Raw genomic sequence first — 281,694 nt, 5'->3', positions numbered from 1 at the left:
CGGGACGAGTGGCAGATTGGCAGAGAGCCTTTATAATATGTATATTAAAAAAAATATATATATGTATATAATATACACAAGTGTACACAACCGCAAACCTGAAAATCCCTCTTGTGTGATCTTTATCCTGTTGGACTCTCTTCCTTTATTATATACAAAATTGTCCAGCGATAAATGAACTAGATATTATATATCAAAATTTCTCTTCAATATACCAAAACATTTGACTTTCAATACCTTGGACTTATACTTTTATTTTTTATATTTTATGATAAATACTTTGGACCTTCATACCACCCCGTGGTTTACAAGCTTTAAATTTTGCTTGTGTTTTCCCTGCTCGGGGTCATCTTTAATCATTGGTCCTTTTCGAAAACTTTTTTTTAGGAGGAATTTTTTACTTAAAAAATGCAAATGTGATACTTCCTCCTTGTTGATTTGGGATCCAGAGTCGACAGATCATCACGTTTCGTGTGCTGCTGTCTCAGGGACTCTCCAACTTTTTTTTCACATACTGTTACTTCAGAGATTCTCCGGACATTTTCAATCATTTCAAGAAGGGTCCATACGTCTCTTCTGCAATAAAGGTATTTTAGTCTCTTTTGAAATAGAAATATTTAAAGTAAATATATGCACATCATGGATAACATTATGACTCACCTGGCAGAACCACTTACCAGACATTGCCACCATTTTAACTTTCTTCATCGCTTAGGCACAGCCTGGTTGAAAATGAGTCTATTTGTGTTTAACTCGCGTACCTCACGTGGCTATTTACATGCTATGATTGACAGACAATCCTACATGTTATGATGTAAAGATCACATGAATTGAATCCATTCAATTTCCTTACTCAGGCCTTTTGGCAAAACTGATTGCAATTGAAAAATCCACCTCTGTTCTTGTTTGAGCAGTAATACATCCTCTGCAATCATCAATATTTTGGGGTGCATATTAACCCCGACCAAGGAAGAAGTATTGAATAAGGGACTAAATTATGACTCTACACAAAAACACAATCCATGGCCATTTAGCTGTGACTCTTTCAAATTCATAAGACAACTGCAATGAAAAGTTTATTTTTCACAATATCCACCAATTCTAACAACATCTCTTGTGCAGCTAAAATCAAAGTGGAGTCCACCACCTTCAGGTGATGCAGCGATCAATACTTTTCAAGAATTAGTACTACGGGACATACATAAAATTGAACAAACGAAGCATCATATGTTCTTTCACATGTCCCAATTAGCATACTGGGCTCTCAACAGCTTAAAGAGCAGGTAAGATATAGTCATCAAACCTGCCGATAAGGGAGGAGCAGTGGTGATCATGAGCAAATGACAGTATTTACAGGAAGCGCACTGCCAGCTATCTAACACTGTGTTTTATCAAGAACTCACTCGTGACCCCACACAGGACATCATGATTGAAGTGAAAGGATTAATAGAGCGGGTTTCTATATTGGGGTGAGAACCCTGTTATCTCACCAATGCGGAAAAGGATTTTTTTAATTAATAAAAATCCAAGAATACCTATTCTCTATTTAGTACCAAAAATTCACAAAACTCTGATCCGCCAGGCAGGCCAATAGTGTCCGCAAATGAGTCAGAACCTATTTCTATATTTTTGGACAAAATTCTGCAACCATTTGTACCACAGGCTCACTCGTGTGAAGGACAGTTCCAGCATGCTATCATTTTTGGCTACTGTGATGATAAATCCAGATTGTTTGCTGGTAACTATGGATATTGAATCCTTGTATACCGTGAACTCACAAGATCAGGCAGTATTTAAGGTATTAGAATACCATCTTCCGCCTCAGCGAATACCCACACAATTTGTTATTGAGATGCTAGAATTAGCTCTAAGTAAAAACCATTTCATGTTTGAAGAGAAATTTTTCCTTCAAATTTGGGGAACAGCCATGGGTGCAGCCATGGCACCAGATCTAGCAAACATATTTGTTACGGCATTTGAATCAACTTACATTTATGATTGTGCATGGAGTCAATATTTAATGTGTTGGAAAAGATACATTGATGATGTCTTTATAATCTGGAATGGTCCACAATCAGCATTGCTGGAATTCCATACTTGGTTGAATAAATGGGATACATGTCTCAGATTTACTATTAATTTTCCTCATCAGCATGCCTTGATGTATTAATTTTCAAACAAGATTTTTCTTTAAAAACCAGTATATACCGTAAAAAGAATGAACAGAATAACCTCCTACGATTTGACAGTTTTCATCCGGTCAATTTCAAGACCAATCTTTGCTTAGGTCAGTTTTTAAGACTACGGAGATTATGCATGGACCGAGCAGAATTTAAAACTCAAGCAAAAAACATGGCGGATAGAGTTTTGCAGAGAGGATATCCGGTATCTTGTGTGAAATCTGCTTATCATCGAGCTTTATACGCGAACTGAGACTATTTTTGTGAAAATTGTCAGAGGAAGATTTGAACCAGCAGACCTTTGTTTTGAGACATACATCATTGTCTGCTCCTGTCAGTAGAGCCATTCACAAACACTGGACTATCCTCCAAGAAATTCATCCTTTATTTAAAGATCCAATAAGAATTGTGTTCACTAGAGGTTCCAGTATCAAAGATCATGTAATCCATGCAAGTTGTCAAAACCCCCCCTAAGGTGAAAGAAACCATTAAACAATGTTCAAATTGTGCTGATTTAAGGGAACAGAAAACACAATCATCTGTTAGGATATTGTCTGCCCAAGAGGTTGTGTTACCTAGTGAGTTCAATTGCCAAACAAGCTTTGTACTATATCTATACAAGCCGTTAAGCCCGTAACAACGGGCTACATTAAAAATTTTTTTTGGTCCATTTCCTTTCCACTCCCTCCCCCCCACCTCTCTCTCTCTCTCTCACCTCCCCCCACACCTCCCTCCCTCTCTCTCTCCTCCCCACCTCACTCCCTCCCTCCCCACCTCACTCTCTCCCCCTCCCACCTCACTCTCTCCCACCTCCCCTCAGCTCACTCTCCTCCCAGCTCATCCACAACCGGCAGACTGGGGGTGTCCCTCCCGCGCGCGCGCCGCCCTTACTGCTCCTCCCTGCCTCTCTCTCTCGTACGCGCGCGTCGCCGCCACTATTGCTCCTCCCTGCCTCTCGCGCACGCGTCGCCGCCGCGGCTACTGCTCGTCATCGCCGCCACCGCCGCCGGTCCTGCTCCTAAGGAGCAGGCGCCATTTTTTTTCCTGACACGCTGCGCTCTGGCCGATGTGCGCGCATGTGCAGTAGAGCTGCTCTCTACTGCGCATTTGCGGCACGTCGGTCAAGCTTCGTTTATTAGTATAGATTCTGTCCGTGTAAATCTATGTTGGATGGACAAATTTGTGCTAGCTTAATTGAGCACATGTTGCGACCGGCTTCGCTCTGCCTACCTCTTACTACTTGCGGCTCCTCCTGCTCACCTCAGACTACTGCCTGCCACGGCATCTGTTTGCTGTCCTCTCCGGCGTCCCCAGACCGGCTTTGGTGCTGCCTCCCGCCATGCTCCTCCAAGGTACCTTAGGGTGCGCACGCTGCCCTCATCTTTATTTCCACGTTGGCGCGAACCTCAGGGGCATCCCCCTGATATGATGTCACGCTGCCCGGATATTTAAGCCTACAGTATTTGCTAGCTCATCAAGTTAGCAACAGAAACTCTACGGATGGGATTCACTCTCCATACCGAAGCTGCTCTGCCACTCCAGCACTATCTGGAACTCTTACATACTTCGGGGTTGCTAACAGGGTACCCGCTCATCAGGACCCTCTTCTGCTTCTTTCAGGTGCTATCAAGAAACCAGTACTCGCTTCGCGAGGGTCCATGTTCCCTGAGTCGCTGCCTGCATCTTCAAACCTTTCTACTTGGAAGACTTCACTAACAGTTTCCATCTGTGAGTACAACTACCATCTGTTCCACAGTACTGCTTCACTGGAACCAGGTACTTGCTCCTCTGTGCTGGTGCCAGACCTCTCATCTAGTGCAATATGTTACTGCTACATGAGTACAATACAACTGAGTCTCTGGTCTAAGGGATCAGGTACTTGCTCTTCGGGGGTCTGCTCTCCCTGTCTCGGAGCTTCTCCTAATTCTAGCTGGGACTCTGAATGCTTCTCATTTTGTACTCATAATTCTGTCTCTTTCCACTACAGCACAACCTAGCAGAGGATTCTGTGAGAGACCTTCCCATCCAGGCTCAACATCCACTACTCACTACTGCCACCTCTGGTGGTTTCCAAAACTGTTTAATAAAAGATTCAAATCTGGTTGTGGCTAGAGTCTAGCCTGACATTGTAGTCCCTCATGGGACTGTCCCCCGTGGGCGTGGTCAGCTTCCACAGTATCCAAGGATCCACCCAAACATCAATAACCATAACAGCACAGGAGTTGTTTAAAAACTGGGAAAATGGAGGCCCATTTCAAAGATTTTAATCACGCTTTTGAGGAAATACAGTGGACAGCTTTAGAAATTGTACTACTACATTGGAGAGGAGGAGACAGCATCAAGCGGCTCACACAATAAGAACAGAGGTGGATTTTTCAATTGCAATCAGTTTCGCCAAAAGGCCTGAATAAGGAAATTGAATGGATTCAATTCATGTGATCCTTGCGTCATAACATGTAGGATTGTCTGTCAATCATAGCATGTAAATAGCCATGTGAGGTACGTGATTTAAACACATAAATAGACTCATTTTCAGCCAGGCTGTGTCTAAGCGATGAAGAAGGTTAAAATGGTGGCAATATCTGGTAAGCAGTTCTGCCAAGTGACGCATAATGTTGGCCGTGATGTGCATATGTTTACTTGAAATATTTCTATTACAAAAGAGACTAAAATACCTTTATTGCAGAAGAGACGTATGGACCCTTCTTGAAATGATTGAAAATGTCTGGAGAATCTTTGAAGTAGCAGTATGTGAAAAAAGTTGGAGAATGCCTGAGGCAGCAGCACGCGATTGTGATATCATGTCGGACTCTGGGTCCCAAACCAATAAGGGGGAAGTGTCACATTTTGCATTTTTTAAGTAAAAAATTCTTCCTAAAAAGACTTATAAGCATAAAAAAGGTTTCTAAAAGGACCAATGATTAAAGGTGAGCCCGAGCGGTAAAATGTGCGGTGGTATGAAGGTCCAAAGTATTTATTATAAAATATAAAAAATAAAAGTAGAAGTACAAGGTATGAAAGTAAACTTTTTTTGGTATATTGAAGACACATAAAGTGCCACACCCCCACCAAGTTGATACTCCCTATCATTGTGATATAATTTGTACCCTGATATAGCACTGTCCTATTGGTTATCCTCCTTCCACCAAGTCTCTGTGATGCCAATTGTGTTAATCTCATCATTTGCTGCTATTCACTCTAACTCTCCCATCTTACTTCTTAGACTTCTGGCATTGACATACAGACATTTCAAAGTGTGCTTTTTGTTTGTATTAACAACCTGCTTTTCAGTTGTTAGGGATAATTTGGAAATCTTTAGCTCAGGTGATTTTTTTACATATAGGCACGTGGACTACATTTGCTTTTAATGGAACCTCTCTGTTGGGATGCCCTAACGCTCCTGTTTCATTAGTATCCTTCAAGAATATATTCCTCCAAACCATGCACTGCTGAGTGACTGTTGACTTTCCCCCTTGTTCTAATTTAAAAGTTGCTCTATCTCCTTTTTAAAAGTTAGTGCTAGCAGCTTGGTTTCACTCTAGTTAAGGTGGATCCCATCTGTTCAGAAAAGTCACTCCCTTCCCCAAAGGTTTCCCCTGTTCCTTACAAAACTGAATCCCTCTTCCCTGCACCATTGTCTCATCCATGCATTGAAACGCTGGGGACCTGCACATGGAACAGGAAGCATTTCAGAGAATGTCACCCTGGAGGTTCTGGATTTCAGCTTTCTATCTAAAATCCTCCTCCCCCTTACACTCCCTGCTCTCCTTACCATAATTTATCCTCATCAACAAGCCATTTATGTACATATGTTATATACTATAGTCTAATGTTCCTTGTACTCCTGTTAGTTCTGTTACAACTTGTTATATTTATTACCATGTTATAATGTAAAATACTCTTGTTATATTTATTACCATGTTATAATGTAAAATATTCTTATATCTATTTAATACCATGTTATAATGTAAAATAGGGCTGTTATCACCCTATTCCTTTAGTTATCTGGAAACCGATGTGATATCTCGATCGAATGTCGGTATATAAAACAAATAAATAAATAAATAAAATCCTAAATTTGGCTTCCAGAGCCTCTCTCCAACATTTTCCTATGTCGTTGGAGCCCACATGTACCATGACAGCCGGCCCCTCCCCAGCACTGACTATAATCCTGTCTAGGTGACGCGTGAGGTCTGCCACCTTTGCACCAGGCAGTCCTCACGTCCACCAGCTCCTCTGCTATCTGCATGTCTAAGAATTGAATCACCATTATGATGGCCATTCTAACCCTTCTCTTCTGGGTAGTAGCCCTGGGAGACTTGTCCTCAGTGCGAGAGTAGAATACATCACCTGGAGAGCAGGTCCTTGCTACAGGATCAGTTCCTACTAGGGGTGTGCAGTTGTTTGCAACGTATTGGTAATCCGCAACGTATAGGGACATATTCGTTGTATTCATGGGGAAGCGAAACGTATAGTGATTCCCCATGAATACAACAAATCTTCAGTGAATTATTCGGCCATCTAAAGGAGCAAAGTTAAACAAACTCCCCACCATCCTGACACCCCCCCCCCCTAAGACTTACCAAAACGCCCTGGTGGTGCAGTGGGGGGTCTGGGAGCCATCTACTGCACTCACGCCATCAGCTGCCAGTATTCAAAATGGCGCCATCTTGTGCACCGATAGCCGGCACCATCTTGTGCTCCTACCATGTGACAGGGGCTGACCAATGGCACCGGTAGCCCCTGTGACATAGTAAGGGCAAAGGCTATCGGCACCATTTTGACTACTGGCAGCTAACCGCCCGAGCACAGGAGATCGCTCCTGGACCCCCGCTGGATCACCAGGGACTTTTGACAAGTCTTGGGGGACTCTCTAGACCCTCACAAGACTTATCAAAAGTCCCTGGTGGTTCAGCGGGGGTCCGGGAGCAACCTCCTGCACTTGGGCCGTCGGGTGCCAGTATTCAAAATGACACCGATAGCCTTTGCCCTCACTATGTCACAGGGGCCGACCAATGGCACCGGTAGCCCCTGTGACATAGTAAGGTCAAAGGCTATCGATGCCGTTTTGAATAGCGGCAGCTGACTGTGTGAGTGCAGGAGATGGCTCCCGGACCCCCCGCTGGCCCACCACGGAGTTTTGGTAAGTCTTGGGGGGGGGGGGGGTTGTAGTTAACTCAATTTTAGCCTGGAAATGAATAAGAATGAAGGCATGAACATATTGGGGGGGGGGTCCCCCTTGCTGAATGCAATGTATCTGCCCCCTGACTAATACGAATACCAAATGCAACATCTGCCATCCCTCTGCACATCCCTACTTCCTACTACACCAGTGTGATGTTCTCCAACTGTGAAACCTTCCTGATCCCAGGCAGCACTGGGGCTGCCAGACTGGATTGGGATTTGGCTACTATGTCCTTGAAGGTCTCATCAATGTACCTCTCTGCCTCAGCTCCTCCAAGTCTGCCACTGTAGCCTCCAGAGCTCGGACTCGTTCCCTGAGAGCCAGGAGCTTCTTTGCACAGAGTGCATACATACAATCTCTCACCAGCAGGCAAAAAATCATACATGTGACACTCAATGCAAAAGACTGGAAAGCCCCCCTCTTGCTGCTGGACTGCTACCTTCATCTTAATTTTATTGAGTTCCTAATTAAGTTTAGGATATTAAGGGAGTTGGAATTAGAGTTTTTTACATTTACAGGTGAATTTACTAATTAATCAGCTAGTGTCCTACAAGGGGATAATTCAACTTCAATAAGGTCTAGTGCAATAATATGGTGTAGATAAGAGCCTAATTGATTTTTAATGAGAAAGTGTCTCCTGCCTAAAAATCAAGGGTTGAGTGGGTGGGAAAGACAGAAACTACCTCTAGCTTGCTTATTATCTCAGACACACACAAACTCTAAACTTTTTAAGTATAAAGATTTCCCAAAGCTATATTTACCAATCCTCTTTAACCACCATTACATTGATCTTCACACAAAGAATTGAAGGGTTTAAGATTCATGCGCCCTTGGGTGTGAGTTTCTGGTCCTCTTCTACTGCAAAGGGTGCAGTGCCTCTGGAAGCTGGATCGGTGGAGTTCAATCTCTGGATTGCTTACTGTGACCTCTGTCCTCTCCTGAGGGCTGCTGGGAGCAGTCTGCAGATGAGCCTTCTGGTCCTCTTCTACTGTCTCTCTTACATGAGTTGTGGACTTCCCTGACTGATGGTGACTTTCACCCCCTCCTTTGCTTGTTCCTGGCCCTCTTGTCCAGGAGGGTGTATCTACTCTTAGACCTCTACACCCTCGTTGGTATAAACCTGTTCCTATTTTTAAAGTGTTAATCCCCAGAACTGGTAGTAATTTTGGACAAGAAAGAACAGGAACGGATAATATCAATTGACAATTTGAAAATTACTCCATTTCAACAGCAGGGTGGTTCAGGATGTCAATGACAATCCGAGAGTGGATGTGGGGTGGCAGAACAGGCAGTAACATATGGAAATGGAGCAGATAGCTCCTGAAGCTTCATTGACAGAATGCAGTTCCGTATCTGTTGAGATTCCTGTGCCTCCAGAAAGCTCATTGCAAAACCAACTGTAATTCAAAGGGTAAAATATAATCTTCATGTCTTGTGTGCAGCATTCCCAAGAGTTACATTATTAATGCTGGCTTTAGGTTTAGCCCTAATTATGATCTTCAGCATAGCCCTAGGGATTATTTTTCATTTGTAGTGGAAAGCTGTGATTGGTCAGTTAATTGATTGGTCATTGAAAAATCAAACTGATTACATTAACACACACACACACAAAAAGAGAATTATATATGAATCAGATACCTGTAGATATTAAGATTTCACCTGTCTCAGAAGGACTGATCTTTCAGCCTTATCCATACCCCATGATGGTTAAAGAAAGGGTGATGAATCAACCAAAATATTTTTCCAGGTTTTGGAAGTTATGTCCTACATTTTGTGCCTAAAATTAAAATGCATGGGGTAATTTTCAAGAAGCCACTGAGCAGTTAAAATATCCAGCTATTTGTAGACAGCTTTAGAATTTTCTGAAAATTATCCTAAAAGAACCTATTTACTAAAGTACATTAATTTGTAAATATGTGCTAAATATCTGTATTGATTTGTTAGTGTCAAAGGTCTTCAGATGATATTGATATGCATACATTTCATTAAAACAAAAAAACAGTAATGCACAAAATATTTTGGTGAGCCACAGTGTATCCAAATGCATGAGAAGCAGCCCATTAAAATTAAAATAGGTTAACATTAAAATCAGTTTGTTTGATGACTTGATTATGCATTTCTTTTATTGTAAGTCTGCAAAAACTGGTTAAATAAAGAGTTATAAAAAAATATCAGTTTGATCGCATCAGTAATTAAACATGATGGACAGTGTCTTGGCTCTTACATACTCACGGGCCGATACAGTAAAGTCCGTGGGAGAGTGGGTGAACGCCTGCTCTCCCAGCGCGCGCACAGGCCACTCTGCTGTGCGCGTGATTCAGTATTCAAATTAGGGGCGGCGGTAAAATAGGTAAAAAGAGGCGCTAAGGTCACTAGTGCATCCCTAGTGCCTCTTTTTGGACAGGAGCGGCAGCTGTCAGCGGGTTTGACAACCGACGCTCAATTTTGCCGGCGTCAGTTCTCAAACCCGCTGACAGCCACGGGTTCAGAAAGCGGACGCCAGCAAAATGTGTGTCCGGTTTTCAAGCCGTGGGCAGACTTCAAATTTTTTTTTTTAACTTTTTGTAACTTTCGAGACCTCCGACTTAATATCGCCATGATATTAAGTCAGAGTGCATGATATTAAGTCGAAGGGTGCACAGAAAAGCAGTTTTTACTGCTTTTCTGTGCACTTTCCCGGCGCTGGCAGAAATTAACGCCTACCTTTGGGTAGGCACTAATTTCTGAAAGTAAAATGTGCGGCTTGGCTACACATTTTCCTTTCTGAATCACGCGGGAATACCTAATTGGGCCATCAACATGCATTTGCATGTTGCGGGCACTATTAGGTTTGGGGGTGGTTGGACGTGCGTTTTCAACCCCTTACTGAATAAGGGGTAACGCTAGCGAGTCAAAAACGCACGTCCAATCGCAGGTTAACAGTCCACTCGGCCGGTGCGCACTGTACTGTATCAGCCTGTCAGTGAGTAAAGGTCCTGCTGCAGCCCAAGGAATCTCCTTTCCTCCAAATCTCCAGTCCATTCTTCTCTCCTACCAAGGTCAGGCAAGGGATACAATGCCCTGACGTCTCCCACACCTTCTCTTATTTATCCTGTCTGATGGCACAAAAGGTTAGGGAACCAGAGAGATCACCACTCCCTCCTGGCCTGTTCACATCCATGAGGAAAATAGTGCCAGCTGATCCAGGACTCTTCTCTGCCCTGAATGGCTAGATCATTTTGATCAGGGGTGGCCAATTCTGGTCCTTGACAGCCACAAACAAGCCAGATTTTCAGGATATCCATAGTGAATATGCACAAGATAGATTTGCATACAATGACGGAAGAGCATTTTCTGCTCTAGAAAATTCACCTCCCCATTTACATTACGGTTACGGTTACATAACTTACACCGGACTGCACATCGTGACACAAACTTTGTTGGCATAGACAGAGATAGAGAAAAAGCAATAGCAAGGCAAGTTCAGTCAGGTTATTTGGACTCTCTGTTTGGAAGTAACACTCTCAACAAATAAGGCCTTATTCTTTTTTAAAATTTATGTTTGAAGGGAAGGATGAGAAGCTATATTCATCTAAAACCTGTGGTCCACCATTTTCGACAAGATAAAATGTGATGTGTTAAATCCTTAAAGTTTTAAATACAAGGAAAGTAACCAGAGGAACTAATACTTCATCTTTTCCAGCTTGTTTTTGTCAGGTGTCTTGAGAGAGATTGCTGAGTCTGTAAGAGAGAAAGAATCTTTATAATAGAGATGTGAATCGGAATTGGTTCGGATTCCGGTTCGGATTCACATGTGTTTTTTTTTATCGGGCCCGATCGCGGTTTTGTTTATCGGCTGCGCCCGAGCCGATAAACAAAAAAACCCACCCCGACCCTTTAAAACTAATCCCTTTACTTCCCCCACCCTCCTGACCCCCCCAAAACATTTTACAGGTACCTGGTGGTCCAGTGGGGGTCCCGGGAGCGATCTCCCACTCTCGGGCCGTCGGCTGTCACTAATAAAAACGGTGCCAATGGCCTTTGCCCTTACCATGTGACAGGGTATCCATGCCATTGGCCGGCCCCTGTCACATGGAGGGAGCACTGGATGGCCCGTGCCATCTTTAAAAATGCTCTCTCTCTCTCAAATCCTATTTCAGGCATATCGCACAGCTTAATGCCATGAAAAAATGTGTAGTTATTTCCGGCGTTATAGCGTATGTTAGGCTATCGCACTCAAAGATTAAACAACACCCCTCATTTTCCTAAACCCCATCCAAACTCCTCCCCTTTGACTAAATTTTCCAAATTTGCAAGTGCATGCGATAAATAATGTATTTTAAGGAATGAGCAGGTAGATTTGGCAGCTTTGGCACTCCCTCCTTTAATGAACTCTTGAAAAGGAGAAAAAGCTGGTGCATTTAGGACACCCGCATCCAGCTGGCCCGAATGAGGCAAACTGTTCCTCTTCGAAAACTGTAATTACCCCAGGTGTATCTGGCCTTTGACTTATTTTTTGCTTGAGATATTTTTTTTTTTTAGTATGGAGAACGTGAAATTTGACTTAAAACCTGGTATCTATTGCCTTCCAGCTGTGGGGCACATCAATTGTTTTCTGCAGCTCTGACAGTTCTCGACCTGCTTTAGCAGCGTGCCTGAAACACTCACAAACTTACTGGTCCCCAGCCTGCATCTTCTACATACTTTTTAAAAAATCTTTTAGCGAAGAGAGGAGACTCGGGTGGATAGCGTGTGCAGAACAGGGTATTGGCACAAAGGTTCCTATTCTCCACTGCTCCATTATCTATGGGATTTTTTCCAGATTGTTTCATTACACAATACCGCAATACAAATTAAAACCTTGAGTGCTATTGATAACAAAGATGGACTTTGTCCCACTAAGTATCAAGTTAAAACCCAGCATCACACACTCGTCTGTCAGTGACTTTACATTTCAGCCATGTTTTCCTTTCAGCCACACATTCACATTTTTGTTTTCCTTTTTACAGCCTACAACGTTCATGCCTTGGACACCTATATTGCAGCTGTATATGAACACGCTGTTATCCTGCCAGATGCCGCCACCGTCCCCGTTACTCCTGAAGAAGCTTTGATGCAGATGAACAGAAATATGGATATCTTGGAAAAAGCAGTCCTAGCAGCAGCAGAAGAGGTAAATGCTTGCTTGACAACAAAGTAGTTGGACAGAAGAGGATACTATTGTAAGGCTAATGGATGTTTATAAATGCAGACTTAATGAGATATGAAAACATTAGGGCAATTTTCAAGGGCAATGTACCCAGATAAATGCCTCTTCATCCAGGTAAATTGGCTGGCTGAAAATTACCTAGCCCTTATGCACTTTAAATTATAATATGCATGGGCAATCAACAACATGTAATTTTAGGCAGATAAGATATAGGTGTTTGCAGAGACAAATTTAGAGCATGGGAAGGGAAACATTTTCAAATCCATCTATGTTATTTCCAAGGGGAAAAAATACCTGCAGAAAAATGCTGATGCAAATATTTCTGTAGGTATTTTACCTGGGATAATTTTCAAAGGATAATTTTGCTAACCTTTTTTACATGGGTAAACAAGCTCTACAAAACCCATTCCCTCCCTTCTGTGCTGTAAAACTTTTAAATGTGGTGGAAAAGGGTTGGGGTTAGATAAGGGAAGGGAATGAGTTAATATAATATCTTTAAAAAAAACAAACAAAAAACTGTATGTGCAATATGGCATATACAGATTAATCATGGTAGGCTATCGGGTAAAAGTGCTATTTCACACTGAATATATGAGGTGAGATATTTCTACAGATCATAAGCATATGAATGATGCTTTCTTTAAGAAAGATGTTAACTTTACAGGGTTAGCTGTAAAATGAGTGCATGTGCACCCATACATGTGCATATCGGCACACGAGTGGAGATACGTTGTCATTTTAAATCGGCCACGCACCTCATGCATGTAAGTCTGCCTCCAATCTTAAAAGATTGCTCAAGAAAACACGCTTCTTTCCTAAGACTTTGTCAGTTTTCAAGCACATATGTGGGCGGAGTTTACAACATGCTCACTCGAGGGACGACGCAGTTTTTCCCACTTAGTCCACCAGTTTACCCACCTAATATTGAGGTCTTTAAAACCCGTCTGCATGCCACACAGTTAATCCAGACTGCTCACCCTGTCCTGTAAGCCCTAAAACCCGAGATCTACGGGACTTGCTTCTCATCTGGAGCAGCAGTACAGTTACGCGGATAACAAGCCAATGTGGAATTATGGGGCTGCCCTGGAACACCTATGCTCTGCCTATCTTCCAACCCTTTTCCAGCCTCTTATTTTTGACACGTGCATGGTTAAAATCTGCAAAGCATGCACTTATATAAAATCTACCTTGCTCGTGCACAGCCCGCATACTTGCCATGGGTATTTTTGTGCAAGCAATGCTTTTAAAATTGACCTTTTATTGTAATTGGTTAGTCCGTTTTTATTTAACTGAGACTGTCATAGTACCTGTGACCCTTGCTTGATTACTAAAGTGTACAAGATTTACTCAAGGGAAGTCTTGCCTAACAAATCTGCTTCATTTTTTTGAAGGGGCTAATAAACATGTGGTTAAAGGTGAATCGGTAGATGTAGTGTATTTGGATTTTCAGAAGGTGTTTGACAAAGTCCCTCATGAGAGGCTTCTGAGAAAAAACTAAAATGTCATGGGATAGGTGGTGATGTACTTCCGTGGATTTCAAACTGGTTAAAAGACAGGAAACAGAGTTGGATTAAATGGTCAATATTCTCAGTGGAAAAGGGTAAACAGTGGAGTGCCTCAGGGATCTGTACTTGGACCGGTACTTTTCAATATATATATAAATGATCTGGAAAGGAATATGACTAGTGAGGTTACCAAATTTGTGGATGATACAAAATTATTCAGAGTAGTTAAATCACAAACAGACTGTGATACATTACAGGTGGACCTTGCAAGACTTGAAGATTGGGCATCCAAATGGCAGATGAAATTTAATGTGGACAAGTGCAAGGTGTTGCATATAGGGAAAAATAACCATTGCTGTAGTTACACAATGTTAAGTTCCATATTAGGAGCTACCACCCAGGAAAAAGATCTAGGCATCATAGTGGATAATACTTTAAAATAGTCGGCTCAGTGTGCTGCAGCAGTCAAAAAAGCAAACAGAATATTAGGAATTATTAGGAAGGGAATGGTTAATAAAATGGAAAATGTCATAATGCCTCTATATCGCTTCATGGTGAGACTGCACCTGGAATACTGTGTACAATTCTGGTTGCCACATCTCAAAAAAGATATAGTTGCGATGGAGAAGGTACAGAGAAGGGCAACCAAAATGATAAAGGGGTGGAACAGCTCCTCTATGAGGAAAGGCTGAAGAGGTTAGGGCTGTTCAGCTTGGAGAAGAGACGGCTGAGGGGGGATATGATAGAGGTCTTTAAGATCATGAGAGGTCTTGAACGAGTAGATGTGAATCGGTTATTTACACTTTCGAATAATAGAAAGATTAGGGGGCATTCCATGAAGTTAGCAAGTAGCATTTAAGACTAATCGGAGAAAATTATTTTTCACTCAGTGCACAATAAAGCTCTGGAATTTGTTGCCAGAGGATGTGGTTACTGCAGTTAGTGTAGTTGGGTTCAAAAAAGATTTGGATAAGTTCTTGGATGATGTCCATTAACTGCTATTAATCAAGTTTACTTAGGGAATAGCCACTGCTATTAATTGCATCAGTAGCATGGGATCTTCTTAGTGTTTGGGTAATTGCCAGGTTCTTATGGCCTGGTTTGGCCACTGTTGGAAACAGGATGCTGGGCTTGATGGACCCTTGGTCTGACCCAGCAAGGCAATTTCTTATGTTCTTCTGTAAGTAAACCTTAGTTCAGAAGGAGTGCTGACAGTGGAACCTTCAGCTGCTGATGGTAAACTTAGACTTGCTGTAAAGAAGTGCTTTAATCTTGAAACAAAATATTTTCTTGGAGGGTTAAACTAGTACTGGCTGTTTTATATTGTTGGCTAGTTTTAAGGTTAATATTCACCAGAGTTAAAATCCTTTGGGTGGTGAGAAAATAGATTCTATGAGACAGTAAAAGATAGCATTCGTTTGCCGATGTTGGAATTGTTTGTGTGGTGTGGGAATATAGGCTTTTGATCTGCCTATTTATTAAAAGAGTTTTTGTTGGCAGGAAAAGAGGGTTTTAGGTTTAAGAACTGGAAAACATTTTGGGGAAGGTGAATTCTCTTCTGATGGGATGGCCTCCACCTTAACCAGAGTGGAACCAGGCTGCTGGAGCTAAGTTTTAAAAAGGAGACAGAGCAATTTTTAAGCTAGAACATGGGGGGAAGTCGATAGTCGCTCAGCAGCACATGGAACAGAGGAAGGTTAGAATGTCCTGATGGAAAGGTGGCTGTAAAGGCTGAAAAAAAAATCCCAGATATATTTAAATACAAATCATGCAGATAACACTGACTCCAAACTGCCCTTATCACTTAATAATAATGTGCCTCTGCATTGTTGGGTCAGTCCCCACCAGTGGGTTATGCACCTCTGCCAGCAGATGGAAACTGACATCACAGATAGATGCTTATATAGCATTGCTTGCCTCCTGAGGTGATGCCGTTCGATCCCTCCCTCAGTAGAGTGCCTTCAGTCCGGTAGCCTTGGGTGGCATGGACTTAAAGTTTAATTAGTGATTGCAGGCCAAGAGAGGCTCGGTGGTGAAGGCTTTCACCCTCACCACCCATAGCCGGATCCCATTCCTGCTCTCAGCTAGGGATGGCTGAGCTCAGGTAAAAATGTAACTTAAAAAACCAAAATAGCAGGAGAAGGAAGAGAGGAGTTTTCCTACTACTGGGTCTGTTTTTCCTCGGCGTTCAGCTTTCCCGCTCACGTCTCTGGGTTCTGTGAGGTGTGGAGGTAATTCAGGCAAAGTGGGTTGGGCAGCCCTTTGGCTAGGCCCCGCTCTCAGGCCCCGCAAGGTGGATTTTACACGTTTTTCTCTGGGTGCTGTTGGCGCGCGCCTGCTCCTTGGGCATACTTTGACGCACCTCCCATTTGGGCACGGGTGTGTGACTGGATGGCTCCTTGGACGCACACCCTGTACATCCAGATTGGGCATCCTTCCTCTGTACAAACCTTGTGCACCTAGATTGGGTATTTCTTGGGCGTGTGTGCGTGTACCTGGATGCCCGGTTTGGACGTCTTCTAAGCGCTTGTACCCGGATGCACATTTTTTTGTGCGCTCATTTTGGCTGCGGCTTTTATGCATGGGTACCTGGCCGCTCCTTATTGTGCATCTAGCTGGGCGCATGCCTGTTCCTGTCAGAGCGCAGTACAACCATGACACCACCAGCGAAGAAGCCTGTGTCAGTGCTGCATGTGGGGGATTTGCCTCTTTCTAATTTTGCCAATGATGGTCCATCTATTCAGTCTGAAGGGAGTTGGGACCGAGAGTGACACAACTCAAGTATCCCCTCCTTTGATTGATCCATGGACTGAATTGTCAAGAGAAACTCAAACTCAGGATGTCAGATTCGGGCCTGAGGTGCCTGGGATGGACCCGGCCTTTTTCTGGGAGGAATTCTTCCAGGGATTACAGACATTTCTACAGGGGCGGTCTTCTGAGTCAACATTGCCAACTAGTTTAGGTCCGTGCGCTCAGAGTTCTCCTGTGCCTGTCACCATTTTCAAGCGCTGACAGCGTGGCCTGACAAAGTTCGAAGATCAGGATGGCACCGATGGTGATGTTTGCACTGGTGAGGAAGAGGAGATTCCACATAGAACTCTTCTCTGTTTATTTCATAAAGATGAGTCGCCAAGCTTGATCTCTCAGACTTTGAAGACACCGGGAGAGCTGAGACTGATTCCTCAGGGGTGCAGAAAAAGGACCCCATGTTGGTCACCCAGTGCAAGTCCTCATGTCTCTTTCCCCTCCTGAATGCTATTCAAGCGTTGATTGATCTGGAATTGAGTGCACCAAAGTCATCCTTTGAAGGAGGGAGCACCTTTTGCAGGTTTATACCTCTTGGATCCGCAGGCCAGAGAGCAGTTTGCTGCCCTAAGGTGGATGCTTTGGTGTGTTCTGTCACAAAACAAACCACCATTCCGGGGGGTGTGTGCGTGTTGGGGGGGGACAGCTCTGAAGGATCCTCAGGATAGAAGAATTGAAGCTCAAGCCTTTGAGAGTGTGGCAATGAATTTACAAATTGCTTCTTGTGCCCTGGTAGCTCAGGCTACTTTGTGTCTTTCTCAAGATTCTGGCAGCGCAACTTCCAATTTGGTAGAGCCGGGGGCTGCCTTCTTAGCTGATGGGGACTGTGACCTGGTTCACGCAGCCACCAGAGAAGCTGCTTCTGTTATTATGGCCAGGTGACAGCTGTGGCTGCCCAACTGGTGAGCGGATACTATTTCACAGTCTAAACTTACCATGCTGCCCTTCAAGGTTTCACTTTTATTTGGCAGTGAATTGCTGAAAATGGCGAGTATATGGGGAGAAACCTAGGTCTCTCGTTTATCAGAGGACACAAAGCCAATTTCTCGGAATTTTGGGCAACTGGCCGCTCTCGAGACTACTGATGCTTTCAGCCTTTCAGGGGAGATTCTTCCCAGCGATCACGTCCCTATCGTAGATCTTATTCCCTTCACCCCCGAGGGTCTCAAAAGGATGCCTTTATAACATCTCTATGCATCTCCCCTCAGAAGAGGGTAGAAGTGGAAGCTACATAACAAAGACTAGAGATGTGAATCGTGTGCCCGATTGTCTTAACAATCGGGTTCGGCTAGAGGGGGGAAAAAATCTGATCGTGGGTGATGTGGGTGATGTGAATCGGAATTGGTTCCGATTCACATCGTTATTTTTTTTTTTAGTGAGGCCCGACCCTTTAAAATTAACCCTTTACCTTCCCCCACCCTCCCGAACCCCCCCAAAACATTTTACGATTACCTGGTGGTCCAGTGGGGGCGCAGGAACCGATCTCCCGCTCTCGGGCCATCGGCGCTATTTTGGCTGCCACTCAAAAATGGCGCCGATGGCCCGATAAAAAAAAAAACCCACCCGACCCTTTAAAAACGACCCCTTAGCTTCCCCTACCCTCCAGATCCCTCGAAAACATTTTAAATTTACCTGGTGCTCTAGTGGTGGTCCCAGGAGCGATCTCCCGTTCTCAGGCCATCGGCTGCCACTCATAAAGATGGCGCCGATGGCCCTTTGCCCTTACCATGTGACAGGGTATCCGTGCCATTGGCCGGCTCCTGTCACATGGTAGGAGCATTGGATGGCCGGCGCCATCTTTAAATACGGCGGCGGCCAGCCAGTGCTCCTACCATGTAAGGGATTTGTTTTAAAGGGTCGGGGTGGGTTTAGGGGTTTTTTTGGTGTGCCGGTTTTCCCCGCCTTCCCCCTCCCCCGATTTACGATTTTTCACGATAAATTGGGGGAATTTCTATTGTATCGCGACTCTTAACGATTTTTGACGATTTAAAATATATCTGACGATTGTTTTAAATCGTCAAAAAACGATTCACATCCCTAACAAAGACTTCTGGACCTGAAAGCTATGATTCCCGTTCCTGTTTCACAGCAAAATATGGGCTTCCATTCCATTTATTTTGTCATATCCAAGAAGGAAGGGTTCTTTTGACCCATACTAGATCTCAAGGACATCAATTGTCATTTGCAAGTCACACATTTCAGAAAGTAAATGGTGCAATTTTTCATAATGGCAGTTCAAGCAGGGGAGTTCCACATATTTCTGGATCTAACGGAGGCACATCTGCATGTCCCCCATTCGCCGGGAGCATCAATGATTCCTTCGGGTTTGCCATTCTGCATTGTCACTACCGGTTTCAGGCCTTGCCTTTCAGGCTGGCCATGGTGCCCGGGACCTTTTCCAAGGTGATGGTGACAGTAGCGGAAGCCCTGTGCAAAGATGGTGTTCTAATTCACCCCTATCTGCATGACTGGTTGATTTGAGCCAAGAGCATGGAAGAGTCTTTTCACTTCTCGGAAAGTGGTTTTGTTACTACAGGAATTAGGCTGGGTGGTGAATCAAGCCCAGCATCCTGTTTCCAACAGTGGACAATCCAGGCTACAAGTACCCGGCAAGTACCCAAAATCCTAAGTAGATCCCATGGTACTGATGCCAGAGCAGTTCTTAATGTTCTAATCATGAATACATTCACTAAATGAAATGATCCCTGGAAGTTTATTTTTCAAACCTTGGAGGTTTACTTGGCTGTTTCTCAAATAAAAAGTTTGGTATGATGAATATTGCTATTTTTAACTCTAGTTTGATTTTGCCTTTTTGTGAGATGTCTGTGTTTTTCTGAATTTTAAAAATAGTAACTTGTTTTGAGCACTGTATTGCTTGAAGCAATAATAAATAAAAATGACTCACATGAAAAATGTATAACAAAGTAAAAGTGTTGGAGAAAGATGCAAAAATATAGTAGTAGTAATGTCACAGAAATAGCAATTATGCATATGCAACACATCTCATTTAAATTTATTTTTATTATGGCAGTTATTTATGATTATTAGGGATATGCATTTATATGAAATAGACAATGGCAACAAAATTGACTCTCATCATGTTTCAGAACGCCAAGAAACAAAAGAATAGATGATGAAATTCCATAAAAATTAGTATTTTGTGTTACTGTGCACCAACGGGACAATGCGTGCTAACTAGATGTTGGCACACATGAACTGAAAATGTTACCAACAAGTTAAAAAGTGTCAATTGGGGGAGCAGTTTGTTTAGCTAGAGGTATGGTTCTGCATTCCTTTGGCTGTCTACTTAATTACTTGTTTGTGCTGCCAAGGTTGTAAGATGGTGTTTTGGGGGAATGGCCAGTGCCTGGTAAAACATAAGAAATTGCCATACTGGGTCAGACCAAGGGTCCATCAAACCCAGCATCCTGTTTCCAACAGTGGCCAATCCAGGCTACAAGTACCTGGCAAGGACCCAAACACTAAGTAGATCCCATGCTACTGATGCAATTAATAGCAGTGACTAAGTTGAATTGATAGCAGTTAATGGACTTCTCCAAGAACTTAACCAAAAACTAGCCAAACCTTTTTAAAATCCAGCTACACTAACTGCACTAGCCGTATCCTCTGGCAACAAATTCCAGAGCTTTACTGTGCGCTGAGTGAAAAAGAATTTTCTCCGATTAGTTTTAAATGTGCTACTTGATAAATTCACGGAGTGTCCCCTAGTCCTTCTATTACCAGAAAGATTAAATGCTGATTCTAGACCTCTTATGATTTTAAAGACCTAAGAACATAAGAACATAAGAAAATGCCATACTGGGTCAGACCAAGGGTCCATCAAGCCCAGCATCCTGTTTCCAACAGTGGCCAATCCAGGTCATAAGAACCTGGCAAATACCCAAAAACTAAGTCTATTCCATGTAACCATTGCTAATGGCAGTGGCTATTCTCTAAGTGAACTTAATAGCAGGTAATGGACTTCTCCTCCAAGAACTTATCCAATCCTTTTTTAAACACAGCTATACTAACTGCACTGACCACATCCCCTGGTAACAAATTCCAGAGTTTAATTGTGCGTTGAGTAAAAAAGAACTTTCTCCGATTAGTTTTAAATGTGCCCCATGCTAACTTCATGGAGTGCCCCCTAGTCTTTCTACTATCCGAAAGAGTAAATAACCGATTCACATCTACCCATTCTAGACCTCTCATGATTTTAAACACCTCTATCATATCCCCCCTCAGTCGTCTCTTCTCCAAGCTGAAAAGTCCTAACCTCTTTAGTCTTTCCTCGTAGGGAAGCTGTTCCATTCCCCTTATCATTTTGGTAGCCCTTCTCTGTACCTTCTCCATCGCAATTATATCTTTTTGAGATGCGGCGACCAGAACTGTACACAGTATTCAAGGTGCGGTCTCACCATGGAGCGATACAGAGGCATTATGACATTTTCCGTTTTATTCACCATTCCCTTTCTAATAATTCCCAACATTCTGTTTGCTTTTTTGACTGCCGCAGCACACTGAACCGACGATTTCAATGTGTTATCCACTATGACACCTAGATCTCTTTCTTGGGTTGTAGCATCTAATATGGAACCTAACGGAAAATGGGTTATTTTTCCCTATATGCATCACCTTGCACTTATCCACATTAAATTTCATCTGCCATTTGGATGCCCAATTTTCCAGTCTCACAAGGTCTTCCTGTAATTTATCACAATCTGCTTGTGATTTAACTACTCTGAACAATTTTGTGTCATCTGCAAATTTGATTATCTCACTCGTCGTATTTCTTTCCAGATCATTTATAAATATATTGAAAAGTAAGGGTCCCAATACAGATCCCTGAGGCACTCCACTGTACACTCCCTTCCACTGAGAAAATTGTCCATTCAATCCTACTCTCTGTTTCCTGTCCTTTAGCCAGTTTGCAATCCACGAAAGGACATCGCCACCTATCCCATGACTTTTTACTTTTCCTAGAAGCCTCTCATGATGAACTTTGTCAAACGCCTTCTGAAAATCCAAGTATGCTATATCTACCGGTTCACCTTTATCCCCCCCCCCCCCCCAGTCTTCTCTTCTACAAGCTGAACAGCCCTAACCTATTTAGCCTTTCCTCATAGAGGAGCTGTTCCTTCCCCTTTATCATTTTGGTCGCCCTTCTCTGTACCTTCTCCATCGCAACTATATCTTTTTTTGAGATATGGCGACCAGAATTGTACACAGTACTCAAGGTGCAGTCTTACCATGGAGTGATACAGAGGCATTATGACATTTTCTGTTTTATTAACTATTCCCTTCCTAATAATTCCTAACATTCTGTTTGCTTTTTTGACTGCTGCAGCACACTGAGCCGATGATTTCAATGTGTTATCCACTATGACGCCTAGATCTTTTTCCTAGGTGGTAGCTCCTAATATGGAACCTAATATCATATAACTACAGCATGGATTATTTTTCCCTATATGCATCACCTTGCACTTGTCCACATTAAATTTCATCTGTCATTTGGATGCCCAATCTTCCAGTCTCAGAAGGTCCTCCTGCAATTTATCACCCTCTGCTTGTGATTTAACTACTCTGAATAATTTTGTATCATCTGCAGATTTGATCTCATTCATCGTATTCCTTTCCAAATCATTTATAAACATATTGAAAAGCACATGTCCAAGTACAGATCCCTGAGGCACTCCACTGTTTGCCCTTTTCCACTAAGAAAATTGACCATTTAATCCTACTCTCTGTTTCCTGTCTTTTAACCAGTTTGTAATCCACAAAAGGAAACTACCTCCTATCTCATGACTTTTTAGTTTTTTTTTAAGACTCTCATGTGGGAATTTTATCAGATGCTTTCTGAAAATCCAAATACACTACATCTACTGGTTCACCTTTATCCACATGTTTATTAACCCCTTCAAAAAAATGAAGCAAATTTGTGAAACAAAATGTAAACAAGCAAGTGATATGATAATATCAAGTTCTAGGCAGCAAAAGCATGTAATGCAAATGCATATTTTGAATTTGCTAATCCCTTTGTATTTTAGGAAAGGGGCCCTGGCATTCTGGGGTATGCATACTTTTAATTCCCCTGGTGGGTATGGGAGTGACTGTATGGGATGACAGGTGCGAGAATGATTGGTTGGAGAACTGAGTCCCATTGACTTTGAACACCGTCAGGAAGGATGGAAGCATCTATCAATAAGCAATCAGCACAGGAATATTATACTGAAACTGTGTCGTGAATTTTCATTGCGCTTAATATATATGCACAATGACTTTATTGTTGTTGATGAGGTTTCAGGATTCTTTGCATTAACTTATAGGGGGCACATATCATCTTGACACCAGAGGATGGCATTTATGGCTGGCGTTTCACAAGAGAAACCATTTTTCCATACCTGGAAGATATCCCAGACCCAAACGTAAACTGGATTCCTTGCACTGATCCTCAAAGGTATGAACTATAAAAAAAAATGGTTATGATTCAGTTGCAAGTAACAAAATAGTAATGTAACATGGTAAGATAATAGATATGAACAGATGAGCATCATTTGGCCAACCCAGTCCGATTGCTTGCCCTTGCCTAGTGCTTGTGCTATGAGGCAGGGTCTTCACACAAGCAGAATCAGCCTGGAGAGACAAGAAAGTTAGATCCAGAAGGCAGAGGAAGTTCTAAGGGAAGGTCCAGGGGGAAACACTGCTTCAAGGTGAAAATAAAAATTAAGCAAGAGTTGGCTAGGGGGTTGTAAAGTCAGAAGGCACTTGAAAGCACAGGACTGCTGGGAAATGTAGTTTGGAGATCCTTGACAGAAAACTAATTTGGATAAAGGTAGCAGCCACAGAAAGGTGTGTTATTAATTAGGAGACCCAGCTCAAACTAATTAGGGACTGCAGGGAGTCAGCATATCTCTTAAACCAGGCAGAACACTTCCTTTTAGACAGAGGGTGAGAGCCAGGAGGAAGGAATCACCCAGATTCAGAGATGCCCACAGCCTGTGGTTAGGGATTTAATCTGTGAAAAAGTACAGTGGTGGAGTAGGTTGTAAATGGTCCTCGGAAGGGCAGCTGGCCCCCACGGCTACTCACCATTGTATCTTGCTGGGGTGATACTGTTGTGTCAGATAAGGAACTGAAAACTTTTAAGTGCGATGTGAATAAAGATGCTTTTTACTGTAAGTAGCTGGCACTGAGCAGTGTGTTCTGGAAGACTGTCAGCGGGTTATGCACGGCTCAGCGGTGACCTGTGACAGCTTCATCCCATTTAAAAGATTATGCCTTCTCTTTTTTTTTTTGCACTTAGTTGGGAAGTTGGCCACGTGTGCTTGCTGCCCATGCTAGAAAACTTGCCTTTTCCCTCCAATTATGTCTGAGAATGTCTTGGTAGAGGGCCACTTTTTTGTTCTTGTTCCTTTTTTGGCCATTTATGATTTCTGGTAGATGAGCATATATGGAACATTTCTATGCCTAGTCCAACAGATTTTTAATATTCCCTTTCACCTCATCCCTATTTTTTACCACTGATCTCGGTTTCTGTTCTAAGCAGAGCTAAATAATGTCACAGTTTGGTTACTACTAATCTGCTGGTAACATTGGAGGGGATAGATAGACAGTGTTGTCCATAGGAATGTTATTCCCATGGGAATCCCATGGGACACGTCCCATGGGATGGGATGGGATGGGACGGCACACATTTGTATTTCCCATGGTAGTCGATACTTGATATTGTAAAATAAATTTAGGCTGAAATTTGCAGTTGCGTAAGTGCAACAAAATAGAATTCATTCATCATCTATGTAACTGCATGGTGCTATGAGAAGGATTTCGAGTCTAAAGAATAATTCAGGTTTTCCTAGATTTTTTAAAGGCTCTGTCTAGGTTTTCTCAATTTAACGAGCGGTAACACTGCCAGACTGGCACATTGCGCATGCGCGCGGCTAGTCAGCCATTGTTGCTGTGTTGTTGATTGTCGTCTTTGGCGTTTTGTAAATACAAAGCTAGTTTTAATCTGGTGTAATCTGTTTCGTTGCTGAATTTCATTCTGAATTGCTAATTTCAAATAATTTGTGAAGGCAGGAAGGTAGTCATTTGAAGTCACGGTGTTACTGAGTACAGGCTGTGTAAGCCTAGCACCCCAAAATGGCCGACCAAAAATATGAGTTCCAGGATCTAACTAAAACTGTGGTTGCAAAGATGTTGAGTGATGGAGAATGCCACTTGATTGATGTTCCAAAAGAACATGTAAAGTCTTCAACAGCTGATGTTAAAGCAGTTAAAATATCTGAAGGTATTTTAGCACCATTTCTTTGCTGTGCAAAGTGCAAAACGCTGTACAGTTGGTATAAGTTGATTAATGGAAAATGGATTAATCAAAGTGGTTATGGAGTTGCAATACAGCATAGCATGAAATGTGGTTCTGGTAGTTCAAGTTCTACGAACATCAAAAGATTTTTTGAAGCCAAGCAGCCGGAAGTATCAAAACCACCACCAACATTGGCAAATGCATGGCAAACTAGTGACAAACTAGAAATTGATGGTGCTACATCTCATTTAATATTGCTGTTATATTTCGTCCTAGACTATCAGTTGTACAAAGTTATTGTTGATATTGACGAAGAAACTTCCAGCAGCATGGTGAAGAAATATTGTCAGAACTTTCGCAATATTATTGAAGAAAAACTTTGGCCATATTGCGGCAGTTCTCTGGCAGTTACTGCGGCATTCCTTACTGGAGTTGACATTACAGCCAAAATAGAAGACATGGTCAAGTCAGTTGTTGTTACTCAGAAGAAAAGGAATGTGGACACCAATAAATGGGCCAATGACTGGGTCGCTTTTTCTAAGTCTGTTGTTCCAACTGTTATTTCATTCAGCAAGGATTTAAATCTTTCTTCTGAATCATCTGTTGTGTGTGAAGTAGCAGGAATTGTAGAACAAAAGCCGAAAAGTGATTTTGACTTACTTTTTGATCCTCCGCCAAACAAAGCACTTAAGTTTGATGGCGCCAGGAGGAACAAATGCCTTGAGGATGAACTCATCATGTTTGAAAAATTACGGCAACCAACTTCACAACCATTAAATTATTGGAAAAATGAACATAGGTTTCCACTGCTAAAAGCAAGTGCGAAAATTGTTTTGGCCATACCAGTGTCATCGTCAGCAGTAGAGCGCTTATTTAGTGCGACTGGATTGTTGTTGAGTAAGATACGAAAACGGATGTCACCAGCTGTCGTTATAAACTCTGTGTATATCAGATTTGCATGTAAGATGAAAATTGTGGAAATGGTTCAGGGATTACCTGGATTAACTGAATTATTAGAAACGGTTGATGAGCAGGAAATTGATAGTGTGCTGAATGAGCAGAGTGACTCAGAAATAGAATGAGAGTGTCAGAATGATACTGAATTGTCATACTTAGATTATACTTTTGAGTGTTAAAGTTAATAAAGTTAATAAATTTTGTCGTTTTGCATGTCTCTTTGTACATGTAGTCCTATTTAGTAGACACTAAACGTAAACTTTCATAAATTTAATAATTTTATTTGAACTGTATTCCATATTAATATTGTAATGGGAATCCCATGGGATGGGATGGGACAGGCATAAATTGCCATGGGATGGGATGGGATGGGACAGAAAAATATGTCCCATGGACAAGCCTGTAGATAGACGAATGCAGAGAGAGAATCGAATGCCAACGGGCATTGATGACAGAGCGAGAACACGGACACTGCCCAATGTGCACAAGATACCTCTCGCTCGCAGATTCCTGGTGGCGGTGATGGCTCCTTCTCCCTGGAGATGAGAACCGGAGCGGACAATGAGACTATAAGAGTAGGGCGAGGGGAGAACTGGAAGGGCGAGTGAACACTGGAAGGGAAAACCAAATGCCAACGAGCATCGATGACAAAACAAGAATACGTACGGGAAGCCTTGCCAACCCTCTGAGCCGCCTCTCACCAAAATCCCAAATCCCTGCCCAACTCAATCCCCTCACTTTTTATTCTATTGTGGATAAAAGTATATGTATAGAGGTCCTATTCTTGTATTTTATCCGTGCGCAGAGGTCCTATCCACTTACTTTATCCATGCATAGAGGTCCTATTCACATTCTTTTATCCATGCATAGAAGTCCTATTTACGTTCTTTTATCTACATACTAGCCATTAGGCCCATTCAAACGGGTGAGATTCCATTGGTCAGGGAGTGGAGGAGGGCTGAGGGACAGGGAAGAGGTCATGGATGAGATGAAAGGGAAAGGACAGGGAAGATGAGAGGGGATGGAAGGAAAAGGGACGAGGATATGAGTGAGTAAGTGGAAAGGATAAGAAGTTGTGGAGAAGAGAGCGGCTCTGACCGACGTGCCAGTTTGACCGATGGAATCTCGCCCGTTTGAATGGGCCTAACGGCTAGTATATAGATAAAAGAACATAAATAGGACTTCTATGCATGGACAAAAGAATGTGAATAGGACCGCTATGGATGGATAACGTAAGTGAATAAGACCTCTGCGAGCGGATAAAATACAGGAATAGGACCTCTATACATATACTTTTATCCACAATAGAATAAAAAGTGAGGGGATTGGGTTGGGCAGGGGTTTGGGATTTTGCACATACTATTGAATTTTCAAAATAACATGTAGTGTTTTACCCTGAAATGTATCCGCCCAAATTAGTAGATGTATGTGTAAATTAACAAGTGCAACAGTGCACATAGTTTTGCAGTGAAAAATGTCCGGTGCAAATGCGAATACTTTTCCTGGGGTAATTTTGAAAGTGAAAGAATACTTATACTTTCACTCTGAAAATTAGTGTGAAGTTCAGTGGTAAAAACATACCCACAGATTTTCCATTTGTGCATTTTTAAAATTACCCCCTCTCTTGATCCCAATTGTAATTGTGATCCTTTTATTAAAATTAACCTTTTAAACACTGAATTCAGGTCTGAGTTACTTAACCTTATTATTATTATGTTTTAACCAAAACGATAAATTAGGTATGGCCGGGCACCAATCCAGGAAAGGCTCAGTTGTATGGCAAAGATCAACTCTCTATATGTAGTTGCAAACATGGGAGACAAAAAAGCATGCAACGCCAGTGACCCCAGGTGTCCCAGTGATCACTACTACCACTACAATACTGCTGTTGTATTTGATTCTAATGGAAAATTGATCGCACGTTACCACAAGGTAAGAGACAATGTTGTACAGTCAGTAATGTATGAAAGTAGGGCAACCGCTGTACCACTACAGTTATATCTATTTGGTGCCAATATTCAGCCAGGCAGAAAGTGGATAAATTAGCAGGATAAACCTATCTCTAGCTATGTTATACTAGAATAATCCGTGGTGCAGGCATGCCACGGAATATAGCTGGCAGTTAGATAAACCTATTGGCTTACTTTAGGATTGCTTTCAGGCAGTTCTAAAGTTTTCTGGCTAACTAACCCTCAGATTCATCATTCCACTATAAATAAAGCGGATTGATGAAAAGGGGCGAGGAGGGAGACATTGAGCAGGCGGCCTTCGTAGCGCTAATGGAAAAGGTGTAGTTATTTCCGGCGCTACTGTCAGCGATAATGTCTGAAACGTTATCGCCCGCAGTGCTACCGGCCCCCTCATTTTCCTAAACCTCCGCCCCAAATTCTCCCCTTTCCCTCATTTAAACTTCCTTTTCGCAATGTGATAATGGCCCATCGCAATTTGATGAATCTGTTAGCTGGATAACTTAACTCCACCCCCCAGAACATCCCCAAAATGCCTCCAGGTTATACTGCTAAGTTGTATTGACCAAATTACTTTGCAGATAACCTGGAAGCATTCAGCACATGGGGAATTTTAAACTTTAAAAAGTTGTTATTCAACGACAAGCCACTCACAACTTAAAAATGGGAATTACTTCTTTCTCTCTCTTAATTCAGGCTCAAGTGTATTTGAGCTCTCAAAGTATGCTTGAGCCTGAGTTGTTAGTTGTGTGCAAGATAAAAGTAATATCACAGTCTATACACATTTTTTGGACATTTGTGATATTTCTTAGACCGCAGATGATTGTAAAGTCCAGACGGCCCCAGTTTGAAAAATCTATGAGGTACATTGTCAGACTTGCTGTGAGTGGTTTGTCGTTGAATAACAACTATTTATGGTTTCCTTTTTTCATATTTGTATTGTAGAGTGGAAATCAAATTGGGCTCTTTTCTTTTGAATTTTAAACTTTTTGCCATTTCTCTAGACAAATATGCTGAATATCGACCTCCTTAACTACATCTATGACTAGATCTATCTTTGGGGCCTATATAGAAAAGAATGGTAAAAATGCACTTAAACCTGTGAGTTTTGGTGTCCTCCCATGAAAATGGAATTCCCTAAGGGGTGTTAAACCTTAAATGAAAGTTCATGGGAATAGTTGTTTCCTCATCTATTAATGTACAGAAGTTACCGAAGGTGGTAATGTCCATATGTTCCCATCTTTTCCCCTCGGATTCTTAAATGAGTAACAATCAATCCCACCACACTCAATATTTGCCACCACATTCCAAAATCTGATCCTCTTCCAGCTCCCCCTTCCATAGAGCTGTTCCAAAATAGAAAATGTATTAGTCTTTCCCCTCAGCTAAAACCCTGCCACATCCAATACCAAAATCCCCTCTTCCACTGGTTCCCTCTACTCTGTACCCCTGGACTTCCCCTTACACTTTACTGCAAGTCACCTGGTTGCTCCTAGATCCCCAGTTGCTCCTGCCCTGCTGGCACTGTGATTCTAAATAGTGCTGAGTGATCCAATGATCCCCTTTGGCCCTCATGTAGGTAAGGAGGGGAAGGGGGAAGTCCAGGACCAGAGTATCATGGAGGGAGAAAATGGGAGTGTTTTTTGGGTCTTGGTGACAAGAAGAGGTTTTAGCCAGAGGAGTGAGACTAACAAATTTCCTAATTTGAGAGGTTATCCAAAGGAAGTAGGAAGAACTGGAAGGAAATCAGGCTTGGGAGGGGGATTATGAGAGCTGCAGGAGGCTGAGTGTTGGGGGAGTTGTAATTTGAGGTTCCCTGGCCTTTTAAAGATCCCAGTGTGGCCTCAGAGAGAGCTGATGGCATGTTAGCCTGTCTTTGCTGTCAGGGAAGAGCTAACTGCAGCTGCATGTTCTACCTACAGAAGACAAACATCTAGAGGAAGTGGTGGATGCATACACCAAGAAAATTTCAATCAGAGGCCCAAGATGTAAGGCCTAAACACTGAAGAGTCCTTTCAAATAAGTAACCATTTCAAGAGAGGAATAGGTCTCCCGACATGGTCCGTGTTTCACACCAGCTGCATCGGGAGGATCAATGATAGAATAGTGAAATCCAGAGTTTGATCTGTCAGAATTGATTAGCCCCACATAGAGAGGAAACACATATGCAGAAAGAAAATGAAGGTGGAAACGGTTACCCACATGAACATTGACTAAGACTGGAAAAGTAGAATACACAGAACCGAGTAAAAAAAAAAAGGTCGATGTGGTAATGACGGAACAGGCTGAAGTCACACCGAGAAATGGCACATACCTTTCATTTACTGAAACCCCACCGAAAGCAAAGAATCTAAATTATGATGCAATACAGAGGACAAAGATAAAAGCAGCAACCACACAGTAGGAATTCAGCGATCTTTCTACCATCTCATGTAGCTAAGTACAACCCTGTCCCCTTATCCCTCTTTTCCCCCTTTGGAATAGTTTGATATTTATTATGCAGAGGGTAATAGTCCAAAGCAGTCCATCCGTATAACAGTCTTTTAGTCATGGGGGCTTGGATTATTGCTCACCCTCAATGTGGTTCCAAAAATGCAGGTAAATTTGCCCACATTGCTCACAGGGCATTTCTGGGGTGGGGAGAGGGTGAACTAAGCAACACAGCCTGCCGTTTTATATGTTCCAAACTCTGCATATTACCCCCAAAGAAAGCAAGTGCAAATCTTTGCAGTTAATTTTTCCACGGGCAGTAATCAAACCAAGACCTCCCACAAGGTTTTATTTTCATTATCGGTACAAACCAGGAGTAAAATGTGAATAGTTTGATTATTGCCCCCAGAGGGTTTAAATTAGTCTGCAATGCTAAAGAAGGCGTGGGGCCCTACAGCTTGTTGGTAGAGAGGAGGAGAGAAGAAGCAAATCTCTTATCTAAAGGCCTTGACGTTAGGCAGTAAGGATAAAGGGAATTGTGGAAAATGACAAAGGAATTTTGTTCTTTTTCCCCATTACATTTAAATTATGTAACCATTTCATAAATGATGTATAACATTAATGTAAGATGCATTTTTGTTGTTAGAGTTGATTTCCAAGTCTACTTAATATTCTTTACTTATCCCCTTTTATTTTCTTCTTCCTCCCATCATTGTTTCCTAGAGAGAGATGTGAGATTATTTTATTTATATTCCACTTTTCACACTTTATTCAGTGCTTCAAAGTGGTTTACATTCAGGTACTGTAGGTATTTCTCTATCCCCAGAGGGCTTACAATCTAAGTTTTGTACCTGAGGCAATGGAGGATAAAGTGACTTGTCCAAGATCACAAGGAGCGATAGCAGGACTCAAACCCTGGTCTCTTGGTTCATAGCCCCACTGCTCTAACCACTAGGCTACTCCTCCTCCAAATAGGAGGCTGTAGGGATTTAAATGAGGCTGTCTGTTGATTAAAGTGTAGACGAGCATATTTGGCTTCTTGCCTTTAGTTTTTACTGGCAGGATAAGAACATAAGAACATAAGAAATTGCCATGCTGGGTCAGAGCAAGGGTCCATCAAGCCCAGCATCCTGTTTCCAACAGAGGCCAAAACCAGGCCACAAGAACCTGGCAATTACCCAAACACTAAGAAGATCCCATGCTACTGATGCAATTAATAGCAGTGGCTATTCCCTACGTTAAATTGATTAATAGCCATTAATGGACTTCTCCTCCAAGAACTTATCCAAACCTTTTTTGAACCCAGCTACATTAACTGCACTAACCACATCCTCTGGCAACAAATTCCAGAGCTTTATTGTGCGTTGAGTGAAAAAGAATTTTCTCCAATTAGTCTTAAATGTGCTACTTGCTAACTTCATGGAATGCCCCCTAGTCCTTCTATTATTCGAAAGTGAAAATAACCGAGTCACATCAACTCGTTCAAGACCTCTTATGATCTTAAAGACCTCTATCATATCCCCCCCCCTTCAGCAGTCTCTTCTCCAAGCTGAACAGCCCTAACCTCTTCAGCCTTTCCTCATAAGGAAGCTGTTCCATCCCCTTTATCATTTTGGTTGCATCCCCTTTATCATTTTGGTGCAATTCTGCTCCATGTACTTCCTCTACCTTTTCCGACAATAATGAGATCAGGAGAGTGACTTTGCATAACCAAAAATTGATAAGGAGGCTTATGCACATTGCAGTGAGCTGATAATTTATTGCGCACTAGGGATGTATGTGGAAAATCCTTTTGGTTCAATTTGTTAATTTGCTTCATTTGTCCCCATGATTTCTTTCATTCATCCTATTGAGGGCTGCAAAATTGCCTAGCGAGTGCTACAGGTGACACAGTTTATGGAAAAATAGTAAACTGTAGGTCACAGCATAACAGGCAGTGCCTCCTTTTTCCAATCCAAGAATCTTTTAGGGGCCGATGCAATGCGCTCAGCCGAGCGCACTGTTTAACCCGCTGTCGGATGCGGGTTAAATAAGCGCTAATCCACCCCCTAATGCAATAGGGGGATTAGTTCCTATTTAACGTGCGTCGGACACGCAGTGAATGAGTTAGCGCTCATCACATGCAAATGCATGTGAATGAGGCTAGAACTCATTCACTCCAAATGCAAAAAGATAAATGTGCGTCTCAGATGCACATTTGTTGCTCAGATATTAACGCCTGCCTGGAGCAGGCGTTAATAGCTGAGCGCATTGAAAAGAAGTACAGAAAAGCAGAAAAAACAGCTTTTCTGTACTTCTTTTTTAAAGTAAAAAAATATAATAAGATAACTCGGCAGACCGCCGAGTTATGAAGATGGACGCTGGTAAACTCGGCGGCCATTTTCATTACTGGCAGACGGCCGGTTATGAAAACTGACGCCAGGTTTACCGGCGTCTGTCTTCATAACCGGCAGCCACGACTCCCTAATATAAATATTGCATGGAGCCCCCCTTGCGGGTACCATGCGTGCGTTAAGAAAGCGGGCACTGAAAAGTCACGTCCGCTTTCCGCGAAGAGTTTTGCATCGGCCCCATAGAGAGCCAAAGATTGAAGCCAGCTCAGATTGCTGTTTTATCCGGTCAGCACACCGCACGGTGGTGAGCGTGCAAAGAAACTGCCACTGCCGTTAACCTAAATCCCTCTATGCCTGCAGCACCCTAAATCAAACCGACCCTATGCAGAGCACAGAGATCTCTGACCATTCCTTTTGCTTGTTCAGTGGTGCGGAGCACAGCGTTGTACGATTCTGTATCACTGAGCACAACAGTCAGATGTTTTCCACATAGTAACAGTGTGTGGGAAGAGGAAACGGCAGAGCCCATCTCACATTTTAACTCCCCTTATCCTTTCTTCTTTCTTGGCGCTTTAAAAAAAAAAAAAAATTTCAGCTCTGAGAGCTTCAGAAGCGCACGCGCCCTCTGTCCTGCAGCACAGAAGTGACGTAAAATGGCGCCTAGAAAACTTTCAGCTTAAATTTGAAAAAAAAACCGAGGACGTCAGATGGCAGCTAGGATAGGCTTGTTAAAAAAAAACAAACCAAAAAACCTCTTGACCTTGATTGCTCCAGCTTCTTTGACTCTTCCCCACCCCAGCTCTTGTCAGTTGAGCTTCACTGAGACATCACTGGCTGCTGGCTTGCCTTGAGGGGAAAAAAAAAAAAAATCCCTGCAGTTTTGCTTGCCCCTTACACTTGAACGGGATCTAAAAACAAATGCAAACACACATTTTCATTATGTTTTGGGGCACAAGCCATTTTGTTTTTGTTTCCACAAACCAAACTGCATATGCCTCGTTTGGTTCAGGTTCCTTGTTTGTTTTAAAAAAATGCACATCCCTGTTTTCATTGCACTGAAAAGCAGAGGATCCATCTGGGCAAAAGTCCATCTACCTGAGATGTACAGAGGCTTTCAGCTGATGTTTTTAAATGTGGAACGTGATCACTTTTATTCACCGGAGTTGGAAATACCGTTTCCCTGGAACCCTTCCTAAAGACTTAAATGAGGATGAATCAGGCCCTTGAATTTTAGTTCTAGTTGTGAATTGATTCTCGGACACTTTTGAAAAGTCCTTGTATTAAACGTATGCAGGTTGATCAGTTTTCAAACAGACCCCTTTCTGTCCAAATATTCTAAACTATTAACTTTAAGTCAAAAGGTGAGGAAAATAAAACCATAAAACAAGATCTTACACACACATATATATAAATATATATATATATATATATATATATATATATATATATATATATATATATATATACAACAAACAAACCCAAACTTATCAAAATAATGCATAAATTAAAATGATGTTACTGAAATGAATCCATATATGACTGAATTGTTTGCAAATCGGATTGTTTCATTCTGGAATATTTCAATTACAATGCAAAGTTCCCTAACCGCCACCATCTTGGAACAAAATTAAGTGTAAATATTCAGGAAAGGAGCTGGCCAAGAGATTTGCATTAATTTGGTTTCTAAAGTGGCCGTAGCTGTTGGTGCACATGTGGTTGACAGTGAATAGCTTTTCAGTTCAATTCCGGGTGATGTCATTTTTCAGCACAACCTCTTTATGGGCGAAATCCAGTTTAACCAGCCCGTGGAACCGGAGCTCGTGACCTTTGACACCCCATTTGGGAGGTTTGGCATTTTCATCTGTTTCGACATCCTGTTCCACGATCCAGCTGTCGCCCTGGTGAGCCGGCTCAACGTGGACACTGTCCTCTTCCCAACGGCATGGATGAACGTTCTACCTCACCTGACGGCTATCGAATTCCACTCCGCATGGGCTATGGGAATGGGAGTCAATCTTCTGGCAGCCAACCTTCACAACACCAGCAAACATATGACAGGTAAATGCAATGCATATGCTACATATGTAATGGAAAACGCACCCCTGTGAAGAAAGGTCCCGGTACAGAGTAAGCCACATTAAAACGTTCATAACGTAAATTGTTACATAGAAACTGATGGAAAAGCAAAAGTGTGGTTCAAACAGCAGATGGATAGTGTGTTTTATTCTATTCATCTATTGCTGGACTGCCTACTCTAATCTCCCTCTAGGGAGTGCTTTCGTGCTGCTGCCAGTACTGACCTAGGCATGAGTGTTCCACACGAGGACAGTTTTCTTGATATCTTCAGCTCTTGGCATCATCCACTTTTATTTATTACTCACCTCAGATCTCTCAATCACTTGTACACTTGGTACATCACAGAGCCAAATTGCTAACCATGCTGAGGTCTTTGATAAACTGACACAACATATTTCACTGCAACTCCTCTAGGTGGGAGTATAACACCAGTTCAATGTTTTATTTTACTATTACAGAAGACACTAAAAGACTCTATACAGATGAATTGTGGCTTTAATTATGTTTCTTGTAGACTTTGTTTTTAAGTGACCTCATTTAAACTTGGCTATAATTGTACCATCTTTCCATGATAATTATCATATATGTAGCTTACAGTAGTAAGAAATAATGAATACAATTACACTTGTCATGTTAAGTATTTTGTTAAATTTATATTCACAGTCTGGTACATAGGCATCCTTGTTGTTTTGTAGGTGATATAATCATTGCTATATATTATGAGGTCCATATTCAGTCACTGTCCAGATAGCCAGATAAGTTTATCAGGCTATCTTTGCTAACTTTGGAGGTATATTCAATAGTGCAGCTGCACTATTGAATATAGCTGATTATCTTAACATTAGCTGGCTAACTTTAGGACCAGTGTTTGGCATGACCAGACCTAGCCAGCTAATTCAACCCCTTCCCATTTACACCTCTGGAACGTCCCTAATTTACAGGGTAATATTTCAAAATGCAATGGTCCATTATTACATGCATTAGGGCTTATTGTGTGTGATACCACCCTAACGTACATGATAACGACTACATCATGATGTTAAAATTAAAATGAGGGGAGGGGTTAGGGCAGGGATTTCAAAATTTTGGGCACGTAAACACTGTGGGCGATAATATGTTACACATTATCGCCAGCAGTAGTGCCAGAAATAACCTCACCTTTGGCAGGGGCACTATGGGGCGATAGTGTGAGTTGCAACCGCAATCACGGTGGGTGAAAACATACCGCTGTGATTTGGCCAGGTGCACACTATCGCCCTCCCCACCCCTTTTCTGGCCACGGCTCTTCGTTCCGAATCTGGCCCAAATCTGAGGCCTCGTCTAAGGCATAGGCCGAGGCACAAAGCAGAGGCTGCAGCCTAAGCCTGAGCGCAATGCCAGCAATTCTGCCTAGGCCCGAAGCTGAGGTCTAGCCTAGGGCATAGGCCAAGACCCAAATCAGGAGGCAGGTGCCGATGATGGGGCCTCAACCAAAATTCCTGAAAAACAAAATTACCTGATACCGACACTGGGGCCTCGGCCTATGCCAGGGCCCAGACCCAGGCCCGATGATGTGACCCGACCCAGAGTTCAGGGTCCGATGCCAGGGCCTTGGCCCGGATCCAAGGCAAATGCCACAACCCAACACGAGGGTCAGGTTCCGGACCCAGGCATTACACCAGGACCTCGACTTGGACCCAGTCCCAATGCTGTAACCTAATCTGAATCCAGGTCCCAATGTCTGGCCCTTGGCCCAGGCCCGATGCAGCAAACTGAATGGAGGCCAGGTCCCAACACCTGGGCCTCTGTTCAGGGTCAGACCCTGGCCTGGGAGCTCCTTTTCTTGAGTCCTCTTCTTTCTTCAGTGCTTGAAAACGAAATGGCGCCATCCACTGGAGTTGCACTGGAGTTACCAGTATGACCCCAGCAAAATGTGCCATTTGGCTTTTAAAACACTGAAGATAGAAGAAGAGCTCCTAAGCCTGGGCACCGAGGCCTGGGCCTGACTCTGGGCTGAGGCCCAGGCTTTGGGACCCAGCCTCCTGGCTAAGGCCCCAACATTGGGCCTGGGTCCAGGTCAAGGTCCAGGCTAAGGCCCCGATGTCGGGATCTGGCCTCTGAGTCAGGTTATGGTATTGGACTATGGTCCGGGTCAAGGACCTGGCAGTGTTAGGCTTTGGTTTGGGCGCCGGCTGAGGCCCCAGCATCGGGACCCAGCCTCTAGGTTGAATTGTGGCCTTGGGCCTGGGTCTAGGCGAGGTGCCAGCGTTGGGATTCAGTCTCCGAGTTGGGCCGTAATGTCAGGCCTGGGCCTGGTCTCTAACCTAGGCCAAGGCCCAGGCATCTCCGGGTTGGGTCGTGGCATCAGGCCTAGGGCCGTGCCACGGACCCTTCATTGGTCCCGAGTTTCTGGGCTGGGCCACAGTGTCAGGCCTGGGTCCGGGCTCTGGCCTACTCTGAGGCATCGGTCTTGAGTAGGCCCAGGCTGCGGCAACCTACCGTGGCCTCAGCTGATGGAAGTCCGAGGCTTTGGCCACTGGACTAGGTAAGCAGGTGCAGGGGGGGTTTCCTAGTCCCTGCATTTTTCCAGGAGGATGGGAGGGAGACCATGGTTTGGTTTTGGGGGGTTTTTTGTGCTCTTTTTTGGATTTTTTTTTTTGTTTGTTTGATTCTTTTTTTTTCACACAAATAAAACAAATCAATCAATCCATGAACTGATACTCGAGGGAAGAGATCCTCCCAAATAAAACAAAAATGAATTTTTCCCTCTGCACATGCCTATTTCATGAAACTCTCATTTATGATATCTAGAAAGTTTACCTCCCTGGTATGCACACACAATCATCATTGCCATAACTGAAATTTTCCATTTTGTATTGTTTTCCCCAAGTTTAGTGGCCTGGATAATCTTTGTCACCGTTTCCCAATCTGTTTTAATTAGAACAGAAGGACGAGGGTAGCACCTGGTCGATGGTTTTAGGTGGCTGTTTTCAATCACCTTTAGAGACTCTTTAAGATTGTTTTAGTGGTGATTTAACAGATGGCACCCGTGCATCAAAGGAAGGCCCAGATACTTCGGTTTGTAACCTGTTGTTCTACTGCATCCAGTACTCAAGAGGACCCGATTCATTAAGGGTTTTCTCTCATTCTTGGGTCAATTTTGAGTATCTTGTGCATTCATTTATAAACCAAATGATTTCTCAGAACAAAAAAAGTCTCTTTTTGGGGGTCGTACCAAGTGGAACAAACCGAAAATAGACTTACTCGAAAATATCAGAAAATGTTTGGATACTTTTGATTTGTTAACCCTCTCCATAAATAAATAAATAAATAAATAAATAAAAGAACTCCCTCTGTCTTTACCTCAGGTCCCAGGGCTGCTCCTTACCCCTGCCAGTAAACCAGAGGCTAACTGGTGGTCCTCCATGCCAATTAGATGGGCTTGTATCTACCTGGCCGGGCTAAGCCGAGCCCATCCAGGGCCTCCTCCGTCGTCTCTGACCCACCCAACCCCCACAAATAAACCAGGGCTGGGAAACCTCCCGACCCCCACTTTAACCCCTTCAGTGGGTGTCTTCAGCGAAAAGGGCAGGAGCAATCACATGTCACTCGGGCCCCTTAAAAATGAAACGGCTCCATTTAGAGCACATCAAGCTTTGGTGCTGGTCTCAGGGGCCAGTTGGTGCCATTTTTTTTTTTTAAGGGACATTGGTGGGGCAGAAGTGAGTGTGGCTAATTCTCGTCCCTTTCTTTGCTGAAGACCTCCCCCCCCCCCTTCCATGGAAAAGGTAATTGTGGTCTGGGAGAAGCCTCTGGCTTATTTGTGGGGATGGGGGGAGATCGGAGGGGCCTGGGGAAGGCCTAAGCTGCGCTTGGCTCAGTTCAGCCATTTGGGACCCATTCCCGGTTTATTGGCAATGGGGGAGTGAAGGGGGCCTGGAGAGTTCATGGCTAATGGATAGGGGAGAGTTCCCTGGGACCTAAGGCAGAGGAGAGGGGTGTGTGTGTGTGTGTGGGGGGGGGGGGGGGGGGGAGGGGAGGCAGGCTCCTATTTGCTGTATTTCTCAAAAATGTTTATTTTGGTTCAGCAAGTGAACCAAACGGAAATAAACATTAAACAAACTGAAAACCCAATCCTCACTGTCAACGTACGAACTGAAAATGCATGCACATCCCTAACGTAGCGGTACAAGGCCTGGGTAGTTGTCCTTTTTAAAACTATCTGCAAGGTTCATGAGTACAAGAGTAGATGCAGACCTTGCCACTGCAATACCTGCTTGTTAGCTCTGAGCCTGAAAATATATCGTTTGATTTAAAAATCAAATCCATGTAGCGTTCTCCCTCCCCCACAGCCAGCCATTGTCAATGTATGCCATTCAGTGGGGGACATGTTTTACCCTGGGGGATCCGGCCAGGTAATTCCACCTAGAGCCTTCTGAAGATTAATATTTTATGTCTATGAAAATAACGCTTAGTACATAAATTCCATTTTTAAGAATGCTAAATACTATAATTCAATTCTATTTGAATGATAAAAATACATAAAAAATAACACAACCTATCCCTGAGAGTATCATACTAGTACCCTTATGTGCACATTTTAACATTTGGTGCATGTTATGTAGTAGTGTTACATTGCTGAGTCCCCTAGTGCAGTGGTCCCCCAACCCTGTCCCGGGGGCCCACCAGCCAGTCGGGTTTTCAAGATATCCACAACGAATATGCACGAGAGAAAGTTTGCATGCACTGCCTCCATAACATGCAAACTTTCTCTCGTGCATATTCATTGTGGCTATCCTGAAAACCCGACTGGCTGGTGGGGTCCCCAGGACAGGGTTGGGGACCACTGCCCTAGTGCATGCATTTAGTGTTATCTATATATAGAAATTTGAAAAAATGTGTCGCACAACATAAGGATATAATCTGATTTCTTTTTCTACAAGCAAAGGAAAGCCTCCTGAACAAGCCAAGATATCAGGATGGCAAGATGTTTAACCGCTCTGTATTACCTTTGCAGGAAGTGGAATATATGCCCCGGATAAACCCGTAGACTATTATTACAGCATGGACACGGAAGATGGCCGGCTGCTGATCTCAGAACTGAGCTCTCGCCCCAGACTTTCTCCCTCAAACTCTGTTGTCAATTGGAAGTCATATGCCAGCAGCGCCAAAAGCTTTTCTCCAGATGTTGATGTTTTCAATGGCACCATTTTCTTTGATCTGTACACCTTCACTAGGCTTGTTGACGCGGAAGGAGATCTCACGGTTTGCCAGAAAGACTTGTGCTGTCATTTGAGTTACCGGATGGTGAAGAAGCGAGACGACGAAGCTTATGTACTGGGAGTTTTTAATGGGCTACATGTTGTTGAAGGAGAATATTATTTGCAGGTAATATTTTTATTTGTGCCTGGTAGATATTTACTGGAGACTTAAGAGTCTCTGTTAGCAATTCAGAGTAAATCAAACCCATTCTGATAGTCAATATTTAAGAGCATTTATAAACATTAGAGGTCAATTTTCAGGCTAAATTAACTGGGATATTCAGTGGTGTGGCTGTGCCACTGAATATATCTGGATAAGTTTAAAGTTGACTGATAAGATAACCAGCTAACTTTAGACTTATTCAATAACAGGACTAAGTTATCTGGATGTTTGAATTGACGAGAGGCAGGTGGCACCTTTCTCTGAACATTTTTCAATGCATAAATATCTTTTTTTTGAAATTTGGCGACCAGAACTGCACACAGTACTCCAGGTGCAGCCTCACCGTGGAATGATAAAAGCATTATGTCATTTTCTGTTTTATCCTTCATTCCTGTCCTATCACTCCTAACATTCTGTTTGCTTTTTTTGCCTGCTACCGCACACTGAGCCGAGGATTTCAAAGTATTTTCCTCCATGAAGCCCAGATCCTATTCCTGGGAGGTAAATCCTAATATGGAATCTAACATCATTCATCTACGTTGTGATTAATTTTTCTCCATGTGGGTCACTTTGAACTTGTTCACTTTAAATTTCATCTATCACTTGGATGCCCTGTCTTCCAGTCTTGCAAGGTTCCTCTGCAATTTTTCACAATCCGCTTTGTGATTTAATAACTCAGAATAATTTTGTGGTGTTTGCAAATTTGATCACCTCACTCATTGTTCCCCTTTCCAGATCATTTATAAATGTATTAAAAAGCACCAGTCCCTGAGGCCACCTCACTGTTTATCCTCTCCAATGAGAAAACTGACTATTCCTTCTCTGTTGCTGTTCCTATCTTTTAACCAGTTTGCAATCCACAATAAGATATTGCCTCCTATCCTGTGACTTTTTAATTTTCTCATGAGTTTCTTATGGGGCACTTTGACAAAAGCCTTCTGAAAATCCAAATACACTATATGCTCCAGCCCAACATTATCCACATGTTTATTAACCATTGGAAGAAAATGTAGCAGATTGGTGAGACAATTCAGTGGGGGACATTTTCACTAAATCCATGCTGGCTGTGGCCCATTAAGCCATGAATTTCTATATGCTCTGTGATTTTCTTCTTTAGAATAGTTTCCACAAATTATCCTGACACTGAAGTCTAATTCACCGGTCTATAGATCCCAGATCACTTCTAGAGCCCTTTTTAAAGATCAGGAATACATTGACCACACTCCAGTTTTTGGGCTCAATGAATAAGTTCCTGGAGGAGAAGTCCATAATCTGCTTTTAATCAATAGGGAATAGCCCTGCTTGTTGCCAGCATTAGTAGCATGGGATCTAATGTTTGGGTACTTGCCAGGTACTTGTGACTTAGATTGGCCACTGTTGGAAACAGGATACTGGGCTTGATGGACCCTTGGTCTGACCCAGTATAGCATAATTTATGTTCTTATAAATTACTAGTAAAAGATGTGCAATTTCATTTTTGTGTTCTTTCAAAGCTCTGGGGAATATACCATCTGGTTTGGGTTATTTGCTACTATTTAGTTTGTCAATCTGTCTGATTACATCTCCAGCTTCTCTGTGATTTCAGTTCTTCAGAATCATCACCACTGAATAAAGTTTTCGGCATAAGTAAACATTTGAAGCAAAGAACTTATTCAGTCTTTCTGCGATGGCCTTATCTTCCCTAAATGTCTCTTTAACTCTTCAGTCATCTTAATGGTCCAACTGACTTCCTCACAGACTTCCTGCTTCAGGTATACATATAAAAAAAATGTATTATGAGTTTTTGCCTCTATAGTCAGCTTTCAAATTCTCTTTTAGCCTGTCTTATCAATATTTTATATGTAACTTGCCAGTGCTTATGCTTTTTCCTATTTTTCAAATCATCCTAACCATGTCCCTTTTTTTTTTATCACGGGCGCTATTCATACGAAATTTATAGCAAAATGATAAATCTAGGCCTAAGCAATTACTTACCTTTCCTAACTTAAGGCACATACACAAAAAATTAATTTACCCCATAATTTCACCTCTTCCCAAACTTTTATTACCCAGCAAGCAGTACTTATTGATCCTCTTCAGCCATCAGCACATTCTTCTTCTCCTCTCAATACTCCCTCAAGATTCTTGTAAGGGTGGAGGAGTAGAGGGTTGGAGGGACCTTGGGAAGCCTAGCTCAGTTTGTCTCAATCTAGCCATCTAAGCCTCAGCCCCAGTTTAATTGCAGGGCCACATATTTTTTTTATGCCAGCAAATAGTGTGCACTAATTGCCAAAACAAAAAGCACTCCAAAATGTTGGGTTTTTCATAGGGCTGTGGTTTGGACTACTCATTTGTTTGAAATGAATGCACATCTCTAATACATACCCTAGAGGTGAAGAAAGAGAGGAGATTGACAGATATAGTCAAATACCTTAGAGTTATAAATAAACTTACGTCAATCTTTTTCAGTAGGAAGGAAGATCTAGGACAAGGAGCCATGATGAGGCTGGAGAGAGGTTGGTTCAGGAGTAACTTAGGGAATATTTAGTTATGCTAAATACCTGCTTGCCTGCCTGGAGGATTGACTACCTAGCTAGAAGTAGCTCTAAAATTGGCTGAGCGAGCTCTCAAGGCAATGCCTGTATGTGAATTCCTACACATGCTCAGTAGAGAAAAAGCTCTACCAATTAAAAGATAGTAGTCTGTTTTGGTGCCATCAGATGACATCACCCACATGTGTTGGCTAATTTATCCTGCTGTCTACAGCAAACGCAATTTACAGTAAGTAAACCTAATTTACCTATGAAAATTGGTCATCTAAAAATTGCTCTCTTTCACAGTGGCTGAAAATATATGTGATGTTGCACAATGTGCATACTTTTAACCACATTTAAGGGGCATGTTTAGATTGATGGAGGAAAATAATGTGTGTAGATTGCATTTTGAACTTTATGAGCAATATTTTCCATGGGGAAAAATTCCCGCATAAGAAAGAACTGCAAAGGTAAAATACCAATGGCGAGTTTTAAAGTAAAAGTATGTGCATAGTTTTTCTTTGAAACTTAGTGCAAAGTCCATGGGTAAAAAGCACCCACAGGCTTTGTCCCAATGTCGACAATTTGAAAATTGTCCCCTCAAAAATTTAAGAAAGCATAGAATAGACAAAGTAGAGGTTTAGTACTATGCAACTGAAGATAGAACTGGAAGACAAGTAGAGTCTGCTATATTATAATACGCAGGGAAAAAGGAACATAAGAACATGCCACACTAGGTGAGACCAAGGGTCCATCAAGCCCAGCATCCTGTTTCCAACAGTGGCCAATCCAGGCCATAAGAACCCGGCAAGTACCCAAAAACTAAGATTAGATGAGCTGTCTGGTCTCCTACCATAGTCTATACTGACAAGACAGTGGCTACTAGAACCAGAGGAATGCTAGAGTGAATAGGGACAGACATAACCAGGAGTGAAAGGAGAACTTATCTGGAGTCATAAGGGCTACTTTGAGCAATCTCCGACACACATTAATGGGCCTACATGCCAGTTGTCGAAGGGAAACTCCCTACAGTTTCTTTACGGAAATCTGCAGCAGTGGGTGCTAAGGGAATTTTTTTAACCTGCATCTTTTTCAGGTATAAAGTATATAGGTCAAACAATGTACAGGGACTTTAAAATGAATCCTTTGAAATATCTCAGCTATTTCATCCCAGGACATGACCCGGTTCATTCTCTTTTCCCCATGGGGAAAAGCATGTTTGCTGCAAAGGCATTCGTGCAATTTCCCTGCAGATGGATGAGGGTAATTTTCAAAGGAAGACTTTCCTTGAGTAAACACCCATTTACTTGTAAAACTTCCTTTGAAATTGCTCCCACTCTGTCCAATTCTGGAGGCTGTACCTCTGAAAGGATATAGATGTCCAGAAAAAGGCTACCAAAATGTTGATGGTCTGAACCAAAAGTGTTATGAGATGAGGCTTAAAGACAAAATATGAATGCTCTAAAGGAGAAGCGAGAGGGAGGGAGAGGGTATTAAATAGGAGATATCACAAAACTATAAATAATGTTGTCATATTACATGTTAGTACTACTCCTAACACCTGTTACGGGTTAACCCTATGGGCATTTGGAGGGTCTTGCCAAGGACTGCTCAGGTCCACCTGCACTTGCATATATTACCCTGTTCTGACAACTTCAAACCTCCCAAATGGGTTCCCACTTGTGTCTGGGTAGTACCCTGCCTGTATACTATCACCTGGTACACTGAGACACCCCCCCCCCCCCCCCCCAAGCCTAGGTGTTATACAGTTCCTAGAAATGTACTTACAGACTGAATCCAAAAAAATGCTGGGATCACCAATCAGTCACAGATACTAAGCTAATAAATAGTTTATTAAACAGAATAATAAATATTTAAAATATTGTACTACAGGATATTAAAATTGCACAAATCCCTGAAGAACATAAGAAATTGCCATGCTGGGTCAGAGCAAGGGTCCATCAAGCCCAGCATCCTGTTTCCAACAGAGGCCAAACCAGGCCACAAGAACCAGGCAATTACCCAAACACCAAGAAGATCCCATGCTACTGATGCAATTAATAGCAGTGGCTATTCCCTAAGGGGCGGATTTTCAGAGCCCTGCTCGCGTAAATCCGCCCAAAACCGGGCGGATTTACGCGAGCAGGGCCCTGCGCGCCGGGAAGCCTATTTTACATAGGCCTCCCGGCGCGCGCAGAGCCCCGGGACTCGCGTAAGTCCCGGGGTTCTCCGAGGGGGGCGTGTCGGGGGCGGGCCCGGTCGTCGCGGCGTTTCGGGGGTGTGTCGGCAGCGTTTTGGGGGCGGGTACGGGGGCGTGGCTACTGCCCGGGGCGGTCCGGGGGCGTGGCCGCGCCCTCCGTACCCGCCCCCAGGTCGCGGCCCGGCGCGCAGGAGGCCCGCTCACGCGCGGGGATTTACGCCTCCCTCTGGGAGGCGTAAATCCCCCGACAAAGGTAAGGGGGGGGTTTAGACAGGGCCGGGCGGGTGGGTTAGGTAGGGGAAGGGAGGGGAAGGTGAGTGGAGGGCAAAGGAAAGCTGCCAGACATTTTGGTTCAGTTAGTGTTTATTTCATCAATCCACAATAAAATCGGAGCGGCCTCGGAGGGAACGGGGGTAGGCTGCGCGGCTTGGCGCGCACCGGCTATACAAAATCCATAGCCTTGCGCGCGCCGATCCAGGTTTTTAGCAGATACGCACAGCTCCGCGCGTATCTACTAAAATCCAGCGTACTTTTGTTTGCGCCTGGAGCGCAAACAAAAGTAGGCTATTCGCGCGCCTTTTAAAATCCGCCCCTAAGTAAACTTGATTAACAGCAGTTAATGGACTTTTCCTCCAAGAACTTATCCAAACCTTTTTTGAACCCAGCTACACTAACTGCACTAATCACATCCTCTGGCAACAAATTCCAGAGTTTAATTGTGTGTTCAGTGAGAAAGAACTTTCTCCGATTAGACTTAAATGTGCTACTTGCTAACTTCATGGAATGCCCCCTAGTCCTTCTGTTATCCGAAAGTGTAAATAACTGATTCACTACTCGTTCAAGACCTCTCATGATATTAATGACCTGTATCATATCCTCCCTAAGCCTTCTCTTTTCCAAGCTGATCAGGCCTAGCCTCTTCAGCCTTTCCTCATAGGGGAACTGTTCCATCTCCTTTATCATTTTGGCTGCCCTTCTCTTTACCTTCTCCGTCACAACTATATATTTTTTGAGATGAGGCGACCATAATTGTACACAGTATTCAAGGTGCGGTCTCACCATGGAACGATACAGAGGCATTATGACATTTTCCGTTTTATTCACCATTCCCTTCCTAATAATTCCTAACATTCTGTTTGCTTTTATGACTGCTGCAGCACACTGAGCTGACGATTTTTAAGTATTATCCACTATGATGCCTAGATCTTTTTCCTGGATGGTAGTTCCTAATATGAAACCTAACATCGTGTAACTACAACAAGGGTTATTTTTCCCAATATGCAACACCTTGCACTTGTCCACATTAAATTTCATCTGCCATTTGGATGCTCAATCTTCCGGTCTTGCAAGGTTCTCCTATAATGTATCACAATCCGCTTGTGATTTAACTACTCTGAATAATTTTGTATCATACCGTCGCCCATATGACATAGTGAGGGCAAAGGTAGCGCCGGCGCCATTTTGAATATTGGCAATACGGCCCGCTTGCAGGAGGTCGCTTCCGGACCCCCGCTGGACTTTTGGCAAGTCTTGTGGGGGTCAGGAGGCCCCCCCAAGCTGGCCAAATGTCCCTGGGGGTCCAGCAGGGGTCCGGGAGCGATCTCCTGCATGCGTGACGTCGGGAGCCAGGAACCAAAATGGCGGCGGCGCTACCTTTGCCCTGTCACATGATAAGGGCAAAGGGCCACCGGCACCATTTCTCTTAATGCAGCCGTGGCCAGAGAGCGGGAGATCGCGCCGGGACCCCCCCACTGGACCCCAGGTAATTTAAAACATTTTGGGGGGGTTCGGGAGGGTGGGGGATTTGTTTTAAAGGGTCGGGGTGGGTTTTAGGGTTGTTTTGGTGTGCCGGTTTTCCCGCGCCCTATTTAACGATACAATACAAATGCCCCTGATGATAAATCGGGGGCATTTGTATTGTATCGTATACTCTAACGATTTTGGACGATTTTTAAATTATCTGACGATAATTTTAATCGTTCAAAAACGATTCACATCCCTAACCTTTATCCACATGTTAATTAACCCCTTCAAAAAAAGGAAGCAGATTTGTTAGGCGAGACTTCCCTTGGGTAAATCCATGTTGACTGTGTTCCATTAAACCATATCTTTCTATATGCTCTACGATTTTGATCTTTAGAATAGTTTCCACTATTTTTCCCGGCACTGAAGTCAGGCTCACTGGTCTATAGTTACCCGGATCACCCACATGCATTCCTAGCCTCACTCTGAGTTGAGTAGACATTCCAAGCCTCAGTTTGAAATACAGTGTAGCAAATATCAGTACACACCTGTAGGCAAGCTTTAGAGAAAGGAGTTCTATCTGGGAAAACAAAAGTCCCAGAACAAGGCAAGGAATCACAGTGCACTTAAAAATCCATATGTTGCCACAAATGCACAAAAGCCAACTTTTTTAAAATGAGAGAAAATCCTAGGTCATAACATTGGGATCTAGGAGGTTAATTGTTAATGGGACTTATACTTAAAGTAGTGCTTTATCTGCAGAAGTGATCTTTTAGTAAATTGTGCTACTGATACACATGAAAAAGTTAGATTCATACGCGCTATGGGCCTGATTTTCAAAAGTATTTACATGCTTAAAACTGAGTTTTACAGTACAAATGCACTTTACTTTTGTTAGTTGGCTTTTGAAAATTGCTTTTGAAAATTGTGTATATAAAACCTATTGAAATGTCAATAGGTTTTATATACACATGCATTTTACCCATGTGAATGGGCTTTTGAAAATTGCTATGAAAGTATGTTCTATTTACATGTGTACCTCCTTTGAAAATCACCTCCTGCTTTTATGTGGATAGGGAGAGGCATTCCAGGAGGTGGAATCTACATAGGGGTAGGGACTTATACACTGAGAATGTGATTTTCAAAGGAGTTACATGTATAAATGTAGTACAATATTGTAGCAACTTTCAAAACCCCACTTACATGAGAAAAATGCATTTACATGTGTAAAACCTAGTTTGATGCATATAAATTATTTTTGAAAATTACCCCATGCTTTTTCATTTTAAAATTAGCCATGTAAATTCTCTTGGCAAAACTATATGCACAAATGGCAGTATAATTATGTATGTGTGCAAGTATATAGTTTTGTAAGGGTAATTTTGAAAATGAATTTACATGTGTAAGTTCACTTTGAGAACTAGTGTAACTTGGGTGCATATCAGCTGGAAAATTTATGCAGCCTACTAAAAATGTACTCCCAAAAATTGTAGACTTAGGAATAAAATTAGAAAATATGTATTTGGGGAAAGAATGCTGGATGCATGGAATAGCCTTACAGTGGATGAGAAGAGAAAACCAATAGCACAATTCAAGAAGGCATGTGATAAGGAAAGAGGATCATTCATTTTTAAGGACTGAAGAGGGAAGACCGAGACATAGTGGGGCTTAAGGCAAATCTCTATTTCTATTTCATACAGATTTCTGTCTCTATTTAATACAGGTTTGCACCTTGCTGAAATGCAAAAACCTAAATTTGGCAACATGTGGTGAGCCCACAGAAAACAGCTTGACCATGTTTGAAGAGTTCTCGCTCAGTGGCACATTCAGCACCAACTATGTCTTCCCAGAGGTCTTACTCAGTGGGGTTCAGCTGGCACCTGGAGACTTTCAGGTATGTGACTATCACTGGTTTAAAAAGCTTCCAACTAAGTTATCTCTTTTAGGACAAACACCTAGAGATATAAATGAAAAACCAAAATACAATTAAGATAAGTCTAAGTTTTAAGTTATTCCACATCTTTCATGATGTTACATGTTTATTGTTGAGTAAAAAGGCACTTCAAGTAAATGATAGGGATGTAAAACACAATTAATACATCTAATTTTGTTTCATTTGTAGACCCCTGAAAAAATGGAGGGGGTCCCACAAATGAGATGAAAATGTGTCTCTTTTGTTTGTTTCCCATTCAAGTTTATAGCTCACTCAATTCTATGGTTGTGGTGTGAACAAATAAACAGGAGTAGGTAACTATAGAAACCATCTCTTGCCTGTGTGGTCTCACAGCCTGGTCAAAGCCGAGAAAAGACAATTTAGCAAGGAAACCACATAGAGGACAAATCATACTGCAGCATCTTTTTAACGAGCCTATAGCTTCTATCTGGATCAGGTGACACTGATCTACTCTTACTATAAACTCTAAGCTTGTGAAAGAAGCTCTGTATTTCCTCTCTAGCAGTTATTAGAAAAGAATGGGTTTGGAGAAGCCTCCTCAAAGTTAAAAAAAACCAAACAAAAAAAAAACAAAACCCAACCCCAAAACAAACAAACTAGAAACTTTTGGATTTTAGCACTTATCTTCTGATGGCAAAAATCTTACTCACTGTGCCAGAAAGATAAAAGCAGTGGTACTATTGCTGTTTTTTATTTTTCTCTTCACTGGGGGAGTATTAGGGTAGGAGCAGGTGTGGAGATTGCAGCAGTGACTTTTTTTGTCTTTCACTCTGAAATCAGTGAGGTGAGCATGCTGAAGACAGAAGAAAAGAGTCTTACTAGGCTGCCAGACATTTTGGTTCAGTTAGTGTTTATTTCATCAATCCACAATAAAAAAAAATTGTTAGTACAGAGTACACGCAGCATGCACATAGACGGTGTGTGAATGTGACATACAGCTATTTACATTGTGAGTGGGGGTAGAGTTACATTATCAAATACATTCCTTTGTAATATCCAAACCCACAATAGGCAGTGCACTTCAATACATTCTATCATATCAGGAAAATGAAAAGAAGGGAAAGGCAGATTTGCAGCTTAGAAGGGGGAAAGGTATTGGTGTAAAGCCAGCCCCTCTTAGTAGCGGGGATGGCTTTCCTAAATTGAAAACTGTTCCTAAATTGAAAACTGACTTTATGTGCAGAATGACTGGAGAGGAAGGTAGTCCAAGTAAGAAGCAATTGAAATTTGGAGCATATGCCACTGACGCCTGTTCATCTCCTTTGCATTTTGGAACAGAGAGAAAAGGCAGCAGAGCCACCCAAGACTGACAGTAGCAGGGCAGGGGCATGGACGGGGGCAGCAAAATTGCAGCAGCCAAAACCAGCAGCATACTATTCTACATTAGTTACTGCTTCTGAGGCAATGGATGCAGTATTTTCAACAACTGATTCTGATGAATCTTATCAGGGATTCAGTGAATCTTAAATTGAAGAGCTAGTAGCTGAAGAAAATTTTCAAGGATTAGTCAGTATTGTCTTATCCTCCAGTGCAGTGATGGGGGAGACAGATGATACTGATGGTGATGAGAGCAGGCCACATAGGTAGGAAATCTGAATGATTATTTTTAGGGTGCACCCTTAATCTCAATTCCAGTGCCAGCATCGACCACCAAAGATGTAGAGAAGAGATCATGGGAGACATTCCTGATCTGGAGGCACTTTATAATGAGGGAGAACCCAATTTTTGCACAGTGAATTCACTGTAGTAAGGATATTGGTCAAGGGAAGTAAGTAGGGCAACTCAAATGCTGGTATGCAGAATCACCTGCTGAAGCAGCAACCACTGGTATCAGAGGAGGGTATTAGTACAAGCCTGAGGTTCTCTTCTTTCAGTCAATATAAAATCTAGAAGATAGGAGAGGGAAAGGGGAAGACTTTTTCCCAAGCTTATCTTATGGCCCCCTCCTACAGTCAGGTAGAAAGCTAGCTACTAGAGATGTGCAGACCAAAAGTTTATGTTCATAAGTCCATAAGTCGAAAGGGGGGGTCAATTTCGGTCAATATGGACATATGGAGAATTCCATAAGTTGAGTCTATGTCCATACGTGCAAATAAAAATTTAAACCCCTCACCCTCCTTGATCCCCCCCCCCCCCAAGACTTACCAAAACTCCCTGGTGGTACAGCAGGGAGTCAGGACGCCATTTCTGAACTCCTTTGCGAGGAGCACGTGACGTTGGCGTCACGTCGGAGTGTCGCGGCGTCACGTGATTCCCCGCGCGTTCGCTCCGGGACCCTCGTTGCACCCAAAAGGAACTTTTGGCCAGCTTGGGGGGGTCAGGTACGCGGGATTTCAATAGATACGCACGAAGCCATTAAAATCCGGGGTCGGCGCACGCAAGGCTGCCCAAAATCGGCAGCCTGCGCACGCCGAGCTGCGCAGCCTGCCTCCGTTCCTTCCGAAGCAGCTCTGAAATTGGAGCGGCCTCGGAGGGAACTTTCCTTCCACCCCCACGTACCTTCCCCTCCCTTCCCCTACCTAACCCACCCCACGGCCTATCTAAACTCCCCCTACCTTTGTTGCACAAGTTACGCCTGTCCGAGGCAGGCTTAACTTGCGCGCGCTGGCGCGTCGTGGTCCGGTCCGGAGGCCGCGGCCATGCCCCTGGAACGCCCCCGATGATGCACGCGCATATCTTACGCACATATCCCTTTGAAAATCTGGCCCATAAAGTAATGAAATGAAACAAAATGAATTCACATCCATACTGATTGCAGATATATTGTAAAACGGCATTGTTAAAAGGACGTTCCTTTATTTAATGTCATTCCCACACAAATCCCAGTTCGGCCAGTGGATAATTTTTGACTTTCAAAATTTAGCACCAGGTTGAATATTTCCAAAATCTGGTTTAATTTTCAGATTCAAACACATAGAAATGTTTTAATTTTGGAAAGGTAGCTCCCCCAACATTGATCTCTGATATTCTTTTCTTGAAACCTGCGTAGGAAGTAAAATGAATGGATGTTCCACTTTAACCGTAGGCACTTACCTTTCTTTTTCTCTTTTTAGGTATTAATTGATGGCCGTCTGATAAGTAAAAGCAGAATATCCACCAAACCAATTCTAACTATCACACTTTTTGGAAGGTGGTATGAAAAGGATCCAACTGGACAACCTCCCAAGTTGTTTTAGTGTTTCGTTAAGAGCTGGTACCATTATTAACAGAAATTGCTGTAAAGAAGACAAAATTTAGTTGTCCAAATAATGTTAGACTGGCTTCCATTTTCTATTAATATGTCACTACCTGGTGTTGACAAAATGCTACTCATATCCTCTAGTATTCCCTAATTCTTTCACCCTTCTTTAACGTATGTTCCTGACACATGTAACCTCTGTTCTTTCCTCATTCACCAAGCTTATAATACATGTAAAATATGTCCATTGCTTTTCCACTGAAGTATACTGCTGCCTCCTTTATACTACTGCAAAATTCTTCTTGCTTCTTCCATGTAAGGTTTTTCAAAACTCAACCATCTATTTAATTTTCACCCTCCTTCATCACCCACGGATTTGCCACCTTCTTACTTCCTTGCATAGACTTCCCATAAAGATGAATTTTAAAAGCTGTATATACACTAAAGACAGGAGATACATGCAGAAGTTGCACCCGCGCAGGCTGCACAAAAATGTTTTCTTAAAAATGGGGCATAGACATGGTTTGGGCAAGGCATGGGCATTCCAGGTTTTTTTTTAAAATAAAACCAGTGGGGCAGATTTTAAAAGCCCTGTGCGTGTAAATTCAGCCGGATTTACACACGCAGGGGACTTGCGAGCCGCTGCGCCTATGTGGCATAGGCCGCCAGCGGGCGCAAAGCCCCGGGACACGCGTAAATCCTGGGGCTTTGCTTGGGGGGGGGCGTGTCAGTGGGGCTGGGGGCGGTGTGGCATTTGGGGGCATTCTGGGGGTGTGGGCGTGGTGCTAGCCTGGGGGCATTCCGGGGGCGTGGCTGAGGCCTCCGAACCAGCCCCCGGGCCGGGAATGGCGCGCCAGCAGCAGGCTGCCGTGCGCGCACTATAAAATCGGGCGTAGATTTGTTCCCACCGGGTTGCGCAAACAAATCTACACCTGCGCATAACTTTAAAAATCTACCCCAGTGGGTAAATACCTATGTGCACAAGTGCATGCCGGATCCCTTAGCAAATAACTTTACTTCTGCTGTGGATGGCATGTAAGTTGTAAAATTAAATAATCTAGGCTGGTCAGCTGGGTTTTAAGGGTTGGGGTTAAAAGGGTAAAAGGGAGGCTATTTAGTTAGGGGGGTTAGGAAGTCCTATCCTATCCTTGGGGAGGCGTATCTTTCTCAACAAAGGTAGGGGGGGGGATTTAGTTAGGGCTCGGGGGTGGGTTAGGGAGGGGAAGGTTGGAGGGGTGCCAGAAGAAAGGTTCCTCTGAGGCCGCTCCGATTTCGGAGCGGCCTCAGAGGGAACGGAGGCAGGCTGCTCGGCTCAGCGCGCGCAGGTTGCACAATTGTGCACCCCCTGCGCACGCCGACCCTGGATTTTATAACATGCGTGCGCTGCCGCGCACGCATGTTATAAAATCAGGCGTAGATTTGTTTGCGCCTGGTTGCGCAAACAAATCTACGCCTGCGCATAACTTAAAAAATCTACCCCAGTGTGTAAATACTTATGTGCACAATCGCATGTATAAAGTATAAAGTATAACTTTACTTCTGCTGTGGATGGCATGTAAGTTGTAAAATTAAATAATCCAGGCTAATCAGCTGGGTTTTAAGGGTCAGGGCTAAAAGGGTAAAAGGAAGACTATTTAGTTAGGAGGCTTAGGAAGTCCTATCCTTTACCTTGATGAACTGGGAATGAACTGGGGAAATTGGTAATTTAATTGGCGCTCAGATTTACTAAAATCCCCCCACTTACATGGTAGAGGCAGCATTTGCGCACATTTATATAAAATTGTGCGCATATGTACTCATGTATACTCTGTTTTATACCATGTGTGCATATACACCCATATGTTATAAAATGGCCGCGTCCATTGGCGCTTACATGTACGCCTGTGTGGCTGTTAAGTTACCGTCCCCAGTTTTGATGCCCACCCAAGATTCCTACCCATACATTCACGTGCTTGCATGGTCTTGCTTTCCTTCATCTTCTATAATTAAAGTCCATCATCCATTCCATAGCCTTCATGCCTTGTTCTTTTATCCAGCAGCCACTATGTCTTTTCTCTATGCCTTTTTCTTCCTAGTTCCCTATCTATGCAGTAACCTCCCCTATTATATCTAAGAAACTATACAGATAATCACCTATAAATTGAATTTCTTCACGCAATTTTAAAGATTGGCTTTTATGTAATATTTTGCACTCAATCTGTTTTGTTCCATATTTTATCATTAGTGAATTGTTGTAAGCTGTCTTGAATTAGATCATCGTATATTCGTGTCTTGACTTAAAAATATATACACATATCCCAGATACATTATTATAATCTGTGCTGTTACTTTAAAATTCTATTACTAAATGATTTTAAAGTGGTGTAGTTTGTTAGCAGTTCTAAGAATGTATTTAAAAATAAAGGAAATAACTGTAATTTGTATCTATAGGAAAAAAAAAAAACCGCCCCCCCCGAAAATGTGCTTCTTTGATACCAAGTCTGCCAGAAATTTCCTCATCTGAATGAAAGAAGTTTCAGTGAAAACAAAATACCTGTATAGACTCAAGACTGTTAGAGAGAGGACAAAATTAAGTCTGAATATGAAAAACCTGAGCAGTCAAACGTAAGATTGATGTGGCATGAGAAGAACAAACTGCAGCTGTAAGAAGGAGTACTATATCACCTAGTTGAAAGAAAAGGGCAGGAGGTCAACTAATTGGTGTTGACCTATACCCAACTATACTTTAAGATGAGGTAGTCCTTATGGACATAAAAAGAACTTTGGATTTAGCATAAGACAGATTCTGTTGGCCAAGGATGACCCAAAATTTAGAGAGAAAAATGAAATACTTGTAAAAGGTGAGTCGAAAGATTAACATAGAGAAAGCAGTCCAGTTGGTCAACATAAACTAGATTACCTTCTAGAACTTGTGTGTATTGAATTATTGACCATTGATCTAGATTTAAAAAATATCTGAAATATTTTTATCACTGATAATTTTATGACATATGATCATGTGTACCCTGCAAAAGATCAGACTTCCAAGACTGTTGTTTAGACCTTTGAGAAAATGACATCAGTCTTTATGGGTTTACTAGAAGAATCCACAGTGACCAAAGAATACATTTTGAATTTTGGTTAATTGCAGAGTTGTGCCAAATTTGTGGGGTCAAAAATGAACAATTCCAAGGGGAAACTCAGTAAAGTGTTTTAATAAAACTGTTCTAGTATGCTGGGTATACTGGAGAACCAGAAGAAAAGGAGTTGGAAGAAGTATGTCTGACCTTTAGTACATGCATAGAATTGTACCACAAATGATGTCAAGGATGCATCACCATACTTTCTAATGTATGACCATCAGCTTTTGCTTCCAATTCATATTTACTTTGGAATAAAGGACGTGCATTCATTTAAATTGAATGTGCAAATACGATGAATAAGACCAATTTGTTTCATTCAGGAGGGAAATGGCTTATGCCTGAGCACGATGCTGATACCTTGGCCTAGGCTTAGGTCTGAAGCCAGGATATTGCCTAGGGCATAGGATAAGATCCAAAACAGGGCTCATGGCCTAGACCCAAGAGTGATTCGGGTCTCAGCCTAGGCCCGGGATGATGCTGGGGCCTTGCCCAAGACTCCAATAAAATTAAAACAAACTTACCTGATCCATTGGGTATCTGATCAATGCTGGTCCCAAGGCCTGGACCTCAGCCAGAGCCCAGGCCCAGGCTTGACATGCAGCCGGGTTCGGATGCTGTGACCTGGCCTGGAGACTGTATCCTGGGCCCAGGCCTGATGGTGTGGCCCACTTGGGAGGTCAGGGTTGATAAAACAAGAAGGAAGGCGATCTAAAAAAGCCATGGAGGCAACAGAAACAATAGATGCCAGATAATGTCCATTGAGATACTTTATTAGGAGACTTGTATATCCAATATAAAACTTGGGAGGTCAGGCTCAGTCTAGGCCTTGGCCTTCCGTAGGTCGAGGCCATGGTAGGTCACTGCGACCTTGGCCTAGGCCTACTCAATGACATACATCAAAATGGCACTTCCTTGAGTAAGTCAGGAAAAATCCCAGAAGAGAGTGACAGATTAACAATATCAGTGATCGTATCCTTTGTCATCTCTCGGAATCTTTACTAGAAAGGTGGAGCACAGATTCAAGGGACTTGAGGAAGAGTTCATGCTGGCCAAAGAAAGAACAACCTGCATCTTTGTGACAAGGTCAAATGAATCCCAAATTATGTTGGATTGAACATCGGCTAAGGATGAAGTTATGGTATGAGAAGCAAATTTGCAACAGATAACAGAAACCTTATTTAAGAAGAAAACTGTAAAGTCATTGCAATGAGATTGCAAGTCATTCATACAACTATTCTGGTTTGTAGTTTTAGTTGTTAAAGATTTGACTATATGAAAATACTCAGATGAATTATTTCCAACAGAGCAAATGCTACAAGAAAAGTATTGCTTTTTAGTTTTATTGTTTTTATTTCAATAAAATGCCAGTTTCTGAAAGTATGCAGTTTTAGTAGTTAAAGACAGCTCCTTAAGCCAATGACACTTGCATTGCCTTAGTTGCTGTATACCATGGTGCAAAGCTGGCTCATCTAATGGAAAAATATTTTCTGGAGCAATTGTATCTAATTGCTTGCAATAATAGAGTTCCAGGATTTCACAGCTGAATCAATATAGTTCTTGGGAATTTCAGACAAACGAGGGAGCAATGTTGCCTTAAAAAGCTCAATGTCGACGTGGTGTCGATCTGTTATAAATTTTAATAAATTATAATTGAGAGCCCTGATGACATTACTGAAGTGAACTATGTCAAAGACGTTCCTTTGTACCTCCCTCCTCTTCTGCTTTTCAGGGTTACCTGATATGTAGGATAGCATCGCCTCCAGAAAAAAGTTGACACATTTGGAGACAGTTGACTGATGCACGTCACCTTTTGGAAGTAGCTAGCAGCCAAAATAATATGGTGTGGTCATGTCAGCAGAAAAACTGGGAGTGTAGTCTAGATGGGAGGCCATATATCCATGCAACCTCTCACAGAGCTGGGAGATGAGGCTGGTCAACGTAAATCTATTCATGCATTCACTCACTGTAAGTTTCTCTAAATATGCCATGAGGCAAAATATTCTGCTAGAATGTATAAGTGGGCTCTGCTTACTCAGAATATCTTTATCAGGATCCTTGCAAATAAGATTTCCTGTCATGTAGCCAGATGGACTCAGAACAAATGGGTATAGTATCCGCGTGCTAGCAGTTGGAGACGGATCTGACGTCAGCACGGGTACATATACCCCCACAGGAAGTGAAGCTCTTCAGTAATTTCCGTCTCCAAAGCAGTTTGGAGAGCCTGCACGCTCACTGAGCGTGTTTCCAATCTACTTCTACTTTTCTACTTCTATTACTAAAATCTTTACTGGAACATCGAGCCCCGCGCTCCTGCGGTGATACCACTGGTCCCTCCCCCAGTTGAGCTTCCCGGGGTGAGTTCCGTGCTCCCTCAGCGTTTAGGCCTCAGTCCGGTGGCCGAATCGTGGCAGGGCCAAGCCTGCGGGCTAAGAGGCGCCTCGGTCCCGGCGTGGACCTGGGAGGCAGCGGGTGCATTCCTCAAGCGCGGTGGTGACGGTACTTCCCCTCTCTCCCGCAGCCGGAAACCGCCCGGGTTCTAGCCAGGAAGCGCCGAGGATCAGGTAAGGCGCACAACTTTTACTTTTGGTCTCCGAAGTCGAGGATCGGCGGTGTTGCCTGTATGCGGCACGCCGCAGTGGTCGCCATTTTGTTGGCCCGGTTCAGGTATTGAGCGCCCATGATAGGCGCCTGCATTGAGCGCATATTGCTGACCGCATATTATTGAGCGCATATTCTATTTAGCGTATATTGCTGACCGCATATTATTGAGCGCTTATTCTGTTTAGCGTATATTGCTGACCACATATTATTGAGCGCATATTCTGTTTAGCGTATATTGCTGACCGCATATTATTGAGCGCGTATTGTGTTAAGCGTATATAGCTGCCGCTTAGCATTGAGCGCATATTGTATTGAGCGCATATTGCTGCCGCATTTTACTTTAGCGCAACGGACCAATCGAATGCCCCGGTGTCCCAGGCGGCGGCGCCTCCTGATTCCGGCGTGAAAGCTCACGGCCTCTGCTCAGCATGGCAGCTCAGAGCCACGCACAGCGAGGAGCCAGACTCCCTTTGTGCCCAATGTGAGGAGGCAGTGGGAGCTTCGGGCCAGGACCAGTCTCAACCAAGGTTTGTGGATAGTTCTCCAGGGGCCACCCCGGATCTTGCAGGCAGTCTCGAACAGCCGGGAATCCCGGGGGATCTGGTGCCTAGGCGACTTGAGACCACCTCCATTTCATGGGTGGATCTCTTTAAGGGGATCCATGCCTTTGTACAGATGCAATCGGCTTCCCGTTCAGGCCCTGCTGTTACAGGGGCTGCTGCTCCTGTTGCTGCTCCAGTGGACCCTGCCCCTGGACCTTCGCGCCCTTATCGTGCACCGCCTCCGGCCAGTCCGGTTCAGGGGGACCCTGATGTCTTGGAGACCGACTCAGAACCCTCCGAGGAGGGGAAACTTCCCTCGGGGATGGAACCATATCGAACCATGAGGCGGTTCTTTCCCAAGGAAGATCTCTCCGACCTAATATCTCAGTGCCTGGCGGAGTTCGATATTTCGGGGCCCAGCTCGGCGGTGCCACCTACACAGAACCCTCTGCTGGAAGTTCTTCGTCCTTCAGCCCGCCATTTTCCCTTCTTGCAAGCTGCACAGCAACTGATAGATCTGGAATGGGCTGCACCGGCGGCCTCATTCAAAGGGGGCGGGGCCTCATAGGCATGTACCCCCTGGATCCAGCTATCAAGGAGATGCTGGCGTGCCCTCAGGTGGACGCCTTAGTTAGCGCTGTGGTCAAATGCACTACGATCCCAGTTGAAGGGGGGGCGGCCCTCAGGGAGGCTCATGACAGGCGACTGGACGCCATCCTGAAACAGATATTTGAGGTGGCAGCTCTGTCTTTGCGAATCGCAACTTGCTGCACAGTGGTGACGCGTTCCTGTTTGTCACAGGTTAAGAACAATGCTCCGGCAGCGGACATGGAGTCCTCTCTCTCGTTCCTCACGGATGCCGCATCCGACCTAGTCCGTACAACAGCTAAGGGGATCTCATCTTCTGTGGCTGCCAGGAGGCAGCTCTGGATACGGAATTGGTCTGCTGATGCTCCTTCGAAGACACGCCTCACCAGAATGCCCTTTAAGGGGTCCTTCCTGTTCGGCAGCGACCTTGATAAACTGGCCAGCACATGGGGTGCTTCTCCCATACCTCGACTGCCAGAAGACAGGTTCAAAAGGAACCAGCGCGCCTTTCCAAGGCCCTCCAGAGGCAGAAGTTCTCCACGCTTCAATCCCTATAGGGGTCGCTACCAGGCACCTCGTCCTCGGGCCAGGAACCAGTCCTTTCGGCCCAAGCAGCAGAAGAGAGGAGCCGGCTCGGGCTCAGGTCCCGGCCGCGCCTCCCAATGAGATTCAGCTGATCCATCTGGGGGACGGGGCCATAGGGGGCAGGTTAACCCTCTTCTACCCCAGATGGGTCGGGATTACGTCGGACCAGTGGGTCCTCGCCATCATCCGAGAGGGTTATTTTCTGGACTTCCATCATCTCCCTCCGGACAGGTTTGTGGAATCCTCGTGTCCGATCCACAAGAAGGCAGCACTGGAAGCTACCCTGGCGAGGCTCCTGTCCCTGAAAGCCATAGTCCCGGTACCTGCACGGGAAATGAATTCTGGGCATTATTCCATTTATTTCATGGTACCCAAGAAAGGGGGCACCTTTCGGCCCGTCCTGGACCTCAAGTCCGTCAACCAATACTTAAGGGTCCCGAGGTTTCGCATGGAAACTCTGCGCTCAGTCAAGAACGCAGTACAGCCAGGAGAATTCCTCACGGCCTTAGATCTATCAGAAGCCTACCTGCATATCCCGATTCATCAGGATCATCAGCGCTACCTATGCTTCAAGGTGCTAGGATGCCACTTCCAGTTTCGGGCTTTGCCCTTCGGGCTGGCCACATCGCCACGAACCTTCACCAAGTCCGGAGAATCGATGGACCAGAGGCAACATGGATTCACCAGGGGAAGATCCTGTCAGACAAATCTGATTGACTTTTTTGACTGGGTAACCAAGGAATTGGATCAAGGAAGAGCACTCGATATCATATACTTGGATTTCAGCAAAGCTTTTGATACGGTTCCGCACAGGAGACTGGTGAATAAAACGAGAAGCTTGGGAGTGAGTGCCGATGTGGTGACCTGGATTGCAAATTGGTTGACGGACAGAAGACAATGTGTGATGGTAAATGAAACCTTCTCTGAGGAGAGAGCGGTTATAAGTGGTGTACCGCAAGGATCGGTGTTGGGACCGGTCCTGTTCAATATCTTTGTGAGCGACATTGCGGACGGGATTGAAGGTAAGGTTTGTCTTTTTGCGGATGACACTAAGATCTGCAACAGAGTGGACACGCCGGAAGGAGTGGAGAGAATGAGACGGGATCTAAGGAAACTGGAAGAGTGGTCGAAGACATGGCAGCTGAGATTCAATGCAAAGAAATGCAAAGTCATGCATATGGGGAGTGGAAATCCGAATGAAATGTATTCGATGGGGGGGGGAAGGCTGATGTGCACGGAGCAGGAGAGGGACCTTGGGGTGATAGTATCTAATGATATGAAGTCTGTGAAACAATGCGACAAGGCGATAGCAAAAGCCAGAAGAATGCTGGGCTGCATAGAGAGAGGAATATCGAGTAAGAAAAGGGAAGTGATTATTCCCCTGTACAGGTCCTTGGTGAGGACTCACCTGGAGTACTGTGTTCAGTTCTGGAGACCATATCTACAAAAAGACAAAGACAAGATGGAAGCGGTACAGAGAAGGGCGACCAGGAAGGTGGAGGATCTTCATCGGATGACGTACGAGGAGAGATTGAAGAATCTAAATATGTACACCCTGGAGGAGAGGAGGAGCAGAGGTGATATGATACAGACTTTCAGATACTTGAAAGGTTTTAATGATCCAAAGACAATGACAAACCTTTTCCGTAGGAAGAAAATCAGCAGAACCAGGGGTCACAATTTGAAGCTCCAGGGAGGAAGATTCAGAACCAATGTCAGGAAGTATTTCTTCACGGAGAGGGTGGTGGATGACTGGAATGCCCTTCCGGAGGAAGTGGTGAAGACCAGAACTGTGAGGGACTTCAAAGGGGCATGGGATAAACACTGTGGATCCATAAAGTCAAGAGACCGCCAATGTAGAGTGGGTGGCTCACCAGAACAATGGCTACTGCCCGGAGACAATACCCTTATTATATAAACATACAGATGCTTACTGTGACTCCAACATCGCTCTAAGCTTCAACGGCAAGAGGAAATGTGGAAAAAAGGATTTGCAATCACAAAGAGGGGAGTAGCTGGCTTGTTACGGCGGTTACTACCCCAAACCAAATAAGCCTAATACTTCACTTTCCAAGCATATACAGCATAGTTCTCTGCTTCAACGGCAGGGGAGAAGAAAAGAGGGTTCGCACTCACAAAGCGGGGAGTAGCTGGCTTATTACGGCGGTTACTACCCCAAACCAAATGTGCCTGATACTTCGCTTTCGATGCATATCCAGCATGGCTCTCTGCTTCATGGCATTGGAGAAAGGCTGATACATCAAGCATTTCCAGCATAGCTCTCTGCTTCAACAGTAGGGGAATAAGAAAAGCTGAGGCTTCACGCATATCCAGAATAGCTTCAACTGCAGGGGAGAAGAAAAAAAAAAAAAAAAGATTCGCACTCACAAAGCAGGGAGTAGCTGGCTTGTTACGGCGGTTACTACCCTAAACCAAAAGGGCCTGATACTTCACTTTCAATGCATAACCAGCATGGCTCTCCGCTTCAACGGCAGGAGAGAAGAAAAACAACCAATAGGGGCTGTATGACATAGTCTGGGTAAAGGGAATAAACATGGGTGTAGCTTGCTTATTGCAGCGGTTACTACCCCTACTACCCCTAACTAATCAAGCTAGGTATTTCACTTGGATGCAGCTCCATCACTGCTCTCTACATTAATGGTGGGGGTGGAAGGGAAATAGAACCAAGAGTTAAGAGAAAAAGATAAGTATGAGAGAAAAAAATGTGTGAAGCTTGCTGGGCAGACTAGATGGGCCATTTGGTCTTCTTCTGCCGTCATTTCTATGTTTCTATGTTTCTATGTTTCTATGTTTCAAGGTGATTGTAGTGGTAGCAGCGGCGCTCAGACAGGAAGAAATCCTTGTCCATCCCTACCTAGACGATTGGCTGATCAGGGCGAATTCGCGAGAGGAGAGCAATCGGGCAACCAACAGAGTGATCGCCCTTCTGGAAAGCCTGGGATGGGTCGTCAATCTCAGCAAGAGTTGCCTACAGCCTTCCCAATCTTTGGAATATCTGGGAGTCCAGTTCGACACCCAGGCAGACACAGTCAGTCTCACCACCAAGAGAAGAGTAAAACTTCAGACGCGTCTCCGGTCCTTGATGGGAGCCAGTCAACCCACAGCTTGGGATTACCTGCAGGTTCTCGGTCTCATGGCATCCACCCTGGAAGTGGTACCCTGGGCGAGGGCACAGATGAGACTTCTGCAACACTCCCTGCTCTCTCGATGGAGCCCCCGCTTTCAACATTACTCTATGCATCTGCCTCTACCAGCCAGAGTGCGGACTCAGCTACGGTGGTGGTTGCAGTCCAACCACACGAGCAGGGGGTCCAAGATGTCCTCCCCCACGTGGACTCTGCTCACCACAGATGCCAGCCTGAGCGGATGGGGAGCACACTGTGAAGAACTCACAGCCCAGGGGCGGTGGAACAGAGAAGAGTCGGGGTGGAACATCAACCGACTAGAGGCATGGGCAGTCCGGTTAGCCTGCCTGAAATTTGTTCACAGACTGAGGAACAGAGCTGTCAGAGTGATGTCAGACAACGCCACCACGGTGGCATACATCAACCGACAGGGCGGAACCAGAAGCCAACAGGTGTCCCTCGAGATAGCCCTGCTGATGGCTTGGGCAGAGGCGAATCTTCAGGACATCTCCGCCATACACATTGCCGGAAGGGACAACACCACGGCAGACTTCCTCAGCAGAGAAAGCCTGAATCCGGGAGAGTGGCAGCTGTCCCCCAAAGCCTTCCAAATGATTGTGGATCACTGGGGGATTCCGGACATGGACCTACTAGCGGACAGGTCCAATGCTCAAGTACCCAGATACTTCAGCCACAAGCGAGATCCGTTCTCTCAGGGGATCGACGCCCTGGTGCAGCCATGGCCTCCAGGGGCCCTGTTATATGCCTTTCCTCCGTGGCCCCTGCTGGGCACACTTATCCACAAGATTCAGAAGTACCGGGGCCTAGTTCTTCTAGTGGCACCAGACTGACCAAGAAGACCCTGGTACATGGACATGAGAAGACTACTGGCAGGGGAGCCCCTTCCCCTGCCTCCGCTCAGGGACCTGCTACGTCAAGGTCCCATCCTTCACGAGGATCCAGCTCAATTCTCTCTTACGGTCTGGCCATTGAGAGGGCTCGACTGAAGAAGAGAGGTTACTCGGAGCCGATGATAGACACACTCCTCCGTGCCCGCAAGTTCTCCACCTCCCTCACCTATGTCAGGATTTGGAGAGTGTTTGAGGCCTGGTGCGACGCCCATGGCACCAATCCCCATGCGACTACCATCCCTATGGTGCTGGATTTCCTGCAGGATGGGCTTCAGAAGGATCTCTCCCTCAGCTCCATCAAGGTTCGGGTGGCTGTGCTGTCTTGCTATGGTCCCAGGAGGGATGGCAAGACCATTGCCAAGCATCCAGATGTTTCTCGCTTCCTGAAAGGAGTCAAGCACGTTCGTCCGCCACTGAAGTGGCCAGTGCCTTTGTGGAACCTCAATTTAGTTTTGGATTTCCTCACGGGATCCACCTTCCGGCCCCTTCGGGGCCTGTCTCTACGGTCTCTCACTTTGAAGATGGTGTTCTTGCTGGCTGTATTTTCAGCACGCCGCATCTCGGAGCTACAAGCACTGTCTTGCCGGGATCCCTTTCTCAGACTCACTCCTGAGGCTATCCATCTTCGCACAGTTCCATCCTTCTTGCCTAAGGTAGTCTCACGATTTCACCTCAACCAGACCATTTCCTTGCCAACTACGGCAGGCCTGAAGAAATCAGAAGGGCGTTTGCTACGCCATCTCAACATTGGCAGGTTGCTGCCAAGATATCTGGAAATGACAGAAACAGTTCGAAAGACTGACCATCTGTTCGTCCTTCACAGCGGGAAGAAACAAGGAGAAGCGGCCTCTCGGCCCACCATCGCCCGCTGGATTAAAGAAGTCATCAGAGCGGCCTACGTGGAGGCCGGGAAGTCACTGCCTCTACAAGTCAAGGCTCATTCTACCAGAGCCCAAGCAGCATCTTGGGCGGAATCTAGGATGCTGTCGCCTGCAGAAATATGTAAAGCGGCGACGTGGTCCTCCCTCCACACCTTCTCCAGGTTCTACCATCTGGATGTCCAGGCCAAGGAGGACACAGCATTCGCAAGGGCAGTTTTACACGGTCCTCAGGCAGCCTCCCGCCCAGTCCGGGAGTAAAGCTTTTGTACATCCCATTTGTTCTGAGTCCATCTGGCTACACGACAGGAAATGTTGAGATTACTTACCTGATAATCTCGTTTTCCTTAGTGTAGACAGATGGACTCAGCATCCCACCCAGCTGCCTGCATACATTGGTTTCACCGATTCAAGGTAAGCCTTATCACTTCTTCCATGAGTGCGTCCACTCTACCGGGTGTCGACGCCTTCCGGTTGGGAATGCTGGCGGTCTCCAGCTACTATCAATCGGTCAGGGGAATCCTGTTTTCACTATTTCATTGAGCGTCAGTACACTTATATCCATAACAGCTTTTGCAAGGAAGATTACTGAAGAGCTTCACTTCCTGTGGGGGTATATGTACCCGTGCTGACTTCAGATCCATCTCCAACTGCTAGCACGCGGATACTATACCCATTTGTTCTGAGTCCATCTGTCTACACTAAGGAAAATGAGATTATCAGGTAAGTAATCTCAACATTTGGAATGTTTGTTTCAAAACACTGTATAGTGGACTAGTATCCCATTTTACAACACTAGTTAGCCGGGATAATATGTTTGACAACTGTTCACTTCCTGGAAGCCAAAATCACCAGAGTGAGTCAACCCCTAAGAGTACATTATCCTTTTCTAGTAGTAAGTTTCAGTTTTATTCTGTATAGAGTGCCTTCTATTCTGATTCAACTGTTTTCTCTACTAAACTTACCTTGCTCTTTACAAACCCTTCAGTTTCATGCTTGTCAGCAAAAGATCAGATCTGAGAAAAAGCACTTCTGTTTCTTAAAGAGTAAACAATTCTTTGCCTGAGGATCTGGGTATCAGCCACCTGTTGTGACTTTCTCAGTCAGGATCCAGAAGGATAGTCCAAGGGCAACGAGTACAATTCAGATATTGCTGTTGTACTTTCTCTTATGTTAGCTGGCTGCAAAATTTCAGGATTACATGTACAAACCAATCCAAGAGTCAAAGCCATTGATGTGCTGAGTGCCATTCTCAACCCGTTTGCTTGCAGAAAGTTCTCATCTGGCACCCATTGTACTTAATATGCCAGTTCTTCTCGGAGGAGAAAGGCAAAGTTATGTGCTCCCAGGCCTTCAGTTGCTAGGTCTTTCCGGTAGAGCAGATCCTATTCCCAAATCTAGAGCACCAGACTTCAAGCTGTCTCCCCTGATAGAGAAGGTCATTTTGGTTCCTAGGGCAATAATTGCATTGTTCCCCCTAACTGAGCAGGCCTCCTGGATCGAGATTCTATTGCTGTCTTTCACTGATGCTCTTAGGCAGAGAATAGATGCTGGTCAACAATTTCTTTTGAAGCCTTTCTGTTGGAGAGTGACACCATGAGGTGTAAGGGAGAGAAGGACAGCAACCCGGAAGAGCAGGCAAACCAGCTCCTGCCTCTCCCCCCTGTTGTCAGCTGGGAGTGAACGCTATGCTATTTAATTCAAAGCACAGCGGTGCACAGCTGCAAGCGCGCAGCCAAAGGGGCACGCCCCTGGGGGAGATTTTGGAAAAAAGATCCTCTCCATATCTATGGGGAGAAAGCGGAAAATAAAGATCTTGGCTTCTACACCCATGGTAAAGGAAGTGAGAGGACCGATGGATGATCATCTAATAAGGAGGGTGAGTTAAACCTCTAGAGAGGTTATCCCAGATATTACATTCTCATCTGGGGCTTCTGTGAGTCCTGCCCAGAGCCAAATATCTAATCCACCCTCTGGTAGCAATGGGGTTAGTGAAGTTGAAACTTCCCCAGAGCTGATGACTTTAACATCTATTAATAACAGAGGGAAAAATTTAATGGATCAGGCATCAGAGGCTAAAGTGGCAGATGAAAGTAATACAGCGGACCCTTGGCCTAGTGCAGGATTGGTAGGCTCTCTGGTCGGACCCAGAGAGCGCCTGCCACTAGGAGGTGGAGCACAAGAGGAGACAGGCTAGCTGGAGCTTCGCCACTACCAACCTGGGGTTTCGTCGGGTTAAGCCCTTGGTTACTCGGGCCACCTGGTCTTAGGTGGGTCTCTCAGGGTCTCCTTGAGAGAAAGTTCAGAGGTATACCCACCAAGATCAAGGGTGCATGGTCGATGTTCAGACTAGGAGTCCGGGGTGCCAGAGAAGGCCAAAAGACAGTCTCTGAATGTATGGCAAGGATCAAGCCAAGAGTCAACCCGTGGAGGTTTTAATGAGGTGAGCAGGCCCGGGCCTCCCCCTCCTTGGACGAGGCTTGTCAGGGTGTGCCCTATGAAAGGCTTTTAGGAGATCCTTGACAAGGATGTTTTGGGAAGGCTCTCAGGAGTTCTCTTCGGCCCGATACCCTTCCCAGGTAAGAAGATACTCCCAGCATCCTCAACTCCGATGGACGTCGAGGACCTCTCTTACCAGGAGGGTGTTGTTGGATTCTGTGGAGACCTATGGAGAAGGAGGATCTCTGCGGGATGGCCAAGAGAGAATGAGAGGCTTTAGAAGGCAAACATGGAAGGGATTATGAATTAGAGCTGGTAAGACATGGCTCCAAGTCGGCAGAGAATTGGGAATGGCCCAATGTATTTCGGTGCCAGACGATGGGAAAGAAGTCTCAGTTGGATGTGCTTTGTACTCAACACATCTTTTGACCAGATCGGAAGAGTGGGGCTGCCCACCGATGTGCATCAGCGACCTTCTTAGAGCTCTCTGCAGCTTGGTTTAATCGCTCCTTCACTTGGTTCCAAACATTACAAATGGTCCCGGCAGTGAACTGCGCTGCTGGTGAAGGTACAGAGTGGTACAAGCAATGGTAGTTGTGTTGGCGTCCAAACACTACTGAGAATGGGGAGACGTCTGTGGAGACAGCAATGTGCGTGTTGTGTGACAACTTAGCCCAAGGTAGTAAGTCAGCCCAATTGTCCTGTTGGTCATTTACATAGGACCTTAGGAAGGTTTTCAGGGTATGATTAGTTCTTATGGCTTGGCTGTTAGCCTGAGGATGGTAGGCCGAGGTGAAACTTAAATATCAAAATTTTCACATAGAGATCGCCAGTATTTTGCGGCAAACTGTGGGCCCTGGTCTGATACTATCTCCTTGGGCAAACCGTGAAGATGGAAGGGGTGCCTCAGAAACAGTTTAGTGAGTTCGGGGGCCAATGGAATGCTTCGTAGAGGAACAGTGTCCCATTTTAGAGAAGCAGTCGATGATGACCCAGATGACGGTGTTATCTTGGGATGGAGGCAGGTCGGTGATAAAATCAGTTGAGATGCTGGCCCAGGGTTTGGTGGGTACTGGAAGTGGTTGGAGAAGTCCCCATGGTCGATCTGTAGGTGGCTTTTGTTGTGCACATTCAGGACATGAGTCAACATATTTGCGGGAATCTGTTACCATACTGGGCCAGCAGTAGAAGCATCGTAACATTTCCAGGGTTCGGGCTTGACCAGGATGTCCAGCTAGTTTTGAGTCATGGGCCCACTGAAGTACACATTCATGTAGTCGACGTGGAATGACCGTCTTTCCAGCAGGTACTGTAGTGGTAACCGCAAGGGGCACACAGGCCAATCAATGATGTGTCTTGGGGTGTCTGGCTCGAGGGAGCACAAGAGTTTTTTGAGGCTGGCCAGTAGCACAACTCCAAATTGAATTGCTCAAATAGTGCCCAGCGGGTTTGTCTCGGGTTTAATAGTTGCACCTCTTTTAGGTGCTCCAGATTCTTGTGATCTGTGAATATAGTAAATTTATATTGAGCACCTTTCAGCCATGGACACCACTCCTGAAGTGCTAGCTTGATGGCTAGAAGCTCCCGGGCTCTGATGGTGTAATTTTGCTCCGCAGGTGAAAATTTATGGGACTAGAAAGAACACGGTACCAACGTACCATTGGAGGAGTACCGACACAACACCGCCCCGGTTCCGATGGCAGATGTGTCGACTTCAACGACAAATGGGCGATTTGGGTCAGGATGTCGCAGACAGGGATCTGAACAAAAGGCTTCCTTTAATGCATGGAATGCAGCTTGAGCCTTGGAACTCCAGACCCGGAGATTGGTTCCTTTCTTGATCATCGTGGTGAGTGGAGCAGCTAATGTGGAATAGTTGGCAATAAAGCTCCTATAGTAATTCGTGAATCCAAGGAATCTTTGTAGGGCACGGAGACCTACTGGCTGGGGCCAGTCACGAATTCCCTGAAGCTTTTCAGGGTCCATTGTGAATCCTTGATTGGAAATGATATATCCCAGGAAAGGTAAATGATTTTGCTCAAAGATGCATTTTTTTTTAATTTTTTTATTTTAAACAATTTCACAAAATTTACATGAAATATATTTCTAAACAGAAATACGGTACATATACCTTCACATCAATATCGGTCCTTGTAAAAATACATTCCATAAGCAATAAACATATTTAACTAAGGTATGCACCTAAAGATAAGAAACATGGGGGGCAATAGAATAGTAAGCGAAAAGAAAGAACTGTAATTCAAACAAGAATAAGATAGGAGAGCTGCCCTATTTCTATTGAGTCAGTCCATCTCCAGGATCCTGAGAGTGTCCCGTCAAAAAAGCCTTCAATTGGTCGGGCTCAAAAAAAACATAATTACTATTTTGAAACCTAACACAGCATTTGCTAGGATATTTTAACACAAATCGGGCCCCTAAACTCAGAAACCTTTCTCTCATTTCAAGAAATTCTTTTCTACGTTACTGAGTTATTTTTACCACGTTTGGGTATATCCAAATTTGAGCTCCATAAAAGGGGGTTGATCTATTCCTTAAGAACATTTTTAGAATATAATTTCGATCTGAAATAAATGCAAATGTTATCAACATTGCCTTTCTCTCTTTTATTTCTGATTCTATTGATAGTTCCAATAATTCAGAAATATTCATAGATGGAATATTTCTCTCCCCTTCAACCTCGGTTCCCGGATGGGGTAGGTAGTAAGCCTTAGTGCACACATGTAATGCTGCTTCAGGAATTTTTAGGATCTCTTTCATATATATTTTAAAAAGTTCAATCGGTGAAATCATTCTAACTACAGGAAAGTTTATTATCCTGAAGTTCAATATTCTTAAGTTATTTTCAACCCTTTCCAGCCTTTTTTCGATTACCAAGTCAGTTCTTACTAAATTTTGTTGTAAGGACTCCATTTTGGAGATTCTTTCCTCATGATTTTGCATTTTTGATTTAAAAGTTCCAATAAGATTATTATTTGTCATTGTTTGGTTCTTTACCTCAATTGTAGTCTGAGCCAGTGATTTCAACGTTACTTCAATAGCCTTTAAGGCATACCACACACTCTAGGGATGTGAATTGTTTTTTGACGATTTAAAATATCGTCCGATATATTTTAAATCGTCAAAAATCGTTAGGGCCACGATACAATACCAATTTCCCCGATTTATCGTCAAAAAATCGTAAATCGGGGGAAGGGGGAGGGCAGGAAAACCGGCACACTAAAACCCCCTAAAACCCACCCCCGACCCTTCAAATTAAATCCCCCACCCCAAATGCCTTAAATGACCTGGGGGTCCAGCGGCACACTAAAACCCCCTAAAACCCACCCCGACCCTTTAAATTAAATCCCCCACCCCAAATGCCTTAAATTACCTGGGGGTCCATAGCGGCGGTCCATAGCTTAAATTACCCCCGGGTCCGTAGCTAAATCGAGGGAAGGGCGAGCGCAGGAAATCCGACACACTGAATCGTGGTGTCTTCAGCCGGCGCCATTTTGCAAAATGGCCGCCGCAAAATGGCGGCGGCCATAGACCAATACGATTCAGCACAGGAGGTCGTTCCGGACCCCCGCTGGACTTTTGGCAAGTCTTGTGGGGGTCAGGAGGCCCCCCCCAAGCTGGCCAAAAGTTCCTGGGGGTCCAGCGGGGGCCCTGGAGCGATCTCCTGCCGCGAATCGTTTCCGTACGGAAAATGGCGCCGGCAGGAGATCGACTGCAGGAGGTCATTCAGCGAGGGTTCCAGACCCCCGCTGAATGACCTCCTGCAGTCGATCTCCTGCCGGCGCCATTTTCCGTACGGAAACGATTCGCGGCAGGAGATCGCTCCAGGGCCCCCGCTGGACCCCCAGGAACTTTTGGCCAGCTTGGGGGGGGCCTTCTGACCCCCACAAGACTTGCCAAAAGTCCAGCGGGGGTCCGGAACGACCTCCTGTGCTGAATCGTATTGGTCTATGGCCGCCGCCATTTTGCGGCGGCCATTTTGCAAAATGGCGCCGGCTGAAGACACCACGATTCAGTGTGTCGGATTTCCTGCGCTCGCCCTTCCCTCGATTTAGCTACGGACCCGGGGGTAATTTAAGCTACGGACCGCCGCTACGGACCCCCAGGTAATTTAAGGCATTTGGGGTGGGGGATTTAATTTAAAGGGTCAGGGTGGGTTTTAGTGGGTTTTAGTGTGCCGGGGGTGGGTTTTAGGGGGTTTTAGTGTGCCGCTGGACCCCCAGGTCATTTAAGGCATTTGGGGGGGGGGAGATTTAATTTAAAGGGTCGGGGGTGGGTTTTAGGGGGTTTTAGTGTGCCGGTTCATGATTTTAACGATTTTAACGATACTCTAAACACCCAAACAGCGACGATACGATTCCCTCCCCCTCCCAGCCGAAATCGATCGTTAAGACGATCGAGGACACGATTCACATCTCTAACACACTCTCCAGTGTTATTTCCTTGGGTTGCCCGAGATTGATACTCACAACTGAAGGTTGTGCCCAGGACTCTCTGTTCTCCCTTACAGTTGCCGCCTGCAGCATGTTAACTGCAGTTGTTCTCGCAGTCTGGGCTTGATTTCCTTCCTTTAGGGTGCCCAGTACCAGTTCATCTCGGGATCCTCCACTTTGCATTGTGGATTCACCCTCCACTTGTGTCCCGGGACTCACTCGGCTATCCTCCAGCAGCTCCTGATGTAATCCACTCTGGGCTCCAAAGGTAGCCTGGGTAGATTCACTCTGAGCTGGATGCAACGGCCTGGATGGCTCGCCAGGACTCAGAGTGTCGTCAAGGGTCAGGGGGACAACGTTCGCTCCACCGGCATCCCCCCAATGACCAGTCCTTCTGGCATTCCAGTTGCTCCCACGAAGAAGCCCTCGATTCGTCGCTGGAAAGGGTCAGCCATGGGTGAGCTTGTCATTGCTCCCCGGATTTTTCCTTTTCTTTTAGTATGGGGCATCTTGTTATAGGTATATTTTAAGAAGAAAATGTGCAACGCCTCGAGGTCAATTCTAACACTTCCTATCTGGCAGCCATCTTGCCCCCCCCCCCCCCCCCCCCAAAGATGCATTTTTCTAGTTTCGCATAAAGGTGATTCTATCTGAGGCATTGAAGAACAGTTCTGACATGGGATCGATGGGACTTCAGGTCTTTAGAGAATATCAAGATATCATTAGGGACACCACTATGAATGAGTAAAGGAGGTCTCGGAGGATTTCATTCATCAGATGTTGGAACACCGCAGGGGCATTGCAAAGACCAAAAGGCATCACTATGTACTCATAGTGGCATCCCTGGTTTTGAATGCGGTCTTCCATATGTCCTCGGGCTGGATGCGTACGAGGTTGTACACTCCTCGTAGATCGAGTTTCATGAAAATTTGAGTCCCTTGCAGGCGGTCAAACAATTCACTGATGAGGGTCAACGGGTAGCGATCTTTGCAGGTAATGGCATTCAGCCCTCGGTAGTTGATACAAGGACAGAATCCTCCATCCTTCTTGATAAAGAAGAAGCCTGCTCCTGCCGGTGAGTCAGATGGTCTGATAAACCCTTTCTCGAGGTTCTCTTTGATGTACTCGGTCATCGCCTGGGTCTCTGGAGGGATAATAGATAGGTTCTACCTTTGGGAGGTGTAGTGCCAGGTAGAAGCTCAATAGGACAATCATACTTGTGAAGTGGAGGTAGTGTGTCTGCTTTTTGTTTCGAAAAAATGTCTTTGAAGTCAGAGTACTGGGCCGGGAGGCCAGCAAGGGTGGTAGTCTTTAGGATGGTCACTGCTGGGGATTCTTGCTTTAAGCAGTGTTTTTGGCATTGCGAGCCCCATTGAACCAGCTGGATGGATTGCCAGTCAAATTGGGGTCCATGTGTTTGAAGCCAAGGAAGACCCAGTATGACTGGGTGTGTGGAGTATTTCAAGACGTACAAGGGTATTTCTTCCTTGTGGAGAGTTCCTATGGTGAGGCGGAAGGCTACTGTGCAATGCGTGATGCATCCGGGGAGATATTCCCTTGGATAGATGCGATGCGGAGAGGCACTTCTAAGAGTTGTACAGGGATTTTCAAGAGGTTGGCGACGTCGTCCATGATCAAGCTGCCATTTGCTCCGGTGTCGACAACAGCAGTGGTGGCGAAAGAATGAGACTCTATCTAAATGTAAACTGGGAGTAATAGTTGGGGGCCAGTGACAGTAGTGCCCAAGATCGGGACCCCCATTGGGCTTAGACCTTGAGGTTCTCCAGATGGACCGGACAGGACTGCCTCAGGTGTCCAAAAGCACCGCAGTAAAGACAGAGGCCCTGCTTCTGGCGCCGAAGACACTCTGCAGGAGACAACCTCCCACAGTTAACTTGCATGGGTTCCTCGGTGGAAGGAGGTGGTGCCGGTAGACCCTTCAACTGAGGGCTTGTGGCATGTGCTGGACGTTGAGCAGGAGGTTGGGATGCCTTTACTTCATGGTGTCATTGGTGATGGTCAATTTGATGGTGATGGTCAATTTGACGGTGATGGTCAATTTTCCCAGCGAGGGAAATCAGGTCCTCCAGAGACATAGGAATTTCACGGACAGCAAATTCGTTTTTGAGAGTGGGAGATAGACCTTCTAGATAGAGTGCCTAGAGGAAATCCTCTTGACATTCTAGTTCCATGGCCAGTGTCCGGAACTCTACCGTAAACTCAGAGAGGGATCTTGAGCCTTGACGGAGGTGGAGAAGGTAATGGCCTGCAACCACCTGATGACCAGGATCTTCAAAGGTCTGCTTGAAGGCGGTGATGAACAAAATATTGAAAGGGACGAAAAAATAATTGAGAGGACATGAAATAAAAAGAAGATGAAATAAAGGGAAAATATTTTGTGATGAACAAGTTCAGGTCTGTATTGAAATAATTTAGCATTTGTGAAAAACTTTTGTTATAAACAAGCCAAGATATATGATTGAAAATATGTAATTGGATGGGAATGTTTACAGTGTATTAATATTAATTGTATTTAATTGCATATTATGTATATGATGTTAGAGGTTTTAGGATGTATTTATTACATGTTGCTTAGATGAATGAATGAGAGGGTGAATGGTAATTTAGGGTGTGTTATGTATGTTTTTAATGAATATTGTAATAAAGTATTTAAATACATTTAATGTAGAAATACGGACATCTCAGAGGTGACAGGAAAATATAAGTGAAGGCAGGACACTATCCGATTGCCAATCCTGCCTTCGTAGGCTTTACGAGAATAAAATGCAACCTACATGACATCACTAAAAGCAAGGGTCTCACCATTTGCACAAAAATAGCATACCTAGGTGTAGTGCATCTGTGTTGGGGTGCATGCACCCACCAAGAGGAATGCTAGCTTGGAAGGAGCTGTGCACATTTTGGGAAGGCCACCGGGTAGCACACGCACTTTCACCAAGACTATAATGGAAGGCGTGGTACTACCGCACTGTTACTGGCAGTTTTCTGGACAGGTAAATCCTGTCCTGGTTTGGAAGCCATTACATGCAGGCATTTCATCAGATTTCCCTATAGGTTTTGCAAGCCTAACCAACACTATCAATGCCTGCATGCATAGAAGTCAGACCAGGACTGGGTGTACATATGCTGTAAATCTGCATGCACTTTGAATTCCCAGTCTGCAGTGGTTCTTAAACTGGTGAGGCAGTGGTGTCATCTTTGTGCGGGCATGGCCATGTGACAGTAAGCAGACCCAGTTCAGGGGTAGCACTTCACATGCACAGGTTTTAGCACCTTGGAATGAGGGTGTATCACAGGACATTGGTCAGTGAAACCTTAAACTGATTACATGCACCTTTCAGATGTGCTTTAAGCGTCAGAGCTATTTCACATTTATAGCATTTTTAGAGCTGTAGCTCTCCATGCTGGAGAAGCAGCTGGGGTGGCATCACATTTGTGGCACTGTGTCATGCACATGCGAGGGGTCAGACAGGGTCAGCTGGGGAGGCCTGGCAAGCCACACTGTGCTAGCTAGGCCACAAAGTGGCGTGCCACGCGTTCCACTTTTATTGTCACTATCAGGCAGAACACAAGGAGGCAGTCACAAGTCTTTGATGTCATGTTTACTTTCACAACAGTTTTTCAAATACAGTCTACTGCTCCGTTGTGAAGACAAATCCTGAGTAGGCATACGTGTTTTCTGTTCCACAGTCACCTACACAGCAAAGCAGATACAGAAAGAAAGAGGATAGCGAGGACAGCAGCAGATAACAGACTTCTGGCCTCACTCCCCTGGAAGGGGAAGTGGTAGGTGAGGCCTATCAGGCAAAGCAGCGTTCAATAAGGTTTTGACGAATCTGGCTGCCACTCAGCGTGGTGTCCTGGGCTCGTGTGGGCAGACATGGGGGATCTGGGGGGAGACCCTGTGTATCTCCATTGGTAGTCTGTGGCTGAGAGCCAGATTTTGGAGAATGCAGCAGAGCAGCACGACATCAGCCACTTTGGGTGGGGCGTACATTAAAGCTCCACCGGTCTTGTCAAACAGTGAAAGCGACTTTTGAGAAGTCCGAAGGTGCATTCGATGACATAGCGGGCAGCACAGAAGGCCTCGTTGTACCTTGTCTCTGCTGGCGTGTTGGGAATGGCAACGGGGGTGAGAAGCCAGGTCCTACAACCATATCCAGAATCTCCTGCGGCAATCACAGATTTAAGGCATCAATCATAGCATTGTCACTTGCAGATGTGAGTGGCAAACCCTAGCATTCAAAAACACTGTATAAGGTAGCCTGTACTTTTAGTGAGCCTTAAAGGCCCATTGGCATAGCCTAAGTGGCTATCACATTGTTGTGGGCCAGTATATGTGTAGCCAATAGGCGCTCAGCTGTTCAGGAGTACTAGATCACATGTGGGTATTGCAAGAACTGGGTGCCAGGCACTTGCAACCCAGCAAAGGCTACAGGTGTGTAGCGGCCTGCTAACCTTGAAGTGATACATAACAGCACCTGCCACACCTATGTTAGCTGCAAAAGCGTTACCCCATGGTGTGAATACAAATGTCCATGGCAGTTCTGCAGTCTGTCTTCCATAGAAACCCCATTTGTGACCCCACACACAGGGAATATGCCAGGACACTGCTTGTGGTACAGGTGTGTGAAGCTCTTTAGAAACTGTGGGCGACAATCTGGAAGATGCCTCTGTAACGGCCCACACGTGACGGCGCTGTGCCGGCAATGCAGACAGTCTAAGCTCATGAATCACCAGTGAGATTGAAATAGCTCCCAAAAGGAGCATAGGAAAGGGGACATTTTGCAAACGAAGACACTGAAACTGTATAGTGACTACTCACACAGCAAGCTTTAGGGCCGGTGCATTGTTAGGTGTCACAACATTTCCAGACCTCTGAACCATGGGTATAGAAAGCCATGGCCTGGGCCAATGGGCTGCAGACATGATTATACAAGGCACTTGTCATAGCACAGATCCTTTCCTCGCCCCCAGCCACCCCCCCCCCCCATCCTTTTTGGGTGTGGTTTGCCACCAACACACAGGCAGAGATGTAATAGGGAAATAAGTATATGCCTTACCTACGAGCCAACCGTCACCGTACGTACAGGCTGTCTTCAAAATTCTCAAAGAGCCTCGATTGCCTAAGTATAAAGGAATCGTGCGCGGCTCCCGGGAACCTGGCCACCACATCCAGGATGCATATTTGTGCGTCGCAAACCACTTGCACGTTGATGGAATGGAAGAGCTTTCTGTTGCGGTACGTCTCCTCCCTCTGACGGGGTGGGTCGATGGCCATGGGAGTGCAGTCGATAGCTCCGATGACATTGGGAAAGTGTGCAAAGGCATTAAAAACCTCTCTTCAAGACCATCAAGTCCTGCCTGTCGCGAGGAAATATTATGCAGCGAGGAATGCGGTCAGTCACTGCTTCGATGAACCTGGTTCCGACAGCATGAAAAAGTGGTTTGCGACATTCCCCTCACGACCCCTGCTATGGTTAAGAAGAAGCCGCTTGCTGTGAAATGCAGGGTGGCCAAGAGTTTGGTGAGGCCCAGGGACGGTGTGGGACCTTTCTGTGACTGGATCCAGATCTCGGATTTCCTCATATGATTCCAGGATAGCCTGAGAGCTGAGGCGATACCTGCTAACCACAAAGTCCTCCGGCGTGCCCAGCAAGGATGTTCGTGGAGGAAAGATTCGCTCCCTGTATCTACTGCGCTGTGGCCACCTGTGAGCTGGCTGCTGGGCCAGGCCCTGGGCCAGTAGGACCCGTGGCTCTGCCTGCGTTGCTGCTACTTCCCAAGGAGGCTTTGGAACACGCCTTGGTTGTTCTTGAGGTTGTTGTTGTTGTTCCGCTTGTCGTCGTCTGCAGCGAGCCTGCCGATGCATCCAGTAGGCTGGGATAATTGCGCTGGCCCCACAAACAATATGGCTTTCAGAGGGTAGTCTGGGTAACAACCGGTGTTTTTAGTGGGTCAGGAAGGCCTGGTAGGTGTGTCCGGCATTATTCCAGTTGTTATCGCGTGCGCTATTCAGGGCTATAATTGCGCGATCGGCGATATTGGGCACGACAAATACTTTTTTCACCGTACCGTCCCCCCCAAAAAGGTGTAGTTATTTCTGGTGATAAATCCCATAATAATGGTGCTAGCACACCCTAATTTCCATTAAGCAAGCCCAAACTCCTCCCACTTGACCACTGATTTCAAATGTACATGCGCAATTTGTGCTGCGGTATTTATTGCGTGCATTACGGTGTTATCTCGATAACACCGTTATGCACGCGATAAGGACCTAACGTGTGATTTGACAAATGACCCCGCAAGTTACTTTAAGAACCAGAACTCAAGTCAGAGATTCTTCCAAAAATATATTATTTGCTAAAATGCTTGAGGCCGATCTGATTTATTCTTGGAGCTGTGAATCTACTTCTGTTTATTCATTTCTCATATAAACTTTAATGGAGCTGATTTTGAATAATAAGTTGAAACCTGGGGAGAAAACGTGCCAGGCTTTATTTTATTTTCATTTGGGGCGGGGGAGAGTTTGAAGAGCTGGTTACTTATTTTTATTTCGTATATATATATATATATCTAGTCAGCAGTATTGGAGAAAGTTCTTCCAGTAGAGCAATTTACAGTGCTTACTCATTTTAGGTTGAATTTTTGAAATTTATGGAGGTCTAATGAAAACAAAAAAAAGAGAAATAACCACTAAAACAATTTGTCCTAGGTTATTAGCTCCATATGGTTACTAGTAACTGCTACAAACCAGCAAATGGGAGAAAACATGGACATACTAAATAGAATTGTTTGTCCTTCGATTGTTAATTCTCTTTCATGAATCCCTGGTCGATTGCCAAGACAAGCATAGTCCATCTGCCCTGGTGTGGCTAATTAAACAAAAAGTAGTCACAGTTTTGAAGAACTTCCTTAATAGACTGCTTGATGTAGATATAGCAATTCTATTGAAGTTATAAAACTATTAGGATTCCAAAATGCTGTTTAGCTAATTGCTATGTTTTCTTAGCTGGGTTTGGTAGTAAAGATGTGGATATTTAGGCTTCTGTATAATTTCCCAGAGGGATATCATTCTCTTTTTATTCTCTAATTTTGTTAGACATAATAATTAATGCCAGGGACATGTTTGCTGTTGCAGCTGGAAAACAGATCCAGGTTACAGTCACCATGTCAAATCACCCTGCATTAATCAAAGCACCATTTGAAAGATGGTGGTTCCTTCGGAGTGAGGAAACTCACACAAAGATGAGATTTGTACAATGTTCTCTCCACCTAGCTTGATATTACCCAGGCAGAGAGTCCATCACTCTCTACCTGGGTAACATCCGAAGGACATCAAATCTTCACAAGAGTGTACTGTTCTGTTTGTACGTCTCACTCTGAATGTAAAGTGGCCCCTAACCCCTACACTACTACCTAAATCTCACCTCGAACTACTAGTTGGGCCTCATATAGAGATATAAATACTACTCTCACTCCTCTCTCTCCTCTCTCTCCTCTCTCCCTCCCCCTCCCCCTCCCCAGTGGTTGCAGGTAGGAATTGTGGCACTTACCACAAAGTGTGAAAAATTTATCGCACTCTGCAATAATACCTATGTGAAGCACTTCCTGCACGCAGTGCCCTATCCCTGATACCGGGAGTGTTGTGATCTTCCTGCACGCAGTGCCCTATCCCTGATACTGGGGATGTTGTGATCTTCCTGCACACAGTGCCCTATCCCTGATACCGGGATGTGTGCACACTTTGTGATAAATAGGCTACTGCCATAAAACACACCCCTGGAATTTGTTGCCAGAGGATGTGGTTAGTGCAGTTAGTATAGCTGTGTTTAAAAAAGGTTTGGATAAGTTCTTGGAGGAGAAGTCCATTACCTGCTATTAAGTTCACTTAGAGAATAGCCACTGCCATTAGCAATGGTAACATGGAATGGACTTAGTTTTTGGGTACTTGCCAGATTCTTATGGCCTGGATTGGCCACTGTTGGAAACAGGATGCTGGGCTTGATGGACCCTTCGTCTGACCCAGTATGGCATGTTCTTATGTTCTTATGTTCTTCCTATTGCATGTGATAATTGGATGACAACTGGCCTTATTTTTCTAATTTCAGGACTTACCTGCTCTCACAAGCAGAAGTAAGTCCCAGCCGGCTCCCACCTTACCCCCCCACCCTAGTGCGTGCCCGGCCACGTGCAATCTCCCGGTATTGGCGCGCACTGGGTTTTAAAAATTCAGGCGTTTGTGTGCACAAAATTTATCCAGGCAAAAAAAGACTGCTGAAGGCATTCTTGGGGATGAGGCTAAACTTTAGCCATTGCTCACGGATACTGAATGCTGTCCAACTTAAAGCTACATGCATAAATCTGCTCAGAAAAATACATAGTTATCCGAATAAAGGTGTGCATGCAACTTTATCTGGTTATATATCCTGCGGCAGACTTATCTGGGCAAGTCCTGCTGAACACCCGGCTAAAGTTACCCACATCCATGGATCACTGGTGAGATTTGGCTATCACTGGTTCTACTGATTTTAACATAACCACTATACCAGAGGTAAATAGGCAAAAATCCTAAGCCCAACACTTGAATAAATGAATTTATTAAATATATTATCTTTATACACCACGCTGACTTATGTGAAACATATATGCATCCTAAAATCTAATAACTTAACATCAATAATATCTCAATCATACTACATCCATCCATTCGTTCAGTAAAATCCTAAAACATATACGATGTAAACATATACAGTGTAAACATTATGACATAAATTGACACATGTTTAAACATACCCCTATTAACATCATTCTACCCTCTACATCTGCATTTAACATGTATTTTCCAAAAATACCCCTGTTAACATTAGTCTACCCGCTCCATATACATTTAACATATATTGAAATCATCCACTCCGACGAGTTCACTCGTTTCGCCTGTGAGTACAGGCTTCCTCAGGGAACCTTTGTATGTTATGAATAAGGGTCACTTTCCTTATAAAACTTCTGCTTTAAGCATTTCCTGATCTCTCAATGCTCCTCCCAATCATATGTTCAACGCCATGATGTATAAATCTCCTTCCATATATATGTTTCTCATTCAGCCATGCTGTAATATATTAATCGAAATAACACAACCATAAATAAGAATTAATAAACCACGCGATGAGTTCTACATCTCACCCAACAACCAAATATAGTATAGTACCCAGGTTTACTTTACCATTGTTATATATTAATTTTTCAAAAAGTGTATTCCTTATATAAACCGCCGGTAACCTCTTGGCCGTATACAAACGGATTTTCACAATGAAGTACAATTGTCCGTATTCACGTTCTTGTAAGCTTTAATTTAGCATGCTTTGCATTCCACTGCGACGGTGATCATGAACACCTAAAACATATTGATACAAGTAAAACAAATTAACCTAAACCATATTCAAAACGAATCGATGGTCTAAACCCATATTACCAAACACAATTACATAACGCATGTATTTACCAGTATGTCTTGTATTAACATCTCGAAATTTCCCCTCTCATTCCACATATTACCGTGTGCGGTTCACTGCTTCTCCTGTCGCCTTGCTATCAAAACGCCGCCATCAAACTGAAACCCTAACCGGTATTTAAATCTCCCACTTCCTGTTACGTGACACTCGACGGCGTCATGTGTTAACGTGTTCAACAAGCACTTAACCAACCAAGGGATCTGACAAACCGAATCTGATCTATCGTATGCAATGATTATCCTCACAATGCCACTTCAAGACCCATAAAACGCCTCCCATTCAATCGTCTCGTTGAGACCATTGGGGTAAACAGTATTCCATTGATATATGAATTTCTGCTCGATTCTCCTTAAAATATTCGAGACGTCTCCCTGTTGTCGTATGCAACATTGCTGAATAACACAAAATCGCAATTGGTCAACATCATGATCCTTCTCCTCCCAATGCGATACTAGCGGGGCCCCCGTTTTTTTGGTTCTTAATCTACTCTTATGCTCTATTATTCGTTGTCTTATGGTTCTCGTAGTAAACCCTATGTAAACCAACTCACAGGGACACATAATAGCATAAATCACCATTTTAGAATCACAGGTAAAGTGACCTTTAATAACAAAATTATGCCTCCAATGGGAAATTTTTAATGTTTTAATTTCCATCACATTTTGACATGTTGAACATTTGCCACATTTAAATTGACCCCAATCATCTTGAACCAGTGCATCCTGTGGTTTGGATAATAACGATCTAATACTAGCCCCTCTGCGCATTGCGAATATCGGGGGTTCTTCAAAACCTGGTAAGGATTGGATTATGTGCCAGTATTTGAGAATGCATTGTTTAATAACATGAGATTTTGTTGAAAAAGGTAAAGTGCAAATAGGTCTAGTGACTTGGTTACGAGAACTGGGTAATAGCAGATTTGTTCTATTGGCATATAATGCCCGTTTATATGCCCGTTTAATGCACCCAGATGGGTATCCTCTATCCTTAAATTTGAGAATTAAACTTTCTGCATGGTATTTATAATCATTAACAGTAGAACAAATACGGCGATACCTCAAAAATTGACTTATGGAAATGCTTTCCCTAAGCCTCTTCGGATGGAAACTATCAAAATGTAGTGTCGTGTTCTTGTCAGTGGGTTTGATGTATACCGATGTCATTATTTTACCATCACCTAATTTCACCAAAATGTCCAAAAATGGTATCTGTATATTATTTGATTGGACTGTAAACTGCAAATTAGAATCGCATTCATTCAGGTAATGTATAAATGCCTGCAAATGTTGCATGTCACTAGTCCACACAAAAAATAAATCATCTATGTACCGTTTGTAAAATCTTATATGCTCAAAATGAACGGATGTATATAAATACTTCTCTTCATACGCCGCCACATAAAGGCAAGCGACGGAAGGCGCCAATGGAGAACCCATGGGGATTCCTTTTATCTGTTTAAAAAGATGTTCCTGAAACTCAAAATAAAACTCAGTGATGATTATTTCCGCCAATTGTGTAATCATACATTTTTTTGGGGGTCGTACCCCTAATTTATCCAAAGCATTGCTTATGATCATTAACGCCTCCTGTTGCGGTATATTAGTATATAGAGAGGTAACGTCTGCTGTGACCAACAAACTACTACTATCAATATTGCTGATTTGCTCTAACTTATTAATAAAGTCAGTGGAATCTCTCACATAAGATCTTATATCTTTCACTAACGGCTGTAACACACTATCTATATATTTTGCTGCGTTCTCAAAAAGTGAACCCCTACCTGAGACAATTGGCCGCCCCGGGGGTTTATCCATTGATTTATGTATTTTTGGTACAAAATATATATGGGGCGTAACAAAAGTGTCCACATGTATAAACTTTGCAACTCGATTAGTAATAGATCTTGATCCTTGAGCGTCCATGACTACATCATTAATACGGTTTTTTATATCCTGACCTGGATCTAAATCGATATGTTCATAAAACTGCTCATTATGTAATTGTTGCCATGCTTCCCTATCATAATCTATAGTATTCATTATAACCAGGGCACCCCCCTTATCTGCTCCCCTGATAGTAATATCAGAATCTTGACTAAGATTATGAATAATGTTCATCTGTTGTTTGGTAATGTTATAACTAGTCCATTCCTTCTGATCTTCTATAAGAGCCACTTCTCTACCGATTATCGTTTCAAATGCAATGAGTAACGGATTAGGTGGTTCATCAGGCATCCAAGTCGATGGTTTTGACAATTTGTCTTTAATATAACCCTCTTGGTTGGGCCCAAAAAAGTCCCTCAACCTCAATCTACGAAAAATTTTTTTTAAATCAACCTGAGTAAAAAATCCGTCATATTTTTTGACCGGAACAAACGACATACCTTTACTGAGTACATCTAAAGTGACATCATCAAATACTTTGCTGGATAGATTTACTACATTATCTATTTGAGCCTGAGGCAATGTCCCTACGGATGATAAGCTGTTGTTACCTACGGATAAACATAACCTGTAGTGTAATCTTTTTCGTCACCTGTAGTGTGGATGCAGACAAAAAGAATCAACAGGTATAAGCAAAAAGGTGATTTTTCATCCTCGTCTGAAGATTCTTCAGAAGAAGAGAGAAGAGGTAGTGATAGAAACAATGACAGAGAGGGTGGTAGGCAAGTGAGATTCCAGGAATCGAACACACATCAAGAAGGCAATCGTCCCATAAAAGACGGAGGTACTACCCGTGGCCGAAGTAATAGAGGTGATCAGGGTTACAAATCTAGGAAAACGTATGGTTCTAGGGAACCGTACAATTTTCGTAGGTAACAACAGCTTATCATCCGTAGGGACATTGCCTCAGGCTCAAATAGATAATGTAGTAAATCTATCCAGCAAAGTATTTGATGATGTCACTTTAGATGTACTCAGTAAAGGTATGTCGTTTGTTCCGGTCAAAAAATATGACGGATTTTTTACTCAGGTTGATTTAAAAAATTTTTTTCGTAGATTGAGGTTGAGGGACTTTTTTGGGCCCAACCAAGAGGGTTATATTAAAGACAAATTGTCAAAACCATCGACTTGGATGCCTGATGAACCACCTAATCCGTTACTCATTGCATTTGAAACGATAATCGGTAGAGAAGTGGCTCTTATAGAAGATCAGAAGGAATGGACTAGTTATAACATTACCAAACAACAGATGAACATTATTCATAATCTTAGTCAAGATTCTGATATTACTATCAGGGGAGCAGATAAGGGGGGTGCCCTGGTTATAATGAATACTATAGATTATGATAGGGAAGCATGGCAACAATTACATAATGAGCAGTTTTATGAACATATCGATTTAGATCCAGGTCAGGATATAAAAAACCGTATTAATGATGTAGTCATGGACGCTCAAGGATCAAGATCTATTACTAATCGAGTTGCAAAGTTTATACATGTGGACACTTTTGTTACGCCCCATATATATTTTGTACCAAAAATACATAAATCAATGGATAAACCCCCGGGGCGGCCAATTGTCTCAGGTAGGGGTTCACTTTTTGAGAACGCAGCAAAATATATAGATAGTGTGTTACAGCCGTTAGTGAAAGATATAAGATCTTATGTGAGAGATTCCACTGACTTTATTAATAAGTTAGAGCAAATCAGCAATATTGATAGTAGTAGTTTGTTGGTCACAGCAGACGTTACCTCTCTATATACTAATATACCGCAACAGGAGGCGTTAATGATCATAAGCAATGCTTTGGATAAATTAGGGGTACGACCCCCAAAAAAATGTATGATTACACAATTGGCGGAAATAATCATCACTGAGTTTTATTTTGAGTTTCAGGAACATCTTTTTAAACAGATAAAAGGAATCCCCATGGGTTCTCCATTGGCGCCTTCCGTCGCTTGCCTTTATGTGGCGGCGTATGAAGAGAAGTATTTATATACATCCGTTCATTTTGAGCATATAAGATTTTACAAACGGTACATAGATGATTTATTTTTTGTGTGGACTAGTGACATGCAACATTTGCAGGCATTTATACATTACCGGAATGAATGCGATTCTAATTTGCAGTTTACAGTCCAATCAAATAATATACAGATACCATTTTTGGACATTTTGGTGAAATTAGGTGATGGTAAAATAATGACATCGGTATACATCAAACCCACTGACAAGAACACGACACTACATTTTGATAGTTTCCATCCGAAGAGGCTTAGGGAAAGCATTCCCATAAGTCAATTTTTGAGGTATCGCCGTATTTGTTCTACTGTTAATGATTATAAATACCATGCAGAAAGTTTAATTCTCAAATTTAAGGATAGAGGATACCCATCTGGGTGCATTAAACGGGCATATAAACGGGCATTATATGCCAATAGAACAAATCTGCTATTACCCAGTTCTCGTAACCAAGTCACTAGACCTATTTGCACTTTACCTTTTTCAACAAAATCTCATGTTATTAAACAATGCATTCTCAAATACTGGCACATAATCCAATCCTTACCAGGTTTTGAAGAACCCCCGATATTCGCAATGCGCAGAGGGGCTAGTATTAGATCGTTATTATCCAAACCACAGGATGCACTGGTTCAAGATGATTGGGGTCAATTTAAATGTGGCAAATGTTCAACATGTCAAAATGTGATGGAAATTAAAACATTAAAAATTTCCCATTGGAGGCATAATTTTGTTATTAAAGGTCACTTTACCTGTGATTCTAAAATGGTGATTTATGCTATTATGTGTCCCTGTGAGTTGGTTTACATAGGGTTTACTACGAGAACCATAAGACAACGAATAATAGAGCATAAGAGTAGATTAAGAACCAAAAAAACGGGGGCCCCGCTAGTATCGCATTGGGAGGAGAAGGATCATGATGTTGACCAATTGCGATTTTGTGTTATTCAGCAATGTTGCATACGACAACAGGGAGACGTCTCGAATATTTTAAGGAGAATCGAGCAGAAATTCATATATCAATGGAATACTGTTTACCCCAATGGTCTCAACGAGACGATTGAATGGGAGGCGTTTTATGGGTCTTGAAGTGGCATTGTGAGGATAATCATTGCATACGATAGATCAGATTCGGTTTGTCAGATCCCTTGGTTGGTTAAGTGCTTGTTGAACACGTTAACACATGACGCCGTCGAGTGTCACGTAACAGGAAGTGGGAGATTTAAATACCGGTTAGGGTTTCAGTTTGATGGCGGCGTTTTGATAGCAAGGCGACAGGAGAAGCAGTGAACCGCACACGGTAATATGTGGAATGAGAGGGGAAATTTCGAGATGTTAATACAAGACATACTGGTAAATACATGCGTTATGTAATTGTGTTTGGTAATATGGGTTTAGACCATCGATTCGTTTTGAATATGGTTTAGGTTAATTTGTTTTACTTGTATCAATATGTTTTAGGTGTTCATGATCACCGTCGCAGTGGAATGCAAAGCATGCTAAATTAAAGCTTACAAGAACGTGAATACGGACAATTGTACTTCATTGTGAAAATCCGTTTGTATACGGCCAAGAGGTTACCGGCGGTTTATATAAGGAATACACTTTTTGAAAAATTAATATATAACAATGGTAAAGTAAACCTGGGTACTATACTATATTTGGTTGTTGGGTGAGATGTAGAACTCATCGCGTGGTTTATTAATTCTTATTTATGGTTGTGTTATTTCGATTAATATATTACAGCATGGCTGAATGAGAAACATATATATGGAAGGAGATTTATACATCATGGCGTTGAACATATGATTGGGAGGAGCATTGAGAGATCAGGAAATGCTTAAAGCAGAAGTTTTATAAGGAAAGTGACCCTTATTCATAACATACAAAGGTTCCCTGAGGAAGCCTGTACTCACAGGCGAAACGAGTGAACTCGTCGGAGTGGATGATTTCAATATATGTTAAATGTATATGGAGCGGGTAGACTAATGTTAACAGGGGTATTTTTGGAAAATACATGTTAAATGCAGATGTAGAGGGTAGAATGATGTTAATAGGGGTATGTTTAAACATGTGTCAATTTATGTCATAATGTTTACACTGTATATGTTTACATCGTATATGTTTTAGGATTTTACTGAACGAATGGATGGATGTAGTATGATTGAGATATTATTGATGTTAAGTTATTAGATTTTAGGATGCATATATGTTTCACATAAGTCAGCGTGGTGTATAAAGATAATATATTTAATAAATTCATTTATTCAAGTGTTGGGCTTAGGATTTTTGCCTATTTACCTCTGGTATAGTGGTTATGTTCATACATTAGACAGAGGGATTGCACGAAATTATTGTATCTACTGATTTTAAGCCATATCTCCTAGGTGGTACTTTTAATATTGTTTGAATGCACTTTCTATTTAGAAACAGATGGATTTCATGAATTCCACAGTACTCTTTTTGACATTTTGGATACATAGGGACTGAAGATTTTCTCCCATTTTCTGTCTATGGGAAAATGCTTCGGGCCTAATTTTAAAAAGCATTTACATGCATAAAACAGGGTTTTACTCAGGTAAATGCACATTACTCGAGTAGGTGGGCTTTTGCAAATTGCTACAATATATGCCATAGGATTTGCTTCCATAAGTGCACTTTACTGGAGCACACGGCTTTTGCAAATTGCTAGGATAGTATGTTACATTTACAAGCACAACTCCTTAGTAAATAGGACCCAAAAGGTTTAGCGTGCCCTGGCACAAACATTTAAGAGGCATATTAAAGTGTCACTTAACCAATGATGTTCCAGCCTTCCCTGTTCTATTCCACTTGTTTAAGATGCTGAGTGGTGGTGCAATTCTCTGCACTGCTGTTCTATATTCCTCATTGCTGTACTGCTTATATGACTTTTTATTTTTTTTTTTGGAGCACAACTCTCTGAGCCCGGACTGGCCTTTTATGGTATAACGCTTATCCCCAGGGCCTTTTAAGTTAACCTGTCCCCATATAGCAGAATCCATGATCCCAGAGCCTGCATGCAGTGCTCGGCCGTCTCAGAAATGTGACCCCCCCCTCCCCCTTGTGAATGGGGAGGGTTACATAATATACATATGCCTAATTTATTTGTGAACATCTATACATAGCTTTAGTTGCTATAAGGAATGAAATTTTCAATTAGGGAAAGCTACTCATGTAAATCCCTTGGAAAATTGTCCTTATAATTTTTATCACTATTTCTGATAAGATTGAGAGTAACCCATAATAAGTTGTATTTACAGTACATTGTACTTTTTATCTATACAGGGTCCCACTACACTTAGCAACCATAATACTTAAAAGAGAGATGACGTATGTTTGAAAGATAAACAATAACGAGTGCTATGACAGTTGTTAGCCTGATAACAGTAGGCTCAAAACAAGTAGAGGGTGTTTTCTATAGCTGGACATTTTATTAATTTTCATTCACTACCAATGTAGTCATTCATTTGAAAAGAAATGTAATTTATATGTCATTACTTCCTGTTTGTCAGTTTCAAAAGTAAACAGGGTCTAATATGTAACCATTGTTGTCCTGACACTGTGATTCAGTGCTTCTCAGAAACACTCTTCTAAAAGTCTAGTAGACATCCAATGCACACCCAGCCCTTGAACCCTGCTGTCGTAAAACGGACTGCTTCTCATCCAGCAGGGCAGGACTGGCCTGGCAAAGCCTTGAAAGCTGGACACTGCCCCCTTCTCACCCTTCCTACAGGCCAAATATCCTCCACACAAGGAATCTTCCGCCACGGCTCCCCAGCTGCCTTCTTTGCTTCTCCTGGACACCAAGATGGAAGAACATGTGCCTTAGCACCTTGCCTGCTTAGCCACCCCCTCTTGGCTTCTTTGGCGGGGGTCTCCTTTGCCCTTCTAGTGCAGCCCCCAGGCCCAAAGTTGGGGACTACTTTTCAGTGTTCTTGTTAACGATGAGGCTGGACTGGGGACTTCCTGCTGGAATGCCTGAAGAGCCTGCAATAGTGTTGTATTTAGATTATTTACGGCAGCAGACAGGTTATTGAGGCCTTGGAATAAAATCAGCATCTGTGGCTGCAAGGCCTGTTTATATCGCCTTTGGGCCTGACACATATGCATCATCTTGTTACGGATGTGGTGCAGGTCTTGGTGCAGTATGTCACCCTATTGATGCAGATCCTCATGGAGGCAATCCATACTGACCTCTGTCTGCTGTGGTGCTGCTACTGGTGGTAACTGGGAGGAGATTTGTGCCTCTTCTACTGCAGGGGAGGTGGTATAAACTCTGATATTGTATGTTGTGTTCCTTCTATTAGGCTGCAAATAATCAAATGTGTGGCTGGCCATCAGTTAGGTTGAGTTGACACAGGCAACCTCCCAGTTGATGCTGAGAATGAAATCTCACCAATTCCTTCAGGCTCTAAAGCCTCTTCACCAACTTCCTCCTGCAGATCCTCTATGTCAGGCTCATCCTCCAGCAGTACCTCCTGCTCTAGCTGTGACCCTGGGTCCTAGGTGCTAGATCCTGGGTTGGAGTGCTGGGTCCTGTAAAAAGAATCAGAGAAGCTCATCAGAAATATCACTAAGATTTGACTCTACTTATTTCTTAAGTTTTTCACTTTCATGAAGATGTGTGAAAAGGTTATAAATAATAATTCAGAGGAGGTCCTTTATCCTCTCAGCATTACTCCCGAAAGCTTATTTGCCATCTCAGCTGTTGTATACAGATTCTGTCTCCTTCTCCTAGTCTCTTTCTCATACTTTTTATTTTTGCCACCTTGGCCTTCAGCCCAAATCTCTGAAGCAGCAGGCCAACTGCCAGCTTCAGCACTTTCTTCTACTATTGCTGCTGATCTTCTGACCAATCCTGTGCCAAATCTAGCTCTTGGTTAAATCATTTGATCTAGATGGCAGCTATAGGGTAGTTTAAAAAATGTTTTATCTTGATTGGTCTTCTGTCCTATCAATTTTCTTGGGTCTTCGTCTTGCACCAGCCCAACTACTATCTCACATAGGTAATGATTGGTTTCTATAACTATGCTGATCCATCCTGGAAATAAATTAGAAATTAAAGGGAAATGCTGTGATAACAGGAGACAGGGATGCAGAACTCTATAGCACCACCATAATGCTCATGTTTAATCATAGGCTCCCTTATGGTTTTTTTTTAATCTTAATGTCACTTTCTTTTTATCCAGAAGAGAAAACAAAACTATGAGTATAATTATGGCTGCTGTGTTGCAGGCCTCTGGCCCTGCCCACACCCTGCCCTGGATTGCCCTGCCCCCGGACTGCCCCTCCCCAGACTGCCCCTTTAGTAAAGCCCTGGGTCATACACGTGTCCTGGGGCTTTATGCGCTTCGCCAAGCCTTTTTAAAATAGGCCCGATATGCGTAAGACAGGTTATGTGTGTAAATCCTCTGGATTTATGCACGTAACCTTTTAAAAATACGGCCCATAGGGGTAGATTTTAAAAGGAGTGCTTGCGGCCTACATGTGCGCACACTACCCAGCGCACGCACTTGTACTCCTGATTGTATAATTTGCGTGCACAAGCACACACAAGTTATAAAATCAGGGGTCAGTGTGCGCAAGGGGGTACACAATTGTGCACCTTGCGCATGTCGAGCCGCACTGCCTTCCCTGTTCCCTCCTAGGCCACTCCGAAATCAGAACAACCTGGAAGGGAACTTTCCTTCCCCCTAACCTGACCTTCCCACCCTTTCCCCTAACCCCCCTAGCCCTAATCTAACCCCCCAAAAATGTTTATCTTACCTTTTGCGCTTGCCTCCGGGCAGGTGCAAGTTGCGTGTGCAAGCACGCGATCCTCCAACAGAGCAGCAATGGCCGCTCTGTCGGAGGCCTCTGGCCCTGCCCCCAAACCGCCCCACCCACCCCATCCCCTCCCCCTCCCCACCCCTTTTTGCAAGCCTCGGGACTTACACGCGTCCCTGGGCTTTACGCGTGTCACCGGGCCTTTTAAAAATAGGCCCGGCACACGTAACCCTTTTAAAATCCGTCCCGTAGTGTATATGTTTTTTACATTGTATTTTTTCCAGGGAAATTGTGTTTTGTTGATTTGTTCCATTGTTTTCCTGGTTTATTGTGACTTTTGGGCTTTGAGAGTGATTTTCTATATTCTGATGCAAGTGACTCACATATTGAAACCACTCAGAATCTCTTCAGGAATAGTAGGGGTTATAGACTGCTGAGCAGTGATGTGGATGGGCACATTAGATAGCTTTTATGATCTATTTCCACCATCCCGTTGCTATGTTTCAATTAGGGATGGGCATTTGGGAGAAACAAAATAGGAAATTAGATGAAATTTCCTATTTTCGTTTCATTTCATTATCAAAGTAAAACGATTGAAAATCTGATGACATTTTATTGTTTTCACATTTCGTTTTGAAAACAAAATGGATCCATCAGACCTAGGCCCTGGCCCGAAGCCAGGGCCTCGCCTAAGGTATAGGCTAAGACCCAAACCAAGAGGCTTGGTCTAGGCCAGAGAGTGATGCCAGGACCTACACCCTTACACGCAAGGGTCTCAGCCAAGGCCAAGGCCCAGGCCTAATACCCTGACCGCAAAAATGTAAAAAACGTACCTACTCCGGGGATCCAGCATTGCAGTCCAGGCCCAGGCTCGATGCTGGGACCCAATCTGAAATACAGGTCCCGATGCTTGGGCTTGGCCTAAGCTGGATATTGGACTCAGGCCTGACACCATGACCTGGTCTATAAACCAATGTAGGGACCTAACCGTGTCTACTTCAGCTCTTGAAGCCAACTGACGCCATCCTCTGCTGTCACGCTGGAATTAACTCCAGCGCATTCACCTCAGTGGACGCTGCCAATTTGATGAATGGCAATGCATAGGCCTACTTGCAGTAGGCCTCTGCGATCTTGGCTTATTCCCTATGCAAGGCCTAATCGTCGGATTCCCCCAGACTGGGTAAGTGGGCGCTGGGGAGGATCCTGGCCCTGGCAATTTTTCAGGTGGGAGGGATGAGGGGGGAGCTTGGGAGGCCTCAGAAGGCCCCATTTCCTTTTATTTTTTCATTTGATGAAATAAAATTCGTGGAAAATTAAGCCCTTGAAAATGAGATGAAAAATGAAACAAAAAGAAAGTTTTTCTTCTTCCCATCCCTAGTTTCAACATCTTGACTACCTACCTTCCAAGCAAGATGCTGAAATTTGCCAGCACTCCCTCAATTTTCAGGCACACATCTGCTACCTCTTCTCCTGTGTGCTGCCTGCAGCCCGGGTTGCCACTGTAATGGTCCAAATGCATAACTCAGAATTTTTTTAGCATTACATTTTAGCTACCAGACTCTAGACTATTTCTCAAGCTTTGCTAGATTCCTCCTCATGCTTTCTATACCTTTCTGGATTTCTACACTGTTGCAAATTTTGGTATCATCTGCAAAAAAAAAAACAAAAAACAAATAACGGGGAAACAATGTTTTCTTTGTAAACTCTGGTGTCCGGTACCCCTTCTGTGAGTGATAACCACTCTTTGGTTATGACTCCAAATGAAGTTAATTCCATTTTATCTATAATTTTGTATTCTCATGTGTAAGTGCTCAAAATTTTAATTTTTAATTTTTAAATTTGCTTTAAAAAACTTCTTTTATATAATCAAATGGCTTCCAACTCTCCTAAACTGATCAGCTCCATTCATGTGCTCGATCAGAGCTCCTCTACTTATCTTTTTTTGGGTGTGGTATGAGTTCCGCTGATAGTAGTCATACGTTTCTCTATTGTAAAGTTGAGCCATCCTCCCAACACTGGCAGTGTTTCGACGATACACGTCTGCTTCAGGGACTGGAGAGTTGTGTAACATAATTCTTCCTTCTAACCTCCAGTTGCTCTTTTTAAAGCAAATTTAAAAATTAAAAATTTTATTTTTGAGCACTTACACATGGGAATACAAAATTATAGATGAAGTAAAATGGTATTAACTTCTTTTGAAGTAATAACCAAAGAGAGGTTATCACTCACAGAAGGGGTACCGGACACCAGAGTTTACAAAAAAGACATTGTTTCCCTGTTATTTATTTCTAGGATTATCGGAGGGGGATTCTTACTGAGGTTTTGTGATTTTGTGGTTTACACATCATCTGCAAAAAACATCAAATGTTTCCACAATATCACTTATGAAAATGTTGAAAATATCCATCCAAAGACCAACCCTGTGGCACATCACTGATAATACCCCTCTCCTTGGTGCGAACTTCATTTACCACTAATCTTTGTCATCTCTCACTCAACCAGTTTCTAAGACAGGAGGTCACTTTAAGGTCCACACCAAGTGTACTCAATTTATTTATGTCATGTATGTAGAATCGTGTCAAAGGTGTTACTGAAATACAAATACACGACATCAAACGCTCTCCCCTGTTCCAACTCTGGTCACCAATCAAAAAACTGATGACATTTATCTGACCTATCTGGTAAAACCATGCTGCCTTGGATCTTGTAATCCACCAGATTCCAGAAACTGCACTATTTTCTATTTTAGCAGTGAACAGTGCACTTTCTGGAATCCAATGGATTCCTTGAATGCAAAAACCAGAGATAGTAACTTTCAAACCAGTGCGCAGTTCACATTTGCGTATGTGCATCAATCCATGTCCTGAGGTGCAGCTATTTTATAACTTGAGCGCATACATGTGTGCCAGATTTTAAATGGATGATCACAAATCCCATTTCTACCACATAAATTGGAGTTTTTAAAAAGAGGCGCATGCCCATGACATTCCTAGTTTACCAGTTTGTCCACCAGTTTGCCTAGTTAACAGTTAGGTCCTCCAACCCTCCTTGGCTTGATAGCCTACATTCCCCCCAGTTTCTCCAGACCCATTAAACCCCTCAGAAATGGCTCAATCCTTTTATTTTTTAAGTTAGACATCATCCATAGTAGAAATAAAGTTATGCAGTAGGGGTCCTTGGCGTGTACCCGGGCACATAAGTATTTACACACACATCTCTTGGCCAGGCCCTGGAACAACCATGCCCTGCTCAGACCATGCCCACTCCCCACCCCTTTCTGGACATTTTTTAGATATGTGCGCCGCGGCATACATGCATATATGGGCGCTTTTTAAAATATGGTTGGCGCACATAAGCCTGACGTCTTCACAGATCCTCTAATTGATGCGCATGTCAGGCTTTTAAAATTCACGCGAGTGATATTGTCTAGAGGTGAAATTCTTCTATGCATGAAACAAGAGCAGGATCTGGGGGTTATTGTACCTGATGGCCAAACAGGTAGATATGGGTGCATAGGGAGAGGAATGGCCAGCAGAAAATGGAGCTGATATTGCCCCTGTATAAGTCTTTGTTGAGAACTCTTTTTGGAATATTGTATACAATTCTGGAGAGCTCACTTTCAAAAGGATATAGACGAGATGTTTTCATTCCAGAGAGTGGCTACTAAAATGGTCAGTGGTCTTCATTCTAAAGCATAAGGGGACAGAATTAAAGATCTAAACATGTATGCTCTATAGGAAAGATGAGCTAGAGGAGGTGTGATTGAAACATTTAAATACTTCAGAGATATTAATGCACTGGAGGTGGGTCTCTTTCAATGGAAAAGTGACTTTGGAACAAGAGATCATGGAATGAGGCTGAAAGGGGGAAGACTGAGGAGTGATTAAAGGAAGTATTTCTTTACAGAAAGGTGGTATATGCTAGGGATCAACAATCATGAGAAACGAAATAGGAAATGAGATGAGATTTCCTATTTCATTTCATTCTTTTCTCAAAGCGAAATGATTGAAAATCCGATGAAATTTTGTTGGTTTCCACATTGCATTTTGAAAACAAAAAAATTAATCCATCAAGCCTAGGCTGAGGGCCAAAGCCAGGGCCTTGCCTAGGGAACAGGTTGTGGCTCAAAGCAGGGGCCTTGGCCTACACTCTAGTGCAATATCAGGGCCTAGGCCCGATGCTGGGGCCTCACCTAGGAATAGATCATATCACAACACAGGAGCCACAGCCTAGGTCCAAGCATGAAACAGGTGTCTCAGCCCAGGCCTGGGCCCAGCACTAGAGCCTCAGCCGAGATCCCAAAAATTGAAAAAACTTACCTGCTTTGTTGGGGGATCCAGCATTGCATTTCAGGCCCAGGCCTGTTGCTGCAGCTCAGTCCTGAAACCAGGTCCTGACACTGAATCCTCAGCATGGACCCAGGCCCAATGCTGGGACCTGACCTAGAAGCCATGGACCCAGGGTCCTGATCCAAAGGCCTCAGCCCAGGGTCAGACCTCACACTCAGAGGTCTTCTGTCTTCTTTCTTCTTCTATGAAATGAGGCCATCCGCTTGGGAGACACCAGCGTTAATTAACTCTGCTGCATTCTTGCCAGCAGAGGGGACCATTTTGAGGACAGCACTACTTCAGCCTCCCCAAGCTGACTGTTATTTTGTTGAAGAAAACAGAAGACTTCTGAGGCTTGAGCACCTGGCCCTGGTCTGACCCTGGGCTGAGACCCCAAGGTCAGGACCCAGTCTCTGGACCAGGCTGTGGCATCAGGTGCCCCAACCTAGGCCATGGCCCAGGCATAGGGTGCTGGCCTCTCTTGTGTCAGGCCTGGGTCCAGGCTGAGAACCCAGCATCGGGACTCAGTTTCCAGATTGAGCTCCAGCATCAGGCCTGGACCTAGGCCCTGGCCTTGACTGAGGCCCAAGCATAAGGTCCAAGTCTTGAAGCCTGGGCGTTGCTTAGGACTTAGGCCGAAATCCCAGTAACCTACCATGGCCTAGGCCTATGCAAGACCGAGGCTTTGGTCTGGGCCTAGGCATCAAGATCTGGCCTCAAACCTTGGTTCCAATGCCTAGGCCCAGACCAAAGTCTTGGTCTTGCATAGGCCTAGTCCACTGTAAGTTGCCTCGATCTCAGCCTAGGCTGTATGCAATACCTAACCTTCAGCCTAGGCTTAGGCCTTGGCAACGGATTCCCCTGGACTGCTTAAGTGGGGGTCAGGGAGGATCCTGGCCTTGACACATTTTGGGTGGGTGGGGGACATGGTATAAAGCCTATCAGAATTGTGGACCCTTATTACGGAGGAGTGGTTGGTGCCACCTAGTGAGCAAGCCCACTAGGTCCACCCCATCAGCTGGTGGAGAGGTCCTGTGGCAGTATGGATGGGAGATTCACCTATACCAACCCCATTCCCCGCAGATTGAGCCCTTAGGTTCAGGAGCCAGCAAGACCTTCGTGGGTCCCGAGGGAAATTGAAAGATGTGGGGTCCATGCAAGCATGGGTTGAGCCAGGCAGTGAACAGCAGAGATGGTAGACAGGCTAGAGTTCAGGGCAGATGGCAGACAGCATGAATGAGTAACAGGCCAGAGATCGGGCCAGACAATATACAAGTAAAGTCGAGTCTGAAGCAAGGGGTTAGGTCCAGGCAGACATCAAGGGAAGACCAGATCCAATGCTGAGGTCAAAACCAGAGAATCAAGCCAAGGGAACAAGGCAAGGGGAGCTGAGAGAAACAGACAGACAAGGACCGGGCAAGGCACAAGCAGGATCAAGACTAGGCACAGACAAGATAAGAACACAGGGAAGGCAACAACAATGCAAGGGAAGCAATATATACTGGGACCCAAGGTTGCCAGGAGATGTGTTGCTGAGGTCTTGAGGGGGAGTACTGGGCCATGTAAAGTAGTGGAAGCCAATGACATCATCAGAGGGCGCCATGGGGGATTTCTCGCCGCGGCCCCTTGAAGAGGCAGTGAGCTGGGTTTGCAGGCACCTATGAGGATGTCGGGCAGGAGCCAGAAGGCGGCGGCAGGCGGGAGGCGTCAGGGTCTCAATGGAGACTAAAGGCTGCATTGTTGAGCGAGTGTTGTGACCACACCGTCACCTGAGAGCTGGGACCTCGTGGCGGCACTGGGGGTGAGTGAGGTGATCTGCGGGCCTGCACCACGAGTCGCCGATCACAACACATGGGAGGCCTTGGGAGGTCCTATTTCTTTCTTTTTTTTTTTTTTTTAAATGTTTTCTTTCATTTTTTTAACTAAACAAAATAAACATCAGACAAAATGAAATTTGTGGGAAAACAAACCCTCAAAAATTAAATGAAAAACAAAACCATTTTTTTTCTTCTTCCCACCCCTAGTAGATGCATGGAAGGGCCTTCACTGGAGGTGGTAGAGACAAAGACCGTATCTGAATTAAAGAAAGACTGGGACAAGCACAGGATATCACTGAGGGAGGGGAAGGAATGGTAGAGTTGAGTAGTTGTGTGGATGAGCAGACCGGATAGGCCATTTGCTCTATTTCTGTCATCTATGGTCCTTCACTGCATGTCCCTCCTTTCCTGCTGCTCACTCCCAATCCCTGCTCTCTTCCCTTCTTCTCCCCCTCCCCCCCTGCACCTCCTCTGACCACTAGACTTACCTCTGATAGTTTCGCTGTCTGGGCCTCTCCTGCCTTTCTCCTCCCTCCTCATTAGCCTGCCTTCTCCCACTAGCATTCTTCTGCTTTCTCACTCTATTCCTCTCCTATTGCTCCCCTGCTTCCACTGTCCACGCTACCGCTTCTGCCTTCCTCCTTCCTCCACTGCTCCCAGCATTTCCTCCTCAGCTGACTCGCCTCATCTCTCTCCTCCTTACCTTCATTCACCCCACTCACAGGCCTACCACATCCACTCACTCCCCTGCCATTTGCCATTCTCACACCTAACACACATACACACACACACACACACACACATATACTCACACACACACTCACACACACACACACAAACTCACACACACACACTCACACACACACACACTACCCTTTCACACTCTAAATAGAAAAGGACAACAAACAAAAAAGACAAAACAAACACTCTCACACTTCTTTCATTTACAGACAGAACAGCAGACATCGGGAAAGGTTAAGAATAAAGAAAACACCAAGTGACAAGTCTATCCACTCAGATATTGCTCTGTGTTCTCTTTCTCTCTGCACAAACTTCCCTCCAACCTCTGAGTCCAGCATTCAACCATGTCCTCACTATACTGCCAAAGGAGCAGCTGCTGGAGGCTGGCTTTTAAATATTTGGATACATGCCAGTTGGTATTTTTAGTACACTGCATGTCATTTTTTCACATGGTATTTTTCTGCAATGAGTGGTCTTTTTTTTTTTGCATCACTAGCCACCCCCTGTTTCTTTGATAAATATTATGGTAAATCACAAAAGTACTATGCAATATTTCTGTGAAATAGCTCATGGTAAAGGCATATTTTTACCGCAGTTTAGTAAATGACCCTCTCAGTTAGGCAGCTATCTCTGTGTGCAGGAAGAGCAGGCATAAATCTAACCCAGAAAATCAAAGGAAGAAATTGGTTTCCTTAGTATTATGACCTGAGGTCAGATTCAAATTGATGGATCATTCACTAGTTATTGGACAAAGGTACTATATGTAGACAATCCCTTGAGATGAAAGATTTAAAACATCAAAAAAAACCCAAGGGAACTTTCATTGTAAAAAGCATTAACAGTAGTCATTTTACTTGTATGGCAACAAAGTAATATAGCAAACAACGGCAGATAATGACCAAAATAGACTATCTAGTCAGCCCAGCAAGGTGTTTGTAACTGCTACTCTGTGCAGGTTACCCCCACGCCAAATTGTTACACTAAACGTTACCACAGATTACCAGGTTTATTAATACTTTTCAGGTTCTCCCAGGGATGAGGCAGAGAGGCTGGAGCAGAAAAAAAAAATAAACTAAAATAAAAAAAACACAAATTATTACCATTGAAAGTAATATAACAACCAACAAGGACTAAACTTCCTAATCTGGGTAAACAAATAAGCGTGGGGGTAGCTTGCTTTTTATGGCAGTTACTACCCTAAACCAATTAAGCCTGATACATCACATTGAATCCATGTACAGTACTGCTCTCTGCTTCTACGGCAGGGGGAAAAGTGGAAAACAGGATTTACATTCAGGCAACAACCAACAAGGACTGAACTTCACAATCTGGGTAAACAATTGTGGGGGTAGCTGCTTATTACGGTGGTTAATACCCTAAACCAATTAAGCCTGATACTTCACTTTGAAAGCATATACAGCATTGCTATCTGCTTCAACGGTAGGGGGAAGTGAGGAAAACAGGATTTACATTCAGACGTCATCCAACAAGACATTGATCTGTGCAGTCTGGATAAACAGGCATCGGGGTAACTTGCTTGATGTGGTGGTTACAACCCTTAACCATAAGCCTTATGCTCACCTTTAATGCAACTCCAACATTACTCTCTGCATCAATGACAGGGGATGGCAGGAAATTTGAATCAAACAGTTACCAACAAGAGCCCTGAAGTTGGTGGTTGGTGAAACAGATAAGTATGGGAAAATAAGTGTGGGAGCTTGTTGGGCAGACTGGATGGGCCGATTGGTGTTTTTCTGCTGTCATTTTTATGTTTCTATGTTTCTATATGTGCGCAAATGTGGCTGTTTAAAAGTTCCCGTCCCTGTGTTTAGTTTCTGTGAAAGGCTTTAGAGCAGTTTGTCTTTTGATTGATTTACAGTATTTATTTACAACTTTTTATATACCATGTCTACAATAACACAAAGTGGTTTACAAGGTACACACATAATAGTAAAAATAACAACATAAAAATAATACAATTGATCATTTACATACAGAACAAAGACAGAAACCACTGTCAGTTAAAAGGCCTTTCTAAAGCAGTTGACTCACAAGAGTGTTAATAAACACTTATTAGGAGAGTTAGGAACACTCATGGCAACATTTAGTTCATGCTCACTTTACTAGTAGGTTTCTGAAAATCTGTTTAAATAAGTAAGTCTTAAGGTCCCTTTTGAATGCCTTCACATCAGTAGGTTTGTTCTGTTTTCCTAATAGGAGGTGTATTGATATCTTAAGGCCTGGTGTAATATTTGCAGCATTGACTTTTCATTTGTAGAGTTCTTACTGTTTGAGTGAGTGTAGTTGAGTTACTGGCAGTTAGTGTAGTTTTGGTATGGAAGTTTACTCTCTTATAATTGTAATTCATAAGAAAATAAGAACATGCCATACTGGGTCAGACAAGGGTCCATAAAGCCCAGCATCCTGTTTCCAACAGTGGCCAATCCAGGCCATAAGAACCTGGCAAGTACCCAAAAACTGAGCGCATACCCAATATGCATTACAATAGGCCTAATACCATATGAGTTCAAAGTGATTTTTTGCAGGGTTTTCTGGTTGGCACCATGGCAGTGCATATAAATATAACATACATGTTATTCTAAGTGAAATTTCTATCCCAGAAAACCATACATAGAATGTCCTTTTTCATGAAAAATCTCTCTTTTTTGGTCCAAGGAAGTGGTTAATGAGAAATTTAAAAATGAATGCATAATTTTTAGCTACGAGTGGGGAGAGCTCAGGGGAGTGGAAAGTTGACTCAAAACTGTAAGGTTTGTCCAGAGCCCCCCAAAATTTGCTATGGCCTGAAAGAGTGCATCAGACACACATCCACCATTCACCCATCTCCCAAATCTCCAGGGGGCAGATGCTGGGGAAGGGTGAGAGGCAGGTGTGTAGGGTTCCTAGGAGTGTGACAGGATTACCAGCTTCCTAGGAATATTATCAGTGGGGCTATATCTGCCACTTCTCTGGGAACCGTGACCTCTGCATTCCTCCTTCCAGCATGTCAGATCACCAAAAGGGCCACATGACAAGTGGGAACCCTCCACCTCGGCCTCCTCAGTGATCTGGCCTGTGCCATATCTCAGTATTGGGGAGGGTGGAGGTGGAGGGAGGGAAGGAAGGAGGGAGATCAGATGGGTGTCCTCTCATTTTTTATTTTATCCTATATTTTAATCTTATTTTTTTATTTTATTTTTTCCCAAGTTTCTTGATCCAATATTTTCCAATATGATCCAATATGCAGTCGAGTTTCTTGATCCCATATTTTATCTTATTTTTTATTTTATTTTTTCCCAAGTTTCTTGATCCAAGTTTCATCTACCTGTTCAATGTACTCACACTCTTTCATGCGTGCTTTTAACATTATAATGTAAACCGAAATGATATGTAACATTGCTACATGAATTTCGGTATATAAAAATGTTAAATAAATAAATAAATAAATAAATTTTTCACCTCAGGCAGCAGATTGGCTTGAGCCACTCTTGTTTCTATCTATTCCATGTAGCCCAGCCTTCTTCTGGTTCTAGTCACCACCTTGCCACATTACACCGCTACCTTCAGATCATCAGATACTATCACTTTGAGATTTCTTTCCTGGTCTTTTGCCCACCATCATGTGCATCACCTTTGGATTACTTTGCCCAAACGCATGACTCTGCAGTTCTTCGCATCTATGCAATTTTTGAGTCCCCGTGTATTATTATTATATACTGGTAGGTAATGCTGCCATCTCCTCGGTGCCGCTTCTGCTCCCCTGAAAGGTCCATGCCAACGCTGAGGTCCATGCTCTTCTGGGGATCTGACTCCACTTCCTGGTGAGTTGCTGGGGCCCCTGTCCTCCTGGGGGACCCACCTGCACCTCTGGACCTGCCACTTCTGCTACTATTGCCAATGCTGGTACTTCCGTCAGGCGGGCCTATTCCTATTCCTCTGCCATTCTTCTATCCATGGCTGTTACCTCCTTTCCCCTTTCCTTGCAGCGAAATGATGGAATTTAAAATTCTGGTAACTTCGGTTTTTGACGTCACAATATATTTATTAATGCGCTGTAGTATATTCATCATTACCACTCCGACTCTGACTCTGACACTGACAATCACAGACTGGCAGGCCCAAGCAGTAATCTGGGTGCTAAGGAAATGTGCGCTGGTTTTCAGCGCACATTTTTAGTGCCCGGACTATTATTTTTTTAAACTCCCGATGCAGTAAGCCAAATGCTATGCTAATGCATCTGGGGTTAAAAGATGCACCCAAACCTTAAAATGTGTGTTCGACAAAGGCAGAACATTTTAACTCGGGAAGGGAGGAGGCATCTCTGACAGGCTACCACCACTGCCACTTAGAGGAAGCATCTGCCAGATAGCCGCATAAGTCAGTACTTATTTGACTATCTGCTGCAGTTCACTCTATCGGATGAATCAGTTGAGAATAAGCCACCGTACCATGTATGACTGTTTTTATTCTGTCTGTTTAAATGTTACATATTAATGTTTTATTGAGTTATGGTTTTTTTTAATACTATATTATTGTAACCCGCTGAGATCTGTGGATTGGAAGGCTATGCATTTCATAAATAAAATAATAAATATGTATAATACATCAGTACAATACAGAACATCCAGTAACCCTCACAGTGTCTTCAAAAAGTCTCTCTCACACACAAAGATAGTGCTGCTGATTCCTTTTGCACACGGATTCTGGCTGCTCTCAAGAAAAGACTGCAGCTCACTGGATTGAGATAGAAGCAATAAAAATCCCCCTCCCCCTTTCACTGCTTCTCTCCACTACCCTACCCCAGTTAACAGACAGACAGAATTCCAGTGACTCTGGCTCTCTGACACAGGAAGCACTGCAGCAGCGAAGAACAATGCCCTTCCTTTGCCCAACCTATTTTTTCCCCCTTCTTTTCTTATTTTTAAACGTTTTCTTTCACCCACACAAGTTCCTTTCCCTGTGAAATCTACCAGAACAGTGAATCTGTAAAAATGGAGTTTGCACGTGCTCAACTCTTCCATGGGAGGAGGACATCAGCATCACTCCATACAGGTGCCTGCAACTGGCCGGTTTAAAAAAAAAAATGCAATGGGAGTAAAAGCCAGGGACTGAAACCGTCTACTTTGATGAAATAGAACCAATCGGCAAACCCTAACGAAAGCAGAGTGGAAGATAATTCCAAGGCATTTCATCAGAATCAGAATCCAAATTAAGTCCAGGCAGAGAAAGGTTAGAAAATGTTAACACAAAGCGCAAGTTGTGCCTGCTTAATCAGAGCAAGCATTCGAGTCCCAGTCATACACCTGAACTAAACAAAAACCACCCTCCTGGATCCCTAACAGTAGAGAAGCTTTGCTGTAGCAACCCTGAAACTTTTTACAGCCCGTTGCCAACAGGAACAGTATAGTGGGTGTGGGCAAATGTATTTTATCTTCATCCTCAGCTGAACTGTTTATTTTCCTGGCCTTGGCATTGATTTAACATGAAAGACATTTATCTTCCTCATCACTGCTAGCCTGGCTTTACAATGATTTATTAATTGCTTATCTTTGCCTGAATGTTTAATTTCTACGTCATTAGTGGGGATTAAATCCATTCTTCTGTCTACTACTACTTTAGATTTGCACCAGCTGAAGCAGTGGATGTGTGTGGGACATTCTTCAAGGCAGCATTTTGATTTCCGTGGTCTATTATGATGAACTTATTCCTAAAAAGGTAGGATTATGCATTCATTTGGGTTGAAATAAAGCTAATTTTTTTTTAGTCTATAGGCTTATTAAAGAACTTTGTTTCCAGTTTATTATTAAAGTAAATTAGATGTAACTAGCTAGTCTGCTATTACAGTGATTAGAATACTGCAGTTTAAAAATATTTAACACAGTGTAATTGTATAGTTAAAACAGTACTTTAATAGAGTAGATAGCGTTAGACGTGTCTAAAGAAGTAATCACCGAAACCAGTAGCTGGAAAGTACGTTTTCATATGCTTGAGTTTCTCACACATTTTAATTCACTGTGAACATAACTGTCTATTCAAAAGTATGGTTTTAAGAATAAACGTGGTTTATTGCCAGGCACTACTCTCATCATGCATACATTAGAATTAAAACTGCAAGCACAGTACAACACAATTACTGTATTTGCTTTTGCCATCTGTATTAATGTTAAATGATGTTCGCATTTGGAAAAGCAGCGCCGATTATATTCAATATTATTATCCTTTAGTAAAAGCAAAGAGAAAGATAGAACTAGCCCCCAGCTGGAGTACTCTGACTGCTGCTTATATTGTCATTTCATTCCTATTACTTCCCTATTTGTCTTTTTTTTAAAAGCAAACAGTACTCTGAGCATGATGTCTGTTGGTCAGGGCAGCTCAGGAACAAAATTCTAAAATCCTAGCTGAGAGCGGAACAGAATGGGTGACACAGCTTTTTAAAGATATCTTGCACCTTGGTGAGCTTCTTCTCGCTGTAGTAGGATCTGAGTTCGTTGGGTCAGGAGTCTTTAGGAAATGTTAAAACCAAGATCCCCCGGATGGGGGATCGCTCTAATATCAGAGATTAAAGCAGCGCGGCAGTACCAACTTAGGTTGCTGAAAAAACCCAGTTTGTTTCTTTGCTCTGTTAAGTCCTCTCTTGGTCTTATTCAAATTTCCCTTCGTCTTTCTTATGTTTGCATATTTTTTGGGACTACATTTACTGAGCTCAATTCACTCAAATTTGTGACAAAAGAAAAATTACCCCAGAAAATGTTTTTTTGCTGAATAAAAATAATCAGATCCTAGGTTTAAAGAAGTGTCTTGAAGAGGCTTTGTATCTTGAAAGATTGGGCAAATCCCTCTTTATATGATGTTTTAGGACAGTCATACAGGGGCAATTTTCAAAGAGCTTATGTACAAACTACTGTGCAGGGGCTTTCAGAAGGTCATTTTCAAAGCCATTTTTAATGTGCCCAATATGTGGAAAAAGTTACTCATGCGGGTCCTGCACGTATGTAAGTTTACCCTAAGAAAGCAGAGGCATTCCAGGGAGAAGAGCTGGGAAGGAGGTTAATATGCATTCAAGCCTATACGTTTGCTGTTTTAAAAGTATTCAGCTAAGTTTCCCAAAAAAAACACTCTGTGCACCACTAGGCAGGTGAATAGTGTGCAGGTAGTTTTCGTGGGCAATTTTTTAAAGGGAAAGTATGAGTGTACGTTTCCTTTGAGTTTTGGTGTAAGTATATGAGTAGCCAGTGCAAGGGTCTGCGGCCACCCTAGGTGGTGATGATAACATAACAGGATCAAGTGTTCTTTCTCTGTCTCTCTCCCCAGTCACCATGAGCTTTCCCAGCTCCATGCCTCTTCACCCTCATTCACTGCTTTCAAGAATGGCGTCCTCAGGTTCGAGTAGGTTGCCCCGCCCACTTCTGGTACTGTAGGAGGCCACCTAATGCTCCCGCCGGCCCTGGGGGTAACTGACTTCAATTTTATATAGACCGTTACAAAATTACCCTCTAACATGCATACTTTATGCAAATTTTAAAAGAGAAACTACTCATGTGATTTCTTTTTGAAAATTAGCCAGTGCAAAGTGCTCACGTTAAAAGCTTCTGTATACTTTGATATTCAAAGATTTTGTCCAGATAACTTTTGTAGTTAACCAGATAAAATCATTGCACAATAAAGATGCATGCACATAATCATTAAAGCACCAATGATAAAGTAAAATATAAAATTATAAACAAATATAAATGCTAATTAAAAATTAATTACAAAACTCTCAATGCAAAAATATTCACAAAATATATAACACTTAAAAAATGAAAAATCAAAACAAAAAAAGGACTCACAAACATTCACATCCCAATCACACAACAAAACACAAAATCATTCATTATAAAGTCATTATTGAAAACTACATGTGCAACTAAATTCAAGTCCATCTGCTGAAAATTTCTTCTATTTACAGGTTATTCCCAGGATATTCAGTAGGACTTTGAAACCTATTGAATATCTACTAGTTGGTAGTGCCCCAAAACCTAATGCTTGACCAAACACAATAGTACAAAAAATCCAAAGGAGATATGGGCAATGATCAAAGTCTCTTTTTATAATCCACATTGATTATCAAATTGATGACATAGTCGAGGGTATTCATATGCAAAGGGAGGAATGAAAACCTGCATAGAAAACGGTCTTTGCTGGTTTCCATTCCTCCCTGTAACATAAAAGTGATGTACAGTAAAAATATAGGAAATAAAATATATTAGGACAAAAAAATAAAGAGATCCCATGAATAGAATCAATGGAAGTCACAAAGGAAAGAAGAAACAGTTATATTGGTTATTGAAGAAGTCTGGGGAGTACTGCAGCTTTAAAAGAGTGCCCATAAATTCAGCAAACATGACTTTTTCATTTAACAAGTTCTGAGAAAGTCATCTTAAAAGTTTCCCAGAAAGCTAACTGACACAAGGCTTTGGTTACAGAACAAGCAGGAGTGCCTTTCTGTCTCCAGGCTCTAGTTTTCCTATGGGAATTACAGTTAACGTCTCTGAAAATAGCAAATGCTTTAAAGAAAATTTCCACAAAGAAAAGTTCCAGATACGGCATCCAAGCTCAGCTTCTCTGGATAGTAATGTAATGTTTTTATGTGTAAGGAAGAAGGGTAGGGGACAGAGACGGAGAATGTGGCGAGAGGTTAGAAGTAGGAGAAGGTTATGTATTTCTTTTCAAAATCTTCAACTAAGGAAAATAAAGCATCAATTTTCAGTCTGGACACAGACAGGTAAGTTCATTCAAGAGTCACTGTACATCATTTTGAGGTTACTTTTTATGACTGAGCATACTTGCTTTATTTAGGAGTCTGTTTTTATTTTCTAAACCAGTAACGTGTTATTGGCCAGTTGTTTTTGTATTTCATGTATTTATTTAGTTTTATTTATTTAGGTGTTTTACAACAGTTTACAAAGTCAATTTTAGCATTCTTAGTCAGTATTCACATCATTGTTGGCTTTCATACTCTAGGTCAACACAACAGTAAAATCATATTCTCATTCATTTATTTTATTTGTTTTTTTTATATATCGACATTCAACGCATGTTATCACATCAGTTTACATAGAACAAGTTGAAAAGTTTACATTGCAACAGGGTGTGGTAACTGGGAGATCAAAACAGGGGGAGAGAGATTTAACAGGCAGATAAGGCAAATAAAGAAAAATTTAACAAGGAAATAAAGCAGATAAAGAATAACTTGAGAGGTGGGTTTCTCTTATGTTCATTTAGGTATGTGTGGGATGGATAGGAGAGGAAGGGAGATTGGGCATTACGTGGAGGAGAAGGGTTGGTGAGTGGAGTAGGGGGTTAGTGGGTGGGTGAAAAAGGGGGGAAATAGGATGGGGTGGGGGGGAGTGGGTGTAAGTGAGTTGAGTGGTGATTGTCCTAATGATGTCGTGAATGCTTTTTGGAAGAGCCATGTTTTTAGTTTCTTTTTGAAAGTTTGTGATGTTGCTTCGAGTCTTAGGTCGGTGGGGAGCGTGTTCCATAAGGGGGTCCCACTATGGAGAAAGCACGTTCTCTGGTTGAGTTGTGGTGGGTTAGTTTTGGGGAGGGAGTTGTGAGAAGACTGGTGTTTGTGGAGTGTAGATTCCTTTGTGGGTTTTGGAAGTGAAGTGCGACATTCATCCATTCCGTTTTGTTATTGTATAATGCTTAAGAACATAAGAACATAAGAAATTGCCATGCTGGGTCAGACCAAGGGTCCATCAAGCCCAGCATCCTGTTTCCAACAGAGGCCAAAACCAGGCCACAAGAACCTGGCAATTACCCAAACACTAAGAAGATCCCATGCTACTGATGCAATTAATAGCAGTGGCTATTCCCTAAGTAAAATTGATTAATAGCCATTAATGGACTTCTCCTCCAAGAACTTATCCAAACCTTTTTTGAACCGAGCTACACTAACTGCACTAACCACATCTTCTGGTAACAAATTCCAGAGCTTTATTGTGCGTTGAGTGAAAAAGAATTTTCTCTGATTAGTCTTAAATGTGCTACTTGCTAACTTCATGGAATGCCCCCTAGTCCTTCTATTATTCGAAAGTGAAAATAACCGAGTCACATCTACTCGTTCAAGACCTCTCATGATCTTAAAGACCTCTATCATATCCCCCCTCAGCCGTCTCGTCTCCAAGCTGAACAGCCCCAATCTCTTCAGCCTTTCCTCATAGGGAATCTGTTCCATCCCCTTTATCATTTTGGTAGCCCTTCTCTGTACCTTCTCCATCGCAACTATATCTTTTTTGAGATGCGGCGACCAGAATTGTACATAGTATTCAAGGTGTGGTCTCACCATGGAGTGATATAGAGGCATTATGACATTTTCTGTTCTATTAACCATTCCCTTCCTAATAATTCCTAACATTCTATTTGCTTTTTTGACTGCTGCAGCACACTGAGCTGACGATTTAAAGTATTATCCACTATGATGCCTAGATCTTTTTCCTGGGTGGTAGCTCCTAATATGGAACCTAACATCGTGTAACTAAAGCAACGGTTATTTTTCCCTATATGCAACACCTTGCACTTGTCCACATTAAATTTCATCTGCCATTTGGATGCCCAATCTTCAAGTCTTGCAAGGACCTTCTGCAATGTATCACAGTCTGCTTGTGATTTAACTACTCTGAATAATTTTGTATCATCTGCAAATTTGATAACCTTACTTGTCTTATTCCTTTCCAGATCATTTATATATATATATTGAAAAGCACCGGTCCAAGTACAGATCCCTGAGGCACTCCACTGTTTACCCTTTTCCACTGAGAAAATTGACCATTTAATCCTACTCTCTGTTTCCTGTCTTTTAACCAGCTTCTAATCCACAAAAGGACATCGCCTCCTATCCTATGACTTTTTAGTTTTCGTAGAAGCCTCTCATGAGGGACTTTGTCAAACGCCTTTTGAAAATCCAAATACACTACATCTACTGGTTCACCTTTATCCACATGTTTATTAACCCCTTCAAAAAAATGAAGCAGATTTGTTAGGCAAGACTTCCCTTGGGTAAATTCATGTTGACTATGTTCCATTAAATCATGTCTTTCTATATGCTTTACAATTTTGTTCTTGAGAATAGTTTCCACTATTTTTCCCGGCACTGAAGTCAGGCTCACTGGTCTATAGTTACCTGGATCTCCCCTGGAGCCTTTTTTAAATATTGGGGTAACATTGGCCACCCTCCAGTCTTCAGGTACAATGGATGATTTTAATGATAGGTTACAAATTTTAACTAAAAATCAGAAATTTCATTTTTGAGTTCCTTCAGAACCCTAGGATGCATACCATTCGGTCCAGGTGATTTGCTACTCTTTAGTTTGTCAATCTGGCCTACTACATCTTCCAGGTTCACAGTGATTTCATTCAGTTCGTCTGACTCATCACCCCTGAAAACCATCTCCGGAACTGGTATCTCCCCAACATCCTCATTTGTAAACACGGAGGCAAAGAATTCATTTAGTCTTTCTGCAATGGCCTTATCTTCCCTAAGAGCCCCTTTAACCCTTCTGTCATCTGATGGTCCAACCGACTCCCTCACAGGTTTCTTCTTTGGATATATTTAAAAAGGTTTTTATTATGAGTTTTTGCCTCTATGGCCAATTTCATTTCAAATTCTCTCTTCGCCTGTCTTATCAATGTTTTACACTTAGCTTGACAATGCTTATGTGTAAAACATTGATAAGACAGGTGAAGAGAGAATTTGAAATGAAATTGGCCATAGAGGCAAAAACTCATAATAAAAACTTTTTAAAATATATCCAAAGCAAGAAACCTGTGAGGGAGTGCTTTGTGGATGAGGGATAAGGTTTCATATTGTATTCTGGAGGGGATCGTAACCAATGTAGCTCTTTGAGAATTGGGGTGATGTGGTCAGACCTTTTGCTGCTGGTGAGAGATCTGGCTACTGTGTTTTGTAGGAGTTGAAGAGGTTTAAGGGTGGAAGCTGGTAGCCCTAGGAGGACTGCGTTGCAATAGGCTAGTTTGGAGAATAGGAGGGCTTGTAATACCTAGGGGTGTGCATTCGTTCTCCACGAATTGGTAATCCGCAACATATAGGGCCATATTCGTTGTATTCATGGGGAAGCGAAATGTATCGCGATTCCCCATGAATACAACAAATTTTCACCGAATTATTCGGCCACCTAAAGGAGCCAATTTAAACAAACCTCCCACCCTAATGCCCCCCAAGACTTGCCAAAACTCCCTGGTGGTCCAGCGGGGGGTCCGGGATCCATCTCCTGCACTCATACCCTTGGCTGCCGGTATTCAAAATGGCGCTGATAGCCTTTGACCTACTATGTCACAGGGGCTACCTGTGCCATTAGTCATCCCCTGTCACATGGTAGGAGCCATGGATGGCATTGGGACCATCGGCCCCTGTGACATAGTGTGGGCAAAGGCTATCGGCACCATTTTGTATACTGGCAGCCGACGGCCCAAGTGCAGGAGGTCACTCCCGGACCCCCGCTAGACTTTTGGCAAGTCTTGTGGGGGTTAGGAGGATCCTCCAAGACTTTCCAAAAGTCCCTGGTGGTCCAGTGGGGGTCTGGGAGCAATCTCCTGCACTCGGGTCGTTTGCTGCCAGTAATCAAAATGGCGCCGATAGCCTTTGCTCTTACTATGTCACAGGGGCTACTGGTGCGATTGGTCAGCCCCTGTCACATGGTAGGAGCACAAGATGGCACCAGCCGAGGGTATGAGTGCAGGAGATGGCTCCCGGACCCCTCGCTGGGCCACCAGGGAGTTTTGGTAAGTCTTGGGAGGTCATGAGGGTGGGGGTTGTAGTTAATTTAATTTTAGCAGGGAAACGAATAAGAATTAACATATAAACGTATCGGGGGGGGGGGGGGGGCCCTTGCCAAATGCAACGTATCTGCTCCCCGACGAATACGAATCCTGAATGCAATGTATGGCGTCCCTCTGCACATCCCTAGTAATGTCATTCTGTAGTCCTGGAGGTGTAGGAGAGGCTTGATCTTCTTTAGGACTTGGAGTTTGTAGAGTACTTTTATTGTATTGTTAATATGCTTCTTTAGGTTTAGTTTGGTGTCTAGTGTGATTCCTAGATCTTTTGCTGTGAAGTTGGGGGTCAGGTATGGGTGAGGTTTTGTTGCATATGTAGAGTATTCCGGTTTTGTTGTGGATGAGAGTGAGGGCCATTTGTGTTAGTAGTTTTGGATTGCTTTGAGGTGAGTGCTCCAGAGTTTTAGGGTCTTTTATTGGGAGGAGAATTTGGACATCATCGGCATATATGTAGTATGATAGTCCGAGTTTGCATAGAGGTAGGAAGTAGATATTGAAGAGGGTGGATGATAATGAGGATCCTTGCGGGGACACTGTGTGGAAGGGGTATTTGTTTGGATTCTGTGTTATTAGTTCTGACTATGTATGATCTGTTAGATAGGTATGATGTGAACCAGCTGATAGTGGTGTCATAGTCCAATTTCTCTTAGTCTGTTTAGAAGGATGTTATGGTTGATGGTATCAAAGGCTGCAGATATATCAAGGAGTATGAGGATATATCTTTGGCTGTTGTCTAGGCCTTTGAGGATTGTGTCTGAGAGGGATAGTAGAAGGGTTTCTGTGCTAGGGTGCTCCTGAATCTGTGTTGTGCTGGGAAAAGTATTTTGTGGTTTTCTAGATGGTCTGAGAGTTGTTGATTGATGATTTTTTCTAGTGTTTTTGCTATGAAGGGGAGGTTGGATATGGGTCTGAAGTTGACAAATTTGGATTGATCGAGATGGGTTTTTTTGAGTGTTGGTTTAATAACAGCGCATTTGAGTTTGTCTGGGAAGATGCCCTCATTTAGGGGATAATTTTCAAAGGAGTTACACATGTAAATGTGACATACTATCGTAGCAATTTTCAAAAGCTATTTACTCGAGTAAAGTGCAATTACTTGAGTAAATCCTATGGACAATTCAATGGTATAAATTGTAGCAATTTTGAAAAGCCCACTTACTTGAGTAAAGTGTATTTACTCGAGCAAAAACCAGTTTTGCTCGAGTAAATGCTTTTTAAAATCAAACCCTTAGAGAGAGACTGATTATGTCGGCAATTAGCCTGGTGATGATGTTGGAGACTAGTTTTAGTGTTTTTATTGGGAGGGCGTCAATTGGGTGTGACACAGGTTTCATTTTTCGGATGATGGTTTCAACTTCAGTGGAGGCGGTGCTCTCGAAATGTGACCATCTGGTATTAGGTTTGCTTGGAGGAGCTGCAGTCTCTTCATCCGTGGTTGAGTTTTTTGTGATAAGGTTGAGGATTTGTCTCGGAAAAAGTTGGTGAAATTGTCGCATGTGATCACTTGGTTGCCTGGAGGTGGAGGGGTTTTGTCAGGTTGTGTAAGGGCTATTCTATTCTAGGTTAAGGCATTAGCAATGTATAATCTAGTACAAATTCACCCATTTTCTAGATTGACACAACAGCAACTACAGATTCTGATTGAAGCAACTATATGTTTTACATTGTTTGGTCCTTATTGCTCGCTCTGCAGTCTTAGTGTCTGGTACTGACATTGCAGCATTTTGGAACTTTACGTTAAATCGTATGCATTTTTAAAGAGCTATGTTTTTAGCTCACGCTTGAAACTCTTTATCTCTGTTATTTATTTATTTGACTTATATTCCACATTTCAGATCCTTCAAAGTTCTAACACATACGGAACAGGGGGCTTTATCACTGCATGTAGTAAGATAATGAGGTGCATAAAAGAACAGCTGCATTACAATGAACACATTAAACCCAGAACAGCGAGAGTATTGCTGACACATTCAGCAGCTTGGGATTTCTCATGCTAACTGGCCAATTTAATAAAGAAACCCTAGTGCCTCTTAATCTCCTCCTTTCCACCCACCTGATCTCGCTAAATAAAAGCCCACTACCGAGTGTGAGTATCTGAAGCTGCAGCCAGACAATTTCATACCTTTGGCCGAGTAAAAATGTGTACCCTCTGCCTGTACACAACACATTACACCATGATTTGGGAGATTTTGTTAAAAGTTTGCTTTTTTTGAAACAACATTATTATTCATGATTCATAAGCAGATGCAAGAGTAATCTTGGTCCCACACATGTGACATTTACATCTGTATTGATGCGATCCTTAACCTCTACCAAAGCTGAGCCTTAACCTCTACCTTGTTAAGCAGTATGATTTGATAAAGAAGCCCAAGTTTTTAAGCCATGGTAATGTCATCCACAGATAGATCCAAACCAGAACACAGTAAGTGATTGCAAATTAGAAATTGAAACAGATCAATAAAAACTGAACTAGAAACCCCAAGAAGGCAGACTCTGGGACTCATTGACTAAGCTTTTATCCCACAGACTCAGAATGGGGGAAAAAGCCTTAGTAAATCAGTCCATACACAGTTGAACACCAGAAAATAGCAACAGAAAGGCATTTCCTCTTGCACTGTGCAAAATATTATGATATCAAAGATGCATATTCCTAAAAGTAGCATATTTCATTCATTAAATTGAAAATACAATTCTTTTTTCTGCGTTTATTGTCTGGGCATTTTATTTTTCTAGTCATTTCGGTCCTCATTTAATTTTTCCATTCTCCTCTTGTTGGTATCTTATCTTCTTTTTTTTTTCAGGGCTTTCTATTCATTTTCAGTTTCTTCTCTCTCTTCCTGTCTTCTTCAGTTGCTCCCTTACATCTCTCTCTGACATTGATCTTTCCCTTCATCTTATTTTTTTTTCATCTCTCTCTCTCTCTCTCCCTCTGCCTCAATATAAAATCATAGCAAGATTGCATCCCCCCTTCACTCTCTCGTCTGTGTCCCAACCCTAGACCTCCCCATTTATTTTTATTGTATTAATAACCTTATATTCTGCGATCAATTGCTGCTTCTCAGCCCACCATCTCCCCTTTGTTGGGTTGCTTCCTTGTACTTTCCCACCACAACTTCCTCCATGTTTTCTCTCTGAAATCACCATCTTTTCCCAAATAATCCTAACTTTCCACCATCACCATCCCTTCCATCCTTCCCCTCCCCTTCCCTCTGCCTTCCATCTTGTCCTCTTCCTCCTTTCTCCTTACCTGCACCTTCCAACCCTCTCCTCAGCCTTCATCCATTCTCCCTCACCTTCATATTCCAACCCTCCCTTAACCTCCATTCTTCCCCATCACTTCCAACTTCCAACCTTCTGCTCACCCTCCATCATTCATCTCATCTATGCCTTTCAATCCCTTACCCTCCATCCTTTCCCCTCACTTGAATCTTCCAACTATCCCTCACCCTCTATCCTTCCCCCTTATCTTCATTTTCCAACTCTCCCTCACCTTCTCCTTTCAACTTTCCCCTCACTTTCCATCCTACTATTGGTATTACTACTACTACTTATTCTATAGCACTATTTGATAAATGCAGCGCTATATAATAAACATCTCTGATAATATCAACATTGAAATGCCAGCCATTGTACTAAGAGACTTCAATCTCCATGTCGACTCCTCCCCACTTATATCATCTTATGAAACTTTTCTCATCTCCCTCCACGCCATAGGTTTTAAACAAATTATCTCATCCCCTACCCATAAAGCCAGGCACACCCTAGACCTCATCTTCATTAATCTCTGTATTCACTTTCCTAACACATCCTCTTGCACCCCTGTTCCCTGGTCGGACCATTTCCTCATTGAATCTCTACTTTCTATAAATACCCGACCACAAGCAACCCTGCCTAAAGTACCACTATTGTATTCAGAAAACCCTGCTCCAGTGAGGACAATTGCAGCCTTATCCAACTCCCTATCCGAACTTGACTGCACCAATCCAGAAGCTGCACTCGCCTCCTGGAGCAACCTCACACTTGACATTGCAAATAAACTATGTCCAATCACCAGGCACGACTTGCACCCTTCCTCTAACAATCTCAAACCATTGTATACTGCTGAGTTAAAAATAATGAAAAATAAACTCAGACAGAGAGAGAGAATATGGCATAAAGACCCTTCACTTCAACAAGCCTCTAGCTACAAATCCGTCCTTCATTGCTACAGACTCTCCACACTCACGTCTAAATGCGACTTTTAAGCCTCCAAAATACACGAATACATGTACAACCCCAAAGCCCTTTTCTCCTATGTTGTGGATCTTACCAAGTCTGCCCCGCCTCCTATCTCTGACAATGAAGCTAACACTAAATGTGAAGAATTAGCACTCTACTTCCATAGAAAAATAGCGAACATCCTCCTTAGATTCCCTAACACCTCACATTCCACCCCCTTGCCCTGGCCTAACCACTGCCACCCTCGACTCCCTCGACTTTACTTTGTCCAAGGAAATTGAATCAATTCTTAAAAAGATTAAACCTGCCACTCACCCTACAGACACTATCCCCACCAAAATTCTACTATCCATTCCCAACACCATCACCAAACCGTTAGCTGACATCATTAATTGCTCACTCTCCTCCGGCATAGTCCCAGACACACTCAAGCAAGCAGTGGTCAAACCCCTGCTCAAAAAAACATCGTTAGACCCGAATGACTCATCTAATTTCCGTCCCATTTCAAACCTCCCATTTATCTCTAAAATCATGGAAAAGGTAGTCAATTCCCAACTCATGGACTACCTCAAAAATAACAATATCCTCCATCCTTCTCAATTCGGCTTCCGCAAGCACTTCAACACGGAAACACTACTTCTCACCCTCTCTGACCATCTCATCAGAGGTATGGATCAAGGTCACTGCTACTTCCTTGCCCTCCTTGATATTTCCGCTGTTCGACACAATCAACCACAATCTCCTCCTCACCCGTCTTGCTGAAATAGACATCTCAGGCTTAGCCTTCCTGTGGTTCAATCTTACCTATCCAATAGAAAGTTCTCTGTCAAAATAGGCAACGCTGAATCTATCCATTAACCCCTGTCCCAAGGTTCCCCACAAGGTTCCTCCCTCTCTTCCACCCTATTTAATATCTACCTTACCCCCTCTGCCAGTTTCTATCAGACCTTGGCCTCAAGTTCTAACTATATGCCGATGACATCCAAATCATCATACCTGTCCATGACTCAATCTCTGATTCCCTTAGGCTTTGGGACACATGCCTAGCATCTATTAACACCCTACTCACAAACCTCCACCTTGCCTTAAACACCACCAAAACGAAACTGCTCCTCATCTCCCAACACCAAACCCCTAAACTCTCTATTGCTAATGATCCTGCATTCAGCGCCATCTCCGCTCAACCATTTGTAAGAGACCTCGGGGTCCACATTGACCAGCAATTGAACCTAAAGAAATACATCAATACAATCCTCAAGGAGGGATTCTTCAAACTCAATGTTCTAAAAAAACTAAAACCCTTACTCCACACCCATGACTTCTGTACTGTCATCCAGGCCACCCTCTCTTCTAAAATGGATTACTGCAACTCCCTTCTCCTAGGGCTCCCCTACTCCACCATAAAGCCGCTTCAAATGCTCCAGAATGCGGTAGCTAGGACCATCACAAATGCCTGTAAATCAGCCCACATTAAAGACCTCCATTGGCTCCCTATCCCCTTATGTATCCTCTATAAAACCCTCACCATCATTCATAAATCCATATACAGACACAACTCTAATTGGTTTGATGAACCTCTGTGCCTCACACGCTCTAACCGCCCCACCAGAGCAAACAATAAAGGAACCCTTCACGTGCCTTCACTCAAAAAGGCACACCTCTCCTCCACAAGGGACAGCGCCAGCTCCATTGCTGGTCCCATGCCATGGAACTCACTACCCACAAATCTCTGACTTGATCCTTGTACCATCAAATTCAAAAAGAAATTGAAGACATGGCTCTTTAAGCAGGCTTACCCAGAGTAGATCCTCCCTCCATTAACCTTATGCCGTATCTCCACTTTGACCTGTACCTATGTATTTAGTTTGTGATATTGCTGCTTGTTAGTTTTATTATATTATTTGTTGCTCTGTTTTTGCTACCACTTGACCTCTTTTTCTCTCTTGTCCCATCCCCAGTACCTGTTTTATGTATTTTCCACCTTTAGTTCGGATGTAAACCGGTATGATGTAACCACGAATGCCGAGATAAAAAAAAGTATTAAATAAATAAATATAAGAGACAGTCCATGATCAGTAGAGCTTACAATCTAATCCAGACAAACATACAGGACAAAAGAGATTGGGGAATTTCATTTATTAAGACCTGTAAGCAAGTCAGTCAGGGTTGAGATTTAAAAGCAGCCTCAAAAAGGTGAGTTTTTAGATGGGGTTTGAATAAGGCAAAAGAGAGAACATGATGCACCAGCTCAGGACGTCTATTCCAAGCATATGGTGCAATCAGATGGAAAGCACTGAATTGGGAGTTGGTGGTAGAGGAGAAGGATATAGATAGGAGTGACTTATCTGTCAAACAGAGTGCACAAGGAAGTGTGTAGAGAAAGATAAGAGAGGAGAGGTAGTGAGGAGCTGTAGAGTGTAGGCTCTTGTAGGTGAGTAAGAAGAGCTCAAAATGTATGCAGGAATAGAAAGAGAGCCAGTAGTGACTTGAGAGGAGGAGTTAGGGTGAAGCGACTTTGGTAAAAGATAAGTTGCACAGCTGAATTTTGGAGAAAGATGGCTCACTGGGAGACCTGTGAGGAACAGGTTGCAATAGTCTAAGTGAGAGATGATGACAGTGGAGAAGAATTCTGCTAGTGTGTACAGAAAGGAAGGTACAGATTTTGGTGATGATATAGAGAAAGAAATGTCACATCCTATATCCTTCCCCTCACATTCATCTTTCATTTTCTCTCCACTGTGGTGGACAGACAGAAGGGGAGAGCCAATGGCTAATGCGTCTAATCTCCTCCTACTGTAGGCTTCTTTCCCCCCATACAAATCAGCCTTTGAACTGCATTGGACAGACAGGAGCCACTGGCAGAAGGAAGAAGTTAGAAGCGCCAGCTTCTGATATTTCCCTGCCAATTGGGCTATGGAGGAAAGAGGAGAAGACACACAACAGCTGATCTTTGGTCATGTGGGCCAACTGAGGAGGGGTGCGGGAGCAGCAGCGGCACCCCTAGCAACTGTTCTACACCTCATGAGGAAACAAAGCAATAGCTGCTTTTGAGAACTGCAGACTATCGTAGGGGGTTAGGGGTGGAAAGGTCACAGGATCAATATCTATGATGGAGGACAGTTGAGGAAAATGGATAGGCACATAATTGCGGTAGTATTGGGAGAAAACTGCAGCACACCCTGGTGGACTATGCATAGGCTGCTGCCATATTGGCCATAGGATAGCATGAGCCTGCTGGTATCTCCCAATCAACCTTCCCTACCTTCCTCTCTCCCACCCAACCTCTTTAAATAAAAGCCTCTGACCTCCTTCCACCACCCAAATGTATTCCCACATGTTCCCCAAGTCACGCCAGAAGGAGGTCAGAAGCCTACCTTGTGTTGGCTAGGGGTCAAGCATTGCTCTAATGCTGAGCATTGACAGAGCAATTCTGGACTCTGCACTGGGATAAGGTAAGCCTATGTCATCTAAATTCAGCATGGGGACAGGCCTGGATTTGTCAACAGGCACACTAGGCCAATGCCTAGGGCAGCAGGAATCTGGGAGGCAGCAGGCTGGCTGAAGATGTGTTGCATTTCAGCTGCGCTGAATCTCACTCAGCAGAGAACAGCACTCAGTTTTTTGATGCAGTCCCTCCCATCCAGGCAGCATGCAGGGAACAGCAGAGCCTGCAGCAGATAAAGCAAAGGGGAGAATCCTTTTGGGGAGATTAGGAAAGACCGAGTAAAGAACATTGGAGTGTGGGAAGAGATGCTGAGAGATGAGAGGAAGATTGGCTGAGGGATGTATGTCTGCATGTGAGAGACGGGGAACATGGGCAGGGGGCAGTGTTTGTGTGTGTGTGAGAGATAAGGGATTGGTACTGCAATTTAAATCCTCCCTTCCCCTGATCTTGGATTCTCTCTCCCAGATCCTAGAACTTCCCTTCTCTCCAGATTCTGGAACCTACTCCCTGCCTACTTCCTCCTCCCCTTCCTCAATTCAAGAACCTTTCCCTCCCTCTCTTTGTCCCCATCCAAGATTCCTAATCTTCCCCATCTCCCATCCTCCCCATCCCTAATTCTATTTCCTTCTCACACTCCTTTCCCTGTCTCCTCGCCCCATTCCGGAATCTCTTCCCCCACCTCTCCCCATCCTAGAGGTCTCCTTCCTGTATCGAAACTTGAGATCATGTCTACATTAAACATGCCATACTGGGTCAGACCAGCACCCAGTTTCCAACAGTGGTCAATCCAAGTCATAAGTACCTGGCAGGTACCCAAACATTAAATAGATCCCAAGTTACTATTCCTTATTGATTAATAGCAATTTATAGACGTCTCCTCTAGGAACTTATCCAAATCTTTTTTAAACCCACTTACACTAACTGCCATAACCACATCCTCTAGCACTGAATTCCAGAGCTATGTGTTGAGTGAAAAATAATTTTCTTCGATTTGTTTTAAAGAGCTACTCACTAACTTTATGGAGTGCGCCCCCCCCCCCCCCCCCCCCCCAGTCCTTTTATGGTCTGAGAGAGTAAATAATCAATTAACATTTACCTGTTCAAGACCTTTAATGATTTTGTAGATCTCTATCATATCCCCCCTCAGCCATCTCTTTTCCAAGCTGAACAGCCCTAACCTCTTTAGCCTTTCCTCATAGGGGAGCCGTTCCATGCCTTTTATCATTTTAGTTGCCCTTCTCTGTACTTTCTCCAGTGCAACTATATCTATTTTGAAATGCGGCGACCAGAATTGCACATATTATTCAAGGTGTGGGCTCACTATGGAGCGATATAGATGCATTATGACATCCACCATATTATTTGCCATTCCTTTCCTAATAATTTCTAACATTCTGTTTGCTTTTTTGATCGCCACCGCACACTGAGCCAACAATTCAATGTATTATCTACTAAGGTGCCTAGATCTGTTTCCTGAGTGGTAATATAGGGGGTCATTTATCAAAATGCGCTAAGGCGTTTTCGCATGCGTTAAGGGCTTATTGCATGCGAAAAGCCCCATTAACGCATGCGATAGCACCATATCGTATGGTGCGATGCAAATTTGAAAAAGAGGAGGTGTTAGGGTATGCCAGTCTGTGAAATGCTATTGCACAGACAATGCCAATTTTAACTACACCTTTTTGAATAGTGTTAAGCTGTATGATAGCTTGTGTTATGGTTTATTGCATTGTCTCCTGAAAGGCCTGTTTGAGTAGATTTAAATCTCCTGGAGCACTGGTTGAGAGAGAGAGTGAGAGAGACTACCCATGGTGTCTGCTCCCTAGATAAGTATTTGCATCCCTATGGTAGGCCCACCTAGTAACTCGAGGTGAGGTTTAGGTATTAGTGTAGAGGGTTAGGGGCCACTTTGACATTCAATGTTAGACGTACGAACAGAACAGTGGTCTCTTGTGAAGATTTGATGACCTTCGGAGTGAGGAAACTCACCCAAAGATGAGATTTGTGCAATGTTCTCTCAACCTAGCTTGATGGACTCTCTACCTGGGTAACATCAAGCTAGGTGGAGAGAGAATACTGCCCAAATCTCATCTTTGGGTGAGTGTTCTCACTCCAAGGGTCATCAAATGTTCACGAGAGACCACTGTTCTGTTCGTACGTCTAACATTGAATGTCAAAGTGGCCCCTAACCCCCTACACTAATACCTAAACCTCACCCCAAGTTACTAGGTGGGCCTACCATAGGGATACAAATACCTATCTAGGGAGAGGATACTATGGCTAGTTTCTCTCTCTCTCTCTCTCTCTCAGTGCTCTGGGAGATAATTTAAATCTACTCAAACAGGCCTTTCAGGAGACAATGCAATAACACAAGCTATTGTACAGCTTAACACTATTCAAAAAAGTGTAGTTAAAATTGGCTTAGTCTTTAGCATTTCACAAACCCTCCTCTTTTTCAAATTTGCATCGCACCATACGATATGGTGCTATTGCATGCGTTAAAGAAGTTTTCGCATGCGATAAGCCCTTAACGCATGCGAAAATGCCTTAGCGCATTTTGATAAATGACCCCCAGTGCAGAAACAGTCCTCTGGATGAACCATATGGACCATGGCTTTCTCCAGGATGTGCTTTCTTGAACCAGTCGGTAGAATTTCTTTCCTGAAAAATATTGTGTGCTTGCTGTCCAGTTTAGATGATAAGAAATGGCAATGTTTATACTTTGTGAGCCAGGAAACAAAGTGAATGAGGAGACTTGTGAGTCTCATAGTAAACAATGAATCCATGGGAAAGTTGAGAAAGCCAAAACAACGAGATGCTTACATTCTGGAACTGGACGATGAATCATTTCAGTCCTTGGATGAAACAAGGAGAGCAAATACCGCATGTATATTATATTCTAACGTACAGAAGATGTGATAAAACGGAGCAAAACCATTAATTATTGTCAGCTTGTTGAATTTCTGAGCTTTGGTTTGAATGTTTTCTCTCTTTTAAAAGGTTCCCATAGTATAATACTTTGTGTCTGAATGAACTTTTTGGACTACCACATTAGACAAAATCCCTGTATGTATTCAGATTTATATTCCACCTTTCAGGTGCTTCAAAGTGGATTACATTCAGGGTACTATAGGTATTTCACTATAGTACAGATCAATGGTTATAAATATTTTCATAAGACTAGCATAATTATATAATTCATGGAAATGCAAAATAAATTCTCTTCAAAACAAGACTTCTATAGAAACGTTTATTATAACAAATTTGTAATTATGATATAGAGAAAACTTCTATTGCTTTACACCATACATTCAAACAAAACCAGTTATTTCATATACTTAAAAATAGTATCACAACCACTAACATGAACCTTCACACACTACTGGGATCCCAACATAAAACATTACATCTTAGGGACAACAGTCCTAATCACATAAACACAAGATATAAAACATATGCATACATATACACATAAACATATTACAAAAATCATAATATACATAAATTACACCCATTTTCTTCTATTCATAAAATCTTAATTCACAAAAATAAAAAAGATGGCCAGCAATAACAAATTATATGATGCAGGAGCCTCCAATAAATAAACAATTTCAGATGTCATAGAAATCACAAATAAGAGTGGAAGAGTAGCCTAGTGCTACTCTTCCATTAGGGCTTTATTGCAATGTTTTCACAAGTGAGAGTGAGAGAGAGAGTGAGAGAGAGAGAGAGAGATAGTAGAGAATCCATCAAGCTAGGTTGAGAGAACATTGCACAAATCTCATCTTTGAGTGAGTTTTCTCATTCCGAAGGTCCTCAAATCTTCACAAGAGAGCACTGTTCTGTTTGTACGTCTCACTTTGAATGTCAAATTGGCCCCTAACCCCTACACTAATACCTAAAGCTCACCTCGAGTTACTAGTTGGGCCTCCCATAGAGATATAAATACCTATCTAGTGTGAGGGCATTATGGCTAGGTTCTCTCTCTTTCTCTCTCTCTCTCTCTCTCTCTTTATCTCCCCCCCCAGGAGCTTCAAAACTACTAAAAATGGCACACCCATTGTGAAAAGGTCAGTGTTTTGCATTGGTATTAGTGCACTTTGTGATAAACTGCCTATTACCATAAAACACACCCCTTTTCCTATCACATGCAGTATTTTTCGCATTTTGATAAATCCAGGCTTTAGATTGTAAACCCCCTGAGGATCGGGAAATACCCACAGTACTTGAAGTGCCAAAAAGCAGAATAAAGTGCCAAAAAGCAGAATAAAGTGCCAAAAAGCAGAATAAATAATAAACGAGTGTAACACTGATGAATAAGGAACCTTAGTTATTAAAACTATATAATGTCCATTCAGAAAACCCGTGCTCTTTCAAAGTATTTTTGAACAAATGTAACAAGTACAGTGTCAATAAGAAGCAAAGGGATCTTGAACTCTAATAAAAATAACTTGTAACTAATATTCATTCAAACATACTGCTCTTTGATAACTAACTCAAATGTTAACAACTCATGCGAGTAACTAGCAACTTATATTCATTTGGGTGTCCAATTCTTAATAGTCACCAATTGCCCAGTTTTGAAATGCACAACATATTTCACCAAAAGATGGTCTTTTTAGGAGCTATAACATTGGATGAACCTAGCATCATCCTCACTAAAATGAAAAATTAAAACACCGTAAATATTATTGCACGCCCTATAATGCCTCCAACTCTTATACCCAATGTTCAGTAATGTTTCTTCAAGATCTACCATACATGCAACAAAACATAGCCCAACCCCATTTAACCAATCTACAAAAGCCTTATACAAAAGATTATCTGTTTGTAATGTTGCATCATCTACAATATTCAATCCATTTAGTACAGACATATAACCCATTTAACCTCACACAACCACCAGCACTCATTAAGCACAGCTTATTGCATATTTTTAGGTATATACATTAGATTATTTGAATGAATGGTGTAAAGCAATATAATTTTTCTCTATGCTGTAATTAAAAGGTTGTTTCAACAAAACATATATTTATGCAGAAGTCTTGCTTTGAAGATGGTTTATTTTGTATTTTCCCTATTAGAGAATGGTATTTCTCCTGTCACCAGAGAACTCATAATCTGAGTTTTGAACTTGAGTCAATGGATGGTGAAATAATTTATCCACAATTATAAGCAGCAAGCACCAGGCTACTTCCCTACTCATCTTCCAAACTGTTTGTAAAGGTAGATTCAGAAGTCCTACTCCTGCTCGGAAGCAAATGTAACTTCCTGAAGTAGGTACACGTGCGTATCATCACAACCCGAGAGTTTTTGAAGCAGATTTATGCCTATAAATTGCTTTAAAAATTCAGATTAAAGTCTGCTGGTTCTTTGTTCTCAGAAACTGTAGCCATCCGAGGATTACTGAAAATAACTATTCTAGTACAGCTGATGCAGAGTTTTCATTAATTTTCCCACTGCCAGAGTAAAGCTAACTGACCTGTAGTGTCCAGCCTCTCCTACTACTATTTTTCGAAGTGAGATCACAGCCACCTTTCTCCAATTTTGCAGCCGGGGCTGGATGAAGGCCAACTAATGCCCTAAGCACAACTCAGCAATGTTCCCCACCTTGGCCCTTCCATTGCTTAACTGACAAAATATTAAGGCTCAATAAGAGCTGAAGGTGAAATAGATTAAACATTTTGTTTTCTTCCCGGCCATCTCCTAAGCCTGACCCCACTACTATTTTAAACATTAGTAAATAGCAGTAAGCAATATAAGTAAATTATTTACTTATAACTAGAGGGCAACAGAAAAAAAACACCCATTTTCAACATTCTGTGGTGCTCCCCTTCCCTTGGTGACATATGCACATGCTTATTTTGTTTAATGGCTAATCCAGAGCTGCTTTCAGAATCATGTCAGCTTCCAAGGATCCTTCAATGGACCCGCCAGAACATCTCTGAGCTGGGATGCAACTCATCTGGCCCCATGACCTTGTCCACTATCAGGTTTTCTAGTCCCAACAAAACATTCTCTTGCCAACCAGAAATTGTCCTCCTTCAAGACGTTCTTTAGTGAACACTGAGCTGAAGTATTTGTTTAATATTTTTGCTATTTCTTAATTTCTCTCCATCCATTACTCCTTGTCTCCTTTCAGTCTTCAAATACCACCTCTGGTCTTCCTCCTTTCTCTGATATGTCTGAAAAATGTCACCTCACTTTACTTCATTGGCAATCCTCTTTTCCAGTTGAGATTTTGCTATTCTGATCTCTTTCCTCATCTCTCTCATCTTCTGCAGACATTCTTGCCTGTGCTCCTCTCTCTGAGTTCCTTTGTACTTTTTGAATGCTGATCTATTTGCCTTTATTTTTTTTTTCATCCACCTCTATGGAGAGCCACATTAGTTTCCATTTCATTTTTCTTTTATTTACTTTTCTTACATAAATATTTGTTTCTATTATTAGAGCTTCTTTCAGTTTGATCCACTGTTGTTCAAGTTCACCCATCTTCTCCCAGCCTTCTAGCTCCTTTTCAAGGTACATTCCTATGTTACCAACGTCTGTATTTTTGAAATCCAAGACTTTGATCTTCACGTGACCGCTCTCCATTTTGGCCTTTCTATCAATCCTTCCCCACTGGGGCTCAGGACGGCACTTTACTGGACATCAGAGATACTGTCTCCATTTGTGCGGGCCAGATCCGGTGTTACTCCTCCCTTCATTGGTTCCATCACTATTTATCTGAGCAGAGCCTCTCGAAAGGCATCTGCAATACTTTACGTCCTGCAGGTTCTGCAAGAAATCTCCCATCTTTCGGATGTCTTCGGCCGGATCTCTGCCCATTTTCTCTGTTTGAGTCAGGGACCTGAGACCGCACCAGGGTAGGTGCATATGCCATTGTCTCTTTTTAAGATAGGCCACAGGGCTTCCTCCTTTCCCCACATACCCTGGATTTCAAATGCTTGGATACTGGTTTTGAAATAGAAAAGCTACTTATCCCTATTTTCTTTTAGCTCTATCCTTCCTCAGTAGGTTATAGCCTGATATGGCCATATTTCAGTCATGAGACACACTGAACCATATTTATGTACACACCCTAATATCCAAGTCTGCTTCCACCATTAGGGCCTGCAGATATGGAAATTTATTGCCCAGGTAATGAGCATTTGTGCTGATAGTTTTCCAGCTTTTCTCTCTTGGCTTGCTGTTTTTCCTGGTTTCTGTTTTGGCCATTTAGCTTAGGACTGGACAAGTCAGCTAATTAATTTTGTTAATTTTTTTTTCACCCACATCCTGCATTTGTCGGGGGTGACATTCCAATTCTATTGTCTTCCATCTGCCACACCTGTCCTCCAGTTTAAACACCGGATGACGTATGAGCTAATTTTTTCACGTAGAATCCTTCTTCCTGTCGTGGACATTTGCAAGCCATTTATTTATTTGTTTTCTTTTCCACCTTTCTACCATGAAAGGTAACTGATTACATTCAGTTCCTGTAGGTATTTCCCTGTCCAGAGTCCTTTCCATATAACCTTTGCCATATAACATACACAGTCCCAGCCACCTATATATATCTAAAACCTTCATTCTTTACACCAAGGTTTGAGCCATATATTAATGTTCTCTATATGGCTTGGTCTTCTCTTTCCCTTTCCATGAGCGGGTAATACTTCTGTAAAGGTAACGGTCTTCACCATGTGCCCATGAATCTGGAAATTTGTTTGTACTAATTGCATGCGGATTCTAGCAAGGTCATTTATCCCCGGATGGATAATAACATGATTTTACAGTCCTTACTTTCTTTTTTAATTGCACTGACAATCTGGGATGTAGCTTTGTATTGTAGGGAAAGGATTATAGGCGGTGCTGATTTTTGCCTCTGAAAAGGTAGCCCTGCCTTTTATAAAAATGTCAACTGTCCTCAGAATGACAGAGGTCTCACTAGATTTTGCCTTCATGTGAAGTCAATGTAGTGTCAGTATGTAGAGAGGAGTACCACCCCTCACTGGGAGGGGTTCTAGGAGGGTATAAATAAACCTTGCATGCCCTGATGCAAAGTGAGAAGGCAAAAGGATTAGGATTCCAAGACCTGAGGTCCTAGTGTGTTTGGGGCCTGTTCTTTACAGAGTGGTTCTAGAGGGCCTGTCCCTTCACAGGAAAGGCTCAGAGGAGACCGAGAACAGGGATTCCAGGAGTGACGTTCTTGGGGGGTCCAGAAGACATGAATAGTTAAAGACTTCCTGAAGAGCATCAGAACATAGGAGCTCTGAAGAGGAAGGGCTTTGCTGGAAGCTGAGGATAAAGTATCCTGGGAGATGCCAGAGGACAGGCATCCTGCTTGGGAAAATCCTTAGAGTCATAGGCTGATCAGACTCAAATCAGACAGAGACTCCAGAGAGAGAGAGAGAGGAAGAGAGAAGGAACTCTTGTGAAAAAAGATTTTAGCTATCCAACAGGTAATGGGAGAGCCTAGCGTGGAAGGGGTACTCATCCTGAAGAGCTGACCTATTTTGGGTAAAGAGTGTGGAGAAGAGGAGAAAGAGACTGTATTAAAACTATTGGGCATTTTTTGATTGAGTTACAGCACTGGTGAATTGTTCTGTGGTGTGCTAGAAATCATTAAACTTTGCTTTTCTTGTCATCAGTTCAGTAAAGACTTTAATTTTGAAAACAGCGAAGGTGCGAATAGTGTTTTCTTGCAGTGACTGGACTGGTGAGCTGGAAGAGCCCCTGTGTAACTGGACATTTCTCCTCTGTGTGGGAGCCTGTGGCGGACGTGAGGCCTAACTTGGTACATGGCCTTCCCCATGTGCCCTTGACCGAGAGGGGGGCTATGTCTGCGTTATTTATATATTATGAACATATATGGATAAGTTGAGAAGAGTGCAAAGGAAGGAAAACAATTCTCACATGCTCTGAGTGAATAACTAAACAGCAATCTGTACAGTACTATTTATTAGAGATGTGAATCATTTTTTGTGTTCATGTTGTTCTTCGTTTTTCGGCCACCGCGGGAAATGTTGTTTTTTTTGCGGTTTGGGTCTTTTTTTTTCACGAAAAATCATTTTTTGAGTTAGTGCGTGCTAACTCCCATTAATGCGCACTAACAAAAAGTTAAATTTTGTTACTTTTTGTTAGTTTTTGTTAGTGCGCACTAATCCAAAAAATGAATTTTCGTGAAAAAATGGGAAAATCCCGATCATTTTTCGGGCTCCCTGAAACATACCAAATTGGACAATTTCGTTGAAAATTTCCAATTTGGCAAAAACGAATGCACATCTCTACTATTTATTACATATTTTTCCCATAACACACAATTGTATATCATTCTTAACCAAGGAGCAATTTTACTTGTAGACTCAAAATTGTTACAATCACTTGCCCATAACAGTGTGAAAAGGAGATGGATTGCCATTTGAAAAATATATTTCTTTTTACCGTGAACCGAAAGTGGTAAAAGAAACAGCAGTGTATAGAGACTGAAAACTATATTAAAACACTACTAATACAACAACTACGATAGAGAAAACTTTGCTTTATGGTACAGGTTATTTTCTGTTTTTGAAAATGTACCAAAGGTTTGTTGCATTCAAATACTGAAACATTTGACTTTGAATGTGAGCTACCTTAATCTTTATAGCTCCAGATCATTGCATAGGAATTGAGGAAATTCAGTGGATGGCAGTGTGAAATTGAAAGAATAGAGGCTATAGTAACCAATAACTTGGTCAAAATCATCAGAATACTAACGAAAGAAGTCATAATTGCCTGGTGGTGTCTATTCTTCAAAATTATTCTGAAAACAAGTTCTCTGTGAGGCAGGGCTAACATTTGATACAGATATCACAAGGGCTGAAAATCTCCAGATACTCAATCATTAATGCAATGTGGGGAATTTTGCAAAACAGAAGTCAATTTGATTCTATAAAATTCTATATAAATAGGTTGATGTGTAATAAATTTGGTAAGTTACAACAGATCATTTGGCAAAATTATTGTGAGAAAAATAATGATGATGTGCTAGGTATGAAGGATATAATTTGTAAAACTATGGCAATTTTAGCTGGGTTATCATCTGGTAAGATCAGATAACTTCTGTGGGCCAGTCAGACATTGATACCATTCTTAGCAGATGGATCCCAGGATATGCTAAAGATGGATTTTTTTTCTCACTGATGGAGCTGGGAGAGGAAGAGGAAGAAGCTGAAGTGCTTGGTTGAGTCGCAGTAGGAAACAAAGGAGAAGAGTCCAGGAAGGCATATTGAAAAAGAGCCCCTCTAGACTAGGCCTTCATCCAGCAGCCTCTGGTTACCCATTCTTCCCAATCCTTCTATTGGTAGCCCCCAGAACCACCGCTGGAATCCAGTCAGTCGCCTTCAGGTCACTACATGAGAATGACATTATTGCAAGAGAGAATCAGATGAGAAATACCATTGAGTTGACTCAGATGAGTGGAATATTACATCAAATATCTGCAAGGAGACATCTAGCAGCTGCGCCAAAATGTCAGCAAGGTGTACATCACCCAAACGTTTGACCACCTGCAGACCACAGGAGACAGCATAGTTTCCTTGATGCATGACTTTGTTGGTATATTGAGGAATAGCACAAAACCCCTCTTCCTTTTGGAGTCCTCTTCTATTTGCTCAGCTGAGTCTACACAGACCCTTTTCATACCATGGAGCAGCCCAAGATGCCAGGAGCCATCAGCCAGAGGTGATTAGGGTGAGTCTGCAAGTCTATGGGAAGAAAAGGACACACTACTGAGAGAACACTTCCTGCAGTCCCTGGAGTTACTTGTTATTCATTCTTTCTTTCTCTCTAATTTACTTCCATATGCACTAAGTTTGGGACTCTACCTCTCAGTGCTATCATGCTCTGCATTGCTACTTTACTTTTCTTTTCTAAAATGTTTGTGTCTTGTTTTCTGTTGCAGTGGTTCCCCTCAGTAGACTACAATGATAGCATGTCAGCTAACTGTGCCTTGTGTATGTTTCTCTACACCTTGTTTTTTGTATACAATATACGTTTCATCTGTATGATCTTTGCCATTAATTGGCATCTGTGTTATGTAATTAAAGATGGCTATTGTAGAATGCTACATATTCTCTGATATCTTCGGAGAATTTTGCAGTAGAGTCCCCAGCAATAATAGACATCCCTTTTCTACCCCTGAAATCCGGTTAACATTGGGGCCTACATTAGTCATGAGTTGGCTTACTAACACCAATTTACGACTTCTCTTAAAACAGATTTACTGACTGATAGGCAAAGTAGAGTGGTCCAGGGCCTACAGCAGGGGTGGGCAATTCCAGTCCTCGAGGGCTGCGAACCAGTCGGGTTTTCAGGATATCCCTAATGAATATGCATGAGCGAGATTTGCATGCACTCTACCTCAGGTGTATGCAGATCTATTTCATGCATATTCATTAGGGATATCCTGAAAACCCGATTGGTTCTCGGCCCTCAAGGACTGGAATTGCCCACCCCTGGCCTACAGATTCTGGCTATATGTGTTACTTCCTTTGCAATGGTGCTTGCTGAAGTCTCCTTTGCTGATCCTGGACTCCTTCCCTTCTTTCTCTCTCTCTCTGTCCTTCTTCCCTTTTCCTCTGCTGTTGCTGCAGCCAGAGCCCAGTGAGATATTCCCAGTTAGTGAAACAATTGTGCGCTTTTCTTCCTCCTGCAATCTGCCCTTAACACCACCCTCCAGATGGAGAGTTTCTTTGGGACCTAAATATTGTACAATAGGTACTGCATCACTTAACACACTTTAGTGCATAGCAGCAGAATGTCTAGTCTGTTCATTATTCTTCATTTACATGCCCATTATCATATTTACATAGGCAACGGTGATAACAGTTATTGTAGCTAGGATAAGAGCATTTATTGTGTCTTACTACATAAGACAAGGTATTTACTGCACAATAGAAAGTTTTATTATGCATAATAAATGCCTTATTGCACTATATTATACCTGTCTCAAAGTCATAAATTTGGAATTTGTCCAAAGAATCTTCCCTACCTCTTCTTTCTAGGGGAAGGGCTCCTGCTCACTCATTTCTTTCCCTAGTTGGAGGGACCTACAGTTTCTTTGGAAGTTAGGGGAAGCAGAACCTTGTGTTTCTTTTGACTCCTGAACCCATCATCTGAGCTGGTTGGGTTAAGTTTCCTGAAGCCTCAGTCTCTTTCGTAGAGGCCAAATAATACTCAAACGCACTGGGACACTCAAAACCCCTGAATACGAGCAGCACTGAGAGGACAGCTCTTACCTTAATGTTTTTTGGGGAGTTTGGGTCCGCTGTTGAAAGTAAATCTTGCACTGCAATCTGTAAGTAAAATCAAGGCCTTCTAATGCCTCCCACGTTTGCTGCCCCATTTTCTCTCTGTTAGAGAAAGATTGCTTCGTTAAATTGTGAAAGCTTCCAGCAGTATCTGGAGTTTTCTCTTCAACTGGAGATTTCTGTAGCACAGAATAGGCCGCATGACCTTCTTTTTGCTCTACAATTATGGGTATAATTTGAAAACTTGTGTTTGACTATAGATGGCAATCAGGACATTCTGAAATTATTTGATTTTGCTTGCATCCCTAAATCCTTACCTAATGTGAATGCTAATGGATTAGTCTAGCTGTTGGCAGTCTTAAAAGGTTTTTCATGTAGGTAAATACGTTCAGGCATTCATCTGGTATCCTCTGGGAAGGCTGGTCCCAGAGCTGAATCCTTTGGCAGTCCCAACAGCTGGGAGGCATGGATTCTCCTATGCGGGGGGTGGGGAGGACTTCTTATGTGAGCATTAATCTGTATAGTGTGGGTGGATTTTGGTGCCACAAAAAACTGTCTTGACACTCTGGATGAGTGCTCCAAATCAAACATTACTGCCGATCTTCCAAAGTAATTAACTGGCACCATATACATTCTGGTTACACCTCTATCTGTGATTGTGTCTCTTAGTATTGGGATCCTAACATGGTCTCTCTTGCCAGGGCTTGGAATGTTAAAAAATATCCCAGGTGGGCCAGGAGTCTCTTAGGTGTAGCAAAATCCTGTCTCATATCAATACCTGAGGTCCAAACAAAATTAAGATTCTCCAAACTCCCAGTCTTTTTTTTGTCTTTCAAGGGCAAAGACTCTGTTGGGGTTTCTGAATGAACAACATTTCTACTCTCAAATCTGCTCAGCAGATGTAAACTTGAGATCTTTCAGAATAAAATGTCCAGGCAGTGGGGAAACACAAATTCTTCTCTTTTACCCACTCTTGGGCAGGAAAGGTGCCAGCAAACTTCTTCACACTGCAAATAGAAAAATAATCTTTAAAAAAATTATTTAGTCACTCAAACCAGAGTCTGCTGCCTATCCCTTGAATGTGAGATGGAGCAGCAGCTCTTCCTTTGACCTGATCCTTTCTAAAGGAAGAGAGAGCAGGACCGGCAGGAGCATTAGTCTGACTAGGGGCTACCTTGGGTGTCGGACGTGAGAGCAGCATTTTTGAAAGCAGCAAACGAGGGTGGAGAGGGTGGAGAGGCATGGAGCTGGGAAAGGTCATGGTGTGTGAATAGAGCTTTGGAAGTTAACAGTATGTGATCTGTAGGCTTTGGGAGGAGAGAGAGAGAAAGATCATGTGATGCTGTTACATCATCGTCGCCTAGGGCGGCTGCAGACCCTTGCACCGGCACTGAGGGAGACTCTACCCAGATTTACCAAGGTAAAAAATGCTTTGTGAAGGTTGGCCCCTCCCGCTCCCCTCAGTGTGGGCAAAAAGTATGTCTATATTGTTTCCCAACCTGGGTACGTTTATCCCCAGGGGAAAGGGGGCAGGTTTGGTGGAGGGAGAAGACGTGCACAAATCAAATCGCCGTGCATACTTTATAGCACATGCTTTACTCCTGCTGCTGTGCAGAAGCAAACTACACAGAGGAGTTTGCCTTTGAAAATTAACTTTGCTGATTTGACAGCTTTTCCGCCATAGGCACAGAATGAGGAAGAAAAGGCCTTAAAGGTGACTTTTCAAACCCTTACGGGCATAAAAGTCAGCATATGTATATGTAAGTAGCTGATGCTTACATATTCCATGTTTTATAAAAAGATACATGTATGTTTACATAGATATATGCACGTGTAAGAAAGGGACAGTCTAGGGGTGATCCTGGGCGTGGCCAAGGGTTACTCACAAAAGTCGCTATTTTAAAAGACAGTGACCCGCGTTTAATTTTCCAGCTTACAGAGCTATCCTAGCACCTGCTAATTATCTAGTGTAAGGGATAATAAATGTGTTTATTGTTTAGTACTGACTCGCTGGGAGGTCTGGGTGAACTGGGGGGTGGGGGGGAGGGGGGTTCAAGCTGATAAACCAGGAGGGTCTCGATGACCTGGCGAAGGACTGGGGAAAACTGGTAATTTCACTCCTGCCCATACGTTTTAAAAATACGTGAATTTACGCCTGTAAAATTAAATACCCACCTATGTGAGTAATTCTTATTATATTTTCATATGTAAAATATATGTGCACATATTTAAATAATGGGTGGACAAAGTATGCACGCTCCATGCATTGAAACACACGTTTCTGTACACGCACACATATATTTTGGGATAAATGCTACCCATAATACTATGATAAAACTTCACGCGGCCATATTCACTGTCACGTATGTGCTGCCGTGCGCACTTGTTTGAAAGTTATCCTCCCTGTGATTGAGGCTCCTGCCAGATATCAGACAAGATCTTAACAGGAGATTCTGTTTAAATGTACCCTTTCCAAAAAGTGAATGTGTTAACTTTAAGTCATCTAGAGTTCACTTTTGAAGATAACTCATAAAACTAGCCAGATGCTGCATGCCGCTATCTTGATATTCCTCGTTTCCTGTCAATGTTGTTGGCAACTGAAAGTGAATAAATCTCTGCCAGCTTTATTGCTTCTTTTGTGCATCATATCAGCTCATAAACATGCTTGAAGACTTCATCTGTCTAGTGTGCTGCTCTGGGTTTTATTAGTGACCCTGATACAAAGTTTACAGAGTGACATTTTATAAAAACACTGTGTGCGGCCTGCTGTTTCCAGAAGTACAGATGTTTAAACAGTAATTATCTTCAAAGCAGAATATTAATTATTAGAGTCTTAATTGACAAACCACAGACTATTTTGCTTGTACAGAATGAAAACTTGATTATAACAGTCCAGTGGAATAATATTTGCTATCAAGCAAAGAAAAAAAATCTCTCATTTCATTTATCAGCTTTACTGTACGCTTAGGAAAAAAATGCATCATATATCCTTCTGACACATTAAGAAATAGAATAATTGACATTTATTTAATTTAGCAAAGGGAAATATTGAAATATCTTATGGATCTCATCAATTGGCTGCACAATAAGCAAATGATCTCCCAACCACAATATATCTTGTTATTGCTGTTTCTAGCAGATCATTGCATATTTAGATACAGAAGGGTGGATTTTCAGAAGGCCAAGGGCTCACTGAGCCTATTTTTTTTTTTGTAAATTCTTTATTTTTCAAATTTTTGAAAATATCCCCAAGACATCAAACTTGTACAGAAAAGAAGTTGTTGTCATACAAGTAATATTGTTCAGGATAAATAAAAAATAAGAATTGAATACATAATGACCAACAACAAAATTATAAGAATTTTGAGGGGGACGGAGGAAAGAAAAAAGGGAGCATCATATAAGCAATTTCTGTGTTAGAAATCTGGTGGCTACACACTAGTACACAATCTTTATTCTATTAAGCAGAAGCAGTAGTAGGATTCTCCAGGGATAATGACCATATAAAGGCTCTGAGCTGGTCTGGTTCTAAGTATACATATTGTACGTTCCTATAGCTTATACAACATTTTGCTGGATATTTTAACACAAAGCTCGCTCCAAGTTGTAATACCTCTGATCTCATTTGTAAAAATTCCTATAGGGTATCAATATGGCCAGACCCCCCGAGATTCAACCTGGAATTCTTTACAGACGCAGCCGGAGGTGTAGGTTTCAGCATTTACTTCAAGGGGGCATGGTGTGCAGAAAAATGGTCACAAGAATGGCATATTCTAGGAATACTCAAAAACCAACCACTAATTTCCCAATCATCAGAACAATGTATTGATGCTTACAAATTGACCATCATAATAGGCATCATTGTGTATTGCTATACAGCTTTTTTCCCTCTGCCTTACATTTAATCATCGGTCAGTCCCAAAATATGAACAAACCTTTTAAAAATATTTTTTAGTGTGCTCGGTGAATACTTCATCCATGAGATTAAAATAATCATCAATTTTCCTTTTCATTTCATTTCAGTTCATGAATAAATGGTAACTTATTTGAAAGGTTGTCTGTGTATTATTTCACAGGAAAGTTGTCTGTGTATAGTTTCACATGAAGCTGTCAGCCACTTGTGGTTTCCATGCCCAAATGTATCATGCTGTTAGCCAATTGTGGTCTCTCTGCCCGACACGGTACTGTGTTTCGGACTCTATGCACGTCCTTTATCAAGGGCTCCTTCTGCGTCCAAAAAACAAAATTTCAATCCATTATTTAAGATGTACAATTACCAACCTTGTTACTCAGATTGCTCCGAACAGTCCTTACTATAACAACGGCATGGCAAATCTCGGCGTTTTTTCACAATTCCTTTCCGGTCGCCTCCGGATGTTACATATACCCAATATGGTTACTTACGTCACAGACACATCGCTCCTCCCACCCCAGCTTTTTAAATAAGGGAATTCCATTCTATAACACTGTTTAAACCCATAGGTGTCACCGTGTGCATCCAGAATATCCATTGCTGTTCACGAAGATTTAATTCCGCATTTGGGTCACCACCTCGTGGATTTAAAGGAACCCAATCCAAAATACGCCATTGTAGATCTTGAAAAGAATGTTTTTTTTCCACACAGTGAGCCACCATGGGTGCCAAACTTTTTCCCGTAGTAATACAGCTTTGATGTTCAATAAGTTGTACACGTATACTCCGTTTTGTTCGTCCTATATAATAAAGATTACATGGGCATATTATAAGGTAAATTACTCGTGTGGATGGACAATCAGTGTAATAATGTGACAAATGTATCTTCCCAGATTTATTTATTTATTTATTTATTTATTTAGAGGTTTTTATATACCGCAGTACGTAAAATATACATCACCGTGGTTTACAATTAACAATAAATTAGCAACAAGGCTTTACAAATAACAGAATTAATAATAATATTAATTACATATAACAGGATTGACAGCAAACAGGCTGTATCGATCGTAGACCATCCATAAGGAGAATGTTTAACATACAATAATGATATTGTAGTAATAATATCATTTACAAAACAACAATATAACAAACTAGAATATAAAAAATTTTGTGTTGGGCTTCGTTTCGGGGACCCCCCCACCCCCACAGGGATTTCGTTTTTTCTGAGGTTCGGGGTTTTTTTTGGGGGGGGCCCCTATTTTCAGGTTCGTGCGCACTATTGGGAGTTAGCGTGCATTAACTCAAAAATGAATGTTTTCCGAAATTTCAGAAAAAATTAAATCGTTTTTCGGTTCTCCCGAACCATTCCAAATTAGGACATTTCATTGACATTGCCTAATTTTGGAAAAATGATTGCACATCCCTAATTCTTAGCCTGTCCTTGATGGCATGAACCTAGCTATTTGATCACTTTAGTCCAGAGTAGTAATATGATTTAAACGTTATGGCTGAAGCTAGGATATACCATGATTCTATCTCGTTAATTTTTTCATTTTAAATAGTGTATTAAATGGCCCCCACAGTAGCAGGCAAAATGAAAAGCTGAGGGGGAGGCCAACTATGGATAAAAGCATAAAATTTAGCTTATGTGCTGTCAGAACCCCAGTGTGGAATGACTGAGCAACTTTCTTAGGCTGAGGCAGAAACCGTGCTGACTCCAGCCTTTCTATAACAGGTTAAAGCTTTATTTATACTTTTCAACATACATTCTTAGTAAGCTTACCTTCAGCAGTAGTGCCCACAGCTTCAGTTACGACAGCAATGTAATTAGGCGCTGCTTTCTCCTAAACCCAGACTGCTTCCCTCCAGCAGTTTACTCACAGCTTTGCTTAGGTCATCAATGATTCAGGAACTGCCTTCTCCTGGAGACACAGGAGCCTCCTGATCCCAGCAGGACTCTGCCTCTTAACCTACCTAGTTGAGTCCCGCCAGAAGAGCTCACTCTCTCTCTCTCTCTAGCTCTTTCAAGTAGGGATTTAAGATAGAATAACCATCTAGCCTGGTCCTGCACAAGTTAAGAGAGGTAGTAAAACCATGCCTCCACATACACTCCCTTTCAGCTTGAACCAGTTGGGGAAAGAGTCTTCACTCACCCTGGATCCCATCCATGGAAGTGGCTTCACTCACCCAATATAATCTTTCTGGCTAACTGCCAGCTAAACATTTTGTTGGGACTATAGGGATATGCATGCCGTCCATTGCTCCTACCATGTGACATGGGCCGATCAATGGCACCGGTAGCCCCTGTGACATAGTGAGGGCAAAGGCTATTGGTGCCATTTTGAATACCCGCAGCTGACAGGCCGAGTGCAGGAGATCGCGCCGGGACCTCCGCTGGTTCACCAGGGACTTTTGGTAAGTCTTGGGGGGTCAGGAGGGTGGGGGGGGTTTATTCATTAGATACGTTGTATTCATGGGGGTTCACTATATGTTTCATGACCCCACGAATACAACGAATAGGGACATATACATTGTGGATTGCCAATACATCAAAAACGAATGCACACCCCTACTATCCGGCTCCTCACAGGTTGAGCCCTAGGGTTCTGGTGGACAGCAGGTCTTAGGCTAAGAATACCCTGGGTATACTTGTAAAGCAGATAGGTCCAGTATTTCAAGAACTTCAAATCCATGCATGCAGTGAGTAAAAACTAGGACTAGAGACCAGCTGAGTGGCTCAGTGGCAGTGCTGTATCTTGTCAGGTGGAGGGACCAGGCTTTGATTCACAATTAAGCTCTTGGGGTGTGCATCCGTTTGCATCGTATTGGCAATCCGCAACATATATGTCCATATTCGTTGTATTCGTGAGGTCGTGAAACGTATCACGATTCCCCACAAATATAACATATAATCTGTTCCATACGTTTGGTGCCGCACACTTTTTTTTAGCTGCCATTTGAAATTGGAGAACACCATTTGGGTGTATCCATAGCCAAAAAACAGACCTTTCCTGAGAGTCATCAATGACCTCACAGCCCTGTCAGAGTGGGTTGGACAGGTTGGCAAGGAGACCAGAATGCAATGTATCAGAGATAAGACATTTTTTAATGCAGCCAATCGCGCTCTCACTCAGTGGTCGGTGACACTTTTCCTGATGACCCAGCACTATATATACCTAAGCACGCGGCGTGCCATGCACTTTCTTTGCAGGGGTGAGCTGGGGAGGCCAGGAGGTGGTCTGTCTCTGTGGAACGTGGCTGCACTCAGAGCTAGTCTGTCTTCTCAAATCTGTATTCAATTGCTAGCTAGGCTAGTTACTTAGATAGAAAAAGATAAATGTTCTTCATTTGGCTGCAGTGCAAACTAGCCCTATTTTTTTAAAGCACTTTTTTTAGTTGATCTGAGACGGTCTCTCTGTGCCAGGGAGAGAAGCTGCTAGAAGTGGCATTTTGTTGTTTAATTCACCCCCTGGGGTAGGTTGCAAGCACCATTTGGGTGTTGTAGGTGGGAGAGATATATTCAATTTCTAGCTAGTTTGCTAGAATTTCCATTGAAAAATATATTTCATCAATTTTCCTGCTGTGCCAGTTCCAGCTTTTTTGTTAAATGCATTTTTTAAATTGAACTCACTCAGTCTCTCTGTGCACTGGGCATCAGTGCCAGTGGGCACTTGGTAGTTTAGCAGACTCAAGTATATTGGGAGAGCGCTGCTTTCTGAAGCCAAATCCCCAGTGGGCCTCTGAGTAGTTACAAGCTTGGTGTGTGCACACACATTACATTAGTGCACATCAAGGCACTGTGCCCATGGGCAGGCAGTTTAGCAGACTCAAGTATATTGGGAGAGCACTGCTTTCTGAAGCCAAATCCCCAGTGGGCCTCTTTTGAGGTTACAAGCTCGGTGTATGCACACACATTACATTAGTGCACATCAAGGCACTGTGCCCATGGGCAGGCAATTTGGCAGACTCAAGTATATTGCACATCAAGACACTGTGCCCGTGGGCAGGCAGTTTAGCAGACTCAAGTATATTGGGAAAGGGCTGCTTTCTGAAGCCAAATCCCCAGTGGGCCTCTTTTGAGGTTACAAGCTCGGTGTATGCACACACATTACATTAGTGCACATTAAGGCACTGTGCCCATGGGCAGGCAGTTTAGCAGACTCAAGTATATTGGAAGAGCGCTGCTTTCTGAAGCCAAATCCCCAGTGGGCTTCTTTTTAGGTTACAAGCTCGGTGTATGCACACACATTACATTAGTGTATATCAAGGCACTGTGCCCGTGAGCAGCCAGTAGGAACTAGGCAGTGACATTCAATCCATAATGTCAGGGAAAGCTAGATGTGATCGAGTGAATAGGACTGGCAGAGGAGGCACTTCAAAAGGCACTAGTGCCAGTTCCCCATTAAAGTTAAAAAGGGACCTGTTGCAATCTAAACTATTTGGAGGGACAGGCAGTTCCATCCAGAAAAAAATGAAATCTAAACATGATGCATCACCACAACCTGTTTCTGACCCTGTAGTTTTGGAGGTGAGGGAAGGGGAGGCTGAGTCATGCAAGACAAAATGGCGAAACCCAAAAGCAGCAATGGGACAGCAGTCTTGACTTAGCATTGACAATGTAGTGCAGGCACTGTTTGCTTCTGATTCCGATGAAGAATCATCTTGTGTGGGATTCTCATCAGAAACGGAAGAAGTAATAGCTGATGAAGTTTTAGGAGGATTAGTTAGTCCTGTCTTAGCCTCCACTTCAGTGCAGCAGGGGAGAGATGAAACTGATGATGATGAGGAGGAGGAAGAGCAGTCAGTGCAGGCACAGAGGGTGACTGAGGCCCCTGCTTGCTTCTCAGGGTCCACCCACTACTTCAGCTCCAGTGGCAGCATCCACCCCAAAGGCTATACAGAAGGGAGGATCACGAAAGACATCTGCGATCTGGAGCTACTTTAAAGTGATGGAAGACCCGTGTTTTCCTCGGTGTAATTACTGTAGCAGGGCTGTTAGCAGAGGCAAGCAAATGGGACATCTATCTAATTTTGGCATGACGCATCATATGAAGAGGCAACAGCCAACAACAGTACTGCCATCTGGGGATGGTGGCAGTACCAGTCAGGGGACCCCTTCCAAGCAGCGTAAAGTGGTTGAAAAGGAGCAGAGTCACACCTCACCCTCAGCCCTTTCTAACAATCAGGTGGCAGACCAGCAACCCCCTGACATGTGGCAGAAGCGACAACCTACCACGGAGGAAATGGGGTGGAGTGCGATAATGCTATCTCGGGGTAGGAGGCAGGCAGCCTCAAAAGTTGTAACCAGGAGCATTGGGGAAATGATTGCCCTTGATGACCAGCCCTTGCAGATAGTGTAGAATGTGGATTTCAAGCATTTTCTGAAGGTCATAGTTTCAAATTACAAAGTCCCCTCCAGAACCACATTTAGCAGAAAGGTCATCCCCAGCCTTACAAGCAGTGTTGAAGTTGCATCCAAGCACTGCTAGCAAAGGCAGGGTGGAGTGTGCATTTCACCTGCAATTTCTGGACCACCATGAATGCTGCACACTCTTACCTCTCCCTGACAGTATACTGGTGGGACCTGGCTGAGGTAGAGGCAGGCAGCAGCTCTATTACTGAACAAGTATCAGGGTGGAGGTGGGCTTTACTACACACCCACATGACGGACCAGGCCCATACTGCAGCCAATATTCTAGCATGCATCAGACAGATGCTGGAGGGCTGGCAACTACACCAGCAAGACAGGAATCCTCAGGCATGGTTCTTTGTCACAGACAATGGTGCAAACATGGTTAAGGCAATAGCCGAGGGGCGTTTTAAGAACATCCAATGTTTTGCACACCCTCTGCACCTAGTAGTGAAGTCAGCTCTGGAGTTGGAGTCCAAGCACCAAGAGAATGGATACCTGCAGGACTTAATACACAAGTGCAGGAACATAGCAGCACACATCCACAGAACTGTGAAGGCGGGGCAGGTTCTCCAACAAAAGCAGACTGATTTAGAGATGCCTCACAAGCGTCTCATTCAAGACATTGCCACCCAGTGGAATTCCACCTTTATGATGTTGCAGAAGTTAGTGGAGCTGCAGACACCCCTTCATGAACTTTCTGGTTCAATGGACATAGGTGTGCAGAATCCCCTAGGGCATCATGATTGGTTAGTCATGAGTCAGCTGGTAAAAATCCTGCAGCCCTTCAAGGATGTCACGGAGGAGCTGAGTTCCAGAAGTGCCATCTTGGCTGACATCATCCCTATAGTTAATTTCCTGGATGAAAATTTGGAGGCCTTTAAACAGGAAGAGGGAATGACATTTGAGGTGCTGCATTGTCTGGATGTTTTGCAGCAGCAGGTGGGAAAGAGATTAAGGCCTTTAATAGAACAGAACACATACATGCTCGCCACAGTCTGTGATCCCCGTGTGAAAGGGAAACGCGTCCTACAGAATGATTGTTTCCTATTGGTGAAGGACCTGCTTTTAGCAAAAGTCCGTGAACAGGAGCGCCATAGGCAGAGACAGATTAGGCGTGAAGCAGAGGAGGAAACAACGAGCACTTCAGAGAGTTGTGCTAGCCCAAGCATGAGCAGCACTCTGTCAGCGACAGCTAGTACCTCCTCCTCCTCCACTTCAGAACGCCAAAGGCATGTTGCCCATAAAGATTCATCTTTTGTGCTATGGGCTAGAGAGAAAGCAGCTGGCATGAGTGACTCTCAGCCCACCCAAGCAAAGGAGACACCAGCACAGCTGTCAGTGACATGGTATCTCTCAGAGCCCACAGAGAACATGCAGACAGATCCGCTGGCATATTGGGCACACAAGTCCACTGTCTGGCCACACCTAGCCAAAGTGGCTCAGTGATATCCGTTATGTCCACCAACCAGTGTGCCCAGTGAATGTGTCTTTTCAATGATAGGGGATAAGATGAGCCCTCACCACTCAAAGCTGGCACCAGAGTTGATGGAAATGCTAGTGTTTTTGAAAGTAAACCTGCCTTTGCTTGGGTTTCCAAATTTTCCCTATGAATGGCAAGATGAATAAAAGCAGTGAACCAGTTCAGGAAGAAGTGACAGGTCAAACCACAATATACCTGCACAAAGGAAATCCTTGAATGCTGTGCTTGCCTGTCCGTCCAGACATTATGTCCCTACATGGGCTTAACCTCTTTCCTCGAATGCTGTGCCTGTCCGTCCAGGCTTTATGTCCCCAAGTGGGCTTGACCTCTGTCCTCGAATGCTGTGCCTACCTGTCCGTCCAGGCCTTATGTCCCTACGTGGGCTAGACCTCTGTCCTTCATTGCTGTGCCTGTCCGTCCAGGCCTTATGTCCCTATGTGGGCTTGACCTCTATCCTCGATTGCTGTGCCTGTCCATCCAGGCCGTATGTCCCTACGTGGGCTTGACATCTATCCTCAATTGCTGTGCCTGTCCATCCAGGCCTTATGTCCCTACGTGGGCTTGACTTCTGTCCTCAAATGCGGTGCCTGCCTTCTATCCAGGCCTTATGTCCCTACATTGGTATGACCTCTGTCCTCGAATGCTGTGCCTGTCCGTCATGGTCTTATGTCCCTATGTGTGCTTGACCTCGAATGCTGTGCCTGTCCATCCAGGCCTTATGTCCCCAAGTGGGCTTGACCTCTGTCCTCAAATGCTGTGCCTACCTGTCCATCCAGGTCTTATGGGCCTCATTTTCCAAGCAGTTTACCACGTGCGATAAATTCGCAAATCACGCTAACAGCCGTTAACGCGATTTGCGAATGCAAATTAGTAATTTGGTATTCAGGGGGCGGAGCATATGTAAAGCAGGAACCAGTTTATCGTGTGCGGCGAAACAGCGCAGTGTTAGCGCGGCTAATAACTACAACCCTTTGATTTGCACTACGCGTCAGTAAAGGGTTATCGCGGTCCACGATATGTCCAGACAGCCTGTTGGGGGGGGGGGGGGGGAGGGAGGGAGAGAGAGAGAGAAAGAGAGAGAGAACCTTCCTATAATGCCTATGCCCTAGACAAGTATTTGTATCCCTATGGGAGGGCCACCTAGTAACTCGAGGTGGGGATTAGGTATGAGCGTCGGGGGTTGGGGGCCACTTTCGCATTCCACATGAGACGTACGGAAAGAACAGTGGTCTCTAGTGAAGATTTGCTGGCCGTCGGAGTGAGGAAACTCACTCCAAGAGGAGATTTGGGCAACGTTCTCTCCACCTAGCTTGATGGACACTCTACCTGGGCAACAACAAGCTAGGTGGAGAGAATGTAGCCCAAATCTCCTCTTGGAGTGAGTTTCCTCACTCCGACGGCCAGCATATCTTCACTAGAGACCACTGTTCTTTCCGTACGTCTCATGTGGAATGCGAAAGTGGCCCCCAACCCCCGACGCTCATACCTAATCCCCACCTCGAGTTACTAGGTGGCCCTCCCATAGGGATACAAATACTTGTCTAGGGCATAGGCATTATAGGAAGTCTCTCTCTCTCTCTCTCTCTCTCTCTCTCTCTCTCTCTCTCTCTCTCTCTCTCTCTCTCTCTCTCTCTCTCTCTCTCTCTCTCTCTCTCTCTCTCTCTCTCTCTCTCTCTCTCTCTCTCTCTCTCTCATATTCATTCATATATATTGTGGACTGTGATACTCCTGGCCAAAACCATCATGCACTGTGATAAAACAACCAATGAATCATCGCAGTGCATGATGTTTTCACAATGTGCAACTCCAGTTCTGCGAATGGCGAAAACATCACGTGCAGCGATGTTTCCCCACTGCATGAAACATTCCTTATTTGCATAGGACATGCCCCCTCATGCGTTACTGCTGCGATATTGGAAAATGAGGCCCTATGTGGGCTTGACCTCTGTCCTCGATTGCTCTGCCTGCCTGTCCATCCAGGCCTTATGTCCCTACGAGGGCTTGACCTCAAACACTGTGCCTGTCTGTCCACATTTGGAATGTGCGAACATAAAAAGCTGACTTAAGATGTTTGGAGCTTGTGTATTTCATATGCTCAATAGTTTCCATGACCTTCATAATATGGGCCATGTTCCCTAAATCTTTCCTAGGTGTCAACATTAATGTTTCTTCTAGTACTTTCGAAAACTGGTGGTAGTGGCACTCTAGTTCATCCTCTGTGTTCCCATTGTTTACACAGGCTCTGTAGGGTACAAAGTCAACATAGGTTGATATTGTAGATTTGAGCGGGAGATGATGTCAGCGCTTCTTTTGGTCCTAACAGCTGAACCTTCGTTGCAAAGGGAAACCTTAGTCTTTGGCAATTCAAACTAGTAATCCTTCACAGCATGGATCCTTAAATAAAACAAACAATTTTCTTTAGTTTCAGGGCAGAGAAGAGAACTTGCTTATGAAGTCACGATCTGTTTGCAAATGCTTAAATCCTAACAATTTGTACCATTATACACTCTAGGGGCCAACCCATTCCAGGGAACTCTCCCCAGATGTAGCAGCCTCTCTCTTAGCACTTGTTGACCCATGTTCAGAACGAGAAAAGAACTCCAAGGTACTTAGACTGAGACCCTGCTCTATGTCGCCATGCTTTGAAGGCTCATACTCCACTCTAGGGGCCAACCCATTCTGGGGAGCACTTTCCTGCTCACAGGAAAGGGAAATCTCCCCGGGTGTAGTAGCCTATGTCTTAGTACCTGTTGACCCATGTTGAACCGCTGTTCACATGGCACCCTGCTCCATGTTGCCACGCTTTGAAGGTTCGTGCTGCACTCTAGGGCCCAATCATTCCAAGGAAGCCCTTTCCTGCTCAAAGGAAAGTAAACTCTCCCTGGTGTAGCCATTGCCAGCCTATCTCTTAGCACCTGTTGACCCATGTTGAACCGCTGTTCACATGGCACTCTGCTCCAGGTTGCCATGCTTTGAAGGTTCGTGCTCCACTCTAGGGGCCAGCCCATTCCAGGGAGCCTTTTCCTGCTCAAAGGAAAGGGAACTCTCCTCGGTTGTAGTCAGCCTGTATCTACCCTCTGACCCATGTTGAACCGCTGTTTACATGGAAACCTCCTCCGCCTTGGCCTTGAACATTCTCGTTTGTATATCTGCTAACTCCACCAGATTTTAAAAGACCAGCGAGAGCTCACTAGACACCAATGGAAACACCCCACTCTAGGGGCAAACCCATTCTAGGGAGCCCTTTCCTGCACAAAGGAAAGGGAACTCTCCCCGGGTGTAGCCAGCCTGTATCTACCCTCTGCCACTCTGCCTTGCTGCCATACACCAAATGACTCACTCAGCTCCTTGTGGTGTTTTTGCCACTATCATGGTTCCTCAGTGTGTTGGTGCTGGTCTTTCTGCTTGCTATGTTCCCCCTTCATTGTGCTCTAGGATGTTGATGCCACTTGTCTTGCCGCTTTGCCTGTCGTGCTGCCTTCGAGGGTTCATGCATCTCTTATCGGTGCTCTCTTTTGAAGCTGTGATGTGTATTTGACACTCTCGCTGCTGCTTTACACCTCTATTAAAGCACTCTTGCCACTCCTGGTACCCCTTTGCCCCTTTAAGGTACCTTAGGCTATTCATGCCACTTTGGTGCCACTTTGCTACAGTCTAAGTACCTTCGAGCTCTTTTCTTGTTCTGATGATTGCTCCCCAGACGTTTAATCAAAACTGATAAGAAAACCCCAATTCTGCAGCCAAAAATAGGCTGCAAATACTTCCCCCTTTGACTTTAATGGAAACCGGAAAATGAATGAAACGTATCAATGGATCAGGGCCGCCATTAATGAATGCAACTTATTTGCCCCCCGACGAATATGAATACTGAATCAGACGAATCCGTACCTTCTGCACATCCCTATTAAGCTCCTCTACTTTCTGAGTCCACTGGGGCTGAATATGACATAGACACAGCACCCACAGCCTCAGTGGAAGGGATGGGGGAAAGAGGCATAATCTCAATACAAAGGAGACACCTAGGGGCTAGATTTAGGGCACATGATTTCAGGGTTCGAGAAGGAGCCTTGGGTGCATGGCACCCAGCCAAGTACCACCACTGCCATGATCGGACTAAAATAAGTTCTTACAGTACTGGAATTTAATCCACTCTTATGTGCTGAAAGGAGGAGTATTTGTAATAAATCAAATAAATAAATAAAACAAGTGGGGAGGGGATTTAAAATTGGAGGAAAATGCCCCTAGTGATTGCAAATGAAGGCTCAAAGTGCCACTTCCCAGTCCTGGTTCCAATTGACCTGGAAATCCAGAGAAGGAAGAAGAAACTGCTGCCAGGTCAAAAAACAGACAAGTCCCCACCCAAATATTCCTCTTTTTACATTTGAAAGCATTTAGATAATTATCCACATGCTTCTGTTTTCCGATTGTAATTTCTCTAGCAGTTACAATATTTCTGACTCTATTAAAATGGAATTATTTTCCTGACCTCTCTGTTTTTAGCATCCAGCACTACCAAAATCATAGTCTCTGCACTTGTGCCACTCGTCCCCTTTGATCCCTTTACTATAACCTAATTTATTATCTGGGTACACCAATTCTACTACCTGTAAGTAGTAATGGACAGCAACTCCATACAGTCAACTCATTTCTAATAGATGCTATTTGCCATAGATAGCAATAGTTTGGAATGTTTGATTAAACCTATTTGCAGAACTAAATAAACAGGCTTGTAGATAAATAGGTTGCTGCTTCCATATGTTATGCATACACTGCAGCTAACTTCTAGATAATCTTGAGTTGTTCACAAGCTTGATGATTTCTTTAAGTAAACGAGATTACCTTCTGCAAATGTATTCCATTTGACCTCAAATAGAACTTTTTGAAACTTTTTTTATGATCCATTCAATAAAATTCACAATAAACAAAGTCTAGTTTGTGAGGGGGTGAAAATGTAGAGGTCATTTTCAAAGCCCATTTCTGTGGGTAAAACAGTTTTGTTTTTTTTTACATTTTTTATTTCTCAAATTAAAAAAAACAAAAAAAAAAACAAGCAAGTAATTACTTGATACAGATATATGGCGTATTGTTAGGTAATCCATAACATATTGCCATTATATATTATTCTAAGAAATAATAATCCTATGCACCATAATTTCTATGTCCTCAATAAGTGAGGGAGCAAAGATAAGAATTTAACAAGGCATAACATTAATACAAAAAACTAGGAAATAATATCAGACGACCTAACTAGGTTTGCCTATTTTACACACATTAGAGCTTAATTATCTTACTAAGGGGTTTTTTCTCCCTGGGTTTGGTTACTTTTATCCGTAATGAATTTTTTCAAATGTAAAGGTTGAAAGAAACAGTATTTAATTCTTTGATGCACAATGCAACATTTACATGGGAACTTTAATTTATATAGAGCACCCATTCGAATTACTTCTGATCTTAAGCTAAGAAACTCTTTCCTCCTCTTTTGAGTTTCCTCGGTAACATCTGGAAACATTCTTACCTCCATTTGACAACATTTCTCATTTATATTCCTAAAGAATAACTTCTGAACCCACTCTTTATCAGTGTTTAATAGAAAGGAAATTACCAATGTAGAAGGTTGAGTCATATCTGAACTGGTGGATTCTAATATATCTGTTACATTTAATGGCGCAATAGACTGATATGGTTGTTCTTTATCTGATATAATTTTCCATGAAGGAATATAATACACTTGAGTTATGGGAGGAAGAGCTTGTTGTGGAATTTTGAGAAATTCTAAGGCAAATCTATTCCACATTTCTTTAGCGGAAAAATTTGGTACCCTGGGAATATTTACCAGCCGTAAACTTTTGCTTCTCAATTGATTTTCCATGTTATCTATTTTTCCAGTAAGATACTGGTTTTCTTTCAGAACTGATTCATTTAGACTTCTTAACTTTTTTAATTCCACTGAATTACGCTCAGTAGCCTGATCTCTCAGTTTATCATCAGTAATTATCTTATTAACTTCCAATTCCATTTTTCTATATTTTTAACTATAGGAGATAGTTGCAATGATACATTTTTATTTAAAACAACTAGCGTTTCCCATATAATTTCCAAAGGAAAAAATAGGAGGTCTCACAACTGGTATTAATTCAATATTTTCTCTTTTGTACCAAGTCCCTGAGTCAACAATGATCACTCAATAACCATGTTCCCCTCTGTACCACTAGAAATTCTAGTTTGCTCAGCAATTAGGTCCAAAGATGTTCCCAGTTCACCTTCTATCTCGCCACTTTTCCCAAGAGTCATTGAGGTGTCCTCAATTGGATCAGTTCTTAAATTTGCTGGGTTCTCAGGGGGGGGGGCTCTATAATCCGGGGATAACGAGATCTCCAATTCACAAAAGTTATCAGTGCATTCCTGCAAACCTTCAAGTGATACATCACATGGTTTTTGGGCTCCCCTTCTGAGGTGGGCATCCATTGGGCCCAACACCGAACTAGCTAAGTTAGATTCAATAGCAAATCTCTCCCTCACCCTACGTTTACGGGCTGAGTGAGGCATGCTCTTTATACTATAAAGTCCAGAAGAAAAAAAAAGTACTTAGCTGGGTTATTTCATCTTACTTTTTGTTCTCCCAGGAGGAGATTGAGAGGTTGAACTAAAATTCCATGCAAGTCCATGCGAGTCCATGCAAAGCCCGGCAAAGCGTGCACCCCTTAGGCGCGCACAGCTTTGGTTGTGCACCGGCATCTACTGTGCGCCGCTAGTGGCTCGCACTTATAGGACCACTTCCGGGGTCCCGGCCTCCGCATCGGTAATTAGTCACAGCTGATAGATGATGTATTCCATCGGGGCACCAGCTAGCGTCTTACCCCCGGATCTCAGCAGGACAGCAACTAAGGTAATGCTTCCCCTCTCAGTCTCCAAAACAGTTTTAGTCATGGATACTCATGTGTGTCCTGTGTGCACATTCAGGTCAATGCAATACCATGTACTGGCCACAGCACATGGCTCAACATGCAATTGGATGCATGTTTTGGATGCGCGTTCATAACCCCCGATGCAAAATGGGGCTTAGTGCATCCAACATGCGCATCCAACCAAGCGCATAGCTAACAGCGTTCATCACATGTAAATTCATGTTGATGAGGCTATTAGCTATTCCCCCCCCCCCCCATGCAAAAAAAGAAATGTGCACCCAACTGGCATATCTTTACCCTCAGAAATTAACTCCTGCCTGGAGCAGGCATTAATTCTTCAGGAGCCCAAAACATTTAAAGAAAAGCAGAAAATACTGCTTTTCTGTAGTTCCTCCGACTTAATATCGTGGTGATATTAAGTTGGCGGAGCCAAGAAAGGAGAACCCTAAAAAAAAATAAAAAAATAAGGGGGTTATTTTGTAAGGCTTATCGCGTGCGAAATGTCCCTTTTTGCGTACGATATCAAGCGGTGGGGCGGAGTCGGGGGAGAGTCAGGGTGGCAAGGGGAGGAGTCGGGACAGCAAGGAGATGGACTCGGCACTGTCTTCACTGGCGGCGATAAGGTAAGCCATGTTATCGCCGCCAATAGCGGGCCCAATAGCGCCACCTTTCACGGTGGCGCTATTGGGTGCAAAAGCCGGCAGCAAAAACACCGCGGTGGTGCGATGGCTGCCGGCATTCCCAGGCCCGCCCCCCCACCCCCCATTACCGCTGGATTCACCATTCTGTGTGAGAACGGAGAATCCAAGCCTAAGTGTGCTGGCAGTCAGGTTAGGAAAAGGGACACTCAATTAATGAGCATCCATGTTCCTAACCCACTGCCAGCCACTTTTTCTGGGTGCCCACTGCCGAGGATATGGCAGGGGCGCACAATTTCCCCTCGTGCCTCCTTTTTTTCCGTGGCAGCTCATTTAAATATTATATCAGGCGCCCCGGAGAGGGGCATCGGTGTGCGTTAGGGGAGCGGGTGCTTAATCACTATCAGTATTGCCAATTTCTGCATAGGTTTTACATGATAAAGCATTTTTATCATTCTGTACAATTTGGTTCATTTATTTATTTATTTATTTATTTATTTATTATTCTTTCTATATACCGACATTTGATCTCAATTGAGATCAAACATTGGTTTACATTCAGGTACTGTAGATATTTCTCTATCACCAGAGGACTTACAATCTAAGTTTGTACCTGAGGCAATGCAGGGTAAAGTGACCTGCCCAAGGTCACAAGGAGTGACAGCAGGACTTGAAACCTGGTCTCTTGGTTCATAGTCCACTGCTCTAACCACTAGGCTGCTGGAGCTTTAATATTCGTATTTATATTTTAGATACAATAATCAGGAACATATTTTTGTTTAAGAAAAAATGTGAATATTAATTAAATGATTCTCAAAAAGAAAGTCAAGATAAGGAAAAAGGTAAAGGAAAAGTTCATTATTTCATGAAGTTTGCCAAAAAAAGAGACAGGGGAATCTATGCCTCAATACCCCAAATAAGTTGAAAACAACCTAATCTTATCCATACATAATAAAAAGAAACAGAAAAGAAGGAACAAGGCAACAGATTAGAAGAGTCAGGTAGTTCCTGCACGGCTAGAATTATCTGGAGAAAAGTCTTGAAACAGCTTCTTACTAATAAAAACAAAACAGCTGGGTTAAAAAAATATACCATACGCTTAGGTGAAACACAATTGCAGGGGGAATTTGAATAAGCAAAGGCCCCAAATTGTAGCATAATGAGTCTGATTAATGTAACTCTCTTTCAACAGGGTTCTCCTTGAAACAGGCAAAGGGCAACTTTCACGGACTGCAAAGCACTAAAAAAACTCAGTGCAGTCCCAGTTTCAAGATTCTTCCAGTGGGAAGCAGCGAAAAGCCGCAAGGCCCAAGGGGATCACACTCACAGTCAAAACATCCACACAATGGATGTTTTTCCAAAACCAAAATAAATTGTGCTGAGTACAAAAATCAAGGAAAGCAGTTTAAGATACACAGAAAGTACCAGAAGCAGTTTCTCGGTGTTACTAAAATAAAACAAACAAATATTATACAGTTCTATCTATAAGCAACTTAAGTGGATTGGCAGAGAGCTTTGGATCCGCTCCTTTTCACCACAGGCCTCTGTCTCCTCTAGGCAGTTATCTGAGGCTTAGAAAATCCTCTTCTTCTACTTTGACAAATTTAGAACACCTGGCTGGTGCCTTCTGTCTCCCAGATGGAACTTATTTTTCCCTTGGACCAGGATTAAGTGCCCTCCGGAGTACTGAAAACTGTTGGATCCTTCCTGGAATCTACATGCAAGATTAAACATCTTTCCTCTCTGTGAGGCAAGGAGATCCACCACACTTGCTGCGTGGCCTTTGCTCCCTTCAGTGATGACTCCTCCCAAAGACTTCAGGCGTCACTTTTGTACTGCAGTTGCTGGACAATGTACCTCCCTGCAGGAGATGGATCCTCTCACGCATTGCACACACTGGAAATTTCCATACTTTTGTCTACGGTGAAGCCCATGCATCAACATTTGTTTTCCTTTCTTTTGTGTAGCTTTTGCTATGTCAAGAAATCCCAAAAGATTTTCATTCTCTTGACTTTTTCTCAACAGAATTCAAACCTTCTGGATGCTCCACAATTGCCACCTTTTGAAGGTCAGACTTTTGCAGCTGCTCAGAAAGGTAATGCATTTTTCCAGAGAGAGGACTTTCCTACCCTGCTATTGCTTTCCAGATTTCTTAAAGTTAAATGGCTCGGGTCTTACCCACCTGAGCAATATTCTTGGGGACATCTGCAGGGAAATGTGTTTCCAACAGCTGTGTTAGCCTTCACAATAATGTTGAGTCCAGACTTTTTTTGGTACCGCCTGCTGATCCAACCTCTGAAAAATATTCTGAGGATCCTATCACACCGTCTAGTCTACCACTGATGATAGGCCACTGGGTGTAACAAAAGGGGAACCATTGCAGAAACCATCAATGCACTGAGCTTTACCCCTGGGAATTGCTTTGAGTTTGGAAGAAGCTGCTAGTGATTGGAAGGAACCTTTGGACTATTTTCGATGGCGAGATTGATAGAGGGGACCGGAATAGAATCACATCTGTATGTGCCTCGAGATCTCAAAATTTGGTATGCCTAGTCCTGCTTGTTTCCATATGCTATAAAAAAAAAGTTGACCTATTCAAGGAGGTTTGTACTCACAAATAATATTATTTTGTAAATAAAATTATGACGTTACAATTTTATGGGAGGGAAACGGGAGAAATATAAGAGATTCCCCTCTGAGTTTTCTATATCCAACACATCTTGATATATTTAGAAAAGAATAATATTGTGCTGCTTCACTTTGTCTACGATTCTTTGGAGATTGCTATAGCTCTTAGTAGACCAACAGAAGAACACAGATTTTACTGTAACAGACTTTCCCAAAGCTCATAGTTATTTTTCAGAGACAGATACAGCAACCTGCTTTGTCTCACAACAGCTTGCCATGTGTTCCATGACTGAAATGCACTTCATTTTGAGTTTCGAATGCATTTGAAATAAACAGCATTATGAGGTAAGAAGGCATATTGTGCACCACTTGAAATGCATTTCAAGCTCAGTTAGAAATACATTTCAAATTGCTTTAAGGAAAAAGACTTTACCATATATAACACTTGTCACTCTTAGATGACATTGCCTTGGAGATCCTAGTTAGCATTCACTGCAAGGATTATGCTATCTAATGACCTTATCAAAAAGGTTCATTGCCATTAGTCACAGTGTGCAGCTGTGTGGTTAATTTAATTTTTTTCCACTACATCAAATAAAACGTGTCTAAATGGAAATCAAAGATAATTTCATAATGGGACCACTATTTATAGTGCTCATTGTTCTGTACCTGAACTGGTGAGTAAACATTAAAGAACAAAAGTATCATTTTAAATTTACTAAGAAAAATATTAAATAGTCAATTATCAATCTCTGCTTAGTTATAAAAAAAAAGACTATGTAAAGGCAAAGAGGTAATTTATAGTATTAATATAATTACTTTTCAATTTACACATTTATAATCTACATCTTTATAGTTGATAGAGTAACAAATATGTATTACAAACTAGAACACCAGCATTTAAGGAAACAGTATAAAGTATCCTAGTTTTAAAATGCACTATTTAATTCAAATTAGTATAAGAAAATGCAGAGCTGTAGCTAGTCTGCAGCCTTGGCAATAGGCACCACTGCTCAAGGGTGCTGCCAACCCACAGTCTGATTAAGTGATCCATGGCAGGGACCCACAGTGTAGGAGGGCTACACACTCATCCTTTCCCACCCAAACCTTGGTTGGTGTTGTGTTCGTGGACCCTTGAGCCGGTTGGGACAGAGGATGGAGTGCTGTAGGCATCCACAGCAAGTGTCCCAACCAGAAGGCGGTTCGGAGGCTCGGAGCAAGCTGAGATACTGGACTACAGTGGAGTCCTATGCGACCAAGGACTCGGTACCCACTGGGAGGATGGACGACGTTGGACCCTGGTGATAGAAGAATCTTCACCCTGGAGACCGGCACTCCCCTGGGAGGAGCCCTTAGGAGTCCAGCTGCTGGGACTTTTGGAGATTCACCCTGGAAGCCGAAGTCCCCCCAGGAGGAGCCCGTAGGGACACGGCCGCTGGGACTTAGGTGACTCCCTGAAGGTGGAAGATGGTCTGGATGCAGGTGCCTCCTGCAGGTCGTGGGTTCCAGACGGCTGGTGCCTCCAGTAGGTCGTAGGTAATCCAAAAGTCGGTCCAGGAGTCTGAGTCCAAAGAGCGGTCCGCAGCCAGTCCAGGGGTCGGTGTCCAGAGAGCGGTCCAAAGCCAGTCCAGGGGTCGGTGTCCAGAGAGCGGTCAAAGCCAAACCAGAGGTCGAAGTCCAGAGAGCGGTCCAAAGCCAGTCCAGGGGTCGGAGTCCAGAAGAATCAATCCAGCAAGGAGGGCAGAGCAGAAGCGGGATGAAGAGCAAACCAGGAACGCAGCAACAGCAGGCCGAAGACCAGGAGCCTTGTTGCAAGGCACTGGAGTGATCTAGATGCAGGGTACTTATACCCTGAGGGCGTCTGACGTCATTCACAGCAGAACAGAGGGTTTTCCCGTGCTGGCCCCTTTAAGAGGAGCTCCTCCCCGCGCGCACGCATCAGGGGGCGGGGCCAGCCGCGCTGGACCATCGACGTCTCTCCCGAGGAGGGAGAGACGCACTGGCCTGCAGGCCCGAGGAAGCCCCGAAACGGCCCGGGCCGTCCCCGAGATAGGTGGAGGGACCGGGGCACGGCCCGGGACTGTAACAGTTGGCACTTCTAATCAGGTCTAGCTTCTCCTGCCCCCTACCTAGTAGTGTATATCTTTTTCTTGGCCTGCATGTTGTTTGAGCTGTGGAGCTTTGTATCTATGGAGTCCCGCAAATTTCAGACATCATCTGTTTGTCCGTGCAGCTCAAACAGCTGATGCTTAAATGATATGGAGCTCCATAGAGACAGAGACCCATGGTTCAAACAGATGACCTTACTTTAATCACACAGACCAGAAGAGAAAAGAGGCACCACTAAACAAAACTAAAATGGCAGCCAGAAAGCTCCTAAGGAAAGTGGGGGTGAGAAAGCAAGAACATAGGGACATTTTTGGGGAAAGATTAGATGAAGAACAGGGGCAGAGGGAGAGCAGGGAAAGAATGTGGGATCAGGGACTTGGAGGGGACAGAGATCAGGTAAAAAAAAACCAGGGCTCCAGGGGCAATCCGTGAAACTACAGACCGGTTAGCCTGACTTCAGTGCCAGGAAAAATAGTGGAAAGTGTTCTAAATAAAAAAGAATCACAGAACATATAGAAAGACATGGTTTAATGGAACAAAGTCAGCATGGCTTTACCCAGGGCAAGTCTTGCCTCACAAATCTGCCTCACTTTTTTGAAGGAGTTAATAAACATGTGGATAAAGGTGAACCGGTAGATGTAGTATACTTGGATTTTCAGAAGGCGTTTGACAAAGTTCCGCATGAGAGGCTTCTAGGAAAAGTAAAAAGTCATGGGATAGGTGGCGATGTCCTTTCGTGGATTGCAAACTGGCTAAAAGACAGGAAACAGAGAGTAGGATTAAATGGGCAATTTTCTCAGTGGAAGGAAGAGGGCAGTGGAGTGCCTCAGGGATCTGTATTGGGACCCTTACTTTTCAATATATTTATAAATGATCTGGAAAGAAATACGACGAGTGAGGTAATCATATTTGCAGATGATACAAAATTGTTCAGAGTAGTTAAATCACAAGCAGATTGAGATAAATTGCAGGAAGACCTTGTGAGACTGGAAAATTGGGCATCCAAATGGCAGATGAAATTTAATGTGGATAAGTGCAAGGTGATGCATACAGGGAAAAATAACCCATGCTATAGTTACACAATATTAAGTTCATATTAGGAGCTACCACCCAAGGAAGAGATGTAGGCGTTATAGTGGATAACACATTTAAATCATCAGTTCAGTGTGCTGCGGCAGTCAAAAAAGCAAACAGAATGTTGGAAATTATTAGAAAGGAATGGTGAATAAATGGAAAATGTCATAATGCCTGTATATCGCTCCATGGTGACACCGACACCTTGAATACTGTGTACAATTCTGGTCACCGCATCTAAAAAAAGATATAGTTGTGATGGAGAAGTACAGAGAAGGGAGACCAAAATGATAAGGGGAATGGAACTGCTCCCCTATGAGGAAAGACTAAAGAGGTTAGGACTTTTTCAGCTTGGAGAAGAGATAGCTGAGGGGGATATGATAGAGGTGATTAAATCATGGAGGTCTAGAATGGGTTAATGTGAATCAGTTATTTATTCTTTCGGATAATAGAAAGACTAGGGGGGCACTCCATGAAAATTAGCATGGGGCACATTTAAAACTAATCGGAGAAGTTCTTTTTCACTCAACGCACAATTAAACTCTAGAATTTATTGCCAGATGTGGTTAGTGCAGTTAGTGTAGCTGTGTTTAAAAAAGGATAAGTTCTTGGAGAAGAAGTCCTTTAACTGCTATTAATTAAGCAGACTTAGAAAATATTCACTGCTATTACTAGCAACAGTAACATGGAATAGTTTTTGGGGTACTTGCCAGGTTCTTATGGCCTGGTTTGGCCACTGTTGGAGACAGGATGCTGGGCTTGATGGACCCTTGGTCTGACCCAGTATGGCATGTTCTTATATTCTTAAAGTTCAGGTGAAAAACTGGGCGAGAGCAGGTGAAAAACAGGGACTGGCAGGGCAGAGTAGAGAAAGAATGGGGAATGTCACTTGTGGATGGGGGAGATCAGGTAAAGAATGGAGTCTGGGAAGAAATGGTACAGAACAGGAGCTGAGGGAGAGATCAAATGAAGATGAGGAACTGGGACAGAACAGGGAAAGAACAGGAACTGGGAGAGATCAGGTAAAGAAGGGAGATGGAATGGGAGAGCAGGGAAAGAACATTATTGATTAGATGCAAAACAGGACTGTAGGAGAGAACAGGTGAAGAAAGGGGATGGTGAGGAATCAGACCAGAGGATGAAGAGGGACTATCACCTGTGGACTGAAGGAGATAGGAGATGAATAGGGACTAGGAGTAGAGTAGAAGAGCAAGAACTTGTAGACTGGGAAAGAATAGGGGAAGAAAGGGGACTCTGTCACTAGGAGGAGGGGACAGCAGAAAAGAACAAGGATTCAGGAACAGGCAGTGGGAATTTTTTGATGGTAATGACTTCAGTAGTGGGGATAAGTGAGGACTTGGGAGGGCACAGAATCTGAGATTGGGTGGGAAATTGGAGACTCAGTAATGGAGTGGAGGGAGCTGAGCAGAACTTGGGGATGCAAAGAACAGGGACTTGGAGACTGAGTAGTGATTTGAGGCCAACAGTAAAATTTGACGATTGGATGGTCATGAGTTGAGGGAATATTAGATGGGTTAGAGTGGGTGGCTCGTGGGAATGATGGCTACTGCCTGGAGACAATACCCTTATTCAATAAACACACATACTGTTAAATCGACACCAACATTGCTCTAAGCTTCAACAGCAAGAGGAAATGTGGAAAAAAGGATTTGTATTCACAAAAAAGCGGGGAGTAGCTTGCTTGTTACGGCAATTACTACGCCAAACCAAATAAGCCTGATACTTCACTTTCAATACATATCCAGCATAGCTCTCTGCTTCAACAGCAGGGGAGAAAGACCGATGCTTCACGCATATCCAGCATAGCTCTCTGCTTCAACGGCAGGGGAGAAAAACCAATGCTTCACGCATATCCAGCATAGCTCTCTGCTTCAACGGCAGGGGAGAAAGACCGATGCTTCACGCATATCCAGCATAGCTCTCTGCTTCAACGGCAGGGGAGGAAGACTGATACTTCATGCATATCCAGCATAAGCTCTCTGCTTCAACGGCAGGGGAGAAAGACCGATACTTCACGCATATCCAGCATAGCTCTCTGCTTCAATGGCAGGGAATGAGAAAAGTGGATCTATATACAGACAACAACCAAACAAGGACTGAATTACATAGTCTGGGTAAACAAATAAGCATGGGTGTAGCTTGCTTATTGCGGCGGTTACTACCCCTAACTCATTAAGCTAGATATTCACTTAGAAGCAGTTCAAACACTGCTCTCTACATTAATGGTAGGGGTGGAAGGGAAATAGAACCAAAAGGTTACTAAGAGCCAAGACTAACAGAAGTATGAGAAAAAAAAAAGTGCAAAGCTTACTGGGCAGACTGGATGGGCCGTTTGGTCTTCTTCTACCGTCATTTCTATGTTTCTATGTTATCAGTGAGGTTGTGAATGACCCGGAGTACTAGAGAAAGCATGAGACACAATGGAATGGGAATTGTGTGTTGTGAAAGAGAATGAGAATGGGGCTTGGAAGTCATTGAAAGAGGGGGTAATAGAGGCCCGGTAGAGTGTAAGAGATGAGGCTGGTGGTTAAGGAGGGATTAAGTGATAAGAAAGGAGCTGGAGCTGGTGAGACGATGAGAGACAGAGGAAATTAGATGAGTGTTGGGGAGTGGGGGAATACAGTGAGTAGAAAAGAGAGATTAGGGAGTGAATGAAAAATAGTGGGGAGATTTTGTGGGAGAGTGGCTTACTGGCTTCCTCCCTGGAGCTTCACGATTTGAAGCTCCAGGGAGGAAGATTCAGAACCAATGTCAGGAAGTATTTCTTCACGGAGAGGGTGGTGGATGCCTGGAATGCCCTTCCGGAGGAAGTGGTGAAGACCAGAACTGTGGAAGGACTTCAAAGGGGCGTGGGATAAACACTGTGGATCCATAAAGTCAAGAGGGCCGCCAATGAAGAGTAGGTGACTCGCCAGAATGATGGCTACTTGCCTGGAGACAATACCCTTATTCAATAAACATACACATGGTTACTGTGACTCCCAACATCACTCTAAGCTTCAACAGCAAGAGGAAATGTGGAAAAAAAGGATTTGCACTCACAAAGACGGGAGTAGCTGGCTTGTTACGGCGGTTACTACCCCAAACCAAATAACCAAATTACTACCTCCACCTTCCTCTATTCCTGATGCATTTCAACTAGCTTGATCACTCCATTCTTATACTTCACTTTCAATGCATATCCAGCATAGTTCTCTGCTTCAACAGCAGGGGAGAAGAAAAACTGTTACTTCACACATCCAGCAGAGCTCTCTGCTTCAACAGCAGGGGAGAAGAAAAAAGGGTTCACACTCACAAAGCGGGGAGTAGCTGGCTTGTTACGGCGGTTACTACCCCAAACCAAATGTACCTGATACTTCACTCTCGACGCATATCCAGCATGGTTCTCTGCTTCAACGGCATGGGAGAAAGACTGATACATCACGAATTTCCAGCATAGCTCTCTGCTTCAACGGCAGGGGAAAAGAAAAACTGATACTTCACGCATATCCAGCATAACTTCAACGGCAGGGGAGAAGGAAAAAGGATTCACACTTACAAAGCGGGGAGTAGCTGGCTTGTTGCGGCGGTTACTACCCCAAACCAAATGTGCCTGATACTTCACTTTCGATGCATATCCAGCATAGCTCCCTGCTTCAATGGCAGGGGAGAAGATAAACAACCAATAAGGGCTGTATAACATAATCTGGGTAAAAACAAATGGGCATGGGTGTAGCTTGCTTATTGCGGCGGTTACTGCCCCTACTACCTCTAACTAATCAAGCTAGATATTTCACTTGGATGCAGCTCCATCACCGCTCTCTGCATTAATGGTGGGGGTGCAAGGGAAATAGAACCATGAGCTAAGAGAAACAGATAAGTATGAGAGAAAAAAATGTGTGAAGCTTGCTGGGCAGACTGGATGGGCCATATGGTCTTCTTCTGCCGTCATTTCTATGTTTCTATGTTTCTATGTTTCTATGATACCTCTTGCTATTGCGAGGATGTTTTGTTCAATAGAATGACAACCCCATGGTCACCCCTTTACCTTCTCCAATTACGACCTTCGATGTTGCACATTCTGGACCTTCTGAGAGGTTGGTTTACCCCTGTATACATGCTTGGAGGTGGCTGCAGAAGCTACGAGGCTTGATAGGCATGTCTTCATTGCTGCTACCGCTTCTGGGAAATTCGGACTTTCTACCAGGCCGAGATTGCAGTGGCATTTTTCAAAGTTGGGCTAGAAATGGTGTAGTGTTCATCTTCCACCTATATGATCCTGAGTCCCACGCAATCTTGGACTTTCAAACATTGTCTAGGACTTATCGACTGTCATCCCGACATTTCTTTTCCTATTTGCAAGTCCGACACCACTTGCAGTCTCTTCAGTGGACAACAGAAGTCTTGGTAGCGGAAACTGTTTCTTCTATAAAAGTCTTTGATACAACGTACCTCACCAATACCATAGCTGGATGGAATCAGCTGGGTAAGACTTTTAAAGCCAAGGACTATTTGAAGTTACTGGTGCAACAGTTGTCCAATATTTGGATGCGGAAGTTACTACGGATCAAATGCTAAACTGTTTTAAAGCACTGCATGCCCATAATCCGAATTGCAATTTCGGATTCATCTGACTTACTACGATGACATTCGTCGTTTTCAGATGGGCCTTACGAATTCCCCCGTTATGCATCAAATGCGGCACAGAGAAAGACACTTTAATATACTGCCTCCTTCAGTGTCAGACCATCAAATTGTTTTGGACTTCTGTATTGGGAACTATCACCCAATCTACAAGTGTTGCCACAAAGACGTCAGGAAATATCTTAATGACATACCCCCTACACAGTACACCATCTTGCAATCTCTCTAAGGAAAAGTTTTGGCGCCTGACCACTCTGTTGGTGTTGTGCATCCCAGCCGCGCTGGTGCCATGACAAGGCCTGCTCACCTTGGGCTCCCCTCCATGGGCTCCACTCCGTCCTCCCTAGCAGCAGCAGCAGCCAGCTTTTGGCATCCCCAGTGCCTACCCCGAACACCTCTGTCGTCACAGGCCTCTCTAAGGAGCTCCAGCTGGGGCTCCTCGTCCTTGGCCTCGCCTCTACGCACACGGCCAGTACTTCCTCTTTTAAAGGGCCCAGGGCAAGAATCTTGGGCCGTACGCCTCCTGATGACATCACGTAAGAGTCCTATATAAGGCGAGGGCCTTCCCTCAGTTCCTCGCCTTGGCAAACGGGTCGTCACATTTATGTGAAGCTAGTTGCCATCCTGTGTTCCTGCTTCCTTGATCCTGTGCTTGTTCCAGTGTTCCTGCATTCCTGTGTTCGTTCCAGTGCTCCTGCGTTCCTGTGTTCCTGTGGTCCTTCCTGTGTGCCAGCATCTGTTCCTGATTCCTGTTCCATGTTCCGCTACCCAGGTTGAACCTTCTCAGATTGATTCACGGTACTGACATCGGCTTGCCTCTGACCATGTTTGGGCTGATACCTGGAACTGACCTCTGCTCACCATTGACCACGTTTGGACCACTGCCTGAAACTGACCCTTGCTTTGGCTGATCACCCTCGGATGGATACCCTGGCTTTGACCCTTGCACTTCACGCAGACACTCTCTTCACTCTCCTGTGACCACCAGGCCTACCTGCTCTAATGCTGCCTGCAGGCTTCTACAAGCTAGACCACTAGGCATTGCCTATCCTGCCCGGAGGACCTTCAGTTCCTGTTTCCTTCCAGTGGTCTCTGGTACACTCTTTTCTGGTCTAGGTCATCTATTCTCCTCTAGCTGCGCACCTTTGCTCTTGGTGGGTACATCTTGCCTCTACCTCTCCGGGAGACCCTCAGAGGCCCACCTAAGCCCAGGCAGTCTGGGTACCCAAAGGCTCAACCTATGGAACCCCCAGACTGTTATTGGTGAAGCTCCAGTTTGCCTCTATCTCCTTGTGTGCTCCGCCTCCTGGTGGCAGGTGCCCTCTGGGACCTCCCTGAGGGCTGTACCAATCCTGCGCCAGGCCAAGGGTCCACCTCTAGCGCAACAGTTGGCATGCCACACTATTTTGTCGGTCTGGATGGAACCAGCTACATCACCTTCTGTTGCTGCATGGTCTCAAAGGATGGCATCGCTTATACAAATGGAGCGACTGGATTGCCTCTCCGGAAACCAAAAGAGGGATAAAACGTACGAGGAATGCTGGAATGCCTGTTTTGCGTTGTTGCCCTTTGATGGTCAGGCCGGAATGTTAAATGCTGGTTATTACAAAGTTTGGGAATAAATTCCCTGGGTTCAAGGGGGGAAGGTGGGGGGTCAGGGGGGAGTTTGAATGAGGATGTGTGATTTATGAATAGGGAGAAGATGAATGGTTGTGTGCAATAGAGATGAAGGGTTACAGGAGTGGGAGTGAATGTTCCGATGTATATCAGATGATGAGTGGGAGGCTGTGTGCGGGGTGAAAGAAAAGAGAAAAGAAGAGGGGATGAAATCATCTAGACTCTTTAGACAACAGTTGTGCATTTGTTAATGGTATGTACATTATGCTGGAAGACATTGGAACCTGCTAGGTCTAAATGTAATCCTTTGGCACCTACCATGCTGTCACCACTTTTTGATTCCCTGTTGGATGGAACGATGGCCCATTTTGGCGGGGCTGACTGGAGGGAACGAGACACCGTAGGAAGAGCTGAGGCTGAGGAGCTCTGAGGTAGAAGGGGTGCAGTCCTCAGCTGTGCTGCCTCAGAGCCCTCAGGTTTGGTTGGTTAATCGGAACTTGCTGGAATTAGACACAGCATGTCAACCTACATGGGAGCAGGAGAAAGCGCCCTGATGGTAGGCTCCGTTCTCAATACACCTCTGACTAAACCTTCAGTGCTAACTGTGGACTCAGTGTGTACTGCTCTGGTCTCTCTAGAATCAGCTATTTCAGTTCTAACAAATATTACGTTGGACATTAAACAACGCATCCCAATTATGGAGGAGGCTGTTAATTCTTTGGATAAAAGAGTGGGGCAACTAGAAACTCAGATAACAACAATAGAGAACCTTCAGTAGGATTTGATAAAGTCAGAATTAATATATACTATGAAGTTTGATGACATTGAAAATGTTTTGAAAAGTTTAAATCTTTGGATACTTAATTTCCCATATGTAAAATTAATACCTCTTATTGATTTATTTAAATCATATTTGACGCTGAGGGAGATCTTCAAAACATATGCGCGCGCGTACTTTTGTTTGCGCCACTGGCGCGAACAAAAGTACACCAGATTTTATAAGATACGCGCGTAGCCGTGCGTATCTTATAAAATCCGGGGTCGGCGTGCGCAAGGCTGTGTAAAATCGGCAGCCTGTGTGCACTGAGCCGCGCAGCCTTCCTCCGTTCCTTCCGAGGCCGCTCCGAAATCGGAGCGGCCTCGGAGGTAACTTTCCTTCCATGTCCCCCCACCTTCCCCTCCCTTCCCCTATCTACCCCACCCCCCAGCCCTACCTAAATCCCCCCCCCTACCTTTGTTGGACAAGTTACGCCTGCTTGAAGCAAGTGTAACTTGCGCGCGCCGCCCCGGCATCCCCCGGCACAGGCCGCAGTGCCGGGACCACCCTCCGGGCTGCCCCTGAACCGTCACCACGCCCCCGGACCCGCCCTGGACCGCCCCCTGCCCCTGGACACGCCCCCGGACACCCCCCCTCCCGCCCCTTTTACGAAGCCCCGGGACTTACGTGCGTCCCAAGGCTTTGCGCGTGCCGGCGGCCTATGTAAAATAGGCGCGCCGGCGCACAAGTGCCCTGCGTGTGTAAATCTGGGAGGATTTACGCACGCAGGGGTTTTAAAATCTACCCCATAGATTTTAGGATTCTCACCTGATAATATGCCTGTAATTTCAAAGATTTATTACCTGCCTAAAGACCAGCAGAGTCAAGACCAGACCAACAATTGCCTGAGCAAGTTATGAATGTGTCAATATTTTGGACATATCTTTAGATAAAATGGTAACAGATCGTGCCACATTATTGGTATCATTTACTTTTACCTCTGATAGAAATGCTGTATTAAGATGTTTCCTGCGAAAATGATCTGCATTGTTATATGGCCAAAAGATTTGGATTTACCCTAATCTAGCAAGGGCCACACAGTTAAGGAGGAAAACGTTTCTTGAAATGCGAACTGAAACTTTAATATGTGGAGCTAATTTTATGTTAAAATACCCATGCCAATGCTTAATATTACATTCTAATGTGAAGTATGTTTTCCTTGAACTGGTGCATTTAAGGGCGTTTTTGGACGCACACTCCTGAAGAGATCCCATTGTTAAGGAGTAGGTGCAAAAGAGAAAAAGTCTGGGGTAATCATGGGCTAGTTTCCTTATTGTATTGTTGTATTGCATGGAAATACTGCTTTGTTTGCACTTGTCTCTCCCACATTTCCTTGATTTTTGGAGAATTCATGTTTAATTTTTTGTTTCTGAACCAAGATACCTCATGTAATTATTGCTTTATGATATTATCCATATTACTGTACAAGAGGATTCTTGTGATTATTGTTGAAAATGATAAAATAAAATAAATGTAATCCATTGATCTGTTTTTTGTGATGGCTTATACATCCCACTGAAAATAAAAAATATTTTGAAAAAAAAAGAAAAACAGTGGGAGAATAGAAGATTGGGGAAGGCTTGAGAGAAAGAGGAGGGGAATAGGATGAGTGAGAGTGGGAGCAGAAAGTTGGTAGGTAGGTAGGTGAGAGGTGAAAAGAGGGAGACTAAAGACTAGAGGGTTAGAGTGGAGTAGAAGGGGTGAAATTTTGCTATAAGTGGGAGAAAGCAGAGAAGAGAGGAATTATGGAAAAAAATCAAAGGGAAAGATCAATATCAGAGGCAGATATAGAAAAGGAAGGGAAGAAGGAATGGAAAATGGAAAGGAGATCTTGGAAAATAACTTAGAAGAAGACCAAATAGAGAAACCAGGGCCAAATAAAATGACCATACAAAAATGATAGAAAAGAAACATTTTATTTTCACTTTTTAGAGAGAGGAATATGTTGGCTTTGGGAATGTTCATTTCTTTTTTTTTTTTTTTTTTTAATTGAATTTTCAACAAATGATTACGTTTATTCAATGTCTCCAGAAATACAGAAAGGAAAAGGAAGGAAAGAAAATATTGTAACTTAACTATTGGTGTTTCTACACACAAAAGAAATTAAATATACCTTTACCCTTTCTACTATCATAGGCAACAAGGGGAGATCCAAGATGTTTAAAAAGCAGATAACAAGAAATAAACAATATCATAAGTCATGACATAATACCCCCGTTTCTATTACTTTTTCACCTAACCTCTCCTGGAGACAAAACTTAAGAGTGGGTATCCAGATATTCCCGTAGATGTGATGGATCTGTGAAAATATATTTACTATTCTGAAAAAGAAGTATGCATTTACAAGGAAAACGTAAATTAAACTTCGCCCCTCTATTAACCACTTCATTTCTCATAGAAAGAATTTTTTTTCTCTTCTCCTGGGTTATTCTCACAATGTCCGGGAAAACTCGGACTTGCTGACCATGAAATACTTGATCCAAATTACGAAAAAATAGTCTCAATACAGAATCTCTATCTGCAATATGTAGAAACGTCACTACTAGAGTTGCTCTAGATGTAATAGGGGTTTCAGTGGATTTTTCCAGCAACTCCGTTAAATTCAAAGACGAAGTTTCCCTTGTTACTTGTAGTCCATTATTTTCCTTTCCCTCCTGATCTTTACAGGCTGGTAGATAAAATACTCTTGAAACTGGTGGTATATCAGTCTCTTGAAACTTCAAAATCTTTAAGAGGTAGTTTTTCAGCATTTCTTTAGGTGGTATAATTCAAGATTTTGGGAAGTTCACAAATCTTAAGTTTGGTCTTCTGATTATATTCTCTAGTGCCTCCATTTTGTTTGATTGTATACTTTCAGACTTAATCAGATTTATTTGAATCTCTTTAATCTTCACAATTTCTTGTTCCATATGACTTGTCTTATTTTCAATAATTTGTACTTTATTTGTCTGTTCTTTTAACATTGTAGAAATGGATTTGATAGTTTTATCCATTCCTAACAACAACTTCCACACCTCCGCTAAAGTTATTTTTCCAGACACATTCATCATCTCACTCATATCTGGTATTACCACTCCTACCTCCAGGGAGTCTCCTTCACCCGTTTCTGCTCTCATCTCCATCTGGTCCTCTGCTCCTATACCCCTGGAGCCCTGCTCTGGGCTCTCCGAGTCGGCGTGCAATTTAACACCGACTCTCTGGGTCGGCAGAGTCTGCGGAGTGACTGGGGCAGCTGGACTCCCAAGCATTCCCTCCGATCTTTTAGGAGGTCCTTGCGGCGGGGTAGGAGTGCTAGGTGCACCCGGGCTGAGGGATATTTCCTCTGCCATAGCGGTCGATGTCTGCTTCTCGTCGTTGCCGCCAGCGGCTCCTCCCTCCGGTCTCTGAGAAACTGGTCTAGCAAAAACCTCCTCAATCCGCGGCTGCCGGTCGTTGAAAGTCAGCGTTGAGGTAAGGTTTTCTCGAATACGCGCCTTTCTTTTAGTGTGTGGCATCGCAGCAGGAAATTAAATATAAGAAAAGTTGAAAGAGTTCTGAAAGGTTTTATCGACGGAGCTGAGGTTTCTGCGTGCACTTATGTCGACGCCATCTTGGATCTGCCAATCGGGAATGTTCATTTCTAATGTATTTGTATTTTGCATTTCAGCTATTTATTTTTATTTATTTATTGTATAAAATTTATAACTCGCGCCCTACAATTTTGGCATGAGGCAGTTTACAATAGTTAAAACATTCATAATAAAAAAAACAAAACAACATATTCATACCTTAAAACTAACACATCATAATCTTGGTCTAACTGCGTATTTGGTAATCTTGGCTTGTACCCGCAATAATATTACTTTAATATTCTGGAGGTGTTTACATGATATCAAATGGCTATTATATGCATGTTTATGTTTCTAATTTGTAAACCCTTATTCTACATTAGGCAAAGGTCAGCCTGTGTTCTGTGTGGCTGAGGTGAGGGATTTGCTAGGATGTAGTGTCTGTGTAAAAATCTATTGCAGTGTAGCTTGTTCTGTTTTTTTTTTTCTTTCAGTAAGAGGCATAGTGGTGCTCTAGAGACTGTAGCAATTTTTGTAGTGCTGCCCTTTCATAGATAAAGTTGTTGCTGTGTGAGTCCTGGGTGTTAATTCTGTTATGGTATGCTTTTCTACAAGGGAACTGAATGTTTTTGGCAGGGTTTTGTGGTACATCATATTGTGCCTGGTAGTGGAGGGAGTTTGCTTTGTAGTCATTGAAATCTAGAACCTAACTGGTTTAATATAATAAAAAATCCAGTAAACCAGTAGAAAAGAAAATGGTATGACATTATGTTTGAAAGGCACACCCTCCTTTATCAACCCCTACTGCTTACGAGATTGAGATTACTGATCAGCTGGCTAGAGAGGATAAGGGCCACACTTTTGGGATCAACGTCACACTTATGTCTATTTATATAATATTAATAATGGAAGTGTTACATTTAATCTAAAAAAAAATCAAGAGAGACTCCCAGCTCATAGTGTTGTGCATAGGGTGAGGGCACACACTTTTTTACTTGGCTATAGGTACGAAATTACCTGGCTATAGCTCTGAGAAACTGTCTCTTATAAAGGTGCTTAAAATGTAGAACCCTTTTATCATGATTGTTCTTATCCTTCTAGTATATGAAATTCAGCTTCCAATATACACCTGTGATGGAGCATCCCTCCCAGATGAACATAAGATAATGGCACATTAAGAGGCTCTGATGAACAGGGAAGCTTCACAATAAGAAACATTCCCAGGTGGGAAGGAGAAGTGGGGGGAGGAAATAAGTGATTCAATCACTTATTATTGCCTTATTGGATATTTAATTTATTCAGTGTCTATATATTTAGTGTAAACATTCCTTGTCCTTAACAAATGGAAGGGAATGACTCAAGAACCAAGGAGTCCAATTGGTGAGTAAAATTACTGCTAACATTGAGCTTCCAGTGTAGAATATTCCATAATATCACATAACGAGAATGACAGAATATCTTGGGTGGCATTAGCACCGTGTTTCTGTTTTGCAACGGAAAGCGGAATGTCAACTCCAGATGCAACCAAACATTGAAAATAATTTCTGAGCTTTTCAACATCAGAGAGAAATTGTTTGTAAGCCTTCCTTTGATTAAAAAAAACAAAACATACACACACACACACACACACAAGGCACAAGAGGGAACATTACCGTTTTCAGTGTTTTCTGGTCATATTTGAAGAAGAAACGGTGATTATCTGACATCAATGCACAGTAGGGATTTGTTCTCATTTTAAAATGACACGGAAACATCAATGATATTTTCTGATTCATTTTGAGTTATTTTCCCTCTGACATAACACAAGATCTAACAAAATGTTATTTTATGTTATTGTTTTGTTTTAATGCAAACTAATTGCGAAATTTGCAAAAGGGTACGTGTTGTAAAACACTGAATGCTTTGCAAAAAATAGCATGTACTAAAACTGATATGCAATGCATGAGATGAATGGAAAAATGATATAGAATGGAAAATGAAATGATATAGGTGACATGAATACAAAACAAATTGATATCATACAAGTGCATTTTTCTAAGCGCAGACTCCTATTGCAAAAGAATGTTAAAATCTTTCAGTTCATAGAATCCAACTCATTTCAGAAACATTACTCTAATCCACTCCCTCTTGGAATTAATATTCACTAGGGCCATAATGATGATAGAGTGGCAAAACTGAGAGACTGGCACATACTGTATGTGTTTAAAGGATTGTTTGTTGTTTATAATTTCTAAAGTAGATCAAGCTAAACTTCAAGATCCCCACTGCCTTTTCTATCCGTTTCCTTGTTTCTTTGCATTACCCAACACACTAACAGCAAAGATGTGCTGGAAAACAGCTTCAAACACCCTCCTCCCAGTTCATTAACAAAAAAGACATGAACATGAAAAACAACATTGAGATATTATTTCCTCTATGAATTGTACTCCTTCTGTTTTATTTTAAATGAATAATATTGATTTTTTTTTTACCGTTGATACAACATGCAGTATAGCTTGTTTTGTTGTGCGGGTGCTTCCAGAAATGTTTCCATGGAATGACATTTCCATTACAGCTGAAAAATTTGCCAAGGCAAACATGTTACAGATGTAGTCATTTTAGTAGCCAGTTTATGGAAGGTATTAAAGGCTTGCTTCAATAAAGATTGTTTCCAAGATGGGAAAAGAGAACTTTTTGAATAAGATCACAATGCCAGGAACAGAAAAAGAGGCTGCAAGAAAAACAGTTTTGATAAGATACAAAAATAGCAATAAATATTGTGATTTATGCAGCATTATTTACACAGAATCCTCATTCACTTTCTATTTCAGTGTTACAGAACTTTGCATACAATCCACTTTGAAGCGAAAGGAACTGGTAGAGTAATTTTTAACAGAGGGAAAACTCAAATTTTGTGTTGTAGTGCTTTCCTTCATAGGTAAATTTGAAAAAGTCCATCCCTTCTATGAGTCATGTCCTCTTAAATATCCTAGCAATGCTAGGATATTTGTGAAGCTTGCTGGGCAGACTGGATGGGCCGTTTGGTCTTCTTCTGCCGTCATTTCTATGTTTCTATGTTTCTATGATTAATTGTATCATAAAAGAAATAGTAAGAAGCAAAAGCAGTGATATATCACTAAATACCATCTGTCCACAATACATATACAGTTATCAATTAGACTGAAACCCATTATAATTCTTTTAGAAGCTTTGATTCTATATATTGGGGTGAGTTTTCAAAAGGCTTATGTGCATAAAATTGGAGCTTCTGTGAGTAAGTAGCATGTACACGAGTAAGTAGTATTTTACAAAAGCCTCAACTATGCACGTACTGGCAATGTTGCACATAAATGTTAATGGGAATGTTAATTGGGGATGCGTTCAGAAGTTCATGCACAAGTTGCTATTTTGTAGGTGGGATACTTGCATATATTATTGAACGTTTGCACGCTTTTACACCTGCTAATTGACTTGCACAATCAAAATCACATTTATCTTTTGTCTATCTTTTTTTGGGTGGGAGGTCTGGGTGAACTAGTGAGGGTTCAGGGTGAAGTTTATTGTTTAATGTTTATTGTTCCATGTACACCATGCCCATGGTATTTCTAATTCTGGTTATCTGTAAACCGAAGCGATATGTACTTGTACATGATCTTCGGTATATAAAAACTTTTAAATAAATAAAAATAAATAAGTGTTGGAGAGTCTGGTTGGTGAAAGACTGGTCGAACTGGTAATTCCAAGTATGCACCTAAGTATTTTCAGAAGCGGAGGATGCACATACTTTGTAGAATAGCTACCTCCACATTTAAGTCTGGGTTAATATGCAGCATGCACACATTTTTGTAAATAAAAAAGGGTGAATTTTAAAAGCCTGGTGCTTGCCAAAATCAGGGGATGCGCAAAGAAGTTGGGCTCATGTGCACCGGCCGTATTTTAAAAAGCATTCATATACATGTGTAAATGCCATGGCGCGCACATTTCAAAAGTTTCCAAAAAGGGGCAGGCAATGGGTGTAGTCTGGGTGGGGCATGGACGTTTTGGGGTCTGGCTAAGAGATGTGCACATAAATACTTATGCACCCCAGGGCTCGCTGAGGTCCTCTGCCGCATAATTTTACTTCTGCTATGGATGACGTTTAAATTATAAAATAAAAGGACGGAGCCATTTCTGAGGAGTTTAAAGGGTCTGGGGTAACTGGGGGAAATGTAGGCTATCAAACTGGGGGTGGGGGGTTGGAGGAGCTAGCTGTTAACTGGGTGAACTGGTGGAAGAACTGGTAAACTGGGAATGGTGTCGGCATGCACCCCTTTTAAATTCCTCCATCTTACACGATAGAAGTGTGATTTGTGCGTCCTCTTAAAATTAGCTGCACATAGGCACATGGCCATGCTACTTTATGATATGTGCACACATACGTGCGCAAGTTAGAAAATACCCGTGTCCCTGGGCATGGGTCGATGCACATGGGCAAATGTGTGTTTGTGCGCCGGTTGGAAAGTTACCGTAACTGTGAATGAAATATATGTGCATGCATAATGTTATAAAATGGGTAGAGAAAGTATGTGTATTCCTGCATTGCAAATAAATGCATGTACTTTTAGGGTGAAAAGAAGCAGAATACATTTATAAACGGTATGGCTCCTGCCACACAGTTTAGAAAATACAAGCATAATCTCTGTGGGCCTGTTTGCACCTAAATGGTGTACCACAGATAGTTTTGCAAGTTGGGCTCATCATATATAGTTCAGTGATAAACAATTGACTAGCCCATTATTGCAGTATAATATTGGTGTTTCTGTAAGAATTATGTTCCAGCAGTCACAGTCCATGCACAGCCTGCAGCAACAATATCCACTTGCAATATTATTCATGTGTTGGTAAATGAGAGTATATTTAACATATCCTGGCAAATGGCCACCTTACAGGTGGATGAAAATCAATTTCATTAATCAGTATATCAAATGCTCAGAAGCTGTAGCAAAATACTATTTACAGTACACCGAGGAAAACAAACTGCATTCTATAGAATCTTATAAAGCAACTTTTTACAATCAGAAATTTCTGCCAACTAATATAATTTAAAACATCATCTTGTATACACTAAAGGGTGGATTTTCAAAAGGCCACATGCGTAAAATCCGGGCTTAACGTGCATGGCCAGGCCTATTTTCAAAAAGGCCTGGCCACACGCGTAAAGGCCGGTACGCGCTTAAGCGTGGGCCTTTCTGAAAGGGACAGGTCGGGGGACGTTTGCTCGGTGGGGGCAGGGCTAGAAGCGCCCATTACAGCACAACTTGCTCCTGCTCCTGTTACCCAGATAGAGAGTCCATCAAGCTAGGTTGAGAGAACATTGTACAAATCTCATCTTTGGGTGAGTTTCCTCACTCCAAAAGACATCAAATCTTCACAAGAGTGCACTGTTCTGTTCATACGTCTCACTCTTCATGTCAAAGTGGCCCTAACCCATATGCTACTACCTAAACGGGTGGGATCAGATCAAAATATATGGCAATTGAAATTTCAAATCTACATGGGGTTTTTTTTTTCAATAGAAATGATTAGAGATGTGAATCGTGTCCTCGATCGTCTTAACGATCAATTTCGGCTGGGAGGGGGAGGGAATTGTATCGTCGCCGTTTGGGTGTTTAGAGTATCGTTAAAATCATTAAAATCGTGAACTGGCACACTAAAACCCCCTAAAACCCACCCCCGACCCTTTAAATTAAATCCCCCACCCTCCCCAAATGCCTTAAATTACCTGGGGGTCCAGCGGCACACTAAAACCCCCTAAAACCCACCCCCGGCACACTAAAACCCACCCCGACCCTTTAAATTAAATCCCCCACCCCAAATGCCTTAAATTACCTGGGGGTCATTTTGCAAAATGGCCGCCGCAAAATGGCGCCGGCTGAAGACACCACGATTTAGTGTGCCGGATTTCCTGCTCTCCCCCTTCCCCCGATTTAGCTACGGACCCGGGGGTAATTTAAGCTACGGACCGCCGCTATGGACCCCCAGGTAATTTAAGGCATTTGGGGTGGGGGATTTAATTTAAAGGGTCGGGGTGGGTTTTAGGGGGTTTTAGTGTGCCGTGTTTTAGTTGCCGTGTTTTAGTGTGCCGCTGGACCCCCAGGTAATTTAAGGCATTTGGAGGGGGGGTTCGGGAGGGTGGGGGATTTAATTTAAAGGGTCGGGGGTGGGTTTTAGGGGGTTTTAGTGTGCCGGTTTTCCTGCCCTCCCCCTTCCCCCGATTTACGATTTTTGACGATAAATCAGGGGAATTGGTATTGTATCGTGGCCCTAACGATTTTTGACGATTTAAAATATATCGGACGATATTTTAAATCGTCAAAAAACGATTCACATCCCTAGAAATTATACCTGCAGAAAAAGCAGGTGAAAAAGTCTGCAGGTACTTTGTACCTTTGGAAAGTTTCAACGGGAAAGTGTGCATGAACTTTCTGCTTGAAATCTGGGTCCAAGGATATGGAAATTGCTTCTTTTAACAATCACTAAGAATCCCTACATATACTGACTTGCATCTTCGAAAACAGGTTCATTAATTGTGAGAAGATCTGTGAAATCATGCGCTGACTGTATCTTCGTGGAAGTGAGAATAAAAGTGTTTACTGTGTATCCCTGACTGGGTGGGAAGTCTGGGTGAACCAGGGGGAGTTCAGGATGAAGAACCAGAAGGATCTTGATGTCGTGCGATGGACTGGATGAACTGCTGCTTTCATTTACGCATGCATGCCCTCCCAAGGCATTTCCTTCAGTCACAGATTATTATAAAGTAGCTGCTCCCTTGCACAAAAGTCCGGGTCTCTCCAGGCACTCTGCTCCCCCTACCCCTCCCAGAAAAAAAAGCTGGGATTTCTAGGGCTCCTCAACCCTAAATAAGCCAGGGCTGGAGCTTGCCTGGCTCCCACTTACCTCTTCCATATTGGGTAAACCGTGAAGAAAGGGGCAGGAGCAATCTCTGGTTATTCCTGCCCCGCGTGTTTCCCTTAAAAGTGGTACGGCCTCTGGGCTGGCCTGCACTGCATTGTTTTCCAGCCATAATGTGCCAAGTCTGCAATGCAATCTGGCCATGAACAAGCTTTACAGCCAAAGAACCTGTTTTATTGTCTTACTGCTTTTTGGAACCATTACTTAATGATTGCAAAACAATTTGGCGCTGACCAGCCCTGAGTTTGGAGTGAAAAATGGTCCCAGAAGGCCCCAGCTTTTTTGTGCTGGGAGTGGAGTAATGGAGGGGTATGGAGAGGCCTTGGTTTTTATACAGGAGGTGGTGGTGGGAGCAGAGGGGCCCAGGGAGGCCCCAGCTTAGTTAAAGCAGCAGTGGGGGGGGGGAGGAGGCCCTGTTTTTTTTCTTTTTTAAGTTAATGTTTATTTCAGTTTGGCAAAAGGACTGAACCAAAATAAACATTAAAAGAACTGAAACCCAAATATCCAGGTCTACCTGCATTGTTTACCTCCCCCAATGAAACACACCCCCAAGTAGCACATTTATAAATAGATAAACTGGTAAGTATCAGTGGATCCCTGATAACCCATTTCTCCAACTCCCCCTAATACAGTCAGCCACCTAGTTCTCTAGCCTCTCTCCCCATTGAATGCTCACTCTTCCATTTCTTTCCCATCACCGCAAGAAACTTATCCTATGTAGGAGGGTTGTGTATAGGAAAAATTGTTTTTGTTTCATTTCATTTTTCTTGGAGGTTTTTTGTTATATTTTAAAATTTCTGCTTGTTACCTATACATGTAAAATGCATTTTTAAACGTGTACGCAATTTACATACATAAATTTAATGAATAAAAATGCAATTTAATGCCTATAAAAAATGTATGCATGTAAAGCAACAAAACTCAACGAAATGAATGTTCTTCCTTACTATTTAGAAAAGAAGATTGCAGAGGGAGGAGCTGCTGTAGATGCCAGGCCCATTGGGCACTCACACCCCGTCCTCTTGGTTCTCTTGCAGCCACAGCTGACTTGACTGCTGCAAGACCAAAAGAAACCTAAGTGGGAGTGAGGGAAAAAGGAATGAATGGAGAGAGAAGGAGAGGACTTTGGGATGGAAGGAAAAAAGAAGAGCAAAGGAGGACAAAGAAGGAAACGAGAGGAAAGGAGGGGAGAAATCTGAAAAAGAGGGAAAAGTTGAAGAGGAGGGGTGATAAAGAAACCTGAATATTGGGGATGGATGAGAACTTGAAAGGGAAGAAGAACCTGGAGGCTGGGGAAAAAGAGGAACTAGAAAAGGGGGAGATGTAAGAGGAGCAACCTGGCGATTGTGGAAGAGGGTTGAAAAGAAACTTTATCTTTTTACCTCCTCAGAATCGACTTTCCAAAGTTGACTTGACAACCCTAGCTGTACCTGTGTCTTGAGTAAATCTATGTGGAATTTAGAGAATGTTATCAAAATTAAGGGGTGAAAGATGGAGACATGAAAAAGAGGGGTGGGTAGTCGGATGAGACATGGAGATAGAAATGGAGTGGGGATGATTGAGAAAATGAGAGATTTGCAAGATTCATTGATTGGTGGAGACGGGGTTATCGAAGGTTAGGAAGGGAAATGGTAAAAATGAGAAAATATAGAGCTGGGAAATGGAGAGAGAAGAGAAAAAAGAAGGGATGAGATATGGAGAGAAATTAAGTGACTAAAGGGGCTAAGGAGCAGTAGTGGAGGGATAAAGCAATAAAGCTACACGATTGAGTGGACTGGGTAGGTCAATTTTCTGCAGATTATCCAGGGCCAATTTAACTCATCAATGACCCTCAATCTCTTTTAAACTTAAAGTTCAAACTATCAACTGAAAGTACTTTAAAGATAATTGCATTATCTTTACCTATTTATTTTTCAGAAAAATTGTTTTTAATATAATTCCTGACTGATGAAATGCTGTTTCAAAGTTCAGTACCAAAAATTATATTAATACGTGCATAATAATTCAATTTTAGAACAATTTCAGCATTGTTTCCATTTCAACAGTATTTTTCTTTTTTTGACCTACAGTTTACTGGCAGCTGATATAAGCTAGGAAAGAGGAAAATCTCTGGATGCATTACAGTTTTAAGACAATACTGTCCAAGGAAGATCCAGAAGAGAATCTAAAATGAACTCAAAAGATCTGGAAATCTCAGAAAGGGTGCAGCTTTGCTATGACTTTATTAATGGGTCCTGTCTGAAGAGCAACTGGCCAATCAGCATCCGCATACCTATGTACATTTTTATGATATGCACAATACTAATGACAGTGGCCGGAAACTTGGCGGTCATCATCTCTATCTCTCACTTCAAGCAGCTTCACAGCCCCACCAATTACCTGATCCTTTCCATGGCCACGGTGGACCTTCTGCTTGGCAGTTTTGTCATGCCCTACAGCATGGTGAGGTCTGTGGAGAACTGCTGGTATTTTGGGGAACTGTTCTGCAAGGTTCATACCAGCGTGGACATCATGCTCAGCACTGCATCCATTTTTCATCTCTCCTTCATTTCCATTGATCGCTACTATGCCGTGTGTGACCCCTTGCGATACAAATCAAAAATTAACTTTTGTATCATCCTTCTCATGATCTTCATCAGCTGGACAATCCCAGCCATTTTTGCGTTTGGAATGGTCTTTCTGGAGCTCAACCTAAAAGGGGCAGAAGTGTACTTCTATAATCACATCAACTGTTTTGGAGGCTGTTTTGTCTTCTTCACTGAAACTTCAGGGGTGGTGGCCTCCATGATATCTTTCTTCATCCCTGGGTTTGTTATGTTGTGTATCTATGGGAAAATATATGTTATTGCCAGGAGACAGGCCAGGTCAATTAAAGATGCAACTAACCAGTTTCAGTTCCATTCAAGGCTTGGAGAAAAGCAACACAGGTCAAGAAGCAGAGAAAGGAAAGCTGCAAAAACTTTAGGGATAGTGATGGGGGTTTTTCTCATCTGCTGGTCCCCATTTTTCATTTGCACTGTAACTGATCCTTTTCTCAACTATGCTTTGCCACCCATTCTAATTGATGCTTTAGTTTGGTTTGGCTACTTGAATTCTACCTTTAATCCAATGGTGTATGCATTTTTTTATATGTGGTTTCGTAAAGCACTAAGGATGATTATGTTTGGAAAAGTTTTCTATTCGGACTCTTCCCGGACTAAGTTGTTTTCTGAGTGAAAACAATCAGAACGCTTGGATTTACATGTATAGGTCTGATAAGAGATTGTCAATAAATGGATAATACCTTTAAGAATGTCTCTAATCCAGAGTTATTGTTGCTCTCACTAGTTATAGGTCTGTCCTTTTTACAAACTGGGAGATGTTACAAGTAATGTTTCAAAGCAATGCAACCTGCTGTTAATTTGTTACCTATGGCACAGTAATAACATTCCAGTTTTCATCTCCTCAGAATCTTTTCTGGAGATAAATACCAAGGGGTCAAAACAACTTAGCTTGAGAACACAATATTAGGGCCTGTATGTTGCGATCCCGGTCACTGCCTCAGTGACCGGGCTTTTACCTGCTCCTAAAGCGCAGCAGTCCCTCGGGTCTCGGGCCTCTCAAACCCGCAAGAATCAACGTTGTTTTAGCCGGCAGGATCGATGCAAGGACACGCCCCCTGATGACATCAGAGGCTGGTAGGAGGGACACGCCCCCTGATGACATCAGAGGCTGGTAGGAGTTTTAAAACAAGTTCCAGGAACTGTACGTTGCCTTGTAACAAGAATCTTTGACTGAATAGCTTGTTGCCGTTTGTCGTCTGGTTTCTGACCTTTGCTGTCTGTCATCAGATTTCTGCCTGCCTGCCTGCTTGGTTCTGATTACTGCCTGATATCTGGGTCTTGAGTTCCTGCTAGTCATTTTGATTCTTCATCTGTCTGATTGCTATCTGTTCCCACTCCGGTCCGTGACTCCATCTTCAGCCTGCTTGCCTCCTGTCCTGACTCCGGTTCGTATTCCTGACTGGGATCTTGTTTTTTTTCGCCTAAGTCCCAGCGGCCCGGGTCCCTACGGGCTCCTCCTGGGGGGACCTCGGGCTTCTAGGGTGAAGACTCCTAAGTCCTGGTGATCCGGGCTCCCACAGCTCCTCTGGAGGGGTCGCAGGATTCCTGGTGAAGCCCATCCGCCCAGTGTGATTCTGCCTCCCGGCCGTTTCTCCGAGTCGGTCAGCCTAAGGATCCACTTCTGGATTTGGACAGTCACAACAGTTTTGCAAGGCAATGGATCCGGCAGATCTCGCTGGTCTCCAGGCCATTCCGGGGCTCGCCCAACGACTGGTGCAACAGCAGCAGGTACTGGACTCTTTGGTCGCTACTGTAGAACGCATGGCAACACGCATGGATGCCGAGCCCCCAGCTTTGGCTCCCGTTCCTGTGACCGCACCGGTCGTCACTCTTCAGACACCTACCCAGCTTCCTGCTCCTTCTCGATATGCGGGGGATTCTAAGGCGTGTCGTGGTTTTCTAAACCAATGTTTTGTGCGGTTTGCCTTACTCCCGAATCAATTTCCTAATGACTCTGTCAAAGTAGCTTACATTTTCTCCTTACTGGATGGTAAGGCTCTGAACTGGGCGTCACCGATGTGGGAGAAAAATGATGATACCCTTGCTAACTTGGATCTGTTTGTGACGAACCTCAGAGCAGCCTTTGATGAGCCAGCTCGTCAGACTTCGGCAACTTCAGAGTTACTGCAACTCAGGCAAGGAGCGCGTACCTTGGCCGAATATGCTTTGGAATTCCGCACGCTGGCTCTGGAAGTGGGTTGGCGGGATGATGCCCTCCGGGGAATTTTCCTAGAAGGTCTGGCGGGTCGGATCAAGGACGTCCTGGCTGCCAGAGATATTCCCGAGGAACTTAACGCTCTCATTGAACTCGCCGGACGCATTGATCAACGTCTGCAACAGAGGGCCAAGGAGGTACGTTCTCCACGACGCTTGAACCCTCTGGCGCCTGCCTTTTCGAGACCGCTTATGCCGAGTTCTCGATCTCCGGGGACGTCTGCTGAATCTTCCTCTGAGGAGCCTATGCAGATAGGAAGAACCGCTTTGTCAGAAGAGGAGAAACGACGTCGCCGGTCTCTGGGACTCTGCTTGTATTGTGGTGGGAAGGGTCACTTCCTGTCACAATGTAAGGAACGGGCGGGAAACGCTCACGCCTAGGGGATTTGGAGGAGTGTCTCCTGGGCTGTCTAAAAGCAACTCCTCAATTGACAGTTCCTATAACTTTAAAGTTTCCTGGGGGTTCCTTCAAAACACGGGCTCTTATTGACTCCGGAGCCGGAGGGAACTTCATCACTCAGACACTTGTTCAACAATTTCAATTAGCCACACGACCCCGTGAGCCACCACTACGGGTTACTTCCATCCAAGGTACTCCCTTGCCTGGGAGTATTTCTGTTTCCACCACGCCGCTTATACTTCAAACCGGGCTGTTACATCAGGAAACAATCTCGTTCCTGGTCTTGGAGAGGTCAGTGTACCCGGTAGTCCTTGGCTTGCCTTGGTTGCGACTACATTCACCGGTGATTAGCTGGGAAGATCTTCAAATTACCCAGTGGAGTTCTCACTGTTTTCAGTCATGCATTACTACCACTGTGATTCCTCCTATTCCCTTGGCCCACTCTAACACCTTCCTGCGGTCACGCCGGGACACCACCACTCGACCTTGCGGGGAAACAGTAGTGCTGGCGAGTAGAATCCGAGCTGGATCGATGATGCACTGAGGAGGATCATCTTTTTCCTCGAAAATGGAGTTCCGGGATAAGGCATCAGCCCGAACATTCCTTGAGGCAGGCCGATATTTCAGAACAAAATCAAACCGACTAAAGAAAAGTGACCATCGAGCCTGCCTGGGATTAAGGCGTTGAGCATGTGACAGAAACTCGAGATTCTTATGATCAGTAAAAACAGTGACCTGATGTTGGGCCCCCTCCAACCATTGTCGCCACTCCTCGAAAGCCAACTTGATGGCTAATAGTTCCTTATCGCCTATACCGTAGTTGCTTTCGGCAGGCGTGAATTTTTTAGAAAAATAGGAGCACGGTAGCAATTTTCCGGAACTAGAATACTGAGACAATACCGCTCCCACAGCCACACTTGAAGCGTCGACTTCCACTACAAACGGTCGCAGTGGATCCGGATGACGTAAGCAGGTTTCCAACAGAAACGCCTTCTTTAAGTTTTGGAATGCTTCACATGCTTCAGAATTCCAATGTCGAGTATCTGCCCCTTTTTTAGTTAGAGCAGTCAGTGGTGCGACTAAGCGCGAATATCCAGGAATGAAATGTCTGTAAAAATTTGCGAACCCTAGGAAGCGTTGTAACGCCTTTAGCCCCAAAGGTTGTGGCCACTTCTGGATAGCGGACACCTTTTCGGGATCCATGTTGAACCCCGTAGCAGAAATAACATATCCCAAGAAAGGCACAGAGTCCTGTTCAAATAAACACTTTTCTAGTTTCGCATAAAGATGATGATCCCGGAGGATCTGGAGTACTTGTCGTACCTGGCGTCGATGAGACTCTAAGTCCTGTGAAAATATTAGAACATCGTCAAGATATACAATGACACAAGAGTACAATAATTCTCTAAGTATCTCATTCATGAGATGTTGGAAAACGGCTGGAGCGTTGCATAAGCCAAATGGCATGACTAGGTACTCATAATGCCCGTCCCGGGTATTAAATGTGGTCTTCCATTCATCTCCAGGACGGATACGGACCAAGTTGTAAGCGCCCCTTAAGTCCAGTTTAGTGAATACTCGTGCCCCTTGGAGTTTGTCTAATAGTTCTGGGATTAAGGGCAATGGGTATCGATTCTTCTTTGTAATGGTATTCAAACCCCTGTAATCAATGCATGGCCTCAGGGATCCATCTTTTTTAGACACAAAAAAGAATCCTGCCCCCGCAGGAGACTTAGACTGACGTATGAACCCTTTGGCAAGGTTCTCCTTGATATACTCCGACATAGCTCTAGTTTCTGGTAGAGAGAGCGGATACACTCTACCCCGTGGAGGGGTTGTCCCAGGAAGCAAGTCTATGGCACAGTCAAAAGGACGATGTTGAGGTAGAATCTCCGCCTTTTCTTTGGAAAAAACGTCAGCAAAGTCTGCGTAGGGTGCTGGAAGTAAAACCCCAACGTGAGCCAAGGGAATAGGAGGAATCACAGTGGTAGTAATGCATGACTGAAAACAGTGAGAACTCCACTGGGTAATTTGAAGATCTTCCCAGCTAATCACCGGTGAATGTAGTCGCAACCAAGGCAAGCCAAGGACTACCGGGTACACTGACCTCTCCAAGACCAGGAACGAGATTGTTTCCTGATGTAACAGCCCGGTTTGAAGTATAAGCGGCGTGGTGGAAACAGAAATACTCCCAGGCAAGGGAGTACCTTGGATGGAAGTAACCCGTAGTGGTGGCTCACGGGGTTGCGTGGCTAATTGAAATTGTTGAACAAGTGTCTGAGTGATGAAGTTCCCTCCGGCTCCGGAGTCAATAAGAGCCCGTGTTTTGAAGGAACCCCCAGGAAACTTTAAAGTTATAGGAACTGTCAATTGAGGAGTTGCTTTTAGACAGCCCAGGAGACACTCCTCCAAATCCCCTAGGCGTGAGCGTTTCCCGCCCGTTCCTTACATTGTGACAGGAAGTGACCCTTCCCACCACAATACAAGCAGAGTCCCAGAGACCGGCGACGTCGTTTCTCCTCTTCTGACAAAGCGGTTCTTCCTATCTGCATAGGCTCCTCAGAGGAAGATTCAGCAGACGTCCCCGGAGATCGAGAACTCGGCATAAGCGGTCTCGAAAAGGCAGGCGCCAGAGGGTTCAAGCGTCGTGGAGAACGTACCTCCTTGGCCCTCTGTTGCAGATGTTGATCAATGCGTCCGGCGAGTTCAATGAGAGCATTTGGTTCCTCTGCCCAAGCTTCCTTCGGCTCCTGAAATGGCGGGGCTCTTCATTCAGCATATTTTTCGGGCTCATGGTCTCCCGCAGAGTATTGTCTCCGATCGTGGTCCACAATTTACAGCTCGCTACTGGCGCGCACTCTGTAAGAAATTTGGAGTACAATTGAATTTATCCACTGCATTCCACCCACAGAGCAATGGACAGACTGAACGGATGAATCACTCTCTCAAGACATTTCTTCGTAGTTTCATTTCTGAGCGAAAAGATAACTGGGTTTCTCTGTTGCCTTGGGCCGAATTCGCTTACAATAATCACACACATTCGATTACAGGACAGTCTCCGTTCCAATCTGTCTTTGGACGTCATCTCAAACCTCCAGTTCCAGTTCCTGTAGAGATTCAGTCTCCTGCGGCTCAGACCGTGGCTATGCGGTTACATCAACTATGGGAAGTACTACAAAAACGACTTTCTTTCACCGCTCAGAGAGCACAGAAAACCACAAATCGTCATCGTCGCCCAGCTCCTGTATTTTTGCCGGGATCCAAGGTATGGTTAAGCACCAAGAACCTTCACTTCCCAGGTCGTTCTCGCAAGTTGGCTCCCAGGTTTTGTGGTCCGTTTCCCGTGGTCGAACGGATAGGACTGGTTTCTTACAGGCTTCGTCTACCTTCAACCCTACGCATCCATAATGTGTTTCACGTATCTCTCTTGAAACCTGTAATGTACTCTCGTTTTCATCGACTTACTCAAGATGCAATTTCAGCCACATCATCTGAAGAACCTATTTATCAAGTACAAGAGATAAAGGATGTGCGCTTCAGTAATCGCCGATGGGAATACTTACTAGCCTGGGAGGGTTGTGGTCCTGAAGAAGACTCCTGGGAACCGGCACGGAATATCCTAGACAAGTCTCTGCTAGTCCAATACCATCTGGATAATCCTGGAAAACCCGGTCCTCTACGGAGGGGGCGTAAAAGGGGGGGGTACTGTTGCGATCCCGGTCACTGCCTCAGTGACCGGGCTTTTACCTGCTCCTAAAGCGCAGCAGTCCCTCGGGTCTCGGGCCTCTCAAACCCGCAAGAATCAACGTTGTTTTAGCCGGCAGGATCGATGCAAGGACACGCCCCCTGATGACATCAGAGGCTGGTAGGAGGGACACGCCCCCTGATGACGTCAGAGGCTGGTAGGAGTTTTAAAACAAGTTCCAGGAACTGTACGTTGCCTTGCAACAAGAATCTTTGACTGAATAGCTTGTTGCCGTTTGTCGTCTGGTTTCTGACCTTTGCTGTCTGTCATCAGATTTCTGCCTGCCTGCCTGCTTGGTTCTGATTACTGCCTGATATCTGGGTCTTGAGTTCCTGCTAGTCATTTTGATTCTTCATCTGTCTGATTGCTATCTGTTCCCACTCCGGTCCGTGACTCCATCTTCAGCCTGCTTGCCTCCTGTCCTGACTCCGGTTCGTATTCCTGACTGGGTTCTTGTTTTTTTTCGCCTAAGTCCCAGCGGCCCGGGTCCCTACGGGCTCCTCCTGGGGGGACCTCGGGCTTCTAGGGTGAAGACTCCTAAGTCCTGGCGATCCGGGCTCCCACAGCTCCTCTGGAGGGGTCGCAGGATTCCAGGTGAAGCCCATCCGCCCAGTGTGATTCTGCCTCCCGGCCGTTTCTCCGAGTCGGTCGGCCTAAGGATCCACTTCTGGATTTGGACAGTCACAACACTGTATTTTGAATATTGGGGCACTTATTATGGTAGATTTTAGCCAGATAAACCAATTTTCATTTTTTTCCAGCTAAGTTAACCAGATAATTTTAGGCCTTCCCCAGAGCAGGCCTAAAGGATCCAGCCTTGTGTAGGTAGATATCTTAAGACTCAAAGGAATATAGTCAATTAAGTGACACTAAATATAAAAAATAAGATGTGTTGCAGACCTGTGGACCAATAACTATCCCTTCCAAAATTTCATAACTTGCCTTGCTAAGCTGGGCACTCCTAGGGTTACAATATAAGTTACAGAGTACACAGGTGGGCCCCCAAATGCCCTGCTTCCTTGGATTTTTTTATGATTTATTTTAATGATTCTAGTATTTTTATAGTGATCCTTTTTATTGTATTGTTTGTTTGTGTAACTTGTTTTTCTTGTTTTACTTGATTTATATTGTGTATCTAATGTTCTGTTCTATTTGATGTATCTTATGTTGTTTTATATCTTGTTATCTTATTATGATTACTTTATTTTGTTTTAACTGTGATTTGTAAATTTTATATTCTATATGTTTTTAACTTTGACTTGCTGTATGTTCTCATATGTTTGATGTTCCATCTTATGCACTTTATATTGTATTTTTATATTATATTATTTTATCTTGTTTTTATTTAACTGGCTTTTAAATTGTAACATGTTTTTCAAATTTTACTTTATTGTAAATTGCTTTCATTATATGCAAGAAAGGTGATCAATCAAATTCTAATAAACTTAACTAAACAATTTCTTAATAAGGCTCCCTTCCAACCCCCTTACCTGTACCCACCCGCAACTTCTTAGGTGTACGACACCTCTCCTGCCCAGATATCACCTAGATCCAGAAAACTCCAGCTGGGAGCAAAGTATTCACTTTACCCGCTCTTGGTGCTTCTGGCAGCTCTGACAGCAGCAGTGCTGCAAGTTTAAGCTACCAATGCTTACACTGGCAGCTTACACTTTCAGTGCTGCTGCTATCAGACACATTGTAAACACTGGGAGTGGGTAAAAGAATACCTACCACCCAGATGGGGTTTTCAGGATCTGGAGGAGGTCCAGGCGAGGGTCCTGTGCCTAAGAGTATGTGGGTGGGCAGTGGAGGGGGGGAGAGGGTGGGAGGGAGCCTTATTAAGAAATTAAAAAATGGAGAAGAAGGCGATAGGTGGCTAACCTGTGTACACCACAACGTTTGTTTTAGCCTTTTGTAGGGGTCTGGGGGGGGGAAGGTGGGGCTGTTCTGTCCAGCAGGCCCAGGTATGAAATATCGTGGGCAGGAGAGTTATTGAGCCACAGGTTTCCAGCACATCTTTATAAAAATATGCACAGTGCCCACTTAATTGGCTATATTCATTTGAACACAAAGCCAGATAACTCTAAAACCTAACCGCTTATATTCAGACATAGCAGGTTAGGTTCTTGTAGTCAGCTAATGTTAAGTGAGTATATTCAATGGGTCATTTATCCCACCGAATATCTGGGATAACTTATCTGGCTAACTTTAGCCGGATAAGTTATCTGCTCACCGGCTTACTGAACATGTCCCTCCCCATATGATTTTATGTACTGTATGGGGGGGGGGGGGAGAGGAAGGGCTGATTTTCCATCCACCCCTATTGATGCAAAGTCCACTGGTACTTATTGCCTACAGGTTTTGCTCCAGCTTTCAAAGTGGAAGCACTGTGACTTTTCACTTTGCAAAATGATCCCAAGAAATCTGCCCATACACATTTACAGCTGACAAAAAAACCAAATGCATGCTTTTGAAAAATCCAAATTATCCATGCCAAACCCCATTCCAGGAATGCCTCTTCTCATTGTGGGTAAAATGACATGGAGGTTGAATCTAAGCACATACGTTTACCCGCATTCAGGGTGGGCAATTTTCTAAATAGATAAAGCATTGTTTTACTCATGGAAATTACTTTGAAAATTGCCCTCCCCATGGTCATTCTTTTTTAGAACCAAACTCCAGATAATGACCTTAGGTAATGTTGCAGTAAAGACTAATGGTCCTTATAGTAAAAAGAACAATTAATTGGCAAATCAGAAACCAAGAATTGTGATTTATCAGATACTAGTGCCACATAGCTGTTGATTGAAATCCTTCGATCAACAGTGCACATCCCATGAGGCACAGCCTTGACAAAAATGATGAGCAGAATGTTCTGCAGGCTCATTGAGATTTCGACCCAGACAACTGAAGAGTAGAAAAAAAAAAGGATTATTTCTCTTAAAAAGAAAAATTCATGGATTTTGTTGACATAAGACAATTTATAACTTCAATAGCACACTTTAAAGTGTGTTTTGAAAGATTTTGTTGACTTTCGCGTTGGTGAAGGCGTGACAGTTTGTTCCAATTCTTCATAATGCACTTGGTTAATTGGTATAATATCCTTTAACACACGCCTTATTTTCTGCTATTACTCAATCATAAAAGAGAATGAGAAAAAAGAACTGTGAATGAGATCACCTTGTTATAGCTATTTATCACAATCCTTCAATGTGCAGTGAACACGAGAAACTGGCTAATGATCAGGTAACTTTGGCTATGCCAGAAAACATTATAATTGGGTAAAGTTTCAAAAAGTCCTAGCTTCAGGAGTTACGTGGCTGGACCCAATCTCCTGAAAATGTATCCCTGCTGAGTTGCTAACTAGAGCTGCTGTTTTCATTATTTGGCTATGTTTAACACTCACCCATCCCAGGCAGGCTCCTATACATACACATATACACCCATCCCAGGCAGCCTCCCATTCACACACACACACACACACACACACACACACACTCATACACATACCCATACCAGACAGCCTCCCATTCACACACACACACACACACACACACACACACACACACCCATACACACCCATACCAGGCAGCCTCCCATTCACACACACACATACCCATACCAGGCAGGCTCCCATTCACACACACACACACACACACACACACACACACACTTACCCATCTCAGGCAGACTCCCATACATACACATACTCACCCATCCTAGGCAGCCTCCCATTCACACACACACACACACACACACACACACACACACACACATACCCATACCAGGCAGCCTCCCAGTCACACACACACACACACACACCCATACCAGGCAGCCTCCCATTCACATACTCACACACACACACACACACACACACTCACCCATCCCATGCAGGCTCCCATACATACACATACTCACCCATTCTAGGCAGCCTCCCATTCACACACACAAAAAACTACACACACACACACACACACACACACACACACAGCCATACCAGGCAGTCTCCCATTCACACCAAACACTCCCATTCACAGGCAGCCTCCCATTCTCTCACACACATATGCAGACCAGGCAGTCAGGGTCTATGGGTCATTCCTCCTCTGCTGATGCTGCCACCAGCCTGTATCGTCTTCATTGAGGAACGCTTGGCTATCGGACAGGCTGGGGGTTGGGAAGAGGGGCTGCCATTAACAGTGGGGCCAAAGGGACAGGGAGAGTGAGACTTGGCTAGTGGGGGGCAGGGAGGGAGATCTTGTTGCCAGAGTGGGGGGCTGCCATTATCAGGGGGCCAGGGGGCCATGGGGAGAGGGGGCTTGCCTATCAGGGCCGGAGACAGGGGGAGGGAGGATCTGGCTCTAACACAATTTGGTGAATGACCCTATTACCTAGCTGAATATTGGAGTTAGTTGGTTAACTTAAGCAGCTAATTCAACTCCTCCCAGTGACACCTCTGGATTGCCTCTATTTTATCTGGCTAACTTCTGGCCACTGAACCTATTCGTTGGCTAGAATTTAGCCAGATATTTTATTTATTTTATTTATTTAACACTTTTCTATGTGCTCAAATATTAATTTAGCTGACTAACTTCTGAATTAGTCGGCAAAATGCTTTTGAATGTAGACCTTTTCTTCTTTCCCTGCCTCTCTCCTGTCTCCTTATATCACTTAATAACACTTACTCCAGATGAGGCAGCCAGTGAGGGGCCAAGAAGATCAGTCTGGACTCCCTGGAGCCTGCAGATGAGAGCGAGTCCCATACATACAGGCATCATCATCATCATCATCATTTCTACACTTGCTGGGCAGGAGCAGGGAAGCCATGTGTTCAGTTGGTCTCCCCGCTGCTTCTGACCTGTCACTTGTCTCAGCTGGCTCAGACTTTGAAGTGAAAACAAGGCTGCTGCTCAACTTCAGGCAGCACTCAGCAGCCACATCAGAGAGAGAAGAAGGAGCAGCAGATGGGGCCATGGAGCTATGTGGACAGTGCGATTCAGTTGCCGAATGCAAACAGTCAGTTCCCACAGCAGTTTTCTTTTGGTTACCAGAGCTGGAAGGGGGTGGTTTTTTTTTTCTAGTTTAAACTAATGTTAGCATTTGGGGACATGTACCTGGGTTTTTCAGATTAAATCAAAATCAAAAAATCCTAATTATTTTCTTAAATAACGGTACACTAGAAGCTCTAGTGAAACTGTTGATAAATCACTTTGAGGCCTAGTTACTAATGGACCTTAGCATTAATCCTGCATTAAGGGCATGTTAATATGCTACAAGAGGTAATGAAAACATGCATGCAAATTATACTCAAATTCAAAATGACCTCATTAGGTAATAACGGATGTACTGTCCAGCATTAATGCCTAAGAGTCTTAACACAATACATGTAAAGCTGTGAAGTCAGCTGCACCTCAGAGGTCAATGTTAGGCCCTCTCTCCCCCAAAGACCCTGCCCAAAATCAATGTCAGGCCTCATCCCCTTTTAAGTCAATATTGGTCCCTTTGGGTTTGAGATCCTCCACTCCTTATCCCAAATCTAGGTATCTCACCCTCCCAAACCCCACCCCACCTCCACAGGTTAATGTTGGACCTCCAGGCTTCCTTCTACCCTCTCACTTCCTCTCTCTAAGGTACAAGTGAAATCTTCACTGACAATAGAGAGTTGGTTTTCCTTCTATCAGTAATAGTGCAAATTTAAAATGGTGCTATTGGTACTCTGATTCACATGGGGTAAATCTTCAGGCCTACGTGAGGGCATTCATGTGTGCGCGCAGGCACGCACATGTTATAAAATCGGGGGTCGGCGCGCGCAAGGGGGTCCACACTAGTGCATCTTGCATGTGCTGACACCCGCAGCCATCCCCTGTTCCCTACCCCCAATCTAACCTTCCCACCCCTTCCCCCTAACCTTTACACCCCCTAGCCCTATTTTAACCCCCCCGACCTCTATCTTACATTTTGCGCCTGCCTCTGGGAAGGTGCAAGTTGTACACACTGGCAGCCTGCCGGCACGCGATCCTCCAACACAGCGGCAATTGGCCACTGTGCCGGAGGCCTCTGGCCCAGCCCCCACTCACTCCAGACCGCCCCGTCCCCACCCCATCCCTGGACCACCCCTTTTTTAAAGCCCCGGGACTTAGACGTGTCCCGGGGCTTTACTCACATTGCCGGGCCTTTATAAAAAAGGCCTGGCGCATGTAAACCCCTCTACGTGCATAAAGCTTTTAAAATCTGGCCCTCAATGTACTTTTGTTAAGGTCAGAGAGTTAGTGGTGCCATTTTGAATTTGGCACCATTGCTGGCAGAAGGGAAACCAGATCCTTTTGCCAATGGAGATTTCACGGATACCTTGTAGAGGTGAATATGTTTTGGAAGTAGGTAGGATGATGGTGAAAGGCTCAAAAACTTGGCTAAGAGGGTTGAGGAGCTCGGAGACCTGGTATTGATTTTGGGTGATGAATGAGGGATCCAGAACCCCAACATAAGCTTCAGGCTGCATTAGCTTCAGGAGTATAGAGGGAGGGGGCAAGGGTCCTGGAAAACCTTTCTTTAACTACAAGAGATGAGGGGTTCAGAAGATTCATCTTTACCTTGAGGAAGGTGTTCTATGTGCTATCCATCCCTTGCACTTTGCATACAGTAGTTGTTTAATATAGCAGCATTAACATGACCCTGCTCTCTTTAATGTAGCCATGTTAATGCTCACAATCAATCACCAATATATCCCTCACAATTTATCTGAAGTACTCTTAACAACGTCATGCTATAATAACCATTATAATAGGCATCATAGGGTTTTGCACTGCAATAAAATTGCATCAGCATTGTATATAATCATGGGTCATATTTGTGAATTTCTATACTTCCTTTTTCTATCTTGTTTATGAATTTTCAAAATTATTCAACTTATCTTAACACAGTATCCAAAGCTTCAGGTAAGCGTTAAAACTGCACAAAAATGTTTATAAGATCCAAAGTTCCAAGATAAATTCTGGGCATTTATTATACGGTTTTACGACTTACCTGAAGCTTTGGATACCATGTTAAGCTGAATCATTTTTAATCACATGAAAAAGATAAAAAATGGAAGTATAAACTTCACAAATATGACCCATGATTATATACAATTTTGTTGACATTGCCTAATTCAGGTAAAACGATTGCACATCCCTAATAAATATAGGGGTAGATTTGCATAGGCCGCCGGCACGCGCAAAGCCCCGGGACGTGCGTAATTCCCAAGGCTTGCTAAAATGGGCGGTCCGGGGGCATGGCCGAGTGCCCCGACACAGCGGCCTGTGTCGGGGCCTGGCCAGCCAGCGCGTGCAAGTTACACCTGCCAGCGGCAGGCGTAGCTCCATCGAACAAGGTAGGGGGGGATTTAGGTAGGGCCGGGGGGTGGGTTAGATAGGGGAAGGGAGGGATAGGTGGGGGAGACAAAAAAAAAAGTTCCCTCTGAGGCTGCTCCGATTTTGGAGTGGCCTCGGAGGGAGCGGAGGCAGGCTGCGCGGCTCGGCGCGCGTAGCCTGCCGATTTTGCGCAGCCTTGCGCGCGCCGATCCCGGATTTTAAAAGATACGTGTGGCTACGCGCGTATCTTTTAAAATCCAGTGTACTTTTGTTCGTGCCAGTTGCGCGAACAAAAGTATGCGCACGCGTATTTTTTAAAATCTGCCCCAAATTTTTCTATTGGTGATGTCAAGGTAAACCAATTTATTTGCTTTCAGTGCCCAAATATTTTATATTGCATGCACCTATAGTGAAAGAATTAAAAAAATAATCATAAATCTGGTTATTTTGGGACTGATCATGAATTTTTCTCATATATGGGACGATGCAGTAAAGTGCGTTCAGGCTGAGCGCACTGAGCGTACAGTAAGGGGTAATAGCTTGGTCCCTTACCAGCGGCAGGCGTAACTTGCGTGTGCCGGCAAGGCCAGGCCCCGACACAGGCCGCTGTGTCGGGGCACTCGGCCATGCCCCCGGACCGCCCCAGATCGCATACACGCCCCCGGACCGCCCATTTTAGCAAGCCTTGGGAATTACTTCCATTTTTTATCTTTTTCATGTGATTACCCCTTATACAGTAAGGGGTAATAGCTCGGTCCCTTACTTGGGTCAGTCTTGCGGTTTTCACAGAGGGAATGGGAAGGAGTGCTCTGTTTGCTGACCTTAGATTTCTGTGTGGGACATGTACTCTAAGTGCTGTGTTCAGCCGTTCTGCTTTATCGTCGTGGATGAGTTTGTGTATTAGGCACAGTGCTTTGAACTGTATTCTTTGTTCAATGAGAAGCCAATGTAGGGTGGCTAGCGTTATTTCAGTATTTCCCAACTTGGTTCTAAATACTCATCTTTCTAGATTTTGGGATATCCAAAATAAATATGCACTTGATATATTTATGTACACTGGCATATGCAAATATGTCTCATGTATATTGAATGTGGATAACCTGAAATAGATGTTTTGTTGATATTCCAGGACTGGGTTTGGAAACACCAGACTATCTGTCAGTAGCAGTTCTTGGAGTAAGCATTAACAGATAGCAGAATTTTGGCACACACTCCAGCTATGCAGTACAGTATAATGCCAAATGTAATGGGCATCCAACGTTTAGAAAATAAACTGAAATTGATTAATGTATAGTATGCTCTGTAATGTACTTTTATGTTTATAAAGAGGCTGTACTGCCCTTAGCTCTCCAACCTCTTAGCTTGAGTGCCTAGAAAGTCAGTTAAACCTTATTCCCAGCTTCAAATACCAGAGAAAACCTAGTCCTTGAAAAGCAAACACCTTTTATTAAAATGATGAACAGTTCAGCACTCACAGAATGAGAAGGCATTAAGAGTAGCTGTACAGATAGGAGAGACTGTAACAGATGTGATAAATTATGTCTGGAAGTTCAATAGTCCAAAGGAAACCACTGGAACTGAGATAGAAGCTGAAGAATATGAATGGTGAAAAGCAATGCTTCTGCAGAGCTTGATGCAGGTTTCAGGAGGAGCTGCTAGCAATCAGTGAACTGTCAAAAACATGAAATAGTCCATCATGTTCAAGTATTTTCATGAAACATAAGGAGCACTGTCTCAGTGAACAGTTTGATGAATGTCTTCACTGTTCCTTGCTTTGCTGTTTTGATTTCTTTAGCATAAGCTTCTTGCTGTACATAAAGTAGGAATATATTCTCTAATGTGAGAGTTAATCAACCATGTGAAGTCTTGTGTAAAAATGCCAGCTGTGACATGCATCTGTTGTACTGTCCAGTGTCTATGGGCAGATTTCTGTATCCGGTCCCAAATTCACAAGCTTGAAGCTTGAAGCAGTCTCATTCAGTTAGGAATCCATCATTGCTCTTAGTGAGGAACTTAGGTCCAGTTAACCAGGTGAGTTGCTGAGACAGATTTTGTGTTTGTGGAAGCTCTGGGAATACCTCATATAGGGCCACTGAGGGCTATAAACTAGTGCATACAGCTCTAGAAGGCACTAGAGCTTTTTAATCATTGGAATCCCAGAGTTGATGATTCTTCGAAAAGCTATCATATAAGTGTTACCAGTTCTGTAGAATTCAATACTGAAGCTTCCGGTGTGTTGTAGCATAGAACTTCTTATGCATACTGCATGTTGTCCGTCAATGACGGACCCGGTGTATGCAGTAGGATCACACTGCACACCATATTTAAAGGTCTCATCTCATTGGCGAATTGACCGCTTTACAACAACAAGTTGCTTACCAGTTGCGCCTGCCGGCATCTAACCATTCGGCTTCCCTGAAGAAGGACTACCGAAACATTGCAATGTCGGACAACATGCAGTATGCATAAGAAGTTCTATGCTATAACACACCGGCAGCTTCAGTATTGAATTCTACAGAACTGGTAACACTTATATGATTGATTTTCAAAGAATCATCAACTCTGGGATTCCAATGATTAAAAAGCTCTAGCACCTTCTAGAGCTGTATGCACTAGTTTATAGCCCTCAGTGGCCCTATATGAGATATTCCCAGAGCTTCCACAAACACTCCTTTTCATTGAGCTGGATCTTTTGTGTTGTTGATATTTAGTAATTCTCAGCCAATACCTGGATCTTTTATATTGGTATTGAGACAGATTTTGTGGCATGATTCGGTGCATTCTGATTAGTGTAGAACTTTACCACATCAGGCTGCAAGTCCATTCATTCTGTATCAACTCTGTTATATCTTCAGCCAGCCCTGTGCATTCTGGGGGCTAGACATATTCCTTGTGTCAGGACTCATCAATTGGTATCTCTAGAGTACATACTGCAGGTCAGATAGGAACTTGCCCAATCAGACCATGAGATAGCAGTTTTTCTGCTAGGACAAGTATGGCAGCTCTTATGTACTAGAGATGTGAATCGTGTCCTCGATCGTCTTAACGATCGATTTCGGCTGGGAGGGGGAGGGAATCGCATTGTTGCCGTTTGGGGGGGTAAAATATCGTGAAAAATCGTAAAAAATCGAAAAAACGTAAAATCGCAAAACCGGCACATTAAAACCCCCTAAAACCCACCCCCGACCCTTTAAATTAAATCCCCCACCCTCCCGAACCCCCCCCCCAAATGACTTAAATAACCTGCGGGTCCAGCGGCGGTCCGGAACGGCAGCGGTCCGGAACGGGCTCCTGCTACTGAATCTTGTTGTCTTCGGCCGGCGCCATTTTCCAAAATGGCGCCGAAAAATGGCGGCGGCCATAGACGAACACGATTGGACGGCAGGAGGTCCTTCCGGACCCCCGCTGGACTTTTGGCAAGTCTTGTGGGGGTCAGGAGGCCCCCCCCAAGCTGGCCAAAAGTTCCTGGAGGTCCAGCGGGGGTCAGGGAGCGATTTCCCGCCGCGAATCGTTTTCGTACGGAAAATGGCGCCGGCAGGAGATCGACTGCAGGAGGTCGTTCAGCGAGGCGCCGGAACCCTCGCTGAACGACCTCCTGCAGTCGATCTCCTGCCGGCGCCATTTTCCGTACGAAAACGATTCGCGGCGGGAAATCGCTCCCTGACCCCCGCTGGACCTCCAGGAACTTTTGGCCAGCTTGTGGGGGGCCTCCTGACCCCCACGAGACTTGCCAAAAGTCCAGCGGGGGTCCGGAAGGACCTCCTGCCGTCCAATCGTGTTCGTCTATGGCCGCCGCCATTTTTCGGCGCCATTTTGGAAAATGGCGCCGGCTGAAGACAACAAGATTCAGGAGCAGGAGCCCGTTCCGGACCGCTGCCGTTCCGGACCGCTGCTGGACCCGCAGGTTATTTAACTCATTTGGGGGGGGGGTTCGGGAGGGTGGGGGATTTAATTTAAACATAGAAACATAGAAACATAGAAATGACGGCAGAAGGAGACCAAATGGCCCATCTAGTCTGCCCCGCAAATTTTCTCTCTCATACTTATCTGTTTCTCTTAGCTCTTGGTTCTATTTCCCTTCCACCCCCACCTTTAATGTAGAGAGCAGTGATGGAGCTGCATCCAAGTGAAATATCTAGCTTGATTAGTTAGGGTCGGGGGTGGGTTTTAGGGGGTTTTAGTGTGCCGGCTCACGATTCTAACGATTTATAACGATAAATCGTTAGAATCTCTATTGTATTGTGTTCCATAACGGTTTAAGACGATATTAAAATTATCGGACGATAATTTTAATCGTCCTAAAACGATTCACATCCCTAGTCTGTAGATTGTTTTCTGCCCCAAGGGGTGGAGCTAATGTTCATTTGAAGTTGGCATGCAACATTTTGGAAATGGTATGACCAAACCTAGAGCCCAAGGGGGAGCTCAAGGCACCACTGAACCTCCAGAGGTATAGAACAGGGGAACTGGGTGGAGAGATGGAAGGAGATTTGGAGTTGTAGAGAATAACTATTTTGATACAAAGGGGGTGGGGTTTGGCACTAGGGGGCAGCACCAGTGCCAATAATGATTAATTTTTTTCAGTCTTTGCCATCTTCTGGGGCAGCAGGGGAGTGACAGAGGGGTTCACATTAGTCCCTCCTGGATTTGAGCACTACAACCAGGAGTGAGTTTGGGAGCTGCTCCATACCTTTAAGGAAAGACTCTAGGATTATTGGGATACGAGTTAGCATCCCAATGCTTCTGGAGAAGTTATCTACACGTCTTGAAATTTAGTTAACTTTCCATCAAATAGCACAGCCTGCCCACTTTACTTCAGTTTCATTATTTGATTTCTATAATAACGAGTTGATTTGCATATATTATCATGTTATTATTATATTACCTATTGTTCATTCTCCTCAAATACCATGCTTAATCTCTTGTTCCATCCCTCCTGTTACCATGTTACAAACAGTTAACCATGTTATAATGTAAAATAAGCAAGTCAAGCCTTATTTGTTTTAGTTACATGTAAACCGATGTGATATCTCGATCGAATGTCAGTATATAAAAACAATAAATAAATAAAATAAAATGTAAATCAACTTGTTTAAAAAACTGCACTGCGTTGTTTTTTTTGAGGGGGAGGAGTGGAAGAGGTGAGATAACATAAGGAATTAGAAACGTTGCAGGTTATCTCTGCAGTGATGCATTTACCATGCCATTGTATTGCTGAATATCCCAGCAAAGTTAGCCGGATATATTCATCTGGCTAACTTTGCTGACCAGACAGCAGGTGAAAATGGATTCCTGTGTTAGTATTTGAAATGGTCCTTTGGCATAATATCAGAAAGACTAACATTTTACTGTAGGCCATGAGTAATAAGGCTTTACATGAAAACATTGACTCGTACATTTTTATCATATTTTATGAATTAAAAAATGTGGCTATGATTTTACTTTTATCTGTCCATCCGTCTGTGACACTGATGTCACAGGTGAGACTCACAGACAGGGAGACAAAAGAGAAGACAAGCACTGGAGCTGGCAGAGAGCAAAGGTGGTGAGTCTGTCAAAGAGAACGTCTTGCTGGGTCTGAGGTTTGGGCTAGGATAGGAGAATTAGTGCAATATGGAAAGAAAGGGGGTAAGAGAGAGAGAATGAATTGAAGAGTGCAAGGGGTAAAAGTATAATCACCCACCCCCTAACACTGAACCGCACAACAAGAAAATACCCTGCACCCATCCTCCCATAACCTACTGCACATACCTCAACTGCCATACTAGTCACCCCACAGTACATACCCTACCATACCCCCCACCCCAGCCAAACACACACACATCCTGCCAGCATACTAGCCACACACACACAAACATACCCCAACAAGCCACATACATCCCCCTTCTTCCACCTTCATAGAGCAACTGCAAGACACACACACACACACACACACACACACACACACACACACACACACCAACTCCCATACTAGTCACCCCACAGTACCTACACTACCATACCCCCCACCCCCCCACACACACACCCCTGCAGCAACTGTAACACATGAATACAGGTCATAGAGTCATAACAATATGTTTTTTGAAGTTTTCATGAAATTTTGAGGTTGCATGCATGTTTTTGTCTGGCAAGAATCCTTAATGTTTCTTTAATAAATTTCACAGGGTAAAGAAGCAAACTGGGATCCCCTTCCTCTCTTTTTAAAACAAATATCTGAAGAATACGACATTTTACAAAAAAGAACAAAGTAACATATTGCAAGGATATATGCTATTAACTATTTTCCCAAAGATTTCACAATCACAGCTCACTCCCCTTGGAAGGAGCTAACATACATGGACTGTTATTTAGTTCATTTGCATGATAATGTTCCAGTATGAAAATTATGGAACAGAAACCTTTCTGTGAGAAAGCTGATTCTGTTTATATTTATCAGTCTACCTTCAGGAAATCTCATTGCTGATATTTGACAAATGATGTTATTGACCATAGCCTGTTTTCACAGGTAAATGAAGTTGCTGGGGTTTTTCTCTGCAGTCTGGTGTCAGTTACCTGGTGCCCCTTCAGTAAATCAATGGCTGAATAATAGGGCACACAATATTACTCTCCTGCAGTTTTTTCAAATGAATAGTAATTGAGAGATCCTAAAGCCAGTGTGGGCTGCTCACCTACTGTATGTCTCTCAAGGAAATATTAATTGTGTGTAAGAAACATTAAGAGCTATGTTTATAGGATTCCCTTGACAGGTTACAGTAAAGCCAGGTACAATATATAAACCCCTCTGAAGAGCAGCAATCCAAAGCAAGTTTCAGCGAGCAGACTGGTAAGTGCAATCAAGTTCTTTCTCTCTCTCTCACACACACACACACACACACACACACACACACACACACCTGTTCCCAAATCTTTTATTGGGGTTATTTTGAATTGACATTTGTTTTAATAATTTAAAAATATTTTAAACTAGACAGTCTCTTTATATAGGATCCAGAAGTTAACAAAAGTTCTTCAACTACTAATAACCAGCACAATCCACAATTTTACATTTTCCACAAATGCATTTGAAAACAATTTCAAACCAGTTTAAATACATTTTAACTTAACAGTGGACAATGTATTTGTTTTTAGTTTTAAAGTAATTTAAATTTGATTTCAAATGGAAAATCAAAGGAAGACTTTACACAATGATATTTCATTTGACAACTGAACATATTATGTTTAAGAGATAAAAGATTTTATTATTTATACAATAATTAGTTATAAATAATGGGTAGAGCTGGTGATCTGGTTCTGAGCTAAGCTTTGTACAGATAAGATTTTTTTTAAGACCTAACATTTAAGAGATATAGGTTGAAGATCAACAATGGGTAATATGCTGGATATGTTATGTGGTTGTTCAGTAATGGGAAATTACTTTTTTGTGTTGAGTTTATTAATATATTCTTGGATTTTACATAGGTGGGAAAATTTTCAAATAAATAATCAGTTTCATTTCTATATATTTTGCAGTCTAAATAATACATTTTATTTGTATAACCAAGATCATCAGATATGTTTTGATTACTAAACACTGATCAATGAGGGATAAAAACCGGAATAGACACTTTTAGTGAAGGTGGTAGGAGCCAAAGCAGTGGCAGAATTTGAGCAAGCTTGGGACAGATATAAGGGGCAGACTGGGTGAGCCAAGTATCCCTTATCTGATGACATCTAACATTTTATTGAGTACTGCAAATTACTTTTCCCCTAAATAAAGGTACAGAAATGTATTGGAGAGAAAGATTAATGAACATGTATTTGATCCTGGACTTTCCTTAGTTTTTTGCATTTGTAAAATCTATTTCTTAGAATTATAAATCAAATGTAATTTTTACTAATTTAAGATGAATACCGTCTTTACAAACAGTGTTTAATCAAAATGGTTTACATAACTAAATAAAAAAACAAACATAAGTAAAGGTTAAACTTAAAAAAAAACAAAAAACGTAAGATTATAAAAATTATAAAAAGCATAAAATTACAAAAATACTCAATAAAAAATAAAAGTATCTAAAACAATAATTAGTTTACATAAGATAAATCAATATATAATAATGTTGTGCCATTTTATTTGCATACATGAGAGAAAAAAGGTTATGTTATTTAGGGTGTGATTATATGGAATGCAGATTGAAATAGGTGTGTTTTTAAGGATTTTTTGAAATGTTTAGAATTGGATATGGATCTTAAAGAGGCTGGTAGTGCGTTCCATAAGATTGGTCCAATGACTGAGAATGCTCTTTTTCTGGTGATGTCAAGACGGGCCTGTCATGGTGATGGGATATCTAGAAGGTTTTTGTCCAATGATCTTAGATGAATGTTTTCTTAGAAGGTTTAATGTGCATATTAACAGATTGTTTTCACACAAAAATTAGCATGCTATGCAATAAAGCCAGGGATGATAACTTTTACACAGGCTAGTGGGTGCACATGTGTTTGTATTCGTCAGCCCGCACCCAGGGACACTGCCATTTTATAACATACATGCGTATTTGTGCACATCATAAAATAGCTTGAATGTGCACACATGTGTGCGCAATTTTTAGTGAAAGTGCCCTATGCATGCAAATGCTGCTTCTACTGCCTAGGTGGGGGATTTTAATAGACATGCAAGCTAACGCCATTACCAGTTTTCCCAATTCGTTTCTAGTTCGCCCAGGTAAGGGATAGGACTTCCAAACCCCTTCCCCCCTTGTTTAATAACCTCCCTTCTCCCCTGCTAGCACCAAACCTTAAAACTCCGCCAATCTATCTATTTATCTTTATTTTATTACTTACACGTTCTCCATAGTAGAAGTAAAATTCGGCGCAAGTATTTATGAGCTAAGTTGAAGTTGAAATCCTTGAACGCCCATGCCCTGCCCATGCCCATGACGATGTATTTGAAAACTTTTTAAACAAATGGAAGGACACAATAAGTCAAAGCAAAAGTCTGGTCAGAAGCAGTTTATATGCCTCCACACTCCTCGAGTATTGCAGACACAAGCGAATTCCAAGAGGGGCTTTTTAAAGTGTGTTTTTGTCTCCTTTGAAATAAATTTTAATTGACAGACGTCAGGCATCAATTTCTTTTTTACTTCCTGACCAGGACCATGGCCAGACCATTTTTTGAACTTTTCATTTGTGCGCACAGTGGGGGATACGCGCTTACTCGGGCAGCTTTTAAAATCCGCTCGGCACACAACCGCCCGAAATAATCGCATATCTCCCAATTTTGGCACTCTCCATCATTTTAAGATTCACCTGTTAATGTGCACATTAAAAGTATCAGAAGAGGCATTAGTGTCAGTGCATTATAATTTTCATCCTTGTGTATGTAAATGAAAGAACATCATAAGCAAATGAGGCTCTCTCATCTGCAGGGTAAATAACATGATATGTTCTTATTACGCGCTATTGGCCAATCTCTTGTTAACACTAAGAATTCAATAACAGATAAGAATGAGAGAGAGAGAGAGAGAGAGAGAGAGAGAGAAAGCATGAAAGCTTGCTGGGCAGACTGGATGGGCCATTTGATCTTCTTCTGCTGTCATTTCTTTGTTTCTGTGTTTATGTTTCATTACCTAGCCTGGACAAGGCATTAAATTGTTAGCATGCCCACTGAGGTTCAGAATGCCTTTTGCTAAATGGGGTGAGGCCAAGGGAGGGGATGGGATGGGTTTCTTAAAAGAAACTTGGGGATTTCAGGTAGAAAGTATTTGGGTACTAAAATACCCACGTTGCTGGTGCGCACTAAAGTTCAAAGGGAAAACTCCCTGGGTAGTTTCTTTTTGAAAATGAGCTTGTAGGGAAGCTGAAATTTGCTCTCCATAAAGTTCTGTCTTTTAACTTCCAGCAGTTTATTTCAGGAAGGTACGGCTGCGGATGCTTTATGCAGTGCTTGTTGGCAATACATTTCTAGTAAGATATATTTCATGCATTATGGTTCATATGATAATAGCAGTATCACTTCCATGATATCTTTTATTGCACAGAAAGTTCATAACTGAAAGTTCAAGCACAGAAAATTCATAACGAGAAGCAGAAATGCAGAAGGAAGGAGGAGTCCAGTTCTGCCTTTTCAATGTTCATCCTGCATTTTGGCACTAATAGAGCTCATTACTGTAACGCGAAGGTTCTGGACAGAATTCGCTATGCTACAGGCTTCTAAGATGAGATGCATTTTGCAAACCAACATGGGGAGAGAGGCTGAGATCAGAACAGCAATTGTTTTCATGAAATATTTATTTGTAACACTATGAAGAATTTGAAAAATTCAATTTGTGCATAGCAAATAAATATTTGTTTATATTTTTAAAATTCATCGATGAACTTATTGCAAAACTAAATACTTGGATATTTTTGTGGACATGAAACTGTTTATAATAATCGGTCTCATTGGATTAGGCAGTTAAGTTGGGTGAATGAGCTAGAGGATCCAACTTTCAAGCACATGACACTCCAATTATTTTCCTAAGATACACAGGCTTACACAGGATACTGTGATTCACTGTCCCTTTATTTAAGTTGCATGCACACTATGGGGGAAAATTTTTTATCATCGTATATAAGATACTGCAGTTTTCAAGACAGATTTATGTACTTGCGAAATCTACATGGACACAATTATGCTATTTGATTCTCATTGTTTTGCCACTAGAATATATGCATAAACTTTAAAAATAAGAAAATATGCATTTAAGTAAGCAATATTCATAACATCATCATTCCCACCCCAAGGAGTCAGGAGCAGGGTGTGAACCCCCATAGTGAACAGGTTTTCTATGTCAGCCAAATGGTCAAAAGAAATACCATCTTCAACTCATAGCTGAGATCCTACATTTGAATATTTGACAAAGCAGCTACAAAGAAGAATACAATGAACACAGCAGTAGATTTCACAAGTATTGTCAATCACCTACAATTGTAGCAATGTGGTCTGCTTAAGAAATGTTATCTCTATATCTGCATTAACTTTTCATGAATCCTTAATTAACAAAGTCATTTTTTTCTTCAAGTAGAAAGCATTTTTTCTGACAAATGCTTTTGAAATGTCAGCAAACTCTTTTGGTGTTCTTCAATAGTTCAGGAAAGCAAAACTGGAATTTTGGTTTAGTTGTAATAAACATTTTTTGAATTTGTAATAATAATAATAATTTTTGTATTCCTAGAATGCTTTTCCAATTTTAGATCAAGGCAGTTGACAGCATATTTTCAGATACGTTAAGTCTCTGCCCCTGGAAGCTTGCAGTCCAAGTGGGCATCCAAGGCAACGGGAGAAAAACTGACTTGTGCAAGGTCACGGGAATTTTCAGTAGGAGAAGTGGAATCTGAGTCCTGTTTTAGAGCTCATTGCTCTAACCACAAGGACATTCCAATATGAGAACATAGTTAGCCTGATGTTTACAATGGATACTAATAATACTTAACTTCTCCTATGTTTTGTCTCTTTTTACATGCCTACCTGAAAGCTGAAACTTAATTCTTCTGTAAATGATGAACACAAGTCTACCTCAGTATCGGGAAGCTGAATTATTTTGTTATGAATCACTAAATGACTCCTGTCCCAAGACCATTAGATCCAACAGGTTAAAGGTTCTGTTGTACCTTCCGATGACGGCTGTAATTCTGATCACTCTGTGTGGAAATCTTCTTATCATCATCTCCATTGCACATTTCAAACAACTTCACACGCCAACCAACTACCTGATTCTGTCTTTGGCCACAGTGGACCTTCTACTGAGCATTACTGTTATGCCATACAGTATGGTCAGGTCTATAGAGACCTGTTGGTATTTTGGGAAATTGTTCTGCAAAATCCACAGTAGCATTGATGTGATGCTGAGCACAGCCTCCATCTTACACCTCTCATGCATTTCCATTGATCGGCTTTATGCTGTCTGTGACCCTTTGAAATACAACTTAAGAATAAACGAAAGGGTTGTTGCATACTTGATTTTTATGAGCTGGGTGACCTCAGCAGCAACTGCATTTGGGATGATCTTTCTTGAACTAAATTTAAAAGGAGAAGAAGACTTTTATAACAAATATATTGACTGCCAAGGGGAATGTATTCTCTTTCTTAACAAAGCTTCTGCCTTAGTTTCTTCAGCAATTTCTTTCTATATTCCTGGTCTGATTATGTTATGCATATATGGGAAAATATTTGCTGTAGCCAAAAAGCAGGCTAACTCCTTACATGATAATCAGATGGAAAGAACAAAACTCAGCCGTGTTTCACAAAGACGAGAAAGAAAAGCTGCAAAAACCTTAGGGACAGTGATGGGAGTATTTCTCACTTGCTGGTTTCCATTTTTCTTATGTAACATAACAGATCCCTTATTAGGATACTCAGTTTTACCTGTGATAGTAGATGCTTTGGTTTGGTTTGGCTATTTAAACTCCACTTTGAATCCCATTGTGTATGCATTTTTTTATGCATGGTTTCGTAAAGCACTTCTGGTCATAGTGTCTGGCAAGATCTTTCAGGCTAATTCTTCCAGGATTTTGCTGTATCATGACTAATACCAATGCATTTACTTGGGGATTCTCAGTTTATCTCCCTCAATTTAGCAATTGGGGCCAATGAACTAATGGACATTATTGTTAATATCTGGATTAAACACATATTCATGAGCATTAATGCAGGTGCTAACTACTGACCATGTACTGAAAGCATTAATAACGTTAGTACAGAAACCTATAGTTGATCAACATGAAACTATGATATCTCCAATAAGGAGAGCTGCTGGAAAGAATAACACCACACTGAAACAACGTGTTGTCACTGGCAGATGTATTACTGAAGACAATAAGAAAACACCAAAATATGTAGATGTAAGATGGAGGCAGTGTATGCAAATCTATCACATGAATATTCATTATATACATCCTGAAAAGCAGACCTGTTTTTGGTCCTTGAGGTCTGGAGTTAGCCAACCTTGTATTAATTACATTCAAATGAGAATATTCCAAATATGTTCGACACATTATGGCATTTGGAATGGAAACACATCAATGTGACTGTGTTAGAAATTTGGAGTATTCACATTTAATAGTGATTGATCTGAATCAAAGGAAGATGTTTTAGGGAATCTTTGTTTCTTCTGTTATGCTTCTGGCAGATGCAGCCAGCTTTAGACTTTTTTTCCTTAAGCTAATTCTGGGGCTAGAAGCTGTAAAATGAGTGTAAGTCTTTCTTCCTATTACTCTCTTGAGCTTTTTTGCAGCAACGGATGCATTAAATATATTGCGCTACCATTGATAATGCTCAATATTATGAGTGTTGATGAACAACAAGGATCAATATCTATTTATGGGTCCAATTTAAAATTACATACTTTAACAATGTCCGACACTAAGGGGGTCATTCTCTAATGCTATCGCATGCGAAAAGGGAGCTCGGGGCAGAGTCAGCCCCGGAAGAGGAGGAGTCGGGGCGGCACCCGGGGCCGATGCTGCGGACCCATCGCCGGCGGCGAAAGGTAAGATTCCTTATCGCCTCCAGTTTCGCGCCGAATAACTACACCTTTTATAGTGTAGTTATTCGGTGCGAAAGCCGGCAGCGATCACACCGTGGAGGTGCGATCGCTGCCGGCTATCGCAGGACCACCCCCCGCTTCACCCCCCCGCCCCCGTTACTGCCAGATTCTCTAAGGTCTGCGACCTTAGAGAATCCAGGCCTAAATCAGTAATTTAATGGTATGCTCACTAAGCATGACCAGAGTCTGTTTCCTTTCACGTTTTTGACTTTTGCCCCAGCTATTAAATTTGAAACTGGGTAACCACTCATACTATTTAATGCTTAATACAGAGTGAATTCATTATTCTTAACAAGACAATTGTATTTGATGCAGATGCTTGCATACTGGAATGCACTAGCCAAGTTTCAAAGCACTGTTTGGACAAATTTTCCTTTGGTATGAAAAAGGCTTTTTTTTTCAGTGAGTCACACAAGGAGGTCAATTTTCAAAGGGATCTAGCTGGGTAAATAGAGTTAGCTGGTTGAATCCCTGGGTGAAATTTGCACTTCAAATAGCAGTTAAAAATATGCTTGTACTTTCAAAACACATGTTCTTTTAGTTGCATGAAGAGGCAGCCCCAAGGAGAGTATTTAGGTTGTGGGAGTAAATGAAGGTGCATAAAATTACATATTTTAAAAATTATGTGCATCATTTTGCCCTTTTCTTCTATCTGCATAAATGCTGGGTGCACTGTTATACTTGTGTGTTAAGGGAATTTTCAAACAGAAACTCATGGATAATTCATAGTTGATAATTAGCTGCAAATTATGCAGGTACAAATATACTTAACTAGCTTACTAAAAATTGCCCCCTCCCTACCTGTGTAAGAGGATATGAAGGATATATTGTTTATTGTCTAAAAGCCGAAGCAATCGGCTATTCAATATAACATTACATTGATATCCTCCTCCTATTCATATTCCTCCTAATAACTGATATCCTGAATCATGAAGAACCAGAAAAATGTGTAATGGAGGGGAAATATATTTAAATACCAAGATCTTTACATTTCCTATACTCTGAATATGAGCTTCATACATTCTGGCACATTCAGCACTGTACATTGAATATTATTTCCTCCTATTTATATACTGGACATGATTCATAAATAAAGAATGATTTTCTAATATCTTACCATCTCTGCAGTTGTCTTATTTTTGTTGCTAGCATTTTGCTTATGAACTAGACTCAGTCAAACAGAAGGATGGGCAAATGAGTTATTTATTTATTTATTTTTATTGTTTTCTATACCGACATTCTTGTAGAGATACAAATCATACCGGTTTACATTTAACTTCAATTTCACCGTGAGGCGGTACAGAGAACTTCGTTAGAAAATCAAAAAATTTAACAGGAAATGTAACACTCTGGTCTAAGCGTAGACTTATAAGATCAAGGGAGATTATTTAAACTTGTCAGATACTAAGCTCATCCAAAACAAGAGAACTTGAAATACTCATATAGCTAGAAGAAAGTAAAGTTGCATGGAAGGTGAGTTAAATATCCTAAAAGGCTTGGCTAAATAGCCATGTTTTTAGTCTCTTTTTGAAGACAGCTGGGCAGGATTCTCGTCTGAGGTCGTGGGGTAGCGCGTTCCAGTGGTGTGGGCCAGCTGTCGAGATGGCGCGTTTTCTGATTGAGGTTTTAGATTGGGGAGCGAATAGGGTGTCTTTTTAGGCACTCCTAATAGGTCTGGAGGTTACATGAAGAAGAGATAATTGCTGCTGATTCAACTCCATGATTGAAGCCTACACTACAGAATATGAATAATATTATTTATTAGTCTCCTCATCTCCAATGTAAATATCCCTAACTGCCTGGATGCACACAGAGCATTTCCTGGCATTTACATGTTTATCCTCTAAGTAACTTAATTGCTCTTCAATGCACTTTTTTTTTAGCTCAGTCATATCCCTCTTAAGATAGAGAGAACAAACAGAAAGGGCAGAGGGAAGGAGTGCTAGGCGGATGAGGGAAGCAGGTATTTTCTGCAATTCTACCACAATTCTATCAAATCTGCATCAGTTATCACAGAAAACCAAGGCCTCTGAATTGAGATAGATGGCAAATAATGGCATTGCCCTTGCATGTGATTCCTCTTTTCATGCAATAGAGTACTAGGGATGTGAATCATTTTTCAACGATTAAAATTATCGTCCGATAATTTTAATATCGTCTTAAATCGTTATAGAACACAATACAATAGAAATTCTAACGATTTATCGTTAAAAATCGTTAAATCGTGTTAGTGCACACTAACGGGAGTTAGTGCGCACTAACTCCCAGTTAGTGCGTACTAACTCCTGTTAGTGCGCACTAACAGAAAATGATACAAAATGACACTTTCCAGGTCAGTAAAGGTCAGTTAGGAATGAATATGTATTCCTATTGGCTGGCTGCCCTCTTATCTATTGATGTTACCAAGGTTCCCCCTGAAGTGATGGTTGGGGGGAAGGGAAATGGAAATGGAAACTCAGGAACACTAACAGAAAATGATACAAATTATTGACACTTTCCAGGTCAGTAAAGGTCAGTTAGGAATGAATATGTATTCCTATTGGCTGGCTGCCCTCTTATCTATTGATGTTACCAAGGTTCCAACTGAGGTGATGGTTGGGGGGATGGGAAATGGAAACTCTTGGTAGTTGACAAAAAAAGTAATGTGATCAGTCAATATGACTAGAACTTGTGCCCTATTCCTGATACCAGGGGTGTTGTGATCTTCCTGCACTCAGTGCCCTATCCCTGATACCAGGGGTGTTGGGATCTTCATGTACACAGTGCCCTAACCCTGACACCAGGGGTGTTGTGATCTTCCTGCACACAGTGCCCTATCCCTATTAATACCAGGAGGGTTGTGATCTTCCTGCACACAGTGCCCTAACCCTGATACCAGGAGTGTTGTGATCTTCCTGCACACAGTTCCCTACCCTGATACCAGGGGTGTTGTGATCTTCCTGCACACAGTGCCCTAACCCTGATACCAGGAGTGTTGTGATCTTCCTGCACACAGTGCCCTATCCCTATGAATACCAGGAGGGTTGTGATCTTCCTGCACACAGTGCCCTAACCCTGATACCAGGAGTGTTGTGATCTTCCTGCACACAGTTCCCTACCCTGATACCAGGAGGGTTGTGATCTTCCTGCACACAGTGCCTTAACCCTGATACCAGGGGTGTTGTGATCTTCCTGCACACAGTGCCCTAACCCTGACACCAGGGGTGTTGTGATCTTCCTGCACACAGTGCCCTATCCCTATTAATACCAGGAGGGTTGTGATCTTCCTGCACACAGTGCCCTAACCCTGATACCAGGAGTGTTGTGATCTTCCTGCACACAGTTCCCTACCCTGATACCAGGAGGGTTGTGATCTTCCTGCACACAGTGCCCTAACCCTGACACCAGGGTTTTGTGATCTTTCTGCACACAGTGCCCTATCCCTATTAATACCAGGAGTGTTGTGATCTTCCTGCACACAGTGCCCTAACCCTGATACAAGGGGTGTTGTGATCTTCCTGCACACAGTGCCCTAACCCTGACACCAGGGGTGTTGTGATCTTCCTGCATACAGTGCCCTATCCCTATTAATACCAGGAGTGTTGTGATCTTCCTGACACTGTGCCCTAACCCTGATACCAGGGGTGTTGTGATCTTCCTGCACACAGTGCCCTAACCCTGACACCAGGGGTGTTGTGATCTTCCTGCACATAGTGCCCTATCCCTATTAATACCAGGAGTGTTGTGATCTTCCTGCACACATTGCCCTAACCCTGATACCAGGGGTGTTGTGATCTTCCTGCATGCAGTGCCCTATCCCGCCTGCATTACTAGTGAGAGGCTGGCTTCACAGACAGGGGGTAGCTGCCTGACCCTCTCTCCTGACTTCCCCCATGTCCCAGCCAGTGAATGGTGTGTGGGTGAGGGGGGGGGGGGGAGGATGGTGAAGTCTGAGACAGCTCCCTCCCTGCATTACTAGTGAGAGGCTGGCTTCACAGACAGGGGGGAGCTTCCTGACCCTCACTCCTCCCCTCCCCCATGTCCCAGCCAGTGAATGGTGTGTGGGTGAGGGGGGGGGGAGGATGGTGAAGGCTGAGACAGCTTCCTCCCTGCATTACTAGTGAGAGGCTGGCTTCACAGACAGGGGGGAGCTGCCTGACCCTCACTCCTCCGGGGTGTTGTGATCTTCCTGCACACGGTGCCCTATCCCTGATACCAGGGGTGTTGTGATCTTCCTGCATGCAGTGCCCTATCTCTATTAATACCAGGAGTGTTGTGATCTTCCTGCACACAGTGCCCTATCCCTAATACCAGGGGTGTTGTGATCTTCCAGCACACAGTGCCCTATTCCTGATACCAGGAGTGTTGTGATCTTCCTGCATCCCTGATGGGATGTGTGCAAGAAGATCACAACACCCCCGGTAACCGGGATAGGGCACTGCATGCAGGAAGATCAGAACACCCCCGGTATCAGGAATAGGGCACTGTGTGCAGGAAGATCACAACACTCCTGGTGTCAAGGATAGGGCACTGTGTGCAGGAAGATCACAACACCCCTGGTATTAGGGATAGGGCACTGTGTGCAGGAAGATCACAACACCCCTGGTATCAGGGATAGGGCACTGTGTGCAGGAAGATCACAACACCCCGGAGGAGTGAGGGTCAGGCGGCTCCCCCCTGTCTGTGAAGCCAGCCTCTCACTAATAATGCAGGGAGGGAGCTGTCTCCGCCTTCACCATCCTCCCACCCCCCACTCAACCACACACCATTCACTTGCTGGGACTTGGGGAAGGGAGGAGTGAGGGACAGGCAGCTCCCCCCTGTCTGTGAAGCCAGCCTCTCACTAATAATGCATGGAGGGAGCTGTCTCCGCCTTCACCATCCTCCCACCCCCCACTCACCCACACACCATTCACTGGCTGGGACATGGGGGAGGGGAGGAGTGAGGGTCAGGCAGCTCCCCCCTGTCTGTGAAGCCAGCCTCTCACTAGTAATGCAGGCGGGATAAGGCACTGCATGCAGGAAGATCACAACACCCCTGGTGTAAGGGTTAGGGCACTGTATGCAGGAAGATCACAACACTCCTGGTATTAATAGGGATAGGGCACTGTGTGCAGGAAGATCACAACACTCCTGGTATTAATAGGGATAGGGCACTGTGTGCAGGAAGATCACAACACCCCTGGTATCAGGGTTAGGGCACTGTGTGCAGGAAGATCACAACACTCCTGGTATTAATAGGGATAGGGCACTATGTGCAGGAAGATCACAACACTCCTGGTATTAATGGGGGTAGGGCACTGTGTGCAGGAAGATCACAGCACCCCTGGTATCAGGGTTAGGGCACTGTGTGCAGGAAGATCACAACACTCCTGGTATTAATAGGGATAGGGCACTGTGTGCAGGAAGATCACAACACTCCTGGTATTACTAGGGATAGGGCACTGTGTGCAGGAAGATCACAACACATCTGGTGTCAGGGTTAGGGCACTGTGTGCAGGAAGATCACAACACCCCTGGTATCAGGGATAGGGCACTGTGTGCAGGAAGATCACAACACCCCTGGTGTCAGGGTTAGGGCACTGTGTGCAGGAAGATCACAACACCCCTGGTATTAATAGGGATAGGGCACTGTGTGCAGGAAGATAACAACACCCCTGGTGTCAGGGTTAGGGCACTGTGTGCAGGAAGATCACAACACTCCTGGTATTAATAGGGATAGGGCACTGTGTGCAGGAAGATCACAACACTCCTGGTATTAATAGGGATAGGGCACTGTGTGCAGGAAGATCACAACACCCCTGGTATCAGGGTTATGGCACTGTGTGCAGGAAGATCACAACACTCCTGGTATTAATAGGGATAGGGCACTGTGTGCAGGAAGATCACAACACACCTGGTGTCAGGGTTAGGGCACTGTGTGCAGGAAGAACACAACACCCCTGGTATCAGCGTTAGGGCACTGTGTGCAGGAAGATCACAACACTCCCGGTATCAGGGTTAGGGCACTGTGTGCAGGAAGATCACAACACTCCTGGTATTAATAGGGATAGGGCACTGTGTGCAGGAAGATCACAACACCCCTGGTGTCAGGGTTAGGGCACTGTGTGCAGGAAGATCACAACACCCCTGGTATTAATAGGGATAGGGCACTGTGTGCAGGAAGATCACAACACCCCTGGTGTCAGGGTTAGGGCACTGTGTGCAGGAAGATCACAACACCCCTGGTATCAGGGTTAGGGCACTGTGTGCAGGAAGATCACAACACTCCTGGTATTAATAGGGATAGGGCACTGTGTGCAGGAAGATCACAACACCCCTGGTATTAATAGGGATAGGGCACTGTGTGCAGGAAGATCACAACACCCCTGGTGTCAGGGTTAGGGCACTGTGTGCAGGAAGATCACAACACTCCTGGTATTAATAGGGATAGGGCACTGTGTGCAGGAAGATCACAACACTCCTGGTATTAATAGGGATAGGGCACTTTGTGCAGGAAGATCACAACACCCCTGGTATCAGGGTTAGGGCACTGTGTGCAGGAAGATCACAACACTTCTGGTATTAATAGGGATAGGGCACTGTGTACAGGAAGATCACAACACCCCTGGTGTCAGGGTTAGGGCACTGTGTTCAGGAAGATCACAACACCCCTGGTATCAGGGTTACGGCACAAGTTGTAGTCACATTGACTGATCACATTACTTTTTTTGTCAAGCTACCAACTGTTTCCATTTCCCATCCCCCATATATTGTCAGTGGGAACCTTGGTAACATGAATAAATAAGAGGGCAGCCAATAGGATTACATATTCATTCCTAAACTGACCTTAACTGACCTGAAAAGTGTCATCATTTTCTGTTAGTGCGCACTAACTCCCGTTAGTGGGCATTAATCGGAAAAAACGATTTTTTAACGATTTTTTAACTAAAAAATCATGCCAAGCACGATTTTCTTCTCCTGCCAGACGATTTCAATTGTTAAGACGATAGGGGACACGATTCACATCCCTAGTTATTTTCACTTTCGAATAATAGAAGGACTAGGGGCATTCCTTGAAGAAATTGCCATGCTGGGTCAGACCAAGGGTCCATTAAGCCCAGCATCCTGTTTCCAACAGAGGCCAAAACCAGGCCACAAGAACCTGGCAATTACCCAAACACTAAGAAGAACCCATGCTACTGAAGCAATTAATAGCAGTGGCTATTCCCTAAGGGGCGGATTTTATGAGCCCTGCTCGCCTAAATCCGCCCAAATCCGGGCGGATTTAGGCGAGCAGGGCCCTGCATGACGGTGAGCCTATTTTACATAGGCCTACCGGCGCGCGCAGAGCCCCGGGACTCGCGTAAGTCCCGGGGTTTTCTAATTGGGGCGTGTCGGGGGCGGGCCCGAACCGCGCGGCGTTTTCGGGGCATGTCGGGAGCGTTCCGGGGGCGGGCCCGGGGGCGTGGCTACGGCCTGGGGCATTCCGGGGGCGTGGCCGCGCCCTCCGGACCCGCCCCCAGGTCGCGTCCTGGCGCGCTAGCGGCCCGCTGGCGCGCGGGGATTTACGTCTCCCTCCGGGAGGCGTAAATCCCCCGACAAAGGTAAGGGGGGGTTTAGACAGGGCCGGGCGGATGGGTTAGGTAGGGGAAGGGAGGGGAAGGTGAGGGGAGGGCAAAAGAAAGTTCCCTCCGAGGCCGCTCCGATTTCGGAGCGGCCTCAGAGGGAACGGGGGTAGGCTGCGCGGCTCGGCGCGCGCCGGCTATACAGAATCGATAGCCTTGCGCGCGCCGATCCCGGATTTTAGCGGATACGCGCGGCTACGCGCGTATCTACTAAAATCCCGCGTACTTTTGCTGGCACCTGATGCGCCAGCAAAAGTACGCCAAATCGCGCGGTTTGAAAATCTACCCCTAAGTATAATTGATTAATAGCCATTAATGGACTTCTCCTCCAAGAACTTATCCAAACCTTTTTTGAACCCAGCTATACTAACTGCACTAACCACCTCCTCTGGCAACAAATTCCAGAGCTTTATTGTGCGTTGAGTGAAAAAGAATTTTCTCCGATTAGTCTTAAATGTGCTACTTGCTAACTTCATGGAATGCCCCCTAGGCCTTCTATTATTCGAAAGTGTTAATAACAGAGTCACATGTACTCGTTCAAGACCTCTCATGATCTTAAAGACCTCTATCATATCCCCCCTCAGCTGTCTCTTCTCCAAGCTGAACAGCCCTAACCTCTTCAGCCTTTCCTCATAGGGGAGCTGTTCCATCCCCTTTATCATTTTGGTTGCCCTTCTCTGTACCTTCTCCAAACTGAAGAAGGTACAGAGAAGGTACAGAGAAGAGAGGAAGGGGATTCCAAACTGGAATCCCCTTCCTCTCTTCTTTTAAAAATCAATATCTGAACAATATCACAGCATACAAAATAAAACAACATAACATATTGCAAGGATATATGCTATTAAGTATTTTCCCAAAGATTTCACAATCACAGCTCACCCCCCTTGGAAGGAACTAACATACATGGAGTGTTATTTGGTTCATTTGCATGATAATGTTCCAGTTTGAAAATTATGGAACAGAAACTTTTCTGTGAGAAAGCTGATTCTGTTTATATTTATCAGTCTACCTACAGGAAATCTCATTGCTGATATTTGACAAATGATGTTATTGACCATAGCCTGTTTTCACAGGTAAATGAAGTTGCTGGGGTTTTTCTCTGCAGTCTGGTGTCAGTTACCTGGTGCCCCTTCAGTAAATCAATGGCTGAATAACAGGGCACACAATATTACTCTCCTGCAGTTTTTTCAAATGAATAGTAATTGAGAGATCCTAAAGCCAGTGTGGGCTGCTCACCTACTGTATGTCTCTCAAGGAAATATTAATTGTGTGTAAGAAATTGAGAGCTATGTTTAATGGATTCCCTTGACAGGTTACAGTAAAGCCAGGTACAATATATAAACCCCTCTGAAGAGCAGCAATCCAATGCAAGGTTCATTGAGCAGACTGGTAAGTGCAATCAAGTTCTTTCTCACACACACACACACACGCACACACACACACAAACACACATCTGTTCCCAAATCTTTTATTGGGATCATTTTGAATTGCCATTTGTTTTTCTAATTTAAAATATTTTTAATCAGACATCCTTCATATAGGGGTAGATTTTAAAAGAAGCGCGATCAGCCTACTTTTGCTTGCACATCAGACTCAAGCAAAAGTACGCTGGATTTTAGTAGATACGCGCGGAGCCGCGCGTATCCACTAAAATCCTGGATCGGCACGCGCAAGGCTATCGATTTTGTATAGCCTGCGCGCGCCGAGCCGCGCTGCCTCCCCCCGTTCCCTCCAAGGCCGCTCCGAAATCGGAGCGGCCTTGGAGGGAACTTTCCTTTGCCCTCCCCTCACCTTCCCCTCCATTCCCCTACCTAACCCACCCGCCCGGCCCTGTCTAGACCCCCCCCTTACCTTTGTCGGGGGATTTACGCCTCCCGGAGGGAGACGTAAATCCCCGCGCGCCAGCGGGCCTGCTGCGCGCCGGGCCGCGACCTGGGGGCGGGTACGGAGGGCGCGGCCACGCCCCCGGGCCGTAGCCACGCCCTGTACCCGCCCCCAAAACGCTGCCGACACGCCCCCGCAACGCCGCGACGACCGGGCCCGCCCCCCGACACGCCCCCCTCCGAGAACCCCGGGACGTACGCGAGTCCCGGGGCTCTGCGCGCGCCGGGAGGCCTATGTAAAATAGGCTTCCCGGCGCGCAGGGCCCTGCTCGCGTAAATCCGCCTGGTTTTGGGCGGATTTACGCGAGCAGGGCTCTGAAAATCCGCCCCACAGGGTCCAGAACTTAACAAAAGTTCTTCAGCTACTAATATCCACCACAATTTAACATTTTCCACAAATGCATTTGAAAGAATTTCAGATCAGCTTCAATACATTTTAACTTAGTTATGGACAATTCATTTGCTTTTAGTTTTAAAATCATTTAAATTTTTCAAACGGAAAGTCCAAGGAAAACATTGCTTAATAATATTTCATTTGACAACTGAACATAATTATGTTTAAGAGATAACAAAAGATTGTATTACTTATACAAGAATTTGTTATAAATAATGGGTAGAGCTGGTGATCTGGTTCTGAGCTAAGCTTTGTACAGGATAAGGTTTTTTTTACGACCTAACATTTAAGAGATATAGGTTGAAGATCAACAATGGGTAATATGCTGGATATGTTAAGAGGTTGTTCAGTAATGGGAAATTACTTTTTTGTGTTGAGTTTATTAATATATTCTTGGATTTTATTATGAGTGTGAACATGTGACCTGCCTAGAACTGTACATAGGTGGGAAAATTGTCAAATAAATAATCAGTTTCATTTCCATATATTTTGCAGTCTAAATAACACATTTTATTTGTATAACCAAGATTATCAGGTATGTTTTGATTACTAAACATTGATTAATGAGGGATAAAATCCGGAACAGACACTTTTAGTGAAGGTGGTAGGAGCCAAAGCAGTGGCAGAATTTGAGCAAGCTTGGGACAGATATAAGGGGCAGACTGGGTGAGCCAAGTATTCCTTATCTGCTGACATCTAACATTTTATTGAGTACTGCAAATTACTTTTCCCCTAAATGTATTTGAGAGAAAGATTAATGAATGTGTATTTGACCCTGGATTTTTGTGTTTTTTTTACCATTTGTAAATATTTATTTCTTAGAATTATACATCAAATGTAATTTTTGCTAACTTAAGAAAGGGGGAACTAACAAAAACCGTTTCGATGTAAACCGATCTGAAATGGTGGGTATAGAAAAGTGTTAAATAAATAAATAAATAAATAAATAAAAGAGTATTGAACTGCACATTTCAAAACGAGTTTCTCCAGAAGTAAATTACAGTAGTCTGATATGCTTTGGAAGATGCATGTTTTCTGAGAAGATTATGGTGCCTATGTGACAAGGCTTAATGTGCACTTTAACAGATTTTTTTCAGAAAAAAATTAGCATGCAATGCAATAAAGCCAGGGACAGTAACCTTTACAGAGGTGCACGCGTGCACATGTGTGTGCACTTGACAGCCCGCACCCAGGGACATGGCCGTTTTATAACATACATGTGTATATGCATGTTATAAAATTGCCTGAACATGCACACGTGTGCACAATTTTACATGGACGCGTGCCGATGCTTGCAAATTCTGCTTCTGTCGCGTAAGTGGGGGGATTTTAATAGACACACATAACGAGCGATTACCAATTTTCCAAATTTGTTCCCAGTTCACCCCAGTAAGGGATAGGACTTCCAATCCCCCTATGTTAATAGCCTTGCTTCTCCCCTGTTAGGCCTGACCCCTAAAACCTCCGCCAATCTATTTATCTTTATTTTATTACTTACACGTCTAAATTATGTGGCACTGAACCTCGGCACTCGACTGTGCACATAAGTATCTATGAGCTAATTTGAAGTTGAAATCCAGTAACAACCATGCCCTGCCCAGTCCCCAGCAATACCCTGCCCATTTATGTGAACGTTTCTCTTGTGCACGCAGTGGGGGATACGCGCTGACTTGGGTGGCTTTCAAAATCCGCTCGGCGCACAGCAGTCCGACATATTCGCGTATCGCTCGATTTTGGCACGCACCATCATTTTAAGATTCACCTGTTAATGTGCACATTAAAAGGATCAGAAGAGACATTAGTGTCAGTGCATTATAATTTTCGTCCGTGTGTATGTAAATGAAGGACCATCATAAGCAAATGAGGCTTTATCATCTACAGGGTAAATAACGTGATATGTTCTTATTACACGCTATTGGCCAATCTCTTGTTAACAGTAAGAATTCAATACCTGGCCTGGACAAGGTACTAAATAGTTACCGCACTCACTGAGGTTCAGAATGCCTTTTGCTAACTGACATGGGGTCAAGGGAGAGGTTGGGGTGAGTTACTTAAAAGAAACTTGGGTACTAAAATATAAAAAGCAGAAATACAAAAGGAAGGAGGAGTAAAGTCTGGCTTTTCAATGTTCATCCTGCATTTTGGCACTAATAGAGGTCATTACTATAACACAAAGGTTCTGAACAGAATTTGCTATGCTACAGACTTCTAAGATGAGATGCATTTTGCAAACCAACATGGGGAGAGAGGCTGAGATCAGAACAGCAATTGTTTTCATGAAATATGTATTTGTAACATTACGAAGAATTTGAAAAAGTCTACAGCATCATTTTCAAATTGTGCATAAAAAATAGATTTTTTTTTACATTTTTTTTTAATTCATGGATTATCAATGAATTTATTGAAAAACTAAATGCTTGTTTTTTTTTGTGGGCATGGAGCTATTTATAATAATCAGTCACAATGGATTGTGCGGTTAAGTTGTGAATCACACAAGATAAATAAGGAGATAGTGAATCATATGTAAGTTACATGCACAATATGGGGGAAATATTTTTTATCATCGTATATAAAATACAGCAGTTTTCAAAATGGACTTATGTGCATGTTTTTGCTTGGCAAAACTACACGGACACAATTATACTGTTTGATGCACATGGTTTTGCCAAGAGAATAATGGGGCAGATTTTAAAACCTGCTTGCGGGTGCAGATTTCTTCGTGCGAACAAATCTACACCCGATTTTATAACACGTGCACGCAGCCACGCGCGCATGTTATAAAATCCAGGGTCGGCGTGCGCAAGGGGGTGCACAATTGTGCAACTTGCGCGCTCCGAGCCACGCAGCCTGCCTCCGTTCCCTCCGAGGCCGCTCTGCAATCGGAGTGGCCTCGGAGGGAACTTTCCTTCAGCCCCCCCCCTGCACCTTCCCCTCCCTTCCCCTCCCTAAACCTCCCCCAAGCTCTACCTAAACCCCTCCCCTTACCTTTGTTGAAGAGGTTACGCGCGCCAGCCGACGGCCGCCCGCGCTCCCGGGCACAGCAGCAAATGGCCGCTGTGCCTGGAGGCTCAGGCCTCACCCCTTTTTACAAGCTCCGGGACATACGTGTGTCCCGGGGCTTGCATGCGCCACCGAGCCTATGCAAGATAGGCTTGGCGTGTGCAGGGGGAGCTTGGGGCAGCTTTTTGGGGGTTACGTGCGTATGTTACGGGCGTAACCCTTTGAAAATCTGCCCCAATATGCACAAAAAAAAAATATGCATGTAAGTCCCAACTCTGCCCAGGCTCCAGCTCTTGGAATGCCTCTCCCCTATGTGAGTAACAGTATAAATATATTTCAGTGTGTATGCATGTTGTTTTGTGCACTTCGTGCTTGCACAATTTTCTAAATGGCCATTTTTGCAGGTACATACACTTCCCATGGACTCTTGTCATATATATTTGTCTTGTTTAGACTGTAAGATCTGGGAGTAAGGATTGTCTCTTATGTATGTCAATACAGTACTGTATATGTCTAATGGCACTTTAGAAATGGATAAATAGTATTAGCAGTGGCCAAAATCAAACTGAAAAGCAAGCAGAGAAATAGACTTTTATTTTAGTAGGAGGTCTAATTTTCCTATTTTAGCAATATTCATAACATCATCATACGGAGCCCAAAACATCAGGAACAAGGTGTACAGGTTTTCTATCTCATCCAAACGGTCAAAAGAAACACTATCTTTAACTCTTAGCTCAGAAGATTTGACAAAAATGCTACAAACAAAACATTGAAAACAGCAGTAGATCTCAGAAGTATTGTCAATGTCAATCACCTACTTTTGAAGTTTTGTATTCTGCTTAACAAATGTTATCTTTATATCTGCTTTAACTTTTCTACTGAAGGTAAGAAAAAGAGAAATTGTATCATGAATCCTCAATTAACAGAGCAAGTCTTCAAGTAGAAAGCATTTCTCCTGACAGATACTTCTGAAAATTTCAGCAAACTCTTTTGATGTTCTTGAATAGTTCCAAAAAGCAAAACTGGCATTTTGGTGCAGATGTAATAAATATTTTTTGAATTTATAATAATAATAATTTTTGTCCTTCTAGAATGCTTTTCCAATTTTAGCTTAAGGCAGTTGACAGCATATTTTCAGATACAGTAAATCCCTGCTCCTGGAAGCTTGCAGTCCAGTAAGGCACCCAAGGCAAGGGAAGAAAAACTGACTTGTGCAAGGTCACAGGGAGTGTCAGTAGGAGAAGTGGGATCGGAGCCCTGTTTTAAAGCTCATTGCTCTAGCCACTAGGACATTCCAATATGAGACAACAGTGGATACTAAAAATACTTAATTTCTTTTTTGTTTTGTCTCTTTTTACATGCCTACCTGAAAGCTGAAACTTAATTCTTCTGTAAATGATGAACACAAGTCTACCTCAGTATCGGGAAGCTGAATTATTTTGTTATGAATCACTAAATGACTCCTGTCTCAAGGCCATTAGATCCAACAGGTTAAAGGTTCTGTTTTACATTCCCATGATGGCTGTAATTCTGATCACTCTGTGTGGAAATCTTCTTATCATCATCTCCATAGCACATTTCAAACAACTTCACACGCCAACCAACTACCTGATTCTATCTTTGGCCACGGTGGACCTTCTACTGAGCATTACTGTTATGCCATACAGTATGGTCAGGTCTATAGAGACCTGTTGGTATTTTGGGAAATTGTTCTGCAAAATCCACAGTAGCATTGACGTGATGCTGAGCACAGCCTCCATCTTACATCTCTCATGCATTTCCATTGATCGGCTTTATGCTGTCTGTGACCCTTTGAAATACAGATTAAGAATAAATGAAAGGGTTGTTGCATACTTGATTTTTATGAGCTGGGTGACCTCAGCAATAACTGGATTTGGGATGATCTTTCTTGGTCTAAATTTAAAAGGAGAAGAAGACTTTTATAACAAAAATATTGATTGCGAAGGGGAATGCATTTTCTTTCTTAACAAAGCTTCTGCCATAGTTTCTTCAGCAATTTCTTTCTATATTCCTGGTCTGATTATGATATGCATATATGGGAAAATATTTGCTGTAGCCAAAAAACAGGCTAATTCCTTACATGATAATCAGATGGAAAGAACAAAACTCAGCCGTGTTTCACAAAAACGAGAAAGAAAAGCTGCAAAAACGTTAGGCATAGTGATGGGAGTATTTCTCACTTGCTGGTTTCCATGTTTCATATGTAACATAGCAGATCCCTTATTAGGCTATACAGTTTTACCTGCGATAATAGATGCTTTGGTTTGGTTTGGCTATTTAAACTCCACTTTGAATCCCATTGTGTATGCATTTTTTTATGCATGGTTTCGTAAAGCACTTCTGGTCATAGTGTCCGGCAAGATCTTTCAGGCTAATTCTTCTAGGATTTTGCTGTATGATGACTAATACCAATGCATTTTATTAGACGGGGATTTTCAGTTTATTCTCTCAGTTTAGCAGTTTGGGGCCAATGGGCTTTATTGTTAATATGGATTAAGCACATGTTCATGAGCATTAATGCAGATGCTAGCTACTGACCATGTAATGAAGTTAGTATAGAGACCGCTGATCAATGTGATACTCAAATATTATTTATTTATTTATTTATTTTTAGTTTTTATAAACCGACGTTCCTGTATAAAATACATATCACACCGGTGTACAGTGAAATAAAAACTGTCGCCACGTGGGTGGCTTACATTGTAACAAATAACATTTAAATAACAATATAAATACATTTAACATTTTAACAGATACAGTGAAGATTAGAGGAGATTTGAGGAGATTACAGTAAACAATCTGGGTAGATTAAGATTCAATGATGAGCTCTTCAAGAATTAATGAATTAAAAATAAATAAAATAAATAAATTAAAAATAAATAAAATAAATAAAAATAAATAAAAAAATAAAGAAATAAAGAATTAAAAATATCTCCAATAAGGAGAGACGCTGGAAAGAATATCTTCCATATTGTAACAATAAGTGTTGTTAAAACTGGCAAATACAACACTGAAGAGAATAAAAAGCACCAAAATATGTAAATGTAAGATGGAGACTGTAAATCTATCTCATGAATACTCATTGGGGTAGATTTTAAAAGGTTGAGCATGCGCGTCCATGTGCGCATGCTACCTAGCACGTTCACATGGAGGCCCAATTTTATATCATGCACAGGCAGGTGCGCGCATGCTATAAAATCGGGGGTTGGCGCGCACAAGGGGGTGCACAATTGTGCAACTTGAGCACGCCGATGCCCGCGGCCTTCCACCATTCCCTCCCAGGCCGCTCTGATTTCAGAATGGCCTTGGAGGGATCTTCCCAACTCCCGAGCCTAACCTCCCTTCCCCTTCCCCTAATCCTCCTTCCCCCAGCCCTATCCTAACCCCCCGACTTTTATTTTACCTGTTGCGCCTGCCTCTGGCCCTGCCCTGCCCCCTCCCCACCCCCTTCCTGCCCCTTTTTCAAAGCTCTGCGACATACACGCATCCCGGGACTTTACGCATGTCACCGGGCCTTTCTAAATAGGCCCGGTGTGCGTAACCCCACCTACGCGCGTACATCCAGTGAATTTACGTGCGTAGGCTTTTTGAAATCTACCCCATTATGCACACCCTGAAATCCAGATTTGTTCTTGTTTCTTGAGGACTGGAGTTGGCCACCCTTGTATTAACTTCTTTGAAATGAGTATATTTTGACGCATTATTGAGGATTTAGTAAATTGGCATTTGCAATAAAAATGCATCACTGTGACTGTGTTAGAAATTTGGAGTATTCATCATTAACAGTGATTAATCTGAATGAAAGGAAGATGTTTTAGTGTATCTTTTTTTCTTCTGTTATGCTTCTGGCAGATGCGGCCAGCATTAGACTATTATTTTTTTCCTGCAGGTCTTAAGCTAATTCTGGGGACAGAAGTGGTAAAATGAGTGCAAGTCTTTCTTCCCATCACTCTCTTGAGCTTTTGAAGCAACAGATGCATTAAGTATATTATGCTACAATTGATAACACTGGGGAACAATTTTCAACATAGTTCCTGTTGAGTTCGATTTTTCAGCTGTTTTAGACTTAAATAGGCATGCTGATTTCAAAACTGCAGTTAGTTTTCTTCTGTCACGTCAAGTGTTTTCTCTACAGCCTATCTTAGGTCTGGATTTATCAAAATGCACTAAATATCGCATGCAATAGGAAAAGGGGTATGTTTAATGGTAATAGGCTGTTTATCGCAAAGTGCGTTATCTTAGCGCTTCACATAGGTATTACCGCAAAACATTCTACATGAGCCACTTGTTGACAGAAAGAACATTAAATTCCCACCTCTGCACATAAAACTGGGTCTCATGAATCAATTTGTTAAAGCTTTGCCAACTGAAGGAGAATGTTTCAAGTATCTCATTTTGGCATTTCCTAGCCTGTCATTTGAAAAGATAAAGGCCGGTGTGTTTGACGGTCCACAGATTCGGCAGCTCATTAAAGATGAACATTTCATCGGGACAATGTCAGAACTCCAAAAGAATGCTTGGTTGTCATTCAAAACCCTTGTCAAGGACTTTCTTGGAAATACACGAGCACAGAATTACACCGAAATTGTCCAGAAACTCTTGGAGAGCTTCAAAATGCTTCATTGCAACATGAGCATCAAGGTGCATTTTCTGCGTAGCCATCTTGCTGACTTCCCGAAAAACCTTGGTGCAGTCAGTGATGAGCAAGGTGAACGATTCCACCAAGATTTGAAGGTCATGGAGGCACAGTACCAGGGTAGATGGGATGTACATATGATGGTTGACTATTGTTGGAGCATCAGGCGAGATTGTCCACAGATTGAACACTGCCGGAAAAGCTATAAGTGTAAATTTTTACCTTAATATGTATGTTTGGCAGCAGAACTTTAATGGTACTATACACAATTTGACTTATAGTAACAATATATAGCCTTTGTATGAATAAAATAACTCTAAATTAATAGTATATTCAGGTAATTTTTTCTTTTATTTCCTTTGTATGTACATTTTGTATGATTTTTAGGACAAAGGGAGGATATCCTGTACCTTAAAAAGTTGAAGTGATAGAGAAAAACTGGAGTCATTTTTTGGATTCAGATGTCAAAAGTTAGCCAAAAACAAGTGTCAGATCTAACTCAATGAAAATTGTATTCCCCAGTGCAATGCTCAATATTATAAGTGTTGATGAGTAAGGATCAATATCTATTTATGGATCCTGTTTTAAATTACGTACTTTAACATTGTCTGACACTAGATCTGCAATTTAATGGTACGCTCAGGGAACATGACCACAGTCTTTGACTTTTGCCTCAGCTATTAAGTTTGAAATTTGGGTAACCACTCACGCTATTTAATGCTTGATAGAGAGCGAATTCATTCTTATTTTAATTTTTGTTAGTAAGACAATTGTATTTGATGCAGATGCTTGCATACTGGAATGCACTAGCCAAATTTTCAATACACTGTTTGGACTAATTTTCCATTGGTATGAAAAAGGCTTTTTTTTTCAGTGAGTCACACAAGGAGGTCAATTTTCAAAGGGATCTAGCTGGGTAAATAGAGTTAGCTGGTTGAATCCCAGGGAGAAACTTGCACCCCAAATAGCAGTTAAAAATATGCTTGTACTTTCAAAACACATGGTCTTTTAGTTGCATGAAGAGGTAGTTTCAAGGTGAGTATTTAGGTTGTGGGAGTAAATGAAGGCGCATAAAATTACATATTTTAAAAAATATATGCATAGTTTGACCCCTGTTCCTTTGTCTGTACAAATAGTTGGTGCACTGTTATACTTGTGTGTTAAGGGAATTCTCAAACAGAAACTTCCTGGATAGTTTCTTGTTGAAAATTAACTGCAAATTATGCAGGTACAAATATACTTAACTAGCTTACTAAAAATAGCCCCCCTGCTCCCCCCAGTTGGGTGAGAGGATATGAAGGATATTGTTCATTGTCTAAAATCCTAAGGAATGTGCTAGTCAATGTAGCATTACATTGATATCCTCCTATTCATATTCCTTCTATTACCGATGTCCTGCATTATGAAGTACCAGAAAAATGTGTAATGGAGTGGAAAAATATTTAAACACCAAGATCTTTACATTTCCTATACTCTTATTAAATATGAGCCGCATACATTTTGGCACATTCAGCACTGTACATGGAATATTCTTTCTTCCTATTTATATACTGGACATGATCATAAATAAAGAATGATTTTCTAATATTTTACCATCTCTGCAGTTATTGTCTTATTTTTGTGTTTAGTATTTTGTCTATGAACTAGACGCAGTCAAAGTAAAGGGTGGAAAAGTGAGTTACATGAAAAAGAGATAATTGTTGCTCATTCATCTCCATGATTGAAGCCTAAATGACAGAATATGAATAATTTTACTTATTTGTCTCCTCATCTCCATGGTAAACATTCCTAACCACCCTGATGATACACAAAGCATGTCCTGATATTTACATGTTTATCCTCTAAGTAACTTAATTGTTCTTCGATGCATTTTTTTTAGCTCAGTTATATCCCTCTTAAGACAGAGAGACCGAGCAGTAGTGGCAGAGAGAAAGAGTGCTAGGCAGGTGAGGGAAGCAGGTATTTTCTGCAATTCTACCACAATTCTATCAAATCTGCATCAGTTATCACAGAAAACCAGGGGCTCTGAATTGAGATAGTTGGCAAATAATGGCATTGCCCTTGCATGTGATTCCTCTTTTCATATAGTTGAGTACATTTAATCCCTTTCTTGTTGCAGTTGACTTTATTGACATCCCGATCCTCTTCCAGTAATTAATTTGACCTGGCCATTTTCTCCTACACCTAATGAATTTCCAGTTCAATTGAAAGCAGCCTTTCTAGGGCTATGACATCATGAGTCTCCTATTCACAGCTACCCAGAGATTTTTCCCCTATTTTTATAATTGCAACCATTGCAATCAGCATTCCTTGATCAGGAGCCACAAATTACAATTCCCTTTAGGATTCAGCCAATGTGGACCTGAGATCTGGTCACTAGGTTTCACCAATCAGAGATGGATAAAATTCCCTTTCCCCAACCCCCAAAGGCTATAAATTCTGCCTCTACAGCATTTCCCCTGCCAGTCAGCTCAGGGAGCAGAGAACCCAAGTGTTCTTTATGACAGTGTGCAGCATGTGCCACTGAGATACCAAGATTACTACAAATAATTTCCTTACAATATATTTTATTCATAGCAAATTTGTTGTCACTCCCAAGGTGTATTATCTTTCACCTATGATCTGCGACATAAACAGGGCAATTTGCAAAAGCAATTTACCTATGTAAATGCTTATTTAAATGGGTAAAAGATCTTTAGAATATTACCCTCTTTGAATGTCCATAATAACCTATGCATCATGTCACAATGCATGTACTATTATTTGCATTTTTGTGGCGGCATTCCTGGGTCCCAATGCTGGGCCTCGGCCTAAACCTGAGTCCAAGCTCAAATTGGCACCCTCCGCTGAGAAAGATGCACTGGAATTAACTTATTCTGGCACGTCCCTAGTTAACACTCTCATTTGAAGAAGAAATAAGAAAAGAAGAGAATCTAAGTGGCCAGCTCTCTGCCTCCGGGCCTGAGCTTTACCCTGGGCTGAGGGCCTGGCAACAGGGCCCGGCCAGGCCAGGCCTCGTTGTCAGGCCTGAGCCTTGGCGTCAAACCTGGCCCGATACCAGGGCCTAGGCTCAGGCCTAGACTGAGGCCCAAGGATTGTATACAGCCTCTGGGCCAAGGCCCAGGCATTGGGATCTGGCTTATGGACTGGGCCCTGACATAGGGCATGGGCCTGGGCATTGTTCCATGGACTGGCTGCAGCGTCATATCCCCAATGGATTAGGTAAGTGAGGTTTGGGAAATTACCTGATCCTGGCAAAATGTCTTGAGGAGAGGGCCTTTGCTCGGGTCTCGACCTAGGCCCTGGGATCACATCCAGGCCTAGGCCAAGACCTCAGCATCGTGCTTGGGCATAGGCCATGGCCAAATGCGGCTGAATTCTATGCCTAGGCAAGTCCCTGGCCTCAGACTTAGGCATAGGCCAAGGCACCAGTATTATATCCAGGCAAATTTCAAGGCCCCTGTTTTGGGCTTGCCCTATGTCCTGGGCAAGGCCCCATCTTAGACATAGGCCCGACAGGAGATTTTAATTGAATTAAAAATCGAATTAAACAAATAGGATTTGTTTAATTTGTTTTTTTTTTTTGGGGGGGGGCCTCAATTCATTTCAGGGTGCCCCGAATAAAACAAATTGGCCCCTATGCATTGCTTTTTTCAAACATTCTAGTAATTCTGTCCTTCATCCTTTTTCCTGTAAGGACTTTGGCAATTATATTCAAAACCAACTGGAGATTGTACCTCAGGAGAAAAGGGTGGGCTACATACAGAGCATTATAATAATTTAAATATGATATTATTAATGCTCATAACACATTTCTAAAATCCTCATTTTCCAGAAAAGGACAGACCTGGTGAATCTTTTTAAATTTACCAAAAGCAGTTCTACTGCTATGTTGAATCTGTAACTTCATATCTAACTGTGCCTCAGGAATCCCTCCAAGGTTCCCATGGATAACTATTAGGTCATTCAAGTCTACAGAGGTCAAAAAGACTAGGGATATGAATCGTTTTAGGACGATTAAAATTATCGTCCGATAATTTTAATATCGTCTTAAACCGTTATGGAACACAATACAATAGAGATTCTAACGATTTATCGTTATAAATCGTTAGAATCGTGAGCCGGCACACTAAAACCCCCTAAAACCCACCCCCGACCCTTTAAATTAAATCCCCCACCCTCCCGAACCCCCCCCCAAATGACTTAAATAACCTGCGGGTCCAGCGGCGGTCCGGAACGGCAGCGGTCCGGAACGGGCTCCTGCTACTGAATCTTGTTGTCTTCAGCCGGCGCCATTTTCCAAAATGGCGCCGAAAAATGGCGGCGGCCATAGACGAACACGATTGGACGGCAGGAGGTCCTTCCGGACCCCCGCTGGACTTTTGGCAAGTCTTGTGGGGGTCAGGAGGCCCCCCCCCCAAGCTGGCCAAAAGTTCCTGGAGGTCCAGCGGGGGTCAGGGAGCGATTTCCCGCTGCGAATCGTTTTCGTACGGAAAATGGCGCCGGCAGGAGATCGACTGCAGGAGGTCGTTCAGCGAGGCGCCGGAACCCTCGCTGAACGACCTCCTGCAGTCGATCTCCTGCCGGCGCCATTTTCCGTACGAAAACGATTCGCGGCGGGAAATCGCTCCCTGACCCCCGCTGGACCTCCAGGAACTTTTGGCCAGCTTGGGGGGGGCCTCCTGACCCCCACAAGACTTGCCAAAAGTCCAGCGGGGGTCCGGAAGGACCTCCTGCCGTCCAATCGTGTTCGTCTATGGCCGCCGCCATTTTTCGGCGCCATTTTGGAAAATGGCGCCGGCTGAAGACAACAAGATTCAGTAGCAGGAGCCCGTTCCGGACCGCTGCCGTTCCGGACCGCCACTGGACCCGAAGGTTATTTAAGTCATTTGGGGGGGATTTAATTTAAAGGGTCGGGGGTGGGTTTTAGGGGGTTTTAATGTGCCGGTTTTGCGATTTTACGTTTTTTCGATTTTTCACGATTTTTCACGATTTTTCACGATATTTTACCCCCCCCAAACGGCAACAATACGATTCCCTCCCCCTTCCAGCCGAAATCGATCGTTAAGACGATCGAGGACACGATTCACATCTCTAAAAAAGACCAGAACTTTTCAAACTAATGAATTTAGATAAATTTCATTTGAGTTTGCTCTTCCACAGCCATAATTCAATTACCTGGAGACAAAAGTTCAACCCTCTACTACCCACTCACTGCAGTACAATGATTACTTCCTACTGGGAGGTACAACTTGACATCATCTGCACAACAGTGCTAAAGGATATGGAGTCCTGAAATCAAGTCCTCCAAAAGATTTAGATGTTGAATTAAATGGGGCTGAATAGAGCCCTGAAAGACCCCGCACTCCCCAGGCCACGCGATAGACTAGCATTTACCTAATACCAAGGTAGACCAGAAAGGAAGAAACTAAGCCAGGCAAAAAATGTACTTCCAATACCTAATATGGCCAATCTCTCTAGTGTAAGGGAATGATAAACAAGATAAAATGATGTAGAGAGGTCTAGTTACACCAGTAAAGCCAGCTCCATCATTGTCACAGCATATTTCACCTTTAACGCCAACTATTGCTGTCTTAGCACTGTTGTCCTCATGGAACATGGACTAAAAAGGATCAAAAATATCTGATATTTCTAAGAAAGTTTGATGCTTGTCTATAATTGCTCATGTAATCATTTTAACATAAAAGGTAATATAGCCCCTGTCCCCATTGACTCTTGGGTAATAGAGAGGGCCACAGAGCATGCAAAGCTCATGATCTCCTGAGATTCCTGCACAGGAAGGCAAAGAAAGATTTTTCAAAGTGTGAAAATCCCAGACACCTTAATCAAAGAACTGGCCCAGTCCACCTTAAAGCTGATACTGCAAGGAATGCTGGTTCTGAGCTAAAATCCCTGGAAAAGGTATATTACTAGCCAGGCCCAGGAGGGAAGAGGAGGCTCAGGGGAGAAAAAGAAGTCTAGAGAAACAGAATCCTGCTTTTTTTTTGTGAATTTCAAAGAATAGCAGAGCTGCGTTTGTTTGTTTCTTGTCACCCCAAAGATCGCTTATGTTACCAGAAAGGCCTTTAGGGTTTTGTTCTCTCTCTCTAAGGTTCTTCTAAACACTAGTCAATCACATCAAAAATAATTCTTCAAATACTGTTGTTAAAAATCAAGTTTTTACTGCAAACTGGAGTAACCCCAATGCAGGGTGTTGGCTGAACTCTGATGGAGCCATAAAAAAATCCTGGGGTGAATACACAATTGTCTAATCACCAGTCCTTTTGCTCTGGGGTGAAGGCTATCCGTCAAGGCCCATGTCATAGGTAGAATCCCTTTCCTTTGCGTTACTATTATCTCTTTGGGGCAGGTACGCTGAAAGGAATAGGCTGGACTCACTGTGGAGTATTCCGAATTAAGATTTTACTGTTATTTGGTTCAAAATAATCAAGTTGCACAAACACAGTGGTTTCCAGTTACTTCATCTCTTAAACTGTTCTGTTGTCGAAAGGTTTGATATCTCCCTTTCACTCTCTCTCTGTGGAAATTTTCCTCAGTGCTGGGTCCTGAGACTGGCTTAACCTCCAGGGAGTAGAAAGATAAGTGTCCTGGGGGGCTGGGGGTTTCCTAAGCATGGAGGGATTCCCTGCTCCACCGTTCCTGAAGTCCAGATGCAGGCCAGATCTTCAAAACCCTGCCAGTGTCCTGTGTGCGGGGGAAAGAGACTCCTTTCAGGGTCTTCATTTGTCTTCCTCTGGCTCTTCTCTACAAAACAATGTTGTAGATCGCTGGAGGAAAGGCCTCACACTGGAAAGACAGTGGCTTAAAACTTCCTTCCCAAAACCAAGGTAGAAAATGGTTAAAACTTTGGGAAAACACTTCTTGTCTCTCTTTGAACCCTTTAGTCACTGACTCCACTGCTGAACTGGGTGAAAGGATTCACAGGAACTTCCTGGCCTTATGAGGCAGGAGAAACAGATGCCCAGAACAGACACAGGTCTTGGAATTCAAAAATCTCACAAAACTCTTCTCCTCTTCCAAACACTCTCCTCCAGACCTTTGAAGAAGGTGGCAAGAGCAATGTCACCCCTGGGTTGTAGGCTGGGGATCCAAATTTGGGGGGAACTTAACTGACTCTCCAAACTACAACTCAGGACTGCCACCCTACTCCTTTTACTCCCCCTGAGCACTCCCGCAAGCCTCAGGGGAGGCCCCTCTCCTATACTCTCTAATCCCAGGATTGCACTAGGGCTATCTAGTAGGGATGTGAATCGTTTTTTGATGATTTAAAATATCGTCCAATATATTTTAAATCGTCAAAAATCGTTAGAGGCGATATTTAATAGGAATTCCCGCGATTTATCGTCAAAAATCGTAAATCGGGGGGAGGGGAAGGGAAGGGAAAACCGGCACACTAAAACATCCCTAAAACCCACCCCGACCCTTTAAAATAAATCCCCCACCCTCCCGAACCCCCCAAAAATGTCTTAAATTACCTGGGGTCCAGTGGGGGGGGGGGGGGGGGGGTCCCATTGTGATCTTCCACTCTCGGGCCACGGGTGCGTTGATAGAAATGGCGCCGGCGCTACCTTTGCCCTGTCATATGACAGCTAATACATATATTGTGACAACAATCCAATTCAGTAATCTTTATTAGTGAAAATTCATATAAAACATCCAACATTAATCCATAATACCCCACACAATAGATACTAACATTTTATAAAACAGTACTTAGTTTTCATACATCACCCATCCTACACATACATTCCACATTCAACCTCATAAAATCCATTTCCAAATTTTTAAACATTCAAATTAAACATTAAATATAAATCCTTTTGATCAACAAATCCTCAAGTGTAGATACATTTCATTTTTCAAGCAGAAAGAGTTATATTGCACACTGATTCTTGCGTTACAAGAACGTCAATCCTCTTGGGCTCCTTTTATTCTCTCAACATGTTTCGCCTTCTCTCAGGCTTCTTCAGGAGAGTTTTTTCAAACAATCTCCCACTGCTCATGTATCCGGCATCTATCAAATAGGGTTTTCTAAAAACATTTCCACAAAAATTCATAAATATTCAGTTTATACAATTTTCAAAAAACTGATTCTTTATAAAGTTTTCCAAATTACTACTATACCTGCACGTCCCAGAAAAACTTGCCCAGACGTACAGATCAGCACTTCCCCGACTCTTGTTTTTAAAGCGTGTCAATTATTCAAAGCAAGCAGCACATCTCTCAAAGATATTTAGACTGAAAATAAAACAAATCGGAACAAATTCTAATGAAAAGCATTTCTTCCCCCCAGGAGTTTACCAACATGCAAGGCAACCAAGGATCCTTACCTTCCTTCTATTAGGCAGAAAAACCGCCATCACCTCATTTCAAAAAAACGCCGCCATAGAATGGATCAAACGGAAGTAGACAAATCCTTCATCTACAGCCTTTTAAAACACACTACACCAATCGGAGCTCAGCTTAAAGCTAACTCTGCCCCTGTAAATCAATCAATCACGTCACTCTTCCAAACCATTTGTCACCCCTTAGTCCGCCAGAATCAAATCAATCACTAAGGATCAATTACTAAGACTTTGTAGCCCGGGTAAAAATCTAAAAACATGTTACCCAATCGATCTTATCATTCAATCCTTTTGGCCACAATGTCTGTAAGTTAAAAATCCATCGTTGTTCCTTCTGCAATAATATTTTATTTATATTGCCACCTCGTCTGGCAGTAACCTTCTGGAGAACAAAAAAACGGTGTTCTTCTTCCGAAAAAAGATGGGGTTCTTTGTATAATCGAAGTCCACGTGGGATTCTTTTAATCCTTAAATACTCAACAAGTGTGGAAGAATGTAAAGCAGACCGTGTATAACGTTTTCTCAACTGTGAAAGATCAGACCACTGAGTGTCACTCACTGCATCAACTTTTTGATCAAATAATGGAGTCCCTCGTAACAAAGAGTCGAGGATAGTATCTGAGTAACTAAATGTCAAATCAATCTGAAATGCCATTTTCCATCTTTCAGAGTGGCACTCAATGCATCTATCTCCTTCACATCCTCAGATAAATTTGATGAGAAGATGACTGAATTGGAACAGGAGATTACCAGCATGCACGACAAAATTAAGGAAACTAAATTAAATAAGTTTCAGCGAGATGAAAAGGATTACACTCAGGGGTATGTGTACCCCTGGTGTAATAAGAATCGAGTGAAGTATAAGAAATCACCTACATTTGATTCATCGTCGAGTGGATCTTCGGGAGAGGAGGGTGGACGAGTTACTTTTTTAGACCAGGGAGCAAGATCCAAACAAGGGACAGAACGGCGAGGTGGATGAGGAAGCCGTCCACCGAGAAACCGCAGTCCAGTTCATCTTTTTTCGGAAGATAAGGAGTTTGTAGCCAAGTGGAATTCAATACTCAACAAGTGTGCAATGGATCTTATGATTCTGATTGTAGAGACTACACAGAAATTGTTGATAGATATTCAGAAGGAGATAGATGCATTGAGTGCCACTCTGAAAGAGAACACATCCTCAGATAAATTTGATGAGAAGATGACTGAATTGGAACAGGAGATTACCAGCATGCACGACAAAATTAAGGAAACTAAATTAAATAAGTTTCAGCGAGATGAAAAGGATTACACTCAGGGGTATGTGTACCCCTGGTGTAATAAGAATCGAGTGAAGTATAAGAAATCACCTACATTTGATTCATCATCGAGTGGATCTTCGGGAGAGGAGGGTGGACGAGTTACTTTTTTAGACCAGGGAGCAAGATCCAAACAAGGGACAGAACGGCGAGGTGGACGAGGAAGCCGTCCACCGAGAAACCGCAGTCCAGTTCGATTGCGAGAACGCAATCAACAATCATGAATGAACTGGTTATAAATTTGTCTTCCCGCCCGTTAACTCCAGTAGAATTACAGGTTTTGAATCGTGGTCTTTCTTTCTCACCTACTCTGAAATATGATTCATTTGAGACTCGGGTAGCTTTAAGAACATAAGAACATAAGAACATAAGAAAATGCCATACTGGGTCAGACCAAGGGTCCATCAAGCCCAGCATCCTGTTTCCAACAGTGGCCAATCCAGGCCATAAGAACCTGGCAAGTACCCAAAAACTAAGTCTATTCCATGTAACCATTGCTAATGGCAGTGGCTATTCTCTAAGTGAACTTAATAGCAGGTAATGGACTTCTCCTCCAAGAACTTATCCAATCCTTTTTTAAACACAGCTATACTTACTGCACGAACCACATTCTCTGGCAACAAATTCCAGAGTTTAATTGTGCGTTGAGTAAAAAAGAACTTTCTCCGATTAGTTTTAAATGTGCCCCATGCTAACTTCATGGAGTGTCCCCTAGTCTTTCTACTATCCGAAAGAGTAAATAACCGATTCACATCTACCCGTTCTAGACCTCTCATGATTTTAAACACCTCTATCATATCCCCCCTCAGTCGTCTCTTCTCCAAGCTGAAAAGTCCTAACCTCTTTAGTCTTTCCTCATAGGGGAGTTGTTCCATTCCCCTTATCATTTTGGTAGCCCTTCTCTGTACCTTCTCCATCGCAATTATATCTTTTTTGAGATGCGGCGACCAGAATTGTACACAGTATTCAAGGTGCGGTCTCACCATGGAGCGATACAGAGGCATTATGACATTTTCCGTTTTATTCATCATTCCTTTTCTAATAATTCCCAACATTCTGTTTGCTTTTTTGACTGCCGCAGCACACTGAACCGACGATTTCAATGTGTTATCCACTATGACACCTAGATCTCTTTCTTGGGTTGTAGCACCTAATATGGAACCCAACATCGTGTAATTATAGCATGGGTTATTTTTCCCTATATGCATCACCTTGCACTTATCCACATTAAATTTCATCTGCCATTTGGATGCCCAATTTTCCAGTCTCACAAGGTCTTTAGATTAATGAAGCTAAAAATCTTTTTTCAAGGTAATGAGAATGTGAATGTTGATAGTTCAGTGGTTAAAAACCCTTCTAGTTGGATGCCGCCAGGCCCTGTACATCCGTTGATGGCTGCCTTTGAAGAAATGGTTGAACGGGATTTAAAAATAAAAGAGGCAGAGGATCGTTTTCCTTTTTGGAATTTAAATAAGGAAGAATTTAAGGCATTGGAACATCTAAGCAGTGACCAAAAATTGGTTTTCAAACCTGCTGATAAGGGTGGATCCCTAGTAATTTTGAATAAGGATGATTATATACAGGAGGTGAATCGACAATTGGGAGATGGTAGATTTTATAAAAAATTGGAGGGGGATCCGACTGCAGGGTTGGCAGTGCAGATTGGTGAAGTGATAACAGAAGCCTTGAGTGTAGGATGGGTAACCATCAAGGAAGCAGCTTTTTTGATGAATCAAAATCCTCAGATTCCTGTTTTCTATGTATTGCCGAAGGTGCACAAATCTCTAGAGTCTCCCCCTGGAAGACCAATAGTTGCCGGTATAGGGTCAATATTGGAACCTTTGTCTATCTACATAGATCACTTTTTAAGACCTTTTGTCCCTTTGGCCAGATCCTATATAAGGGACTCGTCTCATTTGATAACAGTTCTACAATCTTTACCTGAAGTATCGGAATGTACCCTGCTAATTTCAATGGATATTGAATCATTATATTCAAATATCCCTCAGAGGGCTACAATAAAATTAGTGCAGGAGATTTTGGATACAAGGAGAGAGAAGAAGGTTCCGACACATTTCTTGGTAGAGCTGGCTACAATAGCGCTCACTCAGAATTATTTTATGTTCCAAAATGATTTTTTTCAGCAGGTGCATGGAACTGCTATGGGCGCGACGATGGCGCCTGACCTCGCATGCTTGTACATGTCAGCATTTGAAGAAAATTTTGTTTATCCCTCATCATGGTACAAGCATGTGAGGTTATGGTGCCGTTATATTGACGATGTCCTGGTCCTTTGGTCTGGTACGCAAGGTGACTTTGAAGAATTTTTTCATTATCTGAATGGACAGGATATAAATCTTAGGTTTACCTGTGATGTCCAGAATCAATGGGTCCCATTTTTAGATATGAAGGTGGGAAAGAGGGGTGGTAGATTTGTCACAGAGCTATACCGTAAATCAATTGATAGGAATGGATTGTTACATTTCAATAGTTTCCATCCCAAGCATGTTAGAGAGAACATTCCTGTAGGTCAATTCTTTAGGATAAGAAGGATCTGTTCTGATGTATTATCGTTCAAAACCCATGCTCAGGATTTGCAAGAAAGGTTCAATGCAAGAGGTTATCCTACACATATAGTGAAAAAGGCCTATAAAAGAGCTCGATATATTAATAGAGATCTATTATTACATCCGAGGCCTAAACAGAATGCACCAGCTTTAGTATGTGTTTTACCATATTCGAATCGAGTTGGGGATCTCATTGAAGTTGTAAAAAATCATTGGCATCTTGTGAGTGGTTTTGTGGGTATGCAGGATTTCCCTATGTTTTCTTTTAGGAGGTCCAGGAATTTGCGGGATATTTTAGTTCACTCAGATTTGGGAGGTAGTGAACAACAATTAGATGAGGTTGGTGGGCATTACCCTTGCACAAAATGTAGTGTATGCAAACTTTTTTAACAAGAAATAAATTTCTACATCCTGTTTCTGGAAAAAAGTTCTTTTTAAAGCATTTCACTACATGCCAAACGAGTTCTGTAGTATATGTTGTGCAATGCCCATGTGGGCTATTATATGTAGGTAAGACATCAAGAATGGTAGACTTTGAATCCTAGAGCATTGCAGCAGGATTAGAAATGTAGTGGAGACAGCTCCCCTAGTGAAACATTGGCGAGAATACAATCATACGGTAGAAGAACTCCGTTTTTTTGTTCTCCAGATGGTTACTGCCAGACGAGGTGGCAATATAAATAAAATATTATTGCAGAAGGAACAACGATGGATTTTTAACTTACAGACTTTGTGGCCAAAAGGATTGAATGATAAGATCGATTGGGTAACATGTTTTTAGATTTTTACCCGGGCTACAAAGTCTTAGTAATTGATCTTAGTGATTGATTTGATTCTGGCGGACTAAGGGGTGACAAATGGTTTGGAAGAGTGACGTGATTGATTGATTTACAGGGGCGGAGTTAGCTTTAAGCTGAGCTCCGATTGGTGTAGTGTGTTTTAAAAGGCTGTAGACGAAGGATTTGTCTACTTCCGTTTGATCCATTCTATGGCGGCGTTTTTTTGAAATGAGGTGATGGCGGTTTTTCTGCCTAATAGAAGGAAGGTAAGGATCCTTGGTTGCCTTGCATGTTGGTAAACTCCTGGGGGGAAGAAATGCTTTTCATTAGAATGTGTTCCGATTTGTTTTATTTTCAGTCTAAATATCTTTGAGAGATGTGCTGCTTGCTTTGAATAATTGACACGCTTTAAAAACAAGAGTCGGGGAAGTGCTGATCTGTACGTCTGGGCAAGTTTTTCTGGGACGTGCAGGTATAGTAGTAATTTGGAAAACTTTATAAAGAATCAGTTTTTTGAAAATTGTATAAACTGAATATTTATGAATTTTTGTGGAAATGTTTTTAGAAAACCCTATTTGATAGATGCCAGATACATGAGCAGTGGGAGATTGTTTGAAAAAACTCTCCTGAAGAAGCCTGAGAGAAGGCGAAACATGTTGAGAGAATAAAAGGAGCCCAAGAGGATTGACGTTCTTGTAACGCAAGAATCAGTGTGCAATATAACTCTTTCTGCTTGAAAAATGAAATGTATCTACACTTGAGGATTTGTTGATCAAAAGGATTTATATTTAATGTTTAATTTGAATGTTTAAAAATTTGGAAATGGATTTTATGAGGTTGAATGTGGAATGTATGTGTAGGATGGGTGATGTATGAAAACTAAGTACTGTTTTATAAAATGTTAGTATCTATTGTGTGGGGTATTATGGATTAATGTTGGATGTTTTATATGAATTTTCACTAATAAAGATTACTGAATTGGATTGTTGTCACAATATATGTATTAGCTGTCATATGACAGGGCAAAGGTAGCGCCGGCGCCATTTCTATCAACGCACCCGTGGCCCGAGAGTGGAAGATCACAATGGGACCCCCCCCCACTGGACCCCAGGTAATTTAAGACATTTTGGGGGGGTTCGGGAGGGTGGTGGATTTATTTTAAAGGGTCGAGGTGGGTTTTAGGGATGTTTTAGTGCCGGTTTTCCCGCCCTCCCCCGATTTACGATTTACACGATATTTAAAAAAACAAAACCGCGACGATCCGATTCCCTCCCCCCCCAGCCGAAATCGATCGTTAAGATGATCGATCACACGATTCACATCTCTACTATCTAGTGCAGACCTAGACGGGCTCTACATTGGTGGCAGGCAAACAAATCAAAGACTAACACTACACTAAAGGGTAGTGCACCATACTGTACACAAGGTCCAAAAATACAAAAGCACAAATCTCAGTCTTCTCCACTCCTTCTCAACTCATAACTTAAAATAGGTCAGCTCTTGGGGCGGGCATTCTTCCTCCCTGGGCCCTCCCAGTACTTTTGGGGGTTGTAGGTTCTCTCTGTTCCTCTACCTCTTTCTTGTCTCTTAGTGGAGTTTCTAGCTGTTGGATTTAGTCACTCTTGGGGATTATCCAGGGACAGGTTGCCTCTCTCTGCAACTTCCCAAGATAATCCCCTCTATTGCACTGTACCACTGACGAGAGCCCTTCTCTCTGGGGTCCTCAAATGCAGTTTCTTCATACAACACTTCTCTTCTAGATTCTCTGGAGACAAAGGGCTTCACCCCTCCTGGGCTCTGGAACTTCTTCCTTTCAAGCACCTCCTTGACAAAATGGATATTACTCCTTCAGGCTCTGTCCCTGTGGCGGGACAGAACCATCCAAGCTTCCTCTACAAGAAGAGATACCTCTTCCCTTTGTCTTGTGCTAAGACTGATTTTGATCTTCCCCTGTGTTAGAAGGGCACAAGAGTTTTGTTAACACACAAACCCCTCCCAATGGTACACTATCCTAACACACCAACAACACACTGACCTAACACATAAGAGCAGGGTCTGGATGAAGACCTCTGACTCACACTGCTGGCAGGATGACCTGTTGAGGCCACAGTTGCCATTCCAAGCAGTGGCAAATACTGCTAGCAAGGGCAAGATTCAGGGGTCTCCTTATACCCACCCCTCCAAAAACAAATAATTTTGGAGATAAAATATGTATTATACACAAAGTTTTCTCCAAATACAAAACACAAATGTACATTACAAAGAACAGTAGACATGACAGCACATCATTTCAAGGAGAGCACGTCATCCATTCCTGTATGGGGCAGATCCTTACCCAAATACAGGTTCTATACTTGATGAAGGCACTAACTTGTACACCATAACACTCCATCCTCAAAACGTAACATAAAAAATTGCTGTAGCATCCTTTGTCAGAATGAAATTTATTTAAAAACATAAGAACATAAAACATGCCTTACTGGGACAGGCCAAGGTCCATGAAGGCCAGCATCCTGTTTCTAACAGTGGCCAATCCAAGTCACAAGTACTTGGAAAGTACCCAAACATTAATTAAATCCCAAACTACTATTCTTAATTGATTAATAACAATTTATGGACTTCTCCTCTAGGAACTCATCCAATCCTTTTTAAAACCAATTTGCAGTAACTGTTGTAACCACATTCTCTGGCAATGAATTACAGAGCTTAATTATGAGTTGAGTAAAAATGAATTTTCTCTGATTTGTTTTAAATGAGTACTTTCTAACTTCCTGGAATGCCCCCAGTCCTTTTATTGTCGGAAAGAGTAAATAACTTATTTACGTTTACCTGTTCATGTCCTTTCAGGATTTTGTAGACCTCTATCATATTCTCCTTCAGCCATCTCATTTCCAAGCTGAATAGCCCTAACCTCTTCAGCCGTTCCTCATAGGCGAGCTGTTCCATCCCCTTTATCATTTTGGTTGCCCTTCTCTGTACCTTCTCCATCGCAACTATATCTTTTTTGAGATGCAGCGACCAGAACTGCACACAGTATTCAAGGTGCAGTCTCACCATGGAGTGATACAGAGGCATTATGAAATCCACCGTTTTATTCTCCATTACCTTCCCAATAATTCCTAGCATTCTGTTTGCTTTTTTGACCACCACAGGAAACTGAGCTGATGATTTCAGTGTATTATCCACTATGATGCCTAGATCTCTTTCCTGGGTAGTAATTTCTAATATGGAGCCTAACATTGTGTAACAATAGCAAGAGTTATTTTTCTCTATATGTATCACCATGCATTTTTCCACATTAAATTTCATCTGCCATTTGGATGCCAAATCTTCCAGTCTCACAAGGTCCTCCTGCAATTTATCACAATCCGCTTCTGATTTAACTACTCTGAATAATTTTGTATCATCTGCAAATTTGATCACCTCACTCATCTTATCCCTTTCCAGATCATTTATAAATATATTAAAAAGCACCAGTCCAAGTACATACCCTGAGGCACTCCACTGTTTACCTTTTTCCAATTTGAAAACAGATCAGTTAATTTTACTGTCTGTTTCCTATCTTTTAACCAGTTTGAAATTCACAAAAGGACATCGACTCCTATCCCATGACTTTTTAGTTTTCTTAGAAGCCTCTCATGAGGGACCTAGTCAAATGTTTTCTGAAAATTCAAATACTGTATACATTTACTGGTTCACTTTTGTCCATGTTTATTCACCCCTTCAAAAAAATGTAGGAGATTTTTGAGGCAAGATTTCCCTTGGTTAAATCCATGCTGGCTGTGTCCCATTAAACCACGTTTATCTAAATGTTCTGTGATTTTATTCTTTATAACAATTTCCACGATTTTTCCCAGTACAAGTCAGGCTTACCAGTCTATAGTTTTCCTGATTGTCCCAGAGCCCTTTTTAAATATCAGGGTTACATTGGCCACCTTCCAGTCTTCAGGTACAATGGATGATTTTTAAAGATGGCGCCAGCCGTCCATTACTCCTACCATGTGACAGGGGCCAGCCAATGGCATGGATATCCTGTCATATGGTAAGAGCAAAGGGCCATCAGCACCATTTTTATTAGTGGCAGCCGACGGCCCGAGAGCAGGAGATCGCTCTCGGGAGCCCCACTGGACCACCAGGTAATTTAAAAAAATTTTGGGGAGTCGGGAGGGTGGGGGAAGCCAAGGGATATGTTTTAAAGGGTCGGGGTGGGTTTTTTGTTTATCAGCTTGGGCGCAACCGATTAAAAAAAAAACCCGATCGGACTGCATGAAAAAAATTTCACATCTCTATTAATTATAGGTTACAGATTGGGGTGGATTTTATAATTTTGCGCGAGCGCGTACTTTTGTTCACGCGATTTTATAAGATACGCACGTAGCTGCGTATATCTTATAAAATCCGGGGTCGGCGCGCGCAAGGGGGTGCACATTTGTGCAACCTGCGCGCGCCGAGCCATGTGCGCGCTGCCTGTTCCCTCCGCCTTCCCTCCACCTTCCCCTCCCTTCCCCTACCTAACCCCCCCCCGGCCCTATCTAAACCCCCCCCTTTACCTTTGTTGGCAGATTTACGCCTGCTGAAAGCAGACGTAAATTTGCGCGCGCCAGCAGGCTGCTGGCGCGCCATCAACCGACCTGGGGGCTGGTCCGGAGGCCTCGACCACGTCCCCGGGCCGGCACCACGCCCTCGGGCCCGCCCCTGAAACGTCGCATCACGCCCCCGAAACGCCGCGTCATTTACGGAACGCCCTCGACACGCCCCTTTTACGAAGCCCCAGGGCTTACGCGCGTCCCGGGGCTCTGCACGCGCCGGCGGCCTATGCAAAATAGGCACGCTGGCGCGAGGGCCCTGCGTGCATAAATCCAGCCGTATTTACACGCGCAGGGCATTTAAAATCTAGCCGATTATTTGTAATAGTTCTGAAATTTCATTTTTGAGTTCTTTCAGAATCCTGGGGTGTATACCATCTGATTCAGGTTATTTACTCCTCATCATTTAATCAATCTGTCCTACATCATCTTCCAGGCTCCACTCTGTTGAGTTGAAACTTGAAACAAAGTTCAAAAATTTTAAAAAAGCCTTAAAGACCTGGCTCTTTGAGCAGGCTTATGAGGATTACTTTGAGAAAGGCTAAAAACAGCTAGAATCAAAGATTGGCTCATTTTTATGCTTTTTGTTTTATTTTCTTTTATTATTAATTGTATTTTATTTCACATGGAAAACATTTCTGTAAAATTCTTCTTTTGATGTATACTTTTTGTCTTTTATGATGTTTTTATGTAAACCGTTGTGATGTTTTTCGAATGATGGTATACAAAACTTTTAAAATAAAATAAATAAATATGATTTGATTCATTTCATCTGAATCTTCACCCTTGAAAACCATCTGCAGAACAGGCATCCTCCCAAAATCCTCTTCAATAAACACAGATGCAAAGAATTTGTTTAGTCTATCCACGATGGCCGTATCTTCCTTTAACCCCTCTATCATCTAACAGTCCAACCAACTTTCTTGCAGGCTTTCTGCTTCAGATATATTTAAAAAAATGTCTATTATGAGTTTTTGCGTCTATGGACAATTTCTTTTCAAATTCTTTCTTAGCCTGTCTTATCCATGTCTTACATTTAACTTGCCAATGCTTATGCTTTATTTTCTTTTCTTTTGATGGATCCTTCTTACAATTTTTCAATGAAGATCTTTTGGCTAAAATACCATCTTTCACCTCGCTTTTTTACCATGCCAGCAATGGTTTGGCCTTCCTTCCACTTTTCTTAATGCATGGAATACATCTAGACTGTGTTGCGCATCACGGCCACACTTGGCCTGCACTCTGGTCTGCTCACATCACCCTTGCTCCAGCGGGTCCCGGTCCGAACTCGCCCGCGGCCGCACCCAGCTCCCTGCACCCATGGCACCTCGTGGCGGCATCCCCAGGCCCTTCGGGCTTGCGACCTCTCAGCGCTCCTCTCGGCATGACTCGGTGTCATCCTCCACGTCCGATCCACCCCTAGGCACGCGCGGACCACCCAGCCCTTTAAAGGGCCCAGTGCAGGAGGAAACCGCTCCGTGGCACACAGCAAAGACGTCACCTAACTTCAGTATATAAGGCGAGACCCTCTCTCCAGAACCTCGCCTTGGCAATCAGGTCATCACCTCAGTGTGAAGCTAGTTGCCGTCCTTGTTCCTGTGCTTGTTCCAGTGTTCCTGCATTCCTTGTTCCTGTGTTCCTGCATTTGCTGCTGTGTTCCCGTAGTCCTTCCTGTGTTCCAGCGTCTGTTCCTGAATCCTTCGTTTCTGAGTCCTGTTCCACGTTCCACTACCCAGATTGTACCCTCTCGGACTAATACCCGGTACTGACCTCTGCCTGTCTTTGACCTCGCTTGGACTGATACCTGGAACCAATCTTCGGCGTGTCCCTGGTGTTTTACCCAGGCCTAGGAATAGGCCAAGGGCCTTGGTTATTTAGATGCAACCTTGGCTAGACCCTGGTTTCAGACTTGGCCTAGGCTTGGGTTTCAGTGACTGGGAACTGGCCTGGGTACAGATGCTGGATTCAGGCATTGTAATAGGCCCAGGTGATAGTCATGGTCACCAGGTTTGGGGTCGGCCAGGCCCTGGCAGGGAGCCTGGTCCTAGGTTCAGGCTAGGTCATTGGTAACCGGGACCCAGCCTCTGCTGGACCCTGGCATTAAGCCTATGTCTAGGCATTGGGCTAGGGCCTAGTTCTTGGCCCTATGTCCCACTCTCAGTGACCAGGACCTGGCATCAGACCCAGTTTGAGGCTCAGATGTGGGCCTTGGCAACTGGGTGCCAGCCTTGGCTTGGCCCCAGCATCAGATCCGGACCTAGGCCTTGGACTTAGTCCTCAGGCCTAGGCTTGGGCCTCAGTCAGTGGAATCTGTTCTTAACTGGGCCCCGGCATCAGGCCTTGGCTGAGACCCCAGCAATGGGACTAGGCCAAGACCTTACCCCACTGGAATTCTGTATCTTTTATCTAATGAATATTCATCTGAGTCCTATTTTTAGAAAGAGAGCAGAACCTACTATAACTGCAGACCACAGCCTAGTCTAGTTAGCACCAACAAGCCACAACTCCATAAGAAACAATAGGATTGATGCTGGAAGGTTGATAGTGGCTGGGTGTAGTCCATCAAAGTGACATAGCCTAGAAGGCTGGCAGTTTAGTTTTATAATTCTCTAGATTATTATTGAGCTTGGTGGTATTCTGGGGGTTGGATGGAGAATGGGGATTTGAGTAGTCACTTATAGAAGATGGTAGAGAATTTATGAGAAATCCGATAAAGGAGCGATGTGTAGCAAGTGGTCATGCTCCTTCAGTTGTCATATATGTCTGCATTGCAGGCAGAGTTAACTTGACAAACTGATGGGCTAATTGGTCTTTATCTGTTGTTAGCTACTATTACTATGTTCTGATTGGGCTGGGGTACATATGTGTTTCAGATGATATTTAAATTAAGCTGAGTAAATATTAAAATATTTCAAAATATTGTCAAATTCTTCAACTTAGCTTTCGTTGAGGTTGTACTGTAAGCATACGTTTGCAGTGTTTCCATTCTGTTCATGATGTGATTGGCATCAACAAAATGACTTTGCATGTCTGAGAAAGATTAATAAGAGTCAGGAATTTTTCCCTGATGTTGATAATGTATTACCTGCTAAAGAGTAGGAGATGGCCTAAAAACTCCATGAAAGGTAGCTTCACAGAGATGCAACTGGGTCCAGTTTTTCAGGACAGGTTGATCCAGTCCAGGTTTTACTCCCCTGCATGCAGGTACTTATATTCTTGCCTTTCTTAGGGAATGCAATAGGGAATTCAGAATACATCCCAGCATGCAATGGGGTAATACCAGGACTGGATCAATCTGTGCTGAACATCTGGAGCCAGTTGGCAACCCTAGCTGCAAAGGGGCCTCTAATGTGTCGAATTTTTCTAAGTCATGAGTGATGGTTAATCTGTTCTCTATTACTGGGGATCTCCAAACTACAGCTTGTGGGACATAACCAGCCTGCAGAACTCATTGGTCATCCTTCATGCTTTTCCTTCATGTGGCTGGATTCAACCCAGATAAGAATAAAATTCACTCCCAGCTGATTATATATATGTAAGCACACATACGTATACACACACATACTATACATGGACATACAGAGAGATCACAGTATATTTTTTATAATTATATAACCTGTATAATTGTGCTTGCTTTGCTTAAACATTGAGTTATTCTAATAAAGCAGAAGAATTCACCATTCCACTCTCTAAATTACTGATTTATTTTATAATGCTCCATAGTCTGTCAAAGAGGCACCAACAGAGAGAATACCTCTGGGAGCCTGGTGTTCCCCTCCTGAAATTACTTTCTAAACCAAATACACAACACTAGATTTAGGCAGAGGGACATCATGGGCACAAGAGGCTGAAATGGCACTTCCTCATGTAGAAGTTTAATTTGCCTCCTCAAGATAATGGGAAAATGCAGATTTCAGTTGTATCCTCCTGCGGTTCTCCTGAGATCTCAGCGTAAAGTAATAAAAAGGCAAGTCTCTCGCCACTCTTGATTTAAACCTTGAAATTCAAGGATGTATATGCAACTAACTGAACACGAGACCATAATTGATAGAAGGGAGAACATGATCCATTATTTGTAATAATACTCCAGGAAGGTGAGTACAGAGCCTTCAAAATATTAGAAATTTTGTGGCTCTTTCCTTTTAAATGAATTCATTATCTAAGTCCTGTGATACAGCAAGGTTTAGATAATTTTTGTGTCATTCTATTGCAAAGACAAAACACAGAGTTCCTTAAATGCAAGAAAACTGAAATCTAGCATGGTTAACTTCTTCAAAACTTGTTTGGATGATGATTTTGCATAGTAGATTAATTTCTTATTGGTTGACTGAAATGTCATTCAAAGCAGACAATAAAAAAAAAAAGCTTTTACAAGTTGTTTTATTTTCCACTGCTGGTTTATAGATCTTGTCTGGATTCATGGCAGGATATAAAACCTTTCAGAGGAAGAACACAAGGTGTGTGTGTGTGTGTGTAGGCAAAATAATATCATTTTTTTTCTTTTTGTATCGCTGGGGAGAAGTTCTCAGCGAATTTCTTTATATTAAGGGGTTTTGTCAGATTTTATTTTATTCCCTCACATAGGCCTGGATTTTCTAAAATCCCAGTTTGTGAATCGTGCGGTAACGGGGGACGGGGGGCGAAGTGGGGAGCGGGCCTGTGAAAGCCGGCAGTGATCGCACCACCACGGTGTTATCGCTGCCGGCTTTCGCACCCAATAGCGCCACCGCGAAAGGTGGTGCTATTGGGCGCACTACTGGTGGCAATAAGGGTCCTTACCTTTTCGCCGTCAGCAAAGTTTCCACGGCGTCCGCCCCAACGCTACCACAACTCCTCCTCTTCCGGTGCTGATGCCGCCCCGATCTAGGTATCACACGCGAAAAGTCCCTTTTCGCGTGCGATAGGGTTAGAAAATAACTCCCATAGTATGCACTATCTGCAAACACTGCACCCTACTCAGAAATTGCACACTGGTAGCAAATAGTGAATCCTATTTTAATAGTTTATACCATTGCAAATAATGCGCACCAAAAATGAAAGAAAATAAAAACAGAACGTTGTGGTTTTTCCCAATTGTTTGTTATCCAGTCAGTTTCATCACAATCCACGCAGCATCCAGCTTTCTCCACAATGAATGTGATTACTAGAAGTCTGTAGTTATGTGGGCACCATTATACTTGCAGCTTCCCTTGGAATATATTGAAATACAATCTGGAGAACACATGCAGACTGTGTTTTATTCAAATCCTTTATTGAAGTGGAGACGTAATAGAATAATACAGCCTGACTCTGGCCGAGTTTCGTCGTTCTCACAACGGCTGCCTCAGGGGCTTAGATATACATTCATGGACTCGTGATGGTGGAACAAGTCGTGCGCTTGTTTTTCAGTCGTATTTGTGTCTATGTAATCCGCAAAAGTATTAGATCTTGTCCCTTGTACAGTAAATCATATTCTTATGAATACGTTGCGTCTAGTGGCACCTTACAGTCTACATCCGGATTCGAGTCTCCATTTATGATAGCAAACATGTGGAGACTCGAATCTGGATGTGGACTGTAAGGAGCCACTAGACGCAACATATTCATAAGAATATGATTTACTGTACAAGTGACAAGATCTAATATTTTGCGGATTACATAGACACAAATACGAATGAAAAACAAGCGCATGGCTTGTTCCGCCATCACGAGTCCATGAATGTATATCTATGCCACTGAGGCAGCCGTTGTGAGAACGGCGAAACTCGGCCAGAGACGGGCTGTATTATTCTATTACGTCTCCACTTCAATAAAGGATTTCAAAAAGACCGAGGCATCTATTCTCTTTCTATTTCCTAACAGCTTTTATAGATCGCCTACCTTTGTGCTTCTTAGGACTGTGTTTTATTGACTGATTTATTATTGCATTATTTTTTAAGAGGAACATTTTCAGAAGCAATTTTCCTGCGTAACCTACCTGTCTGAACATCGTCCAGCCCCTCCCCCGCTGAAAGAGTACACGGGATCAGTAATGCGCTTGCGTTTAGCTGGGTAAAAAGTAGGCGGGCCTGCACAGGAGCGGTTTAGGTCAGGGAGGGAAATAACACATACAGATTGCATTTCACATTTGCATGTGCTGTTTTCAAGGGAGATCTCTGCTGGTACTTTTTCCAAAGACAAGTTTTCAAAGGGATAGTGTTGCTTGCACTTTCCCTTGGATAGCTGGTGCAACGACCATGAGTAAAAGTGTATTTGATATTTTAAAAAATGACCCCCCTGCATGGATGATATGTAATATTCTTCTTGTTTTCCTGTTGCATAGCATTCTTTTAGTCATAGGGCCTCATTTTCCAATATCGCAGTGGTAACGCATGAGGGGGCGTGTCCTATGCAAATAAGGCATTTTTCGTGCAGTGGGGAAACATCGCCGCACGCGATGTTTTTGCCATTCGCGGAACTGGAGTCGCAAATCGCGAAAACATGGTGCACCGCGGTAAAACAACCAATGAATCATCGCAGTACACGAAAGTGTCCAGCCAGGAGTATCGCGGTCCACGATATTCCCAGACAGCCCGTTGAGAGAGAGAGAGAGATTTGGGCAACATTCTCTCAACCTAGCTTGTTGTTGCCCAGGTAGAGTGTCCATCAAGCTAGGTTGAGAGAACGTTGCCCAAATCTTTTCTTGGAGTGAGTGTCCTCACTCCGACGGCCAGCAAATCTTCACTAGAGACCACTGTTCTTTCCGTAGGTCTCATGTTGCATATGAAAGTGGCCCCCAACCCCCTACGCTCATACCTAATCCCCACCTCGAGTTACTAGGTGGCCCTCCCATAGGGATACAAATACCTGTCTAGGGCATAGGCATTATAGGAAGGTGCTCTCTCTCTCCCTCCCTCCCTCAAGAGCTATATGCAAAGATAGCTTCAGAGCCCACAAAGGACCCTGCTTTTGTAGGAACTAATATATGACATCATCTTTTGGATAATTCTTACATTGGCATAATGCACAATATCGCAACCTGCAAAGAATAAAGCTTTCCTGTTTTCTGCTGTCTAGGGGCTCCTTTTCTGCTGGCTAGACTTTTATTTTCACAATAAAACACAATTACAAACAAATAAAGACAGTCTTTCCAATTCGTCACTTCAACACCAGATGTCGTAGTGAAATCCCTTCTAATGCTGAAATTCAGTACTGCAAGCTTCCCAATTTTTTTTTTACTCTTTACAAAAGTCTGGCAAACCACTGAAGAACTAACAAATATGCTATTTTCTGACTTTGGTGCAAAACGTCTGCCAAGAGATTATAGTGAAAGGTTTCATGAACTTTTCACACATTCTTAATTACCACCACAACAAAACAAATTCATACTGCAAGCTCTACAAAGATCAGTATATTTTTTTCATTTCTTTCACCATGTGTCTGTGCTTTCTCACGTTTTATGCATCAATCAAAGGGTAAAATTGGAATTTCCTGGTCATGGAATTAGTACTCATGATAAAGAGGGTTTTATTTTCTCCCATAAGAATATAAGAACTGCCATACCAGGAGAGATCAAAGGTCCCTCAGCACCCTGTCTCCAATTATGGCCAATCCAGGTCAAAAGTACCAGGTAGGATCCATCCAAATATTAGGTCCAGTCCTTCTTGCTCAAAACCAGGAAAAGCAGTGGCTTTCCCAAATCTACAGGGCAAGTAATAGTCTGAGTAATAGTCCAAACCATTTCTGAACCCAGCTACACTAACTGCTTTTATCAAACTGCACAGTTCAATTCAGTGTATCCCAGCCCGTTCCTGGAGGCACACCTAATCAGTCAGATTTACAGGATATCTGCAATGAATAGACAGATTCACAAACATCAGAGACCCAATAAATGGACATCTATCTCATGCATACTCATCGTGGCAAACCTGAAAACTCAATGGCTAGTTGTGCCTCCAGGAGAGGTTTGTGAATCATTGGTTTCATTATATCCTGAGTGGAAAAAAATACTTTCTCCAAATTGTTTTAAATAGCTAATAGCTTCATGGAGTGTCCCTTAGTACTAGTGCTATTGGAAAGGATAAACAACAGTTCCATATTTACCCTGTCTACCCTATCAATTCTCCTCTCAGCCCTCACTTCTCCAGGCTGTCATTTTGGTCACCCTTATCTGTTCCCTTTTCTACTTCTGCTCTATAGACGGAGAGATCAGAACTGCATTCATCACTCAAGGTATCGTCGTCACACCAAGAATTGAAACAGAGGGATTACAATATCTTCTATTTGATTTTCTATTCCTTTCCCAGTTTCATAAAATATTTTCCCATTAAAATTTTTATAGCAAAAAGTCAGTGAGAAAATAAACATAGCGAAGGCTATCTTAAAAGCCATTTCTTCAGGTAAAACAGTACAAATCAAGTAATGAAACTGAAATTATACTGAACAGCTCCTTGGTCCGTGTTTCAAGATGGGTTGGGTGGACAGTACGCCCCGGTTGACAGTCGCGTTTGCATGCAGGGGGCACCGTCTCCCCTCATCCCGCTCCCCTTGCAAGGGGGAGGGGGTTCAGGAGGAGGGCGCAGTGGCGGTCATCTCGCTCGGCCCCGGGGGAAATGGCAAAGCTGCTGCCAGGGGGGGGGGGGGGGGGAGGGAGGCTATAACACACCCCGCCGGAGCAGCGAGCCCCCTGCCCCCACCCGAGGCCTTCCCAGCCGAGCCAGAGCCGGTTGCGGTGCACCCGCCATGCAGGAAATGTGCCCTGCGGGGGGGGGGGGCTGGGGCTATGTGGGAGGCTTTCCCCACAGAAGAGGGATCCGCCGCCCCTGTCAGACCAAATTCTTAGCAGTTTCACGCCCTCTTGAACTCAAATCATTTTTCTAATTCAGCCAGTCGCTGCTCTCAGTGCTGTGTGACGCTGTTCCTGCTGTCTTTCTACCTTACTCACTAACCAACCTCGTTTCCTCTGTGTAAACCAATCTTCAACCTCCAAATAACAAGGAAACCCCTTGGTATGTGGTTTTTTTTGTGCGGTAGCTGTTGATAGACCAACCACTTTGTGGCTGGCCTGTTTCAATAGTTCCAGTATTTTGTTTTATTTCTCATAAATTTCAATAATTGCCATATTTTATTGTTATATTACCCACTTAGTGATGTTTAAATCGTTGTGCTTATATTTCCTGATATGTGCAGTCTGAACCACCTCCATTCACTTGTGCAAGTCCTTAATTAGGTACTTATCTTATCTCTTAAATGCAAATTGCTGCCGCTGTTGATGGATTCAGAGCCGCCCGCCCGACAATGGCCATGTTTCGGCAGCACTCTGCCTGCTTCAGGGGCCTCAGGGAAATGTCTGCTGTTGTATCTAAATATGGGTCCTTCAACAATAAAGCATATAAGTAGTTTCAAAACATTTTTTAAAAACACTTTTCCCTGGGGAACAGGCCAGCCACAGAGTGGTTGGTCTATCAACAGCTACCGCACAAAAAAAAACCACATACCAAGGGGTTTCCTTGTTATTTGGAGGTTGAAGATTGTATTTCTACCTTAAGCAAGCACATACCACAGGGCACTTTTTTCTTGGATTCTATCTGAGAAGGTTGTTTGCTGTTTGAGCTCTCTCAGAGTGTCTCAAATATTTATTCAATTGCTATTGCTAGTTTGCTACAATTCATTTTCTATTGCTGAAAAAGGTATTTGCCAGGCAGCCAGGCCTTTTTTTTTACTGCACTCTTTTTTTATTGAACTACTTGTTGCCTATTGATCACAGAATATAATATGCATAAGCAACAGATCAAAGTGAGCCTGGAAAATCCTTTTAATAAGTCCTGTCTCCTGTGTAACCCAATACAGTTGTTACTATTTCTCTACCATTTACCTGAGTGCTTTAAGTCTTTTTATTCCTTGTCTTCTTTCACCTTCTCTCTTAGGCCTGGATTTATCAAAATGCGGTAAGTACCGCATGCGATAGCAAAAGGGGCGTGTTTTATGCTAATATAGCGTTTATCGCAAAATGCACTAATTACCTGTGCAAAGAGCTAAGCTAAGTTAGCACAAATTGCAATACCCTTTTCAGATTCTGCAATAAGTGCCAGACCTGTTGTATTTCCTGCATTCAACCACTGGGGGACCATTGTTAATGGTCTCAGACATGAGAGAGAGAGAGAGAGAGAGAGAGAGACTGGCCATGATATCATGGCCCATAGGTAGGTATTTGTATCCCTATGGTAGGCCCACCTAGTAACTCGAGGTGGGGTTTAGGTAAGAGTGTAGGGGGTTAGGGGCCACATGACACCTACGAACAAAACAGTGGACACATCAAGCTAGGTTGAGAGAACCTTGCCCAAATCTCATCTTGGAGTGAGTTTCCTCACTCCAAAGGTCATCAAATCTTCATGAGACCACTGTTCTTTTCGTAGGTGTCATGTAGAATGTCAAAGTGGCCCCTAACCCCCTACACTCTTACCTAAACCCCACCTCGAGTTACTAGGTGGGCCTACCATAGGAGAGTTACTGTTTAAATAAGTCGATAAGGCGAGTTCAAGAGAGCGTAAATTAACCGGAAAACAGTTTCTTTGTGAGGCGAAAAAAAACCAAAACACGCTACTGATGGGTGATTGGACCGTGTGGGTTACCAGATAGTTTCTTCAAGGAAATGCTTGGGCGAATAGCCAGGTTTTTAATTTTTTTCTAAAAGTGAAATGACAACGTTCCTGGCGGAGATCTGGCGGGAGATTGTTCCAGTGATGCGGGCACGCACTTGATAGCGCTCGTTTTTTGATAGTGTTGTGTATAACTGATTTGTTAGGAGGAGTCTGTAGGGAGTCTCTGTAGCTTATCTGGTTGGTCTTGCTGAGGAGTGAAGTTTGAGGGGTATGACGAGTTGGAGAGATGATTGCTGAAATATGGTTTTGTGTATGATGGTCAGTGTCTTGAAGAGGATTCTGTAGTGGATGGGTAGCCAGTGAAGTATTTTGAGAATCGGTGTGATGTGGTCCATACGGCGAGAGTTTGTGAGGATCCTGGCTGCAGAGTTCTGCAGCATCTGAAGAGGTTTGGTAGATGAGGCCGGAAGACCAAGCAGCAGCGCATTACAATAATCAATCTTCGAGAATAGTATGGCCTGAAGGACTGAGCGGTAGTCATGGAAATGTAATAGGGGTCTTAACTGTTTTAGGACCTGTAGTTTATAAAAGCCTTCTTTGGTGGTGTTGTTGATGAATTTTTTTAGGTTCATTCTGGAGTCTAGGATGGCTCCAAGGTCTCTTACTTGATTTACTAGCAGTGTAATTGTGGTGTTGGCTAGTAGGTTATTATCATTGGGGGAGATGACAAGCAGTTCAGTCTTGGACGTGTTGAGGACAAGGCTGAGGCTTGTGAGAAGGAGGTTGATAGTAGGGATGTGAATCGTGTCCTCGATCGTCTTAACGATCGATTTCGGCTGGGAGGGGGAGGGAATCGTATTGTTGCCGTTTGGGGGGGGTAAAATATCGTGAAAAATCGTTAAAAATCGTTAAAAATCGAAAAAATCGAAAAATCGAAAAACCGGCACATTAAAACCCCCTAAAACCCACCCCCGACCCTTTAAATTAAATCCCCCACCCTCCCGAACCCCCCCCAAATAACTTAAATAACCTGCGGGTCGTTAAAAATCGAAAAATCGAAAAACCGGCACATTAAAACCCCCTAAAACCCACCCCCGACCCTTTAAATTAAATCCCCCACCCTCCCGAACCCCCCCCAAATAACTTAAATAACCTGCGGGTCCAGCGGCGGTCCGGAACGGCAGCGGTCCGGAACGGGCTCCTGCTCCTGAATCTTGTCGTCTTCAGCCGGCGCCATTTTCCAAAATGGCGCCGAAAAATGGCGGCGGCCATAGACGAAAAAGATTGGACGGCAGGAGGTCCTTCCGGACCCCCGCTGGACTTTTGGCAAGTCTCGTGGGGGTCAGGAGGCCCCCCACAAGCTGGCCAAAAGTTCCTGGAGGTCCAGCGGGGGTCAGGGAGCGATTTCCCGCCGCGAATCGTTTTCGTACGGAAAATGGCGCCGGCAGGAGATCGACTGCAGGAGGCACCCTCGCTGAACGACCTCCTGCAGTCGATCTCCTGCCGGCGCCATTTTCCGTACGAAAACGATTCGCGGCGGGAAATCGCTCCCTGACCCCCGCTGGACCTCCAGGAACTTTTGGCCAGCTTGTGGGGGGCCTCCTGACCCCCACGAGACTTGCCAAAAGTCCAGCGGGGGTCTGGAAGGACCTCCTGCCGTCCAATCTTTTTCGTCTATGGCCGCCGCCATTTTTCGGCGCCATTTTGGAAAATGGCGCCGGCTGAAGACGACAAGATTCAGGAGCAGGAGCCCGTTCCGGACCGCTGCCGTTCCGGACCGCCGCTGGACCCGCAGGTTATTTAAGTTATTGGGGGGGGGGTTCGGGAGGGTGGGGGATTTAATTTAAAGGGTCGGGGTGGGTTTTAGGGGTTTTAGTGTGCCGGCTCACGATTCTAACGATTTATAACGATAAATCGTTAGAATCTGTATTGTATTGTGTTCCATAACGGTTTAAGACGATATTAAAATTATCGGACGATAATTTTAATCGTCCTAAAACGATTCACATCCCTAGTTGATAGCATGCAGGCAGCTTTTCCAATAGTTTAGGGTGTCTGTATTTGAATAGGTAGGTATTTGAATCCATAGGGATTCAAATACCTACCTATGGGAATGACATTATGGCCAGGCTCTCTCTCTCTCTTGCTCTCTCTCTCTCTCTGCTTTTCACATGCGAAAACGCCTTATCGCATTTTGATAAATGACCCCCTCAGAGTCCAAATGCTCTTCTGCTTCTGTCCTCAGCATGAACAAGCAGCTGGCACAAGTTTCATGTTTACTTTTACATGTTTGCAGTAAAGTTGCTGAGCAATGAGGAAAAGAAGACTGTGCATTCTCAGTTTAGTGTGTTCATGCTATTTAGCTTACAGATGTTTTGACCTCAGAGAAGCTACAGGATTTCAGAGGTTAGGATGCTGGCATTGCTGTGGTAATGTTTTACTGTGCAGATGCTAAATGTAGTGCTTAGTCTGTTAAGTGAAAGTTTAGTGTGCATGTTAAATTTGTAGCAAGGTGCACACGTGTTTTTGGGGTATGAGGTCCCAATATCCTGGCTTTATTACCAACTATGCATTTCTCCCTTGCTTTGGCATTTTGAGGGTAGTTTTATAAATCCCTGTATAGCTGTGCATGCAGACTTTACTATGAATTTTCAAACCAAGCGATGCAGGGAGTTATAAATTACCCTCACAGGGCATAACTTATGCGTACACACTTCCAAACTTTTAAAAATAAAATAGTATATGCATAAGTGCTGATTCTTTTCCTAAGTCTACCCCCAGAACATTTCTACTTAATTTGTACACTCAAGTCCAGATTACTTTTATGTGACTAGAGCCCCAGGTGATTTTGTAGCAGATATTTACGCACAAACTTTGATTTTATGAGTGTAAATGGCTTTTAAAATTTTCTTCTTTAACCTATTAAATTTTAATTCTAATGAACTGAATCCTTATAAAATATATTAGATTAGGAGCATGTGTGCTGAGCCTGGCATCCTGTGGTTTTCCAGAAAACAAATATTGAAGTGTGAGCTTCCCTATTTTGCCTATTAACATGCTTCAATTAGTTTTTTGATGCACTAGCTCCGAGGTGGAAAAGATAATTTACCAGATATTCTTGTTCAATCCATGGTCACTCTGCTTAGATTGCTAACTGAATTGCCCTTATTCATATACTTTATTCAAGAGCATATCACTAGCATAGGGAGTTTATATACTGAAAATTAAAATTTTTCTATGCAGGTTATATAGTCTGGATAAAGGGAAAAAAATTAGACTTTGTTCTCTCTTTTTTGACTTACAAAAGAATATTTAATTAAATAAGACCAATAAATTATATGTGAAAATAATTATATGATATTTTCCTTTAAAATTCAATTCTCTTCTAATTTTAGGAATGGTGGTTTACCAGAAAATTTCTCATGAACATCAAAAGTTCATGGATAACATCATTTCTGTTTAAGAACATATCTAAATTCTACTCCTGAAAAGAGACTATGGATATTCCTAATTTCCCCAAGGACATGCCTGATTGTTCTAAATTTGGAAATGGCTCCTGCCCAAGCACCCCAAGGTCATCGAGTGTCCGGGTTATGATGTATTTCTTCATGATCAGTTCGATCGCCGTCACCATTTTTGGAAACCTTCTTATAATCACCTCAATTGCACATTTCAAACAACTTCACTCCCCAACAAACTTCCTGCTCCTTTCTATGGCTGCCACTGATTTTCTTCTGGGGCTTACCATCATGCCCTACAGCATGATCAGATCCGTGGAAAGTTGCTGGTATTTTGGGCGCACATTTTGCAAAATCCATGCCAGTTTTGACCTCATGCTCAGTGTGACTTCCATTTTTCATCTTTGCTCTATTGCTGTTGATAGATTTTTTGCTGTATGTGATCCCTTACATTACTCCACTACAATAACCATCCCAGTGATAAAGACATTAGTTGCATTCTGTTGGACAGTGCCAGCAGTTTTTGCTTTTGGGTTGGTCTTCTCGGAGGCCAATGTGTCTGGAATAGAAGGCTATGAGATTTTAGTTTCATGCTTCCATTTTTGTGCCCTTATGTTCAATGAAGTATGGGGCACAGTTGTATTTACAGCATGTTTCTTTACACCTGGCTCTGTAATGGTAGGAATCTATGTCAATATTTTTGTGGTATCTAAAAGACATGCACGAATTATCAGCGGCATCTCAGAGAATACCGTTAGTGAATCGAAAAGTCAGCTTTCCAAGAAGAAAGATAGAAAAGCTGCAAAAACCTTGGCTGTAATTATGGGTGTATTCCTTATGTGCTGGTTGCCAGTTTTTGCCACAGTTTTACTTGATCCTTTCTTGGGGTTCTCCACTCCTATGGTATTATTTGATACTTTGATATGGCTTGGGTATTTCAATTCCACTTGTAATCCATTAATCCATGGCTTCTTTTATCCCTGGTTTCGAAGAGCTCTTAAGTATATTTTGACTGGCAGAATATTCAGTTCTCATTCTTGCACAGCTAATTTATTTCCTGAAAACCTGTGAAACTAGACAGGCAATATGGAATCACTGAACAATATTTTAATGTAATATTAATAAAAAATGACTATGCAGATTTAAGCTCAGACAAGAAAAATATGCAAAAAAATAAGATCCAGTTTGCTTACACAGTTTTAAAAAATCCACAGATAAATTCTTGCAAGTTAAACAGTGGGGGGACTTTTCCCTCAATTCCTCAATTTAGTATTTTCCCTGTGTTGAAGTGTGGACCCTTGGATCAAGGTGGAGTTGGCGCAACCTCCAGGGAGGATCCTGCAGGTCCCCACCATCGGCAAGTGGAGTCGGACGAGGCAGAGGCCCAGCTGGAGCTTTGCCTTTACCAGCCCACGTTCCCCTCGGGTTGAGGCTTTGGGTACCGGTGCCATCAGGAGGCCTCTGCTGATGGTCAAAGTCCTTTGAAGTTGCTGGGCCAGAGTAGATGAAGTACAGGTGAATCTAGAAGCAGGCTGGGGTCAGTGGCAGGTGGCATTCAAGAATGACCAGGAAGCAGGCAGTGGTCAGTGGCAGGTGGCATTCAGGAATGTCCAGGAAGCAGGCCGGGGTCAGTGGCAGGCGGCATTCAGGAATGTCCAGGAAGCAGGAGTGGTCAGTGGCAGGCGGCATTCAGGAATGTCCAAGAGGTAGGCAGTGGTCAGTGGCAGGTGGCAATCAAGAATGTCCAGGAAGGAGGATGTGGTCAGTGGCAGGTGGCATTCAAGCATGTCCAGGAGGCAGGCAGTGGTCAGTGGCAGGCAGCATTTAGGAATGTCCAGAACGTCAAGCAAGGCCCAGCCCAAGAGGTAAGTACAGCAGGTTGTGGGAGAAGCCTGCGGATCACCAAACGTAACACCCTGATCCTTTAATTTAGCATTATTAAACAAATGTTTCCCAAAGCTTAATGGAGGAAAATGTTCTTGCACAATTTCAGACATGCATGGAAAGTATCTAGCAAACTGTTTGCAGTTTTGCTTTACTTATTCATGACTCTTAAATTTGTCCTTCTTGATTAATATTCATATTTATATAAAGATAAAAACAGGAAGACAATGGCAAATCACTCTTATTTGAAGGGGTATGGTCAGGTTTTCAAGGTATTACCACTGAAAAGATATGAAGGAGTAGAGGAATAGGCTACAAACCAGGGAAACCAGTGTTCAAGTCTCAGTGCTGCTAACTCTTTATTGCCTCATCTTAGGTCTAGAACCATCAAGCCACAAACGTTTATCAGGGGAGGGTGTAATAACGTGTAATTTCATCTTTTATGAGAGAAAAATATTGTCATACTTTGAGTTCATTGAAAAACCTACTCAGAAAGTTCTTCCTTCATGCTTACAGTCTTCTCCAGCTGCCACCTTTTTCCTCCTTAGTATTACAGAAAGTACAACTTAAGACTACATTATTGTGCTACGGGTTGGCACATAGCCTGTTAGGGAGTACTGCATATTTTTGCAAAGAAAGATGTTATGTAGCTCTGTCACTCCCTTTTGCTAGAAGAGGCACATTTTACTGCCAACACATGGCCATCCCTTGTCTAACTTGTAATATGGGCACACGTGACCACACTCGCTCGTCTCCCTTCACTCACTTCTCAATAACTTACCAACAGACAGAGTCGGGTTAAATAAGGCCGCAGCTTTATTAAATACACAGGCCCGAGCCATCAATTAACAATAAACATTAAACATTGCCTCCGGGTTTCAGCATCCGAGTACCCTGACCATCCGCCGCTCCCCCGGCAGGATGGTCGCTACCTGCCGTCCGGCTCACTGATCCGGCCTCACACCCCCGGTTCTCACTCCCGCCACTTGTTTGCAAGGAGCTGAACCCTGGGTGGGCTCCCGCCGCCAGTCTTTCAAGGAGCCAGGCCCCCAGGGTCTCCCGCCACCATTGCTAGCAAGGAGCCCCCAACGTTGACAACGGCCCCCTGTTGTCAACCTCCGTCCCGTACCAGCTGAAACCCCATAGTCTAACAACAACAACAGTCTGGCTCGGGCCAACCGCCATAGACACGGGCATCCCATGCCCGTGCCCCCCAAAGATGCGGCACCTAACACGGGAACAAGTCTTCAAGGACCTCCTGAATGGTTATCAGAAAGAGGTCAGTCCCCAGAAAGGACAGATGAACACCGTCCTCCCGGAACAACCCCGAGGCCTGCCCCCACGACCACTTGTGCCGGATATGCCGGCCCCCCAGACGGGCCAACCAGGACCCTATCCGCTGGTTGGCCTTCGACCGGCTCCTGCGCCACATGACCTGGTCCCCCAACGCCGGTCGCACAATAATGTCCGACCAACACAACACCGTGGTCGGCAGCAGAAGGGACACCGCCATCAAGTCCTTCCTGACTATACGAATGAAATGCCTCCCCGACATCGTACCCCAATCGTTGCCCCCCAAATGCACCACCAGGGCCCGCGGCGACCCCAGGCGCGCGCGCTCCCTGCGAACACAGGGGATCAACTCCTCCCAACCCATGCCCCGCCGCCCCAGCCAGTACACCCGCACCCCTCTGCTGGTCAAGTCCAAGTGTGGCCCGTAAGGTCGTCCGCAGGCATGTCTGTAGGCCCAGTGCACATACGAGTGCCCCAAGATCCATACGGACGTCCCTTCGGCCGCCGCACCTGCAAGGAAACAAGTGTTAGACTACTGCCAGGAGAACCCGGGCCCCGGGCGAATATACCCCTGGAACGCCTGCGACCTCCATCGCCCAATCCGCCGTATAACCCCCTCCTCCAGCCCCGCTTGCGCTGCCGCAGTGGCCGCTCCAATCCGGAAGGAATGCGTCCCAAACCTGCTCGCATCCAGCCCCACAACTCCCAAAGCCCGGCGCATTAACGCCTCGAACTGATAACGCGTCAACGGGCGCCGATCCTGGTGCACCAAAAATCCCGCCGGAGCAAACGGTCGCACCTGGCAATAACTCACCGCGTTTGCTACCGGACACGTCCGCAAGCCGGGAACCGCCGAAAGCACCACCGCCATCCCCCTGCCCTGCTGGTCCGTTTTAGACCGCGGAATCCGGATCACCACCGAGCCACTGGTCACCACCACGTGACATGCCAGCAATCCCAGGCTGTCTGCACTCCCCGCCGCCCTAGCCACCAACTCACTAACCCGAAAGGCGCCGAAAAAGGCGAACACAAACGCCACCCGAAACAGCAAGGTTTCGTACTCCGACGCACACAACCCCGCCAGCACATCCCAGAGCTGCACTAAAATATCATGCGTAATGGGTAATCTACCATCACAACGGCGTCCCGCCATGCGCAACCAGCCCGCCAACATCCGCCGCACCACAAAGCGCCCTGAAGGGAACCCCCACCCATGAGCCCTCATAAAAAAGGAGAATCCCGCCAACTGTCTCCCCACGGCCGCCCGTGTGCGACCCCCCTTCCTGGCCCATACCACATAATGCGCCAAAGCCACGTCCGATACTGGTCCCCCCTTCCACCCCAGTGCAGAAAAGAACCCCGCCACCCTTCTGGCTCCTCCTACATAACCTGACCATGTCGATGGGGCGAGCGAGGCCCGCAGCAAGTCCCATGCCTCAGGGCACCAAACCTCCAGAGGGAAGGCGGCACTGGAGCTCCACACAGGTCCGCCTCCGGCGCCAGTTCTCGGAACAACTCCCACTTGAAACGAGAAAGGGAGTCAGCCACACTATTGTCCACCCCCGGCACATGCCGGGCCCAAACAGTCACGTTGATCATCATGCAGCGTAATACCAGCTCCCGTAACAATTCGGACACCAACAAACACCGCGCCGCCCTCTTATTAATGACCTCAACAACTCCCTGATTATCGCACCAGAACACCACCCGCATGCCCCTAAGCCGCTCCCCCCAGACATGCAGGGCCACCACAATAGGAAACAATTCCAGAAACGTTATATTGCTCGTGACCCCCGCGATCGCCCAGTCCTCCGGCCAGCGGGCCGCACACCAAGCCCCTTGAAAGTACGCCCCGAACCCCACTGATCCCGCTGCGTCCGTCCACAACTCCAGCGTGTGATTGGACAGGGGCCTCGACTGCCAAATGGCCTCCCCATTGAACCCTTGGAGAAACGTATCCCACAGCCGCAAGTCCACGCGCATCGGCGCCGTTATCCGAATCCGATAGTGTCTCCGCCGAACCCCGGACATCGCGCGTGTCAGTCGCCGCAAAAACGCCCGACCCATCGGGATCACCCTACACGCGAAATTTAGACTCCCCACCAAAGACTGAAGTTCCACCAGCGACGTCTTAGGCCGGTCCAGCACCGCTCGCACTGTCCCGCGCAACCTCTCCACCTTATCCCGCGGCAACCGCGACACCATCGCCTCTGAGTCTAGTTCTATCCCGAGGAACACCAGCCGAGTCCGAGGCCCCTCGGTCTTGTCCGCGGACAGTGGAATCCCGAACTCCCGCGCCACCGACTGAAAGCATCCCAGGCTCCCCTGACACACACCCGACGACGCCCTCCCCACAAAAAGGAAGTCGTCCAAATAGTGCACGATATCCTCTGAACCCGTCCGCTGCGCCACCACCCAATGGAGGAAGGTACTGAACGCCTCGAAATACGTGCACGCAATCGAGCAGCCCATCGGCATGCACTTATCAAAGTAAAACTCACTTTGAAAGCGAAATCCCAGCAGATGAAAACTCCCCGGATGCACCGGCAGCAAACGAAACGCTGCTTCCACATCAGCCTTCGCCATCAAAGCCCCACGGCCACAACGCCGCACCACCTGCACCGCCGAGTCGAAGGAAGCGTACCGCACCGCGCAGAACTCCCGCGGAATCCCGTCATTCACCGAACGCCCCTTGGGGAACGAAAGGTTATGGATAAGCCGAAACTTCCCCACCTCCTTCTTGGGGATTATTGCCAATGGGGACAGCACCAGGTTAGGAAACGGCGCCTCCGCAAACGGCCCCGCGATCCGACCCAAATCGATCTCCCCCTGCAACTTCTCCCGTACCACCCGCACCAACCGCCGGACCGACGGACAATTCGCCCCCCCCCCCCCCCCCCCCCCCCCTCTGGACACGGAATCCGGAAACCCGCTGTGAACCCCTCCCGCAACAATTCAGCCACCCGCCCCTCCGGATACAAGCTAAGCCAGGGGAGCATAGCCGCCACCCTCACAGGCGTGACGGCCAGCCGCGACAGACTACTTTCCGGAACCCTTAGCAGCGGGAGTGGCCCCCGCGCCCTCCGCTGGCCGCTTCCCACAGCGGACAGCGGGGTGACTCGCTCCGCAGATGGAACACGCATGCCGGAACTTGCAGTCCGGGAAGATGCAAGTGGTCTGGTTGTAACGCCAGCAAACATCGCTGCGTCCCGTACTCGGCCTGACCCCCCCCCCCCCCGGGCGTCCCGCTCCGAAAGGGCCGCGTCCCCCCCCCCCCCCCCCCCCCCCCGCCGACACCCCCAGACCGGAAGCCCCCGGCGACACCTTGGCCACCATCTGCGTGAGCCACAGCCCCACATCCTGGGAACCCCAGGACATGAACCTGTTCTCCTCCATGCGATCACGGAAGCGCTCGTCGTAGTTTAACCACGACCAGCCCTCGTATGTCTTACTCGCCGCCAAGATCCCATCCGCGTACGCCAGTAGCGGCCCGTACTGCGTAGGATCCCAATGCCCCACTACGCTGGCCAAGCGGAGGAACGAGCGCATCCAATTATGGATGTTGCGCGCCACTGCCTGCGAACCTCCCCCCGCCTGGGCACTCTTCTTGCGCCGCTTCTTCCCCTTTCGGCGCCCCATGCGCCCCTCCATCAATTGGAAAATATCTATGAATTGGCGCCGCCGGATCCGCCGCCGCAACGACCGAGGCACCTCCTCCCACAGTTCCGTAAGGGCCACAAGCGCAGGGGCGCCAGGCACCGCCGGCCCCTTGTCCGGAACAACCCCAGTCGCCCGCTCCCGCGAGGAGGACGAAGAGGACGACGACGAGGAACTGGACGACGACGAGTCCGAAGAGCTCCCCCGGTCCCGTCTCCGGCGCTTCCAACCCCTCCCCCTCCTGCCCCCTTTTCCAGCTACCCCCCCCCTCCACCACAACCGACCCCCGCACCTCCCCCTGCGCCCCCCCCATCCCCCCCGTGTCGGGAGCCACCCCTTCCCGCACACCCCCAGGCAGACGCGGGAAAATAACAGACTCACCTGCCGCTCCGAGGTCCCCTAGGCCCGCTCCTGGCTCCGGGGTTCTCACCGCCAGTCCTGGCCGCCCGGCCTCAGGCGCCACGTTCCGCCAAGCCTCCCGACTGGACGACCCCGCTTCCGCAAGGTCCTCCTCCGCAGCCACCCCCTGTAACGACAGTACAGCCAGCGAGGGGGAGGGCGCCCAACCCGCCCCATCACTCCAGCCCTCTGCCGGACCGCAACCTGTCCCCCCCCCCCCCCCTGCCTGTAGAGCTACCCCCCCCAAGGCCCCCCCACTCTTCCCAACCAGCCCCCCTCAGCACCCCCGACCACCCCAAAACCCCAGAGTCATCCCCTGCCCCCCCCCGACCTGCTCCGGCCACCCCTCGCCCCCCCGCCCCCCGTAACACCCCCCCGCCGGGCTACCGCCCTCCTTTCCATGCCCCCACCCGCGGCCGCCCCAACACGCTCTGCTGAGGCGACCGCCCCACTTGCACCGCCCCGGGTCCCACGCCCCCGGCCTGCACCCGGCCGACCTACCCGCCGTCCGGGCCCTGGCCCCGCTCCCGTACACACTCGTCCCGACCCCCGGCCACGCGGCTCCCCGCGCTCAATTGCCCCCCTCGCCCCCGCAGCTCCAACTCCACTCGGCCCGGCCAAGCCCCCCCGCTGCACCTCCTTGCCCCGGCCCCGCCCCCGCGATCGCGAGACCCGCGCACCGAGCCCACGACCATGCCGTTCAGCCTCCGCCGCACCTCCCGGCCCCACGCCCCCTCCGGCATCAACGGCACTGCCCCCCTGCTCCTCCGCGGTCTCAGCCGACTCCCCCACAGCACCCCGGGCCTCCGCAGCGGCGTCCCAGAAGCTCACCCGATCGAGCACCGCCAGGCCGTACCTGTAAATCGCCAGACCGACGGACTCCTCCTCCGACTCCGCGCCGGCCTCCTCCATCTGTCCAGGTACCCACGCCGCCTCCTCGGACTCCGCGCCGCTCGGGTCATCGTCCGCTCGCTCCCGGGCCGCCATGTCACGCCGCTCCGCCGTAGCTCACCGCCACGCCCCCAACACCGCCCAATTAGCGCCCCGGCCTACCCCCACGGACCGCAACAAAATTCCCCAGCCGCTCTCCGCCGCGCCGCCGCACGAGTCCGTTCGCCGCGCGCACGCCCCCTCGTCCCCTAGCTTGTCCCCTCGTACGACTCCACCCCCCCCCCTGCCGACCCAGCCCCTCATCCCCCTGGCAACCCTCCAATGTCCAATCCCCTGCCCTTCTCCGGCGTCCTTCCTAACGCCCCCCCCCTCTCTGCCCGCATGCTGACCCTAACCTTATCGTGCCCCCGCTTACCCCCCCACCCCCTTTTCCCTTTCCTTTCCTCGCCGTGGGCACGGGCCCACATTACCCCACTCAACCGGAAACGTTCCGGTCGAGCTTCCAAACTTAGAGAAGCTTCAAGGTTATCCAGTACAAAGACTTAATTAAAAATATAAGACCACTGCTTACTTAAAGCCAGCTAGCATATTAAGGAGTTACTTTATTACAGCATAAGTGGTTTCAGCAAAAGTTGAAAGCCGAAATATCTGGCAATTGCCCAGGACAGCAAGTGTTAGTTTTAAAGCTAGTGGTCTTAGGAACAGTGGATAAAGACCAGATATCCACCATCTTAGAGAACATAAGCAGTAGGTTTTTCTTATCAGCTGCTAGGCAATATTTCAAAAAAGTTACACAAAGAAATCCAAACAGTGTATGACCTATTAAAAAAGACATATATAACCCAGCACACTGATTCAGATTCCCTGCTGAGAGCTGACATATAGCACGACAAATCTCACACTGATAGAGATCTCCAGTACTGACCTATCTCCAAACTGAGCTGACTCACCATCTCCAGGGCTTGGAGACAATTTTCCAGGAAAAGGTTTATAATTCTCCCTATTACTTTGTGAAACTACTCTTGCTTAATGTGCATATATTGTATATATTTTGTTTTGTTATTTGTCTCAGGTGTTCTCATAAGCACCTGTGTTGTACATATATTACACAGAAAAATATACCTTAAAATTGTTTCTAATAAGAGATAGTGGGTCATTTTATTTTCTTACTCTGAATAGAAGACATACACTTCATTCTAGTACAGAGGGTTCCCACTATCGCAGGGCAAGGGGTATCACGGTGATAGTGGGGACCCTACCCTGAAAAAGATTGTGGCTGTATGGTATGGTTTTTTTTGTCTAACAGCCAAACACTGTGAGACAAAAAAAAAATGGAGAGCATCCTTTTAGGTACGATGGCAACTCCAACCTCAAGGGTCTGTCATTGATCAGCCACATAAGAACTTGGTCGCTAAAAAAAAAAGGTTGAGCAAGGTTCAGGACTGACCCCCAAACTCAACCCAGCATTGGCACTTGAGGTGGCCCCCGACTCCTCTATGTAAAAAAATGTATAAAATTCATGCTCGGTGACAGCCCCCATTCCCTTTTCCAAAGTTTAACATTAACATCATTGGGGGCTCGGGGTACTAAACCCAATAGACACAAAAAGTCATTGGTATATAGTGTTCTCCCCCTCGGAACCCTCTCCCCTCAAAGATGTGAAATAAAATAGGGATGTGAATCATTTTTCAACGATTAAAATTATCGTCCGATAATGTTTATATCGTCTTAAATCGTTATAGAACACGATACAATAGAAATTCTAACGATTTATCGTTAAAAATCGTTAAATCGTGTTAGTGCGCACTAACTCGAGTTAGTGCGCACTAACTCCCCGTTAGTGCGCACTAACTCGATTTAGTGCGCACTAACTGAAAATGATACAAATAAACACTTTCCAGGTCACTGAAGGTCAGTTAGGAATGAATATGTGTTCCTATTGGCTGGCTGCCCTCTTATCTATTGATATTACCAAGGTTACCACTGAGGTGATGGTTGGGGGGATGGGAAATGGAACTGGAAACTAACGAACACCAACAGAAAATGAAACAAAGTGTTCACACTTCCCAGGTCAGTAAAGGTCACTTAGGAATGAATATGTATGTATGTATTCCTATTGGCTGGCTGTGCTCTTATCTATTGATGTTACCAATATGGTTGGGGGGATGTGAAATGGAAACAGTTGGAAGCTTGACAAAAAAAGTAATGTAATGATCAGCACTCACGTGACTAGAACTTGTTTGTTTATTATTTTTGTTAGCAGGCACCTGAAATGCTAGTGCATGTTGAATTTGCCAATCACTGTGCATTTTAGAAAGGTGGTCCTGGCTGGAACTGTACACAGTTCAAATATATGTAATTGATTGTTGGTAAGTGTATTTTTTAAGTAGCCACACTGGCACCAGTATGTTTACTTTTCCTCCTACTTAACTCACTAGCTCAGCTTTGTAAGAAGGGCTTCTCTGCTTGTGTGTTGTTTTTGTTTGGTGTGAGGAGAGCAGAAACATCAGATCTTTATTCAATCTACTACAGTCATCTCTTACAGTGCCCTATCCCTATTAATACCAGGAGTGTTGTGATCTTCCTGCACACAGTGCCCTAACCCTGATACCAGTCTGAGACAGCTCCCTCCCTGCATTACTAGTGAGAGGCTGGCTTCACAGACAGGGGGGAGCTGCCTGACCCTCACTCCTGACTTCCCCCATGTCCCAGTTAGTGAATGGTGTGTGGGTGAGGGGGGGGGGGGGAGGATGGTGAAGTCTGAGACAGCTCCCTCCCTGCATTACTAGTGAGAGGCTGGCTTCACAGACAGGGGGGAGCTGCCTGACCCTCACTCCTGACTTCCCCCATGTCCCAGCTAGTGAATGGTGTGTGGGTGAGGGGGGGGGGGGAGGATGGTGAAGTCTGAGACAGCTCCCTCCCTGCATTACTAGTGAGAGGCTGGCTTCACAGACAGGGGGGAGCTGCCTGTCCCTCACTCCTGACTTCCCCCATGTCCCAGCTAGTGAATGGTGTGTGGGTGAGGGGGGGGGGGTGGATGGTGAAGTCTGAGACAGCTCCCTCCCTGCATTACTAGTGAGAGGCTGGCTTCACAGACAGGGGGGAGCTGCCTGACCCTCACTCCTGACTTCCCCCATGTCCCAGCTAGTGAATGGTGTGTGGGTAAGGGGGGGGGGGGGGAGGATGGTGAAGTCTGAGACAGCTCCCTCCCTGCATTACTAGTGAGAGGCTGGCTTCACAGACAGGGGGGAGCTGCCTGACCCTCAGTCCTCCGGGGTATTGTGATCTTCCTGCACACAGTGCCCTATCCCTGATACCAGGGGTGTTGTGATCTTCCTGCATGCAGTGCCCTATCCCTATTAATACCAGGTGTGTTGTGATCTTCCTGCATGCAGTGCCCTATCCCTATTAATACCAGGAGTGTTGTGATCTTCCTGCATGCAGTGCCCTATCCCTGATATCGGGATGTGTGCAAGAAGATCACAACACCCCCGGTATCAGGAATAGGGCACTGTGTGCAGGAAGATCACAACACCCCCAGTATCAGGAATAGGGCACTGTGTGCAGGAAGATCACAACACCCCTGGTATTAGGGATAGGGCACTGTGTGCAGGAAGATCACAACACTCCTGGTATTAATAGGGATAGGGCACTGTGTGCAGGAAGATCACAATACCCCTGGTATCAGGGTTAGGGCACAAGTTCTAGTCACATTGACTGATCACATTACTTGTTTTGTCAAGCTACCAACTGTTTCCATTTCCCATCCCCCATATACTGTCAGTAGGAAACTTGGTAACATGAATAAATAAGAGGGCAGCCAATAGGAATACATATTCATTCCTAAACTGACCTTAACTGACCTGAAAAGTGTCAAATTGTATCATTTTCAGTTAGTGCGCACTAACTCCCAGTTAGTGCGCACTAACTCCCGTTAGTGCGCACTAACTCGAGTTAGTGCGCACTAATCGAAAAAAATGATTTTTAACGATTTTTTAACTAAAAAATCGTGCCTAAGACGATTTTCTTGCCCTGCCACACGATTTCTATCGTTAAGACGATATGGAAAACGATTCACATCCCTAAAATAAAATCATTGATCATTCAGGCCCCCCCCCCCCAATACCCCACAGACCCAAGTACCCCTCACTACCCTGATCTTCTCCCACAAACCACAAACCTTTAAAAATAGTTGAAGGTCCTTTGTTGGAGCTGGAGAACTGGTGCCATCCTGACCTTTCCACATCACGTGTTTGAGAGGTGAGGTCAGGGAAAGATGGGTGCCTGGGAGTGCAGATGATTGGAAGTGGAGGCCCTGAACCACCAATGATTATAGTTCATACATTTGGAGGGGGGAGGTGGTGCCAGTAGGGGACACTATACACCAATGGCTTTATGTTAAACTCTGGAAAGGATGGGAGTGGGGGGTGGGTGAGGGGGTGTGGGCGGCCATCACTGTGCATGTATTTTACACATGACAGGGCCACATAAGGTGGCGAACCTGGCTTTAGTTAGGGGATGGCCCTGAACTCTGCTCAACCTTTTCTTTCAGCCATTGCACGTTTTATTTTTGGTTCTGGGTCCTTGTAACATGGGAGCCTTGGGACCCAAGTTAGGATCCCGGGGCTCCCTTATTGCATTTACCACTTTTTGAAAAGGTGTTGTTATTTTATTATGGCTGACCACTTTCATGGTCAGTTGTGATAACATATTAGCATCAAATTGACTATTAATATTAATGCATTTGCATTTTTCATTCATGTAAGTTGCTTGCAAAGAAGGTCATTGTAATAGGGGAGGTAATCTGGGCGGGGCCATGAATAATACTGTGCATATCATGCGATATCGCCACAAGAGATGTTGATTTTCTGGACTTTTTGAAGCAGCAGCTGCAAGAGAGACTGGAACCTCGCACAGAAAACAGTACATATGCGCATACTTGTGACACTTTCCTTTTCCATCATCTCACATTCATAAAGGAGATGCTGATAGATATGGTGCATGAGCAGGGTCACCAGAGGCAGCAGCATACTGGGGATATAACAAAGGAAAGAGTGCCACCTCGGAGAATAGTGCAAGCAGAAACTTCCTCCCCCACCTCAATATGCCAAAGCCATGTTGCCCACAAAGAAACGTCTCTTCTGATATTGGCCATTATCAAAGAAGCTGATAAGAAATACCCTCTGCCCACCCAGCAAAGGATACTGCAGCAGAAAGCTCTGTGAAATGCTTTCTTGTTCAGCCCATTGAGGTAATGAACAGCTAACACAGTTGTGCTGGCACATTAGCCACAGACGTCCACAGTCTGGTCAGATCTAGCCAAGGTGGCTCAACAATATCTTTGTGCTCACCAATCAGTGTGCCCAGTGAATGTGTCTTCTCAATGGCAGGGGACACCATGAACCCTTATTGCTCAAAGCTGACAGAAACGTTTGTAGAAAAGCTGGACTTTTTAAAATTCAACCTCTTCAGCCTTTCCTCACAGATGAGCTGCTCCATCCCCTTTATCATTTTGGTTGCCCTTCTCTGTACCTTCTCCATCACAATTATATCTTTTTTGAGATGCAGCGACCAGAATTGCACACAGTATTCAAGGTGTGGTCTCACCATGGAGCGATACAGAAGCATTATGACATCCTCCGTTTTATTAACCATTCCCTTCCTAATAATTCCTAACATTCTGTTGCTTTTTTGACTGCTGCAGCACACTGAACCGACAATTTCAATGTATTATCCACTATGATGCCTAGATCTTTTTCCTGGGTGGTAGCTCCTAAAATGGAACCTAACATCGTGTAACTACAGCAAGGGTTATTTTTCCCTATATGCAACACCTTGCACTGTCCACATTAAATTTAATCTGCCATTTTGATGCCCAATCTTCCTGTCTTGCAAGGTCCTCCTGTAATGTATCACAATCCGCTTGTGATTTAACTACTCTGAATAATTTTGTATCATCCGCAAATTTGATAACCTCACTCGTCGTATTCCTTTCCAGATCATTTATATATATATTGAAAAGCATCGGTCAAGTTAATATGCATTCCCAGCAAATTAGGGAACATGAGAGGAAATTACCTAACGGAAAAGCAATGCAAAGCTTCACAGGAATGTGGGCTAGCGTTAATTAAGATAATCAACTATAGCATTGTAAATCGGAAAACTTAGATTACTATTCCAGAAGATCTAATTTGTGATTTCTTTATTTTCCCTAAAACTCCTTTATCTCTCCTCTGGAAATGCTTAAAAAAATTCCCTTTAGATTTATTGAAGCTTCCCAAAGAGTCAGTCCCTCCGGTTTGTAACATATTATTTACCTAGTAAAGGTACAGTACCTCAAGACTGTCCTGTGAAACCTGACGTTCCCCAGCAAGTCTGGGCGTTCCCTACTGGGTTTTTGGAACAATCTCAGGAAGAAGTCATGCATAGACCTACTCCTTTGGTTTCATTTACACTACGGCCTGATAAACAATGGAAGCTTAAGTTGTTTTTTCATTTTAAAGATCCCTTTTTCCTAGGTTAGATAATTGCAGTGTTTCTTGATGTTGCTAGGGAAACAGCAAAGAAAGAAGTTGGTTTTTTTTCTCATAAGCAAAGAATTTTGGCTCTAGGTACTATTTTCTTATTACAGTTTCCATGTAAGTGTTCTGTTAAGAGGGAGGTTATAAAATATACCTTCTTTTATTCTGTCTAGCTAGAAGGATTATAACAAAATAGGACTCTTCCTAGGATGGAAGCCTTGTAAGTGGTTTTGGAAACCTAAGTTTAAAATGAATACCTTGTTTTTATGATATAGTTTTATGCATTAGTTGTTCTCCCTCTCTTGTGGTCTGACCATGGAAGATTATAACTGTGGAAACCCCCTTGGGATGACCCTTATTATGCTGGGTCAAAGAGTACAGAACTGTCTTGGTGACCCTGCGCTCGTCGTGTCTTGACTGGTTAACAAAAGTGTTAAAGAGTTATCATGTAGTACAATGAAATGACCACTGGATGGCATCTTAGAGGAATGAGTCATGATGTTAATGGTTTAAAGCAGGGGTCGGGAACCTTTTTGGCTGAGAGAGCCATGAACGCCACATATTTTAAAATATAATTCCGTGAGAGCCATACTTACTACAACCCCCTACTCTCCTGATGCCCCCATGACCTGCCAAATTAATTTACTACAACCCCCCCCCCCCCAAGACCTGCCAAAAGTCCCTGCTGATCCAGAGGGGGGCCAGGGCTCACAGACAAATCTTTAATAAAAAAGTAAAAATCTAACAAAACCCCCCACCCTCCTGATGCCCCCCAAGACCTCCAAAATTAATTTACTACAACCCCCACCCTCCTGACCCCCCCCAAGACCTGCCAAAAGTCCCTGGTGGTGCAGCGGGTGTCCGGGAGCAATCTCCTGAACTTGGGCTGTCGGCTGCCAGTAGTCAAAATGGCGCCGACGGCCCTTTGCCCTCACTATGTCACTGGGGTCGACCAATGGCAGTGGTAGCCCCTGTGACATAGTAAGGGCAAAGGGCCATCGACGCCATTTTGATTACTGGCAGCCGACGGCCCTTTGCCCTTACTATGTCACAGGGGCTACCGCCACCCTTGGTCTACCCCAGTGACATAGTGAGGGCAAAGGGCCATCGGCGCCATTTTGACTACTGGCAGCCAACAGCCCAAGTCCAGGAGATCGCTCCCGGACCGCTCCTGGACCCCCGCTGGACCACCAGGGACTTTTGGCAGGTCTTGGGGGGGTCAGGAGGGTGGGGGTTGTAGTAAATTAATTTTGGAGGTCTTGGGGGGGGGGGCGTCAGGAGGGTGGGGGATTTTGTTAGATTTTTACTTTTTTATTAAAGATTTGTCTGCGAGCCAGATGCAGCCATCAAAAGAGCCATATCTGGCTCCCGAGCCATAGGTTCCTGACCCCTGGTTTAAAGTGTTTTGGACACGAGAGTATATATTTCATTACAGTTTGGGACTCTCTTATTCGTGGATACTAGAGAGTGGGCAGTATAAAGGGAAAAGGATTTGGCAATTTTTTGTACTTTCCTCCCTAGTCCTTCCCAAGTCTAGGGTAAGGATTAGGGACCTCCAGAGATGTGACCACAATGGAGTACCTGGGCCTCCCTTCAGGCTGGGAGGCCCAGGGACTCTGCAAGTGGAGTGGTACCCTCAAAAGGAAATGTCGAAGGCTGAAAAGAGGTGGAGTAGAATCTATTCACCTTCACGGTTGGACAGGATGCCTATGAGTACTGGAGTGACAAGGAATGGTTCTTTCCTCCCAGGGGAACTACCATATGACTGAAAAGGAGTAGTGCAGGAATAGGGTGAATTAACCCTGTGGAGAACTACACTTTACTATTCCTTTGGGTGAGGTCCAAGAAACGCAGAAACAGATAAAAATGAGAGGTTTCCTCCTCCCCTAGAGGAGTTTACCATAGTGTTGAAGCTGAAAGGCCAGTGGCTAGTATGTATAATGGTGTTTTCCTCCTGCTGAGGAATTACCCAAAAAAGGTGTAGAGCTTGATGTTCTAAGAGAGGAAGAAACTAAGACAAAGAGAGGGGAATCTTACTGAGATATTATCTCAAATACTCCTTATGTGTGCTGTGTGCAGGGAATCCAGCACAAAAGTATAGTATTGAGGAGATTTAGTACAACGAAATCCATGACAATTGTGGGGTGTGACCAGTGCCCTGGGAAAAGTGATGGAGGTTGGTACTGTCATGGAATTATGGTGGTGTTTATATATTTGTGTGCCCAATGGCTGAAAATTATAGTATATGGATTAAAACCTATATGGTTAAAGGAGTGAAAAAGCAGTGAAGAGAATAAGATGGTGACCTTTATGGTCAGTGATAATTGTAATTATTCATTGTTTTTAAGTCCATGATTTTTCTGATTTGTTCAGTATTTCAATTTGTAAAACATCTCATCCATGCGCATAGTTTTGATGCTGGCTGGATATACCATAAAATAAAGTTGCAGTTTGAGCTGGAAAGTTTATACCCTGTGTCAGTGTCCATCTTTGAGCCAGCCTCTTTCATGGAAGTAATCAGAGATCATGGAGGCGAGTGAGGGGATGTTCTCCCTATTCTAACAGTTAGGTGAGGAGGAGAGTTCTGTTTCAGGAAGGCTGTCTCCATCCATGGACAACTTCACCATCTGTATGACCATCTTACAAAAATCCACACTAAAGATGGAAGGGATGATCCTTAAATGATAGAAAATTCCCCCACATCATTTATGTACCCTGTCTTGGGGGGTTACATAATGAAGTATATTTCTTGTATTTTGTTCCTTGTTACTGATTTATTGTATAATTAACCATCATTCTTTGGTTCTAACAATTCCTGATTGTATATTTTGAAAATTCAGATAAAAATAAAATATTTAAAAAAAGATAACTAGGTGGATAAGCCATCCAATGTTTAAAGTTTTGGATGGCTAGGGGAAGAGCAAGATTCAGTAAGTATTGTAGGAGAAGGGAATTTGTAGATAGCTGAGGCACTAGAGGAAGTACCCTAAGCTACCTAGACTGGCTTAGAGCAGTGGCTTAGAGCAGTGGCAGCAGCAGTGGCTTAGAGCAGTGGCAGCAGCAGTTATGCGGGTGATTATTGAAATCTGAAATAGTAGGAGCAAAGCAACACAGTAAAAAGAATACTTAAAATCACCAAGGTGTACACAGGGCTGAACAAAGGCAAGTTCCTAGGGACTGCCCTGCTGATCTTTCATTTTGGGGTAAAACTCCCCACTCCCAGTATTCTTCCTATAGGCACTGTAATGTTAAATCTGGCCATGGGTGTACCTCAAGGCCTGAGGTGGAGAAAGAATAGTATCAAAAGCCTGAAGAATGGTGTAGTAGAGATGCAAAGCAACAAATGGTGAGGGCAAGGCCAAGAAATAGCAAGTAGCATAAGGGACATGATTTTGACAGAAGCTTGAAGAGAGTAGGAATGGGGAATGCCTCTCTCAGTAGCAGGAATATGGTTTATCCTACTAGTAGGCTAGCATGTGCTTCTGTCAGTTGTAAAGATTGAACCATGCACATGTTATGAATACTTGCCTGGTACAATGAAACTGTAAATGGCTCACTTAATCAGTTATGTTTTCATCTGTTACTTGAATAACTGTGTTGACTGATTTTAGAGCTAATACATTCCACTGAGTGATGACCCATGAAACATAGTGAGGGGAATCACAAATAGCACAAAGGCATCAAAGCCCCTAAAGATTACAGTGTGGGAAATTGCAAACAGTAAAAAGTGTATAAACCACCAAGGTATGAAGTACAGTCCATTTCAAACAGCATAGATGATGCACTCTGCTGCTCATGGGTCACAACCATGAGCAGCCTCACTCACCATCTGGGCTGACACCACTGATCCCCTGCTTGACGCAGCCTATGCCATCCTGGACGCCACTGCCTCCTGCTGCCTTCTCCCTGTGGCTGAGTAGCCACTTCAACGCCGCTGTCTGCGGTGGGAAGGGTCGCTGCAGACTTCAACTCTTTGCAGCACAGAGCTGCTGCTGGGATGTTCAACTTGCGGCAGGTGCCACCGCTGACGTCATGCTGTGCGGCAGAGAGGGGTTGCCATGACTCTGTCTCCTGAGTGGCAGGGGAGCGGCCATTGTCTCCATATTCTCATGGCTGGGAAGCCGCCGACGTCTCTTCGCAGCCCGAGTGCCACGAACATTTCTCCTTGTGGCAGGTATGCCGTTGATTCTGCCTCTCCTGTCCGTGGGCTCCTGCATAGTCACGCAAACACCTCAGCACTTTATTTAGAGGGCCAGTGGTGGGAAAAGCCTCATGACCCCAGTGGATAATGTCATCACTCCTGGTCATCACTAGCCCTATAAAAGGGCTCAGCTTCCATTCCCCGAGGCCTTCACATGGATCCTCCCAGTTGTCTGTGCTTCCTTCACCATGCAAGGCTCTCTGTGGTCTCCACCTGTCTTGATGGTCTTCATGTTCGATGTTCCTGGTTTCCTGTGAATGTTCCTGGTCTTGTTCTTCATTGGAGTGCCTTCATCATCTCCCAGATGTTCCACATGTTCTTGATGTTCCGAGTTCCTGATGTTCCAGTCCTGGTCCTGATGTTCCCATCTCTGGATCTTTGTCCTGCTTCCAGGTTTCCTCCTTATCCACCTTTCCTGCCATGCCACTATTGTGGAGCATGACCAGCCCATGAGGGGCTGTGTAGGGTGATTCGTGGCACAAGGCCCCATCTTCATGTCTGCAGCTAAAGTCTCTGGAAGGCCCTTGCTTTTAATGTCAAGGTCTGTTCCTGAATACTGAGTCTTGAATCCTTGAATCCTGTTCCTTGTCTTCGTAGTTCTTTGTTCCTGCTTCCATCCATGCCCTAGACTCAAGCAAGAGCCTACTGCACTTCAGTGTGGTCAGCAACCAGCCATGGGTGGCTGTGTAGGGCACACCTCAGTGCAGGCCTCTCATGAATCTTCATCATGTTTCCAGCTTTATGTCTTCATCTTCTCATCTGGAGTCTGCTTCACTTTCGGCGTGGTCCGTGACCAGCCATGGGTGGCTGTGTAGGGCGTGCCTAAATCCTGAATCCTCGTCCAAGTCTTCCAAGTTCCTCAAATCCTTGTCGAGTCTTCCAAGTTCCTTGAGTCTTTGTCTGAGACCTCCAAGTTCCTTGAATCCTTATCTGAGTCTTACAAGTTCCTCGAGTCTTCATCTGAGTCTTCCAAGTTCCTGAGCTTCATGTCTCATCCTGTTCCTGCCTCAGCCTCCATCTGGCCTCACACACTCATTGTTCCCAAGTGGCATGTCCGGAAGGGCTACCAAGTGGCTGGAGGACTACTCTTGAGACCAGCATTGTGCTGCTGGGTCTCACTTGTGCATGCAGGTCCAGTGGAGGTCTGATCCTGTCTTGTTCCAGTTCCTCGCAACAATAGAAATGTCTAATCCCTCAAGGCATGGAGTGTGGTCCATTGCAAAAAAGCATAAAAGTGTCTAAAGCCACATGGCTTAGAGGGCGGTAAATTGTAAACAGCACAAATGTATTGAAACCTCCAAGGAGCCCAATATTCAAATGGCACTTATCTTGATATGTCTGACTTAACCAGCTAAGTGGCAGCCACTGAACAGTGAATATACAGCTATGATCTGTAGCTCTCACTTAGCTAGATAACTCACTTAGTTGGATACTTTTTTAGCCAGATAACTGGTGGGCAAGCAGTCAGTGTAACAAGGAGGTTTTGACCTGCTATTGAATAGGTCTAAGTTAGCTGGATAACTTAGACCTATTCAATAGCAGGTCGAAACCTAAATGGATAAGACTTATCTATGCAGCTGAATATCCCATAAAAGTTAATAAGATAAGTCTATCAAGCTAGCTTAGATAACCAGCTATGTTTTGAATATCTACCTCAAGGTGTGGAATGCGGTGACTCACAAACAGCACAAAGGTGTCTAAACCAAAATGGCAAGTAGTGTGGTGAATTACAAACAGCACAAAGACCTACATAGGACTTGACAGCAAAATGGAACACCATAAAAGAGGTGACGTGGAAGGAGAAACTTGTATTTATTTTCTTTTTTCACACTTTTTTTCTGGAGATAAAACACCCCAGTATAGCCAACAAACAGGGTGGAAGAAGTAGGCTATGTTTGTAGAGATATATAATAAAATGAAGAACTATAAAAGAGGTGGGGTGGGAGGAGATACTTATATTTTTTCTTTATTCAAAACACCCCAGTAAAATCAACAAACAGGGTGGGAAAGCTAAGTTGAGATCCAAACAGCAAACAACATGGAGGTACCAAAACTCCTAATGCTAGTGCACCATAGAAATGGCAGGTAGACATATTAAAGACATGACCCCTAAGGTGGTACTTTTGGGGCCTGGCAGGTAGGCAGAGCAGTAGCAGCAAGACCCTTAAGGTGGTACCTCTGGAGCCTAGATTAGTAACAACAAGACCTCTAGTTGGTATATAAGAGAGGCATGGCAGGTAGCCAAGTGGCAGCAAAACTCCTAAATTGGTACATCTGGGGAATGGCAGGTAGGCAGAGTGGTGGCAGTTGGATCCCTAAGGTGAAATATCAGGAGAATGGTAGATAGGCGTACTAGCAGAAAGATCCTTAAGGTGGTATATCAGCAGCATGGCATGTAGGCTTGGTAGTGGGAAGACCCCTAAGTAGATAAATCAGGGGCATAACAGATAGGCAGAGCTGTAGCAGCAAGAACCCTAAAATGTTCTACCAGGGGCATGGCACCTAGGCGTAATTAGAAGCTAGATCACTAAAATGGTACATCTGGTGCCTGATAGGAATGCAGGGCAGTAGCAGTAAGATACTTAAGGTGGTATATAAGGGATATGGCAGGTGTACATATAGCAGCAATACCTCTAAAGTGGTACATCTATGGCATGGCAGGTAGACAGAGAGGTAGCAAGACCTTTAAGATGCTTTCAGTCATCTTGCCACTCACATGGAAATAAATGTTATATCAGGGGCATTTCAGGTAGGCAAGTAGCAGCAAGACCCCTCAGGTGGAATATCAAGAGCATGACAGGTAGGCAGAACACCTGCAGCAAGAGCCTAGGATGGTATGTTAGGGACATAGCAGGTAGGAATAATAGCAAGAAAGACCATCTAGGATGGCATATCAGGAGAATGATCAAATTTAAACTAAATTTGCATCGACCTGCACCGCCGAAGCCGAATCCACACGTGGGAGCTGGGAGAGAGGCCCGCGCAGCCGGCGCTTGAGCCCATCGGGGTAAGGCCATCATCCTCTCGCCCCTACCACCGAGGGCCCCCGTGCTGACCACGCGGGGGTTTAAATTTGACTTACCTTCTGCTTGCCGCGGCAGCCCGATCAGAATAAAACCAGTCCTCCAACGCGATCCAGGGAGGAGCTCTCCGGGAGGGACCCCCTCCTCACCCGACGACGCAGACCAGCACCACCCGAGGCATAAAGTTGCGCCGGTGACGTTTTAAACTACGCGACCCTGCCAGATTCAAAAAGGGGAGCAGGCTCCCAGGCGCTCCCTTTGCATCAACCTGCACCGCCGAAGCCGGATCCACACGTGGGAGCTGGGAGAGAGGCCCGCGCAGCCAGCGCTTGAGCCCATCGGGGTAAGGCCATCATCCTCTCGCCCCTACCACCGAGGGCCCCCGTGCCGACCACGCGGGGGTTTAAATTTGACTTACCTTCTGGTTGCCGCAGCAGCCCAATCAGAATAAAACCAGTCCTCCAACGCGATCCAGGGAGGAGCTCTCCGGGAGGGACCCCCTCCTCACCCGACGACGCAGACCAGCACCACCCGAGGCATAAAGTCGCGCCGGTGATGTTTTAAACTACGCGACCCCGCCAGATTCAAAAAGGGGAGCAGGCTCCCAGGCGCTCCCTTTGCATTGACCTGCACCGCTGAAGCCGGATCCACACGTGAGAGCAACAGTCGCACCGTGACGTACAACAACGTGATCCCACAAGATTTTTTAAAAAAGTGAGCAGGTCTCAGGCGTCGTGTGCCGAAGGAGCGCGACAAAGGGGTTTGCCCCTTTGTGCGCCCCTTCGTGTGCTCCAGTGCGCCCTAGATCCTTATAGTAGCAGATATTTGTATCTAGTATCATAGAATCTCATTATTTTTACAACACAGGCTGGTCTAAGCATTCTCCTATCCAGCTTGTATTATACCAGAACATTCATTGCTACCCCAGGACCATCTACAAGATCCTAGAAACCTCGATGCTCCTTCAATATTAGTCCAGCATTCATACAGGTCTCTCAGACTCACACCAAATGATTAAACAACTAATTCCTTAAACAATCAGCTCTCAACTCAGCTGTCAACCAGTAACAATACACATCTCCTCTCCTTGCAGCACTCAACCAGCACCAGACAACATCTTCCCTGCATGCAGCACTCAACTAACTGTTAAAGATACCAGCTTTTAACTTTACAGTCAACCAACTACTTTCAACGAATCCTAACACACAGCATCCATCCAGCAATCAACCAACACCAGACAACAACCTTACGGCAGTCACATATAGTGATCAACATTTCTAAAACGTACACAACAATCATCATGTTCACCTCCCACATACCAGTTCTAAAATACTCTAACTACACCTCCAATACAACAAGATCGAAGACAGTTAACTCATGCAACAGATCTCTCATTCCTATCATGACTTCCCCTTTCACTCAAATCATGGGTTTAATGACATTCTCCATCCTTCTCCTGAACACACAATCACTACTAAAAAAAAGCCATACTATTAGGGGATATCCTTACAGATGAGACACCCGACATATGTGCAATAACAGAGACATGGCTTAAAAGCACAGATGTCTCTATAATAAACCAACTACCTACAGACTCATACGATATATTCTCTATACCAAGACCCAAAAAGAAAGGAGGGGGACTCCTACTAGCAGCAAAGAAGAATTTTAAACTCTCTCTTCAACCCAGCCATCTACCACACAAGATCAAAATTGGTTTATTCAAACCAAAGAACCTCCAAATTTGCTTAATATATGCACCCCCGGGCATATTGGAAAAAAACCCATCGTCTCTTACGGAATATATTACTAAATACATCAACATCAACATACCTACCATTATCCTAGGTGACCTAAACCTTCACTTTGACCGCTCCCCCCTCACTCCAGCATGTGAAGCAATCCTCTCTACTTTTAAGGCCATTGGATTTAAACAAGCTGTTTCAGGCCCAACTCATAATGCAGGCCATACACTGGATGTGATTTTCACGAACTCACTTATCATCACAGACCCCCCTCAATGCACTCCCATTCCATGGTCAGACCACTACCGAGTAGACAATAGATGCACAGCGAATAGTAATTTCCACTCGACATATCCTAAAAAAAATTAAAACTATCGAATTCAGAAAGAAATGCCAAATAGAAGACATCATTGAAGCTATCACTGAAGAGAGCCAGAAGTTAGATCTCTCAGATGCCAACTCAGCTTGTACGACCTGGCACCAACTCACCAGCGACATCGCCAATCGACTCTGCCCGCTAATAACAAAAGAGATCAACTCAGAGAAGAAAGACAAGAAATCATGGTATACTACTGACCTCAGAAATATGAAACGCGATCTTCGTAAACTGGAAAAAAAATGGCTCAAAAACCAAGATTCAAATCAGCAACAAAAATTCAAATCACTACTCCACAAATATCGTAAATCAACTGACGAAGCCAAGAAATACTATTACTCAACAAAAATTCATCAATACCAGTTTAATCCACGTGCCCTCTTCCAATACGTATCTAATTTAATCGCCCCATCAACTAACATCTATTCTGAACATGAGGATGAAAATAAATGTGAGAAATTAGCAGCCTATTTCCAGGACAAGATTTCCAATATCATGGCTTGTTTTTCTTCTCCCTATTGGCCAATAACCCATTCATTCACAAGCACCCCAAGTGCCTCACCCACACTCTCAAGTTTTTATACTTCCACTGCTTCTGAAATCGAAGCTATCCTAAAAAAAAATCAAACAAGCCTTACACCCCATTGATATTATGCCCACTAAAACACTCCTGGCCATTCCCACTAGAATCGCCCTGGCGATTTCTAACATCATCAACAAATCCATTACTGAGGGAGTTTTTCCTATGCAACTCAAACATGCAATAATAAAGCCTACCCTTAAAAAAGCTGACCTGGATCCATCTGATCCGGTTAACTATCGACCAGTATCGAACCTCCCATTACTGTCAAAAGTCCTAGAAAAAGTCATAAACAAACAGCTCACGGACTATCTTGACGAAAATCAATTACTCTTCCCTTCACAATATGGATTCCGGAAGAATCATAGCACCGAAACCCTGCTTGTGTCCCTCTCAGACTCCATTCTAAAAACCCTTGACACTGGTCACTCTTATCTTCTGGCCCTACTTGATATTTCTTCGGCATTTGATACTGTCAACCACATTACTCTTCTCTCGCTCCTTTCACAAATTGGCATCACCGGCACTGCATTATCCTGGATACAATCTTTCCTGAAAGATAGGACATACAGTGTCAAGATGGGACACCAAACTTCAAAACTCAGAAATCTATCACAAGGTGTCCCACAAGGGTCCTCCCTTTCATCAACTCTTTTCAACGTTTATCTATCTCCGCTCTGTAAACTACTGGTGAAATTGGATCTCCGTCATTTCATATACGCTGACGACGTACAGATCATCATCCCCATCAATGATTTGCTTTCTAATGCGATGAAAACCTGGGATTCAGCACTTGCTGAAATAAAATATCTACTCATGGAAAACTTTCTTGCAATCAACAACAACAAGACCGAACTCCTCATCATAACGCCACACAAGAACACCAAATCCAACACCTCACCTTCGCCTTCCTCAACAACAGACCATTCCAAGCTTAAGCATGTCCGCAGCCTTGGGGTCATGATTGATAATCACTTTACATTGAAGAATTTCATCTCGACCACAATTAAGAGTGGCTTCTTCAAGTTACATACCCTGAAAAGAATTAAACCGCTATTACATTCTCAGGACTTCCGGACTGTGTTACAAGCCACAATTCTACCAAAAATAGACTATTGTAATGCACTACTTCTGGGTCTTCCAAAAAGCACAATTCAACCATTACAGATGTTGCAGAATGCCGCTGCTCGTTTAATTACTAACACTCGACGACATGAACACATTACTCCAGCACTCATGTTCCTACATTGGCTGCCCGTATCCTACAGGATTACTTTTAAAGTTCTCTCACTCATCCACAAATCAATTCACAACCAAGAGATGCAATGGTTTTCTGATCAGTTCATATTTCGCACCTCTAACAGACCAATTAGAAATATTCACCAAGCGAAATTAACTGACCATCCTCTAAAACACATCAAACACGTGTCCACCAGAGACCGCTCATTCTCCATAGCTGGTATCAATATCTGGAACAACATGCCGTTGGATCTTCGTCTTGAAGCCTGTCACAAAACTTTCAAACAAAACCTTAAAACATGGTTGTTTGAACAAGCCTTTACTCTATGAATTATAACTAACCTAAAATTCAGCTATCCCATTTTATTTCTTACCTTCTCCAGGTTCGACCCCTCTCCATTTGTATATTTCTTACTGCTAATCCATACCCCCACACTGTCATTCAATTTCTGATTTTTTGACTTTAATGTGACTTTGGTTTTGCCTTGGACAGTTAATTTGCTCCTGCGTAATCCTTGAATATTAATATTTTATGGTTATTATAGTTAATGAAGTTGGCCTTTTTCCCTTGAAACCCAATGTTTCTGTAAAGCCTGTGGCTGTTAAATGTTTTAATGTTTAAACTGTTATATGTAAAGCCTGTTGCTAATTTATTGTTTCACTGTAAACCGAGGTGATGTATATCTATACGTACCGCGGTATAAAAGAATCTATAAATAAATAAATAAAATAAATAAATAATAACTGGAAGGGGGACAATAAGTAAACCTATAGCTCTAATACTACATTTTCAAAAGAGGAACTTTGATAAAATGAGGAAAGTAGTTAGAAAAAAACTAAAAGGTGTACCTGCAAAGGTTAAAAGTGTTGAACAGGCATGGACATTGTTTAAAAATACAATCCTAGAGGTGCAGTCCTTATGTATTCCGCGCATTAAGAAAGGTGGAAGGAAGGCAAAACGATTACCGTCATGGTTAAAAGATGAGGTGAAAGAGGCTATTTTAGCCAAAAAAACATCCTTCAAAAATTGGTAGAAGGATCCATCTGAAGTAAATAGGATAAAGCATAAGCATTGACAAGTTAAGTGTAAAACATTGATAAGACAGGTGAAGAGAGAATTTGAAATGAAGTTGGCCGTAGAGGCAAAAACTTATAATAAAAACTTTTAAAAATATATCTGAAGCAAGAAACCTGTGAGGGAGTCGGTTGGACTGTTAGATGACTGAGTGTTAAAGGGGTTCTTAGTAAAGATAAGGCCATTGCAGAAAGACTAAATGAATTCTTTACTTCCATGTATACTAATGAGGATGTTGGTGAGATACCAGTTCAGGAGATGGTTTTCATGGGTGATGAGTCAAACGAACTGAACCAAATCACTGTGAATCTGGAAGATGTAGTAGGCCTGATTGACAACTAAAGAGTAGCAAATCACCTGGACTGGATGGTATGCATCCTAAGATACTGAAGGAACTTAAAAATGATATTTCTGATCTATTAGTTAAAATTTTTAACCTATAATTAAAATCATCCATTGTACCTGAAGACTGGAGGGTGGCCAATGTAACCCCAATATTTAAAAAGGGCTCCAGGGGTGATCCGGGAAACTATAGACCAGTGAGCCTGACTTCAGTGCCGTGAAAAATAGTGAAAACAATTCTAAAGATCAAAATTGTAGAGCATATAGAAAGACATGGTTTAATGGAACATAGTCAACATGGATTTATCCAAGGGAAGTCTTGCCTAACAAACCTGCTTCATTTTTTTGAAGGGGTTATTATTATTATTATTTATTATTTATAAATTTTTATATACCGCCGCTCATCAAAGATATCACGTCGGTGTACAGTGAACAGGAACTTACGCCGGAGCGTTTTACATTTAACAGAGTTATATAAGCGTTATACAATTAAAAAAGGCAAGTATATAAATATTTGAACATAAAATAAGTAGAATCTTTTAAAAATAAAAAACAGAACTATCATTTAGTTGTAACTTAACTGAGCTGAATTAAAACAACACTATAGAGTAAAGAGGGTTCAAGGAGAATAGGTAAAAGCTAAGGGAGAGGGTTAGACGGTGATAGAGTTCTAAATTAGAAGTGGTAAGAGGGGAGCGATTGTGCTAATCTTAGATTAGGAGCAATTATATGGTAGGATCATTAGAGTAGGAGCAGAAATAGGGGAAGTTAGAGATGGTATATAGTAGGGATGTGAATCGTGTCCTCGATCGTCTTAACGATCGATTTCGGCTGGGAGGGGGAGGGAATCGTATTGTTGCCGTTTGGGGGGGTAAAATATCGTGAAAAATCGTGAAAAATCTAAAAATCTAAAAATCGCAAAACCGGCACATTAAAACCCCCTAAAACCCACCCCCGACCCTTTAAATTAAATCCCCCACCCTCCCGAACCCCCCCAAATGAGTTAAATAACCTGCGGGTCCAGCGGCGGTCCGGACTCCTGCTCCTGAATCTTGTTGTCTTCAGCCGGCGCCATTTTCCAAAATGGCGCTGAAAAATGGCGGCGGCCATAGACGAACACGATTGGACGGCAGGAGGTCCTTCCGGACCCCCGCTGGACTTTTGGCAAGTCTCGTGGGGGTCAGGAGGCCCCCCACAAGCTGGCCAAAAGTTCCTGGAGGTCCAGCGGGGGTCAGGGAGCGATTTCCCGCCGCGAATTGTTTTCGTACGGAAAATGGCGCCGGCAGGAGATCGACTGCAGGAGGTCGTTCGCGCCATTTTCCGTACGAAAACGATTCGCGGCGGGAAATCGCTCCCTGACCCCCGCTGGACCTCCAGGAACTTTTGGACAGCTTGTGGGGGGCCTCCTGACCCCCACGAGACTTGCCAAAAGTCCAGCGGGGGTCCGGAAGGACCTCCTGCCGTCCAATCGTGTTCGTCTATGGCCGCCGCCATTTTTCGGCGCCATTTTGGAAAATGGCGCCGGCTGAAGACAACAAGATTCAGGAGCAGGAGCCCGTTCCGGACCGCTGCCGTTCCGGACCGCCGCTGGACCCACAGGTTATTTAACTCATTTGGGGGGGGTTCGGGAGGGTGGGGGATTTAATTTAAAGGGTCGGGGGTGGGTTTTAGGGGGTTTTAGTGTGCCGGCTCACGATTCTAACGATTTATAACGATAAATCGTTAGAATCTCTATTGTATTGTGTTCCATAACGGTTTAAGACGATATTAAAATTATCGGACGATAATTTTAATCGTCCTAAAACGATTCACATCCCTAGTATATAGACAGGGGGTGTCGGGTAGAATAAACATGTGGATAATAAACATGTGGATAAAGGTGAACCAGTAGATGTAATGTATTTTGATTTTCAGAAGGTATTTAAGAGTCCCTCATGAGAGACTTCTAAGAAACTAAAAAGTCATGGGATAGGAGGCGATGTCCTTTCGTGGATTACAAACTGGTTAAAAGACAGGAAAACGAGAGTAGGATTAAATGGTCAATTTTCTCAGTGGAAAAGGGTAAACAGTGGAGTATCTCAGGGATCTGATTTGGACCAGTGCTTTTCAATTTTTGTATAAATGATCTAGAAAAGAATACGAGGAATGAGGTTATGATACAAAATTATTCAGAGTAGTTAAATCACAAGCGGATTGTGATACATTACAGGAGGACCTTGCAAGACTGGAAGATTGGGCATCCAAATGGCAGATGAAATTTAATGTGGACAGTACAAGGTGTTGCATATAGGAAAAAATAACCCTTGCTGTAGTTACAGAATGTTAGGTTCCATATTAGGAGCTACCACCCAGGAAAAAGATCTAGGCATCATAGTGGATAATACTTTGAAATTGACAGCTCAGTGTGTTGCAGCAGTCAAAAAAGTCAAACAAAATGTTAGGAATTATTAGGAAGGGAATGGTTAATAAAACAGAAAATATCATAATGCCTCTGTATCGCTCCATGGTGAGACCGCACCTTGAATACTGTGCACAATTCTGGTCGCCACATCTCAAAAAAGATATAGTTGCGATGGAGAAGGTACAGAGAAGGGCAACCAAAATGATAAATGGGATGGAGCAGCTCACCTGTGAGGAAAGGCTGAAGAGGTTAGGGCTTTACTGCACACCCACCTGACGGACGAGGCCCATAATGCAACCAATATTCTAGCATACATCAGACAGATGCTGATGGGCTGGCAACTACACCAGTGAGACAGGAATCCTCAGGCAGGGTTCTTTGTCACAGACAATGGTGCAAACATGGTAAAGGCAATAACCGAGGGGCACTTTCAGAACATCGATGTTTTGCACACACTCTGTACCTGGTAGTGAAGTCAGCTCTGGGGTTGGTGTCCAGTCACCAAGAGAACGAATACCTGCATAGGTTAATACAGAAGTGCAGGAACATTGCAGCGCACTTCCACAGAAGTGTGAAGGCAGGTTCTCCGACAAAAGCAGACTGATTTGGAGATGCCTCACAAGCGTCTCATTCCACCTTTAGGATGCTGGAGAGGTTATTGGAGCTGCAGACACCCCTTCATGAACTTTCAGGAATTGACATAGGTGTGCAGAATCCCCTAGGGCATCATGATGGGTTAGTCATGAGTCAGCTGGTAAAAATCCTGCAGTCCTTCAAGGATGTTACGGAGGAGCTGAGTTCCAGAAGTGCCACCTTGGCTGACATCATCCCTATAGTTAATCTCCTGGATTAACATTTGGAGGCCTTTAAACAGGAAGAGGGAATGACAGTTGAGGTTCTGGATTGTATGGATGTTTTGCAGCAGCAGGTGCAAGAGAGATTAAGGCCCTTAACAGGAGACCACACATACATGCCACAGTCTGTGATCCCCGTGTGAAAAGGAAACTCACCCTACAGTCCAATTGTCTCTCATTTGTGAAGGACCTGCTCTTACTGAAAGTCCGTGAACTGGAGAGCCATAGACAGAGACAGATTAGGCATGAAGCAGAGGAGGAAACTGCGGGCACTTCAGAGAGTTGTACTAGCTCAAGCAGGAGCAGCACTCTGTCAGCGACAGCTACTACCTTCTCCTCCTCCACTTCAATATGCCAATGGCATGTTG

General features: G+C 43.7%; 5 protein-coding genes across 7 annotated transcripts; all 5 read left to right on the top strand.

The window, feature by feature from the left end:
• The first annotated feature begins 12,276 nt into the window (after window positions 1-12,276).
• On the top strand, window positions 12,277-52,630 carry VNN1 (vanin 1). The gene is made up of 7 exons (XM_029596579.1): window positions 12,277-12,517; window positions 23,190-23,320; window positions 27,862-28,054; window positions 34,619-34,910; window positions 39,925-40,295; window positions 48,511-48,681; window positions 51,795-52,630. The coding sequence occupies exons 1-7, from the start codon at window positions 12,305-12,307 to the stop codon at window positions 51,915-51,917; spliced, it is 1,494 nt and encodes a 497-aa protein (XP_029452439.1). The 5' UTR covers window positions 12,277-12,304; the 3' UTR covers window positions 51,918-52,630.
• Window positions 52,631-102,928: 50,298 nt separating this feature from the next.
• LOC115088378 (trace amine-associated receptor 1-like) lies at window positions 102,929-175,838 on the top strand. 3 transcript variants are annotated; one of them, XM_029596577.1, is made up of 2 exons: window positions 102,929-103,069; window positions 173,915-175,838. In XM_029596577.1, the coding sequence occupies exon 2, from the start codon at window positions 174,015-174,017 to the stop codon at window positions 175,059-175,061; it is 1,047 nt and encodes a 348-aa protein (XP_029452437.1). In that variant the 5' UTR covers window positions 102,929-103,069; window positions 173,915-174,014; the 3' UTR covers window positions 175,062-175,838. The 3 variants fall into 3 exon arrangements, with proteins under 3 accessions (XP_029452437.1, XP_029452436.1, XP_029452438.1); XM_029596576.1 differs by lacking the exon at window positions 102,929-103,069 and adding an exon at window positions 105,825-106,118; XM_029596578.1 differs by lacking the exon at window positions 102,929-103,069 and adding an exon at window positions 150,506-150,573.
• Window positions 175,839-176,104: 266 nt separating this feature from the next.
• Window positions 176,105-200,696, top strand: LOC115088668 (trace amine-associated receptor 1-like). Its single transcript, XM_029596927.1, has 3 exons — window positions 176,105-176,800; window positions 192,789-192,831; window positions 199,699-200,696. The coding sequence occupies exons 1-3, from the start codon at window positions 176,105-176,107 to the stop codon at window positions 200,694-200,696; spliced, it is 1,737 nt and encodes a 578-aa protein (XP_029452787.1).
• Window positions 200,697-214,010: 13,314 nt separating this feature from the next.
• Window positions 214,011-217,002, top strand: LOC115088870 (trace amine-associated receptor 1-like). The gene is made up of 2 exons (XM_029597043.1): window positions 214,011-214,047; window positions 215,999-217,002. The coding sequence occupies exons 1-2, from the start codon at window positions 214,011-214,013 to the stop codon at window positions 217,000-217,002; spliced, it is 1,041 nt and encodes a 346-aa protein (XP_029452903.1).
• Window positions 217,003-250,884: 33,882 nt separating this feature from the next.
• Window positions 250,885-251,916, top strand: LOC115088666 (putative trace amine-associated receptor 3). The gene is given in 3 exon segments (XM_029596926.1): window positions 250,885-250,936; window positions 250,939-251,003; window positions 251,005-251,916. Coding segments are annotated over 3 exon segments (1,029 nt in total).
• The last annotated feature ends 29,778 nt before the right edge of the window (window positions 251,917-281,694 follow it).

This window comes from Rhinatrema bivittatum, chromosome 3, assembly GCF_901001135.1.
Source record: "Rhinatrema bivittatum chromosome 3, aRhiBiv1.1, whole genome shotgun sequence".
In the NCBI taxonomy this organism is placed as follows: domain Eukaryota; kingdom Metazoa; phylum Chordata; class Amphibia; order Gymnophiona; family Rhinatrematidae; genus Rhinatrema; species Rhinatrema bivittatum.
The sequence above is the reverse complement of the archived record's forward strand: the minus strand, read 5'-3'. Positions and strand labels throughout refer to the sequence as shown.

What these genes read in the sequence shown, in the direction of transcription:
- LOC115088378 (XM_029596577.1), top strand. Translation starts at nt 174,015, where the DNA reads ATGAACTCAAAAGATCTGGAAATCTCAGAAAGGGTGCAGCTTTGCTAT.
- VNN1 (XM_029596579.1), top strand. Translation starts at nt 12,305, where the DNA reads ATGTTTTCCTTTCAGCCACACATTCACATTTTTGTTTTCCTTTTTACA. An exon ending in CCTTGCACTGATCCTCAAAG is followed by an intron (nt 23,321 to 27,861) that starts GTATGAACTATA and finishes ACGATAAATTAG; the next exon opens with GTATGGCCGGGCACCAATCC. An exon ending in TGGCACCTGGAGACTTTCAG is followed by an intron (nt 48,682 to 51,794) that starts GTATGTGACTAT and finishes TTCTCTTTTTAG; the next exon opens with GTATTAATTGATGGCCGTCT.
- LOC115088668 (XM_029596927.1), top strand. Translation starts at nt 176,105, where the DNA reads ATGGATCCGGCAGATCTCGCTGGTCTCCAGGCCATTCCGGGGCTCGCC. An exon ending in TGCAACAGAGGGCCAAGGAG is followed by an intron (nt 176,801 to 192,788) that starts GTACGTTCTCCA and finishes GGTTCACATTAG; the next exon opens with TCCCTCCTGGATTTGAGCAC. An exon ending in AACCAGGAGTGAGTTTGGGA is followed by an intron (nt 192,832 to 199,698) that starts GCTGCTCCATAC and finishes AGTATCGGGAAG; the next exon opens with CTGAATTATTTTGTTATGAA.
- LOC115088870 (XM_029597043.1), top strand. Translation starts at nt 214,011, where the DNA reads ATGGAGCTATTTATAATAATCAGTCACAATGGATTGT. An exon ending in AATCAGTCACAATGGATTGT is followed by an intron (nt 214,048 to 215,998) that starts GCGGTTAAGTTG and finishes TACCTCAGTATC; the next exon opens with GGGAAGCTGAATTATTTTGT.